The sequence below is a fragment of the Hemicordylus capensis genome, chromosome 2 (assembly GCF_027244095.1).
Source record: "Hemicordylus capensis ecotype Gifberg chromosome 2, rHemCap1.1.pri, whole genome shotgun sequence".
NCBI lineage: Eukaryota > Metazoa > Chordata > Lepidosauria > Squamata > Cordylidae > Hemicordylus > Hemicordylus capensis.
In genome coordinates, this window is record NC_069658.1 from 203,707,239 (window position 1) to 203,938,879 (window position 231,641).

The following is a 231,641-nucleotide window of genomic DNA, read 5'->3' on the forward strand; positions in this document are numbered from 1 at the left end:
TGAGCCCTGCCATGGAAAACAGGCCTGGGGCCAAAGCCATGGTCCAAATTCAGCCTTGCAAAGAGCTGCAGTGATGCCTTTCTCCCATAAAAGAGGACAAGGATGGTGTGTTATGGATTGTCTCCTTCTATTGGTACAGCAGCTTAGATTTCACAGAGGCTCAGGAACAACTTCGGCAGCTGCCCGTTGGCCCAAAGTCTTGGGAATGGGGGCAGTGCACAGCTTCACAACAAAAAGATAATTAGCAACATGAGTATACACATTGATAAGAGTTAGGACAGTGGTGCTGAAGTTGATATCAAGCACTTTTAATGTGCACTCAGGAATCTTCCCCCACTTCAGTTCATGCACATTTTTACAGTTCACAAATTATGCTTTTCCGCCTTTAAATGTCACAACATCCCCTCCAGTTAGTGCAGGAGAAGCCACTCCTCTACTTTCTTGTCCTGGATGTTGACCCATAGTGCACTGCCACTACACTTGGACGCAATCCCATCATGATGAAACTTGTGACAGTCTGACAGTTTACAACGCCCCTTTTTGCATCACCTGCCCTACCACCATTTCCATCACCACTACCACCCTTTTGGAAATGGTCATGCTGCAGACTCCCTCCTGTCCCAGGAGTTAATAAATACCAAAGAGGCTCCTCCACTGAGGCAGGAGAGGTTAAAGTAGGCGGGGGGGGGGTGCATTCCCAAATGTGTGCAGCTCTAGGTGCAAATGGAGAGTGGAGGACTAAAAATCCACTTAGATAGAACACATCTGCACACAGGTGACACAAAAAACCAAGGGAAGTTGAAATGCAATTGTAAGCCCGCCTTCCTACATGCTCATCAACTGATTTAAAAACCTGAAGTGAGAACATTTAAAACGGCATCTCGGTTCTTCACACGTGCACAACGACAGTGAGGGAGAGTCTCAAAAGCACTTTAAAGTGGCATCTGTGAAAACTGGTTGATGTCGGAGTTCAGAGTCTGCTAACCAACGGCGGAACATTCAAGTGCTGATCTGCCACCAGTCCATCTATGCGCTTTGGTGCAACTGAAATTACTTTTTGTCCCAAATGACATTGGCCATTAACAACGCCTGTGAATGCCTAACGACATTTAAACATCTTTAATCCTTCGAGCACTCTGAGCCCCCTCCCTGTGCATGGACCACTGATTGTCTATTGCTTAGTGCAGGGACGGTCACCCTGAGGCTCTACAGCTGTTGGCCCTCAACTCCCCTCATCCTTCAGCCACAATGGCCAATAACCAGGGATGATCAGAGTTCTCGTCTGACAGCAGCCAGAGAGCCTCAAGTTCACCACCCCTGGCCTAGTGGTTCCCAAGAGCCTGGACCCAGCTGGGAGTGTAAAGCAATTCAATACTTAACCTCTAGTTTACTGATGCAGCCAGCACTGGTGGGGAGGTTGTTCCAGCAGTGCATTTTCATCGCCCTTCAAATACTCCCAGCATTCCAGAAGAATCAAGCGACAGTGCAGACAATTCTGGCATAGCAAAGTAACGACTTTTGTCTTCCAGTTGGCCAGTGTATCCTTATCAAACATAGCGTCCAGCGTACTCCTTCCTTCGCTGTATAAACACATACATAAAGATCAGACCAAAGCCCAGCTAGTCTGATGGCCAGATGATGCCTCTGAGAAGCTCAAAAGCAGGGCAGGGCAGGAAGGTGATGGCCATTCTCAGCATTTGGTCTACAGATCTCCTTGTATGGCAATTCCATACTACTGTCCTAGCTATTGGGTTAAGATGGGCCTATTTTCCATTAATTTGTCTACTCTGTTTTAAAAAGCCATATATGCTGGTGGCCATAATCACATCTTGTGGTAGTGAATTCATCTTGCCAAGTGCTGGAAAGCAGTGCGAATGGGAAACAATTACAACAAAACCATGCAAGTTATAAGATCAAGTGGAATTCTTAAGAGCAAAAAAGATAAGTGGAAGTGTTCACTTAGTAATATCAAGAGGTTCCTGGTGTGTGTTTTTAAGAATGAGGCCAAATTGAAAAAAGCTACAGCTTTGCACGGTTCTTACAACAAACAAGTTAGGAGCAGGCTCAAGCCATTGACATGCATATATCCTGGTGGCTTGTCCAGACAGCAACTTCTTGCCCTTGGCATCCAGCATTTGTGCTTTAAAGTGGAAGCAGAGAGAACTGGCACGGGGAGTATCTGGGCAATGCAAGCACTTTTTGGCACTATTATAAAGCTATTCTGACCATGAGGCATGCATGATCCACACCTGTAGGGAACCAGCCTACAACAGAGGACACTAGCACATGCAGACCTCCAAGGATGGAAATACACTCATTGTGCATTGCCACACATCCCCTTCAAAACTGCCAAGTAACATGCCACTTAACCCATTCATCGTTCCCCGCATTTTCACATCACAGGCTGACACCCAGCGCAGTACAACATGGGTGGTGCCGATCCACCCATGCTGCTCTGAGCTTGCAGTAAAGCAGCCATGGTCTTGCAAATACTTACGCGCTCCAGAACTGCATTGGAAACACACCACTTGACCGCCAGCAATAGGCTTATGATCTAGCACTTCCAGAATGCGAGCGCACAAGACTGCTGGCACTTTATTGCAAGCCTGCAGCAGCATCGATGGAGTGGCACCGCTTGTATTACACTTGTGCTGGATGCTGGATCAGCCAACGCCTTTGGGTCTGTCCAGATCAGCAGTTTTTCACATGGTCATACAGATATTCAGACAATGATCCTGCTTTCCCCACCGTTTCACCATGACTAGAACTTTTTCTTTTTTTTTAAAGTAACCATGACATTGCATATCTGCACTAAACCCGGCTACTTTACAAATCGCGCCGCCTTCTACTTCTTCTGGCTCACGATCCCACTCCCATGCCTTTCTTTTTCAAGCTGTATCAATTTTCTTGCAAGTTGTGTATTGGCGTTTCGGCACCAAGTGGTGCCAAAGCAAGTGGTGTTTCGGCACATGGGTACAACTTCTCAAATGCAGCACAAAGACCTGAGCCTACCATTTTGGGAAGAGGAAGGGTATATATATTTAGGAACTTGGTAAAGTTAATCACATGTTGGCCCAGTGAGGGAGAGAGGGAAATCAAACAGCATTGCTCTGAACACACCTTTAGGGTTCATTCTTACCAGTTATGTTTCATGCAATCTGCTAAGGACCTTTACATACAGAAGTGACATAAAGAAGTGACATCATTTGCCCACACCCCAGGAACTGTGACTATTTGCAATCTACTTCTTGGTTATGGGGTACAAAATCAAGCACCTTTTTTAAAAGATGCAAGAGCAATGCAAATGCAGTCTCACATAGTTGCTATTCCTAGCCATTGTCCCGTCCACTTTCCCTCATCAGGCTTGCTCCTCTCCAAGGCTCCCAACATGCCCAGCTCAACAATGCCCTATGGGGATCCTATATGGGGACTGTGGGAGAGGATGGATCAGGCCTTTAAGTTCTTTAAAAAAAAAGATAGATGTGTCAGGGCTATCCCCAGATGACAGACATGTTAGATGATTGATCATATGGTTTCTAACAGATTAAGCAATTACATATGCATGAAACAACATATACTTTTGAAGGAAAAAGTGCACTTTGTTTTTAAATGATGCACTTAATTGTAGCAGCAGGCACCATCCTGATTCATCAAACCAACTGATAGACTCAGTCTTGCAACTGTGATGAACACGCAAACAGCTTCAATCATTGCTTCTACTCAAGCTGGGACAAAGAAAGAATGGAGCATGTTTGCAGGACATCCTCTGCCTCTGTATGTGTCTCAGGAGTCAATTCACATGAACACTGGGGCCCAAAGTAGCCATGTGATGTTCCCACACTGTGTATATAAACGCCCTACTAGCCATATGCAACTGTCCCATGCAGATAGAGGACATACGAGTATAAGACGCTGCTGTCTATTGAGTCAGACCATCTAGCTTAGCATTGTCTGCTCTGACTGGCAGCAGCTCTACAGAGCTTCACGCAGGAATTTTTCTCAGCCCTGCCTGAGATGCAGGGACCGAACCTGGGACCCTCTGCATGCTAAGCCGATGCTCTTCCATTGAGCTATGGCCCCATCCATGGGAGAATGTGCATGTGCAAGAGACTTCTTGCACAAGTTAAGAAGTGATAAAAATGCAAGTGTTTGTAGTGATGGTGGTGCAAAAAGCACTTGCCCATGCATGAGACAACAGTTGCACATGACCAGCTGGGCTCAAACAAAGAGATGATCCATGAGTTGGCCCAAAGTGGTCTCCTTTGGCACTCTTTTGGTGATGCAAGGTCTTATTTGGTCAGCCCTATCATTTATTTATAAGAAAACTATTCTTGTATTATATAGTGCAATTGATCCCTTCCACTTTAAAATGCAGAAGGTATTCAGAAGTGGACAAAAAGCCTAGGGCCGAGACAGGTGTGGAGTGGAATCCAATATAAGAACAGTTTCACAATTCTGATTTTTTCTTTTTTTGCCAGCCCCAATTTAGGGATTCAGCCTTACCCTCTGAGCTACAACCTCTTTTGCATGGAATCTGACATTCTGTCTACCAAGAACACATTCTCTCACACCCCTTGCCTCTTTGTATTGCCACTGCTTCTGTGCTTATGCTGCAGAGACACTGGGAATTAGTAATACCACTTGGCAGCTAAGGCTTAGCCTGTCCCTGCCTGCAGATCCCCCTGATATAATTCAGATCCAGGAAGCCTTGAGTTAGGATCATCTGGACAGGATGTTTCTCAGCCCCCAAATCTGCTAGATCCAGAAGTACACCAGTGTGGGAAAGCTTGTGCTCCAAAGGCCTGCTTGTCCTTGCTGCTGAGACAGAGCCTTCTTGCTGCTTCAACAACAGGTTTCTACACTTGGTGCTGCTCAGTATTTCTGCTACTGCCACACTGACGTTAGATTCCCAAGGAACACAGGCCAGAGGAGTGGTGCATTCCTCCTGCTCTCTTCTCTTCCAGCATGTCTCTGGAGAGAAGATATTAATCTAAAATCAGCTGTCACTCTTAAAAGGAAAGTGGGGGAAACCAGCAATGTGGGACTTCAGCAAACCTGAAGGTCTGGCAGATTAAAAAATAATGTTTCTTCCGTGAATAAAAAGTCTTTTCATTTAATAGTGCTCTGTATAATAATAATAATAATATTCACAAGAAAAAGGAGATATAAATTATGCCACTACTCTGTTATATGCTGTTAACGGGACCTGTTACCACACATGGAGATAAGAGTGTGCTTGAAAAGAGGCTGAAACAGAACAGGGTTTCACAAATTTCTTCTTGAAATGCAACTGGGATTTCTGGTGGATTCTATTCTGGTGGTCCTAAAGCTACCTTTTCAAAAACACACAGGAAGTCCTAAAAAACAAAAAACAGACGATGTTTTATCTGACACAGAAAGAAATGTGTATGTATTTCTAAACCCCTCACAGCTCCAGTACGACACTCAGGAGGAAGGACACGGCTGACAGGTACACGATTGGGTCATGTGAGGAAAAAGGGGCTGGGAGACGGCAAGACAAGAAGAAATCCCATCTCACGCCCTCCAGCCTGGTCATCACTGTAAAAGGGTTGACAGGGTGCAGGGGGAAATTAGCCACAAAGTGCTCACAGCAGCAACGTAGGGTAGGCGAGGGTCTGGATCCTAGCCCCAGCTTTCAAGGGATCTGAAAGACATTGAGTTTGCTGGTGTTTTTGAGCGTCTGTCGCCGGTTGCAGAACCAGACCCGGACCACCTCACGGTCATAATTGAGCTCCTTGGCGATCTCTGTGATCTCCTGGCCCGTGGGCAGGGCATTTTTTTCAAAGTAGGCATTGAGGGCCTCGATGGCCTGCGGCGTAAAAGATGTGCGGCGTTTGCGCTTTTTGGAGGGTTCGCCCCCCACAAACTCCATCAGGTTCTGCTGACCCTCCTGGTTCCGTAGCTCAGCCTCACTCAGCCACTTCTCCAGCACGGGCTTCAATTTCTGGGCACTCTTGGGGGTGATGTCAAGCTTTTCAAACCTGCAAAGGCATGGAGCATTGAGAAACATAAACAGGCAGCCTATTAGGTGAAGAACAGAGAAAAGAAACTGCTGCACGCTCCTCCGTAGTTAAGATGGGAGGTTCTCCGGGGTACAAATCCTTTAGCCTAAAGCGGAGTTCAACATATGTCCACTCCCATGTTTTATAAAAATGCTCTTCTGGTCAAACAGTGAGCTGAATTTAACTAAAAGGTAACAAGAGGATCTCATGAAAATGTAATGGTCTACATCAGACTCAAACTACATGATGTCAGGAGAGTCATGCTTAGTCTCCTAGAATTTTGTTTTGTTGGCATGTTTCGCGGTTGTGAAGTTGATCGAAGAGGAGGAGGTGGTTAACTCTTCCCTTGAAGGCCATGTTTGTGTGTTGTGGCATGTTCCCTACCCCCAGCTGCTTTGCTTCCCATGGGGGTGGGGAAATACAGGGACTCCCCAATCTATTTTTAACTCATGGGAATGCAGCTGAGGACAGGAAAGGATTCTGATTGCAAAAATGACCAGTGGGGGAAGGGTTAATCATCTCCTACCCACAGGGCCACTTCTGTGGTCAACTGTAGCCCTCCAAGTCTGCATTTCAGCTTGGAAAAAATATTGGGAGCTTGATTCCAGTCTCTCCTGGTGTCTTATATAACTTGTGCCTAAAGGAACTGGCAAAAAGACAGACAAAGGATTAATTTAAAATCCTAGATTTCATGCCTGTGTGGCAATCACCCTGACTCAGTCTGGTTTACCTGCATATAGCAGATTGGCTGTATGCTGGTCCTTCTGTAGCAGTCAAGGCCTGCCCCACCTGTGTTTGTGTAAGGCCCAGAGACAGGCGCCGAATCTTAAAGTTCTTGGCAAACTCTCTGATTTCCTCCAGGTTGATCCCATCTTCATCGCTTCCACTGTTTGGAGGCTGAGGCTCTAATGCAGATGAAGAGGAAGGAAATGGGAAGCCAGTTAAACAATGTGATGTGTTCCCTCTTACAGCCTGTAAAAAAATTACATGGAAAATCCTGGTCATGTGCAGTTATGGCATGCTAACAAATTCTGGCCACCACAGTTACAGCAACTCTGGAGAAGGGCCCAATTCAACTGCTGCCACACCTACGCGAATACCTGTACAAGCCTGCATTAGCATCAGTGAATGACATTTTTTATTACAAGTATGGATTTGCAACAAAATGTTGCAGTAGATCTATGGTGTGCATGTGTTGCTTGAGACTGTGGCCAAGCATGGGGCAGGGGTGTGTGTGTTAGCAACATAGACAGGATTCCCTCCTCTAACACATTTTACTTTTTTCTGTTTTTTTGGGTTTTTTTGGTGGGGTGTGTGTGTGTGTCACAGGTGCTCAGTCCCAGCTCCTTTTCACCCAGCCCTAAAGTTTAAGGAGTTAATGGCTGGTGAAGGCACAGTTTAATGTTTTCATCAATATTTGCTGAGGTTGTAGGGAGGGAAAGGAATTATGCAACAGGTTATATTCCACAATCCTTCTTCATCCCTACAGCCTGAGCAAATGGTAGATGTTGAGGCTATTCTCACAATGGGGGGAAACCGAGCTAAAGGAGCCCAGCTTGGTTTTCTCCCATCTCTGGCGTGCCCGGTGGTTCTCTGGTGGCTAGCCTGCCAAAGAAACCCTCCCCTTAAATGGGGTTAGCGGAGCAAGGGCATTTCCGATTGTGAGCAAGGGCTTTTCCGATTGTGAGTTGCCATGGTGCAGCTCCACACCACGGAGACTCATGAGGAGACCCCCACCAGGAGGTTAAAACGAGCCTCCCTGTGTCTTGGGTCTCCCGAGGATGCCCCATGCACTTCGGGGGTATGGGTGGTCCCTGATCCCTGCAGCCCTTACCAGTTCCGTGACAGAGCCAGTAGTTGTGTAGGTGGCCGATCCATCAGCGGAAATCATGGGATTGTGTGAGCGGCGGCTTGTCTGTGGGGAGAGCGGGCTAAGTCCACTCTCTCTACAGAACCCTCCTAGGCTCTACACATGGATTGTGTGTAGAGCCTCATTGTTAGTTTATTGTGTGATTGTGTGTATACATACAGACCTACGATGACCAGCAGATTAAAAGATTCAGTGCACAACTTCACCATTGCTCCTCAGGAGAGTTCACACACATAGTTTAAAAATATATATATTTAGAGGAGTTAACCCCCCACAACAAGAACTGAAATATGTCACACTTCTTCCCCCTCAGAAATATGCTGTTAAATGGCTGGTGAGAAAAAAACTAAAGAATTTTAGATGCATCTTCATTTTCTACAACTTTTTCAATTTTATGGTCCCACCGATTTTTGGCTACCAGTAGCTTGTATTTTTTTTGCAGATATTCCAGTGTATCATCCCTGCTACCTTGTCATGCCTTTGTTTGTAGTCAGTCTGTGCGAACTTTTTACAACAGCTGATCAGGTGGTCCACTGTTTCATCTGCTTCAAAGGTGGCACTTGCTGTTTGTGGTGGATTTTTTCGACTTTTGCTCTTATTGCATTTGTTCTTAGTGCCTGTTCTTGTGCAGTCAGTATTAAGCCCTCTGTTTCTTTCTTCAAGTTGCCATTCTTAAGCCACTGCCAGGTCTTGGTGATGTTAACCAGAAGGTTACAAGTTCGATCCTGACCAGGGGCTCAAGGTTGACTCAGCCTTCCATCCTTCCGAGGTCGGTAAGTACCCAGAATGTTGGGGGCAATATGCTAAATCATTGTAAACCGCTTAGAGAGCTCCGGCTATAAAGCGGGATATAAATGTAAGTGCTATTGCTATTGCTATGTTTGATTTTCCAGTTATATTGTGCAAATATTGACCATGCAGGGGCTTATTTCTCCATTTTTCTGCTCGGTTCTTGACTTGTTCTTTCTTGTAGGCCTGCTTTGTTTCATTGGTGTTGAATAGTTTCACGTTATTGACCATTTGAAGTGCATCTTCTTCACTGTCCTTGATATATTCTTCAAGGCTTCTTTTCTCCTCCTCTATTGTTTAATGGACTTGCAGCATTCCTCTTCCACCTGAGCTGCGAGGGAGGTATAGCCTATCTACCTCACTGCAGGGGTGCAGAGAATGATTTATGGTCATTATTTTCCTGGACTTACAATCTAGCGTCTCTAGCTCTGCCTGGGTCCAGTCTATTATTCCTGCAGTGTATCTGATAATAGGTATAGCCCAGGTGTTTATGGCTTGTATGGTGTTCCCGCCATTGCGTTTGGACTTGAGGATTTTTCTAACTCTCCTGATGTATTCACTTCCAATTTTTCTTTTAACTTCAGTATGTGCAATGTTATCAGCCTGGAGAATGCCCAAGTATTTGTAATGTTTTTTTCTCTTCCAAGTTCTTGATGTTGCTTCCATTGGGCAGTTCTATTCCTTCTGTTTTTGTTATTTTTCCTCTGTTCATTATTAATGCAGCACACTTGTCTAGTCCAAACTCCATTGCTATATCGTTACTGAATATACGGACAGTGCTTAGCAGTGAGTCGATTTCTGACTGGGACTTTCCATACAACTTCAAATCATCCATGTAGAGCAGATGGTTTATTTTATCCGAGGCCTGTTTTGTTTAGTATTTATGAAAGTGGAGTCATGGCGATTACAAACAACAGAGGGGACAGTGAGTCCCCTTGGAAAACACCTCTTCTAATAATAACCTGTCCAGTGTCTCTCCATTGATTGTTAACTGTATACTCCACATGCTCATTGCTTTTTAAAAATAAATATCTGCATGTTTTTGCTGACTCCAGTTGTTTCTAAACATTTTAGTATCCATGTATGAGGCAAAGAGTCGAAGGCTTTCTTGTAGTCAATCCATGCAACTCTTAGATTTGTTTTTCTTCTCTTGCCATTTTCTAAAATCATTTTGTCAATCAGCAGCTGGTCTTTTGTGCCTCTGGTGTTCGGGCAATTTCCTTTCTGTTCAGCTGGAAGCTGCTTATTAGTTAATAAGTGTTGCATTACTTCAACTGCTATTATTCCAGTTAATAATTTGAACATGGTTGGCAGACAGGTTATCGGTCTATAATTACTTGGAACTGCACCTTTTGCTGGGTCTTTCATGATGAGATGGGTTTTGCCAGTTGTTAGCCATTGTTCAATATCACCTCCTTTCAAAATGTGATTGAACTGTTTGGATAGTTGTTTATGAAGGCTTGTTAGGTGTTTGAACTATGCAGTTCATCGTCGCCTGGTGCAGTCCAATTTTTAATTTTCTTTGCTCTTTCACTTACTAATTCTGGTGTTATTATTAGATCTTGCATTTGTTGGTTACATTTTTCGACCTCTTTCACCCAGCCTTCTTTTTTATTTTAATTTATTGGATTGTCCCATAATTTCCCCCAGAATTCCACCATTTCTTTTTTATTTGGTTTTTCTGTGTTTCTTGCAGTTTCTCCTTCTATGCTTTGGTAGAAACATTTCTGATTTGACTGGGATTGGAGATTATGCTTGTGTTATATAATTCTGGCTTCATATCTGCTAATCTTCTTTGACACTGCTGTTATTTGCTGCTTTATTATTTCCAGGACTTCTCTAATTTTCCTTGAATCTAGATGTTATTTTTGGATCAGATACTGTTTGGTGTTTTCATTCTTCAGCTTCTTGTCTTTCATATCTTTCAATTTACTATCATCTGATCTAAGCATGGAGATTTTATTTTCTAATCTAATCTTCCATTTAGGTGATGTACTGCTTTCTTTTTTGACAGGTCCACTGATCATATCTGAGCTCTTATGTGGTTATTGTTACTGCATTGTACATTAGTTGGTTTGTTTCTTGCAAATTATTGGTTGATATTATTTTTGTTTACACAGTCAGACAGGTGTTATTGACTGGTTTGTTGGGATGGCTGAATTTTATTATCAATATTGTTGCTGTTATTATTATAGATATCATCACAGAATATAGGCTGTTCCCAGTAAAGTTGCTTTTTGTAATTGGCTGATGATGATTTCTGTAGCCCCTATGGTGTTGAGGTGCTCTTCAAGTTGTTTTGGAATTGCACCTAGGGCACCAATTACCACTGGGATTATTTGGTCTTCTTCTGCCACAGCCTTTCAATTTCAATTCGTAGATCTTCGTATTTTGTGATTTTTTCTATTTCTTTTTCTTCTATTCTGCTATCCCCTGGTATTGCTATGTCGATTATTTAAACTTGTTTTTCTTTCTTCTTGACTACAGTTATATCTGGTGTATTGTGTGGCAGATGTTTGTCTGTTTGTAGTCGGACGTCCCATAATATTTTTGCATCTTCATTTTCGACAACTTTTTCCATTTTATGGTCCCACCAATTTTTGGCTACAGGTAGCTTGTATTTTTTGCAGATGTTCCAGTGTATCATCCCTGCTACCTTGTCATGCCTTTGTTTGTAGTCAGTCTGTGCGAACTTTTTACAACAGCTGATCAGGTGGTCCACTGTTTCATCTGCTTCTTTACAAAGGTGGCACTTGCTGTTTGTGGTGGATTTTTTCGACTTTTGCTCTTATTGCGTTTGTTCTTAGTGCCTGTTCTTGTGCAGTCAGTATTAAGCTCTCTGTTTCTTTCTTCAAGTTGCCATTCTTAAGCCACTGCCAGGTCTTGGTGATGTTTGATTTTCCACTTATATTGTGCAAATATTGACCATGCAGTGGCTTATTTTTCCATTTTTCTGCTCAGTTCTTTACTTGTTCTTTCTTATAGGCCTGCTTTGTTTCATTGGTGTTTAAAAGTTTCTTGTTATTGACCATTTTAATTAATTATTGTTGTTGTTGTTGTTGTTAACAACCTACCAATAGGTTTCCAGGCAAAGTACAAAGGTTATTACCTATAAAGCCCTTAATGGAATGGGCCCACAGTATTTAAGAGAATGCCTTTTTTGTTATGAAACCCGCCGCCTATTAAGATCTTCAAGGGAGGTTCCTCTGAGTGTGACTCAAAGGTGCGCCTTCTCTGTGGTTGCCCCAGAACTGTGGAATGCACTTCCTGCTGAGGTTAGAGCTGCTCCATCCCTGTTGACTTTTAGGAAACAACTGAAGATGCATCTCTTCAGCCAAGCTTTTTAGTTAGTTGGTGTTTTAATGGATATTTTAATCTGGTTTTATGTTTTAACTGTTAAATTCTTGGTTTATTTTATTCTTGGTTTGTTTTATGTTGTAAATGGCCTAGAGATTTCGGTAGTGAGTGGTATACAAATTCAGAAAGAAAGAAAGAAAGAAAGAAAGAAAGAAAGAAAGAAAGAGAGAGAGAGAGAGAGAGAGAAAGAAAGAAAGAAAGAAAGAAAGGAAGGAAGGAAGGAAGGAAGGAAGGAAGGAAGGAAGGAAGGAAGAGTAAAGTGTGCCGTTGAGTCAGTGTCGACTCCTGGAGACCACAGTGCCCTGTGGTTGTCTTTGGTAGAATACAGGAGGGGTTTACCATTGCCTCCTCCTGCACAGTATGAGATAATGCCTTTCAACATCTTCCTATATCGCTGCTGCTCGATATAGGTGTTCATACCAGCAGGGATTCGAACCAGCAACCTCTGGCTTGGTAGTCAAGCCATTTCCCTGCTGCACCATTAGGTGGCTCAGATAGATAGATAGATTAGATAGATAGATAGACAGATAGATTAGATAGATAGATAAATTAGATAGCCAGATAAATAGATAAGATAGACAGACAGATAGATTAGATAGATATTATTGCTGGCTGCCATTCTGACTAACAAAGTACTGGTGCAGTGATGCTCTGCATATTACAGGAAAGGGGCAATTTCATCAACCTCCCCTTCACTCCAAAGCCAACAGTGACTCCAAAAAAATATACAGCAGAGACCTCAGGGACATGTTTTTACCAGGCACCATAGGCTTTAGAACGAAGGGGAGATGTTGACACCAATGGGACCAATTCAACATTCAAAGCATGAGTGCTGCATTAATCTGGATGTTAGCCATTATCTATCTATCTATCTATCTCTAAGATGTACCTGTGCCTGTCGATTAGTCATGGGGACAGGGAGAAAATGGCGATGGTGGTGGCAGGCGGCGAAGAGGGCAGCACAGCCTCCCTCTCCAGCCTGCCTGCAGGCCAAAAGGCAGGAGCTCCAGCGGGCGGGGGTGGGGGGAGAAGACGATGGCGGTGAGCAGGCAGCTCAGCCTCCCTCTCCGGCCCGCCTGCTGGCCACAAGGCAGGAGTGCTGGAGGTAGGGGCACCAGTGGCGGGGGGGACGGGACAACAGGGGTGGGGGAATGGGGGAGAAGTAGAGGCGCAGATGCTTTGCGCCTGGCCCAGCTAGTTTATTAAGAATATTTATATGCTGTTTTCCAACCAAAAGGTCTCAAAGTGGTTTACATGGCAAAACTGATAAAATGGTTCCGTACCCCTAAAGAGGTTTGCAGTCTAAAAAGAAACACAAAGGAGACACCAGTGGCAGTCACTGGAGGGATGCTGTGCTGGTGGGGCTGAATGGGGACAGTTGCTCTTTCCCAACTAAACATAAGGGAGTTCTCATTTTAAATGGTGCCTCTTTACCCAGATGACAGGAGTCAGCAGGCACAGGCAGAGTATTATGCAGGCGCTGCAGAGTGGCATGTCATCTTGCCACACAAGTCAAGCACTCCCCTGGTCCCTGGTCTCTACAGGAACCGCAGCCTGCACCCCACCATGACTAGCCACAAGCAGACAGAATCATGGGCACTTCCCATTCCCAACCACATGACATCCAACCCTCCCGCCACCAGTCATACAAACAAAAGGCACTGCAGAAATACTCACTTGAAACCAGCTGGCTGACCGTCGGGGTCTCTGAGCAGGTAATGGGGACAGGAGCAGAAGCTAGCTTGGCTGCAGGGGGTGGGGGGCTTGCGATGACCACAGCTGGTGGCTGGGACATAGTTGGAGCAGGCTGAATTGGCTGGACCTGGAAACGCCGCAAAAAGAGAGTGACACTCAGACAGGAATGTTCTTGGCAAAATGTGGGTCCTGGTAGAAGAACAACAGAAGGAGCCCCGTGCAGCCGTGGCCAAGGAAATCTTCAGCAAACAGAAATGAACACACAGAACTGTGCCAAAGGAACAGCCTTGTCTATATGTGCTCCTTTGTTTGAATGCACCTCCCCTTGGAAGCCATCTTTCCTGCTGCTACTTATGGTGAAGACAAATGTAATAATAAAAAAGAACCAATCATTGTAGATCCCTGAGGTGAGCTCTGCTTCTTTCCAGCTTCACAATGAAAATGAGAGATGCACATATAAGCAAACCAAACACAGGCTTAACCGTCAGTCTTACCCTCTCCCACTGATAGGCAGTGTGGTGCAGCGATTAGTGTCAGACTAAGACAAGGGAGACCCAGGTTCAAATCCCCCCTCAGCAATGAAGCTGACTGGTTGACCCTAGACCAGCCTCTCAACCCAGCCTACTTCACAAGATTGTTGGGACTGTTTGTAAACAACATACTTGCATTGGTTAAAACATGACAACAAGAAGGTGGGGGGACTGCTGTCCAAATTATCATCCAAAAGAATAATTAAAAGAAATAATCCAGATGTTAAATGGTGGTACCAAGTACAGCTAATAAGCTTTGCACCACAATTTCTCTGAGCATCACTCAGTTCTGTATGAAGCCCAATTGCTATGAAAAGTCTCAGTTGTATGGAAAGACTCTTGTTGTATAGGTAAGCTTATTCTTGTACAAAGAACTCTTGTACTACAAAGATTCTTGTAGTAGGTTTTGGGAAGTCTCTCTGGTAGGAGAAACCCTTTTTCATTATAGCAGAGTGCACAGAGGCACAACACAGCGGAATTTGGTTAGGCATGCGTGTATGCTGAGAGTAAAGTAACTTGGAGCCAGTTAATAGTTTCAAATCAATATAAATTGTATTTATTAGAGAACTCCATTCTAGATAGGAAAGTGAGGAGTTAGGCTCTCTAATCTATCTAGCTAGCTGGATGCAGATGGATTCTGCATCTCTGCACACATGGTACAGGGGAGAGGAGCCTGCATGTTGCAAGGTAGAAGGAACAGGAAGAGAAGGGGAGAGAGGAAGTGCAAATCAGGAAGGAAGGAAGTTAGACCCTAAGAGTAGCAATCTACATTCCCAAGGGATAGTGTCAGAGCAGTAGAGTAGGGATGACCAATGTCTTGACCCTCTAGCCCTCTAACTCACTAGTCTGTCCTCCACTGTCTTTGAGATAAGAGACAGCGCAAAGTCCTTCACTTCCAACAGTAGGTAAGCTTGTTCATTAGCCTTATATGAAATATTTTATGTTTCCAGAAGGTGGAAATTGAACAAATTTACAATTATTTGCTAACATGTCACAAGCTGCCACTAACTTATTGTTCAGTGGGCCAGTGGCCCTGTGGTTTTTTCCTCACAGATCCTTGTACATATCCTAAGATACCAATAATGGAATCCAAAGAGATCTCTTAGCCTATAATATCTCTGATATACAGGTGGACCTTGATATTTGTGGGGGTTCTGTTCTGGGCTGTAGCTGCGGATATGGAAACTGTGAATATTGAGTTAAGGGAACCTATGGGCTTGAGGGGGTTAGGTTCCCGGTGGGCTGAAAATTGGCCAAATTTTATGTGTGGGGGAGCTTCTTATCTTGCTCTGCTGATCCCCCCCCCCGAGTCATGCTGTGGCCCCAAACTGGCCAAATATTTGCATTCCCCCTATTTTTAAACAAAGATGGGAGCCATTTTGTGGCTCCGTCGAAGAAAATGGCGGCCAGAATGACCACAGCCGTCATTTCCAACCACCTCCAAGCTGTGGATATGTGAAGTCAGCATGTTCCCCCCTCTCCCATGTTTGCTGAGGTCAGGTGTCTTTTCCTCGACTGTGGATATGTGAATCCGTGGATAATGAGGTCCATCTATACTGCAAAACATTTTTCCAATAAATCTTACTTAAGTTATATTCCCATATTGGGTCCCCCAGGGCTCCATACTGTCTCCAATGATATTTAACATCTACATGAAACCGCTGGATGCGATCATCAGATTTGGTGCAGTGTGTTATCAGTTTGCTAATGATGCCCAAATCTATTTCTCCATGTCAACATCATCAAGAGAAAGCATAACCTCCCTAAATGCCTACCTGGAGGTGGTGATGGGCTGGATGAGGGATAACAAACTGAGACGGAATCCAAATAAGATGGAGGTATTTATCGTGCGGGGTTGGAACTCAGGAGTAGTGGTGTGCACGGACCGGTCCGGAGGCCATTTTGGAGGCCTCCAAACTGGTCCGGATCCGGACTGGTCCGGCAGGGGGGGTGGCTACCTTTAAGGGCGGGGGGGTAGAACTTACCCCTCCCGCCGCTCTTCCCCCTCCAGCGCTGCTTTTAAAATCCAACTTTTCAGGGCGGCAGCGTTCTTCCCTGCCGCTCTGGCCCCCGTTGTTGCCCGGAAGTAGCTTAGAAGTCAACACGCATGCGCGCGGCGCGCACCTAGCGCCGCTGTGTGCGCGCGCCGCATACGTCACACGCAGCGTGCGTGTGACGTATGTGGCGCGCGCCGCACCGCGCGCATGCGTGTTGGCTTCTAAGCTACTTCCAGGCAACGACGGGGGCCGGAGCGGCAGGGAAGAACGCTGCCGCCCCGAAAAGTTGGATTTTAAAAGCAGCGCCGGAAGGGGAAGAGCGGCGGGAGGGGTAAGTTCTACCCCCCCGCCCTTAAAGGTAGCCACCCCTCCTTGCTGGTCCGGATGGATCCAGACCGATGCACACCACTACTAAGGAGACAATTTTGAACTGCCAGTTCTGGATTGGGTCACACTTTCCCGGAAGGAACAGGTACGCAGTCTGGATTCTGCTTCTGGATCCAAACCTCTCCCTAGTATCTCAGGTTGAAGTGGTAGCCAGAGATGTTTTCTATGAGCTTTGGCAGATATGCCAGCTGCATCTGTTTCTTGAGATAAACGACCTCAGAACAGTAATACATATGCTAGTAAACTCCAGACTTGACTACTGCAATGTGGGACTACTGCTCTATGTGGGGCTGTCTTTGTACGTAGTCTGGAAACTGTAGTTGGTACAGAATGCGGCAGTCAGTTTTATCTCCAGACCATCTTGAAGAGACTGTATTACTCCTGTATTAAAAGAACTACACTGGCTACCAGTAATTTTCTGGGCAAAATACAAGGTGCTGGTTATCCTCTATAATAAAAGCCCTGGGTGTGCGCCCGTGTCTCTGCGCCCATGTCTTCCTCAGCCGTTCTGGGCATGCGCAGAGTGCATGCCCAGAACTTCCGAGGAAGATACGGATGCAGGCACCAGGTGGCCATGTTGGCTCTCGGTGCGAAAGGAGGAGAAGCGGGGACCGGGGAGGGCGGAGGCGGCAGCGGCGGGACCGGCCCTACCACTGAAGCGGCCGTATGGAGCCAGTCGGACATGTGGGAGAAGGGAGCAGGAGAAACGGGGACCGGGGAGGGCGGAGGCGGCAGCGGCGGGACCGGCCCTGCCGCTGAAGCGGCCGTATGGAGCCAGGCGGCCATGTGGGAGAAGGGAGGAGGAGAAACGGGGACCGGGGAGGGCGGACGCGGCAGCGGCGGGACCGGCCCTGCCACTGAAGCGGCCGCATGGAACCAGGCGACCATGTGGGAGAAAGGAGGAGGAGAAGCGGGGACCGGGAAGGGCGGAGGCGGCGGCGGTGGGGCTGGCCCTGCCGCTGGGAAATACGTGGCAGTGGAGGTGGGTCCGGGCTGGCCCCAGGAAAGGGAAAGCCGGCAGCAACAGACTCAAAATGACGGCAACAGCCCAAAAGACAAACAAAAAAGGTTGCAATGAACACAATGAAAAAAATCAAAAGTTTGCACTAAGCACAATACCCACCGCCTGCCAAAACACCCGAAAGGCAACACATCCTCAATAAAAAAATGAAAGCACACAAAAAAGGAAAAAAAAAACCCACAAGCTGGAAAACAGAACAGAACGAAGGCCCCCCCCAGCCAAGGGCGGGAAAACAAGGTCCCTGATTTACACATGTGCACCTAAAAAAACCGGACCAACGGTCACTGCCGAGAGTGCCGCAAGCACACAGAAGCTACACAACCCTACTAGCGCCCGTTATTTTAACGGGCTTAAAAATACTAGTAACCTATAAAACCCTAAACAGTATAGGCCCAGGGTACTTAAGAGAATGTCTTTGCCATGAGCTCCACCGTCTGTTGAGATCATCTGGAGAGGTTCATCTGCAGTTACCACCGAAACTCTGGAATGTGCTCCCTGCTGAAATAAGAGCCTCCCCATCTCTGACAACTTTTGAAAAGTCTCTAAAGACACTTTAGAGACAAAGAGTCTCTAAATTCACCCAAGCTTTTCAACTAGACTTGTGGTTTTAAATTGTTCTAGGGTTTTAATTTCTGTTTTAATTTGTTTTATTTTGCTGTAAACTGCCCAGAGATGGAAGTTTGGGGTGCTGTACAAATACAAGCAATCAGTCAATCAATATGTGTGTGGGGGGGGGGGGGAGTACGTCTCCCAATGCCACATCTCCAGCACAAATCAGAGAGTGTTCTAAGCAGTTTAATAGTCTGGATATGGTATGGTACCACTTATATAACAATTCGTAGATACTTGCTGACATCCAGACTTACAAAGCACAGGTGCTACAGGAGAAGTACTGGTTCTTCTGAAAAGTTCAACTAATGCAGCTCTATTGCTTGTGCAGTGTGTGTGTGTGTGTGTGTGAAATTTCAATAACTGCCCCCTCCCCAGGAAGCACTCTGGGCCACCCATAAATATGTCTCTTGAGTCTTGTACAGCCCTAAGTAACATATTTTCAGGTGGCACAGAGTGCTTTCAAGGGATGGAGAGGTTGTTGAAATCACCCCACACAAGCACTGGTGAAATATTAGTCTGGAGCTCTTCAGAAGCACTGGTACTTCTCTCATAGCACCCATGTTTTGTTTGTCTGGATGTCATTTGTTTCCTTTATAAGTGCAAACAGTTAAACCTTTAGTAGAATCTTTACAGATATATAATCACTGTTGATCCTAACTATTAACATTCAGTTCTCTTTACCATTTTTGGTTAGTGGTCACCTATGAATTATTAGAGTCTATCAAAGGGGTGTAAATGTTTGAGAGGAGCTTTAAAAAATAATTGTTTTTTACTAAGTGTAATTTCTCAAAAACTGCTAATAGTCCATTAACATGAGCTGTTTGAAGTTATATTCAGAAAGCACACCAAACAGCTCATGTTAATGGACTATTAGCAGTATAAATATATAAATAGATATATAAATACTGGACAAAAGAGAAGTAAACATCTGAGTCTAATTAGAGATCTATTCATAATGCAATAAAGCACTGTATCACACATCTAGTCAGCTTACATTTAAACCACAGGATAAACTCACCCATATCTCTTTTTCAATTGTATTTCAAAATGGTTAATACAGATGCTAAAGGGTGAACATCTGGGCTAGTATCTGTCTAAATTTATCCCATAGTAACAATATTCTGTCCTTGATCTGGTTTGGGATTTCTTGCCAGCATTTTGATTTATTAGTCTACGTCCAATCTGTTAAAGTACACTTATTCCTGCTTGCTCTGCTGTCCAAGGAGACAATTCTCAAATGTAATGAAAATATTGTACAAAAGCAACCAAAAGAGCTGCTACATTAATTCTTAATACTGGCAGAAACAATCTGCTCTGACCTGTATGTTGCTGTGCCCTAGTTCTAACTCAATACACCTTGTAGTTCTGTATAAATGTATTCGGGTCTAATTGGATTGTATTTAATGTCAGCCTCACAGAATCATTGCAAGAATAATCTGGGTGGAGGGGTGTGTGTGAGAAAATAATCATGCACACTGTCCTGTGAACCTTGGAAGAATGGCAGGATAAAAATGAAACCAATAAAAATCAATAAATGCTTCAGAAGGGCTGCTTGCCTTCTTCATTTCTAAAAAGTGCCACATATATGTTCTTCTTTTTATCCATCCATCACTTTTTAATTTGAAAATTGAAAACCTTCTTTAAAATGTGAAAAACTGCTCTAAAGGATTGAGGGCGGGGAAATTTCTTGGTGACATTACAGATCCCGGCCAATCAGAACCATATGCAGCCAGGTTCAGCTGCAATCTAGCATAACCTGTTTTTCAGAGCTTGATCCTGAAGAGGAAAGGTATATTTAAGATGAATACAGTATGGGCACTTCCAAAGTGGCTCAAAACATGGAATACAGACAGAACATTCATATCACTTGGAGCACAAAACAGGGTCAAAACTCACATACTCAAAGCCATGTTTCATTATTTCAAGAAGCAAGCTCCCAGCTCCTAAGATCGCAATACTTGGTGAAACCCCATAAATCAGGAAAAGGACCAAGAGTACCCAGTGGACAGTAAGTGGGAATTCGGTGCCATGTCATGCTTTGTAAGCCCACCATGATTAGGAAAGCAGAACAAAATGTACAAAAGAAGCAGATAGATGCAGGTTTGTTTAACTGCACAAGATGAAAAACCATCCCCACCTCAACCAAGCACAGAACACATCCAGCTCTGGCACATGGTTGAAAGTTTTATTCAGATGCAGGGTTGATCATGGACAAGATCAATCATAATCAAGAGGCAAGATGCCTCTGAATACCAGCTGCAGGGGAGCAACAGCAGGGGAGAAGGCATCTTGCCTGTGGGCCTCCCAGAGGCATCCTGTGGGCCACTGTATGAAACAGGATGCTGGACTAGATGGGCCTTGGGCCTGATCCAGCAGGGCTGTTCTTATGCAAGTAAGTGCTCTTGTTTGCATCCTCTCCGGTCTGCTCCCTTCTTGATTTGGTTGCTCAACCTTCCTATAGGTTAAAGGAATCTGCCTTCTACTGAGTCAAACCATAGGTCTATCTAACTCGCTGTTGTCCACACTGACTGGCAGTAGCTTCCAGGGTTTTAGGCAGGGGCCCTTTTCAGCCCAGGGATTTAACCCGGAACCTCTAAATGCAAAGCAGGTGGTCCACCCCTGAGCTATGGCCACATTCCCCATCCCAGATTTGTGTTATTGCTGCCTCCTCTTTGCCACCCACAAGCTTCCTTCTCTTCCCTCCTTTCCACCACTTTACTCAGCTACATCCTAACTACCCTCTAGCCCTGCAATCTATTTGAGGACTATCAGAAGATGCCAGACTGGAAATGTCAAAGGTTGTATTCCCCCCCACCCCTCTCTCATATGCATAGAAGCCTAGAATATCTAAGCATCACCCCACTTCAGCCTTTATCCTTGAGTCTGTCATTTTGAAGAGACTCCATGCCAGGGGTTCTCACCCCTGGGTCCCCAGATGTTGTTGGACTACAACTCTCATCCTCCTCAGCCACAGTTGTTGAGAACCTTTACCCTAAACAAAGGAATCATCGGCATAGAGAAGGTATGCCCGTCTTTTCCCTACGGTTGATCTAGTGAAGAAGAGTCTGCTGATGGTTTATTACCCTAAGACCTGGCATCCCCTGCTAGTTGAAGCTCACCTCAGTCTTTGCTGGAGACTCTGGGGTGCTGGGTTTCCGGACAGCTGCTGCTGTCTGGATGGTGCTGCTGGCCAAGGTGGCAATGACCTGGCCCTGGGCATTCAGAAGCAACTGTGGCGTCACGGCCTGCACCTGCAGATTCTGTGCCGGCAATGTAGCAGGGACCGGGTTTGCTGTGGCAATTCCAGTTGGGTTCACCACCCATGGAAGAGTCCCAATCACCTGGAAAAGAGGGAAAGGGAAGATGCAGAGGCAAGCAGCACAAAATGGCGTCTTAACATCTCTCCCCACTCCATGATAACAGAGTGCAGGGTTGGGGTGGTGAGTGAGACTAAGCTAGGACAAAGGGTAGGGGGAGGCAGAAGCACATGGAGAGACTTCCAGCCCCATTATCACACACGTACGGGTTTATGTGACTTGCTTTCCCTGCCCCTTTGTATTGTCACAGGCCTGCATGCAAGAACTATATTTTCTATTGTTGAAAGAGGTTGGGTGGCTGCTGCAGTAGTCATGTGAACAATACAAGAAAAGCTGTCTGTGTTCTGCAGTTTCGTATCTGCTCCATGCAAGTACAGACATAGGCAAATGTCTGACAAACCTTGCTTCTGTTTTTTCCAAGAGTAAGTTTCTCACCCTTGGATTCTCAGATGTTGTTGGACTACAACTTCCATTATCCATGGCCACAATAACCACAGTGAAAGGCAGGACTAAAATTACAAAAAAAGATCATGGCCACATGTCATGCACGCTTATGCTGGCATCTGCCATTGGCTGGCACTGCGGCAGGCATCTAAAGAAGCACTGACAGTCTTGTAAAGAGTTTAAGTGCACAAATGCTTAAATTTGAGCACTGACATTTTGAAAGTACAATCTACATCATTTCCAATAATAGCTGTTATCCTGAAGTGTGGGTGGGATTTAAGTATTTGTGCATTTATGCAACACTACTGGCACTTCTTTAGATGCCTGCAGCAATGCAAGCTGATGGGCTATGCAACACGTGGGCCAATGTATTGGATGAGATGCCTTTTCCCTAGCGGGAGGGAGCCAGGCCTGTGGTTGCTTTAACTGTGTTCTGGAGTCCTGGGCACTTACCTGTCCCTGCGCATTGGTCAGGATCTGCCCAGTTATCCCTTGCACGCTGGGAATGGTGTTTGCAATCACTGGGGTGGCAGCCAAAGAGCTGAGGAGTTGAGTTTGGGCACCAAGTGAAGCTGCACTGATCTGCAAGGGGAAATAAAACAAAAACAAAAAACCTGAATAAGAAACATCTTATTCCTCCTGATTCAACACATTTAAGTCCCATTGGTTTCAAAGGGGAAACTAAGCATGTGTTCGTTTAAATAAGCTGCAAAATATTTAAAATCATTGGAATCTTGGTACCCATGTTTCTGGGTTTAAAAATATGTTTTTAACTTTGAACTGGTATCAAAGAAAGATAAAATTACAAAAACAAATTATGGCCCACGAGTTGTACCAGGCCAGCTTACTCAGGCGTTTCCCATTGGCCGGTGCTGCTGCAGGCATCTAAGGAACTGCAAGCAGTCTTGCAACTGGCACAACTTACATGCATATTAACAGTGGGATCTACTTCTCCACTTCAGCCCCACACTTCTCTGCTTCAATATAGGCATAATAATGTTTACAGGGCTGGCACTATATCAGGCAGCAGCGATAGAGGAAGATGCTGAAAGGCAACATCATCTCATACTGCGCGGAAGGAGGCCATGGTCAACCCCTCCTGTATTCCACCAAAGGACAACCACAGGGCTCTGTGGTCGTCAGGAGTCGAAACTGACTTGATGGCACACTTTACTTTACCTAGTACAGATAACCAAGATTATGCATGAGTAGTATTTTGAGCACTTTAAAAAAGCAATAGCTAACTGGCAACACACAAGCCAGATCTGGCCCCTGGAGCAATTTTATCTGATTCCAGAGTCTCTCCCAAATTTTAATTAAGCTGTGGTGAAAAGCTTGCACACAAATCCATTTTAAAAATGTGTTTAGGAAATTGAGATTCTCCAGACTTTGCATAAAATGCCTCACATGTGTTAATGAAACTGCCTCCACGGTGTTTGGTCAGCACCCCCAGTTCGGGTGAATCTGAGGAATTTAGCTCAAAAAGAGAGACAGTTCCAATCAGCCTTAATTTGTGCAAGTGTATGAACTCAAGAAAATTGGTTTGAGATGTATTAAGAAAAAGGAGTTTATTGAAATATAATTTACTAGGTGGTCCTAACATAAAAGTAATGCAAATATGTTTTAAAATAAGACTATTGTAAGGCATATTTAGCTTAAAGTTTCAAATTATGTGTAAATTCCCAGGCGGGCTAGAGAGGTACTTTAAGATAGAGAGGCAAGATTTCAGAAATAAGAGAAAGGGATAGGTTCAGCCGTGAGGAAGCTGGGCAAGACGCTGTATCACCTGTCCTGAAGAGGGGAACACCAAGGTGGTCTGCTGGAGTCTCTTGTTGCAGTCTGATGGGGTCCAGACTCCAGACAGAGTGAGAGGCACAAGGGAACACTGGAATGTTTCGCAGTGGGAGTCCCACGAGGAAGCACACTGGGGAACGGAGTTAGGGACACTTATATCCCAAAACGTGCCTTGAGGGCATGTTTCTTTTATCCTACTTTGCTGAATAGGGTAGCCCAGGCTTCTTCGGAATGCATTGTGTCTGACCATCCTTCCTGAGTAGGCAAGTGTGTGAATGTCTGTTGTGTTCAAGGCTGATTGTGAGGACAATTGGAGTGTGCAGGTGCGTCCAAAGCATCCTGTGCTGGGAAGGGCTTCCCAATAATTCTATCAAGAGTTCCAATGGGCACCTCTTCAAAGTTACATCACTGACTCATCCTGATTGTAATGGAGTCTGCTGCCTTATCTGCCTTCGCTTCCTGGCCTGAGTGCTTCCTTAACAACAGGTGTTATCTCTCTTGCAAGAGGAAGAGGGGAGTTTAGATTTAATTCCAAGTCTGAAATGATCTTGAATGCCAGACACTTGAGGTAGCTAGTTCTGGCGGCTTCTTAGCCAGGGCCCCCTCATAGAAAGAGTGAGTGTGGATCTAATCCCCTCTCCAATTTATGGCGCTTGCAGCCAAATCTAGGGGCGACCAGTCTACTGCCAACTAAGCGACTTGTCCTCATGTATAACATAGACTGGGAGCTCACACTGCGGTGCAGCTCCTGAGCATTGCAAGAGTGCAATCTCCAAGCCTGGAGATGCAGCTGCAACCAGGGAGCGGGAAGAATAAGCTCAGTTGGTAACACATGCTTCATAAACAAGCATGGACCTTATAGCACCTGACCACACTTGAGGATCTCATTTGGCCTGGCGGGGGGGGGGGACTTGGAAAATAGGGAGAGAACATAGACATTGGCCATCCTTGCACTCAACCTAAGTATTAGCTTTCAAGTATTATTCATGTCACACTGACAGCCCGAAGTGGACTTAAAGAGGCCGTGCACCCAACCTCTGGCTGCTGCTCCCGAGGGCAGCAGGGAAGGCAGGAGCTGTGCCTTTGCTGTGTGCCCGCATGAACTGCAGTGTAGTGAAGGCTAAAACCAGGAGTGGGAGGTCTCCCCCCCCCTTGCATCCCAGTGTGTGCTGCGCCACGGGCATGGCTGTTCCTTCTCCACTGGCTCACTGCCGGAAATGGCATTGGGGGAAGCCTTTCATCTGGGCAGTGATCATTCTTATGATCACCTGCCGAGGATAAATGAACCTCAGTTTCATTTAACCTCAGCTAAAGGCTGGGGTTAAAAGTCCGGTTGGGCAGGACAGCAGCACCGGGATCAAGCTCGATCCTGGCACTGCACACGGCACAGCACAAGAACGATCAGGCTGGGCTGCCCGTGTGAATGGTCTTATTGTGTGGCTCGCTCTAATTTGTTACCACGACGTTTCAGTGCCCCAACTCTGCAATCTTTTTCCAAGTATTGTCTTAAAACCTGGCTTTGTTGTTCTGCCTTTGTGGGAGGATGATACTTGGCTGGCAGCTGGGTTGTGATTCTTTTTTCCATTTGTGGATTGTGATTTTATCTTAGCAATAGCAATAGCACTTACATTTATATACCGCTCTATAGCTGGAAGCTCTCTAAGCGGTTTACAATGATTTAGCATATTGCCCCCAACATTCTGGGTACTCATTTTACCGACCTCGGAAGGATGGAAGGCTGAGTCAACCTTGAGCCCCTTGGTCAGGATCGAACTTGTAACCTTCTGGTTACAGGGCGGCAGTTTTACCACTGCGCCACCAGAGGCTTAGCTGCCTTTTATGACATTATGATTGTTTTATTGTGCTTTTATGATTTGATCTGTTATTTCCTTGGATTGTGACCTGTCTTGGGTCACCTTGGGCGAGGAAGACAGGAAAGAAATGTCTATTTTTTTTTTTTAAGTGCTCTGTTCAATAGGAAAGCAGCCTTCTGGGTGTTAAAAGAAGGAATCAGTAATGTATTGTAACTCACCCAATCTGAAATAAATAGTGAATGTGAGTAGTGTTTGGAGACTCAGTGATGCTACCTACATTCAGGGCAAGTGTATCAAGTGTGTTATCACCAGCTACTACTGTCATGAATTGTCCTTGTGCTTAGACAAATTCACAGAGGACAGGTCTCTCAGTGGCTACTAGTCTTGATGGCTATAGGCTACCTCCAGGTTCAAAGGCAGGATGAAAACCATTTGCAGGGGAGCAACAGCACGAGAGGGGAAACGCCTTCATATGTGGGAGAGATAATCAATCACTCAGTCAGTCAATTTCCTACTTGTGGGCTTCCCGGGGCATCTCATTCCCCATGAAAAACAGGCTGCTGGATTACATAGGCTTAGATAGATCCAGCAAGGCTCCTCTTATATTTTCATACTGATCTTGTATATATGTTAAGCTTTACACAGTGATGTCACAAGTTGTACCTCTTGCATTTCATTTGGTCCCTTTGTGTTATTTTTCTTTATACATACAGTACATGCATGCATGTATATGTTAATTGAGGATAACACTTCATTGATCTGATGATGTGGTCTCTCATCTATGAAAATATATGCCACCATCAATCTTTAAGGTGCCACAAGACTCCTTGCGTTTGCTGTAACAGGCAAACACAGCTACCCCTCTAGAAGCAGGTACATGGAAGTTATAAGATACCTGTGTCGATCCTCGGACATTTATTCAGTATTTAACTAAAGCCCCCAAAGGTTGCTCCACCTATTATAATGGGAAAATAATGGAGGACTCCATCTTTAGAAAGGTCAAAAGATGTGCAGATTTAGGGTCGAAGAGCATGTGATGTGGGAGATCTCAGATCAGCTCAAAGGGGCATACACCCATTAATATCTTGTTCCCCGCACCCATCCCTCCACCCCATTTCCAAACTCTTGGGCTAGCTTGAAGTTCTTCATCAGTGATGTTTTCAGCTCCTTACAATTCCAGGGTTAAAGGCAAATCCAGCTGGCTGAACCGTTATCTGTGCTGGCGTTTCCAATGGCTTGGCGACAGGGGGTGTTGATGCTGTGGTAGTCTGTGGCAAAAGGGCTGGCTGGGTTTGAGGCTGGAATACAGTCTGTGTTGGGACTGGTGGCCGTGGCTGGACTGTCGGCTGAGCCTGGACAGGCTGGGCTGGTTGCAAAGGGGCTTGTATGGCTGTGTTCAGCACTGCAGCTGCTGTGGAAGCAAGACAAAAAACAGAGACACTAAATATCCCCATAATGCTATGATTCCCCCCGCCTCCTGCTTTGCAAATTCAAACAGCCACATTACTTAAAAAAAAAAATGCATGTGTGAACAGTGGTAAATGCTAGACCTGTACATCTAACAGTCAAGGAAGCATACCTCAAGGCTAAAGTACAAAAACAGATGTCTCATAGCCAGACAATTGTTGCTGGCCTAGATAGAGATAGTATTATAATAATATAACAATGGCACTTTTTATCATGCTAAATTCTGTCACAAGAATATGAAAGCTTCTGTGTCACACAGAAATCTGTTGTAATCGCTTTGATTTCCTTCATCCCCTTTGCTGTTGCTGCTGCTGCTGCTGCTGCTGCTACAAAAAGCCAGGCACTGTTGGAAGGCAGCAGGGAAGCAAGCAAGCACTGAGAAAGAGCAGGAAAGGAACCCTCCATTGATGCTGTAGGAGCTGTCACAACCCATAGCAGCTACAGCCAGCCGGAAGCTCATTCGCATCACAGGCTCCCATGCAAATTGACTCCTAATGACAACCTGTGCCTGCAGAGGCAATCCTAATTTTATATATTGTCTTGATTAAGTGTTCTTTTCTATTAACAACCACTTTTAAATAAACAAGCAATTCACACCGATTACTGCTTAAAACAATAACCACCACTCGTAAGTAGTTTCCCCCAGTGAAACTGGCAAGCGTGGAATCCGCTGTTCTGAAACCAACAAGTGATACGGCAAAATAACCTATCAGATGTGCTGATGGCTGCAGGTGGATTTGCTATGGGTGCGAGAAGGGAGCTCCCTTGTTTTTGAGAGTGTCCCCATTCATTTCAACAGAGGTGGCAGATAATGCAGATACAAAAGCTCCCTTGTTTTAAGAGCTTCCCCATTCATTTAAACAGAGGAGTCAGATAATATAGATACATTCGTTTGTGCTAACAGATCTTCTCCCTCTACTGAAGTGGAACATAGGAACCTAGGCAGCTGCCATATACTGAGTCAGACCACTGGTCTATCTAGCTCAGTATTGCCGTCACAGACTGACAGTGGCGCCTCCAAGGTTGCAGGCAGGAATCTTTCTCAGCCCTATCTTGGAGATGCTGCCAGGGAGGGAACTTGGAACCTTCTGCTCTTCCCAGAGTGGCTCCATCCCCCAAAGGGGAATATCTCACAGTGCTCACTCACACTTCTAGTCTCCCTTAGCTAAGGGGACAAGTCATGCTTGCTAATACAAGACCAGCTCTCCTCTCTAATTGAATGGTGGAGTGAGCTCGCCGTGTGCATAGGGCTGTGGATCAGAGCGACCATCATTAATACACAGGAACACATGCTACATTCTTTATCTTCTCAGTTTATGAAGCAGCGAACATTGTCAGCAATTATTTTAGATTAGCACCCGTCTTACATGTGTGCTCCTAGCTAATACTGCATTTCTTTAAAAAGAAAGAACACTGTTTATTTGCTTCGTCAACAACAACAACAATACAGTGCATCTCAAATCAACACAGATCTTTTTGGAAGGACTGCATTTCTGTATGATTTTTCTATGATTGCTGATTCTAGACAGATCTGCCTTGGTATATGACAATGTTCAGATTTGGTTCTTGACATGTGCGTTGCGTTTTCTGGTCTTTGAATGTATGCTTTTATTTTTGGTACAATATAATAAAAGGGTCATTTTTTAAAAGGCAGAATATTTCAGGCCTTTCCCAGCGTTTTTGGTTTTTTACAAGAGATGGGCCACTGTCACAACGAGGGATCCTGCAGAAGATTGTGGTTACCTTGCAAATTGGCTATAGGTGATTTGAAAATTCCCCCAGTAGGAGAGGCAGCCGTCAGTCCTGGGAGGGCAGCGACCGTTGCTGCAGGAAATGTCCACACAGCCAGCCCCTGCTGACCTGCCACTTGACCTGCAATACTGATGGGGATAAGAAGAGGTTGAGTAACTGCCCCTGCTGGAACCATTACGCCTGTCACAACTGTTGCTAAGTTTTCCTGAGTCAAGACCTGCAAAAGCAAACAAGATTTAAAAAAGAAAAGGGAAAGAAAATCAACGCCACTGCAGACAGCATCAGTGCGGCAGCCACGTTAGCGAGCCCCCAGGAGGCCCAGCCCAGCCAGGAGGCGCCTGCCTGAGTGGTACCCTGTGTGGCTTTGGGCCCCGGGCCAGCAGCTGGGCAGATCCAGCTCTGTCATACCCAAAGGGGGCTGGTTGCAAAATCAGCAGGGAAGGGGGCCTGGGACATTTTGCACAGCCCCCAAGACTCACTCTGTGCCATGCCTGTACCAAACCCTTTGTTTCAGAGCACAAGATCATGTAACAGGTAGCAGTGAGGCTGTTTAAGGGTGTGTCAGCACCAGTGTTATTATTCCTGGCATATGCCCTGGGGAAAGGTGCTGCAGCTGCACAGCACCCTGGGTGGAGCCTCTGAGCAGTGCTCCACTCACAAATATGGCGGAAGGAAAGAGAGTCCTTCTTTAAAGAGGAACTAGTTTTCCCCACAACTTCCCAAACAGTAGCGGACATGCCATGCAGCAGAACATCAGTGTCAGGGCCCCGCTGGGGCTGCTGTGCGACATGAAAGGCGGCCCCAGCAGTGTCGCCTGGCAGGCAGGGCGGCTGTGGAACGGCTTCAAACAGCTTCTGGGCAGTTGTGCAGCACTGCTTCCAGGGTTTCCTCTGGAACTGCCCCTGCCCCAACTGCCCAGAAACTGTCTGAAGCCGTTCCACAGCCGCCCTGCCATGCGACACTGCTGGGGCCGCCTTTCATGTTGCGCAGCAGCCCCAGCGGGGCCCTAGTGCCGACATTCCATGGAGCAGGATGCCAGCCAGGGCCTCCCCATGAAAAGCTGAAGCAGATTCGGCAGTTGGGAAGAGCTCTCTTTCCAGTGGCAGATCAGGGCTTCACCAGTGGATCTATCCATCAGGAAATAGCCCAGCTTGCATTGCATGCTCCCTTATGCAGGTGGAAAATGCAGCACAGAGGCTTCTGGAGAGAGGAGGAAGAACGAAGGACAGCTTCTCTCTCCTCCTCTCATAAAAGAACAGGGAAGCGTACACACACCCTAATAAAAAAAAACCATTTGCCTCATCTGGCCGGAGACACCCCTCACACCCAGGGCCTCTGCCTCAGTTCTTAGCCCCTTCGCTGACATCCCAGCATCTGCAACATATGCGATGGCTGCGAAGCCAGAAAGGTTGCTCTAGATCTCAGCCATGTCAGAGCAGTGAGGGAGGCGATGTAGCATTGAGATGGTCTCTCCTGCAGATGGGATTAGCACTGAGGGTTTTTCCGCACAATCAGATGGAGCACAACCCAACTGCATTTCACGCTGTGTGCTATATAATGCAGTACAAATAGCAGGTTATTGCATCCCAGTATAACAGAGGGGGGAATTGCCTTGCCTGTGTCTGTGTCTCTGCGGGTTTGGAGTGTTACACTTCTTTTTCAAGGCTATTTTCCTTTTCCTGGAGAGAAACATAGGAAGGGGAAAAAGAAAACCTATTCTCCCCTGAAAGAGTTGGAAGGGAAAGGGGGAATATCCTTGGAAAAGAGCTCTAAATCTCACAATGCACCAAATAATTTTTGAGACTAAAACTCATCTTCTTCAGCACCTTTGGATATTGTCCTATTGTTTTTGTATAATTGGATAGGTGGGCAGCTCATGTTTTGAACTGCGGCAGGGAGGAGCCATGCTGTTGCTTCCCTGCATAAATGTGGGCTCTATCTAGCATATGGGAGAAGAGAAGGGGAACCATCCAAAGCAGGAGTTCCTAACCTTGGGTCCCCAGATGTCATTGGACTACAACTCCCATCATCCTTCAGCCTTTGTGCCTACGGATGATGGGAACTGTAGTTCAGTAACATCTAGGGACCTAAGGTTGGGAACTGCTACCCCTGCTAACTTGGCAAAGAGGCACCTTTTAAAGTGGTGATTCTCTTTATTTATCAGGGGGAGAGTAACTGGCCCTCTCCACCCCCAGCACAGTACCTCCAATGACTGTTGCTAGTGTCTATCTTGTGTTTATTTTTAGATTGTGAGCCCTTTGGGGACAGGGATCCATCTTATTTATTTATTTATTTATTCATTCATTCATTCATTCATTCTCTGTATAAACTGCCATGAGCCATGTTTGGAAGGGCAGTATAGAAATCAAATGAATGAATGAATGAATGAATGAACTGCTGCCAGATTCACATTAGAAAATATCATCACACACAAAAGTGCACAAAATGGCCTGGGTGGGGGGGTAGATTTTCATCCCCTCCCTACATTCTTCACCCTGCACAGAACTGTGCAAGTACCTGGAGGCATTCTTTTTCCCTCCATTAAATAAAAAAAGAAAGAAAAGGAAGTGAGTCTGCATGGGAACTGTGCCACTCAGCATTTATGGCACCACAGATATAGTGAACATCTTTATGTTGCACTCTTGCGCAATCACATTTTTCCAAGTAGAAAATCTTGCTGGCTGGTTTTGAATACTGGGGAAATGTGACACTCCCACAACAAAAGTACAACCATGATGGAGAACGGTGTGCATCAAAAATCAATAGCAAATACCCCAAAACTGATTGTGCGGAAAGCCCCTCCCTCTCAAGACCTCCTTTCGCTTTCCCAGACTTGGGGATTAAGAGTACCTTGCTTGGGGTGGTGTAGGACTATTCTCAGAACAGCTATTCTTAGCACAACAGACTGGCAACAATGGTTGCTCTGCCAGAGTTTGCAGTGAACAAATGGGTATATTCTAAATGTTTCAGGACTCTGGCTTCACAGGACAGGGGGAGGCTTCTCAGCAAGCACTGCATGGTGTAAGCCTCTGAGGACAGCAGGACCCAGAATATTCATAGTCACTTTAATACCCTGAAAAGGGTTCACGCAGCTGCCCTGCATATGCCCCACAGCACTACGTGTGCGATAAAAACAAAAAACACAAAGCCAGACACCTGCCAACAAACACTGGAAGAGTGCCTTTTATTTCTGCACAGCATTGTCAGATGGATATCCTTTCTTACAAATGGGAGACTCCTGGAATAAGCCCCATAAAACATAGTGGGTCTCCCTGTTTTAAGATGGCCTGAATTTCAGTGCATTGCAGGGCAAGCATTACCAGTTCTCAATCTCAATGCAGGGCAAGCATTACCAGTTCAGACCATTTTGCAACCCTCCTTCAAAACAAGGGCCTTCTGGCAACTCCCCCTTCACTGCAAGCAAGGTGCCTGCATCTGGCAGTTCCAAGACTCTGCCAGGGATTGCAGAACACACTGCAGAAATGGAACGCACTCTTTCCTCTGTCTGCTGGCCAATGTACTACCTCCCACATATCAGACACAAAACTGTCGAGTAGTTACCTGTGGTGCGGCTTGGACTGTGATGGGAGTTAGAGTTTGTGTTTGCTGGCTTGTCACTTGACTGAAGGGAACAACTCCTGGGACAGGTGCAGGAGTTATATCCGGCAATGTCTTAGCTTCGCCTTGAGGAAGAGAAAAGGAGAGTTATGATGTTTACTCGTTCACATGTTATCTGTAGACTGTTGAACCAAGTCAGTAGCACTGGGTGAAGATGAATGTAGGTACTAGGCATGGCATGGAAAGGTGGAAGTCTGGTACAGGGAAATGGCAAGCATGGCAAGGGTAAAGTACCTCAACCATTTCACATTTCTCTGACCCAGATTGCCTCTCTGGAAGCACTTCAAGTTCTTCCTGCCTAAAAAGGGCTATTGGGATAATGTGTTACATACATCTGCAGGTCAAGTCTAAAAGTCCTGTATTTGTTATATTATTTATTTATTTATTTGTTTATTTATTTACACAGTCAGACAGGTGTTATTGACTGGTTTGTTTGTTTATTTATTTATTTATTTACACAGTCAGACAGGTGTTATTGACTGGTTTGTTTTATCCAGACATCGAGTCCTTCCCAAGGACCTGGGATGGCTGAATTTTATTGTCAGTGTTGTTGCTGTCGCAGAATATAGGCTGTTCCCAGTAAAGCTGCTTTTTGTAATTGGCTGATGGTGATTTCTGTGGCCCCTATGGTGTTGAGGTGCTCATTATTTTTAATAATAATAATAATAATAATAATAATAATAATAATTTGATTTCTATACCGCCCTTCCAAAAATGGCTCAGGGCGGTTTACACAGAGAAATAATAAATAAATAATATGGGCCGAAGACATCTTCCTCGTCTTACCACCTGAAATTCACAGAGCTTATTTATGATGTCCAAGATTTTTTCAGTTGTAACATCTGGACAAACATTGCAGTGAACTTCTTTTTAGAAATTTCACTGCCAGTTCTCCACTAATACATTTGGAACTGTTAAAGGGTTTTGAGAAGGTGGTATGTTTTCACACACACCACAATCAATGACCACAGAATGTGCAAAGGAACTAATTTTTCTTAATGCTAGTTAAAGTTATACCTGTACAACAAGTGTGGTATCCACCAGAACCAAAGATTTCTGGGATGCTAACATTGCACACTTTGCAGCGGAGGGCCCAATTTATTTATTTTATTATTTATTTTATTATTTTATCAGATTTGTACACCGCCCCAAACTTTCGTCTCTGGGCGGTTAACAATAACATAAAAACAGTTAAAAACATATACAAAAAACTTTAAAAACAATTTAAAAGTAAACCAGAGATTAAAACACCAATTTTTTTTTAGGAAGCTGAGAAAGCTTGGGCAAAAAGATGGGTTTTAAGGTGTTTTATGAAAATTGCCATAGATGGGGAGGATTGTATCTCAGCAGGGAGCACATTCCACAATCTCAGGGCAGCGACCGAGAAGGCCCGTCTCTGTGTAGCTACCAAACGAGTTGGCGGTAACTGGAGACGGACCTCCTCAGATGACCTCAACGGGCGGTGGGGCTTGTAGTGAAGAAGACGCTCTCTTAGGTACCCAGGGCCTAAGCTGTTTAGGGCTTTATAAGTTATAACTAGCACTTTGTATTTTGTCCGGAAACCTATTGGCAGCCAGTGTAACTCCATCAGTAAAGGAGTAATGTGGTCTCTCCGAGATGACCCAGAGACCAACCTGGATGCCGCATTCTGAACCAACTGAAGTTTCTGGACTATGTATAAAGGCAGCCCCATGTAGAGTGCTTTACAGAAGTCAAGTCTGGAGGTCACCAACAGATGTACCACTGCTTTGAGGTCACTGATCTCAAGAAACAGGCACAGCTGGCATATCAGCCAGAGCTGATAGAAAGCACCCCTGGCCACTGCCTCAACCTGAGAAACCACGGAGAGGTGTGAATCCAGAAGTACTCCCAGACTGTGAACCTGTTCCTTTTGAGGAAGTGTGACCCCATCTAGAACAGGTAGATCAAAATCATCTCTAGGGTTCTGAGCCCACACAATAAGTACCTCCATTTATCTGGATTCAGCTTCAGTTTATTCTCCCTCATCCAGCCCATTACTGCTTCCAGGCAGGCATTTAGAGAGGATATGCCAGCTCCTGAAGAAGTTGACATGAAGAAGTAGATCTGGGTGTCATCAGCATACTGGTAACACCCCACTTAAAATTCCCAGATGATCTCTCCCAGCGATTTCATGTAGATGTTAAAAAGCATTGGAGAAAGTACGGAGCCTTGAGGGACACCATACTTAAGCCCAGATTTTGAAGAGCAACAGTCTCCAATCGACACCATCTGGAATCTGTCCGAGAGGTAGGAGCGGAACCCCTGTAAAACAGTGCCTCCCACCCCCGACACCCTCAGACATTCCAGAAGGATACTATGGTCGATAGTATTGAAAGCTGCCGAGAGATCCAAAAGGATCAACAGAGTCATACTTCCTCTGTCAATTCCCAATTGGAGATCATCCGTCAGGCCGACCAAGGCAGTCTCCACCCCATAGCCCGCCAAGCCAGTTTGAAATGGGTCTAGATAATCAGTTTCCTCCAAGACTGCCTGGAGCTGAGAGGCCACCACCCTCTCAATTACCTTGCCCAGCCATGGGAAGTTGGAAATTTAAATGTGAAGCTGGCTGTAGAGACCACTACAAGCATAAGCCATTTAGTGGAATCCTGTGGATAGAATCTTCCAAGTCAAAGAGTCAGGTGACTAAGGGAAAGCAATCATTTTACACATATTTTTTATTTTATTGTTTAATTTCTGTACCGCTTTTCATTAAAATAATCCCAAAGCCGTTTACAGTATAATTAAAACAATGCACTTCCGCCTATGTAACTTGAATGGGCCCACTGTTATTTTCCAGTCTGAGTAACTGGTTATCAAGGGAAGCCACTCCTCTGCTGTGCCTGCCAGACAGCCCCGCTGCCAGCCAGCTGCCTTTTGCATTTGCTCACTTGTCTGCTCCTCAGCTTGCCCTGCCCTGCCCAATCTTGCCTCAGTCGTTGGTTTGCTACTCTCTGACATTTTGACTGCTTACAGATTTTGCAACCAGTTGTTCTCATCCATCACTGTTGCCTGAGCCTTCTAACACTGCCAGAGCCTGATTTTCCAAGGCCCAAGGATGGAGCACCTGACAACGGGAAACAGATGACTATATTAGAAAGTGCCTTGGCTGGTCAAGCTACTTCTCATTTTCCTGAAACCTCTTTGGCTTCTGGAAGCTGGGAGTAAATCGCAGAGATGGGTTTACACATTCCTCAAAAGGTTGCTGGCTAGGAGGGATATTCTATTTGTGTTTTCATGTGCTCCACACTCCCTCATTGGGTAGGGAAGTATTGCTTTCTTGTACCTCTTGAACTCCACCAATGTTTTAGCAATCCAAGAGCTGTTGCTAAATCTCTTTCCAAATGAAGGTTATATCACACCACAAAGGGACACGTAAGAAATCCATGGGTCACTCCTGAGGTGACTTATTTCTTGTACGTTTTTTTCCTGAAATAGTTGCTTGGGGCGAAAGAAGTGAATGGAAAGAGGGACACACAGAGTAATACAAAGTGCCTCTTACCACCTGACTCTCCACATGCCTTCTCCGGGTTTTGCTCTACCCCTTCCCGTCCTGTTTCATGGGACTCTGGAGGGCAGCTCACAGGAGCCTCTCCTCCAGCTGCCATTGTTGTTTTCAGAGTATTGTTCCCTTCATTTCCCACTGGGAGTGGTGCATCCACCCCCACCTCCAGCACCCTAATTGTCTCGTGACTTGACATCACAATCACCTGAAAAGAGAAAGCAGAGAACAAGAGGAGTGTGAGTACACTCAAAACCATGAGAAGCAGCTAAGGTGAGCTAGAACTTGGCTTCCCGAATAGATCATTAGCTGTGGTCTTATGTGAAGACACAGAACATGAAGGGTGCTCATTGGTAAACCCTAGCAGAATCACACTCCATAGAACTTAAGCTCAAACTGTACATTCCATGGAACGTACAGTCCATGATTTAACTCCTTTTAAAAGAGAGAGAGACCTGCAGGAGGAAACCAAGGGATAGCCAGCAGCTTGAGGGGTGATTTTGATATGGAAAACAGCATGGGGGATTTTGATATGGAAAACAGCATGGGGGAAAGGGCTACCCACCCCTCCAATGAAAACTGGCAGACTGCAACTGCATTTTGTTTAAAGTGGGAAATCCCACATAATAAGGTCGTTCACACAACCAAAAACAATGTGGGGGAGATGGATGGTGGGGAGGAAGGCCCCTACCTGCCTCCCCACATACAATCAAAATTAGTTAAAAGGCTCTGCTGCTTGCGTGGCACACAAGCCATGCTGCAGCGAGTGGCAGAGCAGGGAACTGTAGGAGGAAGTCCTCCAGCATCCCATAATGCACCGTCCCAGGAGATTTCCCCACAGTGCTCTATCCACTTGGCTCTGTGCAAGCAGCCCGAGCAGACACACAACCAGGGACTGGGGTGGAAGGGTGAGCTGGCACCCTTCTGCCCTGGTAATAAACTGGGGGGAAACCCTGGGCAGGGCAGTGCTGGGATCAGCCCAGATCCCGGTGCTCCACACAAGCAACCCTACCTGGGTAGGGCTGCTCATGTGAACAGCCTCACTGTGTAGCTTGGCAAATGGGGGAAATCCTCAGTGACTAGAACCCAAGGCCCTGAAAGGGGCTGCTTTTCTGAAACTCTCAAGACCCTGCTGTGCCATCTGTAGTAGGGATGTGCACAGAACTGTTCAGCGCTCCATTCTAGAAGCGCCGAACTGGTTCCGGCAACTGGGGTTCGAACCGGTTTGGAGGGCAGGGTTGCTTTAAATGCCTACCTGCCAGCCCCGACCCTGCAGCTTTCCACCCTCCGGGGCACATGTGTTGGCCATTTGCATGGTAACACTAGTCCAGGCTGCAAGGAGGCACACTGCAGCCCCGCACATCCACTTTTTGGAAGAGCACTGGTGGGGTAAAAGCGGCCGGTTGGGGGCTGGCAGGTAGGCAACGCCTTCCCTGCCATTTAAAGCAAACCCTGCCCTCCCTGTAGTGCATCCCTCTCCTCCTGCTGGAAGTTCACGAACTGGTTCTGTGCATATCCCTAATCTGTAGTGCATCTCTTCCTCCACAGCACCCCAGGGACACAGGATGAGAGCAACACATACCTGCTCATTGACAGTCAGGGAGGCTTCTTGTGGGGGTACAGTTTCAGCGTCCATGATTGGTTGCTGGAAGAGCTAGTTGGGCAACTTCCCACGGCTCACATGCTGCAAAAGCCAAGGACACAAAGGGCACGAGGCAATGGTTAGTAATTGGGGACAACTCACTCTTCCCATACATAAGAGTCAAGGCTTTGCAGCAGCATCTAGTCTAGCATATTTAATTCTGTGTTTTTTAGATCCTCAAATCCTAGTTGTTTTTCTTCCTTTTTCTCTTCTCTCTTTTTGATTGTCAAACATCTCTCTCTCTCTACATATATATTTCTCTTAAACGTACCCATGGCTAATCCCGTGTGTGGCAGCTCTCACGAGAGTTCGCAAGCAGAAGCAACTGATTGGGCAGTGGGGATTCCATATGCAGACAGGAAGGAGGAGCCTGTGATGGTTAAGGTCAATTGTAATGCAACTGTTACTGGTCGGAAGATGTTATTGATTGTAGAGGAGAGGAATCTATATATATCAAAGGATAGTAGGCAGAGGTCTGTGAAGAGAGGGGTTGTGAGGGAGGAAAGAGCCCCTTCAGGAGAAGGAGGCTGCCGTTGTGTGAATTAGATGAGGAAACAAAATGAACAAGATCTGTTAACTCAGAAAGGGAGAGAGAGAGAAAAAGGGAGGGGAAGAAAGACAGAAGGGAAGAGCAAGTGGAGGAGAGAGAACGAGAGAAAAAGAAGGGAGGGGAAGAGAGAAAGAAGGAAGGGCAAGGGACAGGCCTGAGCCTGTCAGCAGCCTGAGGGGTACAAGCAGCCATAGAAGGGCCTGTTGGCAGCAAGGAAGGGCCAGTCAACCACTGTTGCTGTTTGGGGCTACCGAGGCCATTGGCAGAGGGAGGCAGGCAGGCAAGGGACGGGCCCAGGAACAAGCAGCCTGACGGGAACGAGCAGCCATGGTGGTGGTGGCGGCAGCGAGGAAGGGCCCGGTCAACCTTTGCTGCTCCTGCTACTGTGGGGAGGAGCAGGAGCGGGGCTCGGGTGAGGAGGTCTCTAGGGATAGGGGGCTGCAGCTTGGCCAATAAGTGCCAGCAACGCTGCAGCCGCGACCAAGAGGGGTGAGGGGGATGAAAGCAATGGGATGGAGGAAAAGGAGCAGCATTGCAGCTCAGGTGAGGGTGGAGAGAATTCTGAGGTGAGGGGGCTGTGGAAGGGGGTGAGGGGAGCAATCAAGTACTAGCAAGCAGGCACTCTGTGTGGGTTAAGCTAGTATATATATAAAATATCTCAAGACCTACTTTTTTAGCAAAGCCTTTTGTGAACCAAATGACCTTCTTGGTTGCCTCCTGGCATTCCCCTATTCCAGCCCAGTCTCACTACTATTAATGTTCTAGTCCTGCAAGGTTTTTTGCTCCCCTAGCACACAGCGGGTGTTAAGCAAATGCTGAGTAGCATGGCATAGCAGACATAGCCCTACAGCTACCAAGGAAAAGAGCCAGAAGGCACTGGCAGTGGCTGCTATGTTATTTGGAAAGTATAGGGATGGGCCATAGCTCAGTGGAAGAGCACATGCCTTGAGTGCAGAAGGTCCTATATTCAATCCCTGGCACTTCCAGTGAAAGAGTAAGAGTGCGGGTAATGAGAGAGACCCCTGCTGGAATCCCAGAAAGCAGCTGCTAATCAGAGCAGACCAAGGGCGTATCTAGGGTAGGGCAGGCAGGGCACGTGCCCTGGGCGCAACTTGAAGGGGGGGAGCAAATTCTTAAAATTAATTCTTTTTTTAAAAAATGGCCACCAGAAACAAAGTGGCCACTGCACATGCTCAAATGGCCTCTGTGAGGCCCTAGGCCATGCCAGGCCTCACAGAGGCCATTTGAGCATGCGTGGTGGCCATTTTGTTTTCAGCAGCCATTAAAACAAACAAACAAACAATTATTTTTAAAAATATTTTAAAAAACTGCACATGCTCAAATGGTCACTGCGAGGCCCTAGAGGCCAGTAGTGAGAGGGGTAACCTCTGCACACACACCCCACAGCCTATAGGAAGTGCCCTGAAGGGGCTACAGGTAAAAAAAAATTAATTTAATATAATATGTCATTGTACACATATTCAGTTTGGCACTATGTACAGAGAATCAGGGCTTGTGAATACTGAGCTGAAGCTTATGAGCTAGGATTGTATTCATTTGCTCTTACTTTGCTTCTTATGATAAGTGAGTTAAATGTGGTGTCTTAAAAATATGGTTATTAATGGTGAGTTTGTCTTTGAATCGGTGTGAAATCCTTAGTATTAAGGCCCACTGGCACTTTCTTGCTCTGTTTTGCTCATTTTAACTGTCTTTCTGAAATACTAGAATATATTCCAAGCAGTGACACAGTTTACTCTGCATATCCTTTAATTATTTTCAGAGTATCTGGGAAAAGCCAAATTCTCCATTTATTTTTAAAACTTATGTAATAGTGATGCTAGTAGATGCATAGTAGAGAATTAGAGAGGCACTTCTGTTTAGTTTTCCAAGTACACCTCCACATAGTATTTGGGTATTTCATGAGCCCCAGCATACTGAAATTTGTAATTTTACAGCATTTTTTGGTCTGACTACGTCCACTGCTAAATAGTTTTTGAAATTTTAAAAGATTAACGAGCTTGACTTGTATTTTTGAGCTGATATTATGGCAAAGTTATCTGAAAGATGGGTGTCAGATGTTTGGACAGGGGGCGCAATTTCAGTGCTTGCCCTAGGCGCTATTTCCCCTAGATACGCCTCTGGAGCAGACAACACTGGGCTCGATGGGCCAATTACCTGACTCAGTAGCATCCTGTATTCATCTATGTTCAAGAAGAGGGGTGGGGTGAGAGAACCAGAGGCCTGCAGGAGCTCTTTGGTTAGCAAGTGAGTGTTGGGGTTTGTTTTGCTTTTCATTATTGCCTCCCCTTCACTAGAGGAGAGAGGATGAGCCACAAAGGCTCCTTTGATGATGTGATGATGCTACAGTCCAGCTGGACCTATCCTGCATACTGATGGTGGCAGCTACTGCACTTACAAGGTCCCCAAGGTAAGAGGATGCTGAACCAATGATGGTTCAGCATCTAGTCCATCACTGCCTGCTAGGAGTGCACCAAGGTAATTTGGGCATCCAGACCACCCAGCTGTGAGCCCTTCCCCACATGAGCAACCCCAAACCTCTTTTGGGGGGCCTGCCCCACCAAACCTCTGCATTTAAAAAAAACAAACCTATTACCGCGGCCAAGGAGTGGCTGCGGGGCGGGGAGGGGAGGAAGCGGAGCAGTCATTCTCCCTTCTCCCCCAGCGGTGATGGGGTGGGAGCAGGAGTGACATTGTGCCCATCCGTTCGGGCCAGCGTCTTTAAGCAACTGTGAGGCATGCCTGCGCAGTTGAGAGATCGTTACAAGCCTGTGACGTCATGGGCTTGCAACAATCTCCACTGCGCAGGCACACCTTGAATTGCTTAAAGACACTGGCTTGAACGGATGGGTACAGCATCGCTCCTGCTCCCACCCCACCGCTGCCAGAGAGAAGGGAGGACTGCTTCACTCCTCCCTGCAGACACCCCTTGGCCGCGGTAAGAGTTTTTAAAAAGCAGAGCTTTGCTGGGGCAGGCACAGGGTGGCTGACGAAGGCCCCCGGCACCGGCTATTCGGAGGCTCGCCCAGACCTTGGAGGACAGGGGCGTAGCTATAATTGAACGAAAGGGTTCAAAGAACACGGGCCCCCAGCTCCTGAGGGCCCTCCAGATCCACCCCTCCCTATTTTCTTCATTATCTTCCTCACTCTGGAAGGGCCTCCAGAGAGAGGGATGAACACAGGCCCCCTCTCCCCTAGCTACACCCCTGTTGGAGGACCAGATTGGGTCCCCAAGGTCCGGGGGGGGGGGTTAGTGTACCTCTGCTGCCTGCTTTGAATTCCATCCTATAAAGAGGCCAAGAGGCCAGATTAACCTCTACTGGGAGCAAGCTTCTCCCAACAGCAACCCCAATACTGTGGCATGCTGTAACAAGAGACATCTACGCAGCCCCTCTGTGGAGGAATAGCTATCCCACTGCACTACCATGGGTGACAGATCCCACCACTGCCATCACGTGTGGAGGAACAGCTTTCTATCCCTCCTAACCTTCTTCCACTGCTACCAAGTAGACTTTGTTTGTATGGGTGAGTCCACTGCAACATCCCTTCGAAATTACCCAAAAACCCAAAACTGTAGCAGTGTGGAAAGGCTTTATAGGTGTGGGGTGGAGACAAATCAATAAGCTTTTCAGTTTTTTATAACAAGTATGTTTATTTTTAGGGAAAAAATGGTTCAATTAAAACGTTACTTTTGCAGCAAAAAATACAAATTCAAAACAGTTATTAACAGAGCAGGTCAGGGAAAAATAAAATCTGGGGAAACACAATCACTACCTGGCTCTACACTGGTCCCTACTCAGAGTTATCTGTGCTCTCTTTTCAGCTTCTAGCGGGCTGGGTGGTCTTTTTTAATTACAGCACACACAGTTCTGGGGCTCAATCCAGTCTGGCTCTTTCTTTTCTTCTAGTGATTTCAAGAAGAGACTTCTCCTCTTGCTGGCTGCTCACTCTCTGCTTTCCTGGACTCACTCTAGCAGACTTCCAGACTCTCTCTTCCTTCCTCCAGCAGACTTGACTCGACTCTGACTTTCCAGGACTTTCTTCTCTTGACTTACCTCAGCAAACTCTCCCTGCTCTCTCACAGGAGCGTAGCAAGGTTGGAGGGGGCCCAGAGACAAGATTTTAAAATGGCCCCCCACCCCCCACTGAAGCTCAGCTCATGAAGTAAAGAAATCTTAAATGAGGCTGAATAGTGGTAACAAAAAGCAGAGTAAAATTATATATATATATATATATATATATATATATATATATATATATATATACATATATATATATACATATATACACACACACACACACACACACACACACACACATATATATCTATATCTATATCTATCTATCTATCTATCTATATATATATCTCCTATGTGCCACAATAGAAAATCATCCTAAATTATTTTTTGAAAGGTTTTGTAAATTGTGGATGATGCAAGTCATTTCATGGTACTAGAGAAAGACATGCTGTTCTGGTAGCTCCAGGTCTTAACACTCACATCAATTTCGGAGGACGAATACAACTGAAGGAAGCCCGGGTGGTTGTGCGGCCGGGGGAGTCAGTCATGTGACTTGCCTCTGGGGGGCCCCCCCAAGGCAGTGGGCCCCCAGACAACTGTCTCCCCTTGCCCTATTATAGATGCTCTCTCATATTCTCTCAACAAATGTACATTTTTGCCCCCAACAGTTTTCTCAGCCCAGCCAATCAGAACAAACAAAAATTCCCTCCATATTTTTTTTAAAAAAGCTCTTTTCCCTCCAAAAATAAACTGCCAAACTATAGAAAAACACATGTGAACTTTTGACCCTGCACCTTCTCCATGCATGGGGATTTGCAAGCACAGAAATCCTATTTACAATAATTCAGGGGTTTTAGGAATATAACACAATTCATTTATCAGGGCTTATTTACAAGAAGAGGTTTGGGAATATTAATACACTATACAATACAGGGGCTTATTTACAGAAACCCAAGAAGTCTAGGCCTCCACACCCTCTCTCTGCTAATTTTCTGGGGGTGGAGGGGGGACTCTTTTTTGTTTGTTACTTTCAGTCGGCTTTGAAAATAAACCTCTTTCTCTTTCTTACCCTCATATGGATTATGTTGCTGTGCTGTTCCTTTTCTGTTTCTTTATCGTCAATACAGATAGCATTATTTTATTGATGTCTTATTGCTTGTAAAGCTAGTGAATCATTTTTGAAATGCATATGAAAAAGCAACACATATATAGCTTTTGAACAAGTAATAAGCAGAAGGCCAGGCTAGGCCACCTGAAAAATATGTGGCCAAAGAGGTTTGCCTGTCAAACAGCTTGCCAGGGATAAGACTCTTCCATCACAGATCCACAGTATTCACTGGGGCTCAAAAAGATATCACTTTTGGGTTGGATAAGCTCATTAGGACAAAATCTGAAAACTGCTGTGGAGGAGTCCATCCTGTGCCACATTCCGTAAAAACTCCAGGTAATAAAAGATTACAATCCCATTAACATGTGCCTTAAAGGTGCTTATCTAGCAACAAGAAAACTGGGACCTCCCAGAAAAGATCAAGCTGGCTTGTTTCCCCAGGGTGGTGGCGACAGAAGAAAACAGTTAATTATATGCACTTTTTCAATGTTCTCAGATATTTAAGGAGAGGAGTGTTTCCACCTGGGCCCCACAAAGAAGCAACTCTGTCAGTCTCCCCTTCACTGATGTCCTAATTTTGTCTAGAACAGGGTGGCACAACTACAGTCCTCCAGCTGCTGTTGGACTACAACTCCCATCATCCCTATTAGTCACTGTGGCAGGGGATGATAGAAGTTGTAGTCCAACAGCTGGAGGGCAAAAGCTGTGCAACCCTGGTTCCCTGTTTTGGATTAACTTTTCCTTGTCAGCCCAATTTGTTTGGATGAGTGGGAGGAAACCTGGTGTACTTATTAGGAGGACTAAGAGGGTTTCTCTCTTAAAGTTCTTCGATAGCTCACTGGGTCACGTACTGCCCCTTTACTGCCTTGCAGAAAGGTAATTGCCTTTATAAGAGTCTTATGCATCTTTTATAAGGAGTGTCTCTGTGATGCACTTAGCCAGCTCGCCTGGATGACATTCAAATCTACTTGATGCATGCAGGAAGGCATTCTTATTTATGCAAGCTACACAGGGGGATCACAAGTTTCAGCCACTGAAAGTGTCAGAAACCACTAACCGAAAAAAGTCAAAACGCTGAAGATATATTTTGGATTCCTAAGAGCAGAACTAGCCATGACTAAGTTCATCACTAAAACCATGATCTGAATTTCTTCTGACATCCAAATAACTGATATTACCTTATCCTTCTTTCCGACTCCCCCAAAGCCCTTATCTTAGAATGATGTCATTATTATAATCCTCCAAATTACCACTCTTTCCATTCACACTATCCACTCCTACTCTGGCAGCTCAAGATTGGCTGATCTTTGTCAATGGGATTCACTTACCCGTGTTTCCCCGAAAATAAGACAGTGTCTTATATTAATTTTAGCCCCCAAAAATGCACTACGGCAATTAGCGGTACATCAGAAATTACTGCTAGGTCTTACTTTCGGGGTAGGTCTTACTTTCGGGGAAACAGGGTAGTACTTTTCCCAGGACATAGTGGCTGACATCCAAGGCACACTACCAGCAGCACGGCAGGAAGATGCACCTGCATGACCGAGAGCTTTCCTAGCTGTCCTCCAACCACTCACAGCCTCAAGTATGCAGTGAGGGAATGGAATTGTGATGCTTCATGCCACCTCCAGAGTGTCCTGTGTCACCGAAAAATATGCCCCTGAGGGTAACACAGACAGCACTGCATGCAAGAGACACACTGTACTTTCATATCAGCTGGATCAACCTTTCTGCTTGGGCCTAGTCCATGCAAACAACAGATGAACTCGCAAACCTGTGTTTGGACTGTACCACTTCAGACTGCAAGTGAGAACTGATGTGACTGAATGTTCCTCCACAAAAACATCTATATATTTCATTCTCTTATCCGGCATCCGTGCCCAGGATTTCGATGCGGAACTCTCACAACATGCTGCAAGAGTTCTGGCGAGAGGCCCAGCTGAGTGAGGAGGGAAGAGGAGAGGGGGAAGAAAGCGGCGGCGGGCGGGTGGATGCGGGGGGGGGGGGGACAGAAAAGCGGCAGCAGCAGGCGGATGGGGGGAGAAAAGCGGTGGAGGCGGGCGGAGAGAAAAGTGGCGGCGGCGGGTGGGCGGACTGGAGGGAGAAAAAAACTGGCAGCATGTGGGTGGACGGGAGAAAAAAGCCGTGGGGGGGGGCAGGCAGGAGAAAGCAGTGGCCGGCGGGTGGGGGGAAGGGGGAGGAAAGAGACGGCGGGCAGGTGGGAGAAAGTGGCGACTGGCAGGTGGGCTGGTGGGGGGGAAAGCTGGGGGGATTAGAGGCGCAGATGGTCTGCACCTGGTTCAGCTAGTGAACAAAAAAATCCCAACAGTGAAAAGTCAGGGGAAATAGCCTAACCTGCTAGTGGGCTGTGTGTAAGATGACATGGAGCACTCATCATATCAGCACCCTCGTGAAGGGTGAAGTGCTAGAGGCCAGAAACAGGTTTACCATCTCATTGACTGTCTGTGAGAACCTATTATTATTATTAGTAGTAGTAGTAGTAGTAGTAATGAATATTTATATACCGCTCTTCAACCAAAGCAGTTTATATAGAAAAATAAAGAAGACATAAATAAGATGGTCTAGGCTGTACGTAAGGCTAGATGTTTAGCCTTACATACAGTTTGAATCAATAAGACTGCCATGTCCCTCAAGGTTTACTTAGTTCAACCTTCAGACACTATTAAAAATCTTCATGTCAGAACTCCACCTGTCCTGTCCACCACTTCTTGCACAAAAGATATCCACCTGTGCTGGATGGGGGAGAGCAGGCAACTGTGCCATAACTGTGTTTGCTGAAATGCTTTGCAAAGGTCTGCTAGGGATGTGCACAAAACTGATTTTGTGTTCTGTTTTGAGCTTGAAACAAAACACAAAATTGCTGAAGCGTTTTGCCAAAACAGCAGTCAAACTGGCTGTTTCAACAAAACAACACAAAACATTTTGAGTGTTTCGGCCATAGGGAAAAAGGGGGGACTCGAAACACTCCACTGTTCCCCATGGGTAGCTCCTAGGGACACCAAAGTGGGTTGGGTGGCAGAACATGGTAAGAACGTAAGAAGAGCTCTCCTGGATCAGGCCTGAGGCCCATCTAGTCCAGCATCCTGTTTCACACAGTGGCCCACTAGATGGGTGCTACCTACCACCCAACCCACAAAATAAATGGGCAAGTGGGAGATATTTAACACATTTTTAACCTTTTCCCCAAACCCCCATAAGATTCAACAGGGGTTTGGGGGGGAGTTAAAAACTTGTTAAAAATCTCCCCGCTTGCCCATTTCATTTGTGGGTTGGATGGTAGGTAGCACTCTTCATGCCCCACCACACTAGCCACTTTGGTGTCCCTAGGAGCTACCCATGGGGAACAATGGAGTGTTTCGAGTTTCCCCATTGTTCCCTATGGCCAGAACAAGCTGCACTCACAGATTACTCAGTACACACATGCAGCCCTGCCTTGAAAAACACTGCAGAAGCAAACAGTAAAAGAGAATCTGTCCCTCCCAACACAGAACACACATTTAAAACACAGTCCAAATGGCCACAAAAGAACCACTGACCCAGATTCCACTGCCGGCCACAGTGCCTACGCTGCAGTAACAACATCACTGGCACAAGTTGCTTGCTCACACACAATTATGACTCCTTATGTTCCTAGCATTGCAACAGCTGCCAGAGCAGCACCCTTACTAAGCAGCAAGCATAGCCATAAGCTCAACTAAAACAATGTCTTCAGTGACATTTCAACTGAGTGCAATGCAAAATGCAGAGCAAACCAGAGCAGTGAGTGAAGCACAAGTTAGTCTCAAGGTCAGACATGGAGCTCATCACAGCAATCACCAAGAAATATTACACACACACACACACACACACACACACACACACACTTACTTGAGCTGCCACTGTCCATTTCTCACCACAACACTATCTCACAAACAAACCAAATCACTCAGATCAGCAGGCACTCATGTTTTGCCTTTGTCAATCCAAGATCCAGAAAAACCAGATAGTTATAGCAGCAATAACACAGCATATTATACTCAGTGCTGAGAAAAGAAAACCACAAAATCAAACCTACCTCCCTCCTCTCCTGATGTATCCTCTTCAAGAGAGGTACACTGTAAGGGCTCTCTCTGCCTCCCAGTCCCTTTGAATACATTTTGAAATTCCCCCCTTTGTGTTCCCCTCTACCTCCCCACAGCCAATGTGGGCACTGTTTCTGATTACAACACTTGATTTGTATGATAACAAGCCAACCAAGAAGCAAGGAGATTGCAAACCAATTGGAAGCCAGTGCCAGAAAACCAATTAGCAGGGCGGGGGGGGGGGGGCAGCGGAGAAAGCATCTCAAACGAGGTTTGAAACACCAACACGTTTGGATCGAAATGGGGTTGTTCTGCTCCAAGCTTTAAAAAGAGGGTGTTCTGTATCATGTTCAAAATGGCCTGTTTCGAGTCAAAACAATGTTCTGCACATCCCTACTGTCTGCCTTTGGAACACCCACATAGGTTGATGCTCCCAAAGTGGCATTGCACTGAATAAAAAGAGCAGGAGAATATTTGCACTTAAAGATACTTGATTGATTGATTGATTGATTGATTGATTAAGTGCTGTGAAGTCGATGTTGACTCTTAGTGACCACATAGATAGATTCTCTCTCGGATGATCTGTCTTCAACTTGGCCTTTAAGGTCTCTCAGTGCTGCATTCATTGCTGTCGTAATTGAGTACATCCATCTTGCTGCTGGTCATCCTCTTCTTCTCTTTCCTTCAACTTTCCCCAGCATTATGGACTTCTCAAGGGAGCTGGGTCTTCACATAATGTATCCAAAGTATAAGAACATAAGAACAAAATAACAGCCCTACTGGATCAGGCCCAAGGCCCATCTAGTCCAGCATCCTGTTTCGCACAGTGCCCACCAGATGCTGCTGGAAGCCACAGGCAGGAGTTGAGGGCGTGCCCTCTCTCCTGCCATTACTCCCCTGCAACTGGTACTCAGAGGCATCCTGCCTTTGAGGCTGGAGGTGGACCACAGCCCTCCGACTGGTAACCATTGATAGACCTCTCTTCCATGAAGTTATCCAAACCCCTCTTAAAGCCATCCAGGTTGTTGGCTGTCACCACATCCTGTGGCAGAGAGTTCCACAAGTGGATCACGCATTGTGTGAAAAAGTACTTCCATTTGTTGGTCATAGACCTCCTGGCAATCAATTTCATGGAGTGACCCCTGGTTCTAGTGTTGTGCGAGAGGGAAAAGAATTTCTCTCTCTCCACTTTCTCCACACCATGCATGATTTTATAGACCTCTATCATGTCTCCCCACAGTCGTCTTTTTTCTAAATTAAAAAGCCCCAGGTGTTGTAGCCTTGCCTCATAAGAAAGGTGCTCTAGGCCCCTGATCATCTTGGTTGCCCTCTTCTGTACCTTTTCCAGTTCTACAATGTCCTTTATAGGATGTGGTGACCAGAATTGTACGCAGTCCTCCAAGTGTGGTTGCACCATAGTTTTGTATAAGGGTATTATAATATTAGCAGTTTTATTTTCAATCCCCTTCCTAATGATCCCTAGCATGGAATTGGCCTTTTTCGCAGCTGCCGCACATTGAGTCGACACTTTCAACGAGCTGTCCACCACGACCCCAAGATCCCTCTCCTGGTCAGTCACCAACAGCTCGGATCCCATCAGCATATACTTGAAGTTGGGGTTTTTCGTCCCAATGTGCATCACCTTACACTTACTAACACTGAACCACATCTGCCATTTTGTTGCCCACTCCTCCAGTCTCGAGAGATCCTTTTGGAGCTCCTCACAATCCGTTTTGGATTTCACTACCCGAAAGAGTTTGGTATCATCTGCAAATTTGGCCACCTCGCTGCTTACCCCTGCTTCTAGATCATTTATGAATAAATTAAAAAGCACTGGTCCCAGTACAGATCCCTGGGGGACACCACTTCTTACTTCTCTCCATTGTGAAAACTCTCCATTTATACCTACCCTCTGTTTCCTGTCTTTCAATCAGTTAGCAATCCACACATGTACTTGTCCCCTTATCCCATGACTGCTAAGTTTCCTCAGGATGAGGAACTTTGATGAGGAACTTTGTCGAAAGCTTTTTGGAAGTCCAGGTATACTATGTCAACTGGATCCCCTTGATCCACACACTTGTTGACACTCTCAAAGAACTCCAAAAGGTTGGTGAGGCAAGATTTACCTTTGCAGAAGCTATGCTGGTTCACTCCCAGCAGGGCCTGTTCTTCTAGGTGCTTTACAATTTTATCCTTGAGGATGCTTTCCATTAATTTGCCTGGAACAGACGTTAGGCTAACCGGCCTGTAATTTCCCGGATTGCCCCTGGATCCCTTTTTGAAAATCGGTGTTACATTTGCTGCTCTCCAGTCCTCTGGTACAGAGCCCGATTTCAGGGATAAGTTATATATTTTAGCAAGGAGGTCGGCAATTTCACATTTGAGCTCTTTGAGGACTCTTGGATGCATGCCATCTGCCCCTGGTGATTTGTTAGTTTTCAGTTTTTCCAGACAGTTTAGAACATCATCTCTCATCACTTCTATCTGACTCAGTTCTTTAGCCGCCATCCCCGAAAAGCCTGGTTCAGGAACAGGTATATGCTCAGTATCCTCTGCCGTGAAGACAGACGCAAAGAACTCATTTAGTTTCTCTGCAGCCTCCATATCCTCCTTAATAATCCCTTTCACTCCCTCATTGTCTAATGGTCCAACCGCCTCCCTGGCAGGTTTCCTGCTTCTGATGTATTTAAAGACGTTTTTGTTATTCCCCTTGATACTTTTGGCTAAATGTTCCTCAAACTCTCTTTTCGCCTCCCTTATTGTCACCTTGCATTTCTTTTGCCAGAGTTTGTGTTCCTTTCTGTTCTCTTTGTTTGGACAGGCCTTCCAATTTCGGAAGGAAGTCTTCTTCCCTTTTATGGCTTCCTTGATGGTACCCATTAGCCATGCTGGCATCCTCCTGGACTTAGTGGTACCTTTCCTCCTTTTGGGTATAAAATCTAACTGGGCTTCTAGTACTGTGGTTTTGAGTAAACTCCATGCACTCTGGAGCGAAGTGACTCTCCTGATTTTCCCTTTCAGCTTTCTTTGCACCATACTCCTCATTTTGGGGAAGTTTCCTCTTCTGAAATTCAAAATGTCCGTGTTAAGACGTCCTTGGTGATTCTCTCCCTGCATGTATGCTGAATTTGATCATACTATGGTCACTGTTCCCTAAAGGGTCGATGACACTGACATCACGCACCAGGTCCTGGGTGCCACTCAGGATTAGGTCCAAGGTTGCCTTCTCTCTGGTTGGTTCCAAGACCAACTGTTCTAGGGCACAGTCATTTAGCGTATCTAGAAATTTGACTTCTTTGTCCTGGCCTGACTGTGAATTTACCCAGTCTATGTGTGAGTAATTGAAGTCACCCAGAATTACAGCCCTGCCTCTCCTTGACACCTCCCTGATTTCCTCCTGCAACTCCCAGTCACTGTCAGCGTTTTGATCAGGAGGGCAATAGCACGTCCCCAGTAGCACATTCCCTTTCAGGCCTTGTACTGTCACCCACAGGGTTTCTGTGGAAGACTCCAGTCCACCCAGGTTTTCTAGCTTGTTAGATTCTATCCCTTCTTTAACATGCAGTGCTACTCCACCTCCAAGGCGCCCCTCCCTGTCCTTTCAATAGAGTTTATATCCAGGGATAACAGTGTCCCACTGGTTCTCACTGTTCCACCATGTTTCTGTTATGCTCACTTTATCTATTTTTGCAGTAGCAACCAACCACTCCAGCCCACCCATCTTGGCTCAGAGGCTTCTGGCATTGGCATACAAGCACCTATACTCTGAATCTCTCACCTGATGTATGCTATTCTTTTGACTCTTTGACTTGCTGGCACAGGCTCCCGCCTGCTCTTCATGCGGTTCTGCTCTGTCCCCTTCTGTTTTATCTGAATTCTTTGCACCCTCACACTTTAAGGGATGGCTTTTGCCAAACGGGATATTGCCCAGCTCCCATCGGCTGTTCCCCAGGCATCATTTTTAAAGCTGCTCTGCAACCTTTTTGATTTTAAGCGCCAGCAGTCTGGTTCCATCTTGGTTCAAGTGCAGCCCGTCCCTTTTGTACAGGCTTTGCTTGCCCCAAAACGTATCCCATGCCTAACAAATCTAAACCCCTCCTCCTGGCACCAACGTCTCATCCACGCATTGAAACACCTCAGCTCTGCCTGTCTCACTGTACCTGCAAGTGGAACAGGTAGCATTTCTGAGAATGCTACCCTGGGGGTCCTGGACTTCAATACACTACCTATCAGCCTAAATTTGGCTTCCAGGACCTCCCGACTACATTTCCCCACATGGTTGGTGCCGACGTGCACCACGACAGCTGTCTCCTCCCCAGCACTGCCTAGAAGCCTGTCTAGATGCTGCGTGATGTCTGCAACCTTCTCACCAGGCAGGCAAGTCACCGTGCGGTTAACACATGGGTCACAAACCCATCTCTCTATACCTCTAATGATCGAATCACCCACTACAAGGAGGCCCCCACCCCCCAGAGGAGTATCCCCTGTGCGAGAGGATATGGGCTCATCATCCATGGAAGGGGTCCCTTCTAAAGGAGCATTTCCCTCTTCCTCAGACCGATGTCCTCCTTGCCCAAGACCTTCATTCTCCCTGACAGCAGAGGAGCTACCAGCCCTGGAGTGGGATGCCACTATCATATCCCTGAAGGTCTCATCCACATACCTCTCTGTCTCTCTGAGCTTCTCCAGATCCGCCACCTTGGTCTCAAGGGAACGGATTTGTTCCCTGAGGGCCAGGAGCTCCTTGCACTGAGCACACACTCATGACTTCTGCCCATGGGGCAAATAGTCATACATGCGGCACTCTGTGCAATACACTGGGAAGTGTTCCCTCCTCTGCTGGCCTTCTATCTTCATACTGTTTTTGTTGGCTGTTTACCGTATTTAGAGATAGCTTATCAGAAGTAGTAGTAGGATAGGTCTCAGCTGTAATGGTCAGCTGTTTATCTGTCCAAACAGCCTTTCCCAAGAATATGAGGGATACGAGGGAGGGATTTGTACTTACGTTCTCTTCTCCACCAGGCTCCTTGTGATCGCAGGGGCTTGTTCCAGGCTCCTCCGCACACTTCCTACTAAACTCCTGCAAAACTCCTACAACCTGTTTGCTATCCCTGTTGGCTATGCTCTGTTCACTATGCTCTCGGGCCTTCAACTCTTATGTAGAGTAGCCTTCCAACTGAGACACAGTATGATAGTTTGAGCTTGGTCACTTGTGCCTCGAGTGAAAATTCTGGATTGATTTGTTCTATGATCCATTTGTTTGTTCTCCTGGCTGTCCATGGTATCCTCAAAGGTCTTCTCCAGCACCAAAGTTCAAAAGTGTCAATACTTTTTCTGTCTTGCTTCTTCAAAGTCCAGCTTTCGCATCCATAGAGTGTCACGGGAAAAACCATTGTCCAAACAATTCTAATCTTTGTAGGTGTAGACATGACATGGCATCCAAATATCTTTTCCAAGGCCTTCATTGCTACCCTACCAAGTGCTAGTCTGCAGCGTATTTCTTGACTGCTGGATCCTTTACTGTTGACAGTCAATCTTAAAAGGCTGAAGCTATCCACCACTTCAATGTCTTCATTGTCAATTCTGAGGCTGGTTGCTGTACCTGTTGTCATTAGTTTAGTCTTATTTACATTTAGCCATAGTCCCATTTTTTTCACTGTGCTCCTTGACTTTCATTACTAGAGCCTGCAGATCATCCGCATTCTCAGCTCTCAGAGTGGTGTCCTCAACGTAGCACCAGTTACTGATGTTTCCTCCTCCAACTTTAAAACCACGCTCATCTTCTCCCAATCTTATTCTTATCTGATTCCAAATGTACTTACTTTATAACAATTACAATTTAGAAAGGAAAATTATTAATTAATTAGAGATTTGCTCAGGTCCTCTTTCACTGCATACCATCAACAGATAGACACACACACAAACATAGGAAGTGGGCCGTAGCTCAGTGGCAGCGCACCTGCTTTGCATGCACAAAGTCCCAGGTTCAATCCCTGCCACCTCCAGGTACATCTGGGAAAGATGCAGGCCTAAACCATATTAGCACTAGATGACTCAGTTCAAGGCAGCTACCTTAACAAAGCATACACATAAATTATACCAATCTGGGCCACTTCAGACTTTCCAAAATTCTCACATATATGATGTCGCAGCGGCTGTAGATGTCATGCCTGCACAAGGTTTACGGAGGCCTGGACTAGCACAAACTTCACCTATTCAGAAACTGGGTCTGCTCAAGCACTACTGGTCTGCTCAAGCAGCCACAGGCCTCTGCACAGGTGCACTGGTGCAGTGTTTGTGCTACACAAACAGACTCTCCCCTAGAGGGTGAGTGCATCAGCTCCTGGCCCAAGCAGCTGCAGTGGCAGGTAAGAAGTGTCTAGCATGCACCCTTGCACTGGCTGTGACTGAAACTGGCTTGACTACGCTTGTAAAATTTATTTCCTATTTCCCCCCCAATGAATATTAAGACTGAGGGCAGATTTATGACACACATTTATAGTCCTTTTATACCCAATCACTGAAGTAGAGCTTTGCAATGGAACCCAAGACACAGCAGGCCAGATCATCGAAGTGGCAAGCCTTTCCAAGAAGCTACCTTACTATTTACCAAAGTCTTCTCACTCGCCTGTCCTTCCTCATCTGAGACAACAACTCTGCCAAGATAAAACAAAGTGCCATATGAGGGCTAGACCCCAAGCCAGTTCTAGAGATCCATTCATCACTGAGGGCCAAACTATATGTGATGTTAAACCTTTTCTTTTAAAAAACAGGCTTAATGTGGAAGGGGACTGGAAGCGATCCTTTTATCTTTAAACGTTAATTGCATGGGTCCCCCATCTAGGCTGGGAGTGTGGTGCACAGTGAGTGGGGGTTTAACATTTCCCCAGCAAAATGCCACTTCAGGGAGATTTTCATGCTTCAGCAAGAAAATAACACAATGGGAAAGTGTTACACCATCTCTCACTGTGCGCCAAATTCCAGCCCTAATGAATGTTTAAAGATAAAAGGACTGCTTCAGATCCACTTTTCGTTTAAGCCTGTGTTCTAAAGACAGGTTTAACATCATCTCTAGTTTGGCCCTCCAGTTGGGGTTTGAGACAGTCTTCACAGCCTGCCTTAGGGATGTGCAAACTGATTAGATGTCAAGCTGGCTCGACATCGAACTGGTTTGGTTCGACAGTTCAGGGTCGAACTAAATCACCCCAGTTTGTCTCGACCAAGGATCAGAAACCGCCCCCGGCCGTTTGGGGGGGGGGTTGCGAGCATTTTTAGAAGGGGAGGTTTTATGTTTGGTTTTTTTGTGCTTACCCCCACTGGGGGACTTCTCCGAGGCCGTGGAGCCAAATTGTCTAACCAATTTAGAATAATACTCACAGAGCTCTAAAAATGAGCGAAGTGCATCCTTGCTCTGCGGCTCTAGTGCATCCCAAAACAGACTTTTGCCAAGTCTGTTTTGGAATGTATGCCAATCTGAGATACAGCATGTCCCAAGAATGTCACCAAGTGTGTGCAAAACTGACATTTCTCTGCAGAGATAGTGGGGCCATTCACATGACCTATCAGGCAGGCAAGAGGAAGGTTTCTCAAAACATGCCTTCCCCCCAGATGAGCATCTTGTGCCTGGTGGGAGCGTGCTCTGTGCTCCCCACATGATCCCTGCTGATCCATGCAGCATGGAGCAGGGTGGATGACTCTGAGGCTGGGCCTTGGCACTGCACACCAAGTGTGGTGCACAGTCAGATTCCCTCAGGGGATGGGCGCTCTAGACACCTGTCTCTGTGTCAGCATGAGCTACAAGTAGCCCGTGCTGACGCATGATCCTGGGAGCTGGATTTGCGTCCTTAACCTCAGCTAAAAGCTGGGCTTCGATGCTGGGTTTGATGCCGTGGCACCACTGGGATCTGCACGGATCCCAGTGGTTCTAATGGTCCAGCTAAGTCCAGGCTTGGCTGCTTGTGAGTGCAGCCTCAGTAAGTCTGTGTTAAGATTCAGTGAGTCCGAGTCTTAAGACTTCTGTCAGTTTAGCATCATGCTCCTCAATGGTTTTGCTATACACTAAAAGGTCATCCTGAAAGTAAGTGATGTCATTTGTAATCCCCAAAATTGCATGCATAATTTGTTGAAATACCAGTGCTGCAGAGGCCAATCCAAAGGGCAGTCTCTTGTATTGAAAAAAACCCCTCTGTGTTAATGAAGGCTGCAGAACATTTGAGCAGAGGAATTTGGTGATTGGCCGAAGACAAGTCACAAGTTGTGAACACTGAGGCCTCTTTCAGAGATGACAATCCATTACCATGCTGGAGTTCACATCTCTTAAGTCTACGCACATTCGAAGTGTACTACCTTTTGATTTCCTCACAAATACAATGGGAAAGACCCATTCTGATGAATCAACAGGCTCTATGATGTCAGCATGCTATAGTCTTAAGAATTCCTTTCTAAGTGGTTGGCACAATACTATGGGTACATTCCTCACTTTGGGTTGTACAGGTATTACATTTGCCTTCATTTGAATTTTATGTTTGAAATGTATTGCAGGGCTAGGCGTATCAGCATTGAGAAATCAGCAATCGTATCAGCATATGGATGTTCATCTGTAATATGGATTCTGTGCTATTTGGGTCTAACATGATCTGTAGATATTTCTTATGTTTCCAGCCCCAATGCAGATCTGATGTAGTAAGGAGTTTCTTGTAAAGCAGTTGGGAAATAATAGTGTACAGAGAACCAGAATCAGTCAGCATCCACACTTCATGGCCATTAAATTTAACTTGACAATGTGGAAGAGAAGGCTCTGATTCTGTCACACTTTAAAAGCTGTCCTGAAACGATTCATCTGCCTCATCCTTATCATATGGTGAATCAGTAATGGAGTAGACAGCAGACTTTGAAAACTTAGCAAAGTGTCCCCTTTTTTTGCACCTGTTGCAAGTGACCTGTGCAGGACAGTGAGCAAAATTGGCTTTGTGGGCAGAGTCTTCACATTGGTAGCTCTTCTTTTCTTGTAGTGCCACTTTCCAGGAAAAAGAGAAGAAAAGATTGGGTTTGGAAGGATTTAGACAGCCTGGATTTCAGGAGGTTGGTTTTGGGGTATCAAAGAGAGTGATCTGGCACAATGAAGAGCATTTCCCACCCTCCTAGCCATCTCTATAACTTTATCCAAGGTACGTTTTTGCTCCAATAGCAGGTTTTCATGCAGTTTGGAACTGTTTGTTTTCTTAACAATCTGATCCCTGATCAGTTAAGCTGGCAAACTCACAGGTTACACTTAAGGCACACAATGCTGAGATATACTGAGCGATAAACTGACCAAGCATTTGGGATCTAGAATAGAACTTGTAACTTTCAGCAATCACATTCAAAATAGGTTTGAAATGATCATCTAAGGTTTGAAGAGCATCATCATAAGAATTGGCATCCTCTTCCAAGTTGGCAGGAAAGGGCAAAGGATTATATATTAACTGGCCTGCAGAGCCCAGGGAGTGAAGCAATATAGCTTTCTGCTTTGCTGGAAGCCCTAAAAATTAGGGTTCCGTATGGTGAGGAGGCAATTGCAGAAATAGGACCTCCTAGGGGCGGAGCCACCATTGTGTGTGGGGTTTTTTCAAAGAACCCGGGCCACTGCACTCAGGGCCGTGCCTGGAACCCCAGCCATGCTCCCTGCAGCTAACATCACAGACTCAGGGGGTGTGGACCCGTTTGCAAGTAAACTTCGGCTGGTACCACATTTGCAGCACAGCCGGTAGAACCTCTCCCTGCTTTCAAAAGCAGAGAAGCCTTTCAAAAATGGAGTCTGGCCGGGAACACATCTCTCTGCCTTTTCAAGCAGGGAGAGGTGCTACCGGCCGCACTGCAGACATCCGAAGTTTACTTGCAAATGGGGTGCAAGACCCGTTTGGTTTTGATGGATGTTTGCTAATGTGGCCACGCCTCCTGTGTCCAACATCAGACATGGGGAGGGTGTGGCTTGGGCAGCGGGGGCCACTGGTGACAGGGTGGAGAGGCCGCCAGCGTCCTCGCTCCGCCATGGGGACCTCCATGGTTTCCAGGGAAGAGCAGGATCTCTTGGGGTGGACAAGAAAAAAGGTGGTGGTGGGATCTGAGCCATGCCCTGCAGTGGGCATCCAGGGAACAACAGAGTCCAGGACTGAGAAGGAAAAAGTACCTTCAGGGGTTGGGCAGGTCAGGAAGCTGGAGAGAAAAATCAGCAGCAGTGAAATATAAATGTTCCCCCTTTATATGTTTCCTGCAACAAAACAATATCTGGCTTCGCTTTTAGTATAATTTTCATTAACCTAGATCTTTTAATGGGGTGGCTGAGCCATTACAATTCAAAGAAAATATTTTTATATCATTTTATATCATTATATTTTAAAATCATTTTATATCATTAGCCATAGGAGAACAAATAAAACTTCTTCTTTCTTAAATACATTATATCCTTCTGATCGAGTGTGAGCATTTTGAATTGGAAAGTCAGAAACGAAACAGTTGATGATAGGCGTAACCATTCCCTAACAAACTCTCCCCCCATTTCCTCCCCCTTATAACCGTTGAGCCATTTGGCTTAAAGGGTTCTCTGAAATATTTCACTAAGTTTATTTCTGTTCCAATCTTTCTCCCTTTGTGGTGGGGTTTTCTGGGAAGTATCTCCGGTTCCCTCGCATAACGTTCAACTGAACTTGAACTGAAACAAACTTAGACCTGAAGCGGACAATAGGAAATAATAATGGTCCTTGCACTTTTGACACATCTTCCATTTGCTCAGGTTGTCACTCTGTTCCATTTCTTCTGCCTTTTTGTAGAGCTGATCTCGGTCTGGGAGCCTAACTGTCTTCAACATAGCACAGCCCTCTTGGACATCCCGTGCCTTTGTACAAGCTCATTAATCTAAATAGGAAGCCCCATCTGTATTTCGCTCTGCTTTGGCCAGGGCCTCTGTGATATCACTGAGAGCTCTTCTGCATGCCAGTGTCTCCTGGGACAGATCCTGAAATACAGTGATGTTGCTTCCATGATAAGCAAAGGAGCCCTGGCTTCCGTCTTCCGTTAGGATTTTGTCCCTTGTTCTTATGTCCAAAATTTTAGCTATAATTTCCCTTGGTTTCCCATTATTCATATTCCTTTATTTGGGAGGGGGCCCCATTCTATAAGCATGCTCCAACATTGGAGCAACTCCATCTCCTAATTGCAGGGCACCTGCAAATCATCCTGACAAGAAACTGCAAATCTGCTCCTTCCCCACAAACCTTCTGAAATGCAGGGAACTTCTCCTCAGCTTGTTATCCATATATTTGAGCTTGATTTGCATACCTTGCACTTTTTTCCTGGCACCTGCCATTTCTGCATTAAGGCGCAGGCTTAGGTCCACCGCCTCACTTGCTGTTTCAGCCACATCAGTTAGTTTCTTTGTGATTTGATCTAGTTGCTTATATATGGGTCTCGGGAGCTCTTGGAGCTAATCTACAAAGTCCTGACTCTTTTATTTCTTTGCAAATCAGTTCTAGCTGCTTGTGTATTGCTGCAGGCCCTTCTTCTAGGGCCTACTGCAGCCTCCATTTTAGGCCTCATTTGCTCAGTGGCCCTTTAGGTCACTCTTGGTTTGCTGAGGTTTCACTTTTGAGTACTTGCCCATTTGTAATATAGATTGTCCATGACTGGTGTTTGATGCAGACGTAAATGTTGCCAGGAATTTAGGAGCTTTCTCTGCAAGTATCCTCCATCTTCAGCCGTGATGCTCTGCCCCCGCCCCCAACATATTTATCATTTGCAAAGAGACTGGGATCTTTTCAAGCCCTCCCTGTGGGACAGAGTCAAGCAGAGAGCTATTTTTTGACGCTGTGCAGAGACTAATTAGCAAGAGAGGCTATTAAAATAGACATTTCATAATGTCAAGCTCTGTGCATGTTCTGCAGCTTGCAAGTGGGCTGGATCTCATTTAGCAGACATTCCTCTGGTTTGTAGTAGCATTTTCAATTTGCTTCTTCACACATTTTTGCAATTAATGGGACAAATAATTTTGCCCAGATGGCAATGTTAAGTGCGCACGGCAAGAAAAACAGCCATTTCACAGCAGATGGTGACAAAGAAACGAAATGTGGAAAATAAAAAGAAAAGAAAAGGGAGAGGATGATTTGCAACACCAAGCCTCACTGTGAATATAATTACCACGTTTAATTACAAGTGACAATGAGTCAGAAATATAACTGTCCCAGATACCATTCCAGTGGGAATCTTATCTTGACTGGACCACAGGTAAGGAACACAGTGCCTGTGAAGATGCCCTTGCTTAGCATCTGAGAACTGTCAGGGATTGAACCAGTGTCCCAAATCTCTGGTTTAAATCCCAAGTGAACTGACCAAATTCAGTACACAGAATGTAGGCCAGGGACCTATCCATGTGCAGGAATGTTTCTTAGAGTAGAGTCAGGCAATAGTTCTCAAGAGAGAGGCACTGCTTCATGTGATACATCATATCATCATAATCAATTATTTATATTACTACTACTACTACTACTACTACTACTACTACTACTACTATTGATATATACTGCATTTCCAGAAAGTTCTTTTCCCACACATTTTTGTCTCCTGTCTCTGCTTAAACAGATTTTTGAAACAGTGCAAACACCTGCTTACCAGAGATGAAGGGGGGGGGTGAGTATGGAGAACACCATGAGCAGCCATTCTTCTTTCAAACCACCTCCAACTCTTGGGGGGTGGGGAGAATCATCTGCCTCCAGCTAGAGGGTTCCTCTGCATATTATGATGCCAACAGAGGCAAGAAAAGAAGCATGAGCAACAGAGAATGGAAGTGCAAGTGACTTGTGTGAATGTGCTTCTGGTGTAATGCATGAAAAGGGAACTCCAGAGGTGGGAAGAACTCATCCTTCTCCCCACAAAGGAGATTCATGAGTTCTCCCTCTGCACATAATGCCAGAGCGAAGAAGAAGAAGAAGAAGAAGAAGAAGAAGAAGAAGAAGAAGAAGAAGAAGAAGAAGAAGAAGAAGAAGAAGAAGAAAGTGTGAGTCACTTGTATTTCCTCTTTTGCCTTTTCTGAGTAACATGGAAAAATCACTCCTAGTTGACAGGAAGTTGACAGACTTCTAGTTTCTAAGTTGACTCCTAGTTGACAGACAGTGTTAGTACTGTGGGGTGGTTGAAGCACTACCCCACAGTAACTGATGAAAGATTCAAGCATGCAGGAGGAAGTATTGAACCCAGTGATCTGAAAGATATATGGTGGTGATGATTCAGCCTGTACACATCACAACTACCAAGTGCTGGTCAAAGGAAGACCTTAGAGGATAACCAGCCAGGCCAGCAAAGAGGTCTCTTGAATAGCAACAAGCTAAAGTAGGTGAGGTGATAAGGCGTCATTCTTATAACAGTCTCCTGGGGCCCAGAAAGACAGACTTCCTTTCCGTCTGAAATGAGACACAAGGAATCTCTCAGCTTGCCTCTGTCTTGCAACCAGATCCTTGTCCTTCTTTGACTTGGCAGGAATCAGGTCTGCCCATGCCCAATACTGATAGAAGGTAGTACTGCCTATATGACTGATGGCTTAAGTTATTTAAAAGTTTCCATTCTAGACACATTAGGCATAATATCCTTGTTGGAGAAAGAAGCATTGGACTTACTGTGAATGGTTCTTTCTACACAGTGTACGAAGGCCATCAGTAACAATGGGCTCTCATCCTTTACTTGCTCCTGGTAGACAGGTTAGATTCAGGTAGAAGGGTCAGGTCACGGGCACTGGGAGCAGGAAACCCAGTTCCAGAACAGCTCTGCAGTAGAATATACATAGAGAGGTTGAAAAAGGAGGCAGATAGAAAGAAACCTGACCAACGGCGAACTAAGGATGTGCATAAACGGCTCGAGCAGCCACCGGTGGGGCAGGGAGTGGTTCCCTGAAAAAGCAGGTAAGCAGCTCCTTACCTGCTCACCTGCTACCTGCGCCTGGTCTCCAAATGGCTGCGCACAGCTGCGGTGCTTTTCCCTGCAGCCTCCACGCGGTGTCAGCACACACATGACCGGCGTGCATGCTGTGAGGAAGGTAGCCCACGTATCTGGATAGATACAATTGGCAGAAGGTCAGCACAATGCTAGAATAGTGTTCTGAATGGCTCTGGAGTAGCCCTCTGTCTCTAGGATGGAGCGCTCAACTTCATAACAAAATATCTGGTGGCAACTCCCAATCCCAGCACGGTGTACTTACCGGCTGACAGGTTGAGTCTGGCTGCCCTTGCCCCAACACCAGCATTACTGCCTGGCTGGTGGGGGCTGGAGTCTGCGGCGTCTGTGCCAGCACTGCACCCAGCCAGGCTGGCAGAGGCTTCACTGCTGCGCTGTCCAATCCTGGAACCTGGCCAGGACTCAACTCCCCACGTTAAGCTGTGGGGGCACGGCAGCAGGATTGCCCCACTCCAAGGCCACTGCGAGGCCTACTGGTAACATGGCCGGCGGCTGCAAATGATCCCGGAGCACCTGTGTGAGGCTATGTGGAGGCAGCTTGACTGGCATGTGAGTGAGAGGCCCACAGGCTTCACCAGAACCATGTGCAGCCTTGTCGGAGCTGCACAATAGCAGCGGCATGTCTAAGCGAGAGGCCTGAAGGCTTCGTCAGAGCCACGTGGAGCCTCGCCAGAGCTGCACAGCAGTGGTGGCAGCATGTCTGAGCAAAAGGCCCGGATGGTTTTTCAGAGCCATGTGGAGCCTTGCCGATGCTGTGCAGTGGTGGTTTACTGGCAAGAGGCTGAGTAGCTTTACCAGGGCCACATGGAGGTAGTGCGAGGCGGCAGAACCACTAGTGGCAGGCAAAAGGCCTGGTGGTGGAATCCATGCTGCCAGTGCGGCTGGCAGCAGGAGCACAAAGAGCAGCCGCCTGTTTGCTTGGGGCAGAAGGCTGGAGCAGTGGTGAATGGCCGGGTTGCTCTGGGTCTCCCTGTCACCTGCAAGAGTCATGTGCGTGCCGCTGCAAATGGCCTGAATTAGCAGGTGCTTGCTTTGCCTGGTGCCCTTTTGCGTAGGTCTGGCCTTCACTCTTGGCTTTGCCCTTTCCACCCTTTTGCACCTCCAAATGGCGCTGCCACCCTTCTGAGTTTGTATCCTGGCTGCTGGTGCTGAGGAGTGGTCTAATGATGGTGGCGCTTCTTGGAGGCCCGGGCCTAACAAAGGCCCAGCCTCTCTCCTCAGAGGCGAGATCCTCAGAGAGGGAACTGGCCAAAATATCCTCTGTCTGGGAAGGTTCCGTGAGAGGGAAGAAGGAGAAGAGGGAGAGGAAAAGTTGGGAATTACAGGCAGATCATACCAGAAATTGAAAGGTGTTTTGTTTTCTGGTTTTGGCAGGAAAGCAGGAGAAGGAGAAACAAATGAGAGCAAAATTTAAGCTCGCCGAACCACGGAAATGAAGAGAGAAGGAGAAAACTGGAGGGAAAATCTGGAAGCTACACAGAATGGGAGCAGAAGCTCCAGTTCATGCGTCTAGTCAGGAGCAAGATAGGAAAGGAACTATGGATTCTGCTCCTAATGCCTGCTGGGAGGGAGGCTGATCCTCCTACTTGATTCAAACCTGTCTACCAAGAGCAAGTAGAGGATGATAACCTATTGTTACTGATGACCAGACCTCCTACACTTTGTGAGAAAGCAGAGATCTCTATGTTCTTAACTCAAGTAAGCCCCCATTTATTTAAGAGTTGTATTGTAGGGCTGTGTTTGCACCAGCAGTCTTGCAGTAGACCAGTCATTATTGTCCTTTCCTACCCAAATAGGAGCAGAGCAGAGGTAGACTCCAGCTCAATGCCATGGGTGGAAATAGGGCAGCTGGACAATGAACATCCACATCTGCAAAATATCACCCTGCCATGGAGCTCTTAAAGAGACAAGGCACCCTCTCTAGGCCAGAATGTATCAGCATCCAAGGCAGGACAGTGGACTGTAGTCCTTGGTTATCATCTGCATCTCCTGATTCTATGATACGTTCCTAGTTTTATAATCACCTGGTTTTCTGCTATAACCCTATATCAACTATTATTTGATTAAAGTAAAGGTAAGTTGTGCTGTTGAGTCAGTGCCGACTCCTTGCGACCACAGAGTCCTGTGGTTGTCTTTGGTAGAATACAGGAGGGGTTGACCATTGTCATCTCCCATGCAGTATGAGATTATGCCTTTCAGCATCTTCCTATATCGCTGCTGCCCGATATAGGTGTTTCCCATAGTCTGGGAAACATACCAGCAGGGATTCCAACCAGCAACCTCTTGCTCCCTAGGCAAGTTACTTCCCCGCTGCACCATTAGGTGGCTGTTATTTGATTATCAACATTCAATTTCATACTCTCTTAATCTGAATTTTATTAAACATTTATGGGTTTTAGCAAAATTGTAAAAAGAACTCAATTTCCTAAGTTTGCACTTTCATTGCCTTAAAATTCAACAGCGTGCTTTACAAGTTGATTTATTAATAATAATAATTTTCAAAGTATCTCTCCAAGTCCAATTTTGAAAGCAAAATCTGGATTTCCTCAATGATTCAAACAAACCACAAACTAAACCTGAAGCTCAGAAATGTGTTTGAAATCTATTTAGCACCCTTTATATACCACCTTTCCAAAGGATTTGTTCCATAAGACTCTTGTTTTAATTCATTTTGTTCCCCATTCCCTTCTCATGTCCTGGATAAAAAAAGAATTCCTGTGTGGGGTGCTGTAGCAGTAAGGTTGCATCCTCTGTAGTAAGGATGCAATCTAGAATCAATTTGAATGTACTACTGCAGCAGTGGCACTGGCGAACTCTGAAGAACTTCTGCCTCCCAGTATCCCAAATGCGATATTGCCACCTTTTAGAGGAGCAGAGCTTGGCGTATCAAAATAGTCTTCAATACCAGTGATAACACCAGGTATTCTGGATCTTTTGGAATGGCAAATTTCAAGAAAACATTCAATCTTATATTTTCTTAATGTTATAATTAATGTTTCTTGTCTTAACTATACTCTCCTTAAAACACACACACACACACATTGATGGCCATAGTTCATGTGAGTAGGTCTGGGGGAAATTACGTTAAAGTTTCCTTTATCTCCTACGCACCCACTCTGCACACTGCCAAGAGAACTGGATTCCATGCCAGTTATTCAAAACATGGCTAAGCTTTAAAAAAGCTCAAGGTAGAATCATGCGTAAATGTTATGTCTAGCTGTAAAAATAATCAAACAGATGGGAAAGCTGGAAAGTGCTGCCATCACAGGGTCTTTCAATTGTATCTGGCTACTCCCCAACATTCTCCATTTCTAATCTAATTCAAGATAATGACTAACCATCATTCCTAGAAAGACTGTGCTGGGATGGGCCAGCTAACAAAGGCCTTTGCTGGCTGATTCTCTGAAGACACATTTACAAAACATAAGAACAGATAGCACAGCATTTGTTTAAAGCTGTTTGAAAAAACTGCAGCCTAGAGATATAAAGTAAGCTGTCATGAGATCTAGCTGCTTGGCTCAGCTACAAGGTTGATCCTAAAACAAAACAAATTAGTAATAGCCATGCTTTGAACTAAAAATACACAGTGGTAGAAATGCTGTCTGTAAAGAAACTGGAGTGATTTACTTGGTTCCTAAGCTTAAGAAATGCATATAGGAGAAATATTCCATATTTGCAAAGAAAATACAAGCTCTGCTAAATATATTCTCTTCCCACCTAAAAAAAATCAGTAGTCAAGGTGTTCCTTCTAGTAGCTGTATGACAGGCTTAGAAAGTTCACTCAATAACCTTTATTTATTCCTGGTTTCAAATTTTATTTTATTGTATTTTAATCCCACATCTTTACAATGATTTCCACACTATCCATGACTTTCCCCCTATATCACAACATCAGCAATGCTAAAGTGACAATTGTAAGCATTCCTACTAGGAAGGAATCCAAATAATTCAGTGGGGATTACTTCTGAGTAAACATGTTTAGCAGCTGGAGTCTGAATCAAATGTGCAAATCTCTAGAGAGATAGTGTATTCCAGAGAAAGTTCTTAGGAACTCAAGAATCCTGTCTAGAATTCAGTGCTAAATATCCCAGATTATGCAACTAGAAATCACACATTCTGTAACAAACAGTTAAAAACAAAACAATAAAAATGCACACAAACACACACATTGCATTTTAACACATTTGTTTGTTTTTGCAGAATTTAGGAGGAAATGGCTATGGCCAAATCTAAGGTTATATCTGAGCTCGGGTCTTCCAGATCCAATTCCAGCACTATCTTCTTTCTCTCTACTACAAATGTTTTAGTAGAAGTAGGCCACAATCATTTAAGGTTTCCTTCCAACAAACATGAGGACTAGAAACATGTGAGATTTTTTTAAAATGACATTAGAAACACTTTGGATTCCAGATTCAGCATTAGAAACCACACTCCACATTTCTCAGCAAGTTCACCAGTATGCAGTTTTATACACAAGCTGCTTCATATTAACACCAATACATTACAGCAATACATTAAAGAAAATTCACTTCACATCATTTCCATGTCTCTGGCCCTCATCTTTGTTTTTATCTTTAAAATGTATCTGCTGCCCTTCAATAGCAGCTTACAAATTAATAAAATAGAATACAAAAATGACACAAAAACAAGGCAAAGGAACAGCAGAAGACAGAAGCAACATGAAAACTATTCCGTTAATAATGTAAAAGTCTGGGAAAATAAAAAGGTCTTTGCCAGGCACCAAAAAGACATCAATGCAGATGCCAGGCAAATCTCCCTGCGGGGAGCAGTTGGCTAGCAGCTTTGCTTTGTCTGTTAAGCAATAAAATCTTCAGAACCAGACTGAAGCATGACTTATTCTCTTTGCTCTGCCCTGGTTGCATATGAATGGAGACTACATGTGAGCACTGTAAGATATTCCCCTTAGAGGATGGAGCTGCTTTGGAAAGAGCAGAAGGTTCTAGGTTCCCTCCCCGGCATCTCTTTGAGAGAGATTCCTGCCTGCAACCTTGGAAAAGCTGCTGCCAGTCTGTGTAGACTAGGGTTGCCATGTCCCCCAGAATTTAGGGTAGCCCCCAGATTTTGGCTCCTCCACCCAGCTGCTAAATCCCACCTGGATTTACGCGGATTTCAAATGTGCTACCTGGATTGCCTGGATTTTACTCTGGATCCGATCACATGGGACAGCAGAGGAGGAGGGGAAAGTATACAGATATGTCAAATAAATAAAATGCAAATTAGTTAACTCATAATTTGCATAATAACTCATAACATAATTTGCATAATATGCAAATTAGACCACCTGAATTTGGGAGGCTTGCATATGGCAGTCCTAGTGTACACAATACTGTGCTAGAAGGATCAATGGTGTGATTTGGTATATGGCAGCTTCCTATGTTCCTATGAAAGTTACAGTGCTCAGTATACTGTGACCCTGGGCACAGCTGTCAAAGAAGTCAACCCTAACACACTATACAGGACTGAGGTCCACCAAATTTAGAATCAGGATGCCAAATCTATAGTACTCCCCTGAAACTGGGGGAGGAGGACAGAGAAAATACAAATTTAAAAATTAAATAATCATGTACAGTATAAAGAATAAATTACAAATTCAGCCAACATAGCAAGGGAAGAATTATTTACTACCCAATAGATAATATAAGGCTTTTTTGTCACAATTGTCAAGACAAAATATGACAGCTTCATCTTCATTTTTTACCATTCGATCCAATTAATATGTTATCGGCATCGCAAATGGGCCATACAACTGTCAAAGCATAAAAGGACAGGCCTTAATCCATACCACAAATCCATACCCATTTATCTATCACAGAGGAGGACTGAAATATTTTGAACTTTACAACTCATATTGGTTCTAAATTTTTAAGCCAATTAAGACTTCCTGATGTGGCTTTAAACAAATTAAATACAGTAACATGGTTCCCCCCTCTGGGAAATCTAACATTCTAGAATTTCTGTTATATAGCAAAAAAGAACTTCTAGTTCAAAAGATATTTATATGGCTTTCTGCAAAGCAGAAAGCATCAGAATAACATCTCAAATCTTTACTGTAATTGTTGCAGAGGAGTCAAGTTTTTTTTTTTTAAGTAGCAAGTAGATTCTATGACTTATGTTACATAGCACAACAAAAACCCACTAATATGTAGTTATTTACTAGGCTTCCATCTTTTAGCAAGATAGAAAGCACTGAATAAAATAAAAGTTTCTTTCCCCATTTACCGTTGGATGCCGACTCTCTAAAAGAGTGGTTGGGGCAGCAGGGGAGGGGATCAACAGAGTTGTGATGCTAATTTTATTAAAATGTATCTGGTTTGTTCGGAGTATTTGAGGAACAAAGGTGTTTATTCACTTTTGCAGCAAGACCTGAACAATAAGTGGGGAGATAAAAGCTGTTTCTTGATCTCTAGAGACAAGACATGGGAAGAGAGAGAGAATGTTTGCAGCACAGAATAGAAAATACATTAATGCCAGAGAAAATTAAATGAGGGTAATAGACTAGATTACAGAAATAGGAAGATAGATATACTCTGCCATAGATGATTAACAGGTTTTGGATGTCAGTATGCAAATTCACGGTAACTTTCAATTCCTTCCATCTAAATAAGGAGCATGATCCAAATGTTACTGAAATGAAGTCCTGTTGCCTTTAATTGCCTCTTAATTATGCATTTCTCCAAAGATAGCCAAACCACCCACAGTGCCCCTTACATTTGCAAAGAAACATAGATTGGAGAATGACCACACAGAGTCTGAGCCTTATGCACCGGTTTTTTAAAAAGCAGCTAGTCCTTAAAAAACTAAAAGCCACCCTCTGGTAATTAGGATCAACACAATTACAAAACGTTGTGAACAATAAGAACTTTGGAGTTCTCCAGTTCTTGCTGTTTACAACTTTGGGTCATTTTGGTTGGTGCTGATATAAGTATTACAAGGCCACTTTATTTTAAGTGGCAATTTCTCCGTAGTGAAAGTTGTGCGCCAGTGTTGACTCCTGGTGACCACAGAGCCCTGTGGTTTTCTTTGGTAGAATACAGGAGGGGTTTACCATTGCCTCTTCCAGCACAGTGTGAGATGATGCCTTTCAGCACCTTCCTATAGGCTGCTGCCTGATATACTGTAGGTGTTCCCCATATTCTGGGAAACATACCAGTGGAGATTCAAACCTGCAACCTCTTGCTCACTAGGCAAGTCATTTCCCCGCTGTGCCATTAAGTGGCTGGTAATTTTACCATAGGAGAACATATATGGCTGTGGTCTACAAGAATACCATCTCCCTTAGCAGGATCCCTGTCAGAGATTTCGCCTATACTGAATGTGTGTACCTAAGTCTAGGGACCAGGGATAGACTGGGACTTCTGCTGGTGTACGATCACCCCGCTGCCCAGTGGAGTCCCTAACAGAGCTGACGGACCTGGTTGCTGAGTTGGCATTAAAGTGGTTGTCTGATGGTGGGGGACTTCAATGTTCATTTTGGGATCGGGTTGTCAGAAGCGGCTCAAGAGTTCATAGCGGCCATGATGACTGTGGGATTATCCCAATTGGTCTCTGGACTGACACATGATGCTGGTCACACACTCGATTTTGGTCTTTTGCTCTGATCAAGGTGGTGTTCTGTGGGTGGGGACTCCTGTCATCTCCCCATTGTCATGGACGGATCACCATCTGGTTAAGGTAGAACTTACAGCCACAACCCACCTCTGCAGGGGTGAAGGACCTATTGGATTGGTCTGCCTGAGGAGGTTATTAGAGCCAATAGGATTCCAAGAAGCCTTGGAAGGGTTCAGGGTTGGCTCTGTTTGTGATTCTGCTGATGCTCTGGTGCCAACACGGAATAATGAACTCACTCACTAGAGTGGTAGACACAATCGCTCCTAAGCATTCTCTCCGACCTGCTTTAAAGACAGCCCCATGGTATTCGGATGAACTACAGGAACTGAAGCAGTGAGTTAGACAACTAGAGCACAAGTGGAAGAAGACTCAGCACAAGTCTGATCGGGCACAACACAGAGCACATTTGAAGATCTATGTTCTGGTAGTGCAGGCGACAAAGAAGCGGTTCTTTTCTGCCTGCATTACTTCCACAAATTCATGTCCAGCTGAGCTGTCTAGAGTTGTGAGGGGGCTAGTATGTACTCCCTCCCCCTTGAATTTAAACTTGGAAACATTGGTCACCCGCTTGGACAACCCCTGCTAACTAGGCAAAGAGGCACCTTTTTAACATGGTGATTCACTTTATTGAGCAGGAGGAGAGCAGCTGGCCCTATCCACCCCCAGCACAGTACCACCAGTGACTGTTGCTGGTGACTATCTTATGTTTTCTTTCAGATTGTGAGCCCTTTGGGGACATGGAGCTATCTTAATTTTTATTTCTTTCTGAAAACCGCTTTGGAAACTTTTGTTGAAAAGCGGTATATACATTTTGTTGTTGTTGTTTTTAATAACTTTTTTGCAGATAAAATCTCTCAGATTTGGGCTGAGCTAGATTCAACCGCTACTGCAGAGTCTACTATGGAGGTGTCCAGCAACTCCTCTTATGGGATTCGATTGGATCATTTTTGGTTTGTGACTCCTGAGGAAGCGGACAAACTGCTTCAGACTGTGCATCCTACAACCTGTTCTCTTGACCCTGTCCAACTTGGCTAATCTCATCTGGTAATTATATTATCCGAGAGGGTATGGTAAATATTATAAATGCTTCTCTGAGGGAGGGCAGGATGCCTCCTTGTCTTAAGGAGGCTATTATTAGACTTTTGAAGAAAACTACCCTGGATCCCTCAGAGTTAGCTAATTACAGACCTGTTTCAAATTGGCTTTCCGTGTGGGCTATAGGGATGAGACTGCCATGGTCGGCCTGATGGATGATCTCCAACTGACTATCGACAGAGGGAGTGTGACTCTGCTGGTCCTTCTGGATCTCTCTGTGGCTTTTGATACCATTGACCATGGTATCCGACCACCTGAGGGAGGTGGGATTGGGTGGCACTGTTATACAGTGATTCTGTTCCTACCTCTCTGGTAGATTCCAGATGGTATCGCTTGGAGACTGCTGTTCTGCAAAACAAGAACTAAAGTGTGGAGTTCCACAAGGCTCCATACTGTCTCCAATGCTTTTTAACATATACATGAAACTGCTGGGAGAGATCACCAGGAGGTTGGGTGCTGGGTGATCAATATGCTGATGACACCCAGATCTTTCTCTCCATGTCAACCTCATCAGGAAATGGCACACCTTCTCTAAATGCCTACTTGGAGGCGGTAATGGGCTGGATGAGGGATAACAAACTGAGGTTGAATCCAAATAAGATGGAGGTACTGACTGTGGGGGCTTGGGAGAGTCCAAGAGATGGTTTAGATCTGCCTGTTCTGGATGGGGTTACACTCCCCCTGAAATATCAGGTACGTAGCTTGGGAGTGCTCCTGGACCCAAAGCTCTCCCTGGTTTCCCAGGCTGAGGCAGTGGCCAGGAGTGCTTTTTATCAGCTTCAGCTGATAAGACAGCTATGTTTATTTCTGGAGGTACATGACCTTAAAACAGTGGTACATATGCTGGTAACCTCCAGGCTTGACTACTGTAATGCACTGTATGTGTGGGGCTGCCTTTGTATGTAGTCCGGAAACTACAATTGGTACAGAATGCAGCAGCCAGATTGGTCTCTGGGACAACTCGAAGGCACCACATAACACTAGTTTTAAGGGAACTGTACTGGCTGCCGATATGTTTCCAGGTGAAATACAAAGTGCTGGTTATTACCTATAAAGACCTTAATGGCTTGGATCCAGGGTATTTAAAATGCCTCCTTTCTCATGAATGCTGCCGCCCCTTACGATCTTCTGGAGAGGTCTGGTTACGGTTGCCACCGGGTCATTAGGTGGCGACCCAGGATTGGGCTTTCTCTGTGGCTGCCCTGGGGCTTTGGAATATGCTCCCTGCTGAAATAAGAGCATCTCCTTCTCTGTTTGTTTTCAGGAAGACCCTCAAGACTCACCTGCTCTCACAGGCTTTTGATTAGAATTAATTTAAATAATTTGTTTTAATAAATGTTTTATGCTACTGTTTTTATTTCTGTTTTATGCTACTGTTTTAACTGTTTTGTGTATTTTAATCTGTGCTGATTTTTAAATACTGTGTTAAATTTTGTACACTGCTTGGAGAGGTATATATCAGACAGTATAAAAATATGATAAATAAATACATAAATATACAATGTAGGTTTGATATCATCTTCGCCCCAATCCTATTCTTTCCATAAAACAGGTATATGGAAACCTAACCCAACAGGAGATCAGTTAGGCTGAGCCATTCCTCCCCAGTTCCTCATTCTCCCTGTCTCCCAAAACTTCATTTCCCCCTCATTAAAAACATATTTAAAAGAATGCAAGAGCTTACTTTTGAGCTTCTGCTGTTAATGGGGAGGGGCGGGGGCAGCAACCAACCAAGTTCCTGTCTCTGTGTGTGTGTGTGTGTGTGTGTGAGAGAGAGAGAGAGAGAGAGAGAGAGAGAGACAGAGAGAGAGACAGAGAGAGAGACAGAGACAACTAACTCAGTGCAGTCCAAACAAGAGACATTGGGAGTTGAGTAGATTCATGCAGAGTCTGGCATGTGGCAAAGAAGCCCTGCAATTTCTTCACCTCATGCATACCTCATACCAGTCAATCTACATTTCTACCACACCATCACATAACTTCAGCAGAGGCGCACGGTGTCTTAACAGGCTACATAGACTGAACCAAACCCCCTAAGTGGCTGAATGAATTCGCTTGAGGAAGGCTGTAGTATCCAATGAAGAGACAACCTTTTCTAAACACACATTGTAGGCAGTGGTTTTCCTCACCACCATGATCCTAGCATGTTGCATACATCAACATTGGGATATATACAGTTTACCAAACTACTGTCTTCTAGCACGACGGAAAGCTTTTTGCGTGTCCGTTTAATATCTGAAGTTAAATTTACCAAGGATTGAGGTTGAATCATTAAATATACAAGCAAAGTATGTGCTCTTCCATTGAGCCCTTTCTAAATACATTTATAGCAAAACAACAACAAACTCCCAAACCTCCTATGCTGCACTTCATATCTGTAACATATTTTTTCCTATACGGAAGCTATATCTTAAAATCCTCTGCCCCTTCATTAGTCATGAAGGGTGGGGTTGTACAATATGGGTCCACCTGTCCTTCCCCAACTAGCTAGCAGCATTCTCAAGGCAAAAGGGGTTTAAACTGGGGAAACAGTATAAGGATAAAGGTTAAAACATACCACCCCACAGCTGCTTTGCACTCTTTTTTAAAAATTGAGAAATCTGATCACATTATCTACTGCATCACATTTGCTTTAGCCTTAGTGGTGAAGAAGTCATGCACAGAGCCACTTTATTGGATTCTATCTAAAAAGGTGACAGAACTAATTACCAGTTACACTTCATATCCCTATAGGAACTCTTTGGCTTCACTGTTATAAACTCTTTTCCTATATACCTCTGTGTATGCAAATGTGTCTAGTATACGTACCAGGGTCACAGCCAATCTTCCTTGCTAGGTGGAGCAGCCACATTTCAAGGTAAGGCTTCAAATAAATGAACGAGAAAGTAGCAATTGCCTCAGAACCAACATCAGCTTATGTAACAGACTATGTAAAACATCAGTATAGCAAAACGTTCATTATGAATATCTGGAATGAAATTATTGGCATTTTTTTTGTTTCATAAGGATATTAAGGACACAATGAACAAAGGGAAACCAAAAGATGTAAAACAAATAAACTTGTGTGCACTTTAACTAGGATGTTAAAAAAACAGCAGCAGCTTGTTTGATCAAAAAACCAGTTTTAATCTTATATCATAAGACACAACAATTTTTTAAAAAAAGTCCCAACAGGTAAAGAAACAGTAAGAGCACAATACAATCAAAGAAGTGTGTAGGGAGAGTGGGACCGAGAGCAACGTGTATCACTTGCTTGTTGAAGTCAATGAGGTTTAACAATCTTCAACTTTAAGATTTCACCCAAAAAACAATCTTGTCAATTATACTGCTCCTAATGTTTCCTGGATGACTATGTCTTAACTCCTTTTCAAGAGTCAATCTTTCTAATCTTGTTCCTGACTTCCCATTAGATTTTCTTTCTTGGTCTGGCAACCAAGGGAAATCTTTTTAATTGGGTACCAGGTAAAGGACTCACTCAAAAGTGAGAAACAATTTTTTTACTGGTTGCTAGGTAGATATTTCTGCACAGCAACACTGAAGAGGCCTCATGCTGCTGTGCACACATTCAGAACCTATGGAACCGCCTTATATTGAAGAGACTATCAGTACATCTAGATCAATGCCACTGACTGGCATTGGCTTTCCAGGATTTCAGAGAGAGTTCTTTCCCAGCTCTACTTGGAGATGTCAAGGATTCACCCTGGGATCTTCTGCATGTAAAACAGTGAGTTGTCTTATTACTAGTGAACTGTCTTATACTGAGTCAGATCATTGGTCCATCCAGCTCAGTATTGTCTCCACTTACCTGCAGAAGCTCTCATGAATGTCAGAGAGGGGTCCCCCCCCTCCACACCCCAGCCCTATCTGGACATGCCAGGGACTGAACCCTTTGCATGCAAAACATGGGCTTTACCACTGAGCTAAGTCTAATTCGGGGTGGGGGTGAGAAACAATAGGGCAAGTGATGCTAGTCTAGGGTACATGAAGCCTTGGCCTGAATAAACCCTGAATGCTCACCTCTCCTGGGGTTCTATTTCTCCCAGCTTTCCTTGGTTAAGAGGGTGGAAAGGGAGCAATAGTGTTTTCCAGTCCTGGGGAGAAAGGGTGATCTGCTCCTGCTTCTGTCTACACTACAGCAAGGTTACTGTTTGAGGGATGGAGGGCTGCCTGGCAGCACTATGTCTATGTATGTTTATGTGGAGATGAGGTGCCTAAATCTTTGCAGAGCAGGGTTATGGGTATGTTGTCTTGGAGCTGTCCCCAGGGTATGTCTGTATGGGTGTTTATCCTTTACCATGTATTTCAGGGTACGGGTGGGATCCTCATTTTAGCCACTGTGATTGTGAGCATAGCAGGGTACTTGGAAAGAGAAATGGGGGACTTAGGGTAGCTATTTTAAAGATCATTTTGTTACCTCTTACCCCCTTGAAATCTCCTGTTCTGCTCACTAACATGTTGGCAAACAAGGGGTGTGTGTGTGTGTGTGTGTGTGTGTGCGGGTACAGGATCTCTTAAACAAGAATGATTATGATTGTGAAAAATCACCCTCAGCCAGGGGAAATCTCGAGTGTGCAAAGTTGGGCAGGTCAGCTGGGTGGGGTTGGGAGAATTGGTACAATTTTATGAGGAGCACCAGCTGCCATGTGTATTTCTTTTTAACTACAATTGTTCTCATTTTTTTAAAAAAACAACACAAGCTCTCATTCTTTAAATGGAGACTGTCATGTCACAAATCAAAATGCCAATTTGCACCCCTCACCCCCCAAATCCTAGGAGCTGCAAAGCAGTACTGTAGGTGGGGTGGTGCACTCACTGGCTCCATCCTGTCTACAGGCCTGAACAGAAATGTATGAATGGCGGATAATATTTTACATGTGATGAAGGGGGCTCACAAAAGCCTATGCCACAATAAATGTGCTTCCCTGTACCATGGGTCACTGGAGCAAACAAACACGAAATTCCCTTTTGCATGATGCCTGGATTTGGAAGGCGGGGGGGGGGGCTGAGCCCCGGCATTGCCAAGAGCGTTCCAGGGCTCAGACTGGCTGCAATGAAGCCCTGTCCAGTGATGTCCTCTCACTCCAGGCGCCAGGCCCAGGCGATGCCTTCACTCTGGCTCAGGCCGCCGCCGCCGCAAGTTTCTTTCCTGGCTCCGTCCTCAGTCCAGCCACTCAGCCAGCTCCCCACACATAGTCCCTCCCTGCCTGGCTTCTAGGGCTGCAGCCCCCACGCGCCAAACAGCACGAAGGATCTCCCCTCTCATTTCACTGGACTCTGTTCCCCAAACCTAGTAACCCATATCTTTATTCCCCAAAACATAACACACACACACACACACCCCCCCCAGTTTTCTTGCTAAATGAGGAGCTGTTGCTCCTCTGCCTGCTCCCCGCCGCCTGGCTTCCCTGGGTCCCAGCACTCCCGTCAACTGCGGGGCCGTCGGCGGCTGCCCTTTGCCTCTGCTCCCCTCAGCACCTCTAGGTGGCCTCGTCGTGTGCCTTCTCCCTCAGCCTCCCCACCCAGCGCCCAGACCGCTGACCCACTCCGGACTACCTCCCCGCTAGGACCCGCACTGGCCTCCTCGCCTCGCAGTCCCCGTTTCCTGACCTCATTCCCGCCACCGACCCCACCGCGCCAACTCTCTTGCGCCAGATACTGCCCCACGGGCTGGGCCGCTTCGTCCTTGGCGGCGGTCCCGCCTCCCCCCCCCCCGCACGCCACCTTCCCTGGCCCCTCCTTCTGCTTCTTCCCGGGCTCCTATTCCGGCTCCTGTTTTCGGTCCATTTTCCTCCTCTGCTCCCTCCAACCCCCACAGCACCTCGCGGTGGACCCGTTCCGGCTCTCTCGCTCTCTCTGTGCTCTCCTCCTCCTCCTCCTCCTCCCGCTCCCCTGAATACAGCAGCTCTGTCCGCTCTCTGGGGAGGCAGCTGTCTCCAATTCGGACTCCCCAGGTCTTGTGGCTTCCCCGCGTGTCCGGTTCCCCGGGGCGCCCGCGCGCACCCTCTTTCCTACGGGGCGGCTGCCCCCCAATCTCCCGTCCCGTCCCGTCCCTTGGCTCCTGCAGCCGCCCTTCCACCCCTTGGGCTTCTCCACCTCCTTCCGTTCCTCTGTCGACCTCCCTAACCTGTTTCCCAGCACACAATCGCCTCCACATCGCCGTGGCTCTCTCGCAAGCAGCCTCGGCCCAACCTGGCTCCTCCAGCCGCCTAATTCACCCCTAAGTCAAGCCTCCTCTCTCCAGACAAACCCCTTTATTGGGCGGGGGGCGGCGGCTCCCCCAATCCTTCTCCGATGCCAGCCCTCCCCTAATATCCCCCTAATTCCCCAAGCATTCAAATCAGCTTTCTCCCCATCCCCGCCGCCCCACAGCTTGCTTTCCCCCAAACGGGCTCTCTGGTCTTAGATCCTGCTTTCCCGCTTCCTTCGGTTCCAATCGGAGGGTCCCCAACAGGAGATCGGGGGCCTCCCCCCCAATATTCTCGCCCCCCGCCCCCAGCCTTCCACAGCTCATCCAGGGCTGCCCCAGACCTGTCTGTCCCGCTCTCAGGCGCCCCGGCCCCTGTTTTTTCTCTTTATCATAAATATATAAATTATGCTAATTAAGACCATTGCATATTCACCGAACCGGGTCCCCCCCGCTACACCGGCCCCGCCGCCGCACCCCCCCCCCCCACTCACCGCTGAGCAGCCGGGAGGCACCCGCTTGCCCCCTGCCCGGGCCGGGGCTCCTCCAAGCCGATCTTTTTCTTTCCTTTTCTTTTTTTTCCTCCCCTTTTCCTGGGAATAATTAAAAATTCATCTCACAGCAGAAGGAGCGAAGGTTGATGCGCACACAAAAGGGGGGAGACCAGGGAGGCGGTGCCCCCCCGGGCCCGGCCGGCCTCAACTCCCTCTACAACCACAGCCCCCGAGGTTTTGCACTAGGCATCCCCCCCAGTTGCAGCCACCCAAGCCCCTGCCCCGCTTGGGGGGAGAACGAGGGGGCAGATTTTGATACTCGGGATTTTTAAGCTGCTGCGTCATGAACATAATTTATGCAAAGGCCTTTGCCGCATCCTGCAGGCTGCAGAGCCCAGAGGCGACCACTAGGGGGAGTAGAGACAGCTCCCCCCTACCCTTCGGTTTTCTATTGCTTCCAAACCGTCGCCCCATTTCTCCACCCACAGTATCAGAAGTATCTCTAATTGTTGCGCTTTAATTTATTTCTCATTGCAACAAAACCAGTTTTGGGACGGTTATCCAAAGCAAGTCGTCGGGTGCGTGTTGTGCAGAGAAGCGTTCAACACACCCCAAGGCAGATTTAATTTCATCTGCCCTGCAATCTCACGGAGAACATTTGGGATAGCAGCAGCGAAGAGTTCAGACAAAAATGACTGCAGTTCACGGGGCGGTGGGAGACGAGAGATGGGCTGGACTCTCTGTTCCATTCCCATCATTACCTGGGAAAAGGGGGCAGCAGCAAGCTTATTCACATGTAACTGCGACTGCAGTCAGCCCCATTTACTTTGAGACTTTCTTCTGAGTAAACATGCACAGGATCGGGTTGCGTGTGTTTCTTCAGGGGAATAACGTGGTGGCATCAAAATTTAACTTTCAAGATGACTCAGCCTAAGACAGATACTGTAACCTAGCTTCCAGATGCGCCCCCCACACATACACCATTAGAAGGACCAAGTGGCTAGAAGTCTCATGGGGCCACCTTCATCCCTGTATTTATGTACTTACTTCATCATGCCAATAATTTGAATACAAATTTTGATTGTCAGACTGTGGAAACCTCAGGGCAAAAAATGTATATGTGTCCTGTTCAGCAGCAGGATCAGTATTGCTAATTGCTTGATAAATACATAGATAATCTGCACTATCTATCTTCCCTGCAATAGTCACCAGGGAAGTAGTTGATTGATCTCTTTGTTTAATTGGCAGACGCCCTGCTGCCACCAAAGATCACTGTTTGCTTTATACTTATAAATGGTTTCTAAATGTTGACTGTTCTGCCAGTCAGGATACTGCCCTTTGACAGTACACTGAGCTGAAGTAACTACTGACCCAAACCTCATAGAACCTAGCAGTAGCACATCATTGTTTCCTATCCTCCATACCCTTTGTAAGCAACCCAGTGCCTCACCTTTAACAATCAACTCAGCCTTCATTTGGGAGTTAATGGTCCCTGACCTACTAGGGCTCTTTGGTGCTACTAAGACACTGCTCTTCCACATGGGTCTATCATTGTGGTTCCACACAGCCCTTAATAAAGCTCGGTATATTCCACATTACATCTCCCGCCCCCACACACCAAGTAGGCAGCACATTACTGTACCAGTCTTAGCAATCTCAAGCAACAAGTGTGAATATTTGCTCTCTGTTTTAACAGATGCACTTGACCATAACATTTGGTTATTAATCATTTATTTATTTATTATTATATTATTATTATTATTATTATTATTATTATTATTATTTTATTGGCAAACACAGACTGCTGAACAATAAAGAAAGGCTGCTGAACAGTAATGATCACATTGCAGAATGGTGGGAGAGTAAGCAGCTAGTGTAGCAATCAGGGGCGTAACTACTATTAGGCAAGGGGAGCCGGCTGCCTGGGGCCCCCCATGCCTCGAGGGGCCCCCCAGAGGCAAGTCACATGACTATATATTGTGAAGTGTGTGTGTGTGTGTGTGTATCAGCGAGGGGCCCATTTTAAAATTTTGTCTCTGGGCCCACTCCAGCCTTGTTACGCCCCTGGTGGCAATGCAATGAAGAAAGACTGGGTAAATGTGTGGGAAGGCAGGGTCTGCAAAGTGTCATAGTCCACTCCTTTGTTAATCCATATGTGAAAGACTAGTGTTGAGCTAATACTGTTTTACCAGACCACGGGTGAAAGCCTAGTTCTCCCGTTACACTGAAAGTCCGAACACTGCTGCACACCAGAGCTTTTGGATTCTATCTAAAAAGGTGACAGAACTAATGAGAGAAAACACTGGACCAATGGTTTGTCAGTGACATAAATTGGATTCTTTTAATATTTAAAATGATTTAATCTTCTGTTTTATTGGCGCCTGTTCAGTCCTGCTGAATCTACTTTTTGTGGTACTGTGCACTTGTAATTGTTTATATGTTTTGTATGGTTTTCTGTATTGTTGATTCTGTTAAGCACCTCAAGAAACCCTGCTTGAAGGGTGGGGTAAAAACTTGAGGATGCAAATGATCTAGAAAAAAATGGCTAGTGTGGAAGTACCCAATGTCCTCTACATTTCTTTTTAAAGAATCATTTCACATAATTTTGCAAAGGACATTCCAATCTGATCTCTGGTGCAATTTACTGATTTTGAAGTCAGTGGCCAATATATTAACTACCCAACTGCCAAGTGCTCTGTGAGATGTGACAGTGCTGCAGATGAGATTGACTACCTCAGCACCAGCTCTTAAACAGATGTGTGTGCAACTTTCAACAACCTCCTCTTCCCCCGGAAGGCCTCTGTCACACCCAAAAATATGTCCCTGGTGGTTGCGCAGCCCTCAGGGACATATTTTCAGTTGACACAGAGGATTTCGGGGAGGAAGAGGAGGTGACCAAAATTCTCCCTGACCTGCAAACACTGGTGCTGTTTTAGTATGAAATTTGTCCGATGCCCTGGTGCTTTGTTAGGAAGGTGGCCACTATTATGTGACATCATGTCTATGGTGTGCACAAGCAGGAGACAACCACCATCTGAAAGCCTACAGTATGAACTGGAACACCAGGTTTAACCCATTCTCTCAATTGCTGCAGACAAGAATCAAGGTATGTGTCTTGCTCTATCTCCCTTCCACTGACAGGACTCATCCATCCTTGTACTCCAGTGGATGTGAAAAGGCTGGCCACTTTCATAGTTCCTGGAGTGCATATAAACGTGTGGACAAGGTACAAATGTGTCGGATGTGCTTCTTAGTTGTTTGGGCTAATGTGATTTGCCACAATGTTTGTATAAACCAAATTGATTTGTTACACATCAGATCGAGGGCTAGTCTCTCTATTCTCAGCCAAGATATAAAGAACTTGAGTATGCTACAATCTCCTCAAAGGGGTTACAAGATAACAAACCAAACTCATGAGACATTTCCATGGGGTTTGGCAAGATGGCCTGTCAAAGAAATTGTGAAATGTCAACTGCAATAATAGACACCCCAACCTGAAATCAGAATTCACATTTGGATGTAATAAATTAGTTGTCAACTCAGTCACACAAGATGGTATGCCCAAAAATAGTTTTATTGTTGGCAGATAAGCTCTAGTATTGAGTTCTAATTAGGTACACACCACATGCATGCATAATGAAAAACTGGTACTGAAACTCTTAAATAGGAAGTGCAGATACTTACGGTACTGGTGCCTCCAACAGCAACACTCCAGGGCTAAACTAGACATCAGAAAGGAACACAAAATACTCCCCCTGCCACTTTGTAACACTATTATGAAGGGCTGGGAGGCATTTTCAGGGGATATTCTGAGGGTAGGGAATGCCCCCCATTATTATTATTATTATTATTATTATTATTATTATTATTAATTCGATTTCTATACCGCCCTTCCAAAAATGGCTCAGGGTGGTTTACTCAGAGTAATAATAAATAAATAAGATGGATCCCTGTCCCCAAAGGGCTCACAATCTAAAAAGAAACATAAGATAGACACCAGCAACAGTCACTGGAGGTGAGGGGGTGTTCCTTCAGCTTCAGGGTGTTGGGGTGTTCCTTCAGCTCACAGGTGAGGGGGTGCTGGGGGTGTTCCTTCAGCTCACAGATTCCCACTCACAAATGCCTCCTCCCTCAAAAAAATTTTAAGTTATTTTTTCCATAGTTGGGCTCATTTTCAGGAAAAAGAGCTTGAGGATGCATTTACAGGGGATAGTCTGTGGGCAGAGGGGGAGTTAAGGACTCTTTCTTCTCACCTGCCAGTTCTCTTATAAGTCCCCCTTCCCAACATTCTCCATTGTTTCACTATACACAAGGGGCGGAGAATTGGTCTTGAGGTGGCAAGCATTAATTGTTCCTTTTGCTAAGCAGGGTCCGCCCTGATTGCATTTGAATTGGAGACTAATTGTGTCCAATTGTGTGTACTCAAGTGTGTGAGTACTTTAAGAGATTCCCCTTAGGAGATGGGGGCCACTCTGGGAAAAGCATCTGCCTACTTGCATGCAGAAGGTTCCAAGTTCCCTCCTAGGCAGCTCCAAGATAGGATTGAGAGAGACTTAAGCCTCCAGGCTTCCAGAAGCCATTGCCAGTCTGGGTAGACAATACTGAGCTAGATAGACCAATGGTTTGACTCAGTATAAGGCAGCTTCCTATGTCCTTATTTGCCAAACTAATGTCTAGTTAAAGGACAACACCTTGATGGTCAAACTAAGAGAATAATAACATAAGCAGCCATATCAAAATTTCTCTGGGCAAAGGGGAGCTCAGTGGTACAGCAGCTGCTTTGCATGCAGAAGGCCCCAGGTATAATCCCTGGCATCCTCAGGTAGAGCCTGGGAATGGGAAAGACCCTCATCTGAAATCTTGAGAGGTGCCACCAATCAGTGTAAACAGTACTGAGCTAGCTGGAGTAATTGGCTGACTTGGACAGAGCAGCTTCACATGTTAACATATGGAGGATCACTGGCCTCAAGCCATTCTCCAGTCATGAAGGGACTGAAAAGTGATCATCTAGCAAAAAGACCAAATGAGATTTGAACTCACGGCCTTTAGAAATGTAGCCAACTGTTCCATGTGGTTCTCTAAGCATGCAAGGAAACCAGCCTTTTCCAACTAAGAATATCAGTAGTGGTGCTGGTAGTAGTTGTAGTAATAATCGAAGGATATCAGAGGCTGTCCAAGATATTTTGCTAACGGAGGCAAATATAACACCCCCACCATTGGCTGGTGGGTGCTCAGCATTCTGAGAATGCTGCTGCATTCTATCAAGGCAGCAGAGGTGGCATGTGAGCACTCTCGGAACGTGCCACTGCCAAGCTAGGCTTAAGTGGCAGGGGAGTTCCTAGCTTGTGTTGAGGTGGCAGGGGGAGAGGGCAAAGAAGAGGTGTGCCTCCGGAAGGCAAGTTGGGGGAAAGGAACAGCATGCCCCCGTGGGAGGAGGAAGGGCTGTGGCAGTGAGTGGCAGGAAGGCGCGTGGTAATGGGGGGACTGCTGATTGCCACACCCTGCACATCCATGCCTGAGGCAACTGCCTCACTGCCTCATGGAAGGGTCGCCCCTGAAGTACATGCTTAAATGCCTCCTTGAAGACGAATGCTTGTCTAAATCAAGACAATCTGAGAGGCAAATATTACTACTACACACATTCCATAATATATACATGACCAAGATAGCCAACATTTTAATCAACAACTGCATCCATTCCATTGTGATAAAATTCCTTGCTCTAGTACAGCTGTTTTTTGAGACGTCGTATCACAATTCTGCTGAGAACCTAGTTTGCATATGCTGCATGGTGATTATGAATATTTAAATACTCCCATCTTGTTGAATTTCAGGCTCATTTGCATATATTGGCATACCATTAATATAATACATACAGGAAAAGAGAGCACATTAATTTTTTAGTTCATCCCAGAGATCAGCAGATTTCTCTTTTAAAGCACCACTCAATATTTCTTCCTTAGAAAATAGCTGCCAGGAAGTGGGGGAGAGAGAATTATACACAAATTAATAGCTGGAAAAAATTAAGCTCCTTTTTCTCTCCGATTGCTATCAAATACTTTCTGCAGAAATCCTTTGTGGGATTCATTATCCCTTTGTTGATAAATTGGCATTCAGACTTTTAAATTCCCTCCCTCTCTTTTGTTTTCTATAATAATTTTCATTCTCTTAGTGAAAGCCACCTTTGTATAATGTTCTCCACGTAGTCTTTGAAAGATGTCATTCTTTATAGTGGTGATGTCCCACATAATACACACACACACACACACACACACTCTTCCACAAATGCTGTTCCTAATTCACACGTGCATATGCACACTCACCCTGTGATCACAGCTCCTGCAGTTCCCCCTAATTTACCCTCTCTATGTTCCTTCCAGGAAATTCCCACCCACCCCATAGCCAGCCCTAACCATGTGTATATCAATCCTCTTCCTTCTTTACATCTAGACTTCTAGTCATAATCACCATTGCATGCGGTTCCTGCAAGGTGGCATCGTGGTTTCTGTTTCTCCATGCTTGCAGGTCCATCACAAATACCCAGACCTCCAGACATGAGCACACAGGAACCAGTCCTAACCATTTGGGCCCAGGTAACTGGAGAAAGAAGTGAGCAGCTGCTGAGCAAAACAATTTTTTGGCCCACTTAAGCCTAATTAACATACTTGATCTGGTGTGTCAAACATGTGGCTTAAGTGAATCTGGACAAATATGGGGGAACAGTTGTGGAATGTATTCACGGTTCACAAAATGAAGTTCATCTTATGCCTGGTGGCTGTTTGAAATCACTGGATTGCACACACAGGAACAGCCTGCCATTTAGGACAGCAAGCCGTGGACTGTTGCAAAATTCTGTATGAAGAAAGATGGCTCCCTAGGTCTGGAGGGAAAATTGGTTAAATCCCCCCCTTCCCGCCTCAGTGCACGAGTGCGAGCCAGGTGCAAAACAGTGGCTCTGCTGGTGGACAGACACTTAGGATCAAACGACATATTATGAGAAGTGTGGTTTGTGCTTCCATGCACAGGTTTGTTTGTTTTAACTAGCAAATAGCAGCCACTGGGGTGAGAGTGGACCAGGACCATAACAAGGGGGACTTAAAACCCTTCCCCCCTGCCATGGGTCGAATAGGAATGCCTTGGCTGCTATTTGGATAGAAAACAAAAAAACAATAATGGAAACCCTAATGGCACACTCCTCTTAATGTGTAGCTTGGCCCTTAGAGATGAGGACAGGTGGCAGGGGGGGCGCTGTGAACATATGCTCATACCAGGACTTTGTGTTCTGTACCTGACTGGAGCTCAGGTCCTTGCACACAGCCCTCTATTCTGGCTGGTTCCCCTCAAGACATTTTTATTTCAGCCTAATTTAGTGGGGAAGGGAGAAGCCTTTTTATTTATCTTGCTAAACAATTGGGAGTCAGAAGTACTTGCACATCTACTGCACATTTTCCCAGAGACCCACCACTAGATCCCAATCTACCTTCTGCCCATCCTTTTGTGGCAACAGGGATTTCTGAATGCCTGACTCTTGCTTTCAAACTGCTAGCATTTTAAAGTGGGCAGCCCTGACCGATTTTCTCTAATCCTGGCTTCATTCTAAATGTATACAGACCCCTTTCCCACTTTTAAAGATGAAGAATATTTTATGCTCATGAATTATTGATGCTCTAGGCTTGCACAATAGCCTGATACGCATATTCATCAGTACCTTCCCTGCACATGGTGTGCAAGAGGTTCGCTTAAACAGCAAGCAAAATGCAGACTACGATCAGAAGGCTTTAGAATTGGTCTGATCGAGATAATTTTTCCCCAAACCCAGGGAATCTGTACACAAGAAGGCAAAAAGGAAAAGGATTTGTTTCCCCCAGGATGTGCCCAATATGCTTCAGTATAGACTTGCATGGTTTGGATCGGCTTAGCTTGAGAACAGGGGTGCCAACAATGCCATTTTTTCTGGACCTCCTTTGCTAGCATGGCATCTTGTTCCAGAGAACACAGACATGGAAGGACCCAAGGGCAATCCTCACTCCTGGTATATAAAGGAAGGATGCCACCATCAGAGAGGATGTGACTTCACAGCAAATAGCTCCTGCTGACTGAAGAAAGTGAGCCAAAGCATAAACGACAGGGGAAGGAGTGGCATGTGTAGTGGTGTCTGATGAGCTGGAAGACTCTTGTTCAGCTCTCAGTCCAGATGTGCCATTAAGGGGGAATCAAATGTCATCCATAGTTACTACATCAAACAATTAAATGGAAGAGTCCAATTTGCACACATTTATATGAAAAACATGCATTGCAAGGATAAGCATTTGACAGGTCCAAACAATATACAGGTGAAACTCGGAAAATTAGAATATCGTGCAAAAGTCCATTAATTTCAGTAATGCAAATTAAAAGGTGAAAGTGATATATGAGACAGACACATTACATGCAAAGTGAGATAAGTCAAGCCTTAATTTGTTATAATTGTGATGATCATGGTGTACAGCTCATGAAAACCCCAAATCCACAATCTCAGAAAATTAGAATATTACATGTAACCAAGAAGACAAGGATTGAAGAATAGAACAATATCGGACCTCTGAAAAGTATAAGCATGCATATGTATTCAGTACTTGGTTTGGGCCCCTTTTGCAGCAATTACTGCCTCAATGCGGCGTGGCATGGATGCTATCAGCCTGTGGCACTGATGGGGTATTATGGAAGACCAGGATGCTTCATTAGCGGCTTCAGCTCTTCTGCATTGTTTGGTCTCATGTCTCTCATCCTTCTCTTGGCAATGCCCCATAGATTCTCTATGGGGTCAGGTCAGGCGAGTTTGCTGGCCAATCAAGCATAGTACACTGTATACTTTTCAGAGGTCCGATATTGTTCTATTCTTCAATCCTTGTCTTCTTGGTTCCATGGAATATTCTAATTTTCTGAGATTGTGGATTTGGGGTTTTCATGAGCTGTACGCCATGATCATCACAATTATAACAAATTAAGGCTTGACTTATCTCGCTTTGCATGTAATGCGTCTGTCTCATATATCACTTTCACCTTTTAATTTGCATTACTGAAATTAATGGACTTTTGCACGATATTCTAATTTTCCGAGTTTCACCTGTATCTACAAGAAGTCAACAGCCACTCAACATTAATGATACAATGCATCAGAAAATTGGAGTCAATTTGCCTAATCCTCGTGGGAAAGTCAGATGTGTAGCTAGGATGGAGTGGAGATGGAAATGTGCTCGGACCGGCGGCATCCAGGGGCTGTTGACACCAGCTGCCCTCATCCCTGTGTTCTGCACTCTTAAGAAGCCTGATATCGTTGAGCCATACCAGATAGGTTTCTCTTTGGGCATGCGGCCTCTAGAGCCGCCTCTCCCTTTCTGGCCATGGTGTGTATGCGCACACACCTCTTCCCAGGGAGTGACTTGGCGACCCATGAGCGCTTCATGTTTTTCTTCCAGTGTGCCATTGCCCCACACCCTCCTGCCACTGGGCACGGGGCCCATCTACCTTTGCAGCCCCCACTAGCCATCTAGTCACCCACCTGCTGTTGCTGCCAGCTTGCCTCTCTTTGCTGGCTGTGATGTGGTCTAAGGACATCACCACATCAGCTTCATTCAGTGCGGTGACATCCTTACATCTCACTGTGAACCAGGAAAGGGGAGCAGGAAGGATGTTCAGGTGGCAGGTGAGTGTCTTGTGAATGGCAGGTGTGGCTGCCTCCTCAAATCTCATCCTGGGGTTTCCCTCAACATCATGATGAAATCATCCCGAAAATCATCATGAAAAATCAAGGAATGACGAGGATGAATAAAACAGGTAGCTGTGTGAGAGGAAGCCACTTTCACTATTGTAATAGTTTTTCTTTCTAGAATAGATGGTTAATTAAAATATTGTTTCTGGGTGTTTTGTTTTTTTACAATACTTGGCAAGGGTGTAAGGGTGGTGTTTTTTGTGTAAGGGTTGATAACAGAGGGTTGTTGAATTCCCGATTGATTGATTGATTGATCGATGTAATTATGAGATGTTCAAGAGATGTTAACAGCCAAGTTACTTTTATCTTTCTTCTTTTTTATGTTCCTTTCCTATTTTTGCTATCTTGTTGGAAAAATAATAAAAATATATTTAAAAAAACAAAACTGTAAAACCACAGTGAACTCGGCTCCAGCTATGGTGAGTGTCTCAGGTAGTTGTAATCGAAGCAATACCTTAATCCCTGTAACACAAACTGCTTGCACAATAGCCTGATACGCATATTCATCAGTATCTTCCCTGCACATGGTGTGCAAGAGGTTCGCTTAAACAGCAAGCAAAATGCAGACTATGATCAGAAGGCTTAAGAATTGGTCTGATCGAGATAATTTTTCCCCAAACCCAGGGAATCTGTACACAAGAAGGCAAAAAGGAAAAGGAATTGTTGACCACAGGTTGACCTCAGCTTCCAATTGCAAATCCCTCTCCAACACTCAACTTTTGTTGTAAAAAACAAACTCCGCCTTCACTTTGTGCATGAATAGAACAGAACAAGTATGAATAAAGAAACATAATAATTCTCATTGCATTTTAAGTAATATTATAACTTAATATGAATCACATTTGCACTGTATTCGGCACAGTGAATTAACTGTGCACTCTCTCCTTAAATGCAGGCCAGACTGCCTAGTTCCCAGACCAGGAGAAGACCATATAGAGAACCCTATATAGAAGCCTATATATATAGAAACCTGTGGAGAACTTTGTTTAATTAACCTGTTCCAGTACCACATTTGTGAGAAGTCTGAATGAGTAATCAAGGTTCAACAGACAACACATAACATCTTTAACAACATAAAGCATGCATTCTAGAGGAAATAACCTTCTATAAACTACCTCTAACAAACTTTCTCCAGGAAATCCTGTTGTGGTATAAAGGTTCCGGTTTTCTGCAATGAATCTCGAACACACTCCATATTACTAGAGGATGCTGCACTTAAACAGAATCACACTCTGATAAGATTGACCCAAATGCCAATGTTTAACCCCCTTGTATAAAGGTAAGGTTGCCGGTTCGAATCCCTGCTGGTACTATATCGGGCAACAGCGATAAAGGAAAATGCTGAAAGGCATCATCTCATACTGCGTGGGAGAAGGCAATGGTAAACCTCTCCTGTATTCTACCAAAGACAACCGCAGGGCTCTGTGGGCGCCAGGAGTCGAAATCAACTTGACTGCACACTTTATCTTTATAAAGGTAAAGTTGTGCCATTGAATCGGTGTCATCTCCAATGCAGTATGAATGATGCCGTATTTTACCAGTGGAGAGTCAAACCAGCAACCTCTTGCTCTCCAGGCAAGTTACTCCCCTGCTGTGCCATTAGGTGGCTGGCTAACCCCCTTGTGTACTAGAGAATTAAAACATCCTTCAAAACCACGTATACCAAAATGCAAACCAAGCTCCTGAACGCATTGATCTTACTATAATTCCAAATACAATGGTTATTAATAAAGACAGTATCAGGAGAAAAAAACATGCTCTAACTAATCCTGCAATATCCTTTTCTTTAAAAGAATAATAATTAACATAAACATGGAAAGCCAAGGAACTCCTGATGTGTTGCCTAAGTTTCCTGGACACCTCAATGGGTGCACATTCAGTTCAACATACAAATTCTGGGCATACCATCTTGGCTTTACTAACATTTCATGCAAAATATATAGGATCTATTTGTTTGTTTGAATGCACTCTGTAGTCAACATAAAGGTTCAGAAGGCTCTCCACTGTGAGTTTTTTTTTTAAAAAAACCCTCAATCAATATAATTATACCCAGAGCTCTGGACTCTGTCCAAGGCAAAACACTTAATGTCATTTTCTGAGTGTTTTTTCTTTCTTTCTGGCTACTTCTAGGGTGGCTATGAGGCAGCAACACACCAGTGAGTATCCTGGGTGAACTACTTGAATATCTTGAGATACTCAAGAAATCTCTGTGGGAATGGGGCCATCGCTTAGTGATAGAGCATGTGATTTGCATGCAGAAGGTACTAGGTTCAGCCCTTGGCACCTCCAGGTAGGGCTGAAAAAAGATCCCTGCCAGAAAACTAGGAGAGCTGCTGTCAGTCAGTACAGACAATACTGAGCTAGATGGACCAATGGTCTGACTCTGTATAAGGCAGCTTCCTGTTTCTAACACACAGGGGTTCCTCATCAGGCAAGCCGATGTGAAAAGTATACTTTGAGGATAGAAAGCTTGGAAACCACTGCTCTGGGGGAAAGCAAGTATCTTTTCCTTGGATACAGGAATACAGTAAGCCGGTTATACAGAATTCACAGCCTGTCTGAATCCATGTCTGCAGTGAGGACCAGCAAGGACCAGTGTGGATTGAAGAATCCCACACATTTGGACTGCAGGAGCTCAGAAATAGTATTCTTAGTTCCTGGTTATGAAAACAGATTACATTTTCCAGAGCTCAGGCCATGGATTTAGTGATCCTCTGTCTCCCTATTACTTCATCATTTCATCATATTCCATCCATTAAGCAAGAGGCTAGGTCCTATATATGTGCAGACTCAAGTTTGTGCTGGCCGAATTTCCAGCACCGGAGCATGGGAAATTCAGTACAGCCATCTGCTGGACAATGGAAGCAAAGCACTGCATATAAGTAACAACGGTGACATTTTTTAAATATTGCAATGTCTCAAGGACTGAAATCTGGGGGACCACCTGGATTGAAGATTTGATTCTGGTTTCTGAGTTGTGGATGGATTGGATAAATATTATTTCCCCTCCAATTGATTATATTAATGCAAATGTAAACACATTCAATCTTTGTCGCACAGGGTTGAACAAAAGGATGCCATTTTGAGCGGGTGGGAATATAGAATTATTTGTCAATTTCTTTGATGGATTAAGTACATAAGTTTATGAGCTGCTATATTTATCTGAAACCCAGACTAGTTTTTTCCCCACCCCCAAGTTACTTGATGTTAAAAACTGTGTGTGTGTGTGTGTGTGTGTGTGCACACGTGCACGTGTGCATGTGTGTGGTTGTCTTACATTCAGTCTTCTTCATTTCAGGTAAATTACAGGCATAAACTGTATTTAACCTGTGCTTTTAAAGAGAGTAGTCTTAAAATCAGTCATTTTCTATTTGGGTAAATACAGTGTCTCAGATGTCTCTGGTCACCATTCTTTCATAGCTGAAAGAAAAACATGTTTCTTGAATTGGGGCAGATGCCATAATCACAAACTACTACTTTTATTGTATCTTGTGTCTATCTTATTGTTGTGAGCTGCCCCAAGCAGTAGTGTACTGGAGGGGTGGGGTATAAATATTTTTATTAACAACAACAACAACAACAACTAAGCTGTTGATGTGTCCCTATATGCCACTCACTACAACCGTACCAAATTTGGTACAAATTGGTTAGACAGTTCACAAATTAGCCCATTTGTGCCTCAAACATTTAGGCATCTGCCATTTTGAATCGGGGTGGACGTCATCATCACAAACTATGCCACTGAGGTGTCCCTGTGTATCCCTACAACTGTACCAAATTTGGTCCAAACCGATTAGACAGTTCACAAGTTAGCCTACTTGAGCCTCAAATGTTCATGCATCTGCCATCTTGAATCGGGGTGGTTATCATCATCACAAACTATGCCACTGAGGTATTCCTATGTGTCACTCACTACAACTGTACCAAATTTGGTTCAAATGGGTTAGACAGTCCACAAGTAAGCCCACTTGCGCCTCAAATGTTTATGTGTCTGCCATCTTGAATTGGGGTGGATGACATCATCACAAACTATACTATTGAGGTGTCCCTATGTGTTCCTACAACTGTACCCAATTTGGTTCATATTGATACAGGTAATGCAAAGTTGATGGGGCAGGGGACGCAGAAATGGGGACAAACAGACAAAATTCCAGGTGATCTCATAAGCTTACTTTGCTTAAGAAAAGTAGGCTAAAACTCACCTTCTGTATCATTAAAAACAATGGTAAGGCATCAAATAACCTTTCTTCTGTCCTTTGATGACTTATTAGAGTAATTTTTTGCAGTGGTTTTGTATTTCTAGACACAATTATCAGGCATAATATAAATTAGCACTGTTAATGTGTTTTCAAAAAGTAGTTACCCAACATATTTTGTTCAACTGGCAGGGTTAGGAAGCTGAACCATTAAAAATTTGGTTTCAGTTCAGACCAGATTCATCACTTTTTTTTTAAACTATCCAGATCACTTTCAGATCAAATGCTAACTTTAAAAAGTAGCTTTGTACACTTTGAAATGGTTTAGATATATTTCATACAGAATATCAAACTTTTCTGCTTGCAGTGTAAATGAACACAACTATTTGAGCCGAGAAAAAACAGTTTGGGAACTGCTTATTTCTGAATTCTTAAAATGAACATTCTTAAAATACATATCTAGGATTTAAAACAACAGGAAAATGAAACATTTATCATACTATTGCAAGTTGAATGCCTGATTATTGAACCACTTATTTTGAAATAGTTACTACTTTTTTGGTTTCTGGTTCAGGTTCAAGACAAACTATGAGGCTACTCATTGGGCAGCTCAGCCTGGGTTAGGCTGGCTGTGAGAAGCAGCAGGATTCTTGCAGATCTCTCAACTTCCTGCCCGCCTAATCCTCCTAGGCCCACTAACCCTCCTTTCCACCTGCCTAACCTGCTTGCACCCTTAACTCGGCTGCCAGGTATCGTGTGTCTCCTCAGAGCACATAGAGTACACACCTGATGGGGGAATCCCTCAACACAACATGTGTGTCACGCATTGCATTTGTTGGGAATTCTCTCTGGTAAGAGAAACCCTTTTTCATTATAGCAGAGTGCACAGAGGCATAGCAGAGTGCACAGAGGCACAACACAGTGGAATTTAGCTAGGCATGCGTGTATGCTAAGAGTAAAGTAACTTGGAGCCAGTTCATAGTTTCAAATCAATATAAGTGGTATTTATTAGAGAACTCCATTCTAGATAGGAAAGTGAGGAGATAGAATCTCTAATCTATCTGTCTAGCTGGATGCAGATGGATTCTGTATCTCTGTACACATGGTGCAGGGGAGAGGGGCAGAGAGTAGGAAGTGGCTGGAAGTAAGTAAGTCCCTAAGAATAGCAATCTACGTATCAAGGGATAGTGTCAGAGCAGTAGAGAAGGGATGACCAATGTCTTGACCCTCTAGCCCTCTCACTCACTAGTCTGTCCTCCTATGTCACTGAGACAAGAGACAGCATATAGTCCTTCACTTCCAACAGCATTGTGGGCACCCAGAGGCTGGAACAATAAGTTCCGGCCCTGGATCCCTCCACCCTGCTCTGTGCTTCACAGAGCAGGGCTGCTCCCACAAACACCTCATTGCTCATCTGTGGGGAAGGTAAGGTTTACCCTGCCTTCCCTGCCCCTGCCTGAGCACCCTGGCAATTGTGGGAATCGTCTCAAGAAGTTTTACATTCAGGTTCAGTTTTGATTCACTGAAAACACATCTCTGGATCAGTTTTGGGTTTAGGTTCAATTTTACTCCTTGGAGCATACCATCTGTACAGCATTTAATACTGAGTCTCTCTAGAGTTGATAAAAATAGATGATTTAAAACAAATAAATCAGATTTTTATTTAAATTGAATTTAAAAACAACAATTCATAAAGAACCTAGATCAAATATATCATCATGAATATTAATCATAACTTCTAATTATATTCTGCAAACATGTTAACAACAGTATATCGCGATGAGACACAACAGACCTGATCAGTCCTATTCTGCAGATGGTGTACATGCCACACAATGTCAAGCCCTTGCCCCCCTCTTCCAAAGTGCAAAGACAAAGAAGGTCAATGAATGGAGGATTTGGTGGGGATGGAGATGATCTGAGCGAGGAGGAGTCTGGATATAAATGCACGGTATAGGGGAGGGGAATAGAAAATGAAATCAAAAGTGAACTGAACATATGCATACAGTCCTAAGGAAACCTTTTCCGAGTGTTTCCTCCATTGTTGAAGGGAAACATCTATCATAGCAGCAGGCCGTAAGGCCATTGGAGAATATTTTAACAGAATTCCTAACGAAGAAATGTAAGGCCTGGTTGCCCAAAGCATTATGAGAAGTGTGTACCTATTATAGTGTGTACCTACCTTCAAAAAATTAAACCGACATCTATTTTTGAATACGTATTGTTATATTAAGACAACAAGCAGGGGCATAACTATAATAGGGCAAGGGGAGACAATTGTCTGGGGGCCCACTGCCTTGGGGGCCCCCCAGAGGCAAGTCACATGACTGACTCCCCCAGCCGCACACCCGCCCGGGCTTCCTTCAGTTGTATTCATCCTCTGAAAGTGATGTGAGTGTTAAGACCTGGAGCTACCAGAACAACAGGTCTTTCTCTAGTACCATTCAATGACTTGCATCGTCCACAATTGACAAAACCCTTCAAAAAATAATTTAGGATGATATTCTATTGTGGCACGTAGGATATAAATAAAAATATAAATTATATTCTGCTTTTTGTTACCACTATTCAGCCTCATTTAAGATTTCTTTACTTCATGAGCTGAGCTTCAGTAAGGGGGGGCCATTTTTAAATCTTGTCTCTGGGCCCACTCCAACCTTGCTACGCCCCTGACAACAAGAATGTACTTTTATAGAAAATGCTGATTAAATAGAATCTTCCTGACTAGTAAATTAAATTGTGATTTAAATCCTTAAAATTGAGTCCTTCTGTGAAGCAATTTAAATTATGATTTAAATTAAATCAACCTTGAGTCTCTCTAAGAGTTACACAAATCAAAACATGTTTCCTAATATCATGAATTTTATCCCATACGCTATCTGCTATATCAATCTCTATGTCTCTGCCCATAAGTTTCTATAGGGGTCTATAAGCATTCTAAAAGGAAATGTTGCAGTCTAGGTGCCAACGTAATAGAAATGTCTGTATAAACCAGGTTGTGCCAAGAAGGCGGCGGCAGCCTGGGGCACAGATCACCACACTCTTTCTGCTATGATAACACCCAAGAGGATAGATTTTAAAATAACTAACATAACCTCAAGCATATGCTGAAATAACTAACAAAGCATTAGTTTGATGCTAATGAGCAGAGCTCTCTGACTGGTGCAATTTTAACCGCCTTAAGGCTTAATTAAACTTAAAAAATATATGTAAGTAATGCGCTCCTTCCATTGATCTCTTATGTATGAACCTGGACGCTAGTTCTATTCTAAAGCGCAGCTCCTCAGTGGAGAGAAATAACTCCTGGGGGTTAAAGATGGTCCCTAATTCATTTTTGAGTCCCTGGATAATTTTTGTCCATTTCAATGGGACCAGGATGAAATGGATATTTTGGGTCAAACACTTCCATGCTGTCATAGCAGGGTGGAGGTCATTATAACAGAGGAGGGCATCAGTTGCAATGGGCGGTCAATCTATATATGGAAAGGTCAGCTCAATAAAGGCCAGCTGACAAAGGAGTTTGTGGTGAGGGCGGCAGCAGCCTCAGGAGGCAGATTGGACAAGACAGGCAGCACCCTGGCTGACACCTGTGGGCCCTCCTGCACTCTCTCTGCCCTGCTGCTGCTTATGCCTTTTGAAAAGGCCCAGTGAACATGGCTGCTACACGCTGCCAGTCAGTGTAGACCGGGGTCCCACTCGATATAAGGCTATGTTCCTAACTTTTTGAGGGATGGTGCCGTGGCTCAGCGGCTGAGCCTCTGCTTAGCATGCCAAAGGTCCCGAATTTAATCCCTGGTGGCAGCATCTCCAGGTAGGTCTGGGAAAGACTCCTGTGCGAAGCGCCGGAAAAGCAGCTGCCAGCCAGAGCAGTCTACAGTGAGCGAGATGCCTGATTAGCAACTGAAGCCGATGATAAGTCGCGGCTGGGGATGATGGGGGTTGTGCTCCAGCCACAGCTGCAGACCTTCAGGCTTAGCCGCCTCTCTGCCTTGACCATTTGTAGCTCAGGGCTGTCTCTGCCACCCTACCTTCCAGACCCGTAAAGCAAATAAAAACCCTCTGTTTTAGAGAAGGGAAAGCGCAGCTATCTTCTGCACAGCCAGCAGCACCTGGGCTGCCTCCGTCCCCGCACTTCCCCAGCTGACCGCCATTGCCTCTTCCCCCCCCACTTTCAGCGCAGTCCCCGGCGGGCCTGCTGAGCAAGGAACGCCCAGGCCACGCCCCCTCGGAGCTTGAGCCACGCCCCTCAGGACTGCGGTCACGCTCCCTGACACTGCCGCGGGAGCAGCTTTTTCCCCTCTCTCTCCCCTTCGCGGCAACGCTGCGCCATGACGTCACACGGCTCGGCGTAACCCCTCTCATCAGGGCTGCAGCGACAACAACAAGGAAGTGATTGAGCGAGAAGAGTCGTCTCTGCCGCCGCCGATAAAACCAGCCGCCACCGGAACCTGCCGTAGTCGAGTGAACCGTCCTTTCCCTTCACTTCTGTTCGACGCCGCCATCATGAACAGCAAAGGCAAGAGCCTGGTTGCCGCCGCCGCCCCCTCCCTCGCAACCCCACCCAGTCGCCTCACCTTTCGCAGCAAGGCTGTTCCTTTAAGGCTAGCGCCGCAGTCCCGTTACCTGCGGGCCCAGTCCATAACTGGCGGGAGCCCCGACCAATGGGAGGCCTGGAAAAGTGGGGGGCGAAGGGGATGGGGGAAGGGCGGATATTAGGTTCTATGACGTACCCTCCTGGCTAAGAAGTTAACCCCTTGGCTGCCGCGTGGGTGGTTATTTGTGGGCAAAAGAGGCGGCTCTTCCTCTCCCCCCCCCTCCAGGTCTGTCGTGGAATCGTTAAAGGAGGCCTGTAGCCCCTTGAAAGGTGCATAGATGTATTGTGACAGAAGCTTTCTTGGGCTAGAGCCCACTTCGTCTCATAAATCGTTGAACCCCTTTGGAATTTTGACACTGGAAGCAGAGATAAAGGGAAATTGGATGTAAAGGCTGTGGGCGAAGATCCTAACGGAGTGGCGAATAGGAAGCCCCTTAGATGCTGGGAGACCAGGTTGGTTGTGCAAATTGGGATCGTCCCCTTTTTCACAGCAAATCAGGCCTGCGGTCCAGGGAAAGGAAGAAGGGCCTATGGACTCTTAAAAAATGAGTCCTAAAAACCACAGGCGATCCCAAATGCCAGGTCACATCCTATTGATCCAGAATCATTCATCTAGAATAAGTACTGTTCTCTAGCTACCTATGCACAGTCATTAATGGAACTTGGCATTGCCCCCATACAAACATATTTAAAATGGAGGAGAATGTATGTGTTATTCATCCTCCTTGCATGAAAAAAGCATGTCGAAATATGCTCACATACATGGGCTAATGCTGCTGTAGTTTCATTATGGTCTCATGACCATGCTAACTGGGCAAAGAGGCACAAGGAACCATTTTGCCATTCCTGTAGCTATGAAATTGAGTGGTATATAAAATTAATAATAATTTTCTCTATGCCACCCCTAATGATGTCAAACTGTGGTTATGGGCCTCACAGGATCACCAGAGACCACATGTGTGTGTTTTAAAGTGTTCCACCTCTCTCCTGTCTGTATCTTGATGGGATACGTACAGTGGATTGAGGAAGGCCAGAAAGGTACCTGAAGAAAAATTGCACCTGATTCTGGTTGGGGTGTGTATTTCACAGTAGATTGTATCTGTTGTCAGGTTAGGACTGTGTAAGAATAAAAGTGGACATAAAGAATACATAGGCAAACTACAAGAGGAGAGGAGAGCTGGTCTTGTGGTAGCAAGCATGACTTGTCCCCATAGCTAAGCAGGGTCTGCCTTGGTTACATATGAATGGGAGACTTGATGTGTGAGCACTGCAAGATATTCCCCTCAGGGGATGAAGCCGCTCTGGGAAGAGCAGAAGGTTTCAAGTTCCCTCCCTGGCTTCTCCAAGACAGGGCTGAGAGAGATTCCTGCCTGCAACCTTGGAGAAGCCGCTGCCAGTCTGTGAAGACAATACTGAGCTAGATAGACCAATGGTCTGACTCAGTATATGGCAGTTTCCTATGTTCCTAAGAGCTGGGTACCTCCTCCGTGGCCTAGCACTAATTTAACTTATTGGCCCTTGGCAGGTATTTGCTAACTTGGCAAAGAGGCACCTATTAACATGGTGATTCTCTTTATTTAGCGGGGCGGGGGCGGGAAGTAACTGGCCCTATCCATCCCCAGCATAGTACTTCCAGTGACTGTTGCTGGTGTCTGTCTGATGTTGCTTTTTAGATTGTGAGCCCTTTGGGGACAGGGATCCATCTTATTTATTTATTATTTCTCTGTGTAAACCACCCTGAGCCATTTTTGGAAGGGTGGTATAGAAATTGAATAAATAATAATTAATAATAATTATTAATAATAATAATTAATTTTCTTGTAATTGTTCTTGTATATGCTTCCTGAATGAGAGGTGTCATGCTACCGAAGTATCTTCTGCTCTGGCCTGACTGGAACTGGCGGATCCTGGATAGAATGCAAAAGGTGTAGACTCACAGGGTACTTTTGGATAGTGACAAGGGAGTTGAGGAATTGGAACAATGGTACACTGGCATCTGGTCTTGTACCAGTTTATTTGGAAGAACTGAGTTAAATGAGGCTTACTCCCAAGTGAATATGCATAGGAGTGCAGCCTGCATGCTACAGATCCAAAGCACTGGAATGGACTGAGTAGATCATGTAGTTCACATGTCACCATTGCTGTCTCTCCCTGCTCCTACATCTCCACCTGGGACTGGGCCCCACCTCCACTCACAGCTGTCAGGGAAATCATCAAGTGTTCTGTGAGCAAATGGGGAAGAAGCAATAATGTTGGGGGAATCCCATCACCACCATCTTGTTTTGTGCTTTAACAATTTGCTATTTTTGATTTTTGTGTGTGTGGTAAGTTGCTCTGGAAGTCTTTTTGGCTGAAGAACAGGGTAAAAAATGCTTTAAACAAACAAATTCTGCTCTAAGTAGAATATCCCATATGTGTACTTAAACCTTTTCCTAAAACAAACAAAAACCTTTCCAACCTTTTTCTTAAAAAAAAAAAAAAAAAAAATCCAAGGAAAGAGAATTCACACTTATCTATCTATAAACATTTTTCTACATGTGAATACACACACACACAACTCTTCAGCCATGGGACTGGAGGCAGTGTTCCCTCTAAGGCATGCAAACATGCATGTGCTCACAAGTTTTTTAGTCTCCCCTCAGTTAATTTTAGTTCACGCTCGGGTTTAATCAGGAAGGCCCCACTCTGAATGCATGTGAGCACACACTGCTTTGATACTGCCTCTCAGAACAAAACTCATTCCGCACAGCAATGGAAAAAAATAGAGGGACCACTGATTGGAGGCAGTCTACAATTTAAAATATTAAAGCAAAAAATAAGATACAAAAATAAAATACAATAGAGCCAGTGTGGTGTAGTGGTTAGAGTGTTGGACTAAGACTGGGGAGACCCGAGTTTAAATCCCCAATCAGCCCTGATACTCACTGGTTGGCTCAGGGCCAGTCACTTCTCTCTCAGCATAATCCAACTCACAGGGTTGTTGTGAGGAGAAACATAACCATGTATCTGGCCTCCTTGGAGGAAGAGTGGGACATAAATATAACACATAAATAGTAATAAAGAAAATAAAAAGCAAAACAATAAAACAGCAGCATAGTTTCAGGCCATTTTCAGGTGCGGATGGCATGGACTTCCTAGCCTGCACTTCTCTTCTTCTGCTCCCTCCCAGGGCAGAAAAGTCTCTAAGTAGCTCTGGTGGAGAGCGGCTGGCCCAATTTCTTCAGGTCATTGATGATGTCTTCATGAGATGGATAGTATGAGCATCTTGGTTTGGGCTTGTTCTCTAGGCAGCTTGTTCTCTAGGCAGCTTGGCTTGTCGAGCCAAACTGAGCTTGTATAGCAAGGTTGCTTTTCCTAATGCTTAACTTAAATCCAGCTTTTTATAGCTGAAACTGTATATTCTCACCCAGTAGGTATTTTATTGATTTTATTGATTTTATATACCACCTAATATTGAAATCTCTAGACTGTTTGCAGAATTAAAACATAATATATAAAATGTAAAACATTTAAAATACATAAAAAGATAAAATAGATAAAAACACATTAAAATTTAAAAATTTGGTATCCGTTGAAGGCCTGAGAAAACAGGTATGTTTTCAGGGTCCTCCTAAAAACAAACAGAGAAGGGGATGCTCTTATTTTAGCAGGGAGTGAGTTCCAAAATCACTGAGGCGGCCACAGAGAAGGCCTGGTCCCTGGTTGCCACCAAACAAGCAGGTTGTAGCAGGTTGAATGGCCTCAGTTTTGGATCAGATTGTTCTGGAGGTCTAAAAGGGAAAACAGCCCTACTGAGGAAAACAGGTTGAGAGAAGGTTCTCTGTGGACAAGGAATAAGGGGAAGGGGAACTGTGTTGGGAAAGAGGCTGCAATTAGACAAGCAATTGCAGATTTCAGCATTTTTGCTTGCTTTACTGTTAAGTCAGCATGCTTCGATTAAACTGAGTTTGGTATCCAACCCTGGGAGTAATTATTAAGCAGTCATCCTCTTGCTCTAGCTAACTTCTGAAAGATTTTTATAGTCCCCACTAGATGGCGCTATCCTTTTAAAAATGTAATGTAATTATTGACTATCTTTGTTCTGAAGTCTGATGGGAGTAGCAGGTTTGAATGACATTTCCTCAGCCTCTTTTATCAAGTCTTCTGTGTTCTGGATAGCTTCCTGCAGATGCAGAAGAACAGATGTCTTCTTCTGGCAGATGTTTTGCTGTCTTTGGGTCCTCTGTGTCTAGCTATTTAGTACTCTTTAAGAGAACTACTTTCTGTCTTTTAGATAAAGTTTCAAACAGAGGGAGTTTCCCTGTCCTCACACCACTTCCTGTTCCTTTGCAGCAAGGACAATTGTGCTAACATAGATTAATTTCTCCACATAGGTCAATATCCTACACAGCCTTCCTATCCAGTCCAGCCTCCTGGTAATCCTTCTGTGTTCCCGCAGACCATACAACTTCCTCAGGCACCACCTTACACTGAGGCCCCTCCTGCTTACTCAGAAGTATGTACTCTGCTCTCTCTCTGTTGTTTTTTCTCCACTAAAGAACACAGTGTGGTAATAATGATAACGATGGTGGGCTGGTTCCAATATTATCAGTTAATCTGCCCTTTTGATGTTTTATACATCCGAAAACCTCTTTCCAAGCCCTGCATTAGTGATGCTTTTATTAAATGTTTACAGATTTGAATTGTGACTTCAGCTGCATGCAGAACATGTGCATGTCTGAATGCCTCAACATAATCCCGGGTCCTGCATGGCTGTAGAGACATGTTTTCAAAGCTGGTGCCAAAGCCCTTTGATGTCATTTGGAGGGGGTGGATTTGTTTTGAGAGGGATCAGTTTGCCTTATTGATATAGCCAGCTTTGCAGTGGCATTGCAGGTACCCTTTTTCATGGCCTAAAGCTGAAAATGCTGTGGTAGGTGTGATCGCTAATAGTGGTATGTTAGTGCAGGGCTTGACACATCCCACACATTAAGGAGCCATAGCACCTAGAGACTTAACTGTGGCAGCTAGACTAGGATATAGAGAGGTAAAGTCATTTATTAAAATCTTTCTCTCAGGCAGCCCTCTTTTGGTTCTAAGTATGTTACTTGTAAAGAGGGTAAGGAGTAGTACATTTATGCCACCCCCACCCATGGCCAACCCTAAATACAGTAATATTGGCTGGCTCCTAGATCCAAGGAAAACTTGTCAAGGCCTGCCTTAAAGATTTAACAGACTTCTTGTAACTTACCTTTTCATGGACTATGGGATACAGTAAGTGTATGCGTGGTGTAGTGGTTAGAGTGCTGGACTAGGACCAGGGAGACCCGGGTTCAAATCCCCATTCAGCCATGAGACTTGCTGGGTGACTCTGGGCCAGTCACTTCTTTCTCAGCCTAACCTACTTCACAGGGTTGTTGTGAGGAGAAACTTAAGTATGTAGTACACTGCTCTGGGCTCCTTGGAAGAAGAGCGGAATATAAAATGTAAAATAATAATAATAATAATAATCTTTAAGGTGCCAAAGGACTCTTTGGTTTTTCTGGCAAGAGACTAACACAGCTAGCTCTCTAGTTGGACTTGGTCAAAGCACTCTGTGCTTTCAAGGTCCATCAACATCTTTCAGGCCCTGCAAGGCCAAAGGCACCATAGTGGAAGAACACCAGTTGCTAAAGACAAACCAAAGGAGGAGTCAGTTATCTTCTTGCCCAGTGTGTGAGCTCTGCAGAGGTAACTGGCTGACTGCTGCTGAGAACAAAAGGCTGGGCAGGATAGAACTTGGGCTCTTCTAGCAAGACAATTAATACATTTTTACATTTATAAATATGTATTACACTTGCAATGCTTAATTAGTTGGGCTAATCCACTAAAGATGCAGTATTTTAATATAAAAACTGCAGGGGACAAACGCAATTTTAAAGAGGTATTTCTTCTCTCTCTTATTAGAAAAGGGAATACTACTTCTAATGCTATTTCTGATACAGACCTGTATTCATATCTTTTCTTGGTGTTATGACTTTATTAATAATAATAATAATGCCTGTCTCCTGCTTTTTCTTTTTACTATATAGAGAAGTAATTAAGTAGTGTATGTGCATTTAATATATGTTTTCTGTGTGTCATCTAAAAGCAAATAAGTATGCTTCTGGCTTCAGAATGATTTTTACCCTTATGCAATCTTAATTTCTTTATCAAGTGTCAGTCCTAGTATTTGTGCTGCTGGTAACAACTGGTTGGGGTAGTGGTGGAAAGATCTTCTAAGTGGAGCTAGGCCCTTCACTGAAGGCTTTGCCCTCTGATGTGGGAGGGAGAAATCTGAAAATTTAGCTGTGGAAGAAGAAATGTTTTCTGTGTGCTTTTTCTCTCTCCCCCCAGCTTTACCGCCCAAGTTTTGTGCATCCTGGAGCTGCTACTGTCCCTACCATGTCTGCGGCCTATCCTGGTGCTTCACTGTACCTTCCTATGGCTCAGTCCATGGCTATGGGTCCAATGGGTTCTTCCGTTCCAGTGGCTTTTTATCCCGTGGGCCCTGTCTATCATCCTGGGTCCACTGTTCTTGTGGAAGGTGGCTTTGATGCTGGAGCAAGGTTTGCTGCTGGTGCTCCTACTAATATTCCTGTAAGTAGGAGTGTAATTTAGTCCTTGCATGTTGTTTTATTGTTCTAGCTGTTGCTCTTTCTCTATCCCCCAAGGGGCGTAGGGATCCACCAAAGAGCATAGGGAAGCTTGTTGGCTTCAGGACAATCCCTGGAGCGTTTCTTCGCAGCTCTCCTACTGCCTCTCATTTCTGGTCTGTGCCTTTTTGAATTATATGGAAAGTAATCCATGCTGCATTTGATCTGCTGATGTGTGGCATGTTGCCAATTCTTTCTCAGCTGATTGTCAATGGCAGCAGATTCAGCTGAGAGGAGTGGACAGGCACACATTCCCACCACATGTACTCTCTGCAGTTGTAGATTAGTACTGGTATCTTGGACAGTAATTGTGGTTGGGTGGTGTGGGGAGACAGCTCAGTGGTAGAGCATAGGAAAGACTCAAGTTCAGTCCTCGGTCCATCTTGCTAAAATGAGCTCAGGTAGCAGAGATGGGAAAGAGTCTCTGTCTGAAGCCCTGGAGAGCTGCTGTTAGTCAGTAGTGGACTGTACGGGGCAAGATGGATCAGTGGTCTGACTTGGTATAAGGCAGTTCTGTGGGTACATTTGTGCAGAATGGTCTGCAGTGCTCACTGTAATTCAGGATACTTTGCTTTCCAGAAAATGCTTTTCCATAAGTGAAATCTGTTGAACTTGTGGACTGTACCGGACCACCAAGTGTTTGTTAAACCCGTTTCTTGTAGGCAGTCCATGTATAGTCAGGGGGCTGCATGTTTGCCAGGCCTTCTGGAAGTGTTGCCACCCAACATCCGTCTAATAGGTCCTTCTTATTGCCTTCCAGCCCCCGCCTCCTGGCTGTCCTCCCAACACAGCCCAGCTCGCCGTCATGCAAGGCGCCAACGTGTTAGTGACGCAACGGAAGGGCAACTTCTTCATGGGGGGCTCTGATGGCGGTTACACCATCTGGTGAAGGAAAGTTGGGGGGGCTACATTGGTGTAAAGGAACGACATCACATACTGTCAGCACTTCTCACAATGTAACCGCTTTAGTCGTATTAACCTGGAGTTGCAGTTTAGACACATGATGATGCGGGGTGTCTTCCTGGTGCCCTGACCCTTCAGGCACTTTTTTCTTTTAAAAATAAACAAAACAAAACAAAGCAAACTTCAAATACAAAACCATGCAATGGTAGGAGTGCCTCTCTTAAACCTTGGGGGCTGAATTGTGAAATGAACGTGAGTTTAGCAGCCCTGCATATTTCCCTTTAATTCCACTGGAGAGTGCTTCCACTGCAGCACTGTCTCTTTCGTTGGCTTTTATTAATCAACTATATATATATAAAACAAACAAACAAACCAGGTTTGGGGTGGGGGTGGGGAAGATGTGGAAGTTTGGAAGAGAACCTGGCTTCCAAGAATCAAACATATAAAGCTTGCAGTTATATCTGTTGCCAATGAATAGGACTGAGATAATGCATCTTCTTTCCTCTTCCATAGAATCAATGGTGCTGGGGAGAAAGCTAGTCAGATGTAATTTCTTTGTCAGAGGGCACCCCTGTTCGATGCCTGTTGGAGGAGTGGGGCGGGATGTGGGGGGACCTGGTTCTCTTTCTGATCCCCTTGACCAGTTCCTTCTCCTCACCTTTGCTCTCTGTTCCCTTGCTAGGAAGATATGCAGCGCTAGAGCATTGGCCCGGGATGTTCTTTTTATACACTCTTAAGTGATCTTGGACTCCTTTGCACATTAAGAATCTAACTGAAGCCATGTTTCGGTGCCAGAAACACAACATTTCATTAAATGCTTCCTGTACTTTTCAAAAACAAAAACACCTGAGAGCTTAAAATGAAACCATTTTTTTAAGGGGGTGGGGGGAAAGCAACCCGGTGTCTTGATGAAACTCTGTATGGAATGCTATTCAGGCTAGAGAGACAGGAATGTCTGGTGGATGTCAGTCAACGTGCAAGTTAGCTGGGTTTGATGGTTGGTTTGTTTTTTGTTTTTTAATTTAGATGCAAACTTTTAAAAAGTGACTTGGGTACAATGAAGTCTTATTAGGGTTAAGAAGAATATTTCAGGGATCCTCAATCTTTTTTGTTGTTGTTGTTGCTTTTGTTTTTATGAATTAAAAAAATTATCAGATTTGGTGAATATATTTTATCTTAATTTTCTGTGTGTTGTATGTGTCATGGTCAACCATACAGCTGACTGTTAATGAAAGGATGGGATTCTAGGTCTCTCTGTAAACACTGTGGTGCACTTAACTTGTGGACTTTTTATACTAAAAACAAGTAGAATAAAGGCTATTTTGAAAATTTGAATAAAGTGACAGAGTTGAATCTAGCCTCTTAAATTCCTGTCCATCATAACCTTGTAAGCTTGTTTTGCTTTTATTTTTGTTCATTGTGACTGGTCATTGTGGAATTTTTCAGGTTATATAACTCGACTTACACTTTTGTTCTGAACATACATATTTAAAAATAAGCACCACTGATTTCAATTAACCTTCCAAGTAGATGATTTTAAGATGACAGTTTTCCCTCTGATTCTGTCTGAAGGCTGCTTGAAGGTGGAACTGTATAATACACGGAGGTGCTATCCAAGATGGTATTCTCCTATCAAATTATTTTTCTTCTTTTCTTTGATGATGTGTAGCAATACTTATCCCTTGTACCAACAGCATCACATTTATTTTATTCTATTTATCAGGCTTTTCCCATATAAAATGCTCAAGGTGAATTACAGAATTTAAGGTAAAACAATTACAATGTTAAAGTTTGTTAAAAGATACAACTTCAAAATGATAAAACACTGAAAGTAACAAGCCGATTCACAATTTACACATTTCCCAGGTAGCCAATGGTGTGGAGCAAGAGTGGAGAAAATGTGCACCAGCCTGTGATGTTACTACATGTTAACCGAGGGAAGGAGAACTTGACATGGGGCTGCTCTTGATACTTGCAGAAGAGCTGTATCCTTGAGATACTGCCTACTGCTAGGAGACAGATGGAGTGAAGCAGAATCCATCCACGTGTCACAGGAACCCTGGTGTGTGGGTTGCAGAAGGCAGTCTCCTTTCAGAGGAGGGACTGGAACCAAAGTAATCCAGCAAAGGCAAGGTTATATTGGTGGGGTCTATTCATACTTTGTCGCTCTAGATGTGTGCACATGTGCACGCACACATGACATGTGACCACTGGGTGCTTGAAACTACAGTATTTGTATGTAGGTGTGCTTGTTGGAGAGCTAGGATTGGCAGCCGCTCCCGTTTGAATGTATATGCGTAGCAACTGTGAGTTTGTTGCTGTGTGATGGCTCTTGATGAATGTCAGAATCGCTGATAAGATGGTACTGAAAAATACAGTATAGGTAAAAATAGAGGCAGTTGTTCTTTCTGGGTCTTTAGGGGTTATATTTGGAAAGCAGGGATTGTTCTTCAGCCATTATACTCATCACACACGTGGCATTGTCGCGTACATATCTCAACATTTCTTTGAGCCTCACTTGCCTGACTTGTACTTACACTTCCTTACTTGTATCAAAGATGTCATACTGTAATGGCATCAGTGTGAGATTAGTTTCTACTCCAGTAGAAAACAGGGAAAAGTAAAGATAGGCACCAGAACACAACTTGTTCAACTCAACTAATTATTATTAAATACAATCTCTCTCTCTGTGTGTGTGTGTGTGTGTGTGTGTGTGTGTGACAGTAACAGATGAGCTCTGCACTGTAGCCAGTATTTCAAACACCACAGATGACACATCTCCATAGTCCAGAAGGGGCAACCTAAATGTCTTGTGTAGCAAACTCAGGGTTACAATTTATACTGCACCCTGCCCAAAGGATTAAAGGATAAAGTGAAATAAATAATACAGTTTTCTTTTCTTGATTAAGAAGGCACCAAACATAATGAGCTCTTTTCTCTACATCTCAAGTGTCCAAAATGTACTGGCGGCCTGGTATCTTGTTCTCTATATGAAATATTCTTCCTTTTCACCTTTACAAGGGAGGTCCTCCATCTGGACTGAGCCTTCTGGATCTGCTTCAGGTTGTTCATAGGTGTGGTAGCTGCCTTTGTTCTTGTACAGGTAAATGATGATCAGCACGACAACCGAAAGGAGAGTGACGAAAACCACTGCGATAACAGCTTTAAAAAGTAAATTAATAAAGGAAACTGTTTAGCATAGTGAGACTTGGATAAAGCATCATGTGCTGATATCTTAACCATCATTAAGAGTTCAGGAGTGAGCTGCAATCGTCTGTGTGGTTCTTCCTCCCTCATACACATTCTGCCCTCTCCCTTTCCAAGATTGTGTAATGCAATACTAAGCACTACACTAACTAGAGTTAACCAAGTTTGCTTGCTAATCCTAGTTAACACTAACCATGGTTAACACTAGGGCCAAGTCTATTTAGGAACACCTGATATTGCAGAAATTAAGCACCTTTGACTGGTCAGTCCCCTAGATGGGAGAGCACTGGTGACTCTATAAAATGATATACATTAAAAACAAAAAACCAATCAAGCATGGTTAGTGCCAGTACAGCTATAATACTAAGTAGTTAATACTGACAAGGGAAGGGAGGGGGGAATTTGTGCTGTTGGGGGAAGGTGCATACAAATCTCTTTCTGATCTCTTACTGGTGACTAAGAAATCAACAGTGTTATGCCTAACAGTGTCAAGGTCAGTATCTATCATGCTAGATGGGCAGCAAAGCCACAGTGCAATTGGTTATTTGTTATGCACTGGGAGGGATGAGTCCCTCCTGGTGCATTATAGGGCAATTTGCCTGCAAAAGTGGGGAATTCAGATTCCCTGCTTTTGAAGCTGACCCAAAGAGTCAGTGCAGCATGTCTGCCATGGCACATTGGTTTGGAAACGCTGTGGTACACATCACTCTACCCTCTTTCCATTGCCTTTTCACCATTTCCATGTTATACCCTTTACTAGCTGTACTAGCTTTTAAAACCCTTATTCATTGGTTTCATCTAGAACAGAATTATGTGCATTTTGTAATCATACCATGCAAGTGCTTAAACTTTCACTGTGCACAGCATCTGGCACTGTTTGAATCATGGTTTTTTAAAGAAAAAATTTAAAGAACAACTTTCTAGCTCTTTAGGTTTGCCACAATACTGCCTACAATACCTCCTATGACAGCCACATTGACGTTCTCTTGCAAAGTTGGAGTATTCATCTTCTTCATAAAAGAGCTGGTCTGCAGTTCTTGGTTATGGGTGAGAGAAAGAGAGAAGAGTGTCATGGCCAGTGTGGTATAGTGGACAGAGCAATTGACAACAGAGATCCAAGTTCAAATAAGAATAGGTTTAAAAAAAATTATTGGCCAACATGATGTGCAGCATAATGGCGACAATGTGAACTGTGCCGGGGCTGCTATAGATTCATAAGGCAGGCCCAATGCTGATGAGAAGGAGCAGTTGTGCAAGCAGTATTGCTGCTGTTACTTTCATTGTGGCAAATGGGAATAACGTGGGAATGCTGCTTGCAAAACTGCTCATTCTTCAACAGCACCAGGGTTGCTTTACAAGTCTGCAGCAAGCCCAGTGTAGTTCACACCATTGTTGAAATGCTGCATATCATGTCAGCGAATATTATTCAAGGTGGGGTATGCTACAAACACCAAATGAACAATGCAGTCAAGGTAAGGCAAGATAAATCCATGCTCAGCTGTCAAACTGAGAGACTGGCCCAAAGTCCCTATATTTCAACCTAGAGAGGCCTGTTGTAATTATAACCATGGGGCTGGAAACTGTGGACGCCACCCTGAGCTCTTTGGAAGAACTGTGGGACAGAAATGCGACAAAGCATTTACAAGACCATGACCACTTTTCCTTCACACTATGTGTCTCCCTTGCATTCTTTGAAGAAATGTATGCCACACAAGGTGAAGCTGTGTAGACACCGAATCAGCTTGGTAGGTTTGAAGCACGTGCAACAGCAAAGCAAAATCCCGGACTCCAGGTCGGCTGCCACCTTCATTAAAATAATTATGGCAAGAAGTCTTGATGAAATAACTGGCACTTGAGGCCAAAATGCTGGTAGAGGAAAAAGAGCCATTGAAGCCCACAGATTTGCTCAATTAAAGACGTCAGCATTTGGCTCGGGTGATAAGGGGCAGAACAGATCTAACGGTATCGTTTGCTCATGTTTTCAGGGCTTAGGTAATCGGGCTGTCTCAATGAATGTGTCATTATGGACAACAGTGGAGTTGCTGGGAGGAATGAATGTTCTGCCAACAATTCATTTCTAAAGATTTCCAAAACTTGCCAGTATTCAGACACTGTCTTTTTTGGGACAAACTTTTTATAGGAATATATGACATAAAGGGAAATGATGTGGGTTGCAGTCCCAAACACACTTACTAGGGAGAAAGGCCCACTCCAAACAGTGGGACTTACCTCTGAGTAAATATGTATAGGATTTTGTCGTAAGAGTTTTTGGCCCAGCTCAAGGTTTTTTGATGCCCTGTTCATTCAGGACTCTGGGTGGTTTTTTGTTTTTGCTTTTTTGAGACATGTTTCCTCCCTGGGACCTGGCCTCCACCCAAGTAGCCACCCCCAACTTTTCCTTCTTTTCTTAGGGGTTAAAAGCCATGTATTTCTGACAGGAGATCAGCAGGCATTCATTTATACCAGGTCTGCTCAACTTTGCCCCCCCCCCAGCTGTTTTTGGAGTACAACTACTCACATACTCCCCAATTGAGGTGGCCGATAGCCAGGGATTATGGAAGTTGTAGGCCTACATTTGCAGGAGGGCCGAAGTTGAGCAGCCCTGATTATACACTGTCCACTGTCCTGAAGAATCAGTGCAGCTAGCAAGGTCAGCTGCATATAAGCTAGCAATCTGTAGCCAAAGATTTGTCTGGTTAGTTCAAGTCTATATATAAAACTCTGTTTTCAAAGTGCTTTGGTGATCTAGTGTTCTCCCCCTTTCTCAAAGCTCTCATCCCAATCAGCTTTCTAGCCTACCCAGCATCCCTGCTTCCTGTCAACAACACTCAACAACACACAGCTCTTATTTTCCTAGGAAAATAGACACATCTTTCTTTTCAGAATCTGTGCTCTTTGCCAATACACTATTGCTTGGAGTTTTCTTCTGAGGCATAGAATGATTGTGAACATTCTATGACATCAAAGCCGCTCAGCCAATAACTGGTAAGGAGAGTGAGAAGGAGACTGGACAATAGGCCATAGATAGTTTTTAGGCTTGGGCATAATTTCCTGTGCTTGAAGACTATCACAGTCTAAGACATATATGTCCACATAATTCAATGATTGCAAAATAAGGAAATGACAGAATTATTATGGGCCTTTAAAAGTACTGGAGCAAATCAATAACATACCATTCAGTATTTGTTGGTGACAACTTGGTATACTGAACTGCAAGAGAAGCCCAAGTCTCTGCATCCATCATTTTGGGTATGAGGAAGTCTGTTCTACCACTGATGCAGTCATGGGACGAAGGGAGAGGGATTGGGCTCATAGAAAACATTCTTAGAGCTCAGTTCCCACCTCATCTAACTGATTCACTGCAGGTTCCATCTTGCATATGATGTTCTCCAGGCTCCGTCTGCTAGCCCTGAGTGTATTTACCTGTGGGTGGTGGAGGTGTTGGAATAGCTGCCATGGCATCACCTTTTTTCTCTGGTTGTCAGTCTTTGATGGTTAAAACTTCAGTATCTTGCAGAACTGGGGGAGAAAAAAAAGTAGGAAAAAGGAAAAGAAAGAAAAAAGAATACGCTTTCTTGTTAAAGCTGCTAAAAAGACATCTACCAGTTCTCTCAGTATGAATGCCTGATATCACCAGATTTTATCACCACAGTACTTAATTTTAAAGGTAAAGTTCTGCTGTCGAGTCGGTTTCGACTCCTGGCGACCACAGAGGTTTCTGGTAGAATACAGAAGGGGTTTACCATTGCCTCCTCCCGCGCAGTATGAGATGATGAGGGTCTCAATTAATTATTGCTGCTGTTATTATTTGATTGGAGATTTTAGGCTAGTCCACACAATCAGTAATTGGATAGGAAAAGCGTCCTATCCAAGTTCGGGAGCTGTGTTTGCTCCTGTTTTGCGACTGTATATGAGTAAAAAGCAAGCTAGGAGACAAAGGAAATGATAATGTACAAGGTTCCCACTGGGTAGGGCTCCATCCTATGCAGCAGCTGTACCCAGCTGTTTAATGAGGCAGGAGGAAAGGCCCTCCTACTCCACGGAAGCACACACAATCACTTTCCCCACCTCCTACCTTGCTTTTGACTCACACACAATCACAAAACAGGAGCATGTACAGCTCCCGAACTTAAGTAGGGTGCTTGTCCTACCCAATTATTGATTTTGTGAATTAGCTTTTTGAGTTAACAGATGGATGAGGATTTTAGAATGTGATGTTTCTCTTGTTGCTTTTGACACTGTGATAGTGTTGCATCTTAATGTATTTATTGTGAACATATTTGAGGCCCTTATCAGATGAAGATGGGGATAAGGGCAAAACCATTGAGAGTGCACCTGCATTATCCTAAATGGCTGAACCAGCAGTACACTATAAGCTGTGGAATTGTACTGGTGCATGGCGCTTGTACCTGTACCTATCTACTTCCTGATTGATTGATTGATTGATTGATTAAGTGCCATCAAGTCAGTGTCCACTCTTAGCGACCACATAGATAGATTCTCTCCAGGATGATCTGTCTACAACTTGGCCTTTAAGGCCTCTCAGTGGTACATTCATTGCTGTCGTAATTGAGTCCATCCACCTTGCTGCTGGTCATCCTCTTCTTCTCTTCCCTTCAACTTTTCCCAGCATTATGGACTTCTCAAGGGAGCTGGGTCTTCTCATAATGTGTCCGAAGCATACTACATTGAGCCTGGTCATTTGTGCCTCGAGTGAAAGTTCTGGATTGATTTGTTCTATGATCCATTTGTTTGTTTTCCTGGCTGTCCAGAGTATCCTCAAATTTTTCTCCAGTACCAAAGTTCAAAAGCGTCAATACTTTTTCTATCTTGCTACTTCAGAGTCCAGCTTTTGCATCCACAGAGTGCCATGGGAAAAACCATGGTCCGAACGATTCTAATCTTTGTAGTTACAGACACGTCACAGCACCTAAATATCCTTTCCAAGGCCTTCATTGCAACCCTACCATGTGCTAATCTGCGGCATATTTCTTGACTGCTGGATCCTTTACTGTTGATGGTCAATCCTAAAAGGCAGAAAATGTCCACCACTTCAATGTCTTCATTATCAATTCTGAGGCTGGTTGCTGTACCTGTTGTCAATAGTTTAGTCTTCTTTACATTTAGTTGTAGTCCCATTTTTTCACTGTGCTCCTTGACTTTCACTACTAGAGCTTGCAGATCATCCGCATTCTCAGCTCTCAGAGTGGTGTCATCGGTGTAGTGCACATTATTGATGTTTCTTCCTCCAGCTTTAAAACCATGCTCATCTTCTTCCAATCCAGCCTCCCTCAGTATATGTTCAGCACATAAGTTGAATAAATAGGAGAATGTATACAGCCTTGTCTTACTCCTTTGCTGGTCTGGAACCAGTCTGTTTCACCATGTTCCGTCTGGACTGTGGCTTCCTGTCCTGTGTATAGGTTTCTCATGAGAACAATGAGATGCTCTGGTACGCCCATTTTCCTAAGGCTATTCCACAACTTCACATGGTCGATGAAATCAAAGGCTTTTCTGTAGTCAATGAAGCACGTATTGACTTTCTGGTATTCTTTGGCTTTCTTAATTATCCAGCGTGCATCAGCAATGATGTCTCTTGTTCCTTGGCCTTTTCTGAAACCAGCTTGAACATCCAGCATTTCCCTTTCCACATAAGGCTCTAATCTGGGTTGGATGATCATGAGCATTATTTTGCTAGCATGTGAAATTAAGGATATTGTGTGATGGTTTGTGCAATCTGTTAAGTCTGTTTTCTTTGGTATTGGTATGTAGACTGACTTCTTCCAGTCTGTTGGCCACTGTGTCATTCTCCAAATTTGTTGGCATAGCTTGGTGAGAGCCTTGACTGATTCTTCTTCTGTTGCCTGCCATATTTCTATATCTATTACATCAATTCCTGTAGCCTTCCGATTTGGTAATGACCAGAGTGCTGATCTAACTTCATCTTCCCGTACTAGAGGTTCTTGCAAGTAGGGAATATCTTCTAGAGTTTCTTGGATGTTGACGTCCTTGCTGTACAGGTTTTCAGTATACTCCTTCCATCTCTTTTTGATCTTCTCTGAATCAGTTACTATCTGTCCTTTGGCATCCTTTAACATACCAGCTCAAGGCTGGAACCTCCTTCTGAGTGCAGAGATCTTTTGGAAAACTTTCCTTGTTTTTCCGTGTCTTTTCCCATCCTCTTTACAGATGTTGTTTTAGTACTGCTCCTTGTCTCTTCAAACCGCTTTCTGAAATTCCCTGTTAAGTTCCTTCCTGAGGTCTATCTTTCTTGTCTTTGGCTTCTCTCCTCTTTTTGGCAATTTCTACCATCTGTTCTGACATCCATTTTGCTTTCTTCTGTTTCTTGGTCTTTGGCACTCTCGTTTTGCATTCATCCTTAACAACGTCTTTGATTTCATTCCACAGTTCCTCTGGTTCCCTATCAGTGAGGTTCAGAACTTCAAAGCGGTTTCTGATGCTCTCCTTAAAAATGGTGGGTACATTCTCAATATCATATTGTGGATACTGGATAGCTTTGTTTTTCCACTTTAGCTTGACTTGGAGCTTGCACATGAGCAGTTTGTGATCGGTTCCACAATCGGCTCCCGGCCACGTTTCTGCTGTTATAACTGAGCTCTTCCACCTCCTTGTACCAATAATGTAATCAGTTTGATTTCTGTGTACTCCATCTGGTGATGTTCATGCGTACATATGCCACTTTCGTTGTCTGAAGAATGTGTTAGTAATGAAGAGATCATTGGACTGGCAGAAACTAATAAGTTGCTCTTCTGCTTCATTTCTGTTTCCTAGGCCTTACAGTCCAACCATGTTTTCCTCCTTACCATTTCCAACTTTGGCATTCCAGTCTCCAACCACCACCAGCACATCTTGCTTGCCCGTTCTGTCAATTTCAGACTGAACTTGAGCATAAAACTCATCAACTTCCTCTTCTTCTGCATCATTTGTTGGGGCATAGATTTGAAGAAGTGTCATGTTAAAGTTGGGGCTAGGACCCTGGCAGCATCAGCTCTCACCTGCAATGTCTCATAGTGACCACTGGGGCTGGGTAGGTGTTAGGGACATGGATAAAAGTGCTGGCCTCCTCCCCTCTCTGTTCTTCCAGTGTTAGTTAGTCTCCATTTTGTCTTTCCAGAGATGGCTGTTTGTTTTGGTCTCTCTCTTCAGCCATGTGTTATAGCTGAAATTAAGCTGCAGGCTTTTCCACATTTGTTTGTAACCTTTTTCTACAAATCCTTGTAGCTCTTCAATACTAAATAACTGTCTCAAAACCTCTTGCTTTGCTGCTTTCTCACCAAACTGGTTTTGCTTTGTTATTTGGGGACTGAACTGCCATTCTTCCCGTAAAGGGTTGTCCACAAAACCTAACTGATATTAGTCGGTCACTGACCGCATTGTACCCAAGTACTGTCATTGCTATATCCTTTCTGACTGTGAAAGCAACACCATTCCTTCTTTGTTTTTCATGTCCTGAGTCATGGAGGAGAGGTCTATCAACGGCTACTAGTTGGAGGGCTATAGGCCACCTCTGAGTACCAGTTGCAGGGGAGTAACAGCAGGAGAGAGGGCATGCCCTCAACTCCTACCTCTGGCTTCTAGTGGCATCTGGTGGGCCACTGTGCGAAACAGGATGCTGGACTAGATGGGCCTTGGGCCTGATCCAGCAGGGCTGTTCTTATGTTCTTATTAGTAAACAGTATGATTTTCTGACTGAAAGTGTCCAATTCCAGTACATTTTAATTTGCTGATGCCCAAGATGTCAATCTGTAGTCAATTCATTTCATCTTTCACTATGTTGAGCTTTCCCATATTTATGCTTCTAACGTTCCATGTACCTACTGTAATTCTGTCTTTGCAGCTTCCAATTTTCTTTTCCTGCATGGCAACATCAGCAGCTAGACCTCCAAAAGGCTTTAGCCTAACCGCATCATAAACACCATCAGTACTCTGAGAGATTCTCAGCTCTTCCTCATGTTGAGTACCATCTAACCTGAGGGGCCCATCATCCGGCACTACATCAACAAGCATTCTATCTTGTCTATCCATGTGGTTTTCCTGGTAAAAAAACAGGAGTAGTTTACCATTGCCTCCTCCCACGCAGTATGAAATGATGCCTTTGTTGTCACTAAAGCGAACGTATGCCTCCAGCACCTTCCTATATTGCTGCTGCCCAATATAGGTGCCTGCTTGCTTTAGCTGGGCAGCTGGGATGACCTTCATGCCTTGGGTGACCCTACAGGGAGTATACCTCCCTGTAGTACTTTGCTCATCCTTCTCAGGAACACCCTCCACCACCACCATGATGAGGCAGCATAGCAGGACTTGGAGGGGCTACTTCCTGATAGGGTCCTTTAATTACACTTAGAAATCTCTCCCTTTTCTCATTACATTTCTACAAAAGTTGCCAATAATATTCAGTGTATCTGGTTTTTTGCATCCTACAGTTTGTGTATTTTTATATGCAAGTCTTTTCTAAATACAAAAATCTTTGTAAGAGCATGTGCTTCCCAGATTGGCAGTAGAACTGGCAATAATTCATGAATGCTTGTACCTAATGACTTTTATCTACCAGCTTGACATCTTCAAGTATTACTGCCTCCCTAAAACGTCTCAGTCTTGCAGTATGCAGTGTTTTTTTTTGCTGTGTCAGTGTGTTTTACACCTTGTGGCTGGTTTCCTGAGCAAAGTTATTAGCTGTTAAGATAAGCAAGATAAGCTTTATAGTAGTTGAGCTTATAGAATGAAGCAGAACTCTTTGCAAGAATTTGGCTGCTCCACAAATTAAAGGTAAAGTTGTGTTGTCAAGTTGGTCTTGACTCCTGGCAACCACAGAGCCCTGTGGTTTTCTTTGGTAGAATACAGTAAGGGTTGATCATTGCCATCGCCCACTCAGTATGAGATGATGCCTTTCAGCATCTTCCTATATCGATGCTGCCCAATATAGGTGTTCATATAGTCACAAGAATGCTAACAAAAGCACTTTCATTTTAGTTATAAAATACAGTATAAAATGATAAGCTTTCAGGGGCCAAAAAGACTACATAAGAACAGCCCTGCTGGATCAGGCACAAGGCCCATCTAGTCCAGCATCCTGTTTGACACAGTGGCCCACTAGATGCCACTGGGGAGCCCACAGGCAAGAGGTATGCCCTCTCTCCTGCTGTTGCTCCCCTGCAACTGGTATTGAGAGGCATCATGCCTCTGAGGCTGGAGATGGTCCACAGCCATCAGGCTAGTAGCCATTGATAGACCTGTCTTCCATGAATCTATCTAAAACCCTTTTAAAGCCATCCAAGCTAGTGGCCATCAACACATCCCATGGCAAGGAATTCCATAGATTAATTATGCGCTGTGTGAAAAAGTACTTCCGCTTGTCAGTCCTAAATTTCCCAGCCTTCAGTTTCATGGGGTGACCTCTAGTTCTAATTTTGTGAGAGAGGGTGAAAGATTTCTCTCTGTCTACCCTCTCCACTTCATGCATAATTTTATACACTTCAATCATGTCTCCCCTTAGTTCCCTCTTTTCCAAGGTAAAGAGCCCCAGATGCTGTAGCCTAGCCTCATAAGGAAGGTGCTCCAGGCCCCTGATCATTTTGGGTGCCGTCTTCTGCACCTTTTCTAGTTCTACAATATCCTTCTTAAGATACGGTGACCAAAGCTGTACACAGTACTCCAGATGTGGCTGCACCATAGATTTGTATAAGGGCATTATAATATTATAGCATTTTTATTTTCAACCCCACCTCCTAATGATTCCTAGCATGGAATTAGCTTTTTTCATAGCTGCCCTGCACTGATGACATTACCTTGCGGAAAAGCGGGATTATCCACAAAATATTCCCCCTTTCCCATCAATGGAAGCCTTTTAATCCCGGCAGAGAACAGGAAAGAATGATACACATCACATCAAAGATGTAAGCAAAGCAGATAACACTAGATGACTTAAGCAAGTGAGTCAAGCCACACTCTGTTGACAAAGGCATAAAAAGGAATGTTGGATTATTGCAACTAATTATTGTGGCTTTGCTTTCAGCATAAACCAGAAGAGGGAATTTTCAAATACTGGAATTAGGCCCAAAGGTGGAAATAGCTCAGTCCTTTCCCGAAGTCTCTAGGCTCCTTTGTGCCCCCAGTTATGTCACTTAACACGTTAAGTCCTCTAACTCTACAGTTATGTGCCTCCTGACATGGATCATGCCTTTCTATAATCCAAAAAAGTTGAACAAAACTGAAGTAAACAGCACATCCCACGATTTTAGAGGCAAAGGGTAGAAAGGAAATAATATAGTCATTGGAGGCTGGCTCAGGACAGGTTAAGGGAGCATTTTTCTTTGGGAATGAGGTGAACAGTGGTGAGCTTGAACACAACAGGGAAGGAGCCAGAAGAGAGGGGTAGGCTGATTGCATACTTCAGAAGGAGGATAACAGTGAGGGAGAAGGCAACCAGCAGTTGGGTTGGGAACCTGTGGAGACACATAGAGATGACTTAAGAAAACAGGGAGGTCACCTTTTAAATTGAGATGAGAGAGAAAGAACAAAGGACAGAGTAAAGTGTGCCAAGAGGGGGTATGAGGAGAGGAGAGAGGTTGAGAGTCCAATTTTATCCTTGAAGAAGGACATGACATGAGGTCCTAGGAAAAAGGCAGAGGAGTAAGCCTTAAGTAGGGCATCAAAAGAGGTGCAGGGTTTGTTAGGTGTGGATCAGAATGGCGGAATAGCATTGCTTATTGAAGAAGTTGGCAGAGAAGAAGGAGAGCATGAATTTAAATGGACATAGTCAGCCAGGCTTTTGACCTCCAGAAATTTTCAGCTGCTCTGAAAAAAGCAGAATAGAAAAGGTGACCCAGCGTTGAATAAGTTAGTGAGGCAGCAGGACAAACTGCCCCAAGAGACATAGCAAGGGTGAAAAATGCAGCCCAAGGAATGAGCAAAAGTAACAGAGCAGTTAAAAGAAGGCCGGTCTTCTGAAAAAGCCACAGCATCAATGGACTGCAGGTCACAGAAGAAGCAAGGGGCAGAGTGAGAGAAGGGTGGCGAGTGAGCAGTATTGAAAAGGTAATGGTCAGACAGAGAGAATTCCATAGCAGAGAAGTCAGAGACACAGCAGTTCTCTGAGAAGACAAGATCATGAACATGATGGCATTGAATGGGAGGCAGTCCAAAGGTGCAAGCCAAAAGAGGAAGTAAGGGAGATGTGGCAAGTGGCAGCTGAATCAGAGAGGTAACATCAGCATGAATGTTGAAATCCCAAGGAGAATGGCAGGAATGCTGTAAGAGGAGGCAGCAGTAGCAACCCAAGCATTACCTTATTTATTTATCAAATTTGTACACTGCCTCAAACTTTTGTCTCTGGGCAGTTTACAGCGACACCTTCCAATATTAAAATTGAAGGTGGGTTGGGATTAGTTGCGGCACAACATAGCTCATCAACATGGAGATGCAAAGGGGAATAGAGGCATATACACACACATACACCCCACCCCACAATTACACCTTGAAGGCTAGAGAAACTGTGGGATGGAGGTATGTGGGTGGTGATCAGGGACTGGATCATCAGGATTTGGCAGGGAGGAGGCCATTGCTGCCACTGCAGCCTTAAGGCTGAGGTGGATGATAAAAATTGAGCCTTTCAAAGGAGAGGAGAGCAACAGTGGGAGTCAAGGCCTAACTACATGGTAGTCCCCTTTATTCTTACTGGAAAAATCACTTCAGGAGGTGACCGTTGGGACTGGAGAGGTGGCAGTGGGGATAGATGTGTGATCCATTCTCCGCCTGCCTGCTTCAAAACACCTTTCTCCACCCAACAAGTGGCTTTTCTCCCCATGTGTTTGCCAGCATGTGGGGAGCCAGATGCAGCAAAGGAACATAGGAAACTGCCATATACTGAGTCAGACCATTGGTCTATCTAGCTCAGTATTGTCTACACAGACTGGCAGCAGCTTCTCCAAGGTTGCAGGCAGGAATCTCTCTCAGCCCCACTATCTTGGAGAAGCCAGGGAGGGAACTTGGAACCTTCTGCTCTTCCCAGAGTGGCTCCATCCCCTGAGGGGAATATCTTACAGTGCCCATTCAAATGCAGCCAGGGTGGACCTGCTTAGCTAGGGGGACAAGTCATGCTTGCTACCACAAGACCAGCTCTCCTCTCTAAGGAGAGCTGGTTTTGACAACTTTAACCAGCATCCTGTGGGAAACAGGATGCTGGTCAAAGAAAGCAGTTGGTCCTCCTAACTGGACAAAGAAGCACCTTTCAAAGTGGTGCTTAGAATATAAGAACAGCCCTGCTGGTTCAGGCCCAAGGCCTGTCTAGTCTAGCATCCCGTTTCACACACTGGCCCACCAGATGCCTCTGGGAAGCCCACAGGCAAGAGGTGAAAGCATACACTCTCTCCTCCTGTTGCTCCCCTGCAACTGGTATTTAGAGGCATCTTGCCTCTGAGGCTGGAGGTGGCCTATAGCCATCAGACTAGGATCATCATTCTCATATATTTAGCAGGGGAGAGCAACTGGCCCTATCCAACCCCAACACAGCATCCTTTCAGTGGCTGTTGTGTCTGTCTACTTTGTGTGTCTTTTAAGATTGTGAGCCCTTTGGAGACAGGGAACCACCTTCTTGCCCCCCCCCCCCCGATTTAAACCACTTTGAGAACTTTTGCTGTTGTTGAAAAGAGGTATATAAATAATAGTAATAATGACAGCAATAGAAAGAGCCAGAAGGGTCAAGAATGGAAACTATGATGGAGCTACCTTGCTTTCTGGGTAATGCAGTGGCAATTCCAAGAGGGAAAGAAAGAAGTGGCTTGGCAATGAATGGTGAGAAGACTGATAAACAGAGGGCAGGTGAGGCCAAGAACAGAGTTATATGGGTAAAGCAGGCAATCCAGAGAACATACGGGCCCAGGGTGACAGATGAACCAGCAGGGTGAGAGCTACTGCGGAGTCACATAGGCCTCTGCAGTAGCTATTTACTTCACTAATGCAGGGGCTCAGTTTTGGGGAGGGGGCGGTGGCAAGGGAGGGTGCCTTCTACTGAACTATGAGGAGTGGAAGGAGCAATCGCTGGAAGCCTCGCTCACCTCTTGATCTCTATATCTTCTTTTTGTGGCACCTCAGAGTTCCAAATAGTTGCAACCTTGGCTGGCAATGTGCTTATGGAGTCTGTCTGCAAGCCACACCCCCAGCCGAGGCCCAGTGGGGAGATGGGAGACAGGAATTGTAGAGCAGCTTTTGACTGGCGTATGGGTGTCTGGCACAGTGAATGAAGGTTGTCACTCGTTCGTTGTGATGGGTTCTTCCTATTTCAGGAGTCTATATACAATTTTTAAATGGTGGTGGAGGATTGTTTCTCACAAAAAACCAAAGTACCAACAGCATTTGCCACTTTGGTAAATTGAGTTGGTCAATGCATTCAGTATCAGAGCCAGTGTGGTGTAGGGGTTAGAGTGCTGGACTAGGACCGGGGAGAGACCCGAGTTCAAATCCCCATTCAGCCATGATACTTGCTGGGTGACTCTGGACCAGTCACTTCCCTCTCAGCCTAACCTACTTCACAGGGTTGTTGTGAGGAGAAACTCAAGTATGTAGTACACCGCTCTTTGCTCTTAAATAAATAAATAAATATCAGTGTTGGACTGTCTGTGACATAGCACCATCATAGCACTCATATCATAATATAGGGTAGTCAGATAGGGAAATATGAGCACAAATGTGTGCCAAGGGAAAATAAATAAAACAAATAAATACGTCTGAGTTTGTCTTTCCCAGAAGTCCTCACGTCTTATTCTGGATTAAATAGGCATTGAACACAATTCCAATAGTTTAAACAGTGGGATAAAATATCCATGATTATTGGTCACAATGAATTCCTCAATATCCTGCTTGCTTTGCCCACCAATATGGAACATTTTATGGACTATCCATAAGCTGAGAAACTGAAAAGTGGCAACTCTATTTCAGCCCCCGTCTGTTGTTTTACCAGTAACTTGGGCAGAGATGCCAGCCGGTGGGTGGGATGGTTGATAGAAACATTTGCATACTTTTGGAGTAGACAGATCATATTTTTCTAGGCCTCATGCACACAACAGCACACCTACAAGTAAACTTGTTTCTTATTTCATGTGTGGTTGAATCTTTGGTGGTCTCCCCCCCTCAACCCCCCCGTTTGCTAGTAATTGTTTGCCTTTTGGCTGATCATTAATGGCTCTACAGGTGTTTCTTCTAGAAAGGTCTCCTCCAGCTCCTGTATGTATTGGCAGCCAGTGCTGAAAGCTTAAAGAAGCTGTGCCTCCTCAAATGCTAGGCCCAAATCCAGAAAATGCCTAGGGCATCTAGGTTGCAGTCACTGTAAGAAGCAGCTCAGAAGCTTCTTAACTTTGCCAATCCCAGGCAAGACTGGTCTGAGTCTAAGATGTGTAAGTGGTAGGCCTTGGTCTGAAAAGATACATGCGCTTCACTCCTCTGTGTTAACACAGCTCAACCACCCCAACTTGCTTTTGCTGGAGCAGGCATCTTAGGCCAGGATTCACCTTATAAGACACTCTTGGCACGCACACACACGCCAACAACACACACAGATCCTCTTTGCAGCTACTGGGTACAGGAACTCTCACACAGGACAAACACTGACATCCCCAATTATTAGTTAAATACACAGAGGTCTTGCTACTGTCTTTCCCTGTCCCGCTTCTCCTGAAGTATGTTCAGTTGAGTATGCACACATCAAGGGTGTACATCTACACTTAAAACTAATTTATAATCAGTTTAATGGCATGGTTTCCCAAAAATATTTTAGTTTTGTGAGGTTGCCTACTAGTATTAGTGATCTCAGGCTAAGACTCACAAAAGTACAGTTTCCAAGGTTCTTTGCTTGGTGGGGTGGGATTGGGGGTGGGGACGCTGACAAACTGCTTTTAGTTGGTGGTGTAGACATGCAGGATATCTATACTATGGGCTTCAACTGGTTTAATAGTCATTCCCTAGCTCCAGGAAACCCCGAAAATTAAAGTTTTGTGTGCGTGAGTTGGTGGTTATGGCGGTGGTTAAGGGATGTGTTAACACAGAATTCCCACCACCATTACCAAACTACAATTCCCAGGGTTCTTTGGGGAAAGCCATTCCAGTCACACTGTTATAAAATCAATACATGTTCACAGTATAGATAGGCCTTAGAGTGTGTTAGTTTTTGAGTCTTCAATTGCCTTTGAGCCCTCTCCATGTGCTATTTGTGAGAATAGTATAATCCAGGTGGAAGAGAATGCATATATAACGAGAATGGGCATTTGGGGCAATGCAGATTTTATATTTGCATGACAAACCAATTGGATCAAAAACTGCTGTTAACATTTTGTATGCAGGGGCGTAACTATAATAGGGCAAGGGGAGACAGTTGTCTGGGGGCCCACTGCCTTGGGGGTGCCCCCAGAGGCAAGTCACATGACTGACTCCCCCAGCTGCACCCCCGCCCGGGCTTCCTTCAGTTGTATTCATCCTCCGAAATTGATGTGAGTGTTAAGACCTGGAGCTACCAGAACAGCACGTCTTTCTCTAGTACCATTAAATGACTTGCATCGTCCACAATTTACAAAAGCTTTTTAAAAATAATTTAGGATGATGTTCTATTGTGGCACATAGGAGATAGATAGATAGATAGATAGATAGATAGATAGATAGATAGATAGATAGATAGATAGATAGAACTTCAGTGATGGGGGGCATTTTAAAATCTCGTCTCTGGGCCCACTCCAACCTTGCTACACCCTTGTTTGTATGTGAAACACTCTTATGGCATTTCCACACAGAACCTTGAAAAATGGCTTTAGTACATCACAGTGCATTGGTTTCTCGCATTTAAAGGCCTCCTCCAGATACTGCAGGAGAGAATCCTCTTCCATTGACCTAGTTCTGAACTTTATACAGTAATATACTAACAGAGATGGATGGAGGACTTGTTTCTGGTTGAACAGAGCACATTTGTTCATGGGTGACACCAGAAGTGCATGAAGATTTAAATGCAATTGTAAATCTACTTTCCTGTAGAGCCCTTAACCAAATAAATAACTGGATTCTGGTATACTTTAAGCAGGGGAACTGAGGGTCCAGGCCCCCCAGAAGACTTATCTGATGGTCCATAAAACTGTGGACCTGGAGTACCTCTGTGCTCCTGAATCTTTGTGTGTATGATGGAACATTTTTTTCAGGACCCACCAAGGTAGGAGGGGGTCCATAAATGGTTAGGCCCAGCCCTGAAGCCACAAAATGACACAGAAGAGGCTCAAAGGTGCATTTAATTGTAAATATGAAAATCCTCATAAAGCTTAAAGCTTACAGTAAATCAGGCTGTGCTGAAATCGGTTCATAGTGTGAATGTAACATTGGCTAAAATAAGTTTCTCTTGTATGCTCCATCAGGTATGAACAGTATCCGCACATGGCACCGAGGAGGAGAGCTGGTCTTGTGGTAGCAAGCATGCATTGTCCCCTTTGCTAAGCAGAGTCTGTCCTGGTTTGCATTTGAATGGGAGACCACATGTGATCACTGTAAGATATTTCCCCTTAGGGGATGGGGCCACTCTGGGAAGAGCATCTGCATGCTTGTATGCATAAGGTGCCAAGTTCCCCCCTGGCATCTCCAACATAGGGCTGGGAGAGTTCTGCCTGCAACGTTTGAGAAGCCGCTTCCAGTCTGTGTAGACAATACTGAGCTAGATAGACCAATGGTCGGACTGTATATGGCAGCTTCCTATGTCCCTACCATGAACAAGGCTTGATAGTGCTTTTAGCAGCATGTGCAAAAACTCTCTGAAAACTTCAACCACATAGAGAAGCAAAGACTTTGCTATAGGAACAAAAAATAAAAACAAGCACCTGCTTAAATGTGGCACTCAATCTTTTTGTCAGGGAGCCATTAATGGAATGTTGGTCTTTGTGTGGGAATGACCTGTGAGTTCCACTCCCTGTCTCATAATTGATGTCACTCTTCAGCCTCCACACTATAGCCATAAACTGGTGACTAACCCCTGATTACAGGAGAGGAGAGCTTGTGGTAGCAAGCATGACTTGTCTCCCTGGGTAAGCAGGGTCTGCCCTGATTGCATTTGAATGGGAGACTAGAAGTGTGAGGACTGGAAGATATTCCCCTCAGGGGATGGAGCCGCTCTGGGAAGAGCAGAAGGTTCCAAGTTCCCTCCCTGGCTTCTCCAAGATAGTGGGGTTGAGAGAGATTCCTGCCTGCAACCTTGGAGAAGCCGCTGCCAATCTGTGTAGACAATACTGAGCTAGATAGACCAATGGTCTGACTCAGTATATGGCAGCTTTCTATGTTCCTATGATCCTATGTACACGTGCACCAGTCTCTTGGGTCTCCTCAGCAGGACTAATCAAGATTAGTCCTGCTCTCGGCCCTGATATGCTTGTGTTCCTTGACAATGTAATCTGGGCTGCTGTAGAATTAGGAGTGGGGTGAAGAACGTGACCATGATGGTTGCATGGAGGCCATCTGCTGCTGTCACTACTTTCAGTACTGCACTGTATATTGTGCTGATTATTTATCAGTATGGTACTTTCATAATTTCTCTTAAACCTGATGACACTAACAGTTTAACATGGGATGAGATCAGTTTTTGACTCATATTGAATCCACTATGTATCTCCACATACACTCTGCCTCCAGCATCAAAGAATCATATTCCAGCCTGAAAGAAATGGAGTCAACCACAATGGAAAGTTGCATTAGATCGCTGATCACAATTTTCTCATCAATTCCAGCTTTTGCCAATTTGTGCACCAAGTGTCCCCCAAAGCAGGCATGATCACAATTCTCTCTCTCTCTCTCTCTCTCTCTCTCTCTGTGTTTTATCTGTTCAGTAATGCAAAGGCACAAAAGACCTAGAAACAAAATTTTACATTTGGATCAGGGAAGGAATTGAACAGCTTGCCATTACAAGCAATATCCTAATAATAAAAAAGGAAGCAATGGTTCAATCAAATCCTGATTATGGTCCACAATGTATTAATGGAAATAATAAAAACATTAAACATTGCAGGTGATATTCATGACTTTACTTGGCGCAGCATCTAATAATTAAAAGATGCTGGGTGCATTTTGATGCAGGTCAGCAGCATGAGTAACAAAAAGTTCAATGCATTCACCACAATTCAGCATTCAGAGTGCGGTATAGCTCCTCTAACCTCTGTATGCAATTGTCTATAGCTAGCCTCTGCATGTCGTAACTGAATAAAGATGATTATTGGAATTTCACACTGCTCTGAAAAACAGTTTATCTGATTATTGTTTGTTTTGATTATTAGTTTTTGGTGGAAAACAGTTTGTGCGTTTTGGTGTGGGACTGAAATAAAAAACGAAGTGCTGCCCAATTGCATTAGCCACCAGAAGTAAAAAAGATGAAAGATTTGAAGAGGAACCAGAGTATCTTGCTCTAAATAAGACAATCAAGTTTATCACCTGCAGTATGCTAGCTGCATCCTGCTCCAAGCCAGATGGTCAGCTAAGTAGTTGCCAGTTTCTCATATGAGTATCTAAAAAGCAGGGGGAAAGCATGGCTTTGAATTGTGGAGTCTATTTGCTCTTCTGTACTCCACTCCGAGACTTGCACATCTGCAGCTAAGTATTAGGGCAGATTATATGGGAAAGCAAGTATCCACTATACAGTTTGGGATGGGGCTGTAGCTCAATGGTAGAGCATCTGCTTTCCATGCAGAAAGTCTCAGGTTCAATCCCTGGCATCTCCAGGTAGGGCGGGGGAAGGTTCCTGTTTGAAACCCTGAAGCGATGCTGCCAGTCAGAGTAGAGAATACTGAGTTAGAGCGACCAATGGTCTGATTTGATATAAGGCAGCTTCTTACTGTTGGAGATGGAGTTCCAGTGCATCGACCTTTCGCACCAACTATCCTAATGACCACTAGGGGCATTGGGAGTAGGGGTAGTTAGTGAGGGTCCCCTCACCTGTCCCTGCTTTGCCTCTACTCTATGACCCCTGCCTTGACTCCTCAGGTATTTCCACGTAGCAAGTCAGTTCTACTTCCTTCCTTTCTCCTTGGAGAGCAGATGGGAGCATCTCTCTCTCTCTGCCCTCCTATTCACTATGTAGCTCATAGTTAGGACAAGTCTTTCTTATCTCAAATGTACTTAACCTATTAAATCTTATTTACTTTATACTGCAATACAATCCCCATGCTTGTTATTGACTAACTGCCACAATAAGGCTCTGCTGCACTATTTCGTAACTGGAGTGGGCAGCTTCTTCTTGGTGCTTTGCTAAACAACCACAAATTGCAACACTTACATGGAGATAATAGTAGTCCAATAGCCCCCCTTTTTTTCTTGACAGGTTTAGGTGGGGATGATTTTGAGCTGTGAAGCAGCAAAAGCAGGGCTGCTTAGCTAATTCCCCACCCACTGTTTCCTGGCTCCCAATAGCCTACTCCCAAAGTGGCTCTCCAGAGGGAATGGAAGAAAGGTTGTTGTATATTTGCATATAACCTGTAGTTTGGCCATCAGCGTTAGAAAACTGGGAAGTGACAAATAACCCTTTGTTATTCAGGTGAACAGATGCAAATATTAGAAACCCAAAACTTAAATTAGTTCTGTTCTCAGCCCTGATATGCTTGTGTTCCCTAACAATGTAAGCTCAGCCCTGATATGCTTGTGTTCCCTAACAATCTAATTCTGTAGAATTAGTAGTGAGGTGAAGAATATTGCCAACAGAATCCCCGCTGGTATGTTTTCTAGACTATGGGAAACACCTCTATTGGGCAGCAGTGATATAGGAAAGATGCTGAAATGCATCATCTCACACTGCATGGGAGATGGCAATGGGAAACCCCTCCTGTATTCTACCAAAGACATCCACAGGGCTCTGTGGTCGCCCGGAGTCGACAGCTACTCCATGACACACTTTACCTTTAATCATTGCAAAAACCAAACCTCTTAATGTGAAGTGTGCCCTCCCCGCCTCATTTTTTGTTCCCCTTCACGAAAGAGATCTTATTATTTAAGCTACTGGAGACTTTTGTGTCGGATGTTCTCAGCTTCTTCTTTTTGTGTGCTTTATATTTCTCTTTCATTCTCCAAGAGTTAATTGAGGACTTGGAGCTTACATGTAGAAGTGCTGGAGTTATGTGAAGGGGAGGGAGACAGGATGGAAAAAAACTGAACTGAAAATCCAAAAATGAAAGAAAGATTACATTGCATCCCTGTCCTGCTCCTCTTTACACCTTTCCAGCCTTTAAAGCTTCCTAGCTTGGTACATCAAAAGCCTTTCTGAACCTTTGAAAAACCTCTCTGTGTAGATGTACATTTAGAGCACAGAGCATAGTATGGGATACTAGTGGTGGGCTATACAATGGCACACATCTATTTTTGCACTGGCATAAACATATCGGGAGATGGCCTGTGGCTAGCATCAGTCTCATCTCTGTGGGAAAGCAGCCCAGAATTTACAGACTCTATCCCAGATACAGGAATACATAACAGGAATTGTTCTCCATTAATCCCAGTTAGACCCTCTCCCCTTCTTACCTGATTAGACAACATTGGAGGGGGAAATCCTTTAACGTGCTGTTGGCTGGATCTCTCTCCCAACTCCAGCTTCCTCCTGTAGCTGCCTAGCTTTCTGGTGATTAGGCTAAGGCGTTCCCACCTCACCTTTCCAGTTTCACCACATTGATAATCAACAGCAGAGTCATCAGCATGCTTACTCCTTGTTAACTCTTTGTGATGCTGATGAAAGGCAGTCCGGACCACAGTACTCCTAGTGCTCACAGACTGAGAATAAAGCAGGGCATCTAGATTTACTAGCGCTTGTTTTATTTAAAAACGTAGGATTAACAGAAGCAGTCAAAGCAATGCATGCAAATACAGTGTGTGGCCCCAAACAACCAGCTTCCTGGGCTTATCTTATTTGAATCAACATAACATTCTAGTGAGTTACTTACTAAAACAAGCTTTGAAAGAAGCCACTTAGAATCATTTCATACATTACAAAACCACAACACTCAGAACCCTTCTGTACAGCAATTGGGAGATAATGAGGCTGTGCACATGAGCAGCCCTACCCGGGTAGGGAAGCCCTACCTGGGTAGGCTGCTCGTGTACAGCACTGAGATTGAGCCCAACCCCAGCGCTGCCTCCCATTCAAGCTCAGCATTTTTACCTGGGCTTTTACCTGGGTTAAAGGGTGCAAGCATGCCCTATACCCCTGGCATGGGGTTATGTGTATGTTCAGGATGTACACAGCCTGAGTGTACACAGAATCAGGAGCGTAGAGCACCCACTTCCTGGGGGCAGAGGTGTATCTTGGGAAAATAGCGCCTAGGGCAAGCACTGAAATTGCACCCCCTGTCCAAACATCTGACACCCATCTTTCAGATAACTTTACCATAATATCAGCTGAAAAATACAAGTCAAGCTCGTTAATCTTTTAATATTTCAAAAAATATTTAGCAGTGGACGTAGACCACTGACCAAAAAATGCTGGAAAACTACAAATTTCAGTATGCTGGGGCTCATGAAATACCCAATACTATGTGGAGCTGTACTTGGAAAACTAAACAGAAGTGCCCATCTAATTCTCTACTATGCATTGTAGCATCACTATTACATAAGTTTTAAAAATAAATGGAGAATTTGGCTTTTCCAGATACTCTGAAAATAATTAAAGGATATGCAGAGTAAACTGTGTCACTGAATGGAATATATTCAAGTATTTCAGAAAGACAGTTAAAATGAGCAAAAGAGTGCAAGAAAGTGCCAGTGGGCCTTAATACTAAGGATTTCACACTGATTCAAAGACAAACTCACCATTAACAGCCATATTATTAAGACATCACATTTAACTCACTTATCACAAGAAGCAAAGTAAGAGCAAATGAATACAATCCTAGCTCAAAAGCTTTCAAAAAGTATTCACAAGTACAAAAGTATTCACTTTTGTATTCACAAAAGTATTCACAAGCCCTGATTCTCTGTACTTAGTGCCAAACTAAATCAGTGTACAGTGACTTATATTATTTTTTTTTAATTTTGTTTACCTGTAGCCCCTTTGGGGGGCTTCCTAAAGGCTGTAGGGGGGTCTGCAAAGGTTCCCCCTCCCTCTGCTGGTCTCTAGGGCCTTGCAGGGACCATTTGAGCATGTGCAGTGACCATTTAAAAAAAATTTTTTTTTAAATGGCCGCTAAAAACAAAATGGCATGCTCAAATGGCCTCTGCGACGCCTGGCCTGGCCTAGGGCCTCACAGAGGCCATTGGAGCATGTGTGGTAGCCATTTTGTTTTTGGTGGCCATTTACATTTTTTTTAAATTTTGGAAAATGGCGCCCCCCTTCAAGTGGTGTCCGGGGCACGTGCCCTGCCTGCCTTACCCTAGATACGCCCCTGCCTGGGGGAATTCCCAATGCACTGTGCTCACTGTGTAGTACATTGTGGCATTCCTGGAGGCCTGCATGGAGCAGTGTGGATTGTGTGGGTGCACGCTGGCACACTGAAGAGGACTTTGGAGATTGTCGGAGTGGGGGGGGGAGTTACATAAGAACAGCCCTTCTGGATCAGGCCCAAAGCCCATCTAGTCCAGCATCCTGTTTCGCACGGTGGCGCACCAGATGCCGTTGGAAGCCACAGGCAGGAGTTGAGGGCATGCCCTCTCTCCTGCTGTTACTCCCCTGCAACTGGTACTCAGAGGCATCCTGTCTTTGAGGATGGAGGTGGCCTATAGTCCTCTGACTAGTAGCCATTGATAGACCTCTTCTCCAAACCCCTCTTAAAGCCATCCAGGTTGTTGGCTGCCATCACATCTTGTGGCAGAGAATTCCACAAGTGGCAGAGAATTCCACAAGTGGATTATACGTTGTGTGAAAAAGTACTTCCGTTGGTTGGTCCTAGATTTCCTGGCAATCAATTTCATGGGATAACCCCTGGTTCTAGTGTTATGTGAGAGGGAGAAGAATTCCCCTCGATCCACTTTCTCCACACCATGCATGATTTTATAGACCTCTATCATATCTCCTAACAGTCATATTTTTTCTAAACTAAAAAGCCCCAGGTGTTGTATCCTTGCCTCATAAGAAAAGTGCTCTAGGCCCCTGATCATCTTGGTTGCCCTGTTCTGCACCTTTTCTAGTTCTACAATGTCCTTTTTTGATGTAGTTAAAAGGTAGTTTCCACCCTGCCTCCCCCCAACCCTGCCTTCCCCCCAACTCTGCCTTCCCACCTGGTCACGAGAATAGCCTTATCCTGTGTGTTGATGGTCACGTGTATCAATCACACTCAGATGTGTATTGCTGAATGATTATGGGATGGATATATTACACAAACTAGGAAGCCATGGTCAATCATGGCGTCCCATCATACATCTACACACAGCACAATATACATATAGGTATGCTGGGGTTTCACATTAATTCCCACATGGAAATGTTTATACACATTTTATAATGCAAGATGCAGCCTTCAGATCTAGTGGAGTAGGGAAGAGAGGCCCCATAAAGTGGGGAGAAAATATCTTCAGTGAGCTTTGAATTTCCATAATTTAATATTTTAGGATTGATTTCAATGGTGAGCTTGCAACACACATTTAAAACAGGTACCAAGAAGGGCTTGTCCAAGCAACTTCTATTTTGCTTATAATTCCCTGATGTTATCAAGATGCTCTCCTTGAAATCCAGATGTGCAAGATGCTTTAAATTGCCCTGCTCCACCAGTCCACAAAATGCAACATATAGGTTCTGGCTGTGCAACCATGGCTGGATGCAGATATTTCTGCACCTTAAGAAAAGAAAAGGAAAAACAAAACAAAACCCTACCCACTACTCTGTTCTGGAGTGCTGGGCTTATTTGTTTTTAATTGCAAATGTTGGAGGCATGAAAAAGGCATCCCTTCTGGAAACTACTACCCAACATGTCGCTTCAGAAAAGTTGGCTTCCAGCACTTAACATGGAGGGGTGGGGTAGGGATCAAACCTAAAAAGATATGTGAACATAAACTGCTATGTAAGCCATGTAAATCTGTCGTATATATTATTAATATATACCACAAATTTAGCCACTTTAAGTGGCACAGCAGAGAAATCCTTGACTAACAAGTAGAAGGTTGCCGGTTTGAATCCCCAGTGCTACTATATTGGGCAGCAGCTACTGTATATAGGAAGATGCTGAAAGGCATCATCTCATACTGTGTGGGAGGAGGCAATGGTTAACCCCTCCTATATTCTACCAAAGAAAACCACAGGGCTCTGTGGGCGCTGATGCCACACTTTACTTTACCACAAATTTACATTGCTTACATAGCAGTTTAAATGTCATGGCTTCCCCATAAAGAATACTGGGTGTCATCGTTTGGTGAAGATCTTGAGAATTCCTTGCACCTTATTGTGCTCACAAAACTACAGTTCTCAGAATTCCTTGGTGTGGAGGGAAAGAATTCAACCCATTTAGAGTTATTGCTCCCTGGGAGACTTCCTGTGTTCTTGTTTGTGGGTGTAACAAGCAGCACCCAGCCAGGAGTTCGTGAAACTGCTCTCTAGCCCAGTCTTTGGTCCAAGTGTATAAGGATTTTTAAATGTATAAAATTATAAACAAAAATTTAGGACCAATAAGAGGAAGTATTTTTCCACACAGTGCATAATTAATCTGTGGAGTTATCTGCCGTGGATGTGGTGATGGCCAACAACTTGAATGGCTTTAAAAGGGGCCTAGACAAATTCATGGATGGCAAGTCCATCATTGGCTACTAGTCTTGATGTCTATAGGCTATGTCCAGAGGCAGAACCAGTTTTCAGGGGAGCAATAGCAGGAGAGGGGCTGTTTCTTCATCTCCTTGTTGTAGGCTTTCCAGGAGCATCAGGTGGGCCACTGTGAGGAAAGGATGCTGGGCTAGATAAGCCTTGGGCCTGACCCAGCAGGGCTCTTATGTTATTATGATATATTCACAAGACAAAAATATTAAAATAGCCCAGGCAGTACATTTTCCAGTGGTAAAGATTTAAAACATTAATGCTTGAAAGATTTACAAGTAATAGGGTATCTGGCTGATCCAAATTAGACAAAGCTATGAAGGAATGATCTATCAGTGGCTATTAGCCATAGTGGCCAATTGGAACATTAATACTGAGGCAGTATACTGCTAAATACCAGATGCTGGGCCAAGCAGCAAGGGAAGGCTACCATCTTTGTGCCCTCCTTGTGGGTGCCCAGAGATACGTCTGGCCACTCTTGAAACAGAATGTTGGACTAATAGGTCTCTGGTCTCATCCCAGCAAGGCAATTATTTTGTTCTTATATGACCCTGAGAGACCAACTGGCATTTGTGAGAAAAGAACAGACAACTAAGTAAAATGTGCTTAACAGGTAACTCCAAATTATAAGGTGGGTATGCAGGTGGTTCTGTGTATAGAAAAAACGCAGAAAACACTCCAGATCAAGCCTGGAAGGCATGCTGTGTTCATACATTTGCTCTGCTGTTGTAGATGTCCCCTCTGCCTAAGGATTAGCTCATACAAATTGCGGATGAAGCAGTAAAACTCTCCCTGGAGTGTAGCACTTAAGACAACAGTTGGGGGATGGTTGAATCCTTCTCGTTGGGGAAAATAAAATTCCCTGCATATGCAAAACTAACATATCAGGGAGAAGACTAAGCTAAAGCTCTTTTCCTCGATATCTCATTTTTAATCTAGAGGAGCATTCAGTCATGTGATACTTCACCTGCCAAGTGAAGTGGTACAGTCCAGGAATTACCACCTCATCTATTGTTTGTGTGAGCTATACTTAAGGATCCTTAGATTTCTGTGGATATTTTTAGCCTACTTTCCTTAAGGAATATACGCTTATGAGATCACCTGGCATTCTGTTTTTGTGTCCGTGTGTGTGTGTCCCCCCTAGCAACTTTGCAATGCCTGGACCAATATGAGCCAGATTGGGTACTGTTGTAGAGACATACAGGGACGGCTCAAGGGCGTAGTTTGTAATTATGTCTTCTACCCCAATTCAATATGGCAGACACATGAACATTTGAGGAGCAAGTGGGCTAACTTGTGAACCACCTAACTGATTTGAACTAAATTTAGAACAGTTGTAGGGACACCTCAACGGTGTAGTTTGTGATGATGTCATCCACCCCAATTCAAAATGGTGGATGCATGAATGTTTGAAGCGCAAGTGGGCTAACCTGTGAACCACCTGACTGATATGAACCAAATTTGCTACAGTTGTAGGGACACATAGGGATGTCTCAAGGGCATAGTTTGTAATGATGTCATCCATCCTGATTCAAGAAGGCAGACACGTGAATGGTTGAGGAACAAAGGGACTAATTTGTGGACTACCTCACTGATTTGGTACAGTTATAGTGAGTGACACACAGGGACACCTCAATGGCATAGTTTATTATTATACCATGCATCTCAGTTCAAGATAGTGGACGTGTGAACGTTTAAGGCTGAAGTGGGCTAACTTGTGATGATGGTAATTATCAGTTAAGATTATAGTGAAAGGAAAGTAGACAGATTAGTTCTTACCAGAACTTCTTTTTTTCTCAATTATCTCTTCAGCTTTACAAAGCAGAAGCAAACCTCCCTTCCCATCCATTCTTATAGCCATCACTGGATTAAGCCAAGCAGGATCACCCCACTATCTTGTGGATCTATTATACTAATGAAGAAAGCAACCTTTAATGCATTAATCAGTTTGATTAATCAAGTAAAACTTTTTCTAAATCAATTACATTAAAAAAAACCATTAACCATTTTTCAAATAAGTGCTTGAAGATGGCTGGTGCCATCTTGGAAGATGTGTTCCCCCTTCACTCTCATACAAGAGGGAATGCCTCTTATAAGATGACACCTGATCTGATATATACATGTGTCCTCTAAAAAAATAAAGAATGCCTTCTCCTCCACAAAACTGTTGTTTTAGTAGTATGCAGATACCAGTGAAAATTAATTTGACTCGGGTGATAACCCTATTTAGATGACAGTCCTAATAATAATTCAGCATAAGCTCCATTGTTGGACACCAGAGGCAAAGTATTATTTGGCTACCATTATCAGTACTGTTGCTCTCTGATATAAACATGCAATTCAGACTCACTTAGCTGAATTGGTATAGGGCTATGGACAGCAACTAGTTTTGCCAGTGGCTGATGATCGAGACTAACACTGTGCTGGCACAATGAACAAAGAACAACATACATGCAAGAAGGTCGCTTGGCTGGGCAGATGCTCAAAGCTGTGCTTGCGCAACAAGGGTAGCAAGACAGGATATGCATGTCTATTTCTGCCACAGGTTCTGTATCGAGTTGTGCAAGTGCAACACTAGTCTAGAATGCAAGCTCCTGAGTGAGGGCATCTGGCCAGTGCTATGTCCTTGCATTAGTGCAACATGTTTGCACAAGTGTGTTAGCCTGGAAGCCAGTATGGTAGGCCAAGGCACCAATTCCCATCCTATCCAGTAGCTTGCCAGCCATTCCTCTTATCACAGGTCCAGCTCTCTCCATGCCTTTCTTTTATCTCAGAAAAATACCTGAGCAAAAGCCAAGCAGCTATTCTAAGGGAGCCAGTTTTGGCTTAAGAGCTGCCAGTTGCTGACTTCAGATATAGGGATAACCCAAGCCATTTAGATGTGTGGTGCGGATACTAAGAATAAAACATTTCCCAAAGTGTCACACTGGCAAGAAGTTATATGGGTGAGGAGAGGGGAAAGAGTGAGAGTTAACCACAACAAAGAGCTTTGGGGAAAACAGCATTTAGACAGTAGGACTTTCCCTTTATTGAGTTCTCTCTTCACCCTGGTTCTGTTCCCAGTTCTGAACTTATGCTGGGATTGATTTGATGAGATCTGGGGGGAACATTCCTTTCTGTAACATATCCTGGCTCTCCATCCAGTCACTCTCCTTTACACCCATCAGGAATCTTTTTTCCTAGAAAGGAAAAGAAACAATAGTCAGGGCTTTCCCATAACCTGAGCCAGGAGGGTCTGTCTGCTCAGCATGGTCAAATTATAAAAGCCAGAGAGACAACTCAATTGCCTGTACATGGAAAATACATCTGAGAGACACTTGTCTTATGCATGGCTGCAAACACACAGCAAGTTCAGCTTCTAAAGTAAAACCTACAGCTCCCCATCAAACACAACCCTGAGGTTTCCTCAAGCACCAAAACATGGCCTTTCACATTTTCTAACTGCAAAGTTGCATACACTCTACAATAGAGTGCAAACACTGGATTTCAAATTGTAATATTTGAAGATTGCATTCGAAGTGAATGGGCTACTTTTTGGAGCACATTCCTGCAGTTTGTGTGTATATGCATGTGATGTATGGCTATACAAGAGCTCAGACTTTTGATGACCAGAGTTGCATTTTTCAGCCATTAAAGTGGGATGGGGCTCATATATTGTATTCTTGAAAACATTAACTTTACAACTACAATTTCCCATTTTGAAAATGTAGCCTAAGTCTAAGCCAGCTGCTGCCTTTTATCTTCAAGAAGCCACTCTGAAAACTTTAGGGTGAACAAAGAAGCACCTTTTAAAGTGGTGGTTCTCTTATATTTAGCAGACAGGGGAGAGCAACTGGCCCTATCCAGTCCCAGCACAGCATCCCTCCAGTGGCTGTTGCTGGTGTTTACTTTATGTTTGTTTTAGACTATAAGCCTTTTCAGGACAAGGGGCCATCATATTTATTTATTTATTTTTCAATGTAAACCGCTTTGAGAATTTTTTTTTGAAAAGCGCTCTATAAATATTTATAGTAGTAATAGTAGTTTGAGTAGTTGTGAAGTAGTCAGAATTCCAAATATTTAAAAGGGATGTGTGTGGGGTGTTTGAGAAGAAGTTCTGTGTTTAAGTGAGGGGATTAAAATGGACTCACTTAATCCAATTTTTTTAGATTTTGAAAAGTCTCTTTTGGGTTAGTATGGTATAGTGCGAGATCTTATCTTTGTCAATGCATCATGGATATGGGAAATCAGATGGACAGGAGCCAGCTAGGGGTTGGTGTATATGTAGACCATATAGTATTGTTTGGTCCAGCAAGATATCTTAATAAATTATTAGTACCTAGTCTTTGAAGGGCTCTGACACTGGCCTTGTGTAATGTCTTGGAAACAACTGTACGTGAGGGGAGATATCGCAAGATCCTCTATAAGGAGCGTCTCTGTCCTTGTGGTTCTGGGGAAGTTGAGTCAACGGCTCATGTTATTTTAAACTGTCAGTTCTGCCGAACCTTGCGGAAGAGATATATAAGTCCTTTTTAAACAACATATTCCAGTTGTTCTGAGCAGCTACAACTTGAAATACTTTTAACAGATCAGTGGGATGCTGTGTCTCATAACGTGGCGAGGTTTTGTTTTTTGGCTAACAAGTCTCAGAAAGCAAATGTTGAAAAGCGAGATATGGGGTTGGGTTGAATTAAATTAAATTAATATTAATATAACTTATGGAGCTTTTTGTTTATGCCATGCCATGCCATGTTTGCTTTTATGTAAAGTTTATGTAAAGTTTTATCTTTTTCTATGTTTTGCTGGTCGAATGACTGAAATAATATTATTTATTTATTTATTTATTTATCAAATATGTACACCGCCCCAAACTTTCATCTCTGGGTGGTTAACAATAGCGTAAAACACGTTAAAAACATATACAAAAAACTTAAAACAATTTAACAATTTAAAAATAAACCAGAGATTAAAACTTAAAAAATTTAGGAAGCTGAGAAAGCTTGGGCGAAAAGATGGGTTTTCAGGTGTTTTTTGAAAATTGCCAAGAGGTGGCGGGGTGGGAATCGTATCTCAGCAGGAAGCGCATTCCACAATCTAGGGGCAGTGACCGAGAAGGCCCATCTCTGTGTAGCCACCAAACAAGTTGGCAGTAACTGGAGATGGACCTCCTCAGATGACCTCAGTGGGCGGTAGGGCTCGTAGCGAAGAAGACGCTCTCTTAGATACCCAGGGCCTAAGCTGTTTAGGGCTTTATAAGTTATAACTAGCACTTTGTATTTTGTCCGGAAACCTATTGGCAGCTGGTGTAGCTCCATCAGTAAAGGAGTAACATGGGCTCTCCAAGATGACCCAGAGACCAACCTGGCCTCCATAATAAAGAATGAAATGTATGGTGTGTAGTGGTTAGAACGTTGGCCTAGGCGTGTGAAGCTGAATTCAAATCAAATCCCTATTCAGCCATAAAGCTCACTGGATGACTTTGGGCCAGAGCTCTTTTATGGAAAGGGGGGGAATAAACATGTAACCAGAATAAACAGAATAGCAATGATAATACTAGTGGGGCTGTGTGCACACAACCAAGAGCCACAGGGATAGCGTTTCTATGGGCACTGTGTGAGTGATAAGGGAACAGAAGAATATTAGGATCAGACAGATTCATAGAGGATAAGTCTATCAGTTGTTATTGGTCATAACAGCTATTTGGGACCTCCATGTTCAGAGGCAGTGCACCTCTGCATGCCAGATGCTAGGGATGGAAGATAGGGGAGTGTTTTCATGCCTTGCTTGTGAGGTTCCCAGGGGAACATCTGGCTGACCACTGTGGACTAGAGTGCTGGATTAGAAGAGATGGACTAGCAGAGTGCTGGACTAGAAGAGATGGACCTTAGTCTGTTGCAGCTAGGCAGCGCCATGGTCAGTTACCTTGAATATTAGCTTTTGCAATGGAGTGTGCCAACCAGGGCCCCTCCCTGATGATCATAATTTAACATTTTGGTTTAATCTACTCATATTTAGCTATTTATTTGTGAATGTTGTTGCACCCTTTAGTTAAACAAATGAACTTAATGACAAGTGGAAATGCCAGTCTCAGTGGGTCAGGTGGATTTAATACAGCATTGCCCTAGATTGTACACACTGGCAAAGGACCCAGCAGGCTGCTTAAGTGAGCCCAAAGCACACTGGCTGCCCTGAAGCTACAAGCATGGAGGAGGACAGCCAGATGTCATCCCTAGCCAGAGGACCAAGATCTGCTGGGAATTTGGGCCCCTCTCTCCCAGCAAGGACTCCACCAGCAAGAGGAAAGATCAACCCAGCCCAGCCATTGACCAGAGGGCAACCCCTGGGGTGTCAGCTCTATGCCTTCCTTAGCATGTTCTGCTTGGCCTGCAGACAAATGGCACCAACTGCTTGGGAGCTCTTTAGGGAAAAGCTGTTGTTTCTTTATTTTTTCCTTTTAAAAAATCACAATGTAACTATGCATATTTGTGTAACTTGGGTTACTTGTGTAAGTAACCCAAGGCCCTCAGGACAGGGTGAAATGGAATATTATTACTTAGTGTGTGTGTGTGTAGCTCCTGGCCATCACATTGTACTAACTGAATAAACGAATTGGGTCATAGGTGTTCACAAATTTCTAAAGATGGAGGGCATATTAATTTGACACTATATCGCCTAGCTTTGTAGGAAACGGATGATCAGTATCGTTAATGTAGAGAGAGGAGGCTGCGAAGGAGAAAGTTAATGATTGATAGAAGGCAAGTGGGCCTATTAAAAGAGAAACCTGAAGACATCGCTCTAATGCTCTGCAGCAACAGTTCTGCCTGCAGTTCCTGCTCCACTCTGAGAACAGAGAACGTAACAAGGTCAGGGCATACTTTCTGTGAAACAACAGGGTCATGTATCATGGCTATTAAGAAAACAAGGCGATGTTGTTTACACAAGAAAAAATTCGGAAACGTACCCTGCCCATTATGAACTAGACAGAGGTAGGACTGTGTACAGTTGTCCCTAAACAGTCCCAATATTACTGAATAAAAGGATTGCAAATTTTGTGCCAAGAAAAGCTAAATTCTGAGACCCATACAAACTACGGAAATGAGACGGGTTTGCTTATTTTGTGTTTGCTTATTCTTATATAGGGTGCAGTACTGGTATATTTTTTCCAAAGCTCTGAATTGGTGGTGGATATGATGAGGCATCACCATCCCCCTGGCCCCCGCCATTCTCAATGTGCCCTCCTTTCAACAACCCCCCATCCTGCTTTTGTGAACTGCCCACATTGCTATTCCTTCCAGATCTGGCTCATTATCCCTGGGGATGCCCTTCATGGGTGCCTTGCATAACATGTCACATGCTGACAGACACCCTGGATCTAAGCTTGTAACTAGGAAAGGGGAAGGAAAAGGAATGAGAGCAATTCCCTGTCTTGAGTCTTGACATATTGCTTTCATGAATCATATGGGGCGCAGGGTTGCCAACTTCTGATTTCAAAAATATTGGTTCTCTTCATGGGCCAAAGGGGCATATAGCTGAGTGTGCCAGGCATGGAAGCTAGCAAAATATGGAATGGTGGGCTGGGATTCAGTCTGGCAAAAAATGCCAGGTCAGGGGATGGAAGTAGGATGGAATGTGATAGGCAGAGCTTGGTGGAATGCAGCAGGTCATGGAGTACAAGGCCATTTAAGGCTATTTCCAAAACATACCAACCTACATGATGAAGAAAATGACTCAAAGTATTCCCATTGAAATTAAAAGGACAAATAGAGTAATAGGTGAACATAGGAAACATAGGAAACTGCCATATACTGAGTCAGACCATTGGTCTATCTAGCTCAGTATTGTCTTCACAGACTGTCAGTGGCTTCTCCAAGGTTGCAGGCAGGAGTCTCTCTCAGCCCTACCTTGGAGAAGCCACCAGGGAGGGAACTTGAAACCTTCTGCTCTTCCCAGAGCGGCTTCATCCCCTGAGGGGAATATCTTGCAGTGCTCACACATCAAGTCTCCCATTCATATGCAACCAGGGCAGACCCTGCTTAGCTATGGGGACAAGTCATGCTTGCTACCACAAGACCAGCTCTCCTCTGGTTTCTATCCCATCTCTGGGTGCTGGGTGGGAAGAGTGGTGGATTTGCACATGTGGGTTTTGGGCCACAGACTGTCCTCTCTGGTATTTAGGGCGCATTCTCAATCACAGCTGTACAATATTTTATCATCATTTGTCATATGCATTTCCAGTAACAGTGCTAAGCAAATGTCCTGATGTTACCTCAGCCTGTGCATCTGACAGCACTAGTATGATCTCCCCTTCTCCGAATGGAAGGAAGTTCTCATCATCTGAAGCATGAGCTTGGATTGCTTGAGCCTGGAATATGAACCATGATATCAGTGAAGCAATGTGCTTCTAGAATGGCCAGCTTGTAACTTATAATTTTCTGGATCCTACGTGTAGAGCAGAAGGTGACATGAAGATGTTAACTGAGGTGTGTGTGTGTGTGTGTGTGTCTGTCTGTCTGTCTGTCTCTGTCTGTCTGTCTGTCTGTCCATCCATCCACTGTGTGAAACAGGATGCTGGACTAGATGGGCCTTGGGCCTGATCCAGCAGGGCTGTTCTTATGTTCCTATCTATCTATCTATCTATCTATCTATCTATCTATCTATCTATCTATCTATCTATTTCCATCTGTCCACCCGACATGAACCTAACCACCCAGGATTTCTACTCTTTCCCTTAACAGAGGCCCAGGTTTTATAAGGCATTTACACAGTAGCCCAAACACAGCAGTCTATATAAGTAGTAGTGAATGCTTTTTACCTTGAATAGGAAGCCAGGGGGAAGCTGGCTATGATCATTCCCTTCTGGGAAGAAGTTAGAGATGATCTGAAACACAAAGGCCTTTCAGTTATCCACAGCACATAATCACTTCCCATGACAAAACTTATTTTGGATTTTGTTTTAGGTTTCCAGATGCTTGGACAAAGCTGGAAGAATGTATGACAATACATGGGCTGACACCCTAATAATGTATGTGTGCTGCAAACATCAGCGCACATGCAATGCTAAACCTTACTCTAGTCCCCATACTTCTGACATGTGGGCACTTTTGGGCAAGAGTGCAAATGCTCTGGAACTCTGGGAGTGCTCTGTTGGACCAAAAACACATCCTTGGGGGTCAGGGATATTTTCTCAGTCTAACAGAGTACTTCTGGAGCACTGGGAGAGCATTCAAGTATTTGCACTCTTGCACAAGAGTGTCCACACTTCAGATGTGTGGGGGCTAGTGTTGCATGTGCAGTGATGTTTGAAGCACACACGTGGTATTTGGATGTCAGCCACTGTGTGAAATTTGCTTCTTTTGTATTTTCTAGACAACACACAGAAAACAGACACACCCAAAAAGGTTTGACATGGTTTAGCATGAACCACAGAAGTGATAAAACTAAAGCTGATGGAGTCTGACACATGTGACCAAATACAAAACTTATCATCGAAACTAAATTTGCCCCAACTACATTGAATCACAGGTCTCCAAACTCGATTAGATTGCTGCAATTATTTATACCAGAACTTAATAAAGTTGATTAATTAAACTAGTTTTATAGTATCCTACTCCTTCACCAAGCTCTACTTTTTTAAAGGTTCTGAATCTGCGTTTCCATTTCCCCCAAAAGCCATCGACATATATAGGACTACTCCATGGTATTTAGCTGGAATGATATACTGTATATAATTCAGAAAAATATTAACAGATCTGAAGATAAACAAAAGTGCAGTATTTCAGAAATTATACTTGCATTCACAAACCAAAAACGTCCAGCTCTTAGGGCATGAATAAAATCACCTTTATTGCTGTGACAGCACTATCATGTTTGTGCACAAGAGCAGCCCTACCCAGGTAGGGTGGATCGTGTGCAGCGCCAGGATTGAGGCCAATCTGGGCACTGCCTCCCCTGGTAACCTGAGTTTTTTACCCAGGCTTTTACCTGGGTTAAAAGGTGTGAGTGTGCCCTTTACCCCCAGGTCCTGGGGCATGTGGATGCTTGGGCTGCATACAGCCCAAGTATACACAGAGGTGGGTGCCTAGAGCACCCAACTCCCAGGGGAATCCACCAATGTCCTGTGCTTGTTACGCTGTGCATTGTGGAATTCCTGGAGACCAGGAAAATGAGTCCCAGCTTCCAGAGATCCGCACTGCACACAGAGCAGCGCAGAGCCAAAGAGAGAATCGTTGCTCGTCTGAGGGGGGTTAATCCCTGCCTTCCCCCTGCCTGCCCTCTCCACCCAGCCAACAGTTGTGTGTAGAACCTTAGCAACTTCTATTATTATATTTTTCAATTCAGTTTATTACGATCAAAGATCAGCACACAGATCACATCCAGGTAAAAGAGCCCCCCCAAAGCGAACATCGATACTAGTGCATGCATATATATAAACATACACATAAAATATACAATTAAGAACTATTACATAAAATATAAAATGGAATAAGATAACAAAATAAAAACAAAATGAATTAAGAGCCTTTATTAACCATCTCCGACACACTGTATGCAGGTCTTAATCGCAGCTGTACGGAATTTGGCCACCAGTTGCGAGACATTGATATAAGTATCAGAAAGAAATAAGTTTATATAAAACTCATCAGAATTATTTGGATATCTAAAAACAAGAGGAGCAATAAATCTAAGACACAGATCATGATAAAATGAACAATACAAAAGCACATGACCTACTGTTTCAACATCGCCATTCCCACAAGGACACAATCTCTCCAAAAAAGGAACCCTCCTAAATCTACCCTCTAATACCACAGAGGGCAACACATCCATCTGGGCTAGCATCAGGGCTCTTCTGTGGGTTGGATATGTCAGATTATACAGATAGTTGGCTGGTTTTTGCAAGGGCTTAACTGCTCCAAACCACTTGTAGCTTGATGACCTAGCTCCTGACCTAAATCTATCTATCTGGTGTCAGATAGCATCCAGATTAAGTAAGGGTAGCATCCAGATTAAGTAAGGTTAGCATCCAGATTAAGTAATCATGATTAAGCCCCAATCAATGATAAACTAGTCATGACTAACTTAAGTCCTATTAATTTAATTGTCATATTAATTCATAAAGCACACAGAATGGAAATATTTAAAGATAAGGGGTAACATTCAGACTAAGTTAGTCAAGACTGAATCAAACTGAAATTAATATTAATTTATTATTTAAATGTGTTAAATAATAAATAAATATTAATTTCAGTTTGATTCAGTCTTGACTAACTTAGTCTGGATGTTACCCCAAATCTTTAAATCTCTCCATTCTGTGTGTTTTATTAATATTAACCTTCAATATTAACCTTCTTGTCTCTGGTTGCAGAAACAAAAGGAGGTATTTCTGGCGTTAATTTTATAATATGTTTGTCTCATGTTTCTGATGCTCTCACCGCCTAGAGATTTCTATGTTTGGCAGTATATAAATTCTATTCTATTCTATTCTATTCTATTCTATTCTATTCTATTCTATTCTATTCTATTCTAACAAACAAACAAACAAACAAAAAATTCCATCCATATGCAGACTTGCCAAACCCTTCCAAAAGTGATGCAAGATTTTTTAAAATTAAAGATGAGTTTTTTGGTGATTAGGCCACAACACAGCAGCTAGGCAGGCAGGAATGATTGCCACCTTCACCCCACACTCTAGTAGTACACGGACTCTACGGTTGTTGTAATGTTGACTATGTAATCCATATATTGTTGTCCACTGTGAGCCTTTGGGAAGGTTTGCTAACCCCCCACAATCAACATCAGAGACCCTGCTTTTTGTTCTCCTACCACTGGAGGTCCAGTTGGCAGGAATGTGCAAAAGGGCCTTTTGTGAATGGGCCTGTTGTGCCACTACCACCCCTGCCCAATCCCTGGAACTCCCTATCTTATGAGGCTCACTTGGTCTCCTCATTGCTGGTGTCCTGTTGCTTGGTGAAAACATTGTTGTTTTGCTAAGAAAGCCCAGAAGTGTTAGGTGATGGCTGCTTCCCCCACTTATGTCTTTGTTGTTATGTTAGAGAGTTGAAGCCTTAAAGAGGCAGCCCTTTGGAGCCTGGCACTCCTCATTTCACTCTACCTACTCCTGCTGGGTTTGTCTTTGGTGCTGGTGTACAGATATAGGGAGACCTGATGGTGAAGCAGAGGCCGCACAGTCAAGGGCTGGGATTATAGGGATGTTGCCTCTGGGAGCCTAGATACTGAGGGAGCCTCCTGTCGTAAATCTGTCAGGCTAACCAGACAAAGCATAACAGAAGCAGAAGCAGAACAGCAAAGTCTAACAGGAATATATTCTCCAAACCAGGTCCAGTCCGAGTCAATCCAATAAATCCAACAGAGTCCAAAGCGAAATCCACAGGCAAGGTCAACACAGTCCAGGGTCCAAACACGGTCAAGGTAATACACAAACACAGCCAATTAGCTCACAGGAAACTGTTGTTGCTATCAGCAGGGTAGCTATGTTACAGGCATCTTAAATAGGCTGACCCCCCGGTGCTTTAATTAAGAGTTGCTGAGTCAGCAGCTTTGCCTGTTGTTCTACGCATGTGGCTCCTTAACTCTTGCTTTCTCTTGGAGTGGTGCCTCTCCACAGCTGAGACCGGTCGCGCCTCTTCCACAAGAGCTGCCTCACCCAGCTCTAACTCATCTGCGACTCCCTGTGCATTGGAACCACTCTCCTTTGCAACTTCTGGCCCTTGCCAACCCTCCTCTGCTGTCAGCTCTGTCTCCTCCTCCAACTCCTCCTCGGAATCTTCCAGCATGCCCATGACACCTCCTTGGGGAACCCTAGCTCCTGGGCTTCAGTGAGGTATGGTCCAGGGCTGGTTCTGCCTCCTCAGGTACCAGTCCAGTGCCTTGATCCAGGACTGTGGCCAGTGCCGGTCCTGCTACTTCAGTCCAAGTCACTGCTGTGAGCCGTGACTTGGTCACTCCATGGCAAATTATTTGTTAGCTTCTGTGAGTTCATAAAGATTAAAAGGCAAGATATAGACGTTTTAAAGAACAACAAATCAGTGCCCTGCTTGTAAGTCCTTGTCCAAGCATGTTAAGAGTTAAAGGCCTTTCCAGAGCATCATTGGTTTGAGTGATGAATATGTGGGGGTTACCAGCAGCCAAATCTCCTCCTCCTTCAAGGAAATGCTTCTGTTATGAGGGAGCTGCTTTGTCCCAAAATGCAGCATTGGGTCATTCCCGTCATCCACTAACCGCCACTCACTAGGTTGCCTTTGGTAAGTCACTGTTCTCTCAGCCTCCGCCCTCCATTAACAATGTGGGGTAAAACACACACACGCTGACCTGCCCCACAGGGCTGTTTCAAAGGGTTGCTGAGATAATAGTATGAACATCCAAAAAGCAGTACAGAAACACTCAGGGTTGTCTTATTGCTTTCCTACTTTATTCGTGGGGCAAATAACGTGCACAATGTGCCTTCAGTCAGCAGTCTCACCTTGGAAGATTTCACACCAAGTCTCCTCATTGGAGCAGCAGCAAATTAGCAACTTGAAAACTGCAGGGTTGCCAGGAATCCATGCTGGTGTTTCCTGCCAGACAGGATCTCTATTCCTTTCATGTTGAGAGTATCAAGCCTCTCAATCGAGAGCTCTGCTCTTGGGAAACTTGTGCTGCTGCTATGCAGCTTTTGCAGCTGCCTAGGCAGTTTCACGATGCGAGGATGGCCCTGACGTGATAAGAGGCAAACTTTGCTTTAAGGAAGGGTCTCAAAGTAATCATCTGAATGGGAAGGAAGAAGGACTTGCAGAGTGCTGTGCTCTGCTGTGCCCTTCAAGTCCTGCTTGTAAACTCCCTGAAGTATTTGGCTGGTCAGGCTAGATGGACCTTTGGTACGATCCAACAGAGCTCTCCTTATACCTCTTCTAGACTGCTAGAGCAAACTGCCCATTGCTCAGTTCAGGGCTAATTTCATCCCATAGGTATCTACCACCGAGTAGATACACACATCAAAGGAATCATCTGTGCAGAATCCAGTTAATTAGGGACCAGGCAGTAAAGCAAAATCAACCATTCGGAGTTTAATAAAGAATGCCCTTTGGTCTCTTATACTGTGAACGATCGAGCCTGCTTTGCTGTGTCCTCCTGCCAGTGGTGGCTGGTGGAGGCTGGGGCAGGGTGGGGCAGAGCAGAAGGTGGAGTATACCTTTAACTGCAGGTAAAAGCTCTTGCTGCTGTAGTTGCCCAGCTCCCTCACTGTCAACAAGCCATGCCCCCTGCCCCCTGCCCCCACCACTCAGCTAACTGATGCACATGCATGGTGGCAATCTGAGGTGTCAGCAGGACAAAGACTTGTTCTACTGACCCCTCAGATGGTCACCATGCATGGACTAGGCTGTACCAAAGCATTTTTCAAAAGCTGGCTTGGGCCAAGGAATGCATTTCTCACACACCCCACAATCAGGTAGATCAGATGTTTGAAATCATAACCCGTACTTGCCCGACATCAGGACGCAATTTCAACAAGCTATTCTCCATGTGGTTAGAAAACACAGAATGAAACATGAGGTGAGTTTGGGCTGCACAAAAGGAAACGGCAAACCAGTAGAGTTGCCAACTCTGGCTGAAGCTATCCCTACAGATCCCCCCGCCCTCCGCCAACCACCAATATTTGTTTTCCATATTTGTCATAAATATCAAATCATTCAGTCTCCAGGATGGCTTTAAATATCAATCTGGAGATTGATGTTAACTCCTGGAGTCTCCAGGCCAGTCTTGAACAGCTGGTGACCCTAGTGTGTGGCCACCCAAATGGTCTGAGCAGTGACTCAGCAGTTTTCTGGAGTGACGGCCCTTTTTGATCAGGGAACTAGTGCCTCCTCTAGATACCACCGAGCTAGCCCAGAGAAGTTTCACAAGGAATTCAGTGTTAATGTAGTTTTTGTATCTATGTTATTGAAAATATTTATACCTCACCTTTCTGTCCCATGACTGGGATTCCTACTAGGAACACAATTTATAGTAATAGTGCAATTTAAAACTCAGGAAAATATACCCGCAAAACAGCAGATAAAACAGATTCACAAAAAACCATGGGAGTCAGAAGTCAGAAGCTGGTCATCATGCCAGAAGCACTTGGAAAAAAGCAACCTGCATTTAGTGCAGGAGTAAATTTATTGTCGTTGGGGATGATGGCAATTCAACAACAGGTGGAAAGCCTACTGATTTAGTGTCTAAACGCTATCAAGGAGGGGATCAGGAAAGTCTCCTGAAGCAGGGATTTCTATGGCCTTTGTGCCACAGCAGATAATGCCCTCTTTTGCATGTCCACAAACTGTACCTCTGCTGGAAGTGGGACATGGAGAAAGATTCTTCTGATGGTCTGAGCAGGAAAGCAGGATCACATGGGAGGAGCCATTCCTAAATTTTGAATTGGGCAAGAAATGGACCAGAAGCCAGTGAAGCTGGCACAGTAATTCTCATATGAAAAAGCCAGAGGAGAATTCAGAGGTAATAGTATTTGTCCAGGGGCGTAGCAAGGTTGGAGTGGGTCCAGAGATAAGATTTTAAAATGCCGCCCCCTCACTGAAGCTCAGCTCATGAAGTAAGGAAATTTTAAATGAGGCTGAATAGTGGTAACAAAAAACATAGTAAAATTTATCTATATCTATATCCTATGTGCCACAATAGAACATCATCCTAAATTATTTTTTTTAAGGTTTTGTAAATTGTGGACGATGCAAGTCATTTAATGGTACTAAAGAAAGGCATGCTGTTCTGGTAGCTCCAGGTCTTAACACTCACATCAGTTTCAGAGGATGAATACAACTGAAGGAAGCCCAGGTAGGTGCACAGCTGGAGGAATCAGTCATGTGACTTGCCACTGGGAGGGGGCAAGGCAGTGGGCCCCCAGACAATTATCTCCCCTTACCCTATTATAGTTACGCCCCTATGTTTGTCTTGTATTTGAGTCTCAGGAATCCTAATGCATGCCTTGACTCAGAGCCTAGAAATGTAAACGTGAGATCTGATCGTATAGTGATAATGTCAGATCTTCAGTAGCAGATGTGTGCAACCTATTAAATGGCATTTCCATTGGAGAACTGCATTCATATAGAAAATAAAAGCTTATAGATTGCGGAGTTTATGCGAGTCATCTGGGTGCTGACTGTATATGCAGAGCTCTGCAAATGACTGAACTTAAGATTGAAATATGCGAGATACTGCAGTGCTTAAGTCTTTCCTTTATGCCATCATACCATTTCAACAGAGTGGTCTAAGAAGACTTCCCGATCATTCCCAGATGTCTATAAAATTACTTCTCCAGAAAGACAGGAAGAAGACGCTTTAAGCTTTCCACTACAGAAATTGCTTATCTCTTATTTCTGTTTAAACTGTAGAGATGTGCAAATTGATTCGAGTCAAATTGACTTGAACTCCAGTTGGGGTGATTTTAACTTGAATAGAATCAACCTTGGAATAAAGGGCCTGATTTGAGTTCAAACTGAACCGACCCTCATTTGAGTGATTCAAGCACCTTCTTGTCTCTGTGTTTTTCCTTTGCTGATTGGTTTTCTGGCATTGGCTTCTGATTGGCTTGAGATCTCCTTGCTTCTTGGCTGGCCTGTTGTCATTCAAATCAAGTGTTGGCATGGGCAACTGTGCCCCCATTGGCTGGCGGGGGGAGGCAGGAGGAAGTGGGGGACCCAAAAGGAGGGATTTTCAAAATGTATTTAAGGGACTGCTTGGAGGCAGAGAGCCATTTTGTACCTCAAGAGAGGAGAAAGATCAGAGAGAGACAGACTGCAGCAGCAATGAGAGCAGAGGCTGGTGGTGGTAGTCTGGGCCTGCCTGCCTGGCCCAGTGAGTGGAAAGAGAGACCGAGAAAGAGTGCCTGCTGGCTTATCTGACTGTCTCTTTTTAGAATTCCTTTTTTTGCAGTGCCAACAAACTGCTTTTCTTTCTTTCTAATTTTTGTTAATTGTAGCAGCAGCCCCAGTGGCTTGGGTGCTACTTTGAAATCTTTCTTCTGTGCATTTCTTCTTGTTGTTGTTTGTGCAGCTCCAGTGGCTTTAATTGGGTGCTGCTTTAAATTATTTATTTATTGCCTTCTGTGCATCCCCTTCGCCCCCCCCCCTCTTGTTTGTGCAGCCCCACTGGTTTTAACTGGGTGCTGCTTTGACCTTTCTTTTTTATTTTCTTTCTGTTCATTTTCTTCTTCTTCTTGCTTGTACCCTCCCCCCCGGTGGCTTTAATAACTGGAGTGCTGTGCTTGTTGTTATTTTGCAGCCCCAAGCTGCACCTTTGTGGCTGCTGTGTGCCTCTGTTTCCCTACCACCCCTAGTTTTTTTTTTAAATGCTGTGGATGGGTGCCTGACTGGTGCCCACCTGCCCTCCCCCAGCTGTTTTGTCCCAGTGTCTGCTTGGCCCAAGTGTGCCTCTGAGAACAACACCTGGCAGACTCCAGCCAAAGACACCAGAAGACTCCAGCAGATGCCAGAAGGTTTCACACACACACACACACACACACACACACACACACACACACACACACACACACCCTCTTAACTTGATCAGGTTATAGAGCTTAGAGTTCTTTAAATAGGGCCTAATTTGGGGAAGGGAGCAATTGGGTACTAGTAGGACTGTAGGATAGCAGGGGTGAGTTTGGGTTAGAGATGCCACAGTAATCCCCTGCCCTTTCTGTTCCCTTTGGTTTACCCCATTTTTGCCCATTCCGCTCCACCTCTCCATTAAGCTTGCTTCTTTATTGGAGTGTGTGTGTTTTAATTTTTCTAGCAACTGTGTGTGCACTACAGTGCTATAGATAGCACTGTGTGTGGCAAACACAGCAAAAATAGACCACCCACAACCCACACACCCCTTTTAAAATACCCACCTTAAAGGCACTTCTTCTCGCCCTCCATCAGAGTTAGGGCTTCAATTAAAAAAACTCCAAGATGTCCGAGGCAGGAAGAGTGGCAGGCAGAGGGAGGGGTGATGCTGCTGGTTGTGGTGGGCGATGGCGAGAGGGGCCTACTCCCCATGTCATCCTCACTGATGTAGTTGTGCGCAGGCTCTCCTTTCCAGAGGAGCATGGTCCAGCAGCACAGCTGCCTATGGTGGCTGAGGTAGAACTGGGGGCCCTCCCCTGTCAGGGAAGAAGTTCTACCTGTGGTACCAGAGGAGGAGGGGCTGATGGCTGCTAGCCCAGCTAGATCACTTTCTCCATCCTCCCTCCCAATCCCTGTTGGCAGTGTGACCCCACCACACCTGTCTGAGGAAGTACTGCTGTTTCCCGGACCTTCTCAGCCCCAGATCAAGGGTGGTGGTGGTGGTGGCCCCCAGAATGAACCAGCTGCCCCAAGACCACCACCCCACAAATGATCCCATACTGAGAGCAGCATGGTGTAGGGCCACTTTGAGCTCCGCCTTGGTGACACATATCATGCTGCCTGTGACACAGGTCAGCAGGGGTAAGGACCACAAGTGTCTTACGATGAGCACCTGCGATGGCAGCATCCATGGGTCCCTGCTCCTGCTGGCAGCAATAGGCCTCCTGTGTCCTCAAGTAGCAGTAAGGCACCTGCTCCTGCTCCCAAGCAGGGGAAGTTGCCTGCATGGTGGGTGCAGTTGGGCAAGTGGTCTAGTCACTCAGAGCCTCATCTCATCACTCAGGCCATTGGGGAGATGATCACTTTAGATGACCAATCATTCCAGGGGGTGGACAACACCATCTTCTGCCGGCTGCTCCAACTACTTGCCCCTGACTACAACATCCCCTCACACACCACCTTATTTATTATTGTTTATTAAAAATATTTATACCCTGCCCCTCCAGTGCACTACTACTCGGGGAGGCTCACAACAATAAGATAGATACAATAAAAGTAACTAAATTAAACAAAAAGGTTGTCAGATTAAAAACCACAATCATTAATAGGTTCAAATTAAAGGTTATTTTAAAAACGAAAAACTGAAAATTATAAAAAGCTAAAGAACCTACCAGATTACCCCCGCCCAAAAGGGGGGGCATTAAAAAACCTCCTTTAAAAGGTGTTTTAAAGATGTTTTTTAAAAACACTGAGGGAGGGAGCATGGCGAAGCTCTTCAGGGAGGGTGTTCCAAAGCTGAGGGGCCACAACAGAAAAGGCTCTATCTCTGGTCCCCACCAACCAGATCTCTGTCAGTGGCGGGGCCATGAGCAGGGCGTGAGATCATGAGCGGAGGGCCCTGGCAGATTCATATGGGCAAATGAGGTTCGACAGGTACCCTGGTTCCAAGCTGTGTAGGGCTTTAAAAGTAAAAACCAGCACCTTGAATCTAGCCCGGAAGCGGACCGGTAGGCAATGAACCTGACGCAGGATGGGTGTAATACTTTTGAAGCGGCTTGCACCCACAGGCATCCTTGCAGCAGCATTCTGAACAAGCTGAAGCTTCCGAACAGTCTTCAAAGGCAGCCCCACATAGAGCACATTGCAGTAGTCCAATCGGGATGTTACCATCGCGTGAGTGGATGAGGTCAGGTCCGACTTCTCCAAGTAGGGTTGCAGCTGGTGTATCAGCCATAGTTGGTATAAGGTGCTTCTGCACACCGCCGCTACCTGCGCCTCCAAGGACAGTGTTGGGTCCAGAAGCACCCCCAAGCTGTGGACTTTGCTTTTCAGAGTGACCCCATCCAAGATCAGATTTACCTCATTACTCGGATGATCAGTTCTACCAACCCAGAGCACTTCCGTCTTATCTGGATTAAGTTTCAGCTTGTTTGCCCCCATCCAGTCCAGAGCAGCCTCCAAGCCCCAGTTCAGAGCATCCCCTGCCTCCCTGGTATCTGCTGATTTAAAAGATAGGTAGAGCTGGGTGTCATCAGCATACTGCTGGCACTGCAACCCACACCTACGGATGACCTCTCCCCAGGGCTTCATGTAAATGTTAAACAGCATGGGGTGGAGCAGGCATCCCCCAGCACCACCTTCTGAGTACGACCCTCTAGGTAGGAGTGGAGCCACTGTATAAGCATGCCCCCAAGTCCCAACCCGGAGAGACATCCCAGAAGGATACCATGGTTGATGGTATCAAAAGTAGCTGAGAGGTCCAGGAGGATCAACAGAGTCACACTCCCTCTGTCTATCTCCTGGCGTAGGTCATCCACCAGGGCGACCAAGGCAGTTTCTGTCCCATATCCAAGTTGGAAGCCAGACTGGTGGGTGGTCCCACCTTCAGTAGGTGGGTGGTGTCCTCCCTGTATCGGGCATGCAGGGACGCCGTGCCGGGGGTGCTGTGCACAGCAGTGCCTGACAAGTGTGTACTTCATTGCAGTTCTGAGGACCAGTCCCAGTGGGAAGCACACTGCTTTCCTGTCCCTCACGGTGCACTGGTGGGAGCAGGCGTATGAGGGGACATCTGCTGCTAGTGGCGTGGGCAGCCCTTCCCATGTAGTGAAGCACAGGTGGGCTGTTCTGCATGTGTAGGTGCTGGACACTGCACACAGCAGATCAGCTGTTGGCAGCCATAGATTGCCAGGTGGAGGGATGGTTGTCTGAGCAGCGAAACCTTTGCTGAAGGTTCATGGTCACCAACAAAGCTGCCAATGTAACTAGGGCAGTCCAGGATCATTTTGTGCCAATCTGTTGTGTAGCACACACTCTGAACCTGGTTTTATGGGATGTGATTGGCTCTTCTGGGTCTTCTGTGGCCAGGCAAAACATGTACGCTGGCGAAGAAGGGAAGAAAGAAGAGTTCCTCTCATGGTCTAGACTCATGGTAAGATTCTAGAAGCTTTGTTTCTTGTCCATCAGGTCATGACAGCTCTGTCCTCCTCTCCCTCTGTGGCAGGAAGGATGGAAGGAAGGAAGGTTTGATTTTCTGGTTTTCTCAACACTAAGTATAACATGCTTGCTGTGCTGTTGCTTGCTGCTATAACTATCTGTTTTTTCTGGATCTTAGATTGATAAAGGCAGAACCTGGGTGCTTTCCTTCCTTGAGTTGTGGTTCAGTCTATTTGTGAAATGGTGTTGTGGCAAGAAATAGACAGTGGCAGCTCAGCTCAGCTCAGCATGTATATAATATTTCTTGGTGATTGCTCCATGTCTGACCTTGAAACTAACTTGTATTTCACACTCACAGCTCTGGTCTGCTCTGCAATCTGCATTGCAAGGTGTACTCAGCCAAAATGTGGCTGAAGACATTGTTATAATTGAGCTATGTCTATGCTTGCTGGCTGCTAAGGGTACTGCTGTGGCAACTGTTGCAATGCTAGGAACATAAGGAGTCATAACTGTATGTGAGAGAGCAACTTGAACTTGTGCCAGCAATGTTATTGCAGTGTGTTGCTGCACTGTGGCTAGCAGTGGTTGTTCGGTCAATAATCCTTTTTTTGGCCATTTTTGGACTGTGTATTTGGCAAGATGTGGTGTTCTGTGTTGGGACGGACTGTGTGCTTCTGTTCTGCAGTGCTTTTCAAGGCAGGTCTTGTGGTAGCAAGCATAATGTTTCCTCTTAGCTAAGCAGGATCCGCCCTGGTTGCATATGAATGGAAGACTACATGTGTGAGCACCATAAGATATTCCCCTTAGGGGATGAGGCCCCTCTTGATGACCACATGCTTGCATGCAGAAGGTTTCAAGTTCCCTCGCTGGCATCTCCAAGATAGGGCTGAGAGAGACTCCTGCCTGTAATCTTGGAGAAGCCGCTGCCAGTCTGTGTAGACAATACTGAGCTAGATGGACCAAAGGTCTGACTCAGTATATTATTATTATTGTTGTTGTTTACACAGTCAGACAGGTGTTATCGACTGGTTTGTTTTATACAGACATCGAGTCCTTCCCAAGGACCTGGGATGACTGGATTTTATTATCAATGTTGTTGCTGTTATTATAGATATCATCACAGAATATAGGCTGTTCCCAGAAAAGTTACTTTTTGTAATTGGCTGATGGTGATTTCTGTGGCCCCTATGGTGTTGAGGTGCTCTTCAAGTTGTTTTGGAATTGCACCTAGGGCACCAATTATCACTGGGATTATTTTGGTCTATTATTTTATTATTATTTTACACAGTCAGACAGGTGTTATTGACTGGTTTGTTTTATCCAGACATCGAGTCCTTCCCTATTATTATTATTATTATTATTATTATTATTATTATTTCGATTTTTATACTGCTCTTCAAAAAATGGCTCAGGGAGGTTTACACAGAGAAATAACAAATAAATAAGATGGCTCCCTGTCCTCAAAGGGCTCACATTCTAAAACGAAACATAAGATAGACACCAGCAACAGTCACTGGAAGTACTGTGCTGGGGGTGGATAGGGCCAGTTACTCTGTTGCAATAGCAATCTATCTTTTTTCTTGATTGTGGCCACAATGGACCAAAACAAATCCAGCTTTTAATTTCTTTGAAAGAAAAAACAAGACACACCTTTTAAAAACAAATTAAGTAAATAGATAATATTTAACGCTATCTGTAGTGCATAGCTAACAACCAGAGTGGGGAAGGGAGCTCTCTCATGTTTCTTACCTGAGTGTTGGTGGCCTTTGGAGAAACATCTATTTCTTCCATGCTTCCATCACTGCTGCCATCCTCTTCAGGATCCCTGTCTCCCCCTGTCTCTGGTTGCTCTTGCGCCATCTGATGGATGGCCCCTGCTTTTGGTGGAGCAGAAGTAATGCAGTCATTGGTGGTACTGCTTGGTGGTTCATCTTGCAGGGCTTCAGCTTGTGTGGAGAACAGAGAATCCTCAGGACTGTTTTCAAGACCAACTGAACTCTCACCAGGTGGCGCATGGTTCTCCTGATGGTTTGCTCCCTCAGTCAGAGCTCTGTCCTTGGCAACTTCAGTGGGCTCAGCTTCCTGTTTCAGTACAGATGATGGAGTTTCACACCTTAGCTGGAGTCTCTCTTTCTTGCAAGTATCACTGGCTTCAGAGTTATCTGTCAAAGGGGGCTGTGCAATATCTTCTGAACCTTTCTTAACATTTTGGCCTTGGCAGGCAGCCTCATGCATTGCCTCTGACAAAATCCCTACCGTTAGAATATTTGCCACCTCCTCAACTGTCTGGATGGTGTCTCTGGAAGGGCTGACAGGCCCCTCCTCTGGTTTTGCCACCTGCTTGTTATCTTTGGGTTCACTAGCAGTTGAAAAGACAGGTGTAGCTGCTTCTGTTGCCTCATTTTGTGCTTCTGTGGCCAAAGATGCAAAGGCCTCTTTCTCTGTTTCACTGGCACCACTGGACGTGGATGTGATCTCTGGTGCCAAATCAGATTCTCTCCCAAGATCTGAGGATGTAGCAGGAGGAGATTTGGGGATTTCATTTATGCTGTTCCCTGAAGGCATGAAAAAGGAGTTGGTTGTGCTTACAGGAGAGGAGATTACCAGTGAGCCTCTGTTGCTGCAGTAGGAGAAACATAAGCACTCTTAGAACACTCATTTTTATGCATTGCCAGGAATGTCTTCCAAACATTTTAATCTCATTTTTCCAGCTAAAGAAAATACTAAAAGGATCCTCATTGGATTCCTTTTTACAAGTATAGCCCCTCAACCTCGAACTGGTCCACCATGGTCTGGGCTTGGTTCCGTTAGACTGTGGACTGCCTCTGGTCCAGTTTGTGATCGAACCGTCAAACTGGCCTGGTTTGAGAAGAACCAGTTTGGGATCGAACAGTTAATGCACACCCCTAAGAGGCAGTGTACTGCTGCTGAATAACAAATACCGGGGGCAGACAACAAAGGAGGGCTGTTACTTTATCATGCCCTGCTTGTGAGTTTCTCAGTGTGTCTGGCAGCTGTTGGAACAAGATGTTGGATTAGATGGTCTGACCCATCAGGGCAGTTCTCATGTTCAAATGTAGCATGCTTTGGGGGAAAATCAGTGGCAGTACTAATTTTAAAAAAATGTCCATGAAGGAAAGCACATAATGTGAATAACTTGGAACTTGAGCACCCGAGGACTCTTTAATGACTGCTTTGGTGCTCAAGGCACTGTCTAGAGACCACCCCTATCAACAGTCACCAAAATGTAGGCCACTGCAGATTGAAGTGAGGGACTGCCTTCTCCATGTATGTCTTTAAGATTTAATATAGAAAATCTGTTACAGATTAGGACTTTTGGCCCCTTATAAACAGTTTTTTTCTGCGGTGGCCACCGAGTTGTGCCAAGGTTCACTGGATTTGTGATCTGGGCCTCATTTAAATAAGCTGTAAAGACTGGTTATTGAAACAAGTGATCTGTGACTAATATGCCCCTCTGAAAGGACAGGTTTTTTTGGTTTTTTGTCTCTGCTGCATATTTTCCTTTCACAATCTCTGGTAATTGGCTTTAGGGATTATGTATATATATCTATATTTTAATTGTTATTCCCTGTTTAAGAACCTTTGTTAGTTAAAAAGTAGGTTGTAAAGGTTGTTACAAACCAACAAACCAGACTACCCTTTACAGAGACAAAACAGTTCCATCACACAAAGGGTGGGTGATGGATTTTAGAACAGAAATTGCTGCTTCTTTATGTTCCTACATGCGTTGAGCAGGGGGAGAGCAACTGGCCCTATTCAAACCCAACACAGCATCCCTCCAGTGGCTGTTGCTGGTATTTATTTTTAGATTGTGAGCCCTTTGGGGACAGGGAGCCATCCTTATGTATTTTTATTTCTCTATGTAAACCACTTAGAGAACTTTTGTTGAAAAGTGGTATATAAATATTCATCGTCGTCGTCGTAGTAGTAGTAGTGAGAAAAGAGGAAACAATTTACCTTGATACACCTTTAATAATGAAGACTTTATTGGAGTGTTGCTTTTCCAGTTTGCTCATCAAATCGTACAGGTCATGGTTCAGCTGGAAGGAGCAGCAAATATCAGATCAAAAAAAGAGAAAATTAAAAACAAAACAACCCACCCAACAATCCCCACAGTTTTCACTTCTTCCATGTCAAATCCAGGCTGATATGTTCCACAGGGTCCCACGGGTGGTTTAGCATCACCCACACCACTGCAGGTGTCTAAAACTATGTTGGAGACATTGTGCATGAACACTAATACAGAAAATTGGGCATATTTTCAATGGTTGTCATGGAAGTGCAAGTGCAATTTTCTATATTAGTGCAAAAAACTGCTCGAGTAATACCTCCAACGTTGTTTTAGATGCCCACAACTGTGTGGGTGGTAAACTGCCCACAATACGCTGCAGGACATTTCTCTCACTGATTTTAATGAATATCATTTCAGGATTTCAATACCTACATTATATCCCTTCATTCTTGAACCTTTCTTCCTTCCTCATTTTCATTCACCTTTCCTTTCCAGCAGTAATAGGAAATGGTAATAGATACATAACTGTTTGTGAGATTTTTTTTAAAAAATAATACCTCTACGCAATAAATAGCACCCAAAGCGATTTATCATCATCATTGTTGATACATTTCAATCCCATCCTTCCTTCAAGGAGCTTAGGATGGTGTACAAGGTTCTACCCCGCAACTTATCTTCACAAAAACCCTGTCAAGTATTTTAGGCAGCTGGCCCAAAATCACACAGTAAGATTGTCCACACAAGTGGCCCCACCCAGGCTTGTGGAGCCCAACCTGGGTAGAACTGCTTGTGTGAAGCAGTGGGATCAGCCTCGATCCTGGCGCTTACCTCCCAGGTAGCCTGGGTTTTTAACCTGACCATTTACCTGGGTAGAAGGGCGCAAACATGCCCTTCTACCCAGATACAGGGTCGTGTGAATGCTCAGACTTCATGCAGCCCAAGCAGACAGAGTCCAGAGCCTAGAGTGCCTGACTCACGGGGGAATCCCCCAATGCACCGTGCTCTTCACAGAATGTCTTGTGGGATTTCTGGAGGCCAGGCAGCATTTCCCAGGGCTCCAGAATGCTGCTCCGCTCACCACAGCGGCAATAATACTAACTGAGCACAAACCCCTGCTAACTGAGTAAAGAGACACCTTTTAAAGTGGTGATTCTCTTATATTTAGCGGGGGGAGAGCAACTGGACCTATCCAACCCCAGCACTAGGGATGTGTGAACCGGCTCAAAGTTGAACCGGTTCACCATCGAATCAGGCCAGCTCGAGGATTTGGCTTGACCTCAGCATGCAAATAGCCAGTGCACATGCTCAGAGGCCTTCAAAATGGTCACCGCGAGCTGCGAGAGGACTGGAAAGGCCCGAAAATGGGCCAAACCAGCCCAGAATGGACTATGGGGAGGCTGGCAGGGGAAGGGGGGAAGCTTCAGAGACCCTGCAGCCACAGCAACACCCCCAGGAGGAGGCTAATCCTAACCCAGGACCAGCGGTCCTGTTTGAGTTTGGTCTGGACTCTAACCGAACTGGGCAAACCAGTTTTGTGCACACCCCTATTCAGCACAGCATCCCTTCAGTGGCTGTTGCTGGTATCTGCCTAATGTTTCTTTTTTGATTGTGAGCCCTTTAGGGACAGGGGACCATATTATATATGTATTATTTATTTTTTAATGTAAAGTGCTTTGAGAACTTTGGTTGAAGAGCAGTATATAAATATTCGCCGTAGTAGCAGATTGTGTGCATGGCATAGCGATGGGAGCAAGAAGATTGTGTGGGGGGAGGTAGGTTTACTCTTGCCTTCCCCGCCAGCCCTCCCTAGCCACCAGGGATTTTGGTCACTAATGACCTTAGTGAGTTTCATGGCCGAAAAAGGATTTGAAGCAGAGACAAACACTCTGACCGCTACACGCAGGTCTCTCGTACTGACGTCCCAGTACAAGAATAAATGCAGCTTAAAATCAGTATCACAAATGTAACAACAGCGAGGGTTGTTGCTCAATTATAAATGTCTTAGGCTCCTGTACTAGACAGGGAACTGGTTGTTGTTGTTTTTTTGTAAACCATCCAGAGATGTAAGTTTGGGGCGGTATAAAAATCTGATAGACAGATAGACAGACAGATAAAACCAAGTGAGAGGAGTGCTCACTGCTCATGAGTCGCTCTACAGCCCACTCACACTGCATCTGGAAGCAGGTCTGCTCTGTGCCACCTAAGCAGTGCATCACTGCAGTTGCCACTCCCATCTTTCGTTGAAGATTGTTTCAGCTCCGTCTCAGCTTTGAAAAGGAAGAGGGAAGGGGGAGGAGTGACAGGCAGACTGTCTCCCTTGAGACTGGCTGACTGATATCAGTGACAGTGATCTTGCTACTGAGCCCGTCAGTCAGGCTGAGGGAGAAATGGGCTGAACCTGAGCACTAGCCAGCTAGTCAGGTGGAGAGGGATGCTGCCTGATGTCCCTCCACCTCCCCTCCTGGAGCAGACTCATATCACTTGAAGCTGAGTGTCATACCTCTGCGCCATCCACAGGCCGAGCCAGACTGCAGCGGCGTGGCAGCGTGACTTATCCAGTCCTAACACAAGGAGAGGAGGACCGGCAGTGGGCCCAGGTGGGGGCTGGGGGGCGGGAGGCAGACTCCCTGGAGGGCACAGCTGGCTGTGCGATCTCATGGGAGCCCCAGACCTTGTGAGACGGGACCTGGGACTCTCGCAAGACTTGCTGATAATGCAGGGAGGCATATAAAGCAGTGGCCAATGATAAGACCAGCATGGAATTTGTGGAAGACGGGAGAGTCCTTGTTGGGCTGTAAGAGAGAGAGAAAGAGGGACCAGCTGAACCCCACCCAGCTATGCCGACGGAAACAGTGACTGCAACCACCTCACTACCTCAACACTCCATCACAGCCCCCAACACTTCCCCAAACAGGGAGTTCCAATCCCAGTGGGGACTTCGCACTGAGATTATGCCTCAGATCAGGGCATTTTCCAGATTACACGCTGCAACGAACTTGCAACGTATCCACAAAGTGCCCCTCCGTATTGCATGTATTTCCACAGCACTTGGGGGAAAGCCCTGAATTACAGGACCTGAAATGTGTATGTACTAGTGTGTATGGGGGAGTGGGGGGAGGGGGGATCTGCACCCTTGGTGTACCTAGTGCTGCACAAATAACACAGAAGCAATATTGTTCCTACGCAGACCATTTGTATCCATGTGAAATTATTCCAACAACCCATGCGGGAGAAGAGTTCTGAATTCTCCTTCCATGCATCACTAGATTCTGACGTGACCGTTGTTTACTGACCTTGCTCATTTCCTTGTAGAAGATATCTCGCAAATTGGAAATATTCTGGAATATTGTCACATAGCATGCAATTCGACTGGAGAAATAAATAAATAAATATGAAATAATCTATCCCCGAGTGCTAATGCGATTAGCAACATCACACACAATCTTGTGTTTTAGGAACTAAATGTTACAGGCAGAAGAGGGGGAAATGGATGAAGGGTTGCTGTTTTGGGCAGGAAATCTGTATTTGGTATCACATCTAGTTCTTCCCTCAGTCACAATGTGTTCGCTAAGGGACACAGAAGCCACAGAAGCATTCCCTGGATTTTACTGTCACCCTGTGGTTGCAGATGATCATTGCTTTTCCAGTACCGTCACTGAAAAGCACCCAATCCTATTGCTAGTCCAGAACACATTCTGGGTGGCAATTTGTAGCATAACAAGGCTCATTCTTTACGTTTGCTTTCTTGTTGTCCTGATTTCACCTTGTGTCAGTTTGCAGACAGACAGAAGAATTAAGGAACAGCAGACGGAGGCAAGGGAGGAATCTCAATACAAGTGTTTGGCCATAAAGCCCACACATCATAGTAGCAACAAGCCCAAGAAACAGGTGCTCAGACTGAGGAGAAGATGTGGCAGGATATCCAGCTTTTGCAGGGGCATAGCAAGTTTGGAGTGGGTCCTGGGACAGAAAGTGAAGATGGGCCTCCTGCCTCTCCCTGCCACCACCACTTTCTTCTTCAGAGAGGTGGGAGGTGGCGGGTGAAGAGCAGGCTGTCACTCAGCTAGTGGGCACCCTCTCCCTCAGGAGCCCAGGAACATTTGTCTCCCTCTCCTTGTTCAAATATAGCTATGCCCAGAGTGTTTATAGTGGAAGGGACCATTCCACAACTTGTTGGAAGTCACCTGACTGTGATTCAGCCTTTCTTCTAACCAAGACATGTGAGTTGCTGAGTATGACTAGGATTGCTGGATGCGTCATGTCAAACTGAAGTCAGCTTGAGCTGACTTCAGCTAATATGAACGCTCTGTCTGGATCTCTGTTGACTCATTCACATAAATAAATCATCACTTGAAGATTCAGTCAACAAGCCATGATCTCTTAGGTTCTAATTGTTGACAAGTGTCCTTGTTTGGGCCATTATCAAGGGTATTTATTGCAACACACACACACACACACGGCTAGAGGTTAACAGAAGGACCACTCCTCTAGCTCTTGGCTGGCTGCTCTGATTGTCATGGACTAGTACGATTGTCATGGACTACTGTCATGGATTATTTAATATATGAGAGAGATTTTCATGGAGCTGCCAGGAGATTTCTCATCAGTTGAACTTCTGGTATCAGGCAATAGCCTCATTGCTTGCTTTTCATTTTCTTGGACTAGGGGACTATCTAAATGACAATTTATACTAACCTGAACGCAGATTTCAATGGGAGATGTTTGACATGTCCAGATGATGTTAAATGATGGTCTGTAATTTCTTACTGCCATCTGCTGGCAACCCATGAAAAACTCATGCCTCTTATTCTGACTTCAAAAAGGTATAGATTTTTCTTGAATTGTCAGCAGATGGAGCTAAGAAAGTACACAGCATGTTTAAACATGGTGTAGATTCCCTGTAAAATCTCCCACCAGGATTCAATGTTGGAATAAATTGCCATCTAGACAGACCTTAGGGTCACCTAGGCCTGGTTTTCCTGTCCACCTTTCTTTAAGTATCCCATTTTGCAAATGATCATTAGACCCATCCAGGTGGCAACCCACCACAACATTATTACCGTTGCATTCTTTTTTGCCACCCATCTGGCCTTTTTTGCCCTACACAATCTCTGCATCTTGCCTGCTTCTGCCTATTCTGTCTTGAAGTCAGATCTAGCTGAGAGTCCTGAGTTTGAATGCAGCTCTGCCATGGACTTGCTGAACAGCCTTTGTTAAGACACTTTCCCCCAGTCACAGTTCCCCATCTGTAAAGTGATTCTATTAATCACAGGTGCTAGACCTGACATGAGAATGAATTAAATGAGAGATATTTTACACTCTGAATGAAAGTGCTGGAGAAGTGATGGATAATAATTATTGTATCACCATCCACAGGCCCCAATTTCTTAGCAACATGGGTCTTGCTTCTGGACCTAGCCCAGATAATCTGCTCTAGTGATAAATTTCCAAGAAGAAAGATACTAGGGTTCTGTCTGCCTAGAAAATACATCCTTGACTCAGTACATTCCCCGTGCCCCCATCCCCAGATGTGAGAGGGCTTGTTGCACTCAGCAGTGAAAGAAAGGCACTCTCCACATGCCCAGAGGCAGCCTCCCGTTGCTTCCCATGTTCTACGATTGAGCTCTGTTGCCAAAATGTCTCCTCTGTCTGTCCTGAGATGAGCTCCGGTCCTAGTTTTGAAAGGATTTTTAATTGCATTTAATGTGAAACCCTGTTACACATATTTTGGATCTCATTGTTACTGTTAGAATTCAGCCTTGACTTGGGGGCTGGGCTTGATGGTTAACAATGAAAAAGCTCTTTGCTATTCCATGGTAATTTGACTCCACAGATAATTTCTGGTTGTAACGATGTATTCAACAATCAACATCCTACTTTGAGTTCCTCTGTATGGGGCTGTAGTTCAGTGGTAGAGCATTTGTTTTGCATGCAGAAAGCCCCAGGTTCAATCCCTGGGTTCTCCAGGTAGGGCTGAGAAGACTCCTGCCTGAAATCTTGGAGAGCTGCTGCCAGTCAGTGTAAGCAGAGCTAGATCTGACTCAGTAAAAGGCAGCTTCCTTTCTATGTTCCTATGATGAGACAAGTCACCTTAAGTGGCGCAGCAGTGAAATGCTTGACTAACAAGCAGAAGATTGCCGGTTTGAATCCCCACTGCTACTATATCGGCTGCACGGGAGGAGGCAATGGTAAACCCCTCCTGTAATCTACCAAAGAAAACCACAAGGTTCTGTGGGTGCCAGGAGTCGAAATCGACTTGACGGCACATTTTACTTTATGATGAGACAGCTTGAGCTTCAGCCAATATTACCTGTTGTAAAGAACTGGCAGTTCTTCTCTTAGTTCTTTGTTGAGCTCCTCAAACACAGCTTGGGCTTTGTCAAACTCCTCTGCAGCCTGTAGGACCAAAGAGGATATTAGAGGCACAGAAAATAAAGCATCTTTAACAAAGCAGCTGAGCCAATGCGCTCCAGATGCAGATCCTGGCTACACATGACATGCATCAATGTGAAAAGTCACCACATGTAAGCCGGGCTCTGACTGTTAAGCATTTGGAAGGTTCCTTGGAGACAGACAGAGAAAGCTGGAGAGGATTGTAAAACTGCTGCTTGATCTCTGCTCTCCCCGCTCTCATTCTTTAGGGGGAATTAGGGCCAAACAGGGGTGCCCCAAGGCATTGTGGCATCTCAGGCAAGGTGCCTAATGCTGCCTTGCCCCATGTCCCTAGGAGGGATCAGCCCACTTTCAGAACTGACCCTTGCATGTTTTGAACAGGGGGCAGGGGGGGTGAGGAGTAGGAAGGTTGCCAGGATCGCCTGTGTCAGAGAGAATGTCCAGGCAATGAGTCCTTGTTGTTGCCAAGGGGCGTGGAATGTTTAGAAACAGGTGTGGAGGAAGAGAAGAGGGAGAAGGAATGGAGGGGAGGAGCGAAGGACGGGCACTCTGGAGGGGTCATCAAAAGACCAGCGTGGGACAGGACAACTGTGAGGAGCCGACAGGAGAGGGAGGCCTGCCATGAAAGTGCCTCCATACACTCTGGGGCTGGAAACGTCAAACTGTTGCCCTGTACCAACGGAGACACTGTGCGTGTGTGTGTGTGCGCTGTTAAACTACATACTGTGGGCAAAGGGGTAGAATGTTTGCTTCCAAGATGAGGGGAAAGGGAGAACTTGTTAAATTTAAAGTCACAAAATACGAACGGAACTTCTTGTTCTACCCAGGGGTTGGTCTGGTCTCTCCAGCCCCATCCCAGATTCCCTTTTTTAAAAGCCCACAGCTTCCACCTGCCCCACCAGCAGCCTCCTCTTCTCTGCTCGTGCTTCTTGCAAGTGAGGCGTGGAGTGTGAGGAGAGGCGCTGCTTGCAAAGCTTACAAGGCTCAGGCGGGTCCTGGAGAGCTGCTCCCATGGTGGGGAGGGGGGACATCTAGTCGTCCTGCTGGTGCCCCAGGAATCTGGCCTGAGGTAATAGTCTCACCTCACTTCCTGAAAGGTCTGCCCTTGGACCCAAATACCTCATAAGATGAAGCCCATGCTTGGCACGAATTCTCCAAATAGCAGCTGATCAATCCCCACTGCGATGATTGCTATTTGCCCCAGGAGGGAAGCTCCCATTGGTGCTAATGGGAACTTCCCTCTTGGGGCAATAAACACTCCTGGGAGGTTGAGAATCTGGATTGGGCCCCTGGATTGTGGGGGGAGGGTTAAAGCCCCCTCTCCCACAATCTTGATCAAGATTCCCTCCTGCAATTGCTATTTAGAGAAGAAAAGTCGAGCATGTCTTTTAGGAGCAAGGAGGATATAGGCACTGGAAAGGTACTGAAGTAGACCCCTCTCATGGCTCTAAGGCATTTGCCTGACTGTCACTATCTGAAACACAGTATCAGCGACTTGCCCATGGGGATAGCTCTCAGAAGGACTACAGTTCCCAGCGGCCATCACACAGTTTTCCTGGCCTTCCTGCAAGGCTTCCCAGCAACCCCATTCAGCTCCAGTTCCTCTTAGAGTTCCTCTCCTTCCCCATACCAGAAGTGTGCAGAACTGCACGGGGAGGGCCATGGTAGAAGTAGATGCCTCCCTGATAGGGATGTGCATGGAACCGTGGCGGGGCAGTTTGAAGGCGGCAGGGGTCTCCTGGGGTGAGATTGGGGTGAGGTTGCACTTACCCTTTCTGCCGCTTTCCCCCCACTGGTGCCAGTTTTTTAAAAAGTCAAACAGGCAGCATACCTCCCTACGGCTCTCATCTTCCGGATGTGACCGGAAGTAGCCGACGTGCCTGCTTGCGCCAGCATAGGCGCGCATGTGTGTGTGTGTATACCTGTGCCGGCACGCACAGGTGACTTCCAATCATATCCGGAAGACGAGGGCAACGGGGCAGCAGGGAGGTATGCTGCCACTCCGATGGGCTTTTAAAAAAACTGCCGCTGGCAGGGGAAAAGTGGTGGGAGGGGTAAGTGCACCTTCCTCCTACTTTCATTCATTCATTCATTCATTCATTCATTCAATTTCTATACCGCCCTTCCAAAAATGGCTCAGGGCGGTTCACACAGAGAAATAACAAATAAATAAGATAAACAAAATTGATCCCTGTCCCCAAAGGGCTCACAATCTAAAAAGAAACGTAAGATAGACACCAGCCACAGTCATTGGAGGTACTGTGCTGGGGGTGGATAGGGCCAGTTACTCTCCCCCTGCTAAATAAAAGAGAATCACCACATTAAAAGGTGCCTCTTTGCCAAGTTAGCAGGGGTCTTAAAGGGAGACCCCCGCCGCCTTCGAACCAGCGGAACTGTGCACATCCCTACTCCCTGATGCACTGGGGAGTGAAGTCCTACAGATTCATTGGCATTAGACATTCTAATGCACAACCCCAGTTGAGACCGCTGCATCCTGTTATATGTCTAGTGAGTAAAGTACTACCCGTCTTCCAAATACTGAGGGCTCACATCCACTTTAATTTCTATGTATTTAGCACAATCTGCCCACATGCCATATTTACCCGAATAGAAGAGAACTCTGAATTTAAGAGGACCCCCTTAAAAATAGAGGTTAAACACAGGTTATACAGGCAAAGCTCGCTATCCACGGATCTGACATCCACAGTTTCGTATATCTATGGTCAGGTAATTGACACCTGCCCTTCGTATACGTGGCAAAAATGTGTTTTAAAAGGGTTAATATCATGTATCCATGATGTCGGGGTTTTTAGAAAAGGAGACATTTTGTGACTTTAAAAAAAATAATAACCCCCCTGTGATGTTCTGTGGGATAAATTGGGGAAATTGGGACTTGGGGGAGCATTCCTGGACAGCAGGAAACCCACGGAGCATGAAAGGACACTTCCCCCCTTTTTTTGGGGGGGGGCTTTTTTTTGTTGCTAATTTTTGCTCTTTTCCCAGCCTCCAAGAACCTAATCCCCCCATTCCCATGGCCTTAATGCCCTGTCATCTGCGGTTCCATTATCCACGGTTGTAGTGGAGAATGGAATCCACGCGGGTAACAGGGTTCACCTAGACATGTATTTACCCAAAGGGACCGGGACTCTGAATTTAAGATGACCTCCCATTTCCTAACGTCAAAGAACTTAGGGAAAACCTAGTCTTGGAATCAGGTAAATACAATAACTATAGGCTTTCTTCCATGAAGGCTAGAAAACACGACCATCAAGACCCCCACCCCGCAACACCAGATTTAGATGCCCAGGATTTCCCAGAAGAAATCCTGTCATTTCATATTAGAGTCCTTGTGCTCTGTGGCACAGTTGCAGCCATGCAGATGTGTAGATCATCTGATTGCAGAGCCAGGTGACACTTGCTAGAAGCTAGAATCCAAATTCTAGCAGACAGTAATCAGAGCTGTGATGGGAAGGAAATGGCTGGTTGTAAGGAAACTGCTCCTTTGTTTGACCGGGCTTTTAAGACAGCCTGCATACCTTTGCAGTTTTAGCTTCATCTTTCTTCTTGGCATTCTGTAGGGCTTCCAAGTGATGCCTGCTGCTATCGTAATCCACTAGTTTCCGTCCCCTCTTAGCAATTCGCTCCTGTGAAGAAAGGGAATATTTAAGAAGGGGAACGAGAGTAGATGCTGCCTCCTCCTATGATTTCCCCCCAACAATCCCCAGAAGAAGGACCTTTGAACTCTGCTCTAAAGTCTAATAAACCAACAGGACGATTGTTCAAAATTTAGCAGGGTGGGGTAGAGAGATTCATGGTCTTTCCAGATGGCTAAACTGTGAAATATTCCATGTGTTAGTGCAAGTTCCAGGTGTGAAATCTTATTCCCTATTGAAAAAACAGTGCTGCAAGCTTCTGCACTCCTTCCTAGTGCAATCTTATCCTCTGCCCACATGCTGAGCAGGGCCCTCACAGAATTTTTGCAGCACAATCTAGCAGTTAGTTCTTGCATTCTGAGAATAACCCATCCTTTTCCCCAGTCACCACAAAAGTAGTAAAGAAAAAGGGCGAGTTTTCTCAGAATGCAAGAACAGGCCAGCAGGTGGCACTGCAAAACTTATGCTAGGTCCTGGTAAGTGAGTGTACAGGATAAGGTCATGCTAGCAGCTTGTGACCTTACAAGCATGGAGCAAGACACAGATTATTGCCATCTGGCAAGTCCTCACAGAATGGTTCAGAAACCTATTCTTAGATATATCCAGTATTGAACTGTGACAAAACAGTGGATTTTAAGAGCTTTTTGTTATATTTTTACACCTCATAAAAACCAGAGATAAGAGTGCTGATACTAGCTGGGCTGAGCGCAGAGCATCTTTGCCTTTGCCAGCCCACCCGGCCTGCTTCTCCTCCGGTTTCTGGCCGGCTTTCCAGCTGGCCCGTCCCCTTCTCCTGTATGCCGCTGCTTCATCATCCTGGAAGCCGGGCTGAGCCGGCCCGCTACCACTTCCTCAACCTGGTGGCCAGGCCATCGCTGCCTCCTCACCCCGGCAGCCAGGCCAGGCCGCAGTTGCCTCCTCATCCCGGCAGCCAGGCCGGGCCACCATCGCCTCCTCATCCCGGCAGCCAGGCCAGGCTGCTGCCGCTTCCTCATCCTGGGGGCCGGGCCAGGCTGCTGTCTGTCTGTCTTTATTAGTACAGCCAATGGCCAGAATTAGAGGCCGGGCTGCTGCCGCCTCCTCATCCCAGCAGCTGGGCCGCCGCTACCTCCTCAACCCGGTGGCTGGCCCGGGCCGGCCCACCGCCACCTCCTCAACTCTCCTCATCCTGGTGGCCAGGGCGGGCCACTGTTGCCTCCTCATCCCGGCGGCTGGGCCGGGCTGCAGCCGCCTCTTCATCCCAGCAGCCATTTTCTCCCCATCCCTGTCACTAGTCTGGCAGCTGCTCGCGAACTATCGTGAGAACTGCCACACATGGGATTAGCGATGGCCTAGGAGATTAGTGACGGCATAGGAGAAATAAATATATAGATAACTGGTGGTGGTGGTGGCGGCTAGAGCATTGGACATGCATGGAAGAGATTGAGCTTAATCATGAAGCCAACAAGACTGGATTCAAATCCAGCTTAGTCATGGGGCCCACAAGGTGTCTCTCTGGGCTAGTCTCAGCCTAACCTCAATAGGTGGTTGCACAGATAATATGGGATAAATGCCATGGATGCCATTCTGAGCTCTTTGTGAGGAAAGGTGAAATACGAAGTGGACAGAATAAGAATAGTGACAGCAATGCACCTAAAATAATCATCAGCACTTTAAAAAATGTTGTGGAGAAAAGAGGCCAGTGGGGGAAGGATTAAGCACCACTTTCTACCCACTACTTCTCCACAGGAAACAGTGCTCTCTCTTAACGTCGGCCCAATAACACTGTGAATGCTGAAGTGGAGTTACAGAAGAGTAAGTCCATTATTTACAACAGGCTTACACTTGTTTAATATAATTTGCACAACATTACTAATCTGATATACCCTTGCACAGTATGACAGCCACTGCCTTTATATTGTATCAGCATAACCAGATAGCACATTTTAAGTACTTTAAAAATAAGTGCTGTACAACAGAGTGAAAAGAGACAAGTCTCTCCCAGCTGGCTCTCGACATAACTGCTACGATGATGACGATGAATATTTATAGATCGCAGTTCAACAAAAGTTCCCAGAGTGGTTTACATAGAGAAATGAAAAGAAATAAATATAGATGGCTCCCTAGTCCCGAAGGGCTCATGTGGCAAATTGAAGCCTTTGTCTCAGAGCAGCTCACGTGGGGGGGGGGGATGGGGATGCTGAATCATCCCTGCCTTGCTGCTTTGCTAGGTTTCTCCTAAAAGCAATTTCTTGCCGTATCTTGTGATGTTTCCTGGTTATCCAGATGAGTCTCTCTTAAAATTTTTATTGTCAAATTTTAATCATAAATATACCAACACAGTGGCTAAGTTTTGTTATATTTTATGCAAATTACATTCTGTTGTGTGTGATAATGTTTCTTGTCAATGACCGAAATAAAGTATGTTCTGTTCTGTTCCTAAAAGCAATCTGTATTTCCGGTAGAATTTAAATGCTGCTGCCACCACCCTTCTTATCGACAGAGCTTGAACTTCCCTGAGCTTAGGGTGGAATCCCAGGGAAAAATCTCTTTATTTTGCTATTGGATAATTATTTTATTTTATTTTATTTTATTATTAAATTTTTATACCACCCTTCCAAAAGGCTCAGGGCGGTTTACATTAAAACAACACGATTAAAATCAATTAACAATTAAAACAGAAATTATAAAACAGCATAAAATAATAATTAATGATTAAACATCATAAAACAATTAAGTAGCCCGAACAATTTAAAAACAAGTTTTAAAAAGCTCCCCATTGCAGGAGAGTAACAGCAGGAGAAAGGGCATGCCCTCAACTCCTGCTGTAGGCTTCCAGTGGCATCTGGTGGGCCACTGTGTGAAACAGGATACTGGACTAGATGGGCCTTGGGTCTGATCCAGCAGGGCTATTCTTATTCTGAATCCCCTTTTCCTCAAAAACTCATCCAACACCTGATGAGAATCAAGCTTCCTGAAATCCTGTCTCTCCATGAGAGAAACCTCCATGCTGGCTTTGACCACGAGGAAGCAAAAACTCCATGCCCCTCACTAAGCCTTTCCACACATGCTTCTCCAGCACAGACCACCCTTATTGTTCCCAGAATTCCCAGCAACCACTCTCTAGGTCCCACCCACCTGGTGTACTGATTGGCTGCCCTGGAGTTCACCTGCATGTCAGTAAAGACAAGGGTTCACTCCCTGTTAACTCTTTAGAGGGAGGGGAGACTGATCACTACAGCTCACAATCTAAAAGGAAACATAAGATAGACACCAGCAACAGCCACTGCATGGATACTGAAATACTAGAAATACTAGAGAAGAGGCTTGTAGTGAAAGAGTGCGGCTTCACCAGATGCAGGGAAGAAAACACAGTACAAGTGCAAAGAAAGAGACAGGAGGATGGAGGAAAGGCAAAAAGAGATGTGCTTGCAAGTACTTTTTAAAACAAGTTGTAGGAAGATCAGAAGAAGAGAAAATTTCCAAGTTTCTTGCCACAACCACGAGGGCTAGAAACATCTTAAAATGAAAAACTGAACTTCTCAGGATGCCACATTTCATGCAAGAGACTGGATTCTGCATAGGGCAACTGTAGAATACATACCTTAATTTCATTGAACTGAGTCAAGTAATTCTCCATGGTTCTAATTGCCTGGTCTGCCAGTTTCTCCTCATAATCTTCCCACAAGAGGTCATTGCTCTGCAGGTAACAACACATGGGGACATTTCAGAATGGGGCTGGAATAGTCTATATCATGGTTTCTCAACCGCTGGTCCGCGGACTGGTGCCGGTCCGTGATGAGTTGAGTACCGGTCCGTGCCCTGGGGAGTTTACACTCTGCTCCCTGCTGTGAACCTCCATGTTGTAATGAAAAATATTCTTCAAATACCAGCCGCCGCATGGCTGAGGGAATGGCTGTGAGGGTGTGTGAGCCAGTAGTCTTTCCACACACACACCCCTGGCGGCAGCTGCAGCAGCGGCGGATACCAAAGCGACACCGTGGCCTGCCATCTGGCCCGGCATCGCTTTCCAAATGCGAGGTGCGCCTGCGCAGTTAATAGACTTAACTGCGCAGGCACGCCTCACAGTTGGGAAGCGATGCCAGGTCAGAAGGCAGGCCACGGCATTGCTCTGGTATCTGCCGCCACAGCAGCCGCTGGGGGTGTGTGTGGAAGGACTACTGGCTCACACGCCCCCACAGCCATTCTCTTGGCCGTGCGGTGGCTGGTATTTGAAGAATATTTTTCTTTACAACATGGAGGTTCGCAGCGGGGGGCGGCAGGGTGTTAACTGCACTCAACTTGTGTCCAAGGACTGCACTTTGATCCACTGTGAAGGCGGCAGCCTCCAAGAAGAATCACTGCAACTTCTCTTTTGATACAAGTACTTCTCCCCATACTTGTCTCATTGATATAATATGAATCAAGTTATTTGTGAGTGACCAACTGTTCCATTGGTTTCGCTTGACTTATACTGGACTTATCTGTATTGTGGCCAAAGTCTCCTCTGTGAGTAAGATGCAAACCTCCCATTATTTGATATCTCAGTGGAAATCTTCAAGTCTTTATTTCCATAAGTTGCTACACATGCAGGCTTAAATGAATGTTGCCCTCACTATCCTGCTCAGATAGACTGTCATTTCCACGAACCCTAAGCACCATCAATCATAATTTGTCTTGGAGTTCTTACTTATTGGATTCTCAAACCTAGCACAGGGGCGGAAAGGCACTTCAGTTGGTTGCATGGTGATAAAGAACAGAGAGAAATTCAGATCTTGTATCCAACATCATGTTCATGTAGGAAACTTGGTTGGCAAAGGCTTTTGCACCACTTAAACCTCACTCGGGACCATCTTAAGTGGTTTTATAGGCTTAGTTTTACAGGCTCTCTGTGGGCTGATTTTCATTCCCAGTGATCCTAGAAACCATGTTAGTAAGTACATAAAGAGTCAAAGAACAAATCTGGCTTAGAATTCATGATCTGTGAAACATCGAAGCCCTGATTTTTATGAAGAATGCAGCTATTTGTACAAAAAGGAATGGCTTAAAATTTGTTTAGATCTTGTTATATTAAATTTACATGCAGATGTGTTTCATAAGAGAATGTGCACCAGCCAAGGTATATTTATGGCATCCCAATGAAATGGCTAAATATCTTGCATAACACAAGGGTATGGCAAGTTAACAAATATAAATACTATAACTTCAGGAATTCAAGCAAACTGATTGTAACATGCCAACCTTCAGTAATATAACAGGAATATAACATCTAAAACTTTTTTTGGTAAATGTTGCCTTTACAAGAACTTCAAAAGTTAAATTTTGATTAAATTCATTTTAATTAATTTCACTTTAATTTGATTTAATTAATTAATTAATTTCTTATTTTTACATTTATATCCCACTCTTCCTCCAAGGAGCCCAGAGTGGTGTACTACATACTTAAGTTTCTCCTCACAACAACCCTGTGAAGTAGGTTAGGCTGAGAGAGAAGTGGCTGGCCCCGAGTCACCCAGCGAGTATCATGACTGAATGGGGATCTGAACTCGGGTCTGCCTGGTCCTAGTCCAGCACTCTAACCACTACAATAAAATAAATAACTGATTGATATTAAATGTTGCTTTAATAATCAGCACCCTAAAAATTGACCTCAGCCCCCATGAGCCAAGTCATGATCAGTTTTGGCCCACCAGGTTTTTTCCTGGGAATTCCCCCCCTCCCAAGATCTTCAGATCTACTACTACTACTACTACTACTTATATACCACTTTTCAGCCAAAGTTTCCAAAGCAGTTTACATAGAAAAATAAATAAATAAATCATATGGTCCCCTGTCTCCAAAGATCTCACAGTCTAAAAAGGCAGCCACCACCAGCAGCCACAGAAGTGATGCTGTGCTGGGGGTGGATAGCTCCGTCTCTAGCAATGATGAAGATTAGAGGCCACTGCCTGAAGCTAGTGGTGCTTGGATGCAGGCCAACCACGGCCTTGTGGTATGCAAACCGCAGCAGTGCACTCCATCCAGCAGCAAGGGGGGGGGCAGGGGGCATCTGAGGGACATGGAGGTGGGCCCAGGATGGGAGGAAAGAACAGAGAAGGGGCAGTGGAAGCACAGAGGAGGCGAGGGTGGTGGCAGGAGGCACCTGGGGTGATACCACAGCAGGGGGTGGGATGAGGTGCCCCATGGTGCCCTCAGCACCTGAACCTGTTGTGGCCTCATGACAGAGCTGCCCCCGATGTCACCTGATGTGTTGTTTTGCTCAGTGATTGCAAAATCAAGTGATGACTTACCTGTGGTACAGCCTTGCAAGTTGCAGGCAAATTCAGGAGCACTAGAACACATCAGAAGCCTTAGCGCCATACAAACTGAGGACAGGACAGACATGATGCAGGAGACCTGTGACGGGACCTCCAATTTACCTGTGCTATGGCTTTTAAGTCTGCATGCCCATCCCACTCTTCACTGTAAATTTCTTGCAAGGTTTCAGAGACTTTCTTGGAGCTTTCATGCATCACTGCAAAAGGCAACAGAGAACACAGCAGAACTGTCAGCATTCCTGTTGCATCAATGATTGGGGTTCTCTGAACTCTTCTGTCTCTGAGTTGCCAGAGCTCAATACATGCACATGACCTGCCATATGGGTTGCTGCTTGAACACCTTGTTGGGTGCTCGGCATCTAGGCTTTTGTAGCATCAGGCCCTAGTGATGGTAGAGCAGTGGGATACTTTTTTGCTTATCCTCCTGGGAGCTTCTGGTGAGGGTGGCAGAAGAAGCAGGCTGCTGTCAGATTCACAAGGCAGGCAGAATGTACGAAGCTGAAACAGGAGTTCATGAGGTGAGAGGGAAAAGGGGGGTGTGTACAGTAGGGCAGGGCAGGGCAGGGCAGGGCAAGATGTGAAGCATGTTACATGGGACAGTGCAAGAGACAGGAAAAGGGGTAAATATTCCAGCAAAGCACAATTCAGAAGATTAGTGGCTTCCCTCAGTCAAGAGAAAATTGAACATATTGGGGGAAAGATCTATTAACAGGAAGGAAACTGTGGTTGGTTCACAATGGAGCTCTTCCAGGTAGTGGCTGACATACTGTGCAAAAAGCACATCAGCCTAGTAATGTTGCATTTGTACAAACTGGGTTACACAAGAGTAAATCCACTGGAAATCTGTGCACATTTTGCATTTGCGCAACTTACACAAATTGCGCAAATGCAACATTACTAGGCTGGTGTACTCTTCCACAGGATGTCAGCCAGTCATTCATTCCAACTAAAAATTCCAATGGGAGTTTTAATAAACCATCTACATGATGTTCAGGTATATTGTGTAAACCCTTAATACCATCTGCTGACAATCCATGAAAAAAGCCCTATCGTTTCAATACTACTTTTATTCTAACTTGAAAAAGACACCGCTTTTTCACAGATAATCAGCATATGGCACTAAGTACTTACACAATGTACTTCAGTGTCATATGGATGACTTGTTTAGTCTCCCATCAGAATCTGCAATGAAGCTGGAATAAATCACTGTCTGGAAGAGGTCATGGAAGTTTTTCACACTGGGCTTTTAAAGCCCTTTAACTCGCCTCTCCTCAGGAATAGAGGGGGGGTGTTCACATATTGGCCAGATTTAACCTGAAGTCCCTGTGAGTTATTGGGGAGCAGTTCACACACAATTTGGGTTTTTCACTGTGCATTAGGGTATACCCCGATTTATATCCGGGGTAAAAAAATCCACTATTTGTGTCAGGTTTTTTACTTTCTCAGTAACACCTCCCAGTATTTATTTATTTGATCTCTAAACTTGCTTTATCGCGAGTAAACTCATGGTAAAGCCTGCTGTGTGTAAAAGTCCATGGTCAAGTGATTCCTGGATTGAAGACAGTTCTTACCAGAGAGCCCCTATCAGCTGCCTCAAGGTATTCCCCACCTCCTTTGACCAGCTGCCTGGTGGTACAGTGTATAGAGAACTGGCTTCTCATCTGGTCTGAGCCCTATGGCACCTGCATGGAGACTGTTCCACAGAGCAAGCTGTGTGTGTGTAATTAGCTCCTCTGTGCCCTTGTCTGATGGTAAACCAAGGTTTTGGACCCTCCACCTGCGTGCAGCATGGTGAAAATAATCTATGGGATGTGATGGGCACTGGAATATCTGGGACGATAGGGTTCCACACAGACCTGACTTGGTGTCTCAGCCTCTGATATCCCCCCCCCACTTTGAAAAAAAAAAAGGACTCTGGGAAAGTTGTGCATAATTGTGTCAGTGGATGTCCCTCAGGAAATTAACAGTATGGTGTAGTGGTTAGACTAGGGAGACTCCAGCTCAAATCCTTGCTAAACCAGGAATTTCACTAATTGACCTTAGGCCAGTCACAGAGGCACTTCACATGACATGTGTGAAGCTCCTGAGGGAGTTCTGCGGGTAGAGTGGGCTTTCCCCGCAGACGAGCAGTCGCTCATAGCTGGGTGGCTGGATTGGCCGCCCAAATGACCGCTCGCTCCATCACGGAGCTGGCAGGGGCTGTGGGGATTGGGGGCCGCGTGGTCCCAGGAAGGTCCAGGATGCCCTGCGCGAGAGCATCCTGGAGGGTCCCCCTGCTTGCAGCCTCCCAGCCAGGGGTCTACTCATGTGTTGCTGCACACCGCAGCAACACATGAGCAATGAAATGAGGTTAATGGAGCGCTCGCTCCGTTAACCTCATTTAGGGGGAGGGTGGTTTAGGCGGCCTAGCCGCCTTGGGAAGTGAGTCCGGTGGTTCCCACGACCACTGGGAAGCAGGCTAAGCTCCCTTAGCCCACTTTCCAATGGTCGTGGGAATAGCTTCGCAGTCTCTCAGCCTATCCTAGTTAGCATCTTGCCTGTAAGGGAGCGAGAGCTGTGGATGCTGCCCCAAGCAATTTGGAGGAAGGGTAGGATACCGATCTACCTATCTAGCAAAGACCCTGGAGAGGCTTGGAGAGGGGCAGCAGGAGGATGCAGTTCTGTTAAGAAGAAGACAGCAGCCGAGCAAGTGGGCCTTGAGAAGAGAGCCCAGTGAAGAAGCTGCTGCCCATCTTGCCATGGAACAAGGCAGGAGCTGCCTTGGGAAGTTGCCGGCAATCGCCTAGTGGTGAAAATATGACAATATGGACAAAATACAGCTCTCTGTACCTTTCACGGCATTGAAGAAAGCCTTAAGATCCTTGTAGAGTTTCTGACCTTCAGCCTGGGGAAAAAAGAGGAGAGGAAGAAAGCAATTGTGTCAAATGTGTTATCTGAATGCCAGATTTATTCCTGCAGGCCTCTTCAAACATTCTAAACAAGCGGGAGGCGGCAAAGAAGAAAGGATGGTGCCTCTGTTTTGAGGGCTTCCTGAACACGGAACCTACAGAGAGGACCATATCACATATATCTTCACTGCTGCTCTACTCAAGAGACCATATTATTTCTTAATCTCAGATGCTTCTCGTTGCCTCTCAATACCAGTTGCAGGGGAGCAGCAGCAGGAGAGAGGGCATGCCCTCACCCAGGGGCGTAGCAAGGTTGGAGTGGGCCCAGAGACAAGATTTTAAAATGGGCCCCCCTCACTGAAGCTCAGCTCATGGAGTAAAGAAATCTTAAATGAGGCTGAATAGTGGTAACAAAAAGCATATGACCTATGTGCCATAACAGAACATCATCCTAAATTATTTTTAAAAGGTTTTGTAAATTGTGGACGATGCAAGTCATTTAATGGTACTAGAGAAAGACATGCTGTTCTGGTAGCTCCAGGTCTTAACACTCAGATCAGTTTCGGAGGATGAATACAACTGAAGGAAGCCCGGGCAGGTGCGCGGCTGGGGGAGTCAGTCCTGTGACTTGCCTCTGGGGGCCTCCCAAGGCAGTAGGTCCCCAGACAATTGTCTCCCCTTGCCCTATTTTAGTTATGCCCCTGCCCTCACCTCTTGCCTGTGGGCTCCCCAGAGGCATCTGATGGGCCACTGTGTGAAATAGGATGCTGGATTAGATGGGCCTTGGGCCTGATCTTATATTCTTAAACTTCCAAGAAACACAAACTGCTCGAGTAGCTTTAACCTCCACCTCTAGACACCAATCTCCTATGTAACATATATTCAGGAGACTTTACTCAGACCTGTTCTCTACTTGTTCCTCCAAATATTTCAAGAATTCCTTCTTCTTCCTCCTCCTCCCTGCCTCCCCCAAATTTCCAGAAAGCAAGAAACCACCCACTCTTTAGTTAGATACAACCTGCTGCTGCTGAAAATTGTATGCACTTTGTTCAAACTGTTCATCTTTCGTTTCCACTGTTTTCCCCAGTTTCTGCAAAACCTGTAGAGAAAAGGAAAGAAAATAATATTAAGATCTTCTCCCCTTAACATCTAGTGAATGCAGAGTATATCCTTACAAGTACATAAGAGGTGAAAGACTGAATTGAAAGAAATGGACCACCTACTCCACTAATGGTCATAATGGTCAGCACCAGAATGGTCAGCACCGGAAGCCAAAGAACAATTATAGAATCATCTGATGGTTGAAAATCAGGTCCAGCAGCTGAAAAAAAGTTTCACCTGGATGCCATTCCATGGACATTTCAGGGTTCTGTACACAGTCAAGGTGCAGGTGTAACCCAGCGTTCTTTAATATATGATTTGTAGGCTGAAGAAGCAAGATAGAAAAAGCATTGATGCTTTTGAACTTTGGTGCTGGAGAAGACTTTTGAGGATGCCAGGAAAACAAACAAATGGATCATAGAACAAATCAATCCAGAATTTTCTCTCAAGGCACAAATGACCAGGCTCAAACTAGCATACTTCGGACACGTTATGCGAAGATCCTGCTCCCTTGAGAAGTCCATAATTCTGGGGAAAGTTGAAGGAAAGAGAAGAAGAGGACGACCAGCAGCAAGGTGGATGGACTCGAGTGCGACAGCAATGAATGCACCACTGAGAGACCTTAAAGCTAAGCTGAAGGCAGATCATCCTGGAGAGAATCTATCTATGTGGTCGCTAAGAATTGACACCGACTTGATGGCACCCAATCAATCAATCAATCAATCAATCAATCAATGTTGAAGTGAATTTAGGTGTTGTCCCAGCATATGAACAGGTCCTATGTTGGGACAAACCTATGTCTTCAGTTCATTTTAGCAACATTTGATAACTGCATTACAGCTGGCAGCCAGTGCAGTAGGTGTCACAGCTCACTCTTCAACCTCATCCCATAAGAACAGAGGATGGAACAGCCCAACCAGACCAAAGACGCATCAAGTCCAATATCCTGCAGTAGTCAGCCAGTTGCCCCTGGGAAGCTCACAACCAAAGCATTAAGGAACTCTTTCACTGTTGCTCCCCAGCAAGTGCTATTCAGAGGTAAATTGTAGTGACTAATAGCTGTTGATAGACTTCTCCTGTATTAACTCCTCTAATCCCATTTAAAGCTGTCTAAGCCATCACTACATCTTGTACTAAGTGCAACACCCAATGGTCCCCCACAATATGTGTTTGCTTACCTAGTATTGCTTTGCTTTTGGAGACTTGAATGTGGGGGGAAATGTTATTTAAGGTTGCTGCTTTTTCAAAGTTGCTTTAATGAGGAAGGATTCCTAATGAGAAGTTGCTGTAATGAGGAAGGAGAGACATCGCCCTTTTCACGATGTCAACAATTGTCTCTGTCTCCAGCCCAGGCTAGTGACGCACTCTCTGTGTGGTTTCCTTATCCTCCCTCCCGCATCTCAATATAGTAGTTACAAGGAAATTAAAATTAAAAACAAATATTGCTAGTGTAAGGGATTTCTCTCAGTATTTATGAGGACCAACAAACTGGTTTCTCTGGGAGGTTAAGGAAAATCTGAGAGTTGACTCCTCATATTTATCCTATCTAAATGGCTCTCTTTGGCAGGGGTTTCCAACTTTGGGTCCCCAGTTGTTAGACTACAACTCCCATCATCCCCAGGCACATGGACATGGGCCTTTGTGGCTGGAGATTATGGGAGTTGTAGTCCAACATCTGGAGAGCCAAGGTTGGACACTCCTCCTCCATGGGTGTGGCTGTACAATGAGGCTGGCATCACAAGAACATATAAATTGCCTTGCTGGGTTCATCAAAGAGTCCATCTGATTTAGCATTCTGTTAACAACAGTGGCCAACTACATGCTCACAAGCAAGGCATGAAAGTGATGGCTTTCCTTATTATTTGTCCTTGGCACCTAGCCTTCCAAGTTAAACAGCATCGGAAGATGGGAGTTGGGAGATTCCTTTTTGCTAATATGTGGGGCAATAGAGGAAAAAAGTGGAGGGAAGTGGGATAAGGTTGCTAGGCTGGTTGCATAGGCTGTGGGATCTCATGAGGTCCAGAGACCACTTATTAAAGAACATGGACATCATCAGCCGTTCTAAACATGTGTTGAGTGGTATATAAGTATTTGTTGTTGTCGTTGACTGAGGAAATGGTACTTAAAAAACAACAACAGAAAATGGGTGACCTAATACTAGTTGCAACAAAGCTGAAGGGTAGCCAAGAAATTTAGGACTGACAAAAGGAAGTACCTTTTTTATGCAATGCATAATCAACTTATGGAATTCTCTGCCACAAGATGTGGTGACAGCCAACAACCTGGATGGCTTTAAGAGGGGTTTAGATACATTCAGGGAGGATAGTTTGAGGGCTATAGGCTACCTCCAGCCTCAGTTGCAGGGGAGTAACAGCAGGAGAGAGGGCATGCCATCAGCTCTTGCCTGTGGGCTTCCCAGAGGCATCTGGTAGGTCACTTTGTGAAACAGGATGCTGGACTAGATAGGCCTTGGGTCTGATCCAGCAGAGCTTTTCTTATGTAGATGGCAAATGTTCATTTTGTCATTACTCCAAATTGACTAACTGGTTTAAAGCTGTACTGCGTTGAAAGGACAATTCACATGATGGGTTTCTATATATGGAAGGTGCCATGCTGGACTCTTTTTGGCATCTCAGCTAGCTTTAATGTTGCAGCAGTGAAATGATGTGTTAAGATCAGGGCTCATCTACAAGGGCTGTCAACTAGGGACTTGTATAGAGGACATGAAACTATTTTAGGAAACAAATGACTTTTCTTGCATTAGGAGGAATAAAGAGTATTTGGGGGACTAAACAACCTTTTTTGCTTGTGTTGTGGCGTCCGAAGTTCTGGGGAACATCTGGAACATTTTGTTTGCTCAGCACACTTTGCTCTCGTGAGCAAAGGTTTCTCTCTTCTTCTGTCTCCTTCCCCTTCCTCCTGCCCATCCATCCAATGGGGAAGCCGGAGTGGAGGTTCTGCTTCAGTGGAAGGTTGCAGAGCCATGCGATGCAGGAGCACGGATGGGTGGACCCAGCAGGTGCCGCTTGCTTCCTTCATGTGGTGGCAGTGGTGGCGGCAGCAGTGAGAAGTTAGCAGTTAGCTAACGAAGTTTCCTCAATTATCAGCTACCCCTGCTACTTGATTAAAAAAGCAACTTTTAAAGTGGTTAATCTCTTCTATTTATCATGGGGAGAGCAACTGGGCCTCTCCAACCCCAGCACAGCATTCCTTCTATGGCTGCTGCTGGTGTTACCTTATGTGTCTTTTTAAGATTGTGAACTCTTTGGGGACAGGGAAGCATCTTCTTATTTATTTTTCTTTGAAAACCACTGTGAACCCTTCTGTTGAAAAGCCGTATGGAAATGCCTGTAGTCGGAGAGAGAGCACCAAGCGAGTGGGAGGCTGTGCACGCACCACTGTGCCAGCATGCAAAGAGGCTGGCTCGGCAGCTAGCTGGCTGCCCTGCCTCGAGCCAAGAGGTGAAGTTGCTGGCCTGGCTGGGGATCGCAGGCTGGGTGACCCATCCGTGAGGAGGACAGAGGACTGTGCATGTGGTAAACCTAACCAGGAGATGCATTTACAGTTAAGAAGCAGGCAGGGGCCTGGAGAACTCTGCACCTAGACGGCAGACTGAGCAGACATACAGCTCACCTGGTCATCAGCTTCACATGGTGAGCTGTATTTATTATCACATTTTTATCAAAATATGCATATATAATACCAATAAACATATGCAAATTTCATGCAAAGTGGAGACTTTTTGGGCGCAGAGTGTCTTCTATTTCTACTTTCTTTGGTGATGAATATCGACTTTTCTCACCATTTGGACATGGCAACACTAACTGCAATGTGGCTTTGCAGGGATGGGTTAAGCTAGCCCAGTTTAAATCAGAGCATAAACCTCTGCTCACCAATGGACTTATCTGGCAGCTGTAAAGGCATATCTATCGAACAGATGTTGGCTTAACCATAATTTCCTCTTCCTAAAGAACCCTGGGAACTGTAGTTCTATGTGTATGGAGGGTGGGGCGGGGCAGGGATAGGAATCTCTAATAGATAATTCTTAGTACCCACCCCAATTGACTGGATTCTTCAAGGGAAGATATGATAAACTACACTGGTATAAAACCAATGCACGATTGTAGAGTGGTATGCTCATAGATAGCTATTCTGTTGGACTTACTACCATCACAGTAAATACTGGAACCAACTGAACATTGCTACCATAAGGAAACATGCGAGGCAGCAGTTTCCAGAAAGGATGCCCTTTAATGTCTCCAACTACTGTGTGTACCAAAAAAAGGGAGGGAAGGGGAGGAAACTCAAGTATAGGATGGGAAGAATCCCCTGCTAACTGGGCAAAGAGGCACCTTTTACAGTGGTGATTCTCTTTATTTAGCAGGGGGAGAGGACATAAGAACATAAGAACAGCCCTGCTGGATCAGGCCCAAGGCCCATCGAGTCCAGCATCCCGTTTCATACAGTGGCCCACCAGATGCTGCTGGAAGCCACAGGCAGGAGTTGAGGGCATGCCCTCTCTCCTGCTGTTACTCCCCTGCAACTGGTACCCAGAGGCACCCTGCCCCCGAGGCTAGAGGTGGCCTACAGCCCTCTGACTAGTAGCCCTCAATAGACCTCTCCTCCATAAAGTTATCCAAACCTCTCTTAAAGCCATCCAGGTTGCTGGCTGTCACCACATCTTGTGGTAGAGAATTCCACAAGTTGATTATGCGTTGTGTGAAAAAGTACTTCTGGTTGTTGGTCCTAGATTTCCCGGCAATCAATTTCATGGGATGACCCCTGGTTCTAGTGTTATGGGAGAGGTAGAAGAATTTCTCTCTATCCACTTTCTCCACACCATGCATGATTTTATATACCTCTATCATGTCTCCGCACAGTCGTCTTTTTTCTAAACTAAATAGCCCCAGGTGTTGAAGCCTAGCCTCATAAGAAAGGTGCTTTAGGCCCTTGATCATCTTGGTTGCCCTCTTCTGCACCTTTTCCAGTTCTACAATGTCCTTTTTTAGGTGTGGTGATCAGAATTGTATGCAGTACTTGAGGTGTGGCTGCACCATAGTTTTGTATAAGGGTATTATAATATTAGCAGTTTTATTTTCAATCCCCTTCCTAATGATCCCTAGCGTGGAATTGGCCTTTTTTACAGCTGCTGCACATTGAGTTGACACTTTCAACGAGCGGTCCACCATGACCCCAAGATTCCTCTCCTGGTCAGTCACCGACAGCTCAGATCCCATCAGCGTATACTTGAAGTTGGGGTTCTTCGTCCCAATGTGCATCACTTTACACTTGCCAACATTGAACCGCATTTGCCACTTTGTCGCCCGCTCACCCAGTTTGGAGAGATCCTTTTGGAGCTCTTCACAATCAGTTATGGATTTCACTACCCGAAAGAGTTTGGTATCATCTGCAAATTTGCTTCTAGATCATTTATGAATAAATTAAAAAGCACTGGTCCCAGTACAGATCCCTGGGGGAACCCCACTTCTTACTTCCCTCCATTGTGAAAACTCTCCATTTATACCTACCCTCTGTTTCTTGTCTTTCAACCAGTTAGCAATCCACACATGTACTTGTCCCCTTATCCCAAGACCACTAAGTTTCCTCAGGAGTTGTTGATGAGGAACTTTGTCAAAAGCTTTTTGGAAGTCCAGGTATACCATGTCAACTGGATCACCTTGATCCACACACCTGTTGACACTCTCAAAGAACTCCAAAAGGTTGGTGAGGCAAGATTTACCTTTGAGGAAGCCATGCTGGTTAACTCCCAGCAGTGCCTGTTCTTCTATGTGCTTTACAATTTTATCCTTGAGGATGCTTTCCATCAATTTGCCTGGAACGGATGTTAAGCTAACCGGCCTGTAATTTCCCAGATTGCCCCTGGATCCCTTCTTGAAAATCGATGTTACATTTGCTACTCTCCAGTCCTCTGGTACAGAGCCCGATTTTCAGGGATCTATATTATTAATCCCTGTAGACGTGCCTCTGTGGGGATGCGTCCCGGCAACCCAGCGGATTGGCTGGGAAGCCGAGGTGCCGGATTGGCTGGGCAGTGGAGCTCACGCGCGGCAGGATTAATGAGACTGTTGAGCTGCTGCCCAGGGAAATGGCGGACGGGTGAGCGGATGGCGGCGGGACCAGCCGTGGCGGGCACTGCATGCTGCCAGTGTGAGGAAGCGGCAGCAGGAGCAAACGGGCCACCAAGCCGGTCAGAAACCACAAGCGGGGGGGGGGGGAGAGAAGCGAGAGGGTGGTTAGAGACACCTGGGGGAAGAGTTAGGGAGAAGGGGCTGAAGGGGGGGTAGCCAGGGAGAACTAGGGGTGCAGATGCTATGCGCCCGGTCAACTAGTAAGTTAAATATTTTAGCAAGTAGGTCGGCAATTTCACATTTGAGTTCCTTGAGGACTCTTGGATGGATGCCATCCGGCCCTGGTGATTTGTTAGCTTTCAGTTTTTCCAGACAGTTTAGAACATCATCCCTTGTCACTTCTATCTGACTCAGCTCTCTAGCCTCCATCCCTAAAAAGCCTGGTTCAGGAACAGGTATATGCTCAGTATCCTCTGCCGTGAAGACAGACGCAAAGAACTCATTTAGCTTCTCTGCAGTCTCCATATCCTCCTTAATAATCCCTTCCTCATTGTCTAATGGTCCAACTGTCTCCCTGGCAGGTTTCCTGCTTCTGATGTATTTTAAGAAGTTTTTGTTATTCTCCTTGATGCTTTTAGCTAAATGTTCCTCAAACTCTCTTTTCACCTCCCTTATTGTTGCCTTGCATTTCTTTTGCCAGAGTTTGTGTTCCTTTCTGTTCTTTTCATTTGGACAGGCCTTCCAATTTCGGAAGGAAGTCTTCTTCCCTTTTATGGCTTCCTTGACAGTACCCGTTAGCCATGCTGGCATCTTCCTTGACTTAGTGGTACCTTTCCTCTTTTTGGGGTATACAATCTAACTGGGCTTCTAGTACTGTGGTTTTGAGTAGACTCCATGCCTTTTGGAGCAAAGTGACTCTCCTGATTTTCCCTTTCAGCTTCCTTTTCACCATACTCCTCATTTTTGAGAAGTTTCCTCTTCTGAAATTCAAAATGTCTGTGTTAGACTTCTTTGATGTTTATCTCCCTACATGTATGCTGAACTTGATGGCACTATGGTCACTGTTCCCTAAAGGGTTGATGACACTGACATACCGCACCAGATCCTGGGTGCCACTCAGAATTAAGTCCAAGGTTGCCTTCTCTCTGGTTGATTCCAAGACCAACTGTTCTAGGGCACAGTCATTTAGCGTATCTAGAAATTTGACCTCTTTGTCATTACCTGACTGTGAATTTACCCAGTCTATGTGTGGGTAATTGAAGTCACCCATGATTACAGCCCTGCCTCGCCTTGACGCCTCCCTGATTTCCTGCTGCAACTCCCAGTCACTGTCGGCATTTTGATCCGGAGGGCAATAGCACGTTCCCTTTCAGGCCTTGTATTGTCACCCACAGGGTTTCTGTGGAGGACTCCAGTCCACCCAGGTTTTCTAGCTTGTTAGATTCTATCCCTTCTTTAACATACAGTGATACTCCACCTCCAAGGCACCCCTCCCTGTCCTTTCTATAGAGTTTATATCCAGGGATAACAGTGTCCCACTGGTTCTCACTTTTCCACCATGTTTCTGTTATGCCCGCCATATCTCTTTCTGCGTTAGCAACCAAGCACTCCAGCTCACCCATTCTGGCTCAGATGGTTCTGGCATTGGCATATAAGCACCTATACGCTTAATCTCTCACCTGATGTACGCTATCTTTCTTTTGACTCTTTGACCAGCTGGCACAGTCGCCTGACTGCTCTTTATGTGGTACTGCTCTGTCCCCTTCTGTTTTATCTGAATCCTTTGCACCCTCACACTTTAAAGGATGGCTTTTGCTGAACGGGATACTGCCCAGCTCCTGTTGGCTTTTCCCCAGGAGTCATTTTAAAAGCTGTTCTGCAACCTTTTTGCTTTTAAGCGCCAGCAGTCTGGTTCTATCTTGGTTCAAGTGCAGCCCGTCCCTTTTGTACAGGCCTTGCTTACCCCAAAACGTATCCCATGCCTAACAAATCTAAATCCCTCCTCCTGGCACCAACGTCTCATACACGCATTGAAACCCCTCAGCTCTGCCTGTCTCACTGTACCTGCACGTGGAACAGGTAGCATTTCTGGGAATGCTACCTTGGAGGTCCTGGACTTCAAAATGCTACCTATCAGCCTAAATTTGGCTTCCAGGACCTCCCAACTACATTTCCCCACATCGTTGGTGCCGACATGCACCACGACAGCTGTCTCCTCCCCAGCACTGCCTAAGAGCCTATCTAGACGCTGTGTGATGTCCGCAACCTTCGCACCAGGCAGGCAAGTCACTGTGCGGTCAACACGCGGGTCACAAACCCACCTCTCTATACCTCTAATGATCGAATCACCCACTACAAGAGGCCCCCACCCCCCAGAGGAATATCCCCTATGCAAGAGGATATGGGCTCATCATCCATGGAAGGGGTCCCTTCTAAAGCAGCATTTCCCTCTTCCTCAGACCAATGTCCTCTTTGCCCAAGACCCTCATTCTCCCTGACAGCAGAGGAGCTATCAGCCTTGGAGTGGGATGTCTCTATCACGTCCCTGAAGATCTCGTCCACATGTCTCTCTGAGCTTCTCCAGATCTGCCAACTTGTTCTCAAGGGAACGAACTTGCTCCCTGAGAGCCAGGAGCTCCTTGCACCGAGCACACACCCATGACTTCTGCCCATGGGGCAAATAGACATACATACGACACTCTGTGCAATACACTGGGAAGTGCCCCCTCCCCTGCTGGCCTTCTATCTTCATACTGTTTTTGTTGGCTGTTTACAGTATTTAGAGATAGCTTATTAGAAGGATAACTGGCCCTATCCACCCCCAGCACAGTACCTCCAGTGACAGTTGCTGGTGTCTATCTTGTGTTTCTTTTTAGATTGTGAGCCCTTTGGGGACAGGGAGCCATCTTATTTATTTATTATTTCTCTGTGTAAACCACCCTGAGCCATTTTTGGAAGGGCGGTATAGAAATGAAATTAATAATAATATTATTAATAATAAGCATAATTTTTAATAATCACAATCAAATTAATAATAATAATAACAATAATAATAATAATAATAAATAAGAAGAAGCATAATTTTTTACTTTTTGCTTCTGATGAGACATGCAAAACCTTTAACTGAATGCTGACTCTGAAAGTCGTTTCAGACATGCCTGGTTGGGCACTGTTGTGTACATTACTAAGTACAGGAAGTGTTCAAGGGAATGAGAGGGCACATCTGCACTACTAAGCTGGTTTAATAACCATTATGTCTGCCTTCCCAGAGAACCCTAGGAACTGTAGTTCTGTGAGAAGGGTTAGAGAGTAACAGAGACTTCTCAGCATCCTCAACAAACAATTCCAGGATTCCTGGGGGGAAGTCATTGTAGAGTCCAGAGCAGAGAGTTGTGGTATTCAAGGACAAGACAGTGGCGTTGAATCAGGAATATTAACAGTTTAATGTTATTTAATGATATCATTTAGGGAGGCAAGTGCAGTCTGCCTTCACTGCTCTTGCTACTGGCTGTTTGTTACTGTTTGTTAGCCTCGCCTCTACTCCAGGACTGGAATAAAAATAACTAAAGCCCCATTCAAAAGCTGGCCTGGATCAAGGAATGGGTTAACCAAAAACACCATAGTAATGACAACTAAACTGATATAAAAACCAATATCCCAACCTTAGGTCCATGTTGCTGGACTATACTTCCATAGTTAAGACACATACTAGCAAGACCCCTTAGCAAGAAGCTTGCTTCTCCATTGGAAAACTGGCTGCACCTTCCTATGGAGGCCTGCCTCATATTTTTGAATACCTTTATCCTAGAGCAGGGCTGCACAGCTTTGATCCTCCTGCAGATGCTGATCTACAGTTTCCATAATCCCTAACTATTGGGCACTGTAGCTGGGGATTTGGGAGCTGTAGTCTGCAAACAGCTAGAAGGGCAAAGTTGTGCAACCTTGTCCTAGAGGCCAAATGACTATGACCCAAGCTTTTGAAAAACCTTCAGTGTCAGCATTTCAGGTCCTCCTGATTTCTCAGTGTTTGGAATGTGACAATATTAATGATAATTCTAGAAGAACCAATTAACATACAGTCAGACATCCGTGCTCTATGCTCAGTAGCGTTGCCAACATTTCATTGCCAGAATCAGGGACACAAGTTCCAGAATGAGGGACACAAGTTGAACTAAAGAAATCTTAAATGACGCTGAATAGTGGTAACCAAAAGCATAGTGTTATATATATAACCTATGGCCTACAATAGAACATCATCCTAAATGATTTTTTAAAAGGCTTTGTAAATTAAAAGGTTTTGTAAATTGTGGATGATGCAAGTCATTTAAGGGTGCTAGAGAAAACATGCTGTTCTGGTAGCTCCAGGTCTTAACACTCACATCAATTTCAGAGGATGAAAACAACTGAAGGAAGCCCGGGCGGGTGCACAGCTGGGGGAGTCGGTCATATGACCTGCCTCTGGGGGGCCTCCCAAGGCAGTGGGCCCCCAGACAACTGTCTCCCCTTGCCCTATTATAGTTACGCCCCTGACTACAACTGTGCTTTCCATAGGCAACAACACTTTAGATTCCTCTTGACAAATCCTTGTTTTGCGGGAAAACGATGAGGGAGGTAGCAAGAGGTCTCTTTTACACCATGAGGAACAGGTCACATTCAGGTCCTCAAGTTACAACCCAAAGATCTATGCCATTCCTTTAAATTCCCCAGTGCAGGGATCAAGAAGGCAGCCATGGATTTCACTCCTGTTCCTTTGGCCTGCTCCTTTCCCAGCTGCTCTATCTAGCAGGATTCCAGGTTTGTTTCATGGAAGCCAGGAGAGGGGAGATCACAAAAGGATAAAATGGGGAGGAGAAGCCATGTCTGCCTTGCCTGCTGCTGTATTGGGGAATTTAAAACTAAATTAAATTAAAAGTAAATTACAGTTACTTTGGACTGCGACCTGACCCGGCAGACCTGATCCATAACTACAAAGTTAGGCAAATTCTGCTTTTTAGCACTCTAAAAGACACGTCACCTGCTTTTGTGGCTGAGAATAAGACACATAGCTTTCAGCAGTTTCCCACATCCTAACTCTGTAGGCGTAGAACAATGCTGGAAGCCCACAGGCTGAAGAACAACAAAAGCCATGCACAGCAAACACAAAGCCTGTCAACAGCTTTCTAAATTAGTTCTCTGCCTTGTGAGTCAGTTGCAGGCTTACCCTTAGCAACTTTTCTTTTCTCAGGAAACTTAGCAAATCTTGTTGCACTGACAAACCTGAAAGCACCACAAAATTTGACTATCAAGGCCTCCCTCCCTCAAAGAATTCTGGGAACTGTAGTTTGGTGAGAGTGTTGAGCATTTTCTGTCAGAGATCCCTTGCTCCTCTCACAAAATTACTTTTCTCAGGGCTCCTTTGAAAGAGAGAGGGGATATTAAACCATTTAGTTATGGGCTGTTTTCTCTCACCCTGGCTTTGAATATTAGGATTGAGCGGCAAAAGCAAAATTACTTGTGCATTTAATAAAATGCTAGAAGTAGAACTCTCATCTCCCTCACAGTGAGGTGAAATATGGATCTCCATATGCTAAGTCCCCTCATTGGATGTTACACTGGAAGTGTGTAACATCTACACAAGTCTCAGCTACATCAGCTACCCATGATTCTCTATGTATATCTGCTTTCACCACTTGATCACATTGGCTGCAGACATCTTCAATGTGCTGAAGCATTGAAAAAGAGCAAAATACAGTATAAGTAGTAGTGCCTGGCATCCAGTTTAACAAAGCACCGATGTGTTGGGCCTAGAGGGGGAAAGGTGATTTTCATCAATCTCCCTTTCTCTCTGAAATTGATGGTGAATCCTGAAAATATGTCCCTGAGGGTTGTACAACCCTTAGGGACATTTTTTGAGAGTCATAGTGGGTTTCAGAGGGAAAGGGCAATCAATGAAAATTGCCTGTCCCTCATAGCACCAGTGCAGTGTTAGCAGCACCAGTGCTTTGTTAGTCTGGATGTTTGTCAGTGATGGGAAGACTCACTCGAATCTATACCAGCATCAATCCAGAGCAGCTAGGGTTATTTTAACAATGTCTTCTGGATGTCCAGAAAATAATCTAGACTGTTGATTTGGTCCAGAGTGGGTTGTATTCCAAGGCTTTGCTGTGTGGCAATGCTGGGGTCTAGGGACCTCAGGATGGCATTCCCTTGAACCCTTCCCATTATTACCCTACTTTCTGCAATGTAGTAGAGACAGTAGGAATGGCAATAAGGGCTCCAGGGATACTGGGAATTTTGAGAAATGATAACACCCCTCTCAAGTGTTAAGTGGGCTTTGGTTTTTTCACCACATTTGATTAAAATGTCCCTTTTCTCTCTCTACAAGCCTGATCTCTTTCAAAATGTCATGTTTTCTCTACAAGCCTGATCTCAAAACAAAACAAACCGCCCCCCACCCCAGTTCTAGGTTTGAAGCAGAAATTGGTTGTGCTGCAGGGTGCTGACTGGCTAGCTCCTGTAATGTCATTGAGAAACACAACCCCAGAACAGTTTTGCACTTTAAAAAAGGGAGAGTTCCTTTAAAAACAACTAACAAGATGCCTAATGAAGGGATCAGTGCATGAATGTCCATGCTGTACTCCTAACAAAATATTTGGGCAGGCAGGCAGCCTATCTGAGGCATGGAGGGAGGGGCAAGGCAGTACATCTGTCATTTCAAGTTGCAAAGCTGGAAGAGAGTGAGGCTCACCCTATAGTTCAGCTGGGAGCTTTGTCTTCAGATTTCATATGTTCAACCATAGATCATTTTATTTAGCTCACTTTTGCGGGCTAAGATCTAAATGCTATCTGTTGTAACCCAGTTTTAACACAATTTATAGCTGTTTTAATCTAAAGCCTAAGGGTTGAGTTTAGGTGAGGAAAAAACAAAGGGAAAAGGCATGTTACTTAATAATTGAGGCCCCAAGAGATCAAATAGCCCATACTCCACTGAACTGCTCTGTCCTTTTGAAGGAGCCTAGTGGAAATGGAGCTGAAAGACGCAGAGTGTCTGTTCATGCTACTTCCTGAGTTTCTGGTTCATGTCAAGTTCAGCCAGTGCTGTTCAATTCAGCTTGACTGATTTTGCTCCCTTCTCACTTATTTGGCGCTAGTATCTTAGGGACCAAGTGATGCAATAGTTCTGTGATCAGACCTCCTGAAAGCAGCCACAGGGATCCCTTTAGGTCCATTCCATGATAGAAATCCAACCCCTGAAGTTGCTATTAGCTGTAGTGTGTGGTGTGTGTGTGTGTGTGTGTGTGTGTGTGTGTGTGTGTGTGTGTGTGTGAGAGAGAGAGAGAGAGAGAGAGAGAGAGAGAGAGAGAGGTACAATATGGGTAGCCTGTATTCCCCACCCCACCCATCCACAGCTAATAGCAGACTTGGGGAGGGGGTGATTCAGGTTAGGGAAACAATATGGGGGAAAGGGCTAACCCCCTTCCCCAATCCAGATTGGCCACTCCAACTGAGAAGAACATATAAAGGCATCTAATTATGGATTTCCTGCATCACGTTTGGCTTGACCTTTGGGGTTGCTATTTTCATGTTTTCCACAAGGACTTGCGATGTATGGTTAGGGACAGGTTTGGGTTGTGCCTTCTGAATCCAGGCTCCATGGCAAACCATAGTCTACAAGCTGAATTTGCTAATCTAGCCAAATAAGCACTGCTATGTTGGACACGTTTGGCTTTGGAAGAACCTTTGGTTCATATACTGCTCTCTCACATCTCATTGAAGGACCTTCACCATCAGAAGAGACATGCTGATGAGTAGGGCCAGTAGCAGATGTTGGTCAACTGGGGCACTAGCCCAGGGCCATCAAAGGGTCCATGACTGATCCTTGAGGCGCTGGTGGAAATTATGGCAGCCAACAATGTGGCCACTGAGTAGCCCTCTAAGCTGCTGCTGCTACCACCACCATGATAAGCCTCCTTCAAAGCCTTGGGGGGTGGGGAGTTACAGTAGCAGCAGCAGTGGCTGAGAATGCTCTTTGGAAACTGTGCTGCTGGCACTTAGAATCTTTGTTTACCTATAACTCAAGGTGCTCCCCGCATCGCTGCATCCAGTGACAGAAAAGCAGGAATGAGAGCATCACATTATAGGAAAATAAGCATGGCGGATACAGCAGCACAGGTGTCAGAGAGTGCTCCAGGCTACTGTTATCCCCATTGCCTAAGTAAGAAAACCTAAAGAAAGCCTCCACAAGCAGCATTGGCCTAGAATGCTTGGGCACTCTGCTGCTGAGGCTCATTTCACTGTTGTGATCGCTAGATGCAATGATGGGGATGAGTGCCTTGTATGATTGCAAGAGTGGACAAAGATGGTGGTGGCCACTGCAGCTGCTCCACCCATCACACTGCTACAGGGATGCAAAATGCTACTTGGCCAAAGCCCTACATCGACCTGGTGCCAATGCTGGTGAGTATGTTCTCAGGAAGGCCAAGAAAGATGGAGTAATTAAAATATTTGACACTCCAAGACCTTCAGAGAAAGACATTGACACATAAGCCATATTCACACGTAATGGGGAACTGCAGTTGAGTGGGCCAGAAGTTTTGTGGGCGTTACATCCGAATGTGGGGAAATAAGGTTTGGTGCGGTGATGAAACTGAGGGTCAAGATTTAGAACCCTTGTTGAAGTGAGTTTCAGCGCTGCAACCCAAGGTTGGACACAGCCTGCATGTCGTCCAAATTTGGAACCCCAGGCTGCATCCCTTGGAACTGGAGTTGAGGGAGGAAGCACCTCCATTGGCTGTGCTGGCTGTGCTGACTGCCCTGCAAGGAAGAAGTATGCCCACACAGGCAGTTCCCCCTCCTCTTGCTGACTGCAGAGAGGATGCTCTCCCTGTCATCTGAATGTGGACAGGAGAGCAAGGGGAGGTGGGGACTGGGAAGAGTGGAATCACAGGTCCATTGAACCCGCAGTTCCGTGTAACATGCAAATGCAGCCATAATGTGAAGAGGCATGTCTTGCCTTCCAAGCTTCCCACTTGGATGTGTCCCCCCCTCCCCCCAGAACTGGCCTATTCCCTTGCGCTTTAGAAGCATGATGTCACATGCTAAGCACACTTCTAAGCATCTTCTTGTAAACCAGTGGAAGGTGATAATATGCATGAGTCATGACAAATCAACCACCACAGAGAAAATGTTCATATCACCTCAGACACAAGGCTTCTCAATCAACCACCTGTATGATTGCAAATAATCAAATTAAATGTTGAATAATTGTGACAAATCAAGTGACATATGCATGCGTTTGCAAACCATCATTCAGTATCTGTTGGTAGTCCAGTAGCCAGAAGTGTATTTTGCCACACAAATTGAACCCATTCCCCTCTCCACAGTCTCCTTAATAACACGTTGCCTGTCAGGGATTCACAGTTGTGGAGCATATATGCTCAGGAACATCATCTCACACAACTATGTACATGCACATATTTCATAGTGTTACATTCAAAAGAGTGACATCACAATGAAGTGTAGAATAGAAAACATTTTCCTCCTTTTTACAAGTGAAACAGTGAGCAAACATTTTAGAACATCTTGATTAAAATTTGGTGGGGTTGCCAGGGGCCAGAAAAACTGAATTTTTATAGTGGGGCAGAAAGGAGGGTGAAACGGACCTTAGGCATTATCTCTTTCCTGCTTTGGTTCCCCTAAAACGGAAGACTGTGCTAAGCATTACTAACATTTTTTATTTGCAATATCATTCTTAACGAGATTTCATACCCTACTCCCTAAAACATCTCCCTGTGCAATATTTGTTTACTTCAGCATCTAATCTCCTTTTTTGTGTTTCAGGACAAATAACAGAATTCTCACCTGGAGGTCCCTGTACCCCCTTCACAAAACTACAGTCCCCTGCTCTCTCTGGAGCAAGAGAATAATCAAGCCAGTTGTATTGAATCGGTTATATATACTTTTATCTGGATTAGTTGCTCTAGAGTCTAGACTAAGAGTAGGCAGAAGGTAAATCTAAGGTAGATATCTGGCGATTTGCAGTAAATGAGCAAGGATTTTTTACTCCCATTCATTAAACAATTTTAATATTTGTATTGCATTTTCGTTGTGAGCTATCTTGGGCACTCTTTTGGAAAGATGGAATCTGCATGTCTTTATACAACAACAACAACAACAGGACCTCCTCCCCAATTTAGGTTTCTGAAACAAAGACAACCTGGAGGTTTGGATGCATGACTTCACATATATCTATGCAAGGTGGGGGAGAGAGGTGAAAATCCATCCTTTACTAATATTTTATCACTCGGATCAAGAGGGGAAAAAGCAGGCTAAAGTATGCAAAGGTTCACACTAACTTATTTTGTGTACACTACACACCACCTTATTGCAATGCAGACCAACAGCTTATAAGACATCCAAACTCCTCTCCTCTGTATGCAACTTTGCCAGAATCTCTCATTTCTGTGGGGACATATTTTGAGAAGTGAAAGAACAGGCCCTGGAGAAATCCCTGACGACTAAAACCTGATCAATGATAAATGTAAAGAAAGGTCTCAGTACCAGTACCTTCTCTTGGGCTCGGCTGAGTTGCTTTTGGACCCGTTTTGCAAATTGCCCCGCGCCTCCCGTCTTGCTCTCTGCCATGACTGTGTCGTCGTGCAATTTCTGTTTTCAGTCTCAAGCTGTGGTTTAATTAAAAAAACACACACACTTCTATGGAAGGAAGTTGAAGACAGAAGTGTCAGCTGTCACCAGGCTTGGCATCCGCTTCACCATTGCTTTAGGGCGTGTTTGCCTCTTCGGTTGAATGTTGGGCAAGCTGAACTTCCTTTCAAAAGATATAGTCCAAGAACCCATGGTGAAATACTAATAATGCTAATATTATTAATTACAACAACTTTCTTTGTTAGCTGTTCCATAACAATTGTTTTCTGATACATGATGTTCTTGTATATCATAAGGTATAAAAGGCTTGGCTATCTAGATATCTTTCAAAAGTTGGGACATCTCCAAAACTGCCAGTCTTGGGAGAAACTGTCCCAACATTTAGAGGGTTGAAGACTCCTAAAACCCTATTCTGGAACCATTACTTATGGCATAAGATACCTGGATAAAATGAGCAGTATTTTTGTAGAATAGTGCACAGAATTCCACTCTGTCCAAAGTAACTATATGGGGCTTACTGCCAATCTGACTCCTCCAAAATGGGGTAAGGGGGGCCATTAATTGTGCCATAAGTTACATGGCTGAAACTGGTACCAGTTGGTAGAGCTCAGCTATTTGCATCTTAAAATATCCGATCGGACCACTATGCATGGGTCCAGTCCCAATTCAGACTATTAATATGGTGAGAACCATAACAATTTCCAGTGTACAAAATTAAGTAATGCATAGTTGTCACTGATATTGCAGCTCCAGAAATGCATTGATATTTCTGTTTGTTTATAAGTGTGTCAATTTCTTTATCTTTGTCATTTATGAATCATTGGCCAAAATCCAGGGTAGCATTGCACGAGTTCCAGACTACCATTGCGATTTTGCACAAGCAAAATAATTTTCGCTGATCTCCCCTTCTCTAGCTCCTATTGATCTCATGGAAACATGTCTACATTCTCTATGCTACCAGACACACTGCAGCTACTTTAGCTGCATTATGAGAGTACTCATTGATACAATCCATTCTGGAGTTTCTCCATTCTGGAGTTTTTCCAAAGCTGATTGTCCCTGATGGCTCACCTGCATTATGTTCTTATCTTCATGGAGGAGAGGTCTATTGATGGCTACTAGTCCAAGGGCATGCCCTCAACTCTTGCCTATGGCTTCCAGAGGCATCTGGTGGGCCACTGTGCAAAACAGGATGCTGGACTAGATGGGCCTTGGGCCTGATCCAGCAGGGCTGTTCTTATGTTCTTATGTTCATTTTCAGGGAATGTACATATATTCACATTTACCTGACCACTTTATCAGATCTTCCTTTCAACAAGGACTTCAGGGTACCCAGATGTCCATTCAAATTGGGCGGAGCCACCATTGGGCCAACAGGTGCAAAGAACCCGGGCCATGCCCAATCAGGGGCCGCACCTTGCAGCCCCGACACGCCCCCTGCATCTGACGTCAGACACGGGGGTGCTGGTTTAGCTCCCGAGTGAGGGCTGTGCAGCCCCTTTGGGAGTTCAACTCCTGAACGGAGCCTCAAGGCTCCGTTTGGGAGCTGGACCACGCCCCCCACATCTGATGTCAGACATTGGGGGCGGGGTCAGCAGGGCTGCCGCCGCAGCTGTACATGGATCACTGGCGGTCAGGCTCCGCGCAATGCTTCAATTACCATAGATTTCTAGAAATCCAGGAAAAGAGTTGTTTGGGGTGTCATATCTTCTTACACATGATCCAGACTTCATTCACTTTGGTTACAAAATACACAAGAACAGTTTTTATCTAGTTACTGAAGACACTTAGTCATAACAACAACAACAACATATTAATATAATAAAAGAATTAATACAAATATTATTATTAATATTATTTAATATACACATAATTAATAATACAAACAACATGATTGCCTACCTAAACTCTATCCTGTGGGTCAGATCCCTGTAAGGGTGCATTCTACCTCTTTAGCTGGTGATTGCAACTCACTGACGTCTTCATGAACCACTGACATGAGGTGTGACCACATCCTTTAGGTAGTGGCTAACTCAAAGTCCTCTGTCTGTGGGAATCTCTCTCAAAGATATGTATCAGGTCCAGGCAACAACAGAAACAAACCTATTGGGCTGGAGAGCCTACCACAAGTGTCTGGTGGCTCAAGGTTGAGGGTTTCAGAGTTGAGCTGTCTGCGGAGCTGAGTTACATGGAGGTTCCCATACTTCCTGACATTCTGTCTTCCTTGATTTCACTGTCAGGATTTTTGATTTTATTTTATTTTTGTCAGGAAATTGGTGTGGGGGCAAAGGGTCAAACCCACTTCCTCTCATGTCACAGTGCCTGCCCATGGGTACTTAAAATAAATAAATAATAAAACAAAAACATTATTGGAACTCCCACAGCAGGAATATTTCCAGAGAGCTTTCCTTTGTGCAAGGAACTGCATAGGGGTACCCTATGAGTACCCAGAATGTTGGGGGCAATATGCTAAATCATTGTAAACTGCTTAGAGAGCTCCGGCTATAGAGCGGTATATAAATGTAAGTGCTATTGCTATTGCTATTGCTAGGGGAGCCATAGCTGGCTGTCTATACCTAGTAGTTCTTGTGCTAGCTCATCCCACTATTTTCTGCTGGCATCTGGGTAGAACGTTGGGGAACATTGCAGGTTGGGGTCCCTCTCTTGTCCCTCTGTCACAGCCCAGTCTCCATCAGTCCCATAATTTTAAGCTTCAACACTGCTGCCACCAAGTAGACTTTCATATTTTCTCTGGCTCTGTCTACTGAAACACCCTTCCAAACCTCTACTACATTCAAAGTTAGATGGTGTGGAAAGGCTTCTAAGCATGGGCTGGGGAAAACAGACAGAAGCTACAGATTTTTAAATTCAAAATGAGAAATTTTACTTTGGAACAATTCAATTCAAATCAGTAGGATGTGTGTGTGTAAAATTTAATACAAGGAAATCAGCAGCCTCATTAGCATAATGGAACAAACAAAATGGGACAAAAACCATCCAATCAAACCTGCACCTAATACTGTGCTTTAATCCAGAGTTCTTACCAGGAGTTTTCTTACAATCACCTCTAATCAGCTTCTGCAGTGAGCCCTGCTTTTTCCTTTGCTCAGTCACAGGCCTTGCTCGCTCTCTCCAGTACTGGTGGGTTCATTTCCAGACAGTTCCTTCAGCTGCTTTGAGAGTGATTTAGTTCTTAAGAGGGTTTTCCGCTTCTCTCCCTGTGATTTCTCAGCTCCATTTTCAGCAGCTCTTCTCTCCAGGCTATACAAGAATGCCTCAGCTGCCCAAATCCGTCGCTTCTAATATATTCTTTAGAACCAGTTTTGTGGGGTTCTAAAATCAGAACAAAAAACAGACAAAACTTTTCAATTTCTAGACAGAACAGTTTACCAAAAACTTTGAACTTTTGCCCTTAGAACACAACCTATTAGAACACACAGTTGGGAACAGGCAGCCATTTAGAACATAAGCAACTTAATTCATAATGTAAAACGGGCAATGAAAAGGATGATTAATCCTTCATACCCTTTCAATAGAGTTTTTTTTTTAAAAATTACCTTTTGTTGTTGCACACTTTCAGTTTAGTGCCTTCAATTATGGATGTGTGAGCAGGCTTGCATCGAACTGGCCCGTTCAGGTGGTCCGAGTACGAACCAGACCACCCCTGGTTCTAAGAACGGCCTCGTGGGCAGGCTCGGGGGGGTATACTTGTACAGGGGATTCCCTAGCCTCAGAATCAGGGGGCGATGACAAAAGGGGAATCCTTTACCTTTACTTTCCATTGGCAGGGATGGCGGTGGCCATGGCATCGGTGGTGATGATGGGGGCACCACCAACCCCCCCACCAGCCTCCCAAATGACAGGCTGGGCTGTCTGTGGCCCGGTTCGGGCCTCTGGGCATGTGCAGACGCCTGAATTGGGTCACAGCCAGCTTGGCCTGCCATTTGGGAGGCTGGCGGGGGGTGGTGGCTTGGAGGAGGCCCCGCTGCCACCTCTGCTGTTGCAGTGGCCGCTCCTGCCATCAGGAAACTAAAGATACAGTATTCCCTTTTCACTGGACTCCCTGGCCCTTAGGCTAGCTGGATTTCCCTTAACAAATATACCTTCCAAGCTGGCCCGATGGCCAGACAAGACCTGGTTCAGCCAAGCCCAGACCAGGCTAGGTAGGTTCTAATCCGGTCTGGTTCAGCCAAGCCAGACAAATGGCCGGCTCGCACACTCCTACCGACCACCTGCGTTTCTGTATCATTTTCCCCACCAAACACTTCTGCTGAAATTCCCACGGAGCTTGGAATGGAAGAAACCATGTTTTAATGTGGTTTGCTTTGCAGGGTCTTATTTTTCTCTTAATTAATCACTTCCCGGAAATCCTGCTTAATAAATCACTTCCTGACATTGCATTAAATTGATGGTAATCCTCTGAACACTGTCCTTATAGTAAGTCCCATTGAACTTAGTGATACTTACTTCTGAGTAAGCATGTGCCTATTCTGTGATTATGACCACAAATTTCCTCCTTTTTGTGAGGTTATATTGCTGCTCTTTTGATTACAGTGTACGTGTAAAAATAAGTGATATAGTGCAAATACAACTTACATACAGGAGAACCTTGTTACTCATGGGGGTTCCGTTCCTCGTCTACTACCCCAAGTAATGAGGCATTATTCCTATGGGGAAAGTGGGGTGGTGGGGTGGCTAGGTTCCAGGCAGGAGGGAAAATGGCAAAAACAGCAAAAAGAAATGGCAAAAAAAACCCTTACTTTGGCATGCTCTGTGAGGTCTGCATATGTCCAGGAATCCTCCCATGTGCCCAGGAATGCCCCCCAAAAGATGCAATACCCCCCCCCCCCCAACCATGCAAAAGCATGGGAAAAAGTCATTAAAAAATAGAAAAGAAATTAGCCACAATGTGGCTCCTCCTGAGCTCCTGCAGACAAAATAGTGGGTGGAAGTGACCTCAGCGGTCTCTTTCGGCCCTCTAGGAACTGTTGATATCTGGGTTTTAACCCTTTCGTATCTGCAGTTACTGGAAACGGGTGTCTATTAGAAACCCTGTGGATACAGGGAGCCGTGAATAGCAGTTCCACAAATATCGAGGTCCTACTGTATTATGAATTACTAGCTGGGCCTGTGCAGAGCACCTGTGTGCTTGGTCTCCCTACCTCTTTCCCTCTCCTCAGCACTCCTCACACACTTTGGGCTCTCCCCGCTCCGGCCAACTGTCGCCCCCCCACTACTGATTCCTGACCCAGAGACCTCCCTAACCTCACCCGGGACCTGCTCCTGCTCCCTGCAGGAGCAGCAGCGTCAATTGCTGGCTCCTTACGGGCTCCACATTGGCCTGGCCCACCAAGCACAGGACCACCTCCTCTGACATTAAACCCCTTCCAACATTAAACCCCCATGGTCAATCCGGCCCCCTGCCCCAGAAAGCCAGGACCACCTCCCTCAACCCTAACCCCTCCCTGGCCATTCTACCTCCTCCTCCTCCTCCTTCCAGCTGTGACTAACATCAAGCCCCCAACAGCTGTTCCTCCTCCTCCTCCTCCTCCTCCTCCCTGCTCTGACTGAATTCTCGCAAAAAAGGACTCTGAATTCACACAGGATGTGCCACGTACCACCTAAGCCTTAGATAGATAGATAGATAGATCGATAGATAGATAGATAGAGAATGTCCATAGATTATAATGGGAAATCACTAAAATGCCTATAGCAGGTTTGCTTTTTGTCTGAATGGGATGAAAATCAGAGCATGGTAGACTGAGAGATTATGCCATTCGAATTTCAGGCACATAGGCATGTGAAGGGTTTTGTGCAAACATACTTTGAAGACGTTGAGGCATGTAAACTGCTGCAATCTTAGATGAATGCAAAAATGTGTCCAATGCCCTTTTGATGTTCTTCTGGTTGCAACACTGAATCAAGAATAGCAGCAACAAATATTTATAGGGGGAGGGGGAGAGGGAGAGAGAAAGGAGGCTGAGGAAGGAGAGGGGAAGAAGGCTTCTTCTTCTAAAAGTTGTCAAGAGCGCAATTGGTAAAGAACACCAATAAAATGTTTGTAAAAAAATTGTAGAGGGGGCCAAAAGTTCATAATATTGATCTCAGTTAAAAAAGAAAGACTTCACAAGGCAAGAACTGGAAGGAAAGTGCGCTCAGGTGTGGAAGTGAGGGGGTCTGTGCCCTTGGGAGCCAGCCCTCCCATTTGTCAACACTTAAGCAGGTAAGCACTCATCTACAGGTTGCTCTATATATACTCTATTTGACCCTGATCCCACAAAGACTGCTTTGAAACTTCCAGTGTTCAAGGAACGGGGAGTGCAAAATAAGATTAACGCTAGAGAGCATAAAGACAGAGAACAAAACAGTCTAGTGCACATCTTTATTTATGCTACGAGTTGTAGATGCCTCAACATTCCACAGACAGATAACGTGCAGCATGTTTTGACTGGAACATGTTAATTTCCAACATTAATTAACAATTTCAACCTCGGATGTAAATTCTGTTTTCTAGCCTGTTCAGTTTGAGGAAATTACCTGAAAGAAAGCAGATTAAAACAAAAATTACTCTCATGAGGACAAATATTCCTTTAAAATTTATAAAAATACCAGATTTGATTCTAGGCACCAAAGTAATCAGGTTAAGCTTATCAAGGACTACTGCAGTTGTAATGGCTGTATAGGATTTCAGCTCCTGCGGGCGTGAATGGCAGCAGTTCACTTTTATGGGAGAAGATAAAGTGTATGGTCCCAGGTCTGGAGTGTCTAGGTCTGCTCAGTGCCTGAATGAGGGAATTATCTGGGACCCTTGTGCACTGCCCCGCGTCCCATGGTAGAAAAGAAGTGGGATATAAATGTACTAAAACAATGCTTTGTCTTTAATGATTACTACACACACACACCCAGCTTTTTATCACACTCTGATGTGAATCCCAGAAATATACTTCAGGATGGGACCATGTAGGTAGTAACAGACTTGAGATTCAGTAGTTGAGATCAAGTGGCAGGAGCAGGTTTAGCCTTCTCCACAATGGTGTCCCCAAGTGCACCCCTTTGTTTCACTTTTATTTCATTTCTATTCCACTTTTCCTCCTTGATGCTCAAGGTGATTTACATGGGGTTCCCAGGCAGTGTTCCCTCTAACAAGGAATCCCAGATGTTGACTACACCTCCAAGAATCCCCAGTTATAATGGCTTTTGCTTGGGGATTCTGGGAGTTGTAGACGGCTTAGGCCCTGGGTATCTAAGAGAGCGTCTTCTTCACTATGAGCCCCACTGCCCATTGAGGTCATCTGAGGAGGTCTGTCTCCAGTTACTGCCAACTTGTTTGGTGGCTACACAGAGAGGGGCCTTCTCGATCGCTGCCCCGAGATTGTGGAATGCGCTCCCTGTTGAGATACGATCCTCCCCATCTCTGGCAATTTTCAAAAAACACACGAAAACCCATCTTTTCGCCCAAGCTTTCTCAGCTTCCTAATTTTTTAGGTTTTAATCTCTGGTTTGTTTTTAAATTGTTAAATTGTTTTAATTTTTTTGTATATGTTTTTAACGTGTTTTATGCTATTGTTAACTGCCCAGAGATGAAAGTTTGGGGCAGTGTACAAATTTGATAGATAGATAGATAGATAGATAGATAGATAGATAGATAAGTAAGTAAGTAAAATAAACAACTTCTGGGAATCCCTGTTACAGGGAACATTGTTCCCAGGCACTCTACCCTCCAGGCACTGAGAAGACCCCCACTTGCAAGTGACTACATCATGTGCTTTCTTAGACCCAATATTTCACCCATAAAATGGTCGCCTTTTGTGCCTACAAGAAGTAGTCAAAAACTGTACTTGGGGATACCTTTGTGGCTAGGCCAAAACATGCATGCCACCCCTGACACTAGGTGGCCAAACCCAGCATTGAGAGGTTCCCATGTACCTCTATGCACAGAGACACTGTTTCCCCTCAGGGGTCTTGCAATGTATAAGCCCTCCTTCCACACAAACCCACATACGGCACCTGTTATAATCGGCATTTTGCAAGCATGCCTATGAAGTTGCCATTCATCAGGGGCATAGCTACAGGAGAGGGGGCCCCTGTTTGCCCCTCTCTCCGGCGGCCCCTCAGAGTGAGGGAGATAACGAAGAAAATAGGGAGAGGTGTGGAGTTGGGGGCCCCTCAGGAGCTGGGGAGCCTAGATTCTTTGAACCCATTCGCTCAATTATAGCTACACCCCTGTTATTCATATCTATGCATACATTGGGTTAATAGCCACTCCACAAAAGGAATCCTCGGAATTGTAGCTCTGGAGAAATAACATTTATGGGGGTTTCCCGACAAAGGGCCAGGTGTGCCAACTGAGTGCACTGAGCACCCAATCAGATGGGAGGGGAGCGGTTGTAGTTTAGTAGCAAAGCACCTGCTTTGCATGTCAAAAGGTCCCGGGTTCAAACCCTAGCCATCTCCAAGTAGGCTTGGAAAGGCCCCTGTCTGAAACCCCAGATAATTACTGCCAGTCACTGTAGACAATAGTGAGCTAGATGGATCAATGGTCTGATACAGTATAAGGCAGCAGCTTCAGACAGGGACTGTGCCAATGCTTTCTAACTAAAAAAGCAGATTGAAGACCAACAGCATCTGTGTAGGTGGCCTATCTCAAAATAGTCTCTTCTGTCAAATCCCCCCATTAGATGGTATCTCTTTCTGATGATGCCCCCCTCCCAGCGCCTGAGAAATACCATGAGGAAAGTCACTAATGAGTGGTGGCACCAGAAAGAAAAAATATATTGGGAGGGCCACAAAAGGAGCAAAGTGCGTTTTGGTGGAGGGTGGGGAGAACTTCATCCTTTGTGTTGGATTTCTGAAGGAAGAACTTTTGCATGCTTCCATCCCATATTTTTTTTAATCTGATGTAAATTATGTGGATTTTCATGACGCTGACATCATATGAGCATGTTTAAGATTGCAGACATTTTGATATCCAGTTTATGATTCTGTAATGGAGGGGTGTAACACTCTCAGCCTCCCCACCTTTGGTAACAGCTATGCAGGGGTGTTGCCAGGTCCTTGAGTGATTTGGGGCCCAGGTCACAGGGCGTGGCTCTCACTCCATTGCTATTATTAAACTTTTTGATGCTCTCTAAAGGAATTCAACACTCTCTTTTGGTTTTTGAAGCCATTAATCATCAATGCATCCACCAAGGACTGGGATACTATAGGACTGATCTGGGGCACATACCCAGATGGCCCAATGCCGTCAACACTGCTGTGCCTATGTCACCAACAAATCAACCTCTCACCATAATTTCTCAGCACCTTCATAAAACTATAGTTAACACAGCTATTACCATTTAGGCCAGGGCCACCTAATGGCACAGTGGGGAAATGCTTGACTAACAAGCAGAAGGAATCCCCACTGGTATGTCTTCTAGACTATGGGAAACACCTATATTGGGCAGCAGCGATATAGGAAGATGCTGAAAGGCATTATCATCTCATACTGCGCAGGAGATGGCAATGGTCAACCCCTCCTGTATTCTACCAAAGACAACCACAGGGCTCTGTGGGCGCCAGGGGTCGAAATCGACATGACGGCACCCTTTACCTTTACACAACCTTAGCCCTCCATCTGTTTTTCGACTACAACTTCCACCATCCTCAGCCACAGTGGCCAATAGTCAGGGATTATGAGAGTTATAGTCCACCGTCTGCAGGAAGGCTGAAGTTGTGCAGCCTTGATTTAGGGCATCGTAGTTAAGCTGTAGTGCATTGCATTTAGGGATGTGAATGAAGCGTTTCGTGCAGCTGTGGGGGTGGGAGGTCGGGCAGAGAGCGGTAGCTTTAGGAGGAGGCATGCAGGTTTTACCTGCTCCTCCTCCGCCCCCCGTCACCCCACCATGCGCTGTCAGTTCTAAAAAGCCATGCTGTGCTGTGGTGCTGCTCCCAGCAGCCGGCATGTGGCAGCAGCCATGTGCATGCTGACTGCTGGAAGCAGCACCATTTTTAGAACCGACAGCACCACAGTGGGGTGACAGAGGCAGTGAAGGGAAGACCTGCGTGCCTCCTTTTAAAGCTACCGCTCGCCCCCTGCCAAAATGATTTGGCTGCAGCAGCTTGAATTGTTTCGGCGGCGCCTTTGCAATGAGGTGCTGAAACGACTCAGGCACATCCCTAGTTGCACTCTCTGACAAACTGAAATGAAATATCCTAGCCAGGAAAACATTCAAGTTTTCTTCCGGCCTCCTCCATAATGCACATTAAATAAACTTACACTATTAATCCAGGAAATATAGGCAGAGACACGAGTGAACACAGTGGGTTTCCGATAGACGTTACAGCCTGAACTGGAAACAAAACTAGTGACTCCATGGACATAGTATCTTCCGTTCACCTGGCAGTGCAAGGGCCCTCCAGAATCCCCCTGGAGAAGGAAACAGAGAGGGAAGACAGGCATCACCAGCATTTCTGATGTTTCTTTTTATTTTTCCTTTGAACATTTTCAGTTTTGTGAAATCTCTGTCCTGCAGCTAGTAGCAATGCAGCTGCTGACCAATGTTGTTAAAAACTTCTACTCAAGCAGCTCTTGGGAACACAGCCCAGCCCAACCGAATCCAGCACAACTCAACCCAACCAAACCCAGCCAGCCAAAGCAGCTGATAGAGACAAGGATGGTTAATTCCAAATGAATGGTCCCTCACAGGCTTTTTAAGGAGGCTGGGTTTTGGGGGGAAATAGACTGACAGGATGCTAATTCAGCTCTAGCCTTTTAGTAGGGCAGTTCACATGATTGGCATTTGGGTAGGAGATGCATCCTACCTGAGTCCGGGGCAGTGCATGCTCCTGTTTTCTGATAATCTGGGAGCAAAAAACAAGATAGAAGTGGCAGGAAGTGATCATCTGCTAAGCAGCAGTTGAGTCAGAAAGCTTTTTGTCCTACCTTGTTAAAGAGCTGGGTGCAGCTGCTGGGTAGGATGGAGCCCTCTGACCCAGCTGCTGTTTAGCAGATGATCACTTCCTCCTATCTTGCTTTTTATTCACAGATGATTGGAAAATGGGAACGCGCACAGGTCTCGAACTTGGGTAGGACACATCTCCTACCCTAATTAGAAACCTGTGAACCAGCCTATGATCTTCTATTGATATATGATCTCTGAGGTCAACAGATTAATATGACTGCTTTTGTGCTGCTTCCAGCCAACAGTGGCAAGTGGAGAGGCATTCTTCATGACTGAATCTCAACTAAGGAGAGGAGAATCATAGAACAATATTATACAAATATACTTCATGTATTTAGGAATAGAGAAATATCTGAATTCAACCTTTTTGTTGTTGCTTTGGCTGAAACTAGGGGTGTACACGGAACCGTTTCTAGAGGTTCAGTTTAAATTTGGACCAAATTTGGACCGAACCACCTGACTGGTGGTCCAGTCCATTTAATCGAACTGGTTTCACAGTCCAAGGGACTATGCTTGTAAAGGGGAATCCAGTGCGGCTTCCCCTTTACAAGCAAAGGGGAATACTGCCTTTAAAAGGCTTCTAAGGATGGCTGGCAGGGTGGTGGTGGCAGCAGCAGCTCCTCTAAACCCTGGGACTCCTCACCAGCAGTGTGGCCCATGCGGCATTGCTGCGGTTCAGGCCTCCGCGCATGTGTAGAGGCCACACAAATGGCCTCTGTGCATGCACGGAGGTGGGAACCACGCCTCCTTCGACTACAAGCATAGCCCCTTGAACCATCAAACTGGTTCGAACCAATCCATAACAGAACTGGCCCAGTTAAGTTCTAACTTGGACTGGCCACCTTTTTTTTTAAGGCTAGTCCAGTCGAACCAGATCAGTTTGAATAGATTCAAACTGGTTCTGCACACCCTCCTCAAGTCACTACCAAAGTGTGAATATCAGTGCAGAGATTAAATCCATTCTAAACAGTGTTGACTTGGAATTAAAACCTGCATATCCAGTTTTAACAACAGATCTTGAGGACGCTAGCTGTTGCAGTGTAATCAGAGTTGTGTGTACTGCACATTAAAAAAATCATGTCCAGTCAGATCAAAGTCTGCAACCCATATGAATTATGCAAATTGAGGAAAGAATTTTCAGTGGGCATTGCCTGTACTCTTTCAGACATACCTTTGTACCATAAGCCTAGAAGATTGCTTTTTCCCTTCCAAAAATAAATTTGAGATTTTTAGGAAACTGAATTCCACACATTTTCTGAGCTCCCACACAATCATGGCAAATACATAGAACCTAATATAAATGCAGGTTATAACCAGAATATCAGTCTGAAAAGTCTCACTTGCAAATTTCAAGGAGAATCATTTCCTCCAAATTAGCTTCCACTTAACATGCTTGTGATTTGTGTGATTTGTTTCTCCAGTTTGGGATTACCTGGCATCCAGAGCGAGTACCATCACCTCCAGCACACACCATGGTATTCTTGACTGTTGAGCCCCAGTAGGATGAGCTGGAACAGGTGGAATAATCCACAACAGGGAGATAGGCTTCCTGCAGGACTGTGGCCAGCTGTCCATTAGCTGTACAAAAAATACACCATAGTCTTGAATTTCGCTTGCCCAAGGAGATACCGTAACTATCCTATATATGTCAAGACCACTTCCCTCCTTGTGCAGAATTCACCAGTGGTGGTCGACATGACAGATAACGTGTCAAGCTATAGACTGTCTTGGGGTAAAGAAGCAGCAGACCTACACTGGGCTGCACAGCACCCAATCATTCAAATAAAAATATTTAAGAATATATGGAATACTGAGCACTGGGATAGATTAGACCTCAATTGACTGCCCTGCCCCCAGTTTGAAAATATGAAGTGAAGTGGTATGGCATTTATTTTTGTACAGCTGCCACTATCTTATCTGAGGCATCAGGGTTTGAACCAAGGACCAATGAACAGCATGCACAGCCTGGAACAAGAGTCTGGAACAAGCACTCTTTACTCTGGAACAAGTATTCCTCTTTCAGATTAAGAATTCCAGGCACAATATGAAGCTACAAACTGAGATTTAGTACCCGGACTGTCTATCGTTTGAGAGCCAAAGAGGTTAGACAGAAGATGCCTCGCCCCTGTACCTTGTGAGAGTTACAGTGACACCACTCACTTTTGGTCCTGCCCCAGCCAGTGATGTAACAGGGATTGTTGTTGGGCAGGATCTGGCCAGATGGAGGCAAAGCCCCAAGCTGCACATAGCTGTTCAAGGTAGCTCTTTGAGAGAGACGGAGCAGTGCAATGTCATAGCTGTCGAGAACAAGGACACAGTAGGGAGAGGTGTGAACAAAAGAAGAAATAATGGGCCTTTCTTCAAAGATCATTTAGAACCAGGAATTGCTATTTTATTTATTCATCTGTCTATTATAAAGCTATCTTTCACTCCCCCCGCCCCGTATAGAACCAAGTCGACCAGTGTGAATCAAAAACGTAATAAAATTTTGGATTTGTGTAAGCAAAAGCTAAATGCACACAATGGAAGAAAAATAAAATCTAGATCAGTCATTTTGTTACTATACATATAGAAACAAAATGACTGCTCTAGGCAGGTCAGCATGGTTAGGCAGCTGCTGAGGAACCAGAGCCCTCGTTCCTTTACTGATGGAATGGCCCTTTACTGATCTCTGAGGTCACCTCTGTGCTGGTGTGGTGGTGGTGATGATGGTGAAGCAACTCTCTCAGGGGGGACAACCGAGGTAGGAGGGAGCCCACGGAGGGCAGTTTGCCAAGCAAATGACCTGAAACCTGAAGCAAACTATTATCTTCTGTTGTGTCTCCTAGAATTGCTTCCTTCAAAAGAACAACTCATGAAACAACAAAACAACAACTTTGGTTCTGTATGGTATTTTAAGTTCCTCTGTCTAGTACTTCTGACTCCTGGATGCATACCTTTACGAAGTTGATGAAGAAAACAATTTATTTTATTTTGTTTGTATACAGCCTTTCAGGCCGCAGCCTCCCAAAGTGGTTTACGTACAATTTAAAAATAAAACAATCATGTTTCTGGCTGCAGCTGCTGGTGGATCTTAAAGCTGCCCAGTGTAAACAGTCCTCAAGAAAATGGCCACCAGGAAGAGCCTGGCAACAGATGATAGTTGCAGCAGGAAGAATGTCTTCTCCATTGGGTCACATATATAAGAGCAGCTCCAGGCTGTCCTCGCTTGCATGCTGATTCCGTTATTCTTAAAAGTTTTGGGAAAGTATCTTCTCAGCACTACCACCTTTTAACTGGCAATGCCATGGATTGCACCTAGGATTTTCTGCCCGGGGATTGGGAAGTGCTATACCACTGAGCCATGGACCTTCCCTTTGGGTCTGTATTTCTCAAAGAGCAGCCTGCTACATCCATGATACAGAGCCAACTGCTTTTGGAACTGAGGAGACTTTCAAAAGCAGCTATTGGGGTTTGTTGTTCAAAGAGGGGGAAATGTAAAAAAAAATCTCCAAATGGTTACATCGAAATATATCTAAAGTAAACTTTTGGATCCTGGCTATTATGTGGACCCTAGTGTTTAATCATGTAGATTTATGCAGATAGAAAACATTTTCAGGACAAAACTTACCCTGCAGCAACATTGTTGCTATTCCAATATGGATGCACAAAGATACGTCCCACACTTATGTATTGTTCTGTGCCTTCCTGCTGATAAATGTTGTGGTCACCAACAACCACACGAAAATTCATGTTGCTGTAGATAAGAGGCAGGAACATGGAAATGAGTTATGTTGCCAGTATGGAATCTCTCCACATGTCCTGACAGTTTCATATACAAATATCCTCAAACATTTGACAGGAAATAGAAAAAATACGCAGACGTAAATAAGAAGCTCATAGTATGGTAGTAAGGATCCCTCACCCCACTTCCATGGGGCCTAGAGGACAACAGCCAAAGAATTATTGAGGTTCAATATATACATTTTTGTTCCAGAGGCCAAATGATAATAAGTCCTGAAGGAAAACATTATCCAACATGATGTGCGGTTTTCCGGTGCCACAACGCTCCATGCCAGGGCCTCTGTGGGCTCGTATGACAGGCCCTGATGCTGTTCAGAATGAGCAGTTGTTTAAGCAGCACTTCCACAATTATTCCCATTCACCGCAACAGGAATAACTGCAGTAGTGCTGCTGGTATAACTGCTCATTCCGAACAGTGCAGGGCTGCTTTTTGAGTCTGCAGAAGCACCGGCATGGATCATTCTGGTGACATAATACTGTGCACCATGTCGGCCACTGCTCTTAAGCAGGAAACCTTTTTAAAAGTGAAGATTTACAGCCAGTCTTTTTCATGGGCAGATTCAGGGCACACTCACTAAAACATTTTGCATGGAGGCCTGAACCCAGAAAACGCTGTGCCCAGAATTAATCACATATCAATATTTGCTTATTTTAGTCATTGTGTTTTTGGATTGTATGTTCTTAATTGTATTTCTCACATAATGTATTTACCATGTCTGGACCTCCCATGGAGCTGGGTGTGGCAAGAAGAGACATGGGCTACAGAGAGGAAATGCCTTGAGCCAGCAAGGGAGGGGCACATACTTAATGAAGGACAGAAGTGCTCCACCCCACCCCTGAGTTCGAGCCTTCTTCCTGTTTCCGGACAACTCTGCACTCATGTAGTCTAGAACGTTGCCTTTTTTAAAAAAAGTGAAGAATTGAGATTCCCAGGATTGTATTCTAGACATCAAATTATGTGGCCACAGTACAGCATGCTCCATGGTTCACAATTACTTATGTAAATTACTCTGAGTCTATACAGCTAGATAAGGCACAGCGAATGGAATGTCATATGACATACCACATGATGCCCTCCTAACCGTGTGCTTCAGAATAATATTATGTGGGTCAAGGCAGCCAGTAAGACACTGGCTATGTTATGACACATGTCAGTGTGACATCACTGAAGAGCCAACCCATTTAAAGCAATTTATGAATTCTGGCTAAAAAGGAGGGCATTTTGAAAGAAGCAAACATGAAATTGTTTCTGTTCCATTTCTCTCCTACTCCAGGATCACTATGAGGAACTATCTCTAGTCTACCTCATTCAATTCATTCCACTCTATCCCAGAGACTCAGGTTAGCTTCCAGCTGGAAGAAAAAAGAAACACACACTCACACACACAGAGAACATTTCCCACCAGTGTTTTATATTACACCCCCCACCCCCAGATCTGTGTATAGAATGGGGGAAATTTCCCACAAAACTCTAGGAGAGACCATATTACTCCTGTATTGAAGGAGTTACACTGGCTGCCAATATATTTCTGGGCAAAATACAAGGTATTAGTTATAACCTATAAAGGCCTACACAGCTTGGGCCCTGGGTATTTAAGAGAACGTCTTCTTCATTATGAACCCCACAGCCCATTGAGATCATCAGGAGAGATCTGACTGCATTTGCCACCGGCTCGTCTGGTGGCTACTCAGAGATGGGCTTTCTCCGTTGCTGCCCTGAGGCTTTGGAATATGCTCCCTAGTGAAATAAGAGCCTCCCCATCTCTGAAAATTTTTAAAAAGTCTTTGAAGATGCATATGTTCACCCAAACTTTTAACTGATAATGTTTTGATTGTTTTTAATGTTGTTTTAGAATATTGTTTTACCTTTTTTTAATTGTTGTGTTTTAAATTTCTTGTTTTTGTTTTTAACTAATGTTTTAATGTTGTTTTTATCTTGTTGTAAACCGCCCAGAGATGTAAGTTTTGGGCGGTATAAGACTATGTAAAATAAATAAATAAACAAACAAACTCATCAATACTCCCTCTTAAAAACAACCTGGTGAAGTGCTGAACGAGGACTAAGGAGACCTGAGTTTAAATCCTCACTCAGCCATGAAGCTCATGGCATTCCTTTGCATCAGTCACACTCTCTCGGCCTAAACCACCTGGCAGGGCTGCAGGGAGTAGCAAAAGAACCGTGTATGGTGTCCTGAGCCATTTGGAGGAAGGATGGAATATAAATACAACAGGTCAAATAAAAAGAACCCTGGTTAAAGTCAATAAAATAAAAGGAGCCCTGGGCGCTTTCCAGACTAGCTGCTCATCATCAGCACAATGTCTCTGCTCGGGCAAGTCACATTCAAAACGTAAACAGCAAGGGGAGCCGTCTCGCGGAAACTAACAACCCGAAAAAACAGCATCTTTTTCACACCAGATATACGGTGTCCTTGCTTTAAATTGCAGTGATCAAATTCACAACAAGGCATTGGAAATGTGAACGGCACCCTGCTGTCCGCGTAGGGACTGCGGTGTCATGACACAGGAAGTGTGGAAGCACACTTCCGAGATATGTCTTGACCCCGTTGTAGGGTCTAGTCTGGAAAGCGCCCTGGTCAAAGCACATTTCCTGTCAGCATTACGGAATGAGAACCTTGCTCATATAGTCACCTGTCCACACAGTGAGCTGCTGTCATGACCCAGTTTTGCTGCACCAATGTCCCGCCGCACGTGTGATACCAGCCTCCATTGGAGTAGTACTGGAGGGAAATCTAGATGGGAAGGGAATTAAAAGAGAATTGCACTCCTGGTTTTTTTGCCATCAAGATGATCACTATAGATATTTGTAGCTAGATTTAAGGAACACTTGAAGCAGATGTGAGTTTCTCCTGTAGACCACTCCTTGGACATATGCATGGCTGGGCACATGATATGGGCACATGTTTGAGAGCCACTTTGGAAGGGCTCCAGACAGAAATATGGCAAACAAGGTGTATTTTTGCAAGGTGGTTCTCATATGAGAGTTTTGTGATTCTACAAGCTTCGAGGGCTTGTCCCAGGCATTCACACATGGTCATATTTGCCCCCATCTTCTAACCCAACGAGGGCCACAGTCCCATGAATAGTTAATTTCAGTTTAATGGATGCATTCTACGTCCTTAAAGGTCTTTAATTGCTGTATGTATACAGGGCTCTTCCAGTCAACAATAAAATGCAGGATACACACACATATACACACGCTTCTGCATTTCTCCCCAGCACGTTTTTAACCTCTGATCACGTGCTGTGAAGGGATCTCGCATGATTTTCACGCTCCACATCCTGGCCAGCTTTTGCTTTGCAAGAAGAATGTGTCCCTTGCCTTGGGCGCTACAAAAGTAGTGGGTGGGTTCTTCTTGCAAGAGCTGGCAAGTGGCACTGAAAAAATCACATGAGGTCCTGACTTGGTGTGTGTGTGTCCAGAAAATAAGTTGCTCCGGAAAGGAGCACACAAACCTATGCAAATGTGTGGACTAAGACAGCATCTAGACTTCTTGAAAAGCTTTGCAGATCCCACATTTTATCATCATCTGGAAGAACGACCCACAGGCAGAAGTTTAAAATGGAGAAGGAAGCTGCTACTGCCTCATGGACAGATGGCTGTCCAGCCTATGTGTGAAAGCCTAAGAAAAAAGAGAGCCCACTATTGCCCAAGGCAGTCTGTTCCACAGCTGAAACAAGCTTCTACAGTTAGGACATTCTTCTAGATTTAGGTGAGGCATTAGGCATTTCTTCACCATAAAAGATGTTCAATAGTGCAACAGTCATCTATCAGGGATGCTGTAGCACAGGGTTTCTTAACCTTGGGCCCCCAGGTGTTGTTGGACTACAACTCCCATCATCCTCAGCCACAAAAGCCATGTCTGGGGATGATGGGAGTTGTAGTCCTACAACACCTGGGGGCCCAAGGCTAAGAAACCCTACTGTAGCAGTTTCTTGCACTGAGTAGGGGATTGGACTAGAAGACCTCCAACATCCCGACCTCCAACCCTAAAATTCTAAGTACCTGGAATGTGGATTCCTTTTAAGGAAGAGGAATACCCAAATCCCCTGGTTAGTAGCTAGTCAAAGGATTACTTTGAAGAGACAGTGTGGGGTGGTACAGCAATGCCCCAAACCCCACCCTGCAAAGTAACCTGCTAGGGTTCACTCTTATTGCTTCTAAGACTCCCTCCATATCCTGCTCTGACCTCTTGAGTTGTTAACTGAAGAGCCAAATGATGTCCTACAGATAGCCAGATTTGATCCAACAGCTGCCAGTTGCTGCCCACCCCACCCCCCACCGCCCCCCAGCAATCTCCAAAAGCAAAGCCCAGAAAGCAACGGGATACTCCGTGCAAGTTCACTGAATGGGTTCTGAATTGGAGAGAGCATGGTGTTCTGTGTTCTTTGATCTGAAAACAAATGTGAACAGTATAGATGGGGAACCCATGCTTACCCGAATAACCACAAAATAACTACCAAATGCTGTTCAAACAAAGTCAAAGATTTATTTCTTCAAATATGTTGTGGTTGATTTCCCAAGCATTTTTTTTTTTAAACATAAGAACAGCCCTGCTGTATCAGGCCCAAGGCCTATCTAGTCCAGCATCCTGTTTCCCACAGTGCCTCTGAGAAGTCCACAGTTGCTCCCCTGCAACTGGTATTTAGAGAGATCTTGCCTCTGAGGCTGGAGGTGGCCCACAGCAACCAGACTAGTAGCCATTGATAGACCTGTCCTCCATGCATTTCTCTAAGCCTCTTTTAAAGCCATCCAAGCCAGTGGCCATCACCACATCCCGTGGCAGAGAATTCCATAGATTAATTATGTGCTATGTGAAAAGTACTTCCTTTTGTTGGTCCTAAATTTCCCGGCCTTCAGTTTCATGGGATGACCCCGGTTCTAGTGTTGTGAGAGAGGGATAAATTTTTCTCTCTATTCACTCTCTCTACTCCATGCATAATTTTATACACCTTGATCATGTCTCAACCTAGTTGCCTCTTTTCCAAACTAAAAACCCCCAGATGCTGTAGCCTTGCCTCATAAGAGAGAAGAGAGAAGAAGAGAGCCAGCATGGGAAGAGAGCCAGCGTGGTGTAGTGGTTAGAGTGCTGGACTAGGACCGGGGAGACCCGAGTTCAAATCCCCATTCAGCCATGAAACTAGCTGAGTGACTCTGGGCCAGTCACTTCTCTCTCAGCCTAACCTACTTCACAGGGTTGTTGTGAGGAGAAACTCAAGTATGTAGTACACCGCTCTGGGCTCCTTGGAGGAAGAGCGGGATAGAAATGTTAAATAAATAAATAAATAAATAAATAAGGAAGGTGCTCCAGGCTCCTGATCATCTTGGCTGTCCTCTTCTGCACCTTGCCCAGTTCTACAATGTACTTCTTAAGATACAGTGACCAGAACTGTAAGCAGTATTCCAAATGTGGCCGCACCATAGATTTGTATAAAGGCATTATAATGCTATAGCATTTTTATTTTCAATCTCCTTCCTAATGATCCCTAGCGTGGAATTTGCCTTTTTCACAGCTGCCGCACACTGAGTCGACACTTTCAATGAGCTCTCCACCATAACCCCAAGATCTCGATCTCTCTCCTCCATGTTCTTCAGAGCTCTTATTTTGGGCACTTGCATCCCTTCCATTTCATCTACTTTCTTCACTCTGCTAAACTAGTCTGCTGGCATAGGGGAACAAGCTACATATGTGATGTGTGACTTTGCCCACATCAGGGTTACAAGCTCAACTGGAAGAACGGTGGGAATGGAGGGTGGCTGCTAAACTATTTCTCCTCAACCCATCTTTATGCTCAAAACCACTCCTCCCCAGCTGCTTTCCACCCAGCAGGGAAAGGTCCCTGTTGAAATGCAACCCTCCCACCTCACCATTTCTGGAAAGGAGATATTGCATCTACCTGTGATGGCCACGAATTCTTCCTTGCCTCCATGCCCCCAACAACACGTCCATGGTCCTCCAGAGATTCCTCTAAGCAATGTCCTTTAAAAATAAAATGGCAACAGCATAATCTCAATTGGTTGTGGCCACTGGATACAAGAGAACTGTCTTTCAGCTGCTACCGATTGCATTTAATCAGATCCACATCTGCATCTTTCTTCTCTACAAACCTGGGTAACTTAACATTATTTTGTGAAAGAATAAAGATCTCCTGAATCAAATTGAATCAAATGGCTAAATGGGAACACCAAAATTTAACTGCTGGCTGGGGTGCCATTAGGCACAGACCTGGGGGCCCAGGTCCATGTGCCCACTCTCCTAGCTAGGGACCCCCATGATGTCCCCCAAGGGAAAAGAGATCCTCTTTTATATTTCTGGAATAGCTTGTCCTAGAGTTTCGGAATTTGGCATAGATGTAGAAAAGATTATAAGGACTCTGTGTGTTGATTTTGAAGTGGATTGGTCAATACATTGATTTTTAATGGTTTTATGCAAAAAACAAAAAAACCCCAAAACCACAACACCTTCAAAAAAGTCCTATAACTGAACTGAAGCCCCCCTTTGACCATCACTTCACCCCCATGTGGAGGAATCCACCCTTTGCCTTCATAAAAAAGTGCATCATGCCTCCACTCTTTACCAAACTTATATTTATGTATGTATGTATTTATTTACATGGATATCCCGCTCTTCCTCCAAGGAGACCAGAGAGGCATACATGGTTATGTTTATCCTAACAACCTTGAAGAAACAAACAAACAAATACAAAAATAATCTTTACCAAACCCTTTACATTTTCGGAATAGCTGAGCTCAGAATAGGGATGTGCACAAAATGGATTCTGAGTTTTGTTTTGAGCTTGAAATGCAACACAAAATGTTCAAAAATTTCATCAAAACATTTGAAACATTTCAAGTCTGTTTCATGTGTTCTGAATGTTTCAGCCATAGGGAACAATGGGGAACTCGAAACACCCCATTGTTCCCCTTGGGTAGCTCCTAGGGATACCAAAGTGGGTTGGTTGGTGGGGCACAATGGGTGCTACTTACCACCAAGCCCACAAAATAAATGGGTAAGCGGGTGGTTAAAATGTTTTTTAACCTTTTCAAAAGGATCCCATAGGATCCTATAGGGAAATGTTGAAATGTTTTTAAAAATTGCTTGCTTACCCATTTCTTTTGTGAGTTGGGTGGTAGGTAACACCCATCATGCCCTACCACTCAACCCAACTTGGTGTCTTTAGGAGCTACCCATGGGGAACAAAGGGGTGTTTCAAGTTCCACATTGTTCCCTATGGCCAGAACAAGCAAAGTGCACAATTTTGCAGCCCTGCCTTGAAAAACACTGCAGAAGCAGTAAAAGGGAATCTGTCCCTCCCAACACAGAACACACATTTCAAACACAGTCCAAATGACCAAAAAAAAAAAAAAAAGAGAGAGAGAGAGAGAGAGAGAAAAGAAAAAGAAAAAGAAAGAAAGAGAGAGAGAGAGAAAAAAGAACCACTGACCCGGAATCCACTGCCAGCCACAATGCCTGCACTGTAGTATCATTGGCACAAGCTGCTCTCTCACACACGATTATGACTCCTTACTTCAGCATTGCAACAGCTGTCACAGTACAGCAGCACCCTTAGCAGCAGCAAGCATAGCCATAAGCTCAACTACAGCAATGTCTTCAGCCACACTTCACAGCAATGCAGACTGCAGAGCAGAACAGAGCAGTGACTGGAGCACATGTTAGTCTCAAGGCTACACATGGAGCTCATCTCACAGCAATCACACACACACAGAGCTGAGCTGCCACTTCCATTTCTCGCCACAACACTATCTCACAAACAAACCAAACAACTCAGGCAGGGACCCAAGTTCTCCAAAACCAGAGAGTTAACAACAAGCAACAGCACAACCAGCATATTATACCTACTCACTTCTGAGAACACCACAAAACCAAACCTTCCATCCTGCCTGCCTGTCATAGAGAGGCAGGATGACAGAGCAGTCATGGCCTGATGGACCAAAGGTCTGACAAGAAACAAAGCATCCAGACTCTTGCCATGAGAACTCTTCTTTCTTCTCTTCTTCTTCAGCATACATCCCTCCCTGCCAGCCTGCCTGCCTATGTCTGGATAACACCATAGCCTCAGATTGGTGCTGGGCCCTGGATGACAGCCTGACACATGGGTCAGGGAACCAGTTCATCATCTGATCACTGGCCATGGTGCTGGGGTGTGTGTGTGTCAGCAGGCATCACTAATAGGCAGACTGGTTTGGGGGGTGAACTGCCAGTGGTGCTGCAGTGGACAGCAAGAGGAGGTTGGCCCTCAGGAAGACCAGCTGCTCCACCAAGTCAACATCCACGTGTGTGTGAGATGGGGTGTCAGCACGTCCCTAGCCATGGAGAACACCCTCTTGCTCTGGGCGCTGCTTGGCAGGCACGAGAGGAACCATCCAGCAACCATCACCAAGTCCAGTCAGACTTGGCGACACGTTGCCCAAAACTGGATTGACTCCATCTCCTGGCTTGCTACCAGCTCATGCAGGTACTGCAGTACACACTGCTCGGCAGCACCTGCTGCAGGGCTCGGTGGGCTCCTCCCGTACCCCCACCAAGGCACCAAGGGACCCCTCTGTGAACCACTGGGTGGAATGCTGAGGCAGAACTACCCGCTCAGTTGGCCCTGCCAGGGACACCATGCTGCTGGATCAGGAAGCGGTGGGGATGCTCCTTCTAGGAGTGGGCTGCAAACTAGCCGTAGGCGCTGCAGTACCCTCCTACTGGTTGTGCACCAGCCTCCTCTCCTCATCTAACCTCTTTGAACAGGAGGTCCCTCCACCTGGGCAGCTGGTCAGGGGACCACTTTGCCCTTCATCCTTGGGTCACATAGGCAGGAAAAAACATGCTCTGCTGATGCGCCCAAGGGTGTCCTGAGCTGATCCGCCACTCCAGAACTCAGCCGAACTGCCAAGGCGATTGCTTCCTCAGTGGTCAGTGTGGTCTGGATCTCACTCATCGTCTTCTCAAGGAGAAGAGCAGCGAGCAAAGCCTGGCTCACACAAGCCTGGGCACACAAGCCGTCTGGGCACACAAGCCGTTTGTGGCAACAAAGAATGGCTTGAGTGCCAAGACAACCTTGGAAAGGTGCATCCATTTCTGGTTGTATAGGTTGCACATTTCCGAGCCACGCCTCCTTGGCAGGCCATGGCTGTCTGGCTCTTGCTCCTGCAGGTGCCAAAGCAAGAGAAAGGTGGAGTTCTGCTCAGGGGCGTAGCAAGGTTGGAGTGGGCTCAGAGACAAGATTTTAAAATGGCCCCCCCTCACTGAAGCTCAGCTCATGAAGTACAGAAATCTTAAATGAGGCTGAATAGTGGTAACAAAAAGCATAGTAAAATGTGTATATGTGTGTGTGTGTGTACACACACACACACACACACACACACACACACACACACACACCTATGTGCCACAATAGAACATCGTCCTAAATTATTTTTTAAAAGGTTTTGTAAATTGTGGACGATGCAAGTCATTTAATGGTACTAGAGAAAGACATGCTGTTCTGGTAGCTCCAGGTCTTAACACTCACATCAATTTCGGAGAATGAATACAACTGAAGGAAGCCCGGGCAGGTGTGCAGCTGGGGGAGTCAGTCATGTGACTTGCCACTGCCCCCCCGCCCAAGGCAGTGGACCCCCAGACAACTGTCTCCCCTTGCCCTATGATAGTTACACCCTTAGTTCCGCTGGGTTGGGACATCCCGAGGGTTCAGATGTTCAAGTGGACTGAACTCAAGCTGCCCGGGTAATGAGATGAGGTTCTGGGCAAACACACTGCTTACTCACCAATTGCACCCACCACGCAGGCAATGTTCCCTGCTTGGGAGCAGGAGCAGCTCCCTTGATGGTGCTAGCTGAGGGCACACCAGGCTGATTGCTCCCAGCAGGAACAGGCCCCCCCCGCCCCGGTGATGCTGCCACAGGTGCAGCAGCATCCCCGATGTTGTGAGATGCTTAGGGTACTTCCCCCTGCTGCCCTGTGCCTTGCAGTGGGTGCAGACAGCATGGGTTGGGTCACCATGGGGGAGCTAAAATTTTCCCCACACCATGCTTCCTTCGGTCCAGGAACTTTTGGTTGTAGTGGTACTACTAGGGCTGCTGGTTTGTTCTGGAGGCCACCAGCACCATGGGGTTCAGAATATCCACGAAGTTACATACATCTTTCCAAGGACATAGCTAGAGGAGAGGGGGCCCCGTGTTCGCCCCTATCCTTGGCGGCCCCTTGGAGTGAGGGAGATAATGGAGAAAATAGGGAGGGGTGGAGCTGCGGGGCCCTCAGGAGCCCGGGGCCCTGGGTTCTTTGAACCCATCTGTTCAATTATAGCTACATCCCTGCATCTTTCATGATCAGGAGCATTCCCAGACGGGGCTTTTAGCTTGCTTCTCCACCAGAATGGAGCGTGTAAATTCGCACATTGGCTGGAATCCCCCGAAGTCCATCCAGGATATTGGGGACCACTTCACACACGATTCGGGTTTTTCATTGAGTGTTAGAGCCTAGCCCAATTTATGTCTGGAGTAAAAATAAAATCCACTGTTTGCACCAGATTTTTGAGGCAAATTCAAACTTGCTGTAAAGCCTGCTGCCTGGGAAAGCTCCAGGTGAAATAGCCACTGAAGGAGACAGTTTGAGGCAAGGAGCTACTCTGCCCCTGAAATACTTACCACAAAGGACAATTGCAGCCAAGACGAGAAGCTTCAACATGGTGAACAAATGCTAGGCACATTCTTGGTTGTTGTCACCCTTTTTATACGTTAGGAATTATAGGTCAGAGATAAAGAATTGAATACTGCCGTACTTGAGAGTGGGGCGGAGAGGGGCGATGAGAAGAAGCCCAGCTGGCTTGGAAACACAAACAGAAGGCGACCTTGCTCCGGTGCTGTTGGACATGTTTCCCCATCTCCATTCTATGTTCTGTTGAAGGACAAATCTGAACATCTATAATTATACACATATCACATATAATTAGAATTGTATGTATTTTAGGAACAGCAATAAGTTTGGGGCTCTAAATCCCCTATTTTTATTTTTATTTTTGGAAAATTCTGACAGCAAGTTGTAGTTTGAATTTGCCTGCAAAATTTAATTTATATTCAAATCTGAATATGTGTTGCACCATCCCCAGTTACAGATGGTCAGAGATTTTTAAAAAGTAGTGTAAAATGATTGCATACAACATGTTGATAATGTCACTGGTGCCTTAAATATATCCACCTTTTTTCCCCCCATAGGCTCCTCAAAGCTGAATTTTAAAAACAACATTTGACATGGTCAAACACACAAAGTCAAATGCTGAAGTTATGCAGAATTTTGAATTTGGGCAAAATTTAATTTCAGGTCTTAAAAAAAAGACAGATAATTACTGCAATTACTAAGTATTTGCACAGTACTAATGATATGTTGGGAACTGTACAGAACATAGTAGTATGCAGAGTATCGACAATTAACACAGTTCAGCTAAAGGGACCAGTGAGTGGAAGTAGGCTCCTGCACAAATATTACTTGCAGGATCAGAAGCCATGGGTGTCAGGGATATAATGTCTTCCATGGGCCCAGGCTAGCTGAAGGCCTGCCAACTCCTGTAAGAACTTGCCTGTTAATTGGGATTTGGATTGGAGACCACTGTCTCCAGAAGTGGGATGGATGGCAAATGGAGACAAGGCCTTCTCTGTGATGGCACCTTCTTTATGGAATGATTTCCCTATAGCTAATTGTCTGATGCCTCTCTCTTGTCTTTTCAGTGCCAGGTCAATACTTTTCTATTTTTCTAGGCTTTTAATGCATCATTTAAAATGCTGCCTTGGTTTTACTCTTTATTTTTACCACCACTTCTCTGTTTTATTATGGCTTTATAGCTGTGATATGCCGTTTTTCTCTGATATTTTTAATGTAAATTGAATTTGTTTTAATTGTTCTATAATTCTTTTTGAAAGCTACTTTGCAAACATTGTCCAAAAGACTGCCTAAAAAATATTTTAACTACAAACAACATAGATGGGATGTGTACCCAAATGCACATCAAATCAAATCTTTATTATTAAGGTCATTCGACCAGCAAAACACAAAGTACAAAAGCTTTACGTAAAAGTGAGCTTTACATAAAAACGAACTTGGTCAAATAAAATAATAAAGTGTTGAAACATAAAACAGAACCATAATACCCAAGTTCATCCATTACATAAAACAGAGGGCTCCGTGCATTGTAATAATCTAAAATTTAAATCAATCCAACCCCATATCTCGCTTCTCAACATTTCTTATCCTAGTCTTATTAGCCAAAAAACAATACTTTGCCACGTTGTAAGATATTACATCCCAACGGTCTGTCAAAAATAATTCCAGATAGAACTGTTCAGAATAACTGGGGTATGCTGTTAAAAAAGGACTTGTATCTCTCCCGCAAAGTTTGATAAAACTGACAGTTCAAGATAACATGGGCCGTTGCCTCCACTTCCCCAGAACCACAAGGGCAGACACGCTCCTTATAGGGGATCTTGCAGTATCTCCCCTCCCAGACAGCCATTTCTAAGGCATTACACCGGGCCAGCGTCAGAGCCCTCCGGAAACTAAGTACTAATATTTTATCAAGGTATCTTGCTGGGCCAGACAGTGATGTTTGATTACCTAAATAGGTGTCAGCCCCTATCTGGCTTCTGTCCATCTGTTTCTCCATATCCATAATGCGTTGGCGCAGACATGATCTTGCTCTCCCATAGCCCAAGACAACCAAAGCATCGCTGGAGAAGCCATAGTAACTCAACCCCTTCTCCATATAATATTTCCACCTAGACTTATATGTATCACACAACACTAGGGGTGCTAGTCCTACTGGCTGAAAAATCAGCTTCAGCCAATATTCAAATATTACCAGCCAAACACTTGCCTCCACCCGAATCCAGCCTACTTCCAATCGTAGAAATTAGGGGTGTGTCCGAACCGGTCTGGAGGCCATTCTAAAGGCCTCCAAACTTCCAGACCGGTTCGGACTTGGCCGGTCCGGGTCCAGGTGGGGGGTCTTCCTTTAAGAGCGGGAGGGCTTGCTTACCCCTCCCGCCTCTTTGCCCCCTCCAGCGCCCGTATTCTATTGTATAATTGGGGCGCTGGAAACCAGCCGCCCCAGCCGCCCCCCCGCGAGTGGATTAGGGGCAAAGGAAAGCTACTGCCGCCCTCCCGCCCCCCCCTCCCTCCCACCCGCCGCCCCCCTGAGTGCTCACCACATTGTTTTCCAAAAAAAGAGAGGAGCTCTGTTCGCGAGCTCCTCTCTTGCCAAAGTCTCAGGCCCAACTGGGGCCTTGGGCGCGCGCGCACGCGCACGCGCGATAGGACTCCGGATCTAATGGAACTTTCGCCGGAGGCCCGGTCTACCTGCCGGGAAGAGGCCGGGTAGACCGGGCCTCCGGCGAAAGTTCTATTAGCTAAGGAGTTCTATCGCGCATGCGCGCGTGCCCAAGGCCCCAGTTGGGCCTGAGACTTTGGCAAGAGAGGAGTTCTGTTCGCGAGCTCCTCTCTTTTTTTGGCAAACGTGGTGAGCACTCGGGGGGGCGGTGGGTGGGAGGGAGGGGGGTGGGAGGGTGGCAGTAGCTTTCCTTTGCCCCTAATCCACTCGCGGGGGGGCGGCTGGGGCGGCTGGTTTCCAGCGCCCCAATTATACAATAGAATACGGGCGCTGGAGGGGGCAAAGAGGCGGGAGGGGTAAGCAAGCCCTCCCCGCCCTAAAAGGAAGGCCCCCCTTCGGTGCTGGTCCGGACTGCTCCGGACCATGCACATCCCTAGTAGAAATGCATTGGGGACACCTCAGGGTAGTTGGAGCACACTTCTCAAGAACTTTGACTGGATTGCCTCCAGCCTGGCAAGGCTGGAATAGATACCTAGCTGTTCTCCGTAAAGGAGTAAAGGCCAGACTTTGGCCGAAAAAAGTTTAAGGGCAGCCGGAACAAACTGTGCACCTTGCCTCCTATGAAAGGAGTTAATAGCTGCTGCTGCCCTCGAGGCATTTTGTATTATATATTCCTTGTGCGCATTCGTCCTAGCATTGGTCTGGAGGACTATACCCAAATACTTAAACTGTGATACCTGTTCAAGTCTATGTCCATTCAACATCCAACACCGCTTCTTAGGATTGTTGGCAAAAGCCATCACCTTGGTCTTTTCATAATTTATGGTGATCGCCTGTGAATCACAGTAGGACACCAAAGCATTAAGGGCTCTCTTGAGGCCAATTGGGGTCCATGATAAAATCACTGCGTCATCCGCATATAGGAGTATATTCAAGTGTCTATTGGCCAGCTTAGGGGGGTGAAAATCCTGGTTATTCATCTGAGTAACTAAGTTATTAATATAGAAATTGAATAACATTGGGGCCAAAATGCACCCCTGCCTGACTCCTCTACTCGTTCTGACTTCATTTGTAAGATGCCCTTTGTTACTGCAACGCACCCTTATTCTTGCATTTTCATGCATCTTAATTGTTAAGAATAACAACCGCCTATCCATGGATGATCTTACCAATTTCCCCCACAGTATTTCCCTTGAGATTAGATCAAATGCATATTGAAAATCTACGAACGCAGCGTATAATGTAGAATTTGACTTTCCTGTATATTTCTCGGCTAAAAGTTGAAGTACCAAGGCTGGGTCTGCTACTGAACGACCTGCCCTGAAACCATTTGGCTCCTCTGCTAGGATCTTTTCTGTGTCAAGCCAATCAACCAGACGGTTATACAAATGTCTAGTGTACAGCTTATTCACTATGCTAAGACTGATAGGGCGGTAATTTCCTAGCAGCTTCCAATCACCCTTCTTTTTTATGGGGACCACGATAGCAACTCCCCAGTCTTTTGGTACACACGCTGTCCTGTCAATATAAGAAAACAATGCTGCCAAAACAGGGGTCCACCATTCTAAATTGCAAGTTATTACCTCTGCTGATATATAATCGGCACCAGGTGCTTTTCCTGGTTTTAATTGTTTGACAAGCAAAGCAATTTCTGCACACGATACCAATGGCCATTCAGTTAAGGTGTCAACATTTAGCTTTGGAACCTCAACATTCACTTCCGATTTCCTATACAACTTACAGAAATGCTCTTCCCAGGCTGCTGCTGTTATTTGACAATCAGACCTTAAAGGACACCTGCTCTGTCATGCAATAATATGCCAGAATAAAGATGAATTTTTAAGTTGAGCAGCCTCTATTAACTGAATCCACACAACTCTATCCGCTTCCCTCTTTTTAGTTTTCAGTAGCTGTTTATAATGCCTCTTGGCTTGTACCAAAGAATAAGATGGCGTTGAACAGGGCTTTTCCACATAGGTCTGATACTCTCATAGCAGCTTCTTTTTTGCATCAATGCATTCCTTATCAAACCAGCTTTTAGATCGAGGAAAATTCTTTGACCCTCTCTTATCCTGATCCCGAGTCAATAGAGGTTGAAGCAATGCTACTACTTTCTGATAGAATAAGGGAGTTTCTGCATCTATACCCCCTAAAACTATCTCGTCATGTATCAGACTAAGAGGTTCAGAATGAAGAAGTAAAGTCACCCTTTCTCCCAGGTCCATTGACTATTTAGCTCTAGATGGAAGAACGTCTAACATGCCTTCCCTAAAATGCACATCAGAACATGCCTGTTGGCTTTTTGCATCGGAGTGTTTTGAGCAATGTTCTACGTACACACGTTCTAGATTGAGTGGAATATGCACATTTGTAAGCACAATTAGAGCTGGATCACAGTGAATAATTTTTCCTCATTATTTATTCAATTAAAGATGATGACATTTCTGGAGTGATTTTTTTTTTAAAAAGATGCCCTCCCCACAAATATTATATTGGTTTGCATCCTAACACTGTACAACCCTCAGGGACATATCTGCAGGTGGCACAGAGCACTTTTGGGGGAAATGGAGATTGATGGAAATTGTTTATCTGTGCACACTTGTGCTGCTTTAGCACTGCAGGAATGTAGCTGCTACACACATGCTTCCTTTGCTGCTGTATTTGTTGGAAGTTAAAGGACTTTGCGCTGTCTCTTTGTCTCAGACAGTGGAGGACAGACTAGTAAGTCAGAGGGCTAGAGGGTCAAGACATTGGTCATCACTTCTCCACTGCTCTGATACTATCCCTTTGAAATGTAGATTGGTACTCTTAGGGATTAACTTCCTTCCTCTCTCTCTTCCCTACCTGCCCTTCTACCTTGCAACATGGCAAGCCTCTCTCCCTGCACCATATGTGCAGAGAAGATGCAGAATCCATCTGCATCCAGCTAGATAGATAGATTAGAGATCCTAACTCCTCACTTTCCTATCTAGAATGGAGTTCCTTAATAAATGCCCTTTATATTGATTTGAAACGATGAATTGGCTCCAAGTTACTTTACTCTCAGCATACACACATGCCTAACTAAATTTCCGCTGTGTTGTGCCTCTGTGCACTCTGCTATAATGAGAAAGGGATTCTCTCACCACAGAGAATTTCCAGCAGTATTAGCATGTTTCCAGAGAGACACACCTGGGAAATTACATCAGTTTCCCAGAGAGATGTCCCTGTACTCTAAATGATGCTGCTGGTCTTCTGGTTGGTTTATGCATTGTAGGCTCTTCCCCAAAATCAGACTAAATAATAAAAACATAGGAAGCTGCCTTATACGGAGTCAGAGCATTGGTCCATCTAACTTTGTACTTTCTACATCGACTGGCAGGTTTCTACATCGACTGGCAGGTCTCCAAGGTTTCAGACAGGAGTCTTTTCCATGTTTACCTTGAGATGCCAGGGATTGGACTACAAAGTAGATGCTCTTCCACTGAGCCATGGCCCCATCTCGGTCGCTCTCTTTCAGGGCCAGCTTCTCTCTAAGCTGGGGATGAGCCCGGACCGGTCCGGAGGCCATTCTGAAGGCCTCCGAACCGGTCTGGACATGAGGGCAGTCCAGCGGTCCGACACTGGTGTGGGGGGCTCTTTAAGGGCGGGGGAGGGTGTACTTACCCCCCCATCACGTTTCCCCCGCCGGCGTGTTCGTTTTGTAAAGCTTTTGGGGCGGCAGGATACCTCCCTGCCGCCCCTTCCCCCAGTCGTCGGCAAAAGGCTTCAAAAAGCCTTTTGCACGTGCGCACGCCGCACGCGCACATGACATGGAGATGTGACGTGCGCACGCGCAAAAGGCTTTTTGAAACCTTTTGCCGACGACTGGGGGAAGGGGCGGCAGGGAGGTATCCTGCCGCCCCAAAAGCTTTACGAAACGAACGCGTCGGCGGTGGCGGGGGCGGGGGGGGGAAGTACACCCTCCCTCGCCCTTAAAGAGCCCCCCCACCAGTGCCGGACTGCAGCTCCGCAGTTCCGTGCACATCCCTACTCTAAGCTACAGAGATTGATCCAAAAATTGTGTGAGAAATCTGTAATCCTATCAGCATATGGGTGCTCCATCATCTGTAATATGGGTTCTGTGTTATTTGGGTCTAACACAATCCATAGATCTTTCTGATGTTTCCAGCCCACTATTGAGACTCCTCCTTGTGACGTGTACACTTTCCCTTTTGGCAGTACGTCAATTGTATTACAGGGCAGCAGTGAAGTATCCATTTATGGCAATAGGAGGATCTCCATATCCCCATGGGTGGATGTCTGAAGGCTTCAGGTGCAGATCTAATGTAATGAGGAGTTTCTTGTAAAGTAGATGGGATATGACAGTGTACGGTGAACCGGAATCAGCCATCAGCTGTACTTTGCGGCCATTTCCACTCCAGTAGCAGTTTTTCATGCAGTTTGTTTTCATAACAATTTGATCTCCAAGCATTTATTTCATCAGTACAGTTGGCAAACATGCAGGTTACACTTAAGGCACACACTACTCTGATATACTGATTGATAGATTCACTAGGCAGTTGGGATCTAGAACAGAACTTGTACCATTCAAAGTAGGGCTGAAATGATCATCTCAGGCTTCAAGAGCATCATCATAAGAATTGGCATCCTCTTCCAAGTTGGCAGGAAAGGGCAAGTGACTATATATTACCTGGCCTTCAGAGCCCAGGCAGTGAAGCAATATAGCCTTCTGCTTTGCTGGAGTAAAATCAGGGGTCTGTATATGGTGAGGAGGTAATTGCGGAAATAGGACCTCCATTGTTTCCAGGGAAGAGCAGGTTCTCCTGGGATGGACAAGAAAAAGGTGGTGGTGGGATCTGAGCCATGCCCTGCAGTGGGCATCCAGTGAACAACAGAGTCCAGGATTGAGAAGGAAAAAGTACCTTCAGGGGTTGGGCAGGTCAGGAAGCTGGAGAGAAAAATCAGCAGCAGCAATAGTAGAAAGCAGTGTAGGAATGTAGGCCCCCAAATGCAATGAAATGAGATTATTATTATTATTATTACATTTATATCCCACTCTTCCTCCAAGGAGCCCAGAGTGGTGTACTACATACTTAAGTTTCTCCTCACAACAACCCTGTGAAGTAGGTTAGGCTGAGAGAGAAGTGACTGGCCCAGAGTCACCCAGCTAGTTTCATGGCTGAATGGGGATTTGAACTCGGGTCTCCTCGGTCCTAGTCCAGCACTCTAACCACTACACCACGCTGGCTCTATTGCAAGATTGCAAGAATATTCACAAGCTTTGCAGGCTCACACACGTAGCTGGTTCAAAATCTCATCACCAAATATTTTATAGCTGCTTCCCTCAAAAATAAGAAGTACTATATACAAAGTAATATAGATTTTATTTAAAAACAACTCCATTTTCTCCTTCTCCCTCCCCTCCCTTTTTCTTTCTGACTCCAGCCTCCACATTCTCTAGAGGATCCCCACTGGGACAAACCTCTCAACAACACAACATAAAAGATTACTAGATAGAATACAACAAGGGGGATGATGACATCTCCAACTCTTCCCTTCAGTTTGGATGTCCGAGTCCTACAAGACTCCTCATGGCTTCTCCCACTGAGGATGAGAGTCATAAAACCACCAAGTTTGTATCAGCTAAACAAAAGAAGATGGTCAAATAATCATTGCCTCATCTGTAACAATATGTTGCTTATACCGAGCTAGCCCAGCCTACATACAGCTTCCTTGCTAAACTTTTAAAATTTCAGCATATTTTTAAATGTTTAACTACCTTTTAAAAGTCAAGAGTTTTTACTCATACTAGGAGCCGGGTCTCACGATCAGTGAGACCCGGGTTGGTGAGCTGAGCGGGGAGAGCGGGCTAAGTCCGCTCTCCCCATATACGATCTGAGTGGGAGCCCTAGGTGGCCGGATTGGCTACCCACACGATTGCCGGCTCCGTGACGGAGCCAGTGGGGGCTGGGGGGAGCGGGGGGCCGATTGCCCCCCGAAGCTCCAGCATGCCCTGCGCGAGCGCACAGGGCATGCTAGCGAGACCCCCGGAGCTGGGAGGCAGCTTTTCGCCTCCCCTCCGGGGGTCTCCTCATAAGTAGCCGCAGCACAGAGTCGCAGCACAGCTACTCACGATTTTTAAAACCAAGTTTGCAGAGCGCTCGCTCTGCAAACCTGGTTTTAGGGCAGGGGTACTAAGGTGGGTTACCCACCTAGGAACCACCGGGCTCGCAGCAGAGCAAGGTGGTTCACATGATGGGGCAAAATCGGGCTAATGCCCCATTGCGTGAATAGCCTCAAGGTTTGTTAGCATTGGGCAACATCCAGACTAGTCACTCACATCTAAGTACTGCTGAAATCAATGAGACAAGTTAGTCATGACCAACCTAAGTCTCATTAATTTCAATGGGACTTAGCCATGACTAACTATGGAGGTTGCATGAGTTTCTAACTCAGGTTAGATATAAATTATATCATGCTTATTGAAATCGTATGTGAAATCTGCCTAGGACTGACCAGAAGACTATAACCTTGTTCTGGCCTTCAAAATTGCAGGCAATGAATACATGTAGTAGTGTGCCCAGAAATCTCTCCCCAGGGCATCTATCTTCCTCCTGCCTCGGTTGTTTATGCTTAGGCTGTTCATCTGAAAAGGCAAACTGCAAACACCCAAAACATGATTGCTTGTGTTTCTGTGATCAACAGGTTAGTGTTCCCCAGCCTGCTGATCACATGTGGGGTGTTAGTTTTTTCAGACGAACATCCCAATGTATGAAGAGTCTGCGCCAGGAGGATAATTCACACACTGGTGACACATTGGGCATAGGGTTTCTGGACCCACTTTGGGCACATCACGTATCTTCATTGCCTGTAATTGCCTGTAATAATTTCATTGCCTGTAAGGAAACCTTTTTAGCTGGGCAGCAGTTTGGTCTTTGAGCTCCCTCTTCTGAAGAAGGTGGGAGGGCAAGGGGCCCATCTTCACTTCTTGTCCCAGGGCCCACTCCAACCTTGCTACACCTGTTACACCTGGTCAGTTTCCCCTTTTATCTTCCTGATATAGTCTCTCTCCTTGGAACATGCCAGGAAAACATTTCTAAGAATAAAACAGTAATCAGCTCTTTGTTTCTGAACCTCAGTACAGACCTTTTACAAACCTTTACAGACTGTACAACCTTGCGTTCCCAGCCTGCGTAATGCCTGTTCACCTTCTTCCATAGCAGAGATGCCACATACTCTGGGCAGATCTTTTTGATTTTTAACTGACCCTTTCTCCAAGGAGCACATGACCACTTCTTGTATCCTTACATCTCCTCTGTGAAAAGGAGGCCAAGAGTGGTGAACTCTGTTTCTTGGCTGAATCCAGTTCTGTCAGCCCAGTATTCTAGCCACTATATTTCATTGGCTCCCTAAACCAAACTCTACATTATACTAAGCCTGTTATTAAGAGATGGGTTTCCTGCTGAAAGTAAACAAAGAGCATCTTTTTAGATAAATAGTTGTGGGAGGCTGATCCAGGTTGGGACTGTGCTGTGCACAGTGCAGGAGTTTTTTTAGAAGACATTCTCCCCACCTTGTTTGCTATCAAAAATTCCACCATGTCCTCTTTATAACAACAGCTGTTTTGGGAGCCAAGAGCCATTGAGAAGGCAGGTTTTGACCAGAAAAATTTAGGAGTTGCCATCACAGTAAGAAACTCTCTGCTCCCTCCACAGAGTTATTTTTTAAAGGAGAGAGATAGCACTCTTCTTAAGCACACAGTTAGGGGAATGTCTAATGGCCCTGATAGGCTTTCACACGGCTTCTGTGGAAAGGCGCATGGCTGGTAATAAAGATGAACCTAAGGCAGTGTTCAGTTAATCATCATACAGCATGCAGTTCTTGGAGCATGCGCAGGAGTGCAGAATCCCAAGAGCCACCCTCATCTATTGGCATGGCAATGGATGCTGGAGGAGAACCTCTTTGATACAACGGAGCTTCCGTGATACCTCAGCTGACCACTTGGTATGAAAGTGTGTGTGTGTGTGTGTGTGTATAAGAAGTGTGCAGGTGAGCTTTGTACTGTACTTAGTCATCTGTCTGCAACCACAAGTACACACGAGGTATTTTGAGCAGGACAAAGGATAAGCAGTAAGAACCACCTAGTTATGGAGCCATGTGGTGGAGCAACTGGGCCACTGGACTTCAATGAGGGAGGACCTGGGTTCTCCATAGCCCCAGTCAGTCAGGCTGCTAAACTGGCTGACCTTGGGCCAGTCAGCAGCCAGGTTTAGACAACTAGGAATATACCATGGTGAACATTGGGACTTGCATGCTACCTGCTTCCTCTACACACTTGAGCAGTTTCTGTGCAAATGGAGTGCACAGAGTTCACATGCAACAGACTGCTTGACTCAGAAGGGCAATGCAACACAAACAGCAGTGGTTTATACGATGATCTGAAGCCAGCCATTAACCTATCACAAAGGGTTGCCATTAGTGGAAAAAAGATTTCAGGAGTACAGGGGCAAATTGTCTCCACGCATTAGATTTATGAGAGAGAAATCATGGCATATTTCACATTAATGCTTCCATGCTAAATGGTAGTGAGCTTACAGGGAAATGTTCATACATACATGACAAAGAAAAGTACACAAAATATGTGAAGAGTGCCTTTCCTTCTCCCCACCGCCCATGTACTGCCTGTGGTGTCTGGGAAAAATCTCATAAGCCATTCTGAGTAACATTATATACAAATATTATAGGGGCATTATATAAAATAATGGAGAGGAGAGCTGGTCTTGTGGTAGCAAGCGTGACTTGTCCCCATAGCTAAGCAGGGTCTGTCCTGGTTGCATCTGAATGGGAGACTTGATGTGTGAGCACTGTAAGATATTCCCCTCAGGGGATGGAGCCGCTCTGGGAAGAGCAGAGGGTTTCAAGTTCCCTCCCTGACTTCTCCAAGATAGGACAAGATTTTTATTTTTTTTTTAATAGGACAAGATTTTTTTATTGAACCAACAAACTACCAAAGCTGAGAGAGATTCCTGCCTGAAACCTTGGAGAAGCTGCTGCCAGTCTGTGAAGACAATCCTGAGCTAGATGGACCATAAACTTAACATTTCTTGTATAAGAATTATATAGAAATCCATTTCTAGTAAGTGTGTATCAAGTGTGGAGTATGTCTCTCTCACAACTGAAAAAAATATTATTTTCCTCATGACTCTAATCATAGACAGGTGTTCTCCTTCACCTTAATTAAAATTTGGCAGGGCCACTTAAAATTGCCCAAGGGGTTGCATCTGCCAGTGGGCTGGTTGTGTCCCTTGTAGTCATGGGCATCCTAGTATTTCATGAACACTCTACTGCCCACAATTATTGGTACTCCCTTGTGCTGGATGAAAAGCAGGATTTTACTGAAAATAAACTTTCTGTTAAGTAACTAAGGCCACAACCCTATGTGGTGGTTTTGCCCCAGGGAATGCTGTGAAGGTCTTGGCTCTCATTTTATACTTTAGCCTTACATAGCTTCTTTGATAATTACCTCCATCAAACTAAAAGTTGTACTAACGTGGGGATGGGAGAAGGCGACCAATATTAGCCTGCCCTCAACAAACAAACCAACCGCTGAAGAGCAATTCAGAAGAAACCAGACACAGACCATTTTTTCTTGTAAAATACAACTTCTGTTTTATTTTTCCCAATCAGGGTTACTAGGGCATGTCTTTCAGTTTCATTTGAGGCCTTCCTGGAAATGAGCACACAATTTGGGAACACTCGTGCCAGCATTCAAAAGCAAGGAAGAGTCCACACCTTCAGTTTTTCATCTAGTCGTCCTTCAAAGATGCTTAAAATGGCACAGAAGCCAGCTGAGCACTTTAGGAAGAGAGAGTGGAAAGAACCTTCCATGGACAGACAACTTTGGACTACTATTTCAATCATCCACTTTTAAAGTATACCCATAAACATCGAATTCCAGCAAGCCCAGGACTATTTCCCTTCAGAGTCATCTACATTTTGCATTAAATTGACAGTGCAATTGCTAGATCAGCTACAGGTAACAAGACACACTACAGCTCATTGTCAGTCAAGAGGATGTGGTGGGAATTGGGACAGGGCTATAGCTCAGTGGCAGAGCATCTGCTTTGCATGCAGAAGGCCCCAGGTTCAATCTCTGGCATCTCCAAGTAGGGCTAGGAAAAGACTCCTGCCTGAAACCTTGGAGAGCCACTGCCAGTCAGTGTAGACAATACTGAGCTAGATGGATCAATGGTCTTGACTCCACATAAGGCAGCTTCCTATGTTCCAAGGAAGGTGCTGCTGCGTGGATGAAAAGCATCACAATCTTGTATTAAAAGAAAACCTTCCCCTCTGACAAAATACAACAAAGTAGATCTACAATTAAGAAAAATATTAGTAGTAGTCATTGGAACAAGGATTTCCTCCAGCAAGCAAGTCTAGCCAGCAATATCCAGTGTCAGTTTATTCAGCTCCTACCCTGTAAGCCGCACTCACGTTCTGTTTTGCATAAACTGTACTCCCATCCACCAAGGTCAGCTTGCAGGCTTGTACAGCACACATTTTCTCAGGCAAAACAGCTTCCCCTCCTCAGTGTAAAGAAGGCCCCTGAGCAGCCCCTCTTGCTCCTGGCATTGCAGCACAAGTACTACCAAGGCCATAGAAGGATGCTGAGGAAGGCAGGTCCTTTCCGACAGTGCAAGAAGCGGAGCCAGGCAGACCATAAAACCCATGCTGCTTTCAGCGAGCTGCACGGACTGGTGGGGAACCAGGTCAGATCGAAGCACTCTGGGCTGTGGGAATTAGAAGAGCTGAGGAAGCAGCCCTAGCCCCTGAAAAGGGGAGTCTTTATGAGGTGCCCACCAAACCAACACTTGCCTCATTCTTCTGCATGACTCCAGGAAGTGGCCTTCTT

At 45.1% G+C, this 231,641-nt stretch overlaps 5 protein-coding genes and 1 non-coding gene across 18 annotated transcripts; 2 read left to right on the top strand and 4 right to left on the bottom strand.

The window, feature by feature from the left end:
- Positions 1-287: 287 nt before the first annotated feature.
- Positions 288-77,205, bottom strand: POU6F1 (POU class 6 homeobox 1). Of its 7 annotated transcripts, XM_053295154.1 has the most exons (12): positions 76,806-77,205; positions 72,936-72,990; positions 37,590-37,691; positions 36,008-36,215; positions 32,431-32,552; positions 28,861-29,086; positions 26,823-27,061; positions 22,496-22,624; positions 21,401-21,622; positions 13,717-13,861; positions 6,754-6,928; positions 288-6,002 (listed from the first exon to the last, which is right to left on the bottom strand). In XM_053295154.1, exons 3-12 carry the CDS (start codon positions 37,641-37,643, stop codon positions 5,657-5,659), a joined length of 1,866 nt encoding a protein of 621 aa, XP_053151129.1. In that variant the 5' UTR covers positions 37,644-37,691; positions 72,936-72,990; positions 76,806-77,205; the 3' UTR covers positions 288-5,656. The 7 variants fall into 7 exon arrangements, with proteins under 7 accessions (XP_053151129.1, XP_053151127.1, XP_053151134.1 ...); XM_053295152.1 differs by lacking the exon at positions 72,936-72,990 and having other exon boundaries at positions 76,806-77,204; XM_053295159.1 differs by lacking the exons at positions 72,936-72,990; positions 76,806-77,205 and adding an exon at positions 75,735-76,404.
- A 17,775-nt stretch (positions 77,206-94,980) lies between these two features.
- On the top strand, positions 94,981-104,255 carry DAZAP2 (DAZ associated protein 2). Its single transcript, XM_053294749.1, has 4 exons — positions 94,981-95,268; positions 99,720-99,841; positions 101,701-101,943; positions 102,760-104,255. The coding sequence occupies exons 1-4, from the start codon at positions 95,256-95,258 to the stop codon at positions 102,886-102,888; spliced, it is 507 nt and encodes a 168-aa protein (XP_053150724.1). The 5' UTR covers positions 94,981-95,255; the 3' UTR covers positions 102,889-104,255.
- A 329-nt stretch (positions 104,256-104,584) lies between these two features.
- Positions 104,585-126,875, bottom strand: SMAGP (small cell adhesion glycoprotein). Of its 6 annotated transcripts, none has more exons than XM_053294751.1 (4): positions 126,642-126,875; positions 109,533-109,628; positions 107,068-107,145; positions 104,585-106,064 (listed from the first exon to the last, which is right to left on the bottom strand). In XM_053294751.1, the coding sequence occupies exons 2-4, from the start codon at positions 109,564-109,566 to the stop codon at positions 105,889-105,891; spliced, it is 288 nt and encodes a 95-aa protein (XP_053150726.1). In that variant the 5' UTR covers positions 109,567-109,628; positions 126,642-126,875; the 3' UTR covers positions 104,585-105,888. The 6 variants fall into 6 exon arrangements, with proteins under 6 accessions (XP_053150726.1, XP_053150730.1, XP_053150728.1 ...); XM_053294755.1 differs by lacking the exon at positions 126,642-126,875 and adding an exon at positions 120,946-120,965; XM_053294753.1 differs by lacking the exon at positions 126,642-126,875 and adding an exon at positions 120,632-120,751.
- On the top strand, positions 124,781-124,852 carry TRNAG-UCC (transfer RNA glycine (anticodon UCC)). The gene has a single exon. It is a non-coding gene; the product is annotated as a tRNA-Gly (tRNA).
- A 5,601-nt stretch (positions 126,876-132,476) lies between the features above and the next one.
- Positions 132,477-192,677, bottom strand: BIN2 (bridging integrator 2). 2 transcript variants are annotated; one of them, XM_053294746.1, is made up of 13 exons: positions 192,576-192,677; positions 175,859-175,939; positions 174,782-174,836; positions 172,055-172,149; positions 169,240-169,335; positions 165,540-165,647; positions 161,921-162,006; positions 158,904-158,979; positions 155,556-155,638; positions 153,327-154,197; positions 139,640-139,705; positions 139,094-139,189; positions 132,477-134,027 (listed from the first exon to the last, which is right to left on the bottom strand). In XM_053294746.1, exons 1-13 carry the CDS (start codon positions 192,651-192,653, stop codon positions 133,920-133,922), a joined length of 1,899 nt encoding a protein of 632 aa, XP_053150721.1. In that variant the 5' UTR covers positions 192,654-192,677; the 3' UTR covers positions 132,477-133,919. The 2 variants fall into 2 exon arrangements, with proteins under 2 accessions (XP_053150721.1, XP_053150723.1); XM_053294748.1 differs by lacking the exons at positions 169,240-169,335; positions 172,055-172,149; positions 174,782-174,836; positions 175,859-175,939; positions 192,576-192,677 and adding an exon at positions 166,544-166,809 and having other exon boundaries at positions 133,853-134,027.
- Positions 192,678-199,098: 6,421 nt separating this feature from the next.
- On the bottom strand, positions 199,099-218,115 carry CELA1 (chymotrypsin like elastase 1). The gene is made up of 8 exons (XM_053298413.1): positions 218,076-218,115; positions 213,317-213,399; positions 210,050-210,150; positions 207,228-207,353; positions 205,778-205,914; positions 205,050-205,195; positions 202,933-203,082; positions 199,099-199,211 (listed from the first exon to the last, which is right to left on the bottom strand). Exons 1-8 carry the CDS (start codon positions 218,113-218,115, stop codon positions 199,194-199,196), a joined length of 801 nt encoding a protein of 266 aa, XP_053154388.1. The 3' UTR covers positions 199,099-199,193.
- Positions 218,116-231,641: the final 13,526 nt, after the last annotated feature.

Coding starts and splice junctions, on each gene's coding strand:
- BIN2 (XM_053294746.1), bottom strand. CDS start 192,653: ATGGCAGAGAGCAAGACGGGAGGCGCGGGGCAATTTGCAAAACGGGTC. Junction 154,198..155,555: donor ATTATTAAAGGTGTATCAAG/GTAAATTGTTTC, acceptor CTCCTACTGCAG/CAACAGAGGCTCACTGGTAA. Junction 134,028..139,093: donor TGTCAGATGCACAGGCTGAG/GTAACATCAGGA, acceptor TTTCCTTTCTAG/GAAAAAAGATTCCTGATGGG.
- DAZAP2 (XM_053294749.1), top strand. Junction 99,842..101,700: donor CCCCTCCTGCTTACTCAGAA/GTATGTACTCTG, acceptor CTCTCCCCCCAG/CTTTACCGCCCAAGTTTTGT. Junction 101,944..102,759: donor GTGCTCCTACTAATATTCCT/GTAAGTAGGAGT, acceptor ATTGCCTTCCAG/CCCCCGCCTCCTGGCTGTCC.
- SMAGP (XM_053294751.1), bottom strand. CDS start 109,566: ATGGCAGCTATTCCAACACCTCCACCACCCACAG. Junction 107,146..109,532: donor AACACCTCCACCACCCACAG/GTAAATACACTC, acceptor CCCATAACCAAG/AACTGCAGACCAGCTCTTTT. Junction 106,065..107,067: donor CAATGTGGCTGTCATAGGAG/GTATTGTAGGCA, acceptor TACTTTTTAAAG/CTGTTATCGCAGTGGTTTTC.
- POU6F1 (XM_053295154.1), bottom strand. CDS start 37,643: ATGGACGCTGAAACTGTACCCCCACAAGAAGCCTCCCTGACTGTCAAT. Junction 29,087..32,430: donor CAGTCCAAGCCGCACCACAG/GTAACTACTCGA, acceptor TTGCTTTTGCAG/GTCTTGACTCAGGAAAACTT. Junction 13,862..21,400: donor AGTCTCCAGCAAAGACTGAG/GTGAGCTTCAAC, acceptor CGGCGTTTCCAG/GTCCAGCCAATTCAGCCTGC.
- CELA1 (XM_053298413.1), bottom strand. CDS start 218,115: ATGTTGAAGCTTCTCGTCTTGGCTGCAATTGTCCTTTGTG. Junction 207,354..210,049: donor GCAGCTCACTGTGTGGACAG/GTGACTATATGA, acceptor TCTTATCTACAG/CAACATGAATTTTCGTGTGG. Junction 205,915..207,227: donor AGCAACAATGTTGCTGCAGG/GTAAGTTTTGTC, acceptor TGTTCTCGACAG/CTATGACATTGCACTGCTCC.